At 37.6% G+C, this 288,358-nt stretch overlaps 4 protein-coding genes across 6 annotated transcripts in view; 3 read left to right on the forward strand and 1 right to left on the reverse strand.

Annotated features, from left to right (window-relative positions):
* Positions 1–20,544: 20,544 nt before the first annotated feature.
* DYNC2I1 (dynein 2 intermediate chain 1) lies at positions 20,545–55,060 on the reverse strand. Its single transcript, XM_075144117.1, has 24 exons — positions 54,921–55,060; positions 50,608–50,661; positions 48,587–49,019; positions 47,952–48,004; positions 47,010–47,330; positions 45,254–45,312; positions 44,529–44,586; positions 40,270–40,347; positions 38,870–39,065; positions 37,099–37,201; positions 34,147–34,276; positions 33,504–33,615; positions 33,037–33,131; positions 32,583–32,712; positions 31,522–31,694; positions 30,824–30,986; positions 27,983–28,096; positions 27,008–27,069; positions 25,879–25,930; positions 24,462–24,522; positions 24,114–24,210; positions 23,727–23,858; positions 22,100–22,323; positions 20,545–21,004 (listed from the first exon to the last, which is right to left on the reverse strand). Exons 1-24 carry the CDS (start codon positions 54,933–54,935, stop codon positions 20,833–20,835), a joined length of 3,087 nt encoding a protein of 1,028 aa, XP_075000218.1. The 5' UTR covers positions 54,936–55,060; the 3' UTR covers positions 20,545–20,832.
* Positions 55,061–60,964: 5,904 nt separating this feature from the next.
* On the forward strand, positions 60,965–151,009 carry ESYT2 (extended synaptotagmin 2). 3 transcript variants are annotated; one of them, XM_075144120.1, is made up of 23 exons: positions 60,966–61,504; positions 91,942–91,983; positions 93,344–93,478; positions 95,388–95,464; positions 101,349–101,421; positions 102,252–102,341; positions 119,411–119,466; positions 124,238–124,358; positions 124,968–125,144; positions 125,548–125,630; positions 126,952–127,000; positions 127,678–127,767; positions 128,314–128,409; positions 135,784–135,846; positions 137,845–137,919; positions 139,764–139,850; positions 140,622–140,771; positions 141,631–142,019; positions 144,303–144,401; positions 145,021–145,152; positions 146,542–146,647; positions 147,616–147,665; positions 147,787–151,009. In XM_075144120.1, exons 1-23 carry the CDS (start codon positions 61,148–61,150, stop codon positions 147,830–147,832), a joined length of 2,643 nt encoding a protein of 880 aa, XP_075000221.1. In that variant the 5' UTR covers positions 60,966–61,147; the 3' UTR covers positions 147,833–151,009. The 3 variants fall into 3 exon arrangements, with proteins under 3 accessions (XP_075000223.1, XP_075000221.1, XP_075000222.1); XM_075144122.1 differs by lacking the exon at positions 147,616–147,665 and having other exon boundaries at positions 60,965–61,504; XM_075144121.1 differs by lacking the exon at positions 135,784–135,846.
* Positions 151,010–160,512: 9,503 nt separating this feature from the next.
* On the forward strand, positions 160,513–219,124 carry NCAPG2 (non-SMC condensin II complex subunit G2). The gene is made up of 28 exons (XM_075144118.1): positions 160,513–160,638; positions 161,611–161,705; positions 164,865–165,056; positions 166,054–166,168; positions 166,694–166,851; positions 167,880–168,014; positions 179,231–179,325; positions 180,177–180,246; positions 180,879–180,965; positions 183,488–183,583; positions 188,398–188,523; positions 189,437–189,616; positions 190,667–190,819; positions 194,163–194,385; positions 195,626–195,744; positions 196,224–196,397; positions 198,143–198,213; positions 198,483–198,636; positions 198,816–198,989; positions 199,484–199,600; positions 199,710–199,853; positions 201,424–201,523; positions 202,223–202,407; positions 203,176–203,319; positions 205,786–205,889; positions 212,675–212,772; positions 213,183–213,285; positions 218,893–219,124. Exons 2-28 carry the CDS (start codon positions 161,631–161,633, stop codon positions 218,942–218,944), a joined length of 3,444 nt encoding a protein of 1,147 aa, XP_075000219.1. The 5' UTR covers positions 160,513–160,638; positions 161,611–161,630; the 3' UTR covers positions 218,945–219,124.
* Positions 219,125–236,343: 17,219 nt separating this feature from the next.
* PTPRN2 (protein tyrosine phosphatase receptor type N2) overlaps positions 236,344–288,358 on the forward strand; it is a 674,564-nt gene continuing 622,549 nt past the window's right edge. The window contains exon 1 of the mRNA XM_075144119.1: positions 236,344–236,663. Within this exon, the coding sequence (XP_075000220.1) occupies positions 236,546–236,663 (118 nt within the window). The 5' untranslated portion in view covers positions 236,344–236,545. The remainder of the gene's footprint in view (positions 236,664–288,358) is intronic.

Here is a 288,358-nt window from a genome sequence, read left to right on the forward strand (position 1 = left end):
TGTGCAAACTGTACACAGAACTGACAGCCAAAGCAAATGGGGCTTAACTTCACTCCCTGACTCTGTGATTATTTCATCCTTAATAGCTTGTGTCGAGCTTCTTCAGTTTTTCTTTCTCCTATAGTATCTCACCATCCTCCAAAGGCAGCTGATGGGATTATGAACTTTGCTTGTGCGTTTGGGGTATTTCTGTTCTGCCACAGGAGCACACAGCATTGCATACCGGTTACCCACTCCCGGGAGTCTGGGGGCTGGAGGAAGGAGACGGACAGGAGTTCAGACACCAGCAAGAAGCATAAGCACTATATTGTGCTCATCATAGCAAGAGTCAAAAGACATTTAAGAGGATACTTCATTCCAGCTTGTACTGCTGGGTGGTGAAAAGCACTGAGCTGAAAAGGAGTGGGCTGACCTATGCATTATTTTTTGCAGAGGGAAGAATTTCAGCACTCAGCAGCGTATAATGCAGCAGTTCTGCATGATAGGTGCATGCAGCACAACCGTGGCCAAGAGGGATGATGATGAAATGAGCAAAATAATTTCATTTATGACTTCAGTCTATCAGCAAGTACTGTTCCCAGAGGGACGAGCAAATGGCATGCTTGCTGGCAGCACATCGTGTACATGAAAGCAGAAGTTACTCATGCCACTTAACCCCACTTCCCCAAAGAAAAAACATTTCTGAGTTTTAATGGACCTGAATTCAGAGCCACACACGAGTAGATGACCAGGATTTGGATGTGAGAAGTGAGATTAGCTGAGTTTAGCCACCCCACTGTAAAAGTGACCTCTCTTCCTGTGCTTAGCTCCAGAGTTGCTCCCCCATGACCAGTCACCAAGTCAGGTCCTGCCTCTCACCATCCTCTGTCCCTTGGGCAGAAGTTTCAGAGAAATAAATCAAATCACGATCTCACTGATGCTGATGGAAGTCTCTGGAATTGACTTCAAATCGTACCTATGGATTTCAGAGGTCTTTCCAACACTACTTGCTATCACCTGGTTTCCTACATTTGTAACAAAACTGAAAATAAAGCCCACCGTTTTTGGCCATCTCTCGGAAATCTTGTGCCCAAATTGATCTGAATTTGGGGTGACTCCTACTTGCTGGGAGCTTCGTGAACTAGAGGATATGTTAACCTCAGTGCAGCAGCCATACGTTAGTCCTAATCTTTAGTTTCTCTCCATGTTGATGTTCACTTAGTGAGACTATTATCAGCTCCATTTTCCAGCCTGTTCAAAGCTGTGAAGTAGCATTCTGCCAGTTTAGGGCCACATCCTCATTCTTTGTGTTATCTTGGCATTTGGTTTCCATGAAGGTGTTGAAAAATGAAATAGATGTAATTTGTAACTAAAAGGTTGTCCATGCTTATTAGAGCTTCACAAATGCAACCTGGCCTCTGGAGGGGGGACTCTGATTTTACCCAAGATAACACAAAGAATGAGCCCTTCACCTCCCAAATCCGACAGAGACACCAGACACTTTGCAAGGATCATAAGCTAAAAAGGACTATTTTAGACAATCCAAGTATAACCACTACTGCCTTTCACCCTCCAGACCCATCTGGAAATCTGCACGTAGCTGTAAATAATGCCTCTGCTGCTGGAAAAAGCCCATGCTGGAGGAGTCACCATCATTCAGGCACAATATACGGTAGCCTGGCAGCAGTCCAGAACCCTCATCTGGGACTCACCTCACACGGACTGAGAACAAGGCAGTCCTCCAGCTTACACCTGGCAGCGTCTGCATGAACACATTTATTTTTAGAAACAGCCATAAAGAGACTGGCTGGTTATTAAAAGTAAATGAATAAATAAAAAATAGCTAGAGCATTTCAATTTCAAAAACATTCGAAATAATATTTTTCAAACAACTAAAATTCTCTTCCTAAGTCCTGGCCCCTTCCTGTTCTATCCTAGATGGCAGACAAATGGTACTTAGTTTGCTCTATTTAGTTATTTGGAGGAGCAGTGCATTACAAAGTGCATGCATTATAAAGTGAACAGTATTTTTTCACTTATCAAAATATCAGTAACATATATTTTAGAATATTAGCATTTATTTAAGAATATTACCACTTATGCATGCATTTCTTCCCTTATTTATAGTAGTATCTTCAGACACAACCCATATAATAGGCATTAATCTCTGGGATTGGGTTCACCTTGGCATACAGTCTCTCCCCTCTGGTTATGATGCTCAGAGGAAAGTCCTGTACACCTCTTATATGTCTTTGACATATAAGTACGAAAGGCTGGTGCGGGGATGACGTGGGTAAAGGAGACAAGATCTCAAAATTCAGCCCTCCTAAGTGATATCATAAATCAAATATTTTTTCATATTTTAGCACTGCTTGGGTTTGCAGGAGGGGGAATGCGTGGTGTCCCCCCACCAAGCTTTGGGCCAAAGTGACTGCAGCCACTGGTGTTGAGCTGATGCCTGTGGACACCACGATCACTGCGATTCCCGCTCTTAGCAAACCTACAGCTATAAACTCCTTGTTTCAAATGCCAGACAGCTTTCCCCATGAGGTAGGTGCAGCCACAACACGACACAGCAGCATTTTAGGTGCAAAAGTAAGTTTAATTAAAAGCTTTGAAAGTGGCACTTGAGGAGAAACCAGAGGGAGTGAGTTGCATAGATCCAGTAGAAAATACTGCTAGGTGACTGTTGATACCTTGACAGGTCTGCACACCTCTCGTGATCGGTGGCACCGGGGGCACAAAACTCACTGAAATGCTTTTGAAACTCCTCCCTGCTTTCACCTACCCACCTCTTGTGCTTACCCGTGCCCAAAGAAAATGCTTTCTTTGCCCCTCTCCAATTTATCACAAATTTTTTCAGTCCCAAGATCATTAAATGAAAGCTAGTCATCCTAAATATTGAATTATAAACCCGTTCTGCTGGCTCTGTTGTCAGCTGCTGCTCCAGAGTGGCACTCAGCGCTCTTGCTAAAACAGAAATACATGGCGATAATCCAACCAAGGTCACTGCAGGAGGCATCGCAGGAGCTGGCACCCATCCGCTCCCAGAGCATGGCTCCTCTGCCAGCAGGCATCATGGTGGCCCCAGTGCCCTCCACCCCTTCAAAACACCTCCGTTCTCAACCACTTGAAAGATACATAATAAACATTAATGTGTAAGTACTGTCAGCCAGCTTCCTTCCGCCTCAAGATCGGCTTGCATAGTATTGAAAACATTTTGAGGCAATTTCACCATAACAACATTTTTAATTAGTTCAGTCATTTTGGTATGTCGGTTTCAGCACAATTAATTGCTCTCCGTTATTTCAGTTATTCATGGCAGTGACACAATTTTTGGAGATAAAAGGTTCTCAATCACAGTTTATTAGATAGGCAAGTGCAATCAAAGAGCAGCTGTCATCAGAAAAATGAAGCACAAAGATTGCCTGACTGGGAATGCAAATGAAGCAAGCCACACGTATGAAATACAGGCACTGTCATATCAGACCGTGAAACAGCTCAACCCACAGAGGCTGGGAGGAAGACACCGGTGTGAGAGGAGTTTTCCTGCACGTGGCTTTTTCCCTGTGTCCTCTCCGATGATGGAACTGTTGCTGGCCCCAGAAGCTAAGGACAGGTTTGCTGTGAGAGTAGATACAGGATACAAGCATTCTTTAGCAATCTTGAAGTTAAAAGCAGGTCACAAGAGTACCAGGATACGCCAGACCTGATGCATTGAATAGATGATATCCATTTCTTTGCCGAACTCTCCCTCCTGACACTGCCCACGTGTGTGCAGGGAAGCAGCGCTCTTCAGCTTCCTCTGAGCTCCCTCCTTTTGTCCCTTCTTGTCTCCTTTCCGAGCATGTGCTGGGCGCAGGCGCTGTCTCTTACACCTTTGCAACAGTTGAGCCTGAGAAACTGCCCTCCACCCATAAGGACACGCTTACACACCGTGGTATGCACTTTTCCCACAATTCCAGCTTTCCCCACACTGCATACTTATAATTCATCTTTCCAGGAACCTTAATAGCTGGAACTTACAAGCACAAACTATTTTTATGAAGAATTGTTAATTAGGTTTTCTTTACTCTTGATATCACAAGAAATGAATTGGATGCAAGCAAACACCCATGTGCCACTTTTGATTTTAATTTCTTTAGTGCCTGTCAGAACTCAGCTTTTCCTATGAAGTTTCATGTTCCCCCCCATTGAACTTGTTCCTTATGTTTTTTACTGGGATATTTATCTTCTGCAACTCATGTCAGCTTTCTTTAACTGCTCCTGTCATCAATAATCTCCTCATAAAGACTATGCATTTGCTCTTTGATTATGGCTTTTCCCCTCTCTCACAGCTAGAAAGCTGAAGCGATTACCTGTTTGGCCACTCTCTTTGCCCAAATCATCCTGGTGAATGAAAAATAAGTGAAAGTGCTTGTGACTGTCTCTTACCCCTGAAAATCCTGCAGGGATACAGAAGAAAGGAATTGGGGTCTAGTTAATACAAAAGGTATTTCCACCCCCTCCTCAGAGGGGCTCTACCCCGCAAAGCCTTGCATCCTTTCCAGCAGCACAGACGTGCAGGCAAAGCTAGCACGGTCCATCATCCACGGATGCCCAAGTGGGCAATGTAATACCAGCGGGTACTTCTATGCAGATTGAGTGGAAAAAGGTCAGTAAGACCTGCAGTACAGATAAGCCATTGGGTTGTGGCACTTCATTACATTTTTACAGCTATCCCAAAGCTTTTGATCTTTTATTAGCATTTTAATAAATGGAAATGATGCAAACACAGGAAAAATTCACAGGTGTTAGGCAGGACTTTTTTATCTGCACTCTTTTATAGAACTAGCCCTTAATCCTGATGATATCTATGCGATATCCGTAACGTACGTGTCTCCTGAGGCTGTAAGACTGAGCTGGCAACAGCCAGCCTTTTGCGTGAGGTACCTATTGCTTACTATTTCCATTCGAGCTTGAAGTATCACAGCAGGAGCTTTCCTGTGGTAGAGCGCAGCCCATGCCAGCCTTCACTCAGTGCTGCTGGGCATTATTTAGGAGGCAATGAACAGGCGTATATTGTGAACTTCAAACAAAAGTCATGTTCAAGCTTTGTTCAACGGCCCAGATGCAAAAGGCCACCACCATTGCTAGCCCATAGCTAAAGTTTCAGGGATGAGGCAGAGCTAAATCATAGCAGATCTGAGGTGGGACATAGCTCTCACTCCAGAGCCGGGTGCTTGTGAGCTTGTGTGAATGCCTAAAAGTTAGATACCTGTAACCTCAGGGCAAAGCAGAAAGGTACTTAAGGCCCTAAAAGGTCAGCAGAGACTATGTGATATCAAACCCCGGGTGGGATGAAGGTGGGACTCAGATTCCAAATCTTTTTTCTCCTAACATTTAGTAGGACTGGCTCTGTCTCTGGTTCCTAATTCATTGCAAAGTAAATCAGTGTCACCGCTAAAACTCAGAGAAATGAAACATCGCGTGTGCTTTGCACAGCAAAAAGGTTCCCAGTTTCTGCTCCAACCTGCCTGCTTTCCACGCCAGCCCGTTACACGGGGATTGCACCCCATCGTTCGTCCTTCTATCATCACTACTTATTTCAAGATAAACAAGTGTCACTTTGGTGAATGGCACAATCCTTATTTTCATTACTTTTCTAAACCACTGCCAACTGAATGTATCAGACAGCTACAGTGCTATCATTTATGGTACTATTACTCTTCTCTTAAGCTTTTTTTCAGCACTCTCGGAATAAATATTTGTAGCCAATGCTTTTAGACTGAGCTCTAATAAAATGCTGGAGATCTCAAGGCTTTGCAAACACTGTCTCCACCAGAGGTTGGTTTTTTTTTTAGGAACTGATTCTCTTTAAGAATAAAAATGTATTTTACCACCTAATTTTGGGCAGATGTGAGCATCCACCACGCTCTTCTCACTGGAATAAAGGGTGTTGTATTAGAGTGTGTCTTGTAGTAATTGCTAATGTCTCCATGGCTGGCATGTATTATTAGTTACATTTTATTAGTGCTAAGAAGATTGTGAGATACTGTGTTTGGGGATGAGAAAGTGGCAGAAAACTGAAAATCTCGAAGAATTATTTGGCATCAACACTAATATTTAGAAAATTCTGGGTTTGCTAGTGATTCATAGTGAGACATGGATGTGTTTTCTTTACAGTTGGGTACCTGTTACGGAATTCAGCAGCAGGCTGAAAGCACCAGCTTTTCAATGGGGTGGAAAAAGCAGAAATTTTCCATGTGCCATTTGCAAATTGCTTTATTTCTCCGTTTTTATATTCTCAGAAAGTATTTACTTCACAAATGTTGCATCATCCACATTCTCAGGAACACTTTTCCTCCTTTTGGACAACTTAATTTATTCATCTATTCATTTTTATTGAGGTCAAAGTAATGGGAATTGAAATAACCAAGATCCAAAATAAAGAGAGGATGGATTATTGTCACTGTAGCTGTATGGAGGAAGAGGACAAACTATATCTCAGAGGGTTGTTGGCCTCATTTAGACAGACTGATTGTGAGGATGCTCGGAGGATGCTGTGGAACGACGACTGCCAGGTTTGGGGCCAGCCTGACAGGCGGGATGGCGGTACACAACGTGCTGGTGCAAGGCAGCGGCTGAGGGAGTGAAAGGTGGGAGGAAGCCAAAAAAGGAGGCAAAACTATGAGTGTGAACAAAGAAAACTGCTGTCCAGTTGAGAGAATAATAGATACCAGCCCATAATGACATGCTGAGGAATTAGACAAGAGCTGAATCCTGCCACACCCAGCACCCAGCCCCTCTCAGAGCTCATGTCCTTCCAAAGCCACCAACAATCATAGGTCCTTATCTGTCAGTGCCTTGCACCTTGTCTCGTCCCTTGCATTCATGCAGAACTAGAGGAAGAGAGACTGGTGGAACTTTATGCTTATTTTCTACTTATTTGTAGGTATTTTATACTTATTTTCCACAGGTGCAATACTTGGATTTCTGGTGTACATCGTTGCAGCAGCATAGCAGTATTGTTCTAACACCTGTGCTTAATTATTTTCACAGGCTCACAGCTGGATGGTCATCATGGAAAACTGGATTCAATCAGCAGGGATGACTATGCTGTTTTATATAAAGTCTTTTAAGGCAGCTGTTTCCATGGTGTTTAAGCATTAAATACAGTAAGTGAGATTCCAGCAGCTCTTTGCAAGGCTGCTGGACAGTCACTGCAGTTAGGGGTTGAAAACATATAAGGACTTTCATTCAGATGATGCTCAAAACCTTTTAAGGCAAATGGAAGACAAATGCTAGTAAATCCATGATGTTTTTATGCACGATCCAGCACTACAGTCTGTTTAGTCTATGAATATGTCAAGACACATTTCACTAACCTCCAAAACTCTCTGTGGGCAACTTTTTACATTTGGATATATCTGCCTATCCTTTAAGCAACCTGCATAAAATATTTTCCTTTTCTTTCCTTCCTTCTGTTCATGATTTTATTCTATGTCAGAAGCATTTTTTAACAAAATATTAAGCGATGTTATTGCTACTATTGCAAATTGATATATGTGGTATAATGCAAACAGCCTGTGGGACAATCACTGTGCATTGACTGCATAAAGTGATTGTTAAGTAGGCCATTATGGATGTTCAAGTTTTCAAAATGTATTGATTTAAATTATGTATGTTAGCGCACCTATCAACATTACAAATGTAGCTTGCAGCAAACTACTTACTTATAATATATGAATGATAAGCCATAAATAATAACTATGGCTGTAAATTAAATTACTTGATTACGCTGCAAAGATGCACTCTAATTTGGAACAGAAAATTACTTTGAAGTGATTTCAGCAGCTGATAATGCTTTTGGAGCAACAGAGCTTTATGAGCCATAGTCTTCTTTAAGTCAAGCGTCAAACTTTCTGACAGATTTTGCCCACTAACCTGATTTTTTGGGTATTGCTATGCCCTGAATGCAATGGATGTGACAGGCTGACAAAATGATGAGTGAAGACATATATTAACCAAAATATGGAAGCGCTTTAAAACAAAGATGTGAATGCTTTTCTGATAGAAAGTGAACAACCTCGGGCTGGGTATCAGTGAGAGCTAAGTTCTTAGAAGGGCCTTAATTTTGAGAGACAACAGAGACCCTTTGTTTCTGATGGAGTTACAGATACCGTGGAATTTTTTAATATGCTCGAAGAAATAATGGTATTATAAAAAAACCCCTATAGCAGAATTTAATATGAGGCTCTGAAATACAAACTGAGCAGAAACGCAATGCTTAAGCACTACTCCCATCATGTCTTACATTGCTGGTATAGTAGATTAGATTCTGGATGAATTTCAATAGATAGAGTAACCAAAAATAACTTACCAAACATGGACTTGTGTACCCAAAAGCTGCTTTGATAGTTTGCATGTACCTAAATGGAAAGGGATGAGGTTGTGGGAAAGTACTGGAGAGCTTGAGTTCAAGGAGCAGTGAGCCTTTTCTGTATATCCCAAGTGAAGTACTGCACCTGCCTTAAAATCAGAGGGTAAAACCCCGGGATTGTTAAGGCACATGGTAACTGCTCAAGGCTTACCTGGAGCTCAGAGCAGTGGTAGCACTGCTGTGTATCCATAAGGAGACTCCTTCTCAAACCTTTTTGGCCCTAAGGACTCCCTAGGTACTTGCTGAGGCATGTAAATCCCTTGGGGTTTGTTACACAGCGTGGTAGTGGTTTTTGTAATTTGTGAGCTTCTCCTTTAGAGTCACCATTAACACACACTAGGCAAGGGCAAAACAGCAATGATTCATCTGGGCTGGATGAGCGATCAGATTTCTTATTACAAAGTGACAACAAAGAGACACTAATGAACAAAATATAAAAACAATCCCACTTTAAGTCTAAGAACTGTGGGTACTTCTAGTTGCTTGGTGCATTTATTTGTTTTCTAATCTCATATCTCTAAATGTCCCAGATAATACAAGTGGGGTTTAGGGTCCACCTCTTCCTTCTGAATTCTGCCACTAGATCTGAAGTACATTTGTTGCTCTGAAGCCAATTACTAGGCGCTTTGAGTGTGGATTGGTTTTTTTACCCCCTTTACTCTGGTAAATGCAAATACTGGAAGATGGTGTGATCATGGATCACAAAATGTTGAAGCATTCAACAGTGTTTCAAGTAAATGGGACTTGTTTGTTTGATCTCTCAGCCTGATATTGTAAGTCATTCAACAGCAAGATTTGGTTTTTCAATTATATTTTGATTTCTCTTCTGCAGGATCTGGTTGGGCAACATTGGTTCTACAAAGGAACAAATCAGAAATTTGGAAAGCTTCATCAGTTAACCATTTGTGGGTTCTAGTTTGGGGAGTTAAGAGCATATAGGCAAGATGCAGAAACATCTGATGTGAAAGGGGGGGGAACGTGCAGCATGAACATATCCTCTCCATATAGCACTGGCTTGCCTTCCTGCTCCTTCCTCCTCGCCAGCACATGGGTGAGCTCCCCAGCTTCGTGCCCTTCCTCCTTCAGTGGCAGCTCCCCAGGGTTCTTCTATCCCATGAGGAGGGTAAGGAGGAGAAGGTCCCTACGATCCTGATCCCCTTCTGCAGCAACACGGCACCTTTCCTCTCGCTACCTCCTGCCATGCCATATGGAAGTTTTGGTCTTCACCTTCACCATGGGATGAAAGAGATTAAAGAAGCAGAACAGATGCCTTAGGATACAATCTGTAGGTATATCCCTGTTATATCATTGGGGTCTTCATCTGCTTTCTCAGCAGCCATTGCAATTATATCACAGGCACTGGTGGCCCCAGCAGCAACCTGGCCTCCTGAGATTCCCTGTAAAAAAGTAGCGGTATTTCAGGTAGCGCTTTCATAGGAAAGCTTTGCCGGATGTCTGAACGGAGGTCCTCAGCCTCAACACTCCCAAGGTGCAGTCCACTGATCACTGGTTGAAGTGTTTTCCAGCGCGATTCTAATGCAAACACCCCAAATCTGTGCTCGTTTTTTATTCTGCTTCTGGGACACAGTAGCACGACTTCCCTCCCCCGTCATGCCCTGCAAAATCCGTTTTTTAATGCGGTTTGTCAGACTAGTGATGGGGGTGAGGAAAATAAAGATTTCAAATCCACATTCACACAAAGGAAGACATTTTTGAAATATATGTACCTACTAATTTTGCCTCGCTGTTTCATTTCATTTGAATCATGTCACTTTTACTAGAAACTTTTCACGACCATTCTTGGAGATCAGATATTGAGATCCCCTGGGAGAGCTAAGTCTCACTCAGCTGCTGAATGATGCAAGTTGTAGAAATATTGCAAATTACTCTAATATCAACAGCCAGAGCTGCATAAGCCTGACGTTGCAGATTTTGCTTATGTCAGCCTTTTAGATGCCCTGTGGCCCATTTGCTATATATACCTATAGTGCGGGCCCTTGGGGATGGTATCGGCTTCAGCACAAGCTGGCTGAAAGGCAGAGCAGTGAACAGTTGCGTAGCCCTTTCTGAGGCAGTGCCAGTTGCTCTACACTGCAATATTACATATTTTATCTCTAAGAAATGTGTTGCAGAGAAACTACTAAAACAATGTTTCAGAAGCTTCTGTTTCAGTAGCTTTCCGTGATGAAGTTTTTATTGTGGAACTGGTGTCTTGTGTCTGTTGTTTGAGATCTGGAGGTAAATTATATTGTTATAATGAAACCCCTAGTCTGTCAGACTGATGATGGGTTGGGGAGAGTAGATTTCAGATCCGCATTGACATAGATGAAGACATTTATGAGATTTACAGTGACTCATATTGCCTCAGTCTCTCCTCATTTCATTTGAACCATGTCAATGATTCATGTACTGTGCCAGAAAAAGCTCCCAGAAATGTCATGGAGGAACATTTTTCTCCCTCTTTCTTTGAAATACATCACCCTAAAGTCCATTATCTTGGGACATTCCAGGAACCTAAGCGAACACTGAATCCTAAATCTGGCTTGTTTTGCTGTTATGCATAAGTGACACCTCTTGCCTGGCAGAGACACCAGTAGTGCCTGTCCCTGGCCCAGGACTGAGGTCCCTCAGGTAAGGGCAAGCTTGACCGCGAGAGGAGGTAATGGTCACACAGCAGGTGATGCCTATGTTTACAAAGCAGCTTTTTAATCTAAATCTAAGCAGCTTTGTAATCTAAATTAGATGTCTAAATTACCTAAATCTAGATATCAGGTGTCTAAGTTTTAGATACAGAGAAATACGTTTATATTATTTAATTAGCATTTATATTTAAAACTTCCATTGATTGATATTTCCCATATTCTTTTCTCATGTCAATATTTTACTATTTGAAAGTGTGTTTTAAAAACAAGATAACTATACTTTGTCTTTGGTTCTTTCTTAAGAATTGAATGATGTCACTGTTCTCCATGACCTTTTGACTTCAAAGATCAATATTGATCAATACTGATCAACAAATCGTGTTTTTTTCCTACTATTTCCTACAAATGGGTTAAGAGCCAGTTTAATCCAATAGCTGTCAGCTGCTAGTGTGTTACACCTTGACTCATTCTGATAGTCTGATTTCCATGTGAAAAGATTCAAAACGGTAATATTATGGATCAAACAAATATTATTTACATTAAAAAGATGCCTACTGAGGCATGATTAAGAAAAGGAGAATTACTGTCTTCTATAAAGTCAAAGATAATCTGTTCCTTTCTAAATAACCACAGCTTTTCCACTGCATTATGCAGGGGACTAATTCCCCCCATGGACTCTACCATATAACTCTCTCCTATAACTAGCTCAGTCTTGGATATCCGTTTGGTTTTATTTTTGCACTTTGAAATGGAACGTTTCTCTGGAGACATTGAAAACCAAAACACTAAAAGGACACAGACATTTCTTGTTGTCAAAATGATAAATCTTTCCAGTGGTCAGTCAAGCAGTCAGCACCTAAGGCAAAGATAGTCCAGCCTTTAATAGATGAGGCTTGTTGGGTACATGTACAGCTATGCCCAAGGACCGTTAGGAGTCACAAGAACCTGGAATTTGTCCGTTCCTGAGGTGTGTCCAGATTTGGATCCTGTAACCTGGAGTTCACAAGCCCAAAGTTTCCACTGATCACAGGGCATTTGTTGTTTGCCAGATTCTTTGTCTAAGGATGGTAACCCTCCACTTGCTTCAGTGGTCACTTGTCCTGCCCCCTGCAACATTCCTTCCTTTCTGCTCTGCTTTGGAAACCTTCAATCTCTAAATGAAAGCTACCTTTCTCATTTCTCTGGGATCAAACTGGTTGACCTACCACATTACTAGCCTTATTCTATACCAAAATACAGATTCCTTATTTTAAAAAGTGATCACTTTAAGAGTAATGATGTATTCCATTACTGACCTTTACTGGAGTCAAATAGGCTACATCTACATTGTGCAAGGCTGAAGCTCCCAGGCTGTGCTTGAGGCTAATTTCAACACACATCTACTTTCCTTATCTAAACAAGTGTCCTTGGAGCAGGGTCTGATGCAATTTACTGGTATTCCCAGGTGTGACTATTACAGGAAACACCTTTGTAGTTGAAAGTGAAACAACTTTTGAGCCTAAATCATGCTCTAAATGCAACTTACCTCAACATAGCGATGAATGATGAATATTTGGAAGAGTTTCTCTATGAGGAGTCATTAATAGACAGAGATAGTATGGGAAATAATAATTTCCCTATTTATTTCCCAGCTAAAGTTTCCCTTTTCAGATTATACAAGATCTAGGACATAGTTAATGAGCTGATCAGCCAGTAGGCTTAAAACAGAAGTATTTGTTTACACAATGTGATTATTTGGTGGAATATATTGCCACAAAATTTTTGGAGGCCAAAATAAAAATAGTTTTTAAAAGCTATTGGATGAATTAAAGGGAAAAAATGCCTCTCTCTCTCTTAAACACTGGGATCTGCCACCATCTGAGTCAGAATATTCCTATGCCACAGACTGCCAGAAGCTTGGAAGACATACCATACTTGGAAGAAAAGTATCATTGCATGCTTCCTGTGTTATCCGGTATTTCTTTCTTCAGCATTTACTGTTGGCCCATGTGGATGGGACAAGATCGACCTGTTGTCTGAATATGGCTATTTTCATGTATGGATAGATTTTTTAGAAAGACCTTAAACTTCAGGGATCAGTAAAGACACTAAAGAAGTGAAGTTTTTTGTTTTTAAAGACATGGATGCAAGGATATGAAATGTAGTATATTGTGAAATCCTTAACTTTGTAAAATATGAAAAGAATGTAAATTGGAGCTTAAACAAATGTAAACTACTCTTAATGTCTTTGAAGATTGTGGGTAGGTAGTTTTCAGTTATATCTGTACAGCATGGACCCCATGCAGCCACGACATGATTAGTAATGTATTTGCTTAATGAATTGACCTTGCTGAACTGCCAAAATGCTAAGTATTGAGCAAGTAAACTAATAGCCTAAGGAAACTCAGGGAATTTACAGTAATGTACTGTCTTTCTGCGTTCCAACCCCAACAACCCTAGTGAAGGAATTTCATTATACTCAATGTGAATTTCATCATTTTGGATAAATTAATCTTTAAATTAAGCCCTTTGACACTGTCTCATAACATGAAAAATAGTTCGATATCTAAAGTAACCTCAGTAATCATTAATATTCTAAATAAAGGTTAGAAGGGCAGTTTCAGATTCATTCTTTTCTTTATCCTACTTTTCTGGCATTAATTAGCCTGTCCTTTGGCTCAACTGCATGGACATTAAGAGTATCATGTTACCATTGCAAATAAAGGCAGCAATCAAAAAAAAATAATCTTTTCCACCTACATCATATAAGCTCTGTGAGACAAAGACTCTTTTCTTGGTCACTTATGTCAACAGCGCAATAGAACTTGACTCCCAAATGGTTGTCAAAAATTATTCTAGATGAGGAAAGTTTATTAAATTTTTCTCTTAATTCTTTGCCCTTAAGATATGGCATTTGAAACCTGCAGTACTGAGTGCAGTCATGGTGTCCTGCCATGACACATGGTAATTCATATCTTTATGTAACTCATTGTAAGGGTTCACTGCTTGACTCTGCTATTTAAAAATTATAGCAAATATCTGATTATAGACTATCCATTCTCTAAGCCTCTAGAAGAGTTTCTCCATATCTCTAAACAACTCTATTTTACCCAGCTCTCCGTTCTTCTGTCTCCGAGAAGAACCAAGTGGATTAAAAATGTGGCTTTCAAAATACGTGTCTAACCAGCTGCTGTGTTATGTCTTTTTTTTCCTATAACAGAGAGAAAAAACATTGCAGTTTGAGTTAGAAGCAAGTTATTAAATCCCTGATGTGCAACAACGGTCGTCTAGATGGGTTGAATGGTTTCGCCTGGTCACAAGACAGACAACATAAAAGAGGTATAGCAGTGAAATTATCAGCTGGTGAAGCAGAACTTTTGGCTAAGAGGAAAGACCTCTTAAAGAACACTGTAGCCACCTCAAGGCTTGACTAAAAAGATTAATAATATATTCTATCTACTTTTTATTTATTGTATTAAACTGTATTCAGCAGCAACAGATTGTCTGACCTATGCATGGGATTAGTTTCCAATGAAGCTGTTATATTTCAGACTCCTAAAAGCAAAAACCACTTGACATCTGGGAGAAAAGGGCAACAAATATATTAAAAAATTTAATGAATCCAATAAGAAGTAAGGGTTCAACTAAAGGTGAAAAATAATCATGTTATAAATGTCAATGGGTAGTATAGGCTATTACAATATTCCTTTACTCCTGCTTTTACTAGGGTATCATCGCTGTTTTCAATTGAGTTGCACCAGTGTAAAACTGGAAAACAGAGCACTTAGGCTGCTTTAATTTATAATAGGATGTAAGTTTTTATTTGGAGCTGAAATTCCATCAGTTTAATGGTACAGTGTCAAAAAGTTTAAGCTACATCCATGAAAAATACAGATTTTTCTAGCTATGTACAAGTGCTAGTGCTTTTATTTGAGTCTGTATTTCACACTATGTCAACAACCAATGAAAAGAAAAAAGAACCATTTCCTTGCGCTCAAAATCAAGCCCGTTAATGCCACCAAACAATCGGACTCTAGTCTACCTCCGTAAATCTGGTCTGATGCCCTCGTGCCAGTCTAAGGCCAGTTTAACTCAGGACATTGCACAAAGCCACTGAGATTGATAAACCATATTTTGTGAAGAAAGTGTGCTTACGATTACAAATGGAACATGTGTACACAACACAGCTCCTGGAGTGTCTGAACTAGCATCGTCACAGAGGACAATAAAGTACAATTAAACCTGTATTTCACACGTTCCCTTCTTGTCCCAAAAGCAGATTTGATGGAAAGCAGGACGCTCCGAGCTGGCCTTGTTGCAAACGCTCAGGTGCACCAAGGCGTCACCGACCGGCAGCCAGGCAAGAGCAGCGGTGGATAACCTCTTCCCTGCCTGGCCAGGGAGAGCCAGTGCTCCCCGTAACGGAGGAAATTTTGAGAGGGATGGAAATGGAATCCAGATCTCGTAGACCACTAGACTTCCTCATGCCTCCTGTCAGATTCCTAACAACACAGGTATGCGATAGTTTTCAGGGTTTAGCATAAACCACCATTGCATCCAAAGAGACAAGGATCTCCAGAGTGCAGCGCTGGCGCCTCAGTAGGGAGGCAGGGTGGCCAGCTCTGGCCGCTGTTAGCAGCTGGACATCGATCTCCTCATTTTGTGCCATCCAACTAATTCTGAGCATTTTACTGGATTTACAAATTACTGTCTTCAACACTTATTCAGAGAATTTTTTCCACCTAAACCACCTTAAACTATTGAAAATAGATTGAGTGTTTTTACCTCTCTCAAGTGGCAGTTGTTGGCATCAAACCAATATTAATGTTGACCGTCCAAGAAAAAAACAATATGGTTTCTCAAAGCAAACGCAGAGAAAAGAGTGTGTGTTGGGGGTTGGGGGGGCAGCAGGGGGCTGATCAGTGCCTATAAATACATCTATATAAATGCAGGAAAAATAAAGACCTGCAGCGAGAAATTAACTTTCTGTTACTTTTCACAGCCTGTATAGGAGAAACGTAAGATATACATGGAAACATTTCCATTGATTTCAGTTGACTTCATGAGGTATAAAGAAATTATTTCGTTATGGACTGGTTTACTATTGCACACTGTCAGACACAGAGAAGTCTGCATTGCTACTGCCAATGCAGCATCTGCTGTAGAGGTAAAAATCTCCAGCTTCCAGTGCCAGCTATCAAAACACTTTAAACTGTTCAAGATCTCAGGTGATCTGATTAAGGGGCATCTTTTCATCCCCAGTATAGTGGGCTTGGTACCAGTGGCTGCAGAACATAAAAAGGAAGGGCTGAATGAATCACAGTGTTTGTAGGGAAAGGCTGTGGAAAATACTGCAAGGAGGGTAGGAAGCATCTCCTTCCTCCCAGCCATAGTCAACAGCTATTTACATAATTGCATTTGCTGACTTCTGTAAAAATAGCTAATGTTGGGCATGGCTGATCTAAATAAAAATTATTATTTTTACCACTAAGAGTATATGTAAACACTTCCCCCTTCATGCTAAGATTTTGCAAAACATAAATCAGAAGTGTAATTTCAATAATTGATACAATTGTCTTTGGCTTGGCTTGGTTTGTTGTCACTCTATTTCCACCTGTAAAATCCTGTGGGATGTAACCACTACTATGCCAAGTGAACTTTGCTTTGGTTTTAACAGCTTAAAGAATGGCAAATGCTGTGAACTACACTGCAACTGCTGAAGCATCAGACACGGACAATGTATTTTTCTTTCCCTTCGTAAAGAGGACATGGTTGCTAACTGGAAGGCTTGGGGGAGGATATCTTCAGTATCTCCCCACAGCAGCAAGCAGGTATCCTATTTATTCAATTTCAGAACAGCCTGAATAATGTCCAGCTTCCAGGACTGGGCAGCCCACATCTCTTCTCCACCTTTCATGCCAATGATTAGCATGTGAGAAGTGAGCAGGAAAACTCTGTACTGATGCTAAGAGGCTCTGAGTCTGAAATATAATCCACACTTAAATAGCTCCAGTGGGATATTTCATGTAGCATTAAAAAAAGAAAAGGATAAATAATTCCCCCTGGTACTCAGTTTTCACAGAGCAGCACCTAAATCACCACTTCCTATGTTGTAACATCAAGACGCAGGGCCTCCTATAGCCATTTAAATAATGCATGAGAAGGCCTACATCAGGAATTAGGGCAAGAGATTTTCTACTGATATACTTTCTGAAACCTTCAGGAACTGCTAGTAAAAGAGAAGTTAGCTGATTTTTTTAAGGGGAGCTGTAAATGGCATTGCCATCCTCCTTCTCACAGCCAAGGAGGCTCAGAAGCACACGGACAAATGAGCATTTGTCTATAAATAGAATCCTGATAAGCCTGAATGGAAATTAAGCTAGCAATAAAAACATGGCTCATTATCTATTTTCCTGTCGCATATCTTCATAACTTTTCCTCGTTTGCATGCCACCAAGCATGCCACTGATGGCCAAATTCTGGTTATTTCTTAAGTGAATTTTACAGATAGGCCTATTCCAACAGTCTGTGTAAACCAATGACACTTTAATATTTGCTTTAGTCCAGCCAATTTCTACACCTAGAACAAACCTAGATGGACTTTCTAACTCCATCAGGAAAAAAAACATCTGTCTTTAAAAAGAATAACTATTTTTATGATTTAACTGTGTTCTGTTAAAATATTCCAGCTAGTAGAATATTCCCTCATTGCTATGGAAGCTACAATGCTCCTGTATCCTTCAACACCCCTTAACTAAATGACAGCTATGATTAATTAAGGCAAAGTTCTTTGGGTAGGATGGTCACCTTCAGTACAATTAAAAAGAAATGTTCTGGTACAAAAGAAGAATCATGATATTCCTGTTCTCCCAAGCTCTCCTGCAAATATAGGCTGACAGGTTAATAAAAGCATTTCTAAACAGTTGTAAGAAATCAGCCATCTGATTCAAGAATTCTGTTCCTCAGTTAACTTACTATTCAGCTACCGAAAACTTCATTTTCCCATCTGTGAGGTGACAAAATCCAATGAAAACAGTATTAATATTTATGTTTAAATAGAAAAGGCTTTCAAAGCACGTTCATAAAGTGGAAAATAAAAGCAGGAGTTTATCCAAAACTTTCTGGCGTTTTGCATATTTAAAATTTTTCAGCCTTGCTGCCAGGATTTGTTGGTTTAAGAGCAAGAGGTTATATTTTATAACAGTTATTAATATGGATGGATAGTGATTCCACTTTTATATCATTTGAATGGTAAGTTTCTATTATATGGGTCAGTTAATTTTAACTACAGTTCATTCTGTTAAGGATATGGATTCCAAAATTGCCCACAGGTGGAAAAAAAATAGATATTATTGGGGCTATTTTAAATGTTTGACGATAGTAGTGTTTACCTCCTATATAAAGATCATTCAGTAGAATATATGTGCATATGCACACATACCAGAGCTACCAGTAAAAATGATAGGGATATGAAAATAATTTTGAATTAACAGTGAACTTTTTTTTCTTTCATATACAGGGTCATGTTGTTGCTTGCTTATGAAACATAAGCAAAATCCAGTATCTTATGTTAACAATACAAACGTAACAATCATTAGAAGTAGCTAATGGAAAATTAAATATTTTGTTGTTTGAAACAATTTTGTAAGTCCTTATGCGTGGACTACTTTTCTTGTATTGCAGCCTACCAATACTTCCCACTTTTCTGATCAGATACATGCTCAAAAATGGTTACGTCAATACGTCCAACTGCTGAGATTACACGGACCGTGACTCTAATGGTCTGCATTTACCCAGTGAGAGAACATGCAAAAGAGCAGCAACTTCTACACATTTTTTCCTCACATTCTCATAACAGCAACTGTCAGCACAGGAAACATTTATATTATTACATTAGTTTGCAGTTCAAGAGAGAAAACTCATCTTTTAGGCAAGAAACACAGGCCCAATGTGAGAAATGACTCTCACTCAAATCTCCAGGCAGTACAAGCGTAACTAGCCTAAAATATTTGGATCTTTGAATTCAAGCATACCTACCAACAGCAGCTCAAAAGTAGCAACAGGTACTTCTGTGTGAAGGTTGACACTATTTTTTTGGTTTTGCATATTGGAAAAAAACCCACACCAGTGCACACAGCACAAGGCAGAAAAAACCCAACCCCTTGTTTACAGTTTCCATGTGCAGAAGTGGCTGCAGTAAGAAAATACAGGATGGTAAGTCCTGAAAGTGATGAAATGATAATAAGTAAGAGATTTCCTTCAGAAGACTATAGAATTTCAAAGCTTAATTTTGATCTTAAATTGGGGTGGGAGGGAGTGGTGGGGTGTGTGTGTCTCTCTCTGAGAGGGAAAGAGAGATAGATTTGGGTTTGTTTTTTTACTACGGCTCTCAGTAGTGATGCTCTGCTACCTTATTGCAAAAAAGTACCTGCCATTTGTTCTTTACCTGAATTATTAAAGAATTACAAATATACTTGTAGGGTATATTATTACCGTATAAACCCAACAATGAAGATGAGAAGAGCCATTTGTGTCTATGTCCATAAAAAAAAATCTATGGCTGACCAGGGAACTAGGATAGTGAAAATGGTCTCCGAAATATGCATCCCTCCGACAGTTCATCAGGCTCCCTGGACTGCAGCCACTGCTTTTGAGGAAAGGCGAACGTGCAACGGACTACAGCAAATTCATTTCCGAAGTGGTGTATGTTGTTTATATAAGGCATTCATTTTTTACTGCTGTGACTTGGCACCATCATGTGGCCACTTTGAGTTTGCTCAAATTAAGTAACAATTTACATAGGAAAATGTTTGCAACAGATTAATTAGAATTTATAAATTATTTCAGTCTACTTTAGAAGGAGACGGTACATATCTTAAATATATGTTCACTAAATTCTGAACACATTGTCTTCCAATTGTCCTTTTTTCCCCTGAATCTGTCCTCATTTAATCATGATTTTCCTCATGATCTTTAAATCAGAAGTTGTTAGGCTATAAAAGTTAAAGACATTTTCTGTGGTTGGTCTTGGTCCGAACTTTACCAATGGTGTACCAAAATTAGAATAATATCATAGACAACTATGCTCTTCCTCACTACAAGAGGGAATTCATTTGGGAATGATTTGCAGGATTAAGCAGGGCAGTATTTTCTGTTCTACATCAGAAATCCCAAAGGATTTAGAATTTCAGTAAATCCCACAAGCATATTGTTTACATAGTTTGATCCAAACAGCTGGTGTACATATCAGGACAACTCGAACTAGTCAGGTATTCCTTTTGCAAAGTTTCAGGGTCAAAATCAGAAGTAAGATATCATGCGACGTTGATTTGTATTCTGATACATTTGCATAATGTTTTTAGGCGGATATAAGAAAGTTTTACCAAGTATTAGTGTGTAAAAAGCCCAGAGGTAGAAGTCTCCATACATTCAGGTTGCTTATACAGAGGCACAACTTTATGCTCACCAGACAAAGGGTTGCTATCATTTACTTCAGAGCAGAATAATGAGAAACAGCAGCATAATTTATAGAAATATATTTTTAGTATTTTTTTGAAAATATATACATCTAGAGTACTTTCAGTAATGAAATACAGTTCATTATCTTTTTGAGTACAATAATGCTAAATTTGGTTCTGCCATTTTTGTGATAAAATATATGGTTTCAGCTGAAATATTGTACTGATATTCTTTAAAATATATACAAGTTATATACAAATACAAAATTATATTATAAATCTTATAATTGCAGTGAAAAATAATCTAAATATTTTGCAATAATTTGTACACCCAGACAAGTGTATACTGGTTCTAAAAAGACTGCAATAAAAGCAAATGTAGTTTTTCAGATTCCTCAGGCTGAGGTACCGCCCACTTCTTCTTTACATAATGAATGTCTATCTGTCCAGATTCTCTGGCCAGCGCAATGCCTAGCAATCCGTTTGTTTTTTCTGGTTCTCCCAGTAAAGCCATAGTTACAACACTGAAATCAAAAGAACGGGAGAGTGTTTTTAATTGAGGCAAAATTAATAGAAATAGGTGTTTTCAAATGTGTTTTTAGCAGGTTACTTGTAGTTAACTAACTGATTCCTTTTTTCTGCTCATTACAGTGTGGTATTCCTCACTATTTCAAGTCCCAGCATGTTCTTTAGCTTTACACAGTTGCAATCATTTAATGTAAACATAATAGGCAATTCTTCCCCTGTTCACAAATTCCATCATCAATTTTTAATCCTGACTTAAAAATTATTTCAAGCTTGTAAAAATGAACTGGCTTTATGGTATTTTCCAGCACAGTGTAGCAACTTTAAAAATTATATTATTTTCTCCCAAAACTAGCAGCACTGCTATAGTTTACAAGGCTACAAGGAAAACTTCTAGTTAGAGGGATATTCACCAAGACTAACCTAAGCCTAGGAAAGACAGCGTCTCCCAGTAGGAATCCCATCAGGGAGGAAAGAGAATCCTCAAGACTATAATTCAGAAAGGCTAAATTAAACTCCTTTTCTGCATCAATCTATGGGATAACCCAGATCTCTACACTGACTACAGGAACAGTATTGTGAGTCTTGGTGAATACGTGCTAGCCAAAAATATTCTTGTTTACTTTGTGACAATGAACAAAATATATTTCTTTATGTTGGTAACCATACTATATATAGGCATTTTAAAATGTTGTCCAACATCTTGCGTATTTTAGGGGTTGATCCTGATTCAGCAAAGCTATCTTTGATCTTAAGCAGTTCAGTGATTTTAGTGGGAACAAAATTTTTCTCTTCATATAAACAGGAACTCCTCCATGTACAGACATCTGTCCCAACTGATAACACTATACCTGATTTTGATTTATACTCCTTTTCTCCTTTATCAGACTGTGTAAAATAATAAGTAAATAAGGATAAACTAAAATTTAGCTCGCTATAGTCTCTTTCCACACCTCCAACAGTTTAAAAAAATACAGTTAGAAAAGCAAATTCGAATGAACGTTTAATGTCAAGCAAAAAATCCCATCCAAATGAAGATGAAAATAATATTAATATTTTGTTAAAAATAGAGTAATGTAATGTAATGTACTTACTTCTCTGGTGGAATAGTCTCCTTTGCCACAGGCAACAAATCATTTTCCAGAAGATCCCAAATGTAAATATTAGATGATGCATCCAGGACAAAAAACACAGCAGGTCTTGTTAAAGCCCACTGCAGGGCAATAATTGGCTGGCCATTTGTGCTGTCATTCCACTGCATGAGGGGATACTCTGATGTCATTTGATGTAATCTAATACTTCCATCTGAACAGCCAACCTATAATACAGTCAAGAAGAAAATACTTCCTGGGAACAAAACAAACTAAGTAGGATAAAAACTACAATTCAATTCTTCAGAATATCAAGCATATATATCAAACTAGTTATCTGACTCAAGTAGCACATCTCTCATACCTCACTCTACGGACTATCCAGATTTTAACTTTTAGTGTAATTTTGAGTTCAAAAGCAGTAACTGTACTGAGCATACTAGAGTAATCTAATCCACTAATCCTAGGATGAAGTCCTAATTTCCTATTTTAAAACAAGTTCTCAAACTATCAGCTTCACTAATGCTATGATCCAGCACAACTTGACAGTAGTCTGAATCGGGGCGAGGTCAGAGCCTAGAGACCAATTCAGACGGCTACTTAGTGACACATGTAATCTGTAAAACCAAGAATAGCTTTCAGTAGGACAGGCTGTGCTTAACAGTAAATGATATTAAACTGATTCATAATGAACAATTAAATCCAAAGACAGGCAGAGATCATTGCTTCCAGATATTTTCTTATAACCTTTGTCTTGCCTAGTATAACATTTACAAGTTTGCTCTAATCCAGGTACAAAAAAAACTATTCCATGAAAACAGAAAATAACTTATTCTTACTGGGCCACCTCTAGATCAGGAAGACTTCCTAGAATTTTCAAATTATGAGGACTTTTTAGAATGATTCTGCAAATTGTGCTTACATTTAAAAGGACTCTGCAGACACAAACTTGTAGAAGTCAGTATCACTCTAAATAAATGCATTTGGGAAAAAGGTAAGAACATCCACACTGGTAAAAGAAAGTTCTGACTGCGCAGGGGTGAGGATCAAGTACAAATATATGCAAGGATAAGGAGATGGAAAATCCTACCAAACTTAGATTCAACTTGCATTGAATAAACTTTCATAAGGAAGACAAATAAAACCAGTGGGTGTGTCAATATGAACTGCTGAGGGCAGATGTGAAGACACCTGACCGCTCGCTACGCTGCCAGGCATACCCCCAGGCTGTGCCTGAGGTGGAGAGGAAAGGAAACCAGGGAGCTGCCCCACGGACCTTTATTTCACAGCAATACAGATATTTTGCCTCCAAAATGATTATGTCACTAAGAGATGTATGAGGCTTCATTAAGAGCAGACCTGCTTGCAATGCTGAATTTCAGTAAAAACAAAGAGTAAGTTATAAAGCTGAAGTGAGATTGCCATTTGTTTCTGTGAGCCAGATGGTACACCTTTTACATAAGCAAAGTTCGGACACCAGGACACAAGATTTGCTGTCACCCTTCATGGCAGATTGGAATTAGTGAGATAAATCAACTATCACATCTAGTTAAATACATCAAATTAGAAATCGTCCCTCAGCAAGTAATTTAAAAAATGAAACTTGTATTATATTAAAATGTTTTCATACCAAAAACAGTGGCTTTCCAAAAGGGAAGAAATCAATTGCGTTGATGCTTATTGATCTCAGTCCGCTCTCCTGGGGTCTGAATAGTTTTGGAAGAACTTTTAAGTCATGTCTCGTACCATGGCCTACTAGCCCCTACAAACAATATAAAGAAAATAAATTAAACAAAACAAAATTTGCATTGTCAGTATTACAAGAAAAAGTTAAATAATTCACAGAGCTGCTACCTTAAAAGGTCCTTAATAGCTAACAAATTTTAATAGCTAAGAGATTTTAATAATAGTCTCAAATTACAAATTTTATATACAATCTACTGGTAAAATTCCAAGTAAATGAGGCAGCTTCCAAAACAAAAAATAATAATGAGATGAATTTCAGCACATTACTCACAATGTTTGTTCCAACAATGAAATGATTAGGATTAGAAGACAGAAACCTAATAGTCAGTGTCTGGGGCATTCTCTGGCGCAAATCCTTTGGGAAAAGGCTAGGAAAAACATAAAGGTAAAAGATGACATAAATACAGGAAGTTGTCTCCTAAAGCTATGCAAGTATATACAGAAACTCTTGATCTAAAATGTTATGACTAGCTCTAGGAAGAAGTGTATATTAAAAAAACCCAAACAACTAATGAAAATACTGTTAAATATATCTTACATAACAGCAAATTAATAAATTAAAGGAAAAATTAGCTTTGTGAGATACACATGTAGAATTTAAATGCCCCTGTTTTCTTACCTGTTATTCAATTCCATAGTAGAGCTATGTACTAACTTCACTTTCCCTCCAGGAATTAAACCTAAAATTATATAAAATAATTATTTAAACTGATTTAAGCACTTTGCATTAAGAAAGTGCTATCATCAAATTAAAACCTAAGCTAATAAGTAAAAGGATACTTCCTAATTAGATTGTTTATTGTAGATATAGCTTTTGATATGTAAGAATCTTACATCATTTAGAACTATTTACTTCAGAATTCAAATCTGAAGAGTTGTAATCTTTGACAGAAATCAAAGAAAGAGGACAGAAAAAGGGAAACATGATTATATGTTTTTTTTAGTTTTACAGTATGCTCTCTCTATATATATAACAACTATGTTGTTATGTAACATCCTGTAATATCATTCTATAAAACCCAATTCTATCAATGGTGAAAACGCACATTTATGTCACTTGGATCTTTGACAATGAATTATAGTAACGAGAGACTATAACAATGCTTCCATAAAGTTGATCTATGTTACTTGTTAGTAGAGAGTAACATAAATAATTTAAATTCTTCAAACACAAGAATTTTTTGAAGAGGAAAAAAATGAATGCTGGTGGCAGTAAAACTGTGTCAACACACAACCATATCTTTAAAATGTACCTCTCCACAGACATAATACCTGGCTTTAGCAGCTTAATATAGCCAGACATTGCACATGAGCTTATAAATTAGAAAATTGACCAAAAATTAGAAAATTAATAAAAAATTGTAGTTTGTTAGCCTTACTTCATTGTTTATACATGTATTTTAAAATGTATCAGGATTTTAATCACCGCCTTTTCCAGTTAGGTAAGTATGTAAGTCTAAATTTGTTCAAAGAACAAAAAAATGTAATTTTCTTCATTCACATAACACAAAAAGGGCTGAATGGACTTTTTTTCTTAACCTTTTTTATGGGAACTTTTTTCTCACACTGAATTAACTACCTTACCCAAAAGAAACTTTCAGGACAATTATCAAAATGGAGATATAGGCAACAACAAAAGCATTATAACAGATTTGGTTAACACTAAAGAAAGAACAGGAGGACTGACAAGGACATAAAATCTCATATTCTTTGAAAAAAAGCTGTTGAGGACACAGAAATCTGCTTTGACGTTATAAGAAATGCGATTGTCTGTGGTGGCAATTACCAACACAGAATTAGCAGATGAGATAGCAGTGATAGCAGTGATATTTCAGAGAGCAGTGAAAATAACTCTCACGATACCTAATCAATAACCCCAAATATCAGATATATGTCCTATTGAGAATGAATCTTTTCCTCAGTAATTTTGCCTTTTTCTAAATTATTTTTTGTCATCGCTGACTCTTCCTCTCTCTTCTAACTTCATAATCTCAAAACTCAGGCACTTTATTCTACCTCTAATGTACAGTACTCACCTAAATCAGTTTGTGAACCAGCTAAATCCACTTTTTGTAATTCAACAACTACCTGAAAATTCAATATTTAACATTAATAAGCAATAAATATTTACCAGACTTTAAAGTTTTTTAACTAGTTGTAATAATGTATGACATAACTCTAAAGGAAGGTTTAGATAGGTAGGCCTAGCATTACAATGATTACAGGTAGATTCTCTATGGCCTGTCAATGGCCTGTGTGCAATGCTAAAAATAGCTTCACATGCCTGCTGGATGTTCCCTGCTGGAAAGCAGAATATGGGAAGTTACATTCTATACTTAATCGCTAGTTGGCATCTTGTTGGTTTGGTCGGTCACAAAAAAAATACCTTAAACGCCCAAATAAGGAATTATAACACATTTCCTGTACTTTTCACTATTCATGAAATAGAAAGCGTAGATCATTTGGCCTGAATCTGTGGCTACTAAAGTTACTTAGAGCTTTAAGGGACTTGACTAGTGATACAGAACGGAAATACTTTTATCCTCTTATTATTCACTGAGCCATTCAATTCCTCAAGCAAGATCAATTCAGATGCAAACAACAGGTTCAGCAGCTGGGCCAAAGCTGCATCAGAAAAAGACTGAAAACATCCGATACAAAGAAGAGTTGTCAGAACAGTAATTAAGAGCAACAGACCTGGTGTTTACTGGCCTGTCATATTTTAGGCAGGGTAATCTTATCCACAGATTTTCACATTTTGCCTCTAGAACATTTATTTTATATAAATTATGAATATCATTTCTCACATACATTCAGTACAGTCTCTGACACCACTGTGATTCAAATAAAATAAAGTAGGTGGGTGAAAGAGGACCGAGGTCTATTATTCAATTAATAGAAATATGTGAACATATTCCTATGAAGCAGAACTACTGATTGCCTGTTTTCATTAATTCATGTACCTGTTAATAGTTTTGCCTAAGGATAACATTATGGCATTAGGGAGTCAGAAATTTTTAGAATTCCAGCAGAATGGCTAGTGTTGCTGTACTTCTCAGGGAGGAAATTCTCATCAGAAATCCTGGATTTGGGTTGCTATATTTGAAGAAGTATTTTATTATTCCAACATGTGATACTCTCTCTTTTCATATATATATTACTCACCCACATATTGAGGATTCCATTTTCATCCATTGAAGCTATCTGAAACGGAGGGCCTGACATTTCTATGGAAGGAATAGTAACAATTTATATTCATACACTGACCTTCATCCTGAACAATATCAAAGGATTTGAAACACTTCCTAGGTTAATACATTCTCTGAAACTTTTATGATCCTCTCAGCTGTATAAAAAGGAAAAGTGCCCTAATTCTACCAAAGAAGAAAAAGGCATGAAACTAGTATGTTCAGTTTGTCCTACCAGATAGGCAGATGTTCTCTGTCTGCATCTTTTAAAATGTCTGGATTCTACACGGACTTTGGAACAGAACATAAAGTGCAATAGATGAAATCTTGTAAAGCCTACAATATGCAGCGCATTTCTTTGGACTACTATGGATTTCAAAGTGAAAACCTGCAATGAAAGTAATAATGTCTCCTCTAGCACACTGCCTGAGAATTTGGGGGCATGAGGATTAAAGTTTCTTTGCAAAGGTTGCCATTAAAAAGTTAGGCAAAAGGCACAGGAAGAACCACCAAGTACAGTCACATATTTTAAGTGCTTTCAGATAGAAGCAAGTTGCTCCACTTTTTTAGATAGGTTTTTTTTTTGGACATCATAGGAGCACTAAGACTTCTCTAAAGGCATTCTGATTTCTTTAAAGACATTGCAGAAGCACTAAGACTTCTCTAAAGGCAGTTTTTGAGTAATAACTTGTTTTATCATGGAAGAACAAAATATTGTCTTGAAAACAGACATTATAACAAGCATGCACTTACATCTGATGTGAAACTGCACTGAATGAACATGACATAAAAATGAGAGCAGAAAATATACATGAATGTTGTATGCAATTGATACTACAGACAAGAGGCAGAATAGAATTATAAACTGGATTTTGGCTGTGATATATTTGTTTCACTAGATACCTAAAGAAAGACTCAGATGTATTGATGCTTTGAAGAGCAGCTTACATACCCTCCTGATAAGAGAGGCTTGAGAGCCCATAATTCTGATCAGTGTAGAGAGAGGTTGAGACAGGTTCCACTGCTAGTATAGGAGAAGTGTGGTTTACTGAATTTAGAATGCCATCTGTAATTAAGGATAATGAAAGGTAAACACTATACTATTTTAAACACAAACAACAACAAAACCCTAACCACTTTTCAGCTTATGGGAGAATGATGATTACAAAGGAAGAATGGCAAATAATAACTTCATAAAGAATTACTTTGTAAAAGTCTCAAATACAATACTGCAAACTGTTTCCTAAATTAACAAAATACTACTAGATAAATCAATGTTTCACCATTTGTATTTACTTCTCTTTTTCCAAATGACTGCTGCACCACTTATGCCACTGTACGAGACATTTCATTAAAATCTGCCATTTCAGGGTTATCATGAAAAGAATTATGTTAATTTCAAGCTCCATAAACAGTAGAGATAGAAATAAATCACTGCTTACTATAGAAAAGACAAAATTGAAGAAATATTACTCTTACAGAGTATTATTTAATAGAAAGTAACTATGTTGAAACAAACAAATCACCACAAGAAAATATGAAATATGTATTTACCCTTTAATGACATTTAAAAATAAATGTATATTTAGAGCAAATTCAATATGCATTCTTTGTCAGATACTCTTGTTTTCCGGACTTGCTCTGTGCACTGAACTTAATCCCATTTAATACTAAAGGCATAAAGCTTCCTAAGTATACAGCATTAAAAAATGCTTGCTTATATAAGCAACTACATTAAACTGTATACATACATTTGACTACTAGCCCATTGTGCAACACAAGACCAAGCATTTTTGATCTACTAAGAAAAATTAAAAGTCTATCAACAACCAACAAATGTTTACTTTAACATTGCTACTGCAGTTAGATACACTTGTGAACAAAAGAGGATTTTGTGCATGTGTGGTGGTTTTTTTTAGAAAAATAATAATACCTCAGTGTAAGTTAAATGTTAGCACCCAGACACAAAAAGAGGAAACATACATAAAGAAGGACTTATTTAGCAATAATTATTTAAAATGTATTGCTATGTGTTATTTTTCACTCTAGGGTTCAATACAGTGACAAGAAAAATAGCACCAATTTATAATTAAGATTGAGACGAATCAAGGGTCAAACTGCTGGTATGTACACCTCATTCCCAATCTCTTAACATACAACTACATACATTGAAAACTCAATAAGATTAATGACTTGCTCCTCTATTTAAAATTGAAATGACAAACATTGGTAATAGGCATAAAGATCCATTCACTTCCATCAGATTCATAAAATTGTAGGATCTCATACACCAATTCAAATGCAGAGTGAAGTACTTTGGATTTCTAGTATGTCAGTTATATGCCCTAAATAAACTTGTACTTTTTGAATTTGTCGTCAATGGATTATAAGAAAATTTATAAAAGCCTATATTATTTTGATCATACACTAAGGGATCAGAAGCGTAGGAAAAAAGAGAAATGCAATAACAAGAAAATGTCAAAGGATTACAGGAGGTCACCCATAAGCACTTTTGAAAAGTAAACTTTCTTCTGGCTTCCCAATACGTATGCAACGCTAATTTAGGCCATATCTAAACAATGCAACAAATTAAGTCCGCATTATTTTTTGCAGCTGTGCTTCTCTGCCATTAAGAACCTGGAAAGATTTTGCTCATGTGACAAGCTGGATAACAGAAAAATGTATGTCCAGGTTTTGCTCCAACATGCAATTGATACATTTCTAGAGACATCGAACCAGAGTGCTTGTGGGCCCCAAAGTTTAGTCACAGCTTCAGAATCCCTTCAACAAAGACTAATAGTAAGTGACTGCTGACTACGGAAGTTAGAATTCAACTTACTGCATTATATAGATTTCCTCTGACATTTAGTCTTCATACACTACTTGTTTCCAATGATGTGATCCCCAAAATTATTCATATATGCTGAACCAATAATATCATAATAAGATCAAGTTGTATATCCAATGAAAATATGATAAATTCCTAGATCTTACATTACAACAATAATTGATAAATTGGCAATAAAAAACCACAATCCTGACTCAACTTTTAGTGTATCTAGATAGAATCCAGAAGTAATAAAGTTACATATGTGGAATTTTAGAAACGCATAAGGGTGAGATTCAGACCAAAGATTAAGACACTTAAAATGGTACCTACATATAAGACAGCTGTATGATATCTGTAAGTGAACTAAATCTAATCAAAACAATCAATCCAGCTAACCATATACAGATATCTACATTAGAATGAGAGGAATAGCTCTCTAGATCCCACAGAGTAGCACTGCACTGATTCTAACAGAGGTATACACTTGGATATGTATCTTGCATGCAACCTTATAGAAACATCCAGACTTAGGGGACAATTTGTACAGATTGCAACCTTTAAATGACGTTTGAAAAACTGTGGTTTACAGTCTTAAATTACTTAGATATTTTTAAAATACATCTTAATATGTGTGTTTAATGTAGGTTATATTAAGGGAGATAAAATGATGAAAATTGACTAAGCTAATGATTTCAGATTAAGAAGTAGTTGAGTAGTCCATTTGAATATTACAATGCTCCTTAGGTTCTACATCTGGTCCACCTCTCTATTCTCGCTGCTTGATACATATTGAGCTGGCTTACATTTCTTTACAGCTATTAGTGACTGGCAATTTTTACTAGACTAAATATAATCTCTGAAGTGGCTAAACTAGGCTACTGAGAAAGAGTGTTCTTAGCAGAATTAGTAGTGGAATTGTTTCACTGCCCACAAAATGACTAATCAGAATGCATAGATACTAACCAGTGGAAAATGTTGGAACTCTAAATGTCCAGTCAGTTTCACTGATCGTCATATGAGGGTGCATTCTTGAATCTTCTCGAAGATCCCACACCAACAACGAACCATCTATTGTTCCAGCAAAAACTAATGTTGTTTTATTGGGACTAAAGCAGCAACATACTACCTGTTAAGGAGTAAAAATACGCATAGTTGATATTAGGATAAAGGCCAATGATTTGATAAGCCTGAAACATGTTTGTTCTTCCTAGGCATGCAAATCCAGAAAAGACAGATTACAGGTGTTTGCAGAAGAAGGACAATTTATTTAAAATGGAAGTAGGATACAAGACTTTCAGTAGGCCTTCCCTTTTCAAGACACTCGTGTAATCTGCATCTACTGGCACAAAGCTGAAGGGGGTGATTCAACTGTATGATAGTGATGGGTAGTGAGAAGTCCTGACAACATCTGAAGCAGCTGTTTTACTTCCATTCACTCTTCAACCACGAAATGGAGTCAAAATTTAGGAGAAAACCAAACCACTATGACTACCACTACATTCTAGTACTGGAGCACAAAATGGAATGAGAGTAGTGTTTTGCTCAGTAGGCTCAAACGTGTATCTCAAAAGAAAACATATCTTGCAGCAAGACAAGAAAACAAAATACACATAATAAAGCCATTTATTCAATGTGCAATATACAATGTTATTAAAACATACCTCTGAGTCACATGTTAAAACTTTCTGAGGACTGGAGGGCTGCCAGATGTTCCAAACGCATATGATGCTCTTTCTGTTCAGTAAAACACCACCTGTCTTTTTAGGTAATCCATGAACAGAAAGTAGCAACTGCCTCTGAACTTGAGAGACATATAGGCAGGATAGTTTTCGGTCTAAACCATTAAAAAAAAAAAATCAAGAAAGAAAAGAAATAAGTAAAAAAGTAAACTCACTGCAGATGAAAAAGCGTATTTAGCTGCTATAGCAACAACCAAAGAAGCTAAGGCGTAATTATGAAGAATATTTCTATTAACAGTGGGTGACTTTTGATGCTAAACAAGAAAAAAGGAGGGACTAGAGAAGGAATCAAAAAAATCAGAAGTAAGTAGAAAGCAAAAAGGAAGAGAGCCAAGAAGTTAATAGAATAATCGTTCTGGGCATAAGCAAGCCAATCTGATCTGACGTCAGTATATACAACTGAAAATTAAGCTAATTCTCAAAGAGGAAACAGTACAGACCAGGCTTTTTCTGCTTCATGTCATGTGTTCATGCTAGAATATGTATGGTTTTGTGTTACAATAGGTCTTCTTAACATAATTACAGATGTTTTATTTTTCATTTTTCTTTTCATCTGGACATCTACTGTTTATACGTGGAAGATATAACTGCAGTGCAAATATATCAGGCTATATTCTCCCTGTTCAGTAACCTTGCTTTATTTGCAACTTTGGCTCTACTGTCAGCATAAAGAACCTAAATGAAATGACACCTCTTGGGATGGCCTTTCAACAACAGGGGCCAGAAATTACATCCAGGGCACCCCTATATCATGCTAATCCTATATTTCTGGTTCCACGGTGGCTAGGATGCTCTGATGCTCCCTATATGAAAGCAATCTGCACAGAGTTAGAGCAAGATTAGCACAATTAAAAGAAAAGTGGACTTTACATCATCTATATATCCTGATATGTGCTGTTTGCACTTCAGTCATGACAAAGAGCATGATATTTTGCATAAGGAAGAAGAGTTCACACTGTATACTAAAAGGTGTAGTTCCTTACCATGGAGGAATGGCTGGTTAGCATTTAACTGGAAACAGCTATCACTAATAGACAGACTTGTTTGTCGAGATCTTGGTTTCCACCTGGGTTGTGTTGCAACTTGATCTTCCTCTAGCAAAACAGCAATCACCTTTCAAACATAATTACATTTATAGAAATAAAAGGGTCGTCTTATCTTTCAGTGTTGCTATTTGTAGCTTTCTAAAGTATGTGGATTAATTTAATAAACCTTTATCAACTCTACTGTTAATTTTATATCTTTGCAAATACGACTTTACAGACGTAAAAGTTGCACGGCTCTGGTTCCATTCCTTTGCAGAGAGATGAATCTCACTGATAATGAGTATTATTTAAGTAATTTATTTAAATTAGTCAGAACAAGTATTGTAAATGATCTATCACACTATATACTGATGCACACAACTCATAAGGGATATTAAGTACATAAGTGTACCTGGCAAGCAGACCGGAGGAAATTCGCTAATCTTTGTGAATCAATTTTAGGTGTTAGAGTTCCATTCACTGGCATATGCTGGCTGTTTATGGGACCTAAGAAAAAACAAAACCCAAAACCAAACGTGAAGCTTCAAAAGGGAATCAATTAAGAAAACCATAAGAACAATGTAATTTTTAAGCAAAAGCAGAGTGGCAGGAATCAACTTCTCTTCAGCAGAAATAACAGTACTGAAGAACAAGATCTGTCGGGGAATCACAGCTGCTGCCAACAGAAACAGCAATCCAGAAGGAAGAAACTATTTCTGCTATTTATTCTCCACCCCCTCCACAAGAGGATTCAGAGCACCTGTAGCAGTTTGCTATTGATGCAGCCTGCCACATTACAAATTCTGACAATTAATGGATTCAAAAGAGAAAGTTTACATGCATACTTCCATAAATGAATAAGATTAAAATGTTCTTCACCTCCAGATACAAGGGCACTTTCTCCTGGATGCTGTGTCCATTTCTCCAATGTCTCAACTTCCTCAGTCTGAATGTCTCTCTCAAGATTGTCCTCGTTACACTGAACATATGCCTAAAGTAGAAAGATAAAGTGATCAATATATGGATGACACAGCTAAGAATGACAGCACATAACTAGATAGAACTTAAACAGTCATTTTAAAACTAATGTGCTCAATGTCTTCTGTTTGTAAATTCAGACCTAAGCATACTGACACAGACAGTGTCACTATTTTGTGCATGCACATTTCACCACATTTCGCACAAGAGTGCTAGACTTACTGCAAAAATACAGAATGTCTTACATTATGCGTAAACTCTAAACCCTGCATACCTGGGACAGTGAGCCACAAACATGCAGAAAGTCCTTTAGAATATGGGGAAGGAACACGAGAGAGTCCTCTTCTAACACAGAATGGCCTGTATGGCCAAAAAGTTTTGATATCATTGCTTTATAGTAATTAAGGCTCAGAGATGAAAAATATTAATTTATTACATTACTGTCCTATTAGCTTTAGTAACTTTCTTTTGGAAGGAAAATTATTTTCCACAACAAGAATCAGCCCTTTCAGGATTTAAATATTACTACATATTTGTTACCCACCTGCTTAGTGTTCATTTTACCAAAATTCCTGATATACATGTCGTACTCATTTACAGGAGGCAAATCCAGTAAAGAAAAACTAACTGAGAAGTCCAGATCAATTAGTGGCAGAAGTTCTGAACTCCGTTTTCTTTAGAATGAATTGCAAAAGAGAAACAAAAAAATGGTTAAGACCAAGTGTTTGATATTCCACAAGAAAAACAACCTGATTTTGTATAGTATCAGAGATCTAACAATCCATTATCTATGTGAATTGAAGCTGTACCAAAATTAATTGATAGATAAAAATATATCAATAGAAGTACATATAATGCTGTTATGAATTCTCATTTAATGTTACACTGAAATAATCAGATTTGAAAATGCAATACTGGTCGCAAGTGGCAAACTTATGTGCTTTATTATAAAACAAACCCAAACTTTCAAAGCCTAGCACCACCATCTTGCTTAAGTATTCAAAAGCTGTTCTGTGAGGTAACAGATGAATGGCACTTTCTTCCTATAGTTAGGATGGTGGCTAATTATCCTAAACCATTTGATTATCTTACGTCACCTATATGTGTACACGCTTTATAAAAATCATCTATAATATCCTGGTTTTGTTAGACTTACTCAAATGTACTTTGAATGACCTCCATTGGTAATAGACTGCCTGAGTTTGTACCTCTTTATATTACCAGGGAAACAAATAAAAATAGCAGCAGTCCTAAAATATATTTTAAATATGTACATGAAATTAATTTATTGCTGATTCCTAATGTGTGGACATGAATACTGACCTCTTCCCCAAAAAGCAGGCCTCGAAAAAACATCAGTTACTGGACTATTGCACTCAATCTAAATTGTATGAAAATGAGTACTCAGGACTGAGGTAGACTATGTATTTTTCCACTTGTATTTTTTGTTTAGAATAGCGTTAGCACATTATACAGTATTTGAGATACCCGAATCTCTTTGTCCTACGAAATGCCAAATCTTTACATCTTCCCAAATTCCCTTTTTGGAACGACAAAAAAAACCACTCAACTGCCTTATCCAGCTTCCCTCAATCCTTTTACTTTCTGCCTACCTCAATTCTTACTTTTTTCATCTTTGTTCCCAAATAAAACTATATTTTTATTCTTAATTGGAAAACAAGTCTACCTTCATATACTGTATCTTACTCTGACAGGATGCTAAGAACATTTATGTGATGTTACTTATTATCATCAACTACAAAGAGATTCCTACCACTTCACTTGTACGGATGTGTGGATAATGAAAACACAGTTAATCTTTGTCACAATTTACACAACTATCTATCTACTTTAATGTCATAAAACTGTTAAGATACTATTTTATTTTAAGACTTAACTGCTTGAATTACATACAGATGTCAGTTTACAAGTTAATTCCATGCTCTTGCTATTGTACAGATTTCTTGGCAATAAGAAAATTTTTGTCATCTTTCCCCTTTCTCTCTCTTGCGTTTTCAGATTTTTTTAATATACTTAATACAAATATAACCCAGCTACAATTATGGGTCTATAGCAATTCCATATCTAAACAGTTTTCTAGATGCGTATTCTAGTTGCAATTTCTTCTCAGTAAGATAGTCTTTGAAAAGGGAAAAGACTAGAGCAACATGAGCTGGAATTGCTCCTCAAATATTTTAGGCTGGATTTTTCTTTATGCATAGGGACAATTTTCACATCTCCTTTTCGCTACTTAATGACATCTATTGCATTTTCTTATCCACATTTTTATTTTTACTTCTACTTCCTAATACACCACCTCTTCACAAACATTATGGCACAGATTGCTGAGATCTAACTCAAATGCATGAAAGGTGCTTCCTAGTTACAAATCTTAATGATACATGCAGACAAATCCTTAAAATAAACTAGTAAGTCTCATATTAATACTTATAACTCCAACGTGCCACAGCTCATTTATGAGATGCTTTCAGTCTATTTACTGGTAGCAATGTATTATCACAGCATTAAATTCCACAAACCCTTTCTCTTTCCATGAAAATGCTAGTTATCTTCACAGGCTTTATATGTTGTAAGCATGTACACAAAGTTATATATATATAGTCATAATCAGTCATAGTATATAATCAGTAGAGACTGACAAATATTTCAGAAGACAATTCTTCAGAGAGATGCCTTCCTGAATTTGTTACTCTATCTCCACTGTCTACAGAGGAAGCCTAGACAATGAACTCATGTAAAATTTGGGCATATAAGTTTAAGCAAGGTGAATTAGACAGCCTAGACAATAAAATCTCCCTTATGTGAAGATTAGCCACTGATGTGCAGCCACGAAGCAGTGGAATCTAGTATTATCAATAAAATTTAATATTCTTTCTTTATGCGTCCAATTGATGTAACAGAAAATTGGAAATATATACAGTGCTTCAGATAAATCTGGAGCTCCTGGCAAGTTCCACAAGAAACAGGCATCAATTTGTTTCTTTAATACAGAGCTGTCCTAGATGTCTCAAATCTAGATCAATAATAATATGTTTTTACACCAACTGGTGTTATCCGTGAAAGGGAACATGCTATTTTGGCCACAGTATGTACCATATAGAGTCTTGATTATTTCAAGAAATTACAATTCTGCAGAGCCCTGAGAGCAGCTAAAAGGCTTGCTCTTTAGTCCTATAAGTCAATATCTAATTAAGTGACTGAAGAATCACACAAAGAAATGACAATCCTGGCAACTCATTCTGTAATAAAATGATACACATAAACTGATATATAGATAACTTTCTGTTATAAAATGACATGTGGCAAAGCCTGTAAATTATATTTACTTAAGAACTAATTACTGTTAGCTTACAAAATAATATTTGATTCTAAAAGCCTCAAGTTTATGAACTTCACATATTTCAAATATAATGAAAAAAATTACATCTCACACAGTGAGTTGCCATTTTGCATGGATTATTTAAAATATACTTACTTCTGCTTACTAGCCATACTTCGGCTACTTTGTCGTTGGTTTGCCATTTGAAAATCCATGAATATTCCACAAAAAGAGTTTCTGACAGAAGGGTATTGCCTTTCTGTGATATTATAAAACATTGTGTTACAATTCACACTTTACAGTGCATTAAAATGTAAAGCAGTAAGTCTAAAAAGCAACAGATTTATTATGACACAGCTACTAAGTTACTAGTTTGCACATTACACAACCTGTTCTAGCACAATAGCACATCAGCACAATCAGCTGCTTAACTTCAGTAATGGGCTATCATTTTTCCCTTATTATGGTCCTTTACCAATCAATTCAAAATGACTGACCACTGTAATTTTTATTTTAGAAGACTACGATGCAGAAAGCGCCTCTTTCTTTCTCCTGCCGTTAGCAGGTCCCTTGTTCCCCTGTACAGTAAAACGCTCTATGACTAATTCTAAAAATCATATCAAATTCATGCAGACTACACCATGTGCATGCTACACCTCTAAATAAGAATTCATCACTACAACTAGTGGAGAACCTCATCAACATAAGCTTAACTGATGCCCTTGGATGAATAAGCAAAACATTGAAAACTGTTGCTTTAAAAGCCACAGTTAATGGAACAACTACAGTATCTGATGTGATGTTGATTTTACTCCCTTTCCTGGCTAGGTGGTAGCTAATTGACCTTAAAATATCCAACGCCCAGTCAGGACCAATGGTGTTTCACTTCCTCAGAGGAAGATTGCCTTTTTAGATAATACTTGTAAAATGCTTTTAAACTTCTAAAAATCAGAATGATCAACAACCATTTTAACCAAATGAGATCAAAACTTCATCAAAAAGAGAGTGTTGTGTAATTTTCAATAAAGCACTAAGTGCTACAATTCAGAATCTTAAAATCTGATTCTATATTAGAATTCCATCCTGTTCAGCAGATCTATAGCATTAATGGAATTCTTTTATTGATTCCATATTGTTTATTAGAAAAATAATAATAATTGCATAAATTTTCTGCAAGAAAAAAATCGTATTACATTCAAATCAGTATACTGATTCTGACTTGCAATGACTACTTAACGGCAAATCTATTGATCCTGTAAAGAGTTACAGAAACTCCATGCTATTCTTCTGTGACTGTACTAACTTTGTACAAACTAGAGTAAAAAGCTGTTTAAGATTCTTTTGCACAATGATTCTATAGTGCTATTCACATAAGTGCAGAGTGCAAAGGGGAACCACAGCTCTAGTTAGTTAAATAAGTAGATCTGTCACTCACAGGTATCAGATCAACTGAATATAAGACAACAATTCCATAGTCATATTTCAGAAAAAAACTGCATTTAAAAGTGATATAGAGCTATATATTTAAGTAGTATCTGTATTTCTCTCGCCTTCGCACCCGGAGCAGTGGTTTCAACTTTGCTTAAAAAAAAAAGGCGAATTAATGTCACCGGAAGCCCCAAACTGTTCTAGCACTCCTCCAGTTTTCAAAATCCAGACTCTCATATCCCCCTCTTATCCAAAATAAGACATATTAAATGTTAGTCTGTAAATTTTTATATTTCACATTTTAAATGATTACTAATGTCTCTGAATCATTCGTTAGCAATGTGAAAGTTACAGTACTTGCCCACAAACCTAAGTGACTCATCCAGAGGACCAGATTTCTGCCTTTAGCCAGACTTCCAGAAAAAGTGGCCTGTTTACTCATAAGTTGTACGTGCTACTCATACATTTAATAAAAAAAGGCTGGTGTCTAGTCACATACCCATGATTGGTTCCTTTTTTTCATTTTCAATTTTCTTTGGCAGTGAAGTACAAATTCTATCATTTTCTGCACTAATTGCTCTTTGAATTTCTTCAATTTCTGATGTTCTGGAAAACGGAATCTCTCCTAGGTTTTCTTCTGCATCTCTTTCTTCACCACTTTTGTCTTCATCACCATCAAAATCATCTTCATAATCCTTTAAAAGTAACAGTACTTTCAATAACTAATAAACATGGATTATAGACGTATTTTTCAACATCTTTTTAAGAAACCATAAAATGCTGTCAAAATAAAAATAAAATTCTCATACAGATGCTATAAATCCTCTGACTGAAAGGCATTTTAAAATAACTGTTTGATAGAAAGAAAAAGGCATGTCTTGATTGTGCGTTAATTTTAATCAAGAGAAGACAATCCCACAATGTTGTTCTTCAGTGCCCAAAATAGATTCCTTTTTTTTTTTTAAATATCCTAAAGTAATAACTATATGTTTAGGTGAATTATGTGTCCTTTAGACATTCTAAAATGACAGTGCTCAGTGGCATAAATGCTTCATAGATGTATAAAGTTGTTTATTTGATAGTTTTAATTCAAGCTGCCCTTCAATGACAGGCTCAAATTTACTAAACTACCACACTATCTGTTTGCAAGTCCATCCATAAGGCTCATACTTTAGTAATTCTCTTAGTTAAGACAATTCATCTCATACTAAAATAATCACCTAACACAAATGATATGAACAAGTCTTAAAGGTGTTCATTTCCCTCCACTGAATGGCAAAAGGCTACTACATGAACAGGCCAACAGTGGACATCACTCCTAATGTAAGTGGAGATGAATTCTAGCTTCGCTGAACAAAGATGTAGCTGGTTCAGCTAGCAATGAAAGCACATTCAACCTCTTCTGTCTTAATAACTTCAAAGTAAACAAATGAGAGCTAAAAGTAAGAGAGTTCAATTAAACAAGTTAGTGAAGGGACTGCTGTGTGTCAATACTTTTTTCTATGGTATTTTTCTAATGAAAAACAATGAGGCTTTTTTTTCCTCCTGAAATTGATCATTTGCTCCCATTATTTTAAAAATTCAGCATTTTTCACAGAAAATCATTTAAATAATTGAAATCCAGGAAGACAGAAAGAGCATCTTGTGAAGACTTCAACTCAAAAGCAAAAGTTGGTTCCCAACCATGGACGAAAACTAAGTAAATATATAGCAGAGAGTTTCTACATAACATTTTAGTTACTTATTATCTACTGTTAGCCAAGTTAAGGTCACTTTCAGCAAAAAAGAGTAAGTAAAAACCATGTAACATCCTGTAATTTTTATTCCTGTGAATCAAGTTAATCACTATTTTGATACTTGAGAATTACTTCAAAAGGACAATTGTATGCTTTTACTTACTTCAAAATCATCTTCATAATTTGCTGAAAAGTTATCAAATCCCATGTCTGAATTGTAGATGCATGTATCTTTCATTTCCTAAATGAGAAAAATAAATGAAACTGTTAAATAATCCTACCAAAAAATTAAATCTTTATCTGCCAAATCTTAGCATAAAGATACAGGAATAGTTGTTCTTCTCAGATATTTCTACATTTTCAAGCAAACATATGACAAATTCAGTTTAGAAACTCAAATAAAAGTGTATTAACAAGTGATAATGACTTAATTAAAATATTAACAGGAAGATAAAACAGAACACAACTCTATCTTGGGAAAACTAACTGTTTTCCCACCAGTATTTTTACTGGGAAAGACATAAAAACTGCTGTGTTGTCTATAATTTCAACAGTATACAGTAGCTCTTATGATGGTGTAACAACAAAATAAAACTGTTCTACTTTTTCAAGGATTAGACAAAATTATCCCTATACCTAAGTTATACTGGGGGACTCAATCTGTTAGTAAAATAGTGCAGATGTTGGAACCAGGAAAACAGAGACATGGATTCAACAGGAAAATAAGATATTTTTATACATAAATAATTTTCTTAACATTGAACCCTCTACTATATTTACATGGCATAAGATTTATGGCATCCCTGAAATAACTTCAAAGAAATTGCCTTTCTCTAGCTTATTGAACTTGATTAAAATAATGCATTTAATTACCCCAACATGTACCCCAAACAAACATAAAGCTTAAAACAACACACACTGATCTATCCAATCTTTAGTCAGCCTTTTCCTTCAATAGCCTCTTCAAACTCATAGACTAAATTATCCATGTCTAAGGGATTTCAACAGATTTCAAAATGGAAATAAATGTGAGGTTTTATGTAAATTATCCAACGTAACAGCACACCTATCACCTGCTTCTACATTTACAACCAAAGAATTGCAGCTGGTTGTAAAACGCCAAGTTAGGCACACTTTTGATCCTTTCACGACTGTTCAAGAGCTAGAGTCACCTAGTTTTCACAGAACATAGTACTTTCAAAAGTATTAAGGACATTATATAGCAGTAAACAGCTTCTATGGATACCTTACTTTTCAGAGTCATCAGACTCCTAGAACTAGGACTACAGTACTTCGTTCTTTCTGGTTGCTGCTTTTTGTCATTTTTCAGATCAATCTTTGGATCAAGAATAAATTCTATTAGTCAGGTTGTCCATCCAAGCAAAACTGGGCAAAATTTCCCCAATTTATTGTGCCTGCAAGGTGCAGGTACCCAACAGTAACGAATTCATATAGAATTTTTTTAAAATCCTTATTCTATTTAGTCAAAGACACACGTAGTAATACACCCACAAAGATGGCTATAGTCTTTATTACCTTACTATAATAATCTCTGAATATGCCTATAGAACTGTCATTTTTATTAATAACACATAGATGTTTATAACATTGCATCTGTTTGACACTGTCTCCCACGGCATTCTCCTAGAGAAGCTGGCGGCTCATGGCTTAGACTCTTCGCTGGGTAAAAAACTGGCTGGACGGCCGAGCCCAGAGAGTTGTGGTGAACGGAGTTAAATCCAGTTGGCGGCCGGTCACGAGCGGTGTTCCCCAGGGCTCAGTACTGGGGCCGGTCCTGTTCAATATCTTTATCAATGATCTGGATGAGGGGATTGAGTGCTCCCTCAGTAAGTTTGCAGACGACACCAAGCTGGGCGGGAGTGTTGATCTGCTCGAGGGTAGGAAGGCTCTGCAGAGGGACCTGGACAGGCTGGATCGATGGGCCGAGGCCAACTGTATGAGGTTCAACAAGGCCAAGTGCCGGGTCCTGCACTTCGGCCACAACAACCCCAGGCAACGCTACAGGCTTGGGGAAGAGTGGCTGGAAAGCTGCCCAGAGGAAAAGGACCTGGGGGTGCTGATTGACAGCCGGCTGAACATGAGCCGGCAGTGTGCCCAGGTGGCCAAGAAGGCCAACGGCATCCTGGCCTGTATCAGAACTAGTGTGGCCAGCAGGAGCAGGGAGGTGATCGTGGCCCTGTACTCGGCACTGGTGAGGCCGCACCTCGAATCCTGTGTTCAGTTCCGGGCCCCTCACTACAAGACGGACATGGAGGTGCTGGAGCGTGTCCAGAGAAGGGCAACGAAGCTGATAAAGGGCCTGGAGCACAAGTCTTATGAGGAGAGGCTGAGCGAGCTGGGACTGTTTAGTCTGGAGAAGAGGAGGCTGAGGGGAGACCTCATCGCACTCTACAACTACCTGAAGGGAGGTTGTAGCGAGGTGGGTGTTGGTCTCTTCTCCCAAGTAACTAGCGATAGGACGAGAGGAAATGGCCTCAAGTTGTGCCAAGGGAGGTTTAGATTGGACATTAGGAGCAATTTCTTTACTGAAAGAGTGATCAGGCCTTGGAACAGGCTGCCCAGGGAAGTGGTGGAGTCACCATCCCTGGAAGTATTTAAAAGACGTGTAGATGAGGCCCTTAGGGACATGGTTTAGTGGGCATGGTGGTGTTGGGTTGACGGTTGGACACGATGATCTTAGAGGTCTTTTCCAACCTTAATGATTATATGATTCTATGTTACACATGTAGTTTTTACACACTAAAAACCTCCACCTGTCAGTAGCTGTCAAAATCTTACCGTCCTCGTAAAAACCATACAAAGCAGGATTAGGAAGTCATGGTGGAATGTGACATTTGGAGTAACAAATATATAAAGAAATTCAACAGCATAAAGCGCTGATTTAATTACCCCTGTTGAGTCAGGTCTTAAGTAGGAATCTCACCCTCCTAGGTTGCCTCCTATTGCTGATGAAGACAGAAAATGTAATGGAAAAGGAGACCAAATATAAAAGAACTGAACTGCCTATTCCTCTCCACAAACTACAAAGGAAATTTAGGTCCTCACCAGACAATTCACACCTAAAGGTGAGCTGAATTTGGGCCTTAAAGATTAGCATCAATGCCAGCTGCCACCTGGAACCTCAGCTGTTGGAAACAATAGAGGAAGAGAAGTGTTTGAACGTATTAGTTGATCCAGGATGACTGTTGGCCACAGTGGTACGAGCTAAAGTGCAGACTAAACCTAAGAATATGTCAGAAAGCTACTTCTTTTAGGAACAGGTAAGTATTTATGTCATGCACAGTATTACACAAGGCAGTGATGAAAATTCACATTTAGTACTGTGTTCATCTCTGGTCACCCACACTCAAGAAAAATTGATGCAAATTGAAACAGACAAAGAGACAGCTGCTAGAATAATGAGAGGAATGAAGAATTTGGTTTGTATAGGTCAGCAAAATTAAGTCAGAGAAGAGACAAATATGCTTTCTATAAGCTCATTAGGGGAAGAAAACCCTAAAAAAGTATTTGAGCTAAATGCTAGCACTAAAGCAAGAATAATGGAAACGTATTGGAAATCAGAAGAAAAGAATAACAGAGGTCTTAGAACATCCTTGAAAGAGAAGTTTTTCTGGCACGAAAACAGCCAGGTTTTAACAGAAGTTAGTATTTTGGAAGATGCATGGCTGAAAGATATGTGAAAGATATACAGCTGCCCATAACATAAGAATACGGAAAAAGATGTCTTTGTTAGGTACTACTACTTTTTCCTAGATCAGGACCACAATCCTACAACATTCCAAAACAGAATTTGGATTTTGGGGGATAGTTACTAACGGTTGAAAATGTGACAAAATATTTTAAAACTTTTTAAGGTAAAGTTAGGCTGTATCTGCACAGACTGGTCCAAATAAACCCAAGTCTATACAGCTTGCACTTCAGACTTGCTGAAAACTTGGTTCTCTCTGCACCTGTCCATTTAAACATATAAAAATACTTTCCTCTTTCTTATGTCAACTGTTTTAAGAGACATATATGAATTATATTGCTAGCTGCATTTTACTTGGCTTACACTACATATTATTTCCCTATGTCAGCTGTTTATAGAAAGAAATAATATACTTTAGGTATCTGTAGATGATTTGTATTACACGGCTCAACTCTTCCCAATTATTGAGAATTATTTTTTCAAGCATAGAATATACTGAAATACATGGCTACCTTCAATGCTTAGCAAATTTATACAGAATGAATCAATTTTCTAAGGCTGTATCCACAAAGATAGGTTAGGAGATACCTGAAGACCAATATACATAAATCTTTTCTTATCTTAGAATGGCATTATATTGAAATACATATTATAATTGTTATTAATCCCAAGAAAAACACAATATTCTAAGTTCCAAAACCCAATATTTTTACCTCTTGTCTTGTGTCCCTTTCCTCTTTTTCATTGAGTTTTCCTTTATCTTTTACAGTCCTATTGAAAAAGAGAACATCAATTTTATTGGTTAACTCAGAAGAAAGCACTAGTTTTGTTTCGGTTTTGTTTTCTGGGTTTTTTTTGTTTGTTTTAGAAAAAATATGTCTTCTTTCCTGAAAAGAAGAGATAGTTGAAAATTTCCAATAAACTGAAATATTTCTACAAATACTTTTATAGATCTCTATTTATGGTACAAAAGGATAATGAAACAGCCAAGTGATTAATCAGCTAAAAAATGCAAAAACCTTGTCCAAATTTAATGCCTATAATTGCATCAAAACGGAAGAAAAAGTAAGAAGGAAAAAACCTACTAAACCCACACATCTATTAGTTATATTAATATCTGCAGCAAACTGGAGATCAAACTGTCTCCCAAACTACGTGCCCAGATTAATATATATGTAGTTTGCAAAATATCTCTTGCTATCCTGGGGTAGGAAAAAAAAAATGGAATACAAATGCATACATTTTTATATGAATCCTCTTAGAGGCAAAACACATATATTTTTTTTTTATTTGCTATAGTATTGTACAAAGGGCCTATGAAAAAAATTATATTCACCCTAGGTATTTGAGATCAAGAATTCATGCTTATTGTTTTGGTGGTGACTGAATCTTAGTAGATACCATACAGTATATACTTATTTTAAATCTCTGAATTTACCTTATATGCTGATGGCTCATTTCTTCTTGAACCCTCTCCTCTTTTTTGTGTTCGCTATTCTGCAAAAGAAGTCACAATATTCATGTGTCAGAAATGCTGGGAAGAAATATGTATATGAACCTGTATTACTAGTAGTGATATTAAACAGTAAGAAAGGTTTCTAGAGAATTATTTCAATGACAGATACTTTTTTTTTTATCAGTCATTGCTTGTAAGAAGTTCTGTGTATGAACTAATGTCAGAATAATCTCCTCCTTACAGATATGGTAAGCAAAGAAAATAAATACCCATAAAATATATGCTATACACATAATATAAGCTTCTCCCAAAAATATTAAGTACTTGGGAGTGAAGTTTGGCTACATCCCCTTCTGCAATGCATTTCATAAAGGAAACAAGAAGGGATCTTGAGTCTTCTCCGTTGCTTAACAAAACCTTATAATGCTTTACCAGAGTAAATTCCAGCTTTTTTATAGGATAACTTCACATCAGTATATTAGTAACAATGGTTAAAAAATGCTCTGGGCCCAGTGTATACTGCTTAAATTGTGAGCCCACAGCACTTTCCTAAATAACCCCTAGGCGTGGCTGAAAAATTGATAGGGACTAAGGGCTGCTGCGGCCAGCCTGTTTCAAAGAATGAGATTTTAACAGTATGGACTGCAACAATTCACACCAGTTGGACCCAGGGACAGAGAACAGCCTCAGGCACTTTTAATCCCCAGTACAGGGACTTGACTCTTAAATTCTGTATTATGAAGGTTTGCTTAAATTTGGAACTGTATTCAATAGGTTGTTTAAGATAAAGGTGCTTTTCTTATGAACATCAGAAAAAGAAACATAACCGAGATAGATGCATCGGCATCAGTGCATATATTCTGTAACAGCCACTTAAGTAAATTTCCAAGGAAGTCAAACATTGAGCAAGCTCCTGATAGGCTTTTGAATTCTGCTGCAGAAAGTCAGTTACAGGAATCATTTGTGGTGGGCCCCTACACTGAAGATGCCTAGTATTTTCACTAGAAAATATATTTCTGAACTTTTCTTTGAGAAGCTTATACATCTTCACTCTTTAGGGAGCAGAAGAAACTACCCTAAACCATCTGAATGGTTCTATGTTCCATAAAACTTATCTGATTTTAAGAGTTACAAATCACTTATTTCTTCTCTCATTCCTGTAGAATGAGTACTTGTATTATAAAAACCAGTAAAAAATGTCAAAGTTTTGATTAAGTCTCTAGGATATAACATCATGCTCTGTATTAGAAATATAGAAGATATTCTATGGCTTCAGAAGTAGAGGCAAAAGACATAAATATAAGGGATCTATACTCATGTGCCTACTTGTGAGTTAGATATCCATGCTCCCTTTATAGGCAACATCAAAAATAGCTTCTGTTAAAATCATATTTTTTTCTATAAAGGCCAATACACTTTAATGGACCTCTAGCCTAATCTCATCTCCACTTCAAAGTGTTAGTAAAAATTTCAAAAGTCATAGCAACGAAGAATTTTATGAATAAAAGAGGTTTCTAACATATAGACAAGTTTCTAGTTTAAATTTCATGGACGGAATCAGCTCTGGGTTAGGATACTTAAATGCAGATGTAGTATTTTAATCTACCACTTTAGCCTCAAATTTCAGAAAATGTTGACGTAGAATCCTAGTATTTTTTTTATTCACCTTATCAATGATGATATATCAACAATTAAAGTAAGTTATAAGGTAATGTTTTAAAGTCTTAACAAAACTAACCTTTAGATCACGCTCCTTTCTTTCATTTTCTCTACTTTTTACTCTCTCATTAGCTTCTGCTGGTTGCCCTTTTCTGTCTTCATGGGAAGATCCCTCTTTAGATCTCTTTGATTTATGTTTTTCTTCCTTTTCATAACGTTTATGACTTCTCTCTTTTGAAAGCCTCTCTTTTCCTGGCCTAACAAAATATTCTTTTTTTTCTCTGTGTCCTCTTTCTCCCTCTTTATCCAACTCTTGATCTTTCTGTAACTTGTGTACATATTCACCTTCTTCAACTTTGTAGGCTAAAAATTTGTCAATGCCCTTTTTGGTATCATTATCCTGCAAAGAGAAAAATAACATTAAAGAGTTAGAAAGTTCTCCAAGACTGTTTTATTTTCACAAATATATCGATTTTTGACCATTAGAATGATGGATTTGTAAGTACCTAATCTCTTTCTGCCACGTGGACCTTCCAGCCATTTTTTAATCTCCTACAATGGCAAGTTTCAAATTATCGTATCACTTGAGATTCTGATATTTCTTCTGGGACATTGTGTACTTTGCTACAGAAAATTCTTTGGATTATGTATTCTTCACACAAAAAATTAATTCTTTGTTTACTAGGTGATCTAACATAAAATAGGATGTATACTTACCAGTATCCTTGTAATAAGGCATAAATAGCAGATGGAAAAATTTGATGTAGCTGTACAAAAATAAAGTACTGTTTGCTATGCAAATTTTAATTTAATTTTACTTTAAAAAATGAATTAATTATGTCCTTAAAATAGAATGGCTCAGATATATTTTGATGTTGTGTGTTTTGTACACTTCTGAGGACCTTACTATCTATGCATCTCTTGGATTTCTTGGGAACTGGAGTCTGATCCAGTTTCTTCATTATTCTACAATTTTATCTTATTCCATTATGAAATACTTCATTCCTTTCTCCTCCTTTACCTTCTTTTCTGTATGCCGTCTTTCTCGCTCTTCACTTCTTGTTTTCTCCTTCTCTAGAAAATATATGTATATATTAATGAACAAATTTTATTATACTCGAACTCTGTACATAATTAACTCTAGCAAGTAGGAAATAGTATTTCGGTGACATGGGTTTTCTAAAACGTAAGAGCTTCCTAAAAATAACTTAATATTCTGTTGAAATTCTCTCTCCAAAACTGGTTACTCCTTTTTCTTTCCTAATGAATCCCTCTGTTCTTAATTGTGTAATGGTAAGAGTAATGACACATGCTGCTAACTTCAGCAATAACCCTGCAACTTGGGGATTCAAATGGATCACTCAGTAGAGAATGTCTAGGCAGGAAGGTACTTACTCTCTTCAAGTCAACAGACCAACTGACCAACAAAACCAGTGACATTCATCCTCTCTTTGGAGGAAGGGAAGCGAGCATCAAAATTTTTAAAAGCACCAAAATAAAACTAGGTTACCGCAAGATTCTGTAAAGATACACATTTCAGTAGGTACTCACACCTGCCTGTCTTTATCCTGTCTGTACAGATGGGGTATGGTTTCAGAGTATTTCCATCTAAATATCAAGTATTTCAAAGTACAACAGCAACCCAAAGCAACTTACCCAAATGATGCCTGCTTTCTCTTCTTCTGTGATGTTCTTTATCTCTCCCTTCAAATGATTTCAGATTATTTTGTGTATCTACCTGCTTTATCTCATGTCTCTTATGCTTTTTGTCTCGTTCTCTATCGCCCTCCCTGTCTTTATCCTTTGGTACGTTGTATCTTTCCTTCTTCAAACTTGACTCTTGAAGCTTATCTTTGTATCTCTCTCGGTCTCCTTCTCTCTGGTGCTCGTTCCTCCTTTCTCTCTCTCTCATTTTATCCCTGTCTCTTTCACCAGATAGAAATCTCTCTCTTTCTCTCGTTCTTTCCTTGCTCTTCCCTCTGTCTTTGCGTTCATGTTTAAGAATGCCTGTGTCATGAACAGACTTCTCTTTCTGCAGTTTCTTTTCCCTGTGCTTTTGGTCTTCATTTTGACTATCTGGTTGTGATGCCTGGAATAAAAAAAAGTTTAAAAATCTATTATTGTAATTCAGCAATCTATTTTGATATAGTATATTCATGTGAAAACAAAAAAGAATCAGTGGATTGCTGAAATTGAATTTAATTTCCCAAACTGTATTAAAATGCCGATCTATTTCTAGGCTTACTTTGCAAAATTACTAACATTATGTCTGTACTTATTGTAAAAAGAACAATTAAATGAAATAAATAATAAGCTGCATTTTCAATGTATTTGAAAAGAATTTGGTAAAAAAAGAAAATTTACTGTGGAACCATGCATTTTGTTTAGAGCTAGGTTGAAAAATTAACTCAGCATCTTAAAGCTGTTAGCTCATGAAGACAGAAACTGTGCCATCTTGTAAAATATGTTACAGATATAAACAATAATGATAGATAACTAGGCATCCTGCAGCTGCCTTTAGAACTGAAGATTAGCTTTTACTTGAACAGAAAGCAGCATATAAAAACTGTGAAAGAAAGTTTTTGGCCTAGATCCCTTGAGGATGCAACTATTCTTATATTTTTCTAAAGTCATAAGAGATTATATATTCCTGAAGCAAGTAGCACAACTCCCACTGATTTCACTACACCCACGATTTCAGCTATTTACTCAATGCAGAACAAACAGAACTTGCTTTGATTACAGTCATTGAGTAAAGTGAATTAAACTTTAACCACCTGTTTCATAGAAATGAAAGTCCATCCAAACCATTTCTGTTGGAACCAAAGCATTTCAACTCAAAATTGTTTGCTTTAGCCCACATGGAAGTAGCAGAAATGTTACTGAATGTCTAAAAAATATAAAGTACTTATACTGTAGCACTGGCACTGAAATAATGGGGAGCTTTGAAATGTAATTGATAGAAAGCTAGGCAATAGATAACAAGTAGGATGCATTAGTTTATCAAAGGACTAATGAAGATCTACACAAGACATAGAAAAGATGATACATATTGGAAAACAGCTTTTAAAAAACATAGCACAAAACTAATATGAATATCAATGGTGTAACTGACTGTAGCCTGAATGCCTATTTGACCAGCAGATAAAGTAATTAACCAGTTTAAAAGCACCTGACAAACATGATAAATGATGATAACAAATACAATACATAATATAAATGTAGGAAAGCGAGTGAGTGTATACAAAGCAGAGCTATAACTTGGATTTGGGCGGCCAGCAAATCAGAATCCATTGTGTGTTGTGTGATTACCATAACAATGGTATTTCTTCTATTTACCTAATTAAGAAATCTGTAGAGTAATCTTATATGACTGCTGTAGCTAGAAACAGTTGAGTGGGCCAGCCTCTGGACACATTTGGACTAGACAGATTCCAGAACAGTCAGTTGTGGCAAGGAAGTTAGCAGCTACACATTAAAGATCTGTATTGCTGGTGTTCAATGATGCAGATTTAAAGGGTCTGGTGTACCAAAAAGCCTTAAAGACCTATTACAGATCCCACAAGGCAGAGTGGCTAGTAAAACCAGCACTCAACCCGCTATGTTTAGACTGTCAATAAATTCCTCTGCTGTAAGGTAACTTAACATCAAAACTAGTAGAAATATAATAAAGTCACCCTAAGATGTTTCCTAAGTTCTTCTGATTTCCAAGTATCTTCTTTCGTTCTTCTCTAGAACAGAAAAGACAGCAAAAGACTGAGTAATCAATTTGCAGAGAGAAGTAAATCATCTAACAATGAATAGTTTTTCAAAGGAAAGGATCAAGGTATATATGGCAAGTACCACTGAATTGTGTAATGTAAACATTAATTTAATTTAGCCCCAATGTGTATACTTACCTGATCTGACCGGACCTGGAAGAGGCTTCAGACTTCTACTAGGTTATCCAGCTCTGTACACACATGGTAACCAATTCTGAGGTCAGTGCTTATGGTGGATAACAGTGTGGCCTTTCAAGGAAGACTTAAAATTGGTCTTCCAATGATAGACCAAATGGGTACACACAGTCAGGCCACTTTTGGAAAGTAATCAATGTATCGATGTCATTAGGTTCAACCTCCTGTTCTATTAGATCTAACTTCAAAGTCCTGGTCAGGGACTTATTTAGGTGAGGTTTTAATATGTCTGAGGTTGGAGTTTTTCTGGGCAACCTGGCTCTTGAGTTTCACCACTCAATTAAAAATGTTTTCCGTATACCAAATCATAATTTCCCCCGCTAATAGTTAGGGCCACTACCTTTTGTCCTCTCACTGTACATCTCAGAGAAGAATTTGGCTCCGTCTTTTCCACAGATCCTCTTTTGAAGACAGCTGTTAGATCCCCTCTTAATTTTTTTTTTCTCCTTAGCCTCCTTCCCACATACATCAGGGCTCCAGCCCCACAGCCATCTCAGTGCCTCACTCCAGAATCTCTTTACTACCGGGGGCCTTAAAGCCAGACATAGGACTGCAGACAGGGCCTCACAAGTGCTGAGTAGAGGAGAATAGTCTTCCCTACACCTGCTAGCTGTGGTCTTCATGATAGATATAAACAGTATGCAGTTAACCATAACCACCTGAAGAGCACCCTGATGACTTACGTTCAAGTTTCTGTCCACCAGGACCCACAGATCCTTTTTCTGCAGAACTACTCACAGAACCCATTCACATGGCAAACAGTTAAATACAGTATTTTCTCCTTAGACATATCATTTGAGCCGCCCCAAACTCAGCTGTAAGACACTTCAGGGGATAAATAACACGGGCAAGCAGTGAATCTAAAAATACCATGACAAATGTAATCCTTTTTTTCTTTTTTCATCATCAGGGATCTGACACAGCCACAACACATTTTTGTTAGATTTTTAAACACTAGAAGTTAAAAATAGATTACTGTGCATTTCAAGTGAACCAAGGAAGCTTCTGGTTTAGTAATTGCCAGCATCTCAAAAAATGCTGGCATGATTTTTCAATCAACTGTCACTTAATATTTTAAAATGGTTCCCACTACATATGTAAGTTGACTGCCAAATGAAATATTTGTATGCGGCACTGAAGAAAAAAGGAAAAGGATCACGAAAATAATAAGAGTATACATGGAGATTGTTTCACTAGACTTCTCCCTAGTTAAATAGGTTATATTTCTTCTATCCTCATTTGCAGAGTTACTGCCCTTAACTGCTTGACATTAAACTAAAAAAATCATATTGCTTGAGATCACTAAAACAAATGAGAGATTTTAATCTATTGAATATTTTTAACTAGCTCGTTGAAGGATGATGACTATATTCAAAGTGACATGACCAGGCTACACTTGTTCTCAATTTTAGACTTGGTAAAAGTTACTAAAGATTAAGAAAATAATCACTGATAAATATTTGAATGATGAGCTGTACTAGTAGAAGAAAAGAAACATATGGTCCCATTTTTTGCTAATTGATTATACGGAAGCAGCATTTTAGCAGTATATTTTAATTTTTGAATTACTCTGCATGAAAAAGTTCTTGACTTTTCAAACTTAGATTTTATAGAAGATTGTAGTAGACTGGTAAACTTCATCGAAAATCAGAAGTACCAAGAAGGCAGCCTTTGTAACAAAAAGAAAGTGCCCTTTAAGTTTTATTTTCTTCTGATCCTAAAAAAGTACAAGTATTTACTACTGCAGAAAGTCAGATGACAAAGTAAAACAAAAGGTGACCATTTTCTTGAGTGGAGTTTTAACAAAGCCTAAGAAACTCAACAGAACTTGTGCGAGCGTAAACTGGAAGGAAGGATATGGATGGGAAGAGAACAATGTGCTGTATTATAGTCTCAAATAGTAACCTATTTTAAATCCCTAATATATATGATTATGTTTTGGTTTTAGACAATGTTTAGGTACATATCAGCAAAGAAAGAAAGAATGCTAATGACGTTAATAGCCTAAAACCAGTATAACCATGAGACAGTATCAGATAAGGTAGTTTGAGATTTATTTCAAAGCTGAGGCAAAAAGCATGCAGCAAACATTCAGAGATGCTTCTCTAGTGCCCAAAAAGATGCATCTGCCACTTTTCTGGGATCTGCATTTTTCATATCCCTCCCCCCCCGAATCTATTGCTTTTATATATGATTTTCCACTTAATTCTGTTTTTGCAAGAGATTAACAAACAAACAAACAGAAAAAGAGAGGTCTTTTATAAAGCTTAAATAAACTTAATACCTCTGAGACTACTGTCCCTCTGTAAGTAGAGGAATCATTGCACACACAAAAAGAAATGTTTAAAACAAACTTTAGAAGGATTTATTGAAGTTTCTCCCCCATCTGCTAATTTAGAAGTCCTTATATACTCACTTAAATCCAGATTAAGATTAGTTATTTAAACCATACTGGGATTTAACTTAACTCATCCACCTGAGAGCATGGGGAGTTCATCAGCTGACATAAAATGCCACAGATTTACTGAACTCAAAAAGTACTATGAAAATTTTTAACATTTCATAATTTAAGTATGTTGCCTTATGAAATCAGCGGAATAAGAGACCTTGCTACTTTAGATAAATTCTTCAAGACAGATCAAGAGGGGTTTCTTCACTCACAACCTAGAAAGATTGGAGGTTTTCAGAACTTAATATTAAGTTTTTATCTAAGTTAAGAACTTAGTTGACTATGATTCTAAAGAAAAAGAAACAGAAAAACAGTAAAATGCCTGTAGTTTTTAAGCCAGAGAAAAGTACTTTATTTCTTTACATATAAATATTTATCTTTCTTATTTCCAATATGAGTTGCCTATTTGAGAGTCCTCAAACAGGTAAACAGCAGGAGTGATAGACTTGATTTGATAGAATAGAAACAGCAAAAGGAGGCTTTCTCATTCAGTGTGGCTGTTAGTACAACTTTCTCTGGGTCTTTGGCAGTCTTATACCAATGCACCTGAAAAATTCTAGATTTTTCAAAATTTCAAAGTTTAACTTTCCTTCACAATTCAATAACTCACCTCTTTTCAGTAAAGAGGTTATTGATGTACCACAATTAATGAAATGATATCTGAATGAAAGTTTTTAGAGTGGTCCTAACATACTACTTCACATAACCTGCCCAGCCACTCCATTTCCTACTCCATTTTCTATTCAGCATGACCACAAATTAATTAGCTGTAAAATCCAGATTAACACAACAGTAATAAAAGTGATTTGATATTTCTGCTTTTTCAAGTGAATATGTAACACAATAATTGATATTAGCATGTCTATGTGGTTTTGTTTCCTTTATTTTGAAGCTCTACAAACTTTTCATAATTAAACACCATCATGCAAAAGCTATGCGAGTTCCTTAAGAACTAAAACCCAACAATTAGCAGTTACAGGAGTATCAATTATTAAATATACTTTATCTACAATCTGAAACATTAACAGCTTTGGATATTTTCATAAACCACCTATCCTCTTCTGCAGAAAGATCCGTGGCTGATACAGTCTCATCCTTCTGCTAGAGGAATAAGGACGTCCTTACTACCGCTACTTGGGCGAGAGTTTCATCGGCGTGCTGACAAAACAAGGAGACTTGAATTGCCCAGGGAGCGCCACGGGGGTTCTCAGGGCCAGCAGAAGAAACACTAGGGCCGTTCCCTGCCTCTGCCCCCACAGATGCCCTGGCTTATTCAACGCCAGGGGACACGAGTGGCGGCAGCAAGGCGCAGCCGGGTGAGGGATGGCTTTGGCAGGCGCCGAGGCTCCTAAGGCGTAAAGGACCGGGAGCAGGGGGAGGCCGAGCAGAAGCACAAGTCGGGCCGGGCGGCGGCCGTGCCCCGCTGCCATCGCCCCCGGCGCCTCCTCAGGGCCCTCCTGGAGAGGAGGGGAAGGGGCGAGGCGGGACGGCCCCTCGCGCGGTGACCGCAGCAGTCGGGCCCGGGCGGCGCCGACAGGCTCGCCGGCTACCCCGGAGCCCCGACCGCTTCCCAGTGGCCCCTCACCTTGTCACCCTCCATGCCAGGAGCGGGCGGGGCGCCGCGTCCCGCCGCCACCGGCCGCCTCCGAGCGGGCAGGAAACCACGGCAGCTGCGTCCGGGCCTGCCTAGCAACAGGCGGCGAGGGGGAGGCAGCCGATCAGCCGAGCGATGGATGAGCGCCGGGGCCCGCCGCCAGAAGGGGAGGACGCTGCCGCCGCACAGGATTGTGGGAAAGGGAGAAGGCGCCCGGCTGTGAGGCGAGGTGGAGCTTATGGCGCAGCGCGCTCCCAGCGGTGCGGCAGGCTGGCGTCTGGCCATCTCCAGCCCTTTCTTAGCGAGCAAGTGGCAGGCTGGGGTGCCTGTATGGCTGCAGGAGGGTTTTCCTCCTCGAGCCGGTGCCCAGCTGGGTTTCCTCAGGTGGAGGGGCCGCGGGGAGGCCTCGGATCTGCCGAGCACCATCCCGTGAGGCAGGGTCGGGGCACTCACCCAGGCGGCCTTACAGGCATTGTTGTCCTCCTGTTCACCACTGACCTTTTATAGGCTAAGTATACCATGAAACCGTTCCTAATAGTAGGTGATTCGCTTTTAGTAAAGTCATGCACGATTACTGTGGGAAAAAAAAATGTTAATGATAAGGGGGATACGCTTGACTTAATCTGCCGTTTACCCAGATGTTAGGTAGAGGCAGGCATGAAGATTACCCGTAGAAATAAAAATGTTGATAGTATTCCTACTGTAACAAATACCGGAGCTGTTTTCTGCAAGAAAGAGCCAAGTGGCAGCCTGCCAAACACCCGTCAAACAAACTTGACGTAAACGATGATTGCCTGCAGGAAAGGTGTGTGCTATTTTCACACCAAATATTTACAGCCTATTAACGTGCGATTTAAAAGACCGGATGAAAATTCCTCTAGGCACTTTTAACTTTATTGCCTATTTTTTCTTTTTAAGGGTTAAAAAAAAAAAAGTTAATATGTTACTGCTAATACTAATTACTAATGTTTGTAGAAAACTGACTACTGAGGGGAAAAAAAAGCGAAGAGGTATTTTTGCATTTGAGAAACATTCTTGCATTAGTTCAACAGGAGTTTGTCACACTGACTTCAAAGAGAGAAAATTTAACCCCTTATATTTGGCCTTAAATAGTCAGCTGACAAACACATACAAAGCCTTGATACAGTTACCTCTTATGAGTGTTTCCAGAATAAAATTCTGTAAAAGTTGCCTCACTATTGAAATATTTTCCTTTATCACGTAGCAGAAAAGCAAAGGCAAATTAAGCAAGCAATTAGGAGGAAAAAAAAACCTCGATATTTTATTAAGAAAAAACAAACCAACAAACCACCATTAACTGTAAGTATGACCTTTAAGGGCTAAATTACATCCACTAAATATAAGCATCTATGGATACTAACCTATTTAGAAACATTCCTATGAATTATTTAGCTGTCTTTGGCAGAGCAATAATAATCTATGAGCATTTTATATCTTCTTCCCTGAACGAATAAAAATGCACTTGCAAGCCATCTTGGATTAACTCAAAGAGCTCTTTAGCCAAAGCGGTGACAGTGTCATAAACACATGGAACTAGGCATCTGCTTAGTAAAGGATACTCTGCGGAAATGCTGTCCTACATATAGAGGCTGAAGGACAAAAACTACCTTCAAGTACTCGTAATTGAATTTTGTTTTCAACAGCAATACAGCAAATACATATAACTAAAACTAGCAACTGTGACAGTGATACCAAAGGCCGGACAGAAGAAAAAGATTTTTTTCAAGTTCTGGTCCTACCATCTATTCTTTAGAATATGCATATGTATTTGTTACCAAAACAAAAAAAAAAATCAGTTTTGGCTGCCAATAGCTTTTTCTTACCCCTGTTAGAGTATACTTGTCAGGCAGCTTTATGGCAAGAGAAAAATTACAGATGTGGGAAGGCACCACTAGAGGGTTTGGAAAGAACTTTTTAAACCTTAAATCCAGGGATCAGACTGAAGTTTAACTGCTGCATGAGAACACAAGCTGGAATAACAGAACTAAAATTTGTGCATGTTTAAGTGTTTCCACCGTGTATTAAAACTTTGTGCCTTTAGTTTTGAACTATAACTTGTAAGAATCCCATTAGGGAAAAAAAGGACATTATGATTATTGTGAAAACTTATTAAGAAACACATTTTAGTGGAAAGTATTTCTGTCTTCAGGAACAATAAATATTTGAGGATCTTATAACGAGAGTGCAATTTATGCATTCAGTGAAACTAAAGCCAGATTGGGTGATAGCAGGGATCAGACAGGTATGGTTTTGTTCCAAAAACAGAAGCTCTGTGTACTGAACAGGTATGGTAGAGTCTTCTGACTCTTCTTTGTGCTAGATAATTTGAAGCAGGTTGAGACAGCTGGATAAAATCAAACAAAGTAGTAGTGAGTATTCCATCATGAGAATTTACTAGGATGCAACTTCATGTAAACTATGTTTCCATTAATAATTCCGAAATTTTTAGGAAAAAAATCCTGAGTAAACATTCTCAGATTTCTATTCAATAAAGATTTATGTTCAATCGTTAAAAACCTGTAGAGAGAAGCATCAGACTGAAATAATGCGGTTGGGTAAAATAAGGTATAATATCAAATATTATTCTTCAGGAAGATTAACTGTTGCTGAAAATGGTCAAGAAGCAACAATTGAAATAGCTTCCAAAACATGTTTTCTTGTGTGAAATCCAAAGAAGTCGGGGAAACTTAGATTTTCTTTTTCACCATATGAACTGAATTTTGCCGATTTTTCACATGCTCTAAAACCCAGATGTATAAATAAGATCTTTTGGGAAGTTGTTCTGAAGAATAGTGCTGGTACTTACTGGCAAAAAAGCATCATGGCAAACTGCTGCAAGGTAAAGATGAACATAGGACGACACTACTTTGACTCCAATGGAAACTATTGACTTTGAAAAAGCAAAAAAGGAATCCAATAAAAAGGAGGAACACACATATGGCTAAGAATGGGTGTAAAGGAATACTGCAAGCAAAAAATATTAATTCAAATTCTAAGAATGCAACAGACCTACAAAGCAGGATATGAAAAGAATAAATATTATCTAAATGAGATAAATATAATCAGCTCTGCAGCTGATACAATTCACTATAGGATACTTACAGAAAAGCCAGAGTAATCTCTGTGCCGTAAGTGAGTATCTTCAAGAGTTCCTGATGCATTGAAAACTGCTGTCCTAAGTATTAAAAAATAGGATCAGGAAATACATGAATTAACAATTCCAAGATTCTCAAGCAAATTATTAAACAATTTATCAGCACCAAAAAGATTAGAATAAAAAAACCTTGTGTTTATCCAGAACATTTTATGAAAAACTTTATAATAGAGTAACTGACCCTAATCTATCCCCTAGTTCTCTAAAAGTAAAGCAGAGTGTATATCTTGATTTTAACAAGACTCTTGTCCCTATTATAAAAGTGGCATGCTAATTTCATACCACCCAGTTTCTTTATCAAAATACTGTGTGGGGCCAAGTTAGTTATCTACAGAAGTTCTAAGAAGTCAGCGGCAACCTCTTTATCAGAACTTTCTATTGATGTTACAGATAAATGCTATCAAATTAATGCTACAAGATCTTGCTTCTGTTTTCCTATTTGATTGGAACAGTATCACCCACGTTTAGTTCTGATTAAACAAACTTCCATATCAACTAATGAATTACTCTGCCCAGGATCAATGCTAGGCTGTCAGGCCTACAATTATGTGTTTGTCATCCTAAATGTTACTACAAGATTAATTATTTTTCTGATATGCTTCTCCAGTGTATTAATACTGACTGTACAGGGTACTCCTCTATAAATTCTATATCCAGCTCATTTGCAGAATACACACAGACATAAAGGAGAGCAGAATAAGATGCAGCATATGGTAAAGTGTTAGTTGGTAAACATCATGTTAATTAAATCACTTTTATTTTTCTTGTTTTGAATTTTCATTTTGGTTTGTGGTACAGTTGTATTCCACTTAAGATACTGTGAAGCCAGATAGGGAAGTAAAATGGAGCAATGGAATCCAAGACTGAGAACAAAGGGCTTGGAAAGATGAGAAAATATTAATAGTATTTGTTGTAATGAAGGGAGCCAATGTACAATATGGCCATTTGTACTAGGTGTTACTGAACTTGGGAGTGAGGAGTTCACAAGAAAGTCTATATAAGCAAACTAAGTAATTAGAAGAGCAGTACAATAAATGCAAAAAATCACCCACATTTACTGTAGTTTGATACTATTGGTATCCAAAGGGGTCACAGAGTCATACTTGATACCCCCAGTATAAGGTAACAAGCTTTTATAGGGTCTTATACTGCCCTTCAGTCCCGTCACTGTTACAGCCTGTAGGTGTTTTGAGTTCTCTAAAAGTAAAGACCCAAAGTAAGTACATTGTAATTTCAAAGCTTGGATTACCATATAGTTGTAAATCGTTGATTTTGTGACTCTTTTTTTGTATCATTTGGTCGTTCTGAATTTTCATCTTGACTGACCTAATTATACAGGTGGAGGACCGTCAATGGTAAAGAGGGAGTAAAAAAGAGCAACATGAGTCTACAGTCAGAAGTTTTTTTTGCTTAGAGTGGTCCATTGTGTCTGATTGCAGGCATGGAGGGAATTTGGAAAGATGGTACAACAGAACAGCACATTCAGTTGTCACGATATGGATTCTTTTTCCACTTCTCCTGTGCAGCACTGAGCAAACAACTTTTCCTTTTGTGCCATTGCTTTTCTAACTTTCCATTTCTCTGGAATTGAGATGAGGTTGCTTTCACTTCTTAAGGAAATGAAGCTTATGCAGCTTTCCTATTTGTCCATTTGTATGTGTTTTCGTAACTTTTCAGCCTATTGGCTAAATTTGTTCTCCCGTCTTCCCTGCCTGCAAATACTAGCGTCATAAAATCCTACAAATTTTGTGAAAAATGGCAGCTGAAGAGAGGAGGAAGGACACTCATTCCCACTAAGTGAAAGGTTGGCTATTTAAAGCCAAAATAAAAAAACTCCTGGTAAATGCTGCCTCAGAAAACTGATTAGCACACAGCTAAGGACAAGCAACAGCTGCCTCTTCCAAAACTGGTGGTTACATAAAAATTATTGAGAAGATAAAGGAATGGTAGGAGGAATGATGGGGGAGCCAGGTGTTACTGTGAGAAAGGGATACAGGACACAAGCCTGTAGAAAATCAGTTTAGTTCCACAGATCAGGGCTTGTGTAATCCCAAGAGCCTGGATTGTGGGTGCCACCCTAGGTATTCCTGTGTATCAAGATGACAGAGGAGTCGGCTTTATCTGAGGATGTGTGAGCGAAGCCTCAGGAACACCGCTCTGGTTCCTCTGGGCCATTGATCAGTCAGTCCTTTAATAACAACCCTCAGTAGAAAACAAAGAAGAATACGAAGCTCATTACTGAAGGGTGTAACAGGTAGAAACCATTCAACCATACATGACTAAAGGGAGTGGGGAGATGGGTGGTTTGCCCGTGAGGAAGCGCACGCTAGCACGTTCGCGGTCCCCAACGCCTTGGCAAGCTGGTTCTGCTTCGTGCCACCCAGCAAGCGCCCGTTCCGTGTTATGACCCCCTCTTCCGCGTCACGTTGCCTCCCTCGTTCCTGCGAGGCCAAGCAGCGATGGCCCGTGCCCGTTACGGGCGGGCGGTTGGGCTGGCTGCCCCCAAGCGAAGGCGGGCGGGGGGGTCCCAGGCGAGGCGGCAGTGAGGAGAGCTCGGCGAGAGGCGGCGACGATCTCCTCCTGGCCCGGATGCCGTCGTGCAGGGCGAACCCGCGCTTCCTAAGGCAGGCCTGGAGGGGAAGCATGAGAGAGAGTAACGCCGGCTCATGCCCAGCAGCGGGGAGGGGGCCGCGGGCCGCCCGGCTGCCCGGGGCGGGGGGCGGCGGCCGAGCAGAGAGGGCGTTCGTGTGGCGCGGCGGGCGCCAATAGCGGTGCCTGGGGACGAGGCACCTCCTCGCGGTGGCACGACCCACCCCCCGCTGCACCACCCTCCCCGCGGCGGCGGCTGTTTGGGCCGGGCCGCCCCGAACCCGGAAGCGGGCGGCGGTTGGTGTCGGTGCGCGACGAGCGGGGCCGGGCGCAGGATGCGAGGCGCCGCCGCCGCCCTGCCCCCCTGCCCGCTCGCAGCCAGCGCCCGAGGAGGAGGAGGAGGAGCAGCAGCGGGAGGAGCGGCAGCAGTAGTAGGAACCGCCGCTGCCATAGCATGAGCGGGGCCGCGGCTAAGCAGTCCCCCGGCGCGGGGTCCGGCACGGATCCCGCGGCCGCGGAGAAGGCGGCGGCCGGGGACTCGGTGCCGGAGCCGCCGCCGCCGCTGCTGAGCGTGGACGTGACGGGTTTGGTGTCGCAGTTTGCGAGGAGCTTCGTGCTGATCTTCCCCGTGTATGTGCTGGGCTACCTGGGGCTGAGCTTCAGCTGGGTCCTCATCGCCCTGTGCGGGCTCTTCTGGATCCGCAGGCACCGCGGCGGCAAGACCTCCCGCCTGGGCCGGGCGCTCGCCTTCCTGGAGGACGAGGAGGAGGCGGTGCGGCTCACCGTCTCCTCCGCAGATCTGCCTGCGTGGGTGAGTGGCCAACACCCTTCGGCGCTTCCGAGGGAGCACCCGCGCCCGGCGGGCAGCGCAGCCGCCGGGCGGGCTGGGGCCTGTCACCTCCCCGGGAGCTGCGTGACGCCCACCCCCGGGACGGCCCCCTCCTCTCCGGGCTGCGGGGAAGAGACTCGCTACAGGCCGGAGCCCCAGAGCCGGCCTGGCGGGAGGGAGGGCGTGAGGAGATGGCATTTCCCGCGGCCCTAGGCTACCCGTCCCGGTTTGCCAGCCTCTTTCGAGACTTGGCGTCCAGCGGCGGGAGCGGCGTTGCCGGAGATGGGCACGCAGAGGGACCCTCCCTCCGCCGGGCTGGCCCGCCACCGCCGCCCGCCACGGCGCGGCCACCTGGTCCGTTAGCACCCGCGGCAGCTGGGGCAGCCGCCTCTGCCGTGTGGTGACAGCCCCGCGGCGCTGCCGTGCAGCACCGAACCTGTCATGGCCGGGGTTTCCCTCGCAGAAATAAACTTCACCTCAGGGTTTGGGGTTTTTTTTCCCGTCAGGTGTCAGTGATGCCACGGCTTGGACGTAGCGAGGGCTCTCTGGTGCGCAGATCTCGGGACTTGGGCAGGGACCTTTTCTTAAAAAGTTGAGATTCGAAGCAGACGAAATCGGTGTCTTAGCAGTTTTATGGTTTTCAGTAAAGCGTTACTTAATAGGGAGTGACAGAAAAATGAGGGAGTGTTTCTGGCTGGTTTCAGGGCTGTGATGTGAGGACTAAGGTAAAGGGGCTTTGGTGGCCTTATTTGTGCATTGCTGTGGTTGGCTTTAAAAAGGCTTTCTTCGAAAGTGGAGTCTTCCTTTGAAAGTTTCAGGCTTTCTAATAAGTCTTTAGAACTACTTTAGCTGAAACTCAGCTTAAAAGTTGAGTACTTTTCTTTGTAATTCTTACTTTGGAGGATTAACATTTTTTAAATACGGCTGACAGCCAGCCACCTGGCAGTGTCAGTGCTCAGCCAGGCCTCCGAACGCCCTGGTCTGCCCAGTTGATCTGCTGTGCAGAGCTTGCTGCTCTCTTAGTCCCCATACCCGAAATCTTGAAGGTTAAACTTTCCATGTGATTTCTGTGTTGACTACTCTCCGCTCGTCAGTAATAGCCATCCACATCTCTGCTAGGTACTCTTTGCAGTGACTGTGCATCCAGCAGTGTTGCGGTGATAAGTATCCAAGTAGCTGTTTTCCTGTGATCAAATTGGTGTACCTGATGTGACCTGTCCCAGCTCTACTAACGAAGTTATAGAAGTTCCAGACATCTGGAGAGAATATAGTAGATGTAGGTGTGAAATGGGAGGCTTTTTTACTCCTGTTTCTTCATACTTTTACCCCAGTTCTAGTGGAAGATCATGGTAAAAATGGGGACAGTGTTTAAAAGAGATGAGGTGGGTTTACTGCTTGAAGCTGAGATGTGAGTCTTAAATAATGTGGTTAATAGCACCCTTCCACACCCCCTCCCCCCCCCATAATCATGCAGCCATATACTGGAAGTGTTCTGATTTGATGCGTTTAAAATAAATTAATTGAAGTTAAATTTGTTGTGGAGGGTTGTATATAGTAACTATCTGCTGGTAACTAAGCAGTAGATATTCAAGCTTAGTATCATCTGTAAATTTATCTTAAGTCACAATTTGTTACCTTTGATAAAATGGCAATTAATTCCTGTGTGGAGTTGTCCAAATAACTAAAGATTTAGAAAGGGGCATCTTGACTGAAGTCAGAGGCAAAAAATCATAAAGAGGAATGAGTGCTGGCTGCAAACACCTGCATATCTTATGGTATTATGAGAAAGCAACTGATCAATACGCAGGGTTTCCCCAAAAGTGTCACCTTCTGATACCTCAGTTGGCAGATGTATTGTAAATCACTGTTGGTTTTTTGTGTGTGTGGGTTTTTTTTTTTTCTTCCCTCCTGTCTTTAATCATGTTCTTAAATTTTAAAGGTCTTGGTTCTTTTCTTTCTGCTGGATGTATCATGCTTCCAGATGAAATGCAATCTGGAGAACAAAGAGCTGAGAACTGAAGGCCCACTTAAATCAAAAGCGGTCTTCAATGTCTGCTGTCATAGTCATTAAGCTTTGTATGAGTCTTTTTGCTGCCTCGTAATGTGTCTTGGAAAACTGCTGTTCTCCTTCCTTCTGCTTTATGTGTGTTGTCTTGGAGATTCATGGATTTCAATCATATTTCAAATAAGAGCCACAGGATGGTATAGGGAGCCTGACATCTCTTTGATAGCTATTGAGTTTATCCATCTCAATGTGAACTCCAAATTGGAGTGTGTTCCCTTGGTTTCTGGTCAGGAAAATAAACTTTAAATTACTTGAGTAGGACAGTGCTGTGTTTTAAATATAGGAAATTTTTTACTTTTCTGGGCCTGAAACTGAGATGTGATAAGCCATTTTTCAACTAAAATTATGTAACATCCCAAACATTTATTTGACATGTGGTATCTTTCTGGGCTCTTGATTGGAAAAGAACTTTAGCTGAGCAGCAGTGTATGTAAGGTGTGATTTCTTTCCCCTCCACCTACCTTGGGATTGATTGCTGCTTTAGCGATTCATGTTAAATATAAAGCAGTTACTGCAGGAGTAATGAATTAAGATTTTTCTGCTGGCAATATGCTCAGTTACGATTTGAAAGTTATACTGTTGTGCTATCACACTAGAGTTCGTAATGTTAATTATTAGTTTCCTAAATTAGATTTACTTCTTCCATAAGCAGGTGGTTATACAATAGGAATATTCTGTACTGGGCATGTAAAATGAGTTAATTCAACGTGAATACAAGTTATGTTACTTAAAATGTCAACACTGAATTATTTAAAAGAAATATGTATGTGCTAAAAAATATTTCGTTTACTGTCTTAAAAGAATAAGATCTGTGCTCATAGACTTGCTAACATGTAGTTATAGCTCTGCTGTGTGTTTGGAAGATGTCACTGATTATATGGGGTGGGAGGGAGCAGAGGTGGGTGCTTTTCCAAGTCATTTAAAACTAGGCAGCAGAATTTACAGTGAGAAAGGATTGGAGATCAAAATGGTCTTTAAGTAAAGTCGACATCTCCCCTTTCTTAGCAACATTTTTATACACTAGGTATATTTTATACTGGAATGAATGTCATTAAGATGCAAACATATATAAGGAAAGTGGCAATTTCAGTATTTCACTACATAGAGGATAGAAGGTAGAAAATCAGGACTCTCAATTTTTAAAGGCCAGGTATCATGTTGCCTTTTATTTTTAAAACAGTAATGGAATTTCATAATCTAAGTGGTATAACAAATTTACTTTGTTCTTTCTCAGAACAACCAAAAAAGTTAATCTAATTTTGCCATTGTGGGGGTTTTTGGTTGCTTAATGTAACTTTTATAACGTGCCAACATATCATGTTCGACATCTTTTTTTGAATAAGTGAAACTTTGACTCCTGTTTTCTTCAACATACAGATAAGAAGCCATGCTGAATTTTTTTCCCCAGATTAATTGTAAATTTGGCCTGGTACCAGGAGCTGTATCTGTGTGCAGTCTGTCAGCAATCAGCAGGAGACCAAAATAGGAATAAATCTTAGCGTTTTTAAATAATTGATTCTGAAAACAGATTTAGACAATTTTCTTTGTATCCCTAACCATGTATTATACAGAAACTGAAATACTGTACATCTTTGTAGTAAAAGTAATGCCATATTAAAACATTAATTACAAGTCTGCTGTAGCATTTTGGGTCCTACAGACTCGCTTGAGCTCCTACTCTAGTTTGAAGTGATTTTTAGGGTTTTGTTCTGGTTGTTTTGTTTTCTCATCTACTTAAGGTAAAAGGAAAAATCTGCCTTAACCTAAATAGGAGTTTAGTCACCTTTTTAACTAAACTGATCTACAGGCCTATTGTAAAGAAATCTGGTAGATCTTTTTTCTGTTGCGAAGCTGTATGAAATTCTTGCAGACTGCGAGTATTGTGAATTACCATTGAACTGGTATATGACTGCTACATCTATAGGGGAGAGGTAATGTCAGCATGTACCCTTTTTACTAGATGCTGACATCTAGTACAATAATTAATAAAATAGTTATCAACCCATGTTTAGTTGAGTGTTTTTGCAATGGTGGTATTCAGTAAAGCATGACTTTAGTGGTAGTTGCATATTTCTTGAATGTTGTATTGAATGTTGAAGAAACTGCTAGAGTTTAAGGGACAAGGAACCATTCTGAGTAAAAGCAGACTTCAGAGCACGTGTCTGAAAAAGGAAATTGTGATTTGTAACTATGAAATTATTTGTATTTAGTCTTGTGTTAGAATAAAATATGCGTACATACTTTTTTTTCCCCCCAAGCCCTTCAGTGAGCTTCTTGTCAAATATGCCCATTATGTGGTTAGAGCAACAAAGACTTTGGTATGTACTGATACTAGGAAGGCAGACCCAGTATGTTTGTGGAAGAAGAGTGGTTAGATAGCTCTAACTGCAGGATCATATCCTGTAGTGAGTGACATCTGCAGAGAAGGTTGAGGTGGCTATGCTCTTCTGTGTATTTGATACGAAGATTTCTTAATGATGTAGAATCAAACTTGCTAACTGGATCTTAGATTGGTAGTTCAGGACAGGAATCTCCAAAGAATCCCTGCTGATGGGTGTTAAGTATGTACTCAGTAAACCTGATAAACAAGTGCAATGTTTGTTTTTAATTGCCATAGAACAAAAAGATCTTCCTCTTAACTTCTAATTATACCTTCAGTTAATGCTGTTATTACTGTAGCTGTAGGAATTGTAGGTGTTTTTTTATACAACATACTAAAATATGAAAAGGAAGGCTGTGAGGCATTGTGACACATTCTTCTGATCCTTTCTTCAAATGTTAGTTGAGCATGTTAGATTGAATTTACCGAGGGGTGATTTATAAGAAAAATTACTTCCATGTATGGCTACTTAATGCTAAGCTGGATCTAATCAGTTTATATGGTTAGTACTGCAGATGGCCATATACTCTAGGCTGCCAGCCTGCATCTGGAAACTGTGAAGGGGTGTGAGTAAGAATAGAATAATAACTTGTGAATACTTAACAACTGAAGTCCACGTCCTCCTTCTGCCTGATTATTTTTTTTCAAAACTGCCTTCTGTTCTATGTGCCTCATAGTGTATGAATGCATATGTATGTGTATTGTGGGTTGTGTGATTTTTTTTTTGTGGTGTTTTTTTTTTGTTTGTTGTTTTAAAGAAAAAGTTTAATTTGGTTCAGTAGTTACTTCTTGTAGTTAAGAAGGTAACCTGGGTGACTTTCTAAGAGTACTCCGTAGTTAAGAGACGTGAATGATGGTTTTAGGAATGGAGAGCCAGAGAAAACAAGGCAGTTATGTTGGACAATTGATGATATCTTCCTGTTTCTCAAATCAGGAGATTTTTTCAAATTTAGCCTGTTAAAACGATGCTGAGATGATGTCTGTCACCTAACACATTCTCTCACGTAGTAATGTGGTAAGCATCACTATGTGATTCATATGTAAAGATTCTTTTCCAGAATATTTATGGTAGAAGGCCACGTAATGAACTGATGGTTATGTATATGATATCAAAATACTAAAGTAAAATATTAACCTGAAAGTATTAGTATGCTTCTTGAACTGTTATGTGCCACAGGCCTTCTAAATATATGTGTATAATACGTTCTTTTTTCATATAACAAATTGATATTACATAACAGGTATTACTGACTTTCGGGATTACTGCAAATGTGTTCTTTAAATGTACTGTTTGTTTGAATAACTAAGGAAGATGTGTACTAGTCTGCTAGTGTTGTTTCCGTGCTTACATCGTTTTGCATGTAAAGGACTGGCCCAGCTTTAGCCATCTTTGAAAACGTGGGAGTCATAAAGATCTTGTCAGTAAAGACTGAGGTTCTATGGAAGAAAAAGAAGTCTAGAGTATCAGTCGACCTTTTCTGCGTCTTCTACAAGATTCTTCTCACTTTAGATTGCTACTACTTTTTGAGATTGTTGGCACATCGCAGAGTGTGGTTGGATATGCATTCTAAGATTTTTTTTTTTTTTTTGCACATCAGAGCCTGCTGGGAAATAAGAAGATAAATCAGGGTTATTGTCAAAACATTTTCATTGTAGTTTTTAGTAGTGAAAGGATGTTCTAGAAATTTTAAGTATTCAAAACAATTCTTTGGTCCTGTTCTTGTTTTTTAAAATGAAAGAAGAGGCAGCGTTTTGTTTCTGGTAAGATAAAAATCTTTGACTTAAATAATTTGATTTATATTGCAGTTTATCTCCCATTTACCAAATCTTCACTAATTATAGCACTGAAAAGGTTCTCTAATTGCTGAAATTGCCTTTAGCATAACTTCTTTCGAGCTTTGCAACAATTTTGTGCTGACCATATGCCTGTACTGAATCTGAGGTGTGGGTTTGTGAAAGCTGTTTTTAAAACTTATTTTAAAATACGAAGTTTTAAATGAATGCCAATTTTAAAATATTCTCTGTAGTGTCTGAAACCAGTTTGTCAGAGCCTTATAGTAATATATCAGATTCTGAAAGCAGCAGATAATGGTTATAAATTAACCTATGCCATTGGTTTGGTATGTTTCAACATGTAGATGCAAGGGAATCAGTAAAAGAGTATGATTCTTCTGAAAGGATTACAGAAATAAGAGATTTTGTATGAGACACTGGTAGTTTAGATACAGAGCTTTTTGACCTGTGAAGTCTCATCTTTCTCTTTGTTTTTCCTTAGTGTTGGACAATATAAATGAAAACTGATACTACCGTTTCCTAAGGAAGTTTAGAATGGACACCCCACCAGCAGCTCTGGAGCTTTTCTGTGGCCTAGCAGGGGCCAGCTTCTTAAGTTTTACTTACCAGGCTTGACAGGCCAGCAGAATTTGAAATGTAGTATATGTAGAGCTGCTTTTGCATATTCAGGGGAAATACTGCACTGCTTCAAAGAAAAAAAAATCCTTATCTTTGGCTGATGTTTGTGAACATTTAATGAAAATAAAGGATATACAGAGATGGAGTATTCAACATAGAATCAAATGTGAACAAAAACAGTGAGGAAACGTTTTTTTTAAGAAGAGGTGAGAGTGTTTTTATTTTAAACAGCTGTTTGAATTAAGTAAATTATGAAACTGAACTATTTAGGGAGGTCTGGCATTTTATCATTTGTATAACTTTTGGCTCATATGGCACTTTGATATTTCTGGGTAAGATTTGTTTCAGTTGAATGAGGAGAGAGTTGTGTAAAGTCTAGAAAGAAAACGTTGGATGAGGAATAAGAGGGAAGAATCAAATCAGGAATTTGCTAAAGGTGACCATGTGTGAAATGGTGGAAGCCAGTTGCCAGCTTGATGTGTGTGACAGAGTTTGTAGTTGTCCAAGATGGCATGAACTGACCCAGGACCCTTCTTCAGTCCCATCTGCCATGCCCTAAATGCTTTTCTCAATTTGCAGCAAAAGAAAGAGAGGGTTGGGACAGCACTTGCATTTTTTAGACAGTCTTAGTACCTTTTTTGAGGAAGCCTTGACTTCTCACTGGATGAGACTACAGTTCTGTTGGGGCAAGTAGGAAAAGATGATTGTGTAATTAAAGATGTGTGTGTATTTTTTGAAAATAAAGAACCAACTTAAATTTGGGTTTTTTTCTGGCACTTGCCACCTTCTCTGTGTTTTGATTTCACAGATGTTGTTCCTTTTATGTTTTTAGTGTAAGCTTTGTGACTGTTCCTAGCTGGCAATCAAAGAATAAGTAACAAAATGGATTGTGGTCAGGCCTGGAAAGTGAGGTTATACAAACTTGCCACATCAGCTAATGGAGTAACTATAGCAATAGTCGGTTTCCTCTCCATTGACTAGAATTAGTCCAGATTAAACTTGCTTTATATATAAGTTTCATTACAAAAGTGAGGTTCGAGAATCCTGAATCGTTTCCTGACTTTGGGGGCATGTGTCCAACAACTACGCTGGCCTTGCTAAGTCCATTCCATTTACCTCAGCTTCTCAAGATACTTTGTTTTGATCCCTTGTTCCTTAACATACTCCTGTGTAGTCTCTGTCTTTATGTCAGGGTTCAGGTGAGGAGCTGTGTCCCATCTCCTCTTGAATCCCCTTGGTATGGTGCCTGGGAGAGGGAGGACGAGAGGTGATCCTCAGCCTTCTTGCAGTCATTTGATCTCCGTGCCCAACCTGCGTCTAGTTTTTTTTATTCCCAATAGCTTCTACCAAGCTTCATGTACCAGTCTTTGTTAGACTGGTAGAGTTCTTATTTTCTGTGCAGTTTAAATGCTGCAGACCTTTGTTTTGTTTTGTTCTATGTGCTTCCTGTGATATTGTTAGAAGTTAGAGGAGCAGAGAGAATTTTAAAGCTTCTTCCTGCTAACGGTTCCTTATTCATGAAAATATGTATAAATAACATCCCTGAATTTTAATTGTAGGCTTTTCTCTGCATTCAAATATGCTTTCTGCAGAGAGAATCAGGGGGTTTAGTAGTTAAAGAGAATGAAAACAAAGGAAATGTGCACTCCTGACAAAAAGGATGTTCTGCATCCAGTTGCATTTTCCCACTGCTTTCTTGTGCCAGCATTAGAATTTACTTGGCCACCTAATTGTAAGCTTTTTGCCAGGTTTAGTGTTCAGCTGGATCAGTTCTGTGAGTTAGTTTACTGTGCAACCACACAAGTGCTAGTGCCTACAAAAAGGAGGTTATGGAAGCCTGTGGACATGTTTAAAGTGAAATGGAACAGTAGCCTGCAGGAAGCGGACCTTCTTAGAAAGAAGTGGCAAATAACACTGCTGGGGTGTCTTTGTGGGGAAGCAAAGTTTGAACTTGAACAGTTTATAATGTCAAGTTGCGCATTCAAGTTGTTTTGTAACATTTCAACAGACTTCTTAACGTACTTAATCATCAAACATATACTCCCAGTGCTTTAATCCAACTTAAAAGTTGGCCCTGTTTTTAGTGTGTGGTTGGATCAGATGAGCTCTAGAGGTCCCTTCCAACCTGAATTATTCTATGATTTTTGTTCTTGTTTGAAGCTGTCATTTAAATTACCTTTCAGTCTCCAGTTGTGTCTTACTAACGGTAAGAAATCTTTTCTGCATAAAATACCAGTATTTCCTTAACTATTAAGTGCTCTAGCAAAAAAAAGAAAGATGGCTATCTTTAGAGAGGTGTTTTGTGGGAGGTAGTGAGACTTTTTAAGTCGCTCAGATGCCTGTCAGCTAAACAACTAGTATTAAAATTCTGTGCAGCAAATTGCTAAAACATAGTTTTTCAAATGGAACTCCTGTTATATAAATAACCTTTGGAAGAGGAGCGTTCCCGTATAATGAGTCATTGCACAAAGTTTTGTCTGCTACACCCTGATGTGACTACAAAATTCTCCTTAGGAGTTGAAAATTTGAAACAGGGCTAATGGTTTTCAGCTGAAGCAGTCTAAAATTTTGTACCATGAAGTTGTTAATAGAAATACGAAACTAGTTTTACTTGGCTGAAAATAACTGTCATATGACAGACAAGCATTACATTGTCATTTGGCTGTCCTTATCATATAGCAGCATGGGTCAAGTTTACATTAGTTCAATTGCAAGCACTTTCACCTAAGAGATTTATATTTGATGTAAATTGCATACCTTTTTGCATCTGTTTTAATGAAGACTTTAATTGAGAGAGTCTAGTACAGACTCTAGCACTGTTGTTTTCTTAATCTTTGTTTGCATTCCTTCGGTTAGATACTGGCTCACATGAATTATTCAAACCGGCTGAAATAGTTTGGGAAGATTTTGAAAGATGTAACACCAAATGCAAAATTAAATGTATTGACAATCCATTGTCTTGTATTCCATCACTGTCTACCTTAAAAGGAAGGTGGGAAGAAAGCGGGTGAATCTCTAAAAATGCGGTGTCTTCCTGTTTCATTTTTAAAAGTAACCACAAGATATGTTGAAGCATGAAGGTAGCTATAAAACCTTAATTTTTCCGATTTGAATTAATTGCGCAGTATTATGATCCACGCTTCTGCTCTTAAAGTTTGTGAGTGTTCATTTTTGAAATAGCTTACTAAAAAAAATGGATTGTGGGGAGGAAAACACTGCAGGAGGGAACTCAAATGGAACTTAACAGCTCAGGAAGCTCATAGTTTGCTTTATATTTAAGCATTATTACTGCTTCTTTGTAATACATGGTTCTTCATGCCTTATTTCAGATCTGCATAGCTTGATATAAGAAAAAGTATCTGGGCTTTCTCAGATGCCCTTCTTCACATAACATACTCTGGACTGTTAACTTGATCAGCTCTGAAAAACAATAGTGAATAAGTTTACAACTTTATATCCAAAAACTCGACAAGAACTCTTGTGACATTCTTCTGCAGGGAAGAGTATTACAAGACATGCTCTGAGCTGTTAGTTTTTGTGCAGGCTTATAGAGCAAACTCTCAGGTCTTGTTGGTAGTTAGCAAGTTTGATCTGTCTGCATGTTTCAAGCAGACTGTTAATGTAGTGAATGTATGATCCTTCAAATGAGGAAATGCCTTTTCTTAGTTTGTTAATATTTCATAGTAAGATTGCTGCTCCAGAATTCTGAGAAATTGTAATTTGTGTTGTGGCAGGTCTCTTTCCTCCTCCCCCAGTCTGTTGATTCATTTTGTTAATTGTTGAACTAGAATGCTAAATTCTCTTCTATGTGTGCCTAGTAAGTTGTCTTAGTCTAGTAATCAATTTTATGATGCAGACTAAATTTGTATTTTAAAATGCATCCAATGACTTTCTCCTAAAATACTTGAACTAGAAAAAGAACACTTTTCCACCCACCCACCCTCTGCCAGTTAAATGTCAAATAGCAGCCAGGAAATGATAAGAATGTGTTTCACAGGGCAGGGAACAAAAAAACCAGTGTTCAGTCATTTGACTTGTATGCATTATAAGAATATTCAATAGTGACTGATAAATTAGTTTAAATTGTAGTAATTTCTTATTCTCTGTTTGTTCATGATAGTCTTTATTTTGGTTTATATTTTAGGGAAAATATTTGGGCTTTTGAAAGTGGTGGTTCTGTTTTTCTTTTTTCTTTTTAGGGTGTGTTAGGCGTGAGTACTGTGTTGATGTGAATATGCCTAAACTGTCCACATTCCTTTGATAAAATCAGTTTTCTTATTTCTGTCTTGTTCAAATAAGTCTTTATGAGAATTAATTTTCTACTAAATTTGGCTGTGTATAAAGCTTTTTAAAAAGTTACATATAATATGTGCTTGTGTTGTTTTCAAGTCTTAACATAGATGCATGATAACAGAAAACGTTTGCAACAATTGTTTTTTTCAGTTCCTTTGTGTTTTGAAAGTGTTGTAGTTATAGTCTGAAGTTTCTTTCCTGTATGTGTCCTATCTGTCATGAGTTCTCTACAGTGAATAATAAAAATGCTACCCATCTGTTCACTTTGTTACTTTGATTTACCAAAAAAACCCCATGAAGTTTTGGGCTTTTTTTTCCTTTTTAGTTCATTAGAGTAATCCATTGCACGCAGAGCCATAGTAACAGTCTGAAAATAGATTTGATTAAAAAAAAAAAAAGACTTTTTTTACAAATCAGTTTCTCATATAAGAATACAAACTTTAATTTTACTATATGAGAGATGAGGAACTACAAACATGTTCTTTTAAAACAGTAATTCAGGGTTAAGTGATGTGTTCCAGCGCACACATGTTGTTATTGGTGTACCTGCTTCCTTTATGCTTTATATTTTTTTGGTTTTCTGGCACAGCTAGGAAGGGAGTCTGTTGTACTAGTAACACCATAACAAGACTTCTGACAAAGCTGTCAATGGAAGTACAAGTGTCTATACCTGAAATTAGGTATTTTTCCTCTTTTTTTTTTTTTTTTTTTTTTTTTTGCTAGTGCTTAAACCTCTGAGGTTGGGGAGAGGGTCTGTACAGTGTTGTTCTGGATATTATGCAGGAGTGGGAGGGAATTGTAATAGGCAGTTCTTGTTTGGGTGTAAGTTAAGATATGACCATTAGGGCCTAGTGGGTAATTTTTGAAGATGTTCAAACATTTACCTGGGAAACGGGTAATAGAAAAACTTTGTGGGATACCGGGGGACGTCTGTGTTGGTTCTGGCTGAAGACATCCAAACTTTCATCTTCACTTCAAATGAGTGTGGTATTTGGGATATAGAATATTTGGCAGATATTTTCCAAACCTTTTTTTAGAGTAAGAAGTCAAGGCATTTGTGCTTGAAGCAAAACTCTGCTAAAAGGATGGAAGTGATTGTAACTTTTACTTACAGTTGCTTTAAAATATTTATCCTTGACATAATAGCATTGATTCACATCTGTGTCCTCAGGGGGCAAGCTGAAAAACTATAGAATATCATTTAAGCTTCAATTTATTGAAAAGCAATGGAAATATATCCACTTGCCAGAGAGAGGAGATTAGTTCGTCAGTGTTCCTATAATTAATGGGTTTTAAGCTCTGACAAATCACTTTGGAATTTCCTCTGCTGTAAAGATCTGATTCTTGATTCCCGTGTAACACATAAGCTTCTAGTTTAGATGTAACCTGTAAGAACTTATAAGGTCATTTGCTTTCTTGCTTGAGATTTGCAGTGCTTGGGGAAATGTTTTTTCTTTTTGTCAACCCCAGTTGTCTTGTGGGTTTTCGTTTGTTCTAGTTTCTTCTTCCAACAATCAAAGTGATGAACTCCAGCTCTGCTTTTGCATTGCCAGGCACATGGAAATAACATTCCTGTCTGTCATACTGTAGTGAACGCAATGTATAAGTAAAGCTGTTACATTGTGATGTCCCACTAAGTGAAATGGAAAAAATCCTCTGATTTGGAGCAGCTCAGATTAGTCAATGATGTGGGATTTGAGATGTCATTATTTTAACAGAAAGTAACTATATAAGCTCCTGAGGATAAAAGAGAACATTGAGAATGAGACATTGAAATCCATATCTCAAAGACTGTTTTAATTTTGTCCAACATAATTTACAAGTTACTTTTGATTGCAGACATTTCCATAGGCAAATAGATCTTCAACTATTTAGTTAAAACAAAAGTCTTCAATTTATTTAGTTTGAAAAAAAAATGTGTCGTAGATGAACATTAAGCTTGCTGGCTCTTTGATGTCCTAACAATTTTTCAAATCCCTTGAACAGAGTCAGGACTGCATCAGGTGTGCCAAGGGAGGTTTAGCTTGGACATTAGGAAAAAATTCTTCACTGATAGAGTGGTCAGGCCTTGGAACAGGCTGCCCAGGGAAGTGGTTGAGTCACCATCCCTGGAAGTATTTAAAAGACGTGCAGATGAGGCACTTAGGGACATGGTTTAGTGGGCATGGTGGTGTTGGGTTGACGGTTGGACTCGATGATCTTAGAGGTCTTTTCCAACCTTAATGATTCTATGATTCTAAATCATATATGGCAACAAGAATGCTGGATTTGATTTCAACATCCCTTTGATATTGAAAAGAAATAAAAGCCTTGCTTTTTTCCTTGGAGGCTAGTTGTACCTGGAAAAGCCTTTATCAAATTCTTGAAAATACTTTTTTCAGCTGGAATGATATAGTTGCAAATTAACTGCTATTTATTCAGATCTCTGAAAATAACTATGGCACTTTGTTTGGGGGGGTTGATGTCATTTTAACTGTCATCACTGCGTTCTTCTAAACTCAAGTGATGTCTTTTGCAAGAAAGCTATTACATGTGATTAAGAGCTGCGTGCAGATCTTAGGCTGCTGAAAATATCTTTTAGTTGTACTGGGCTGGGATTCAGGCCTAAAACAACACAATCAACAGTAAAAGCCATCAAAAAGAATCTATTGCCAATTAGAGCACACAATGAAGTTTGCTGTAGCAAACTGAAATGTAGATTCGTCCTACTGGACTTGGGCACCTCATTTCAGAGATGTAAGTCTCTTTCTGTCATCTGTCTTTAGTCAGTGGGAAGGGGTGAGCTGAATTTTTTGCAGGTATAATAAGAACCTAGAGTAATGAGGTCATAACTTCACTGCTACTTTTTACATGCCTAAATTTAGTAAGGAGTAATGTGGGCCACAGCTGTTAGATTTTAATTAATACATGTAGTAAATATTCTGTTGTAGAACTTCTAAAAAAATTATTAGCACCGTGCAGCAGCATCTGTTGTAAAATCTGCTGAGAGTTTAGGAGCTAACAGTGACTTGGCTGCATATATTACTCCCTGCACGAACATTAACCTCCCCTTCAAGAGAAGTGCAGGCTAAGGAAGGTTCTGCTTATGAGCAATCAAATAAAGTGGCACAGTTATTCAGGAATTGCCATGGGCAAGACTTCTTGAAGCTATGTTTTAGGGAACAGATGGACTAGGTGGTTGATTATTTGCAGCTCACACAGTTGTCTTTAATTGACAGAGATTTCTTTCCACTCGTAGAATTAATATTCAGTTTGTTTTTACGCACGATGTGTTTAGTTTCCACTTAGAGATAGAATTTGATGAACCTAAATTTAGACATATAAATCCGAATTCATTTATGATCAATGCAGGCATTTCCAGAGAACTCTATCTGACCATAGGAGAAATGTTTCATGATGTCAGGTATCTCTCCAGAGGCCCTTATTTCTCTCTATTAATGATAAAGCAGGTGTAGAGTGACTAGATTATTCTTGGACATGTAAAAGATAGAATTTTGAAAATCAGAGAAGAATAATTCAGCAATTGTAATTGTCTACTCATCATCAATATTTGAATCTTTAAAATGGAAACCTTTGAAATTGCTGTGAAGCCATATACAGGTAAAAAGGGTTGCTGAGATCTAAAAAAAGTATTCCTGTTGTTGTAAACTGCAACCAGGATCTAGTGGGTATGATCTGATTATCTCTGTTCCAGCTATATACTGTGCAAATATCCAAAGTGGGACAGTAGGTGTGGATTAAAATGCAGAAATGGTGAGCTTAAATATCAGTTATAAGCAACTCGGTCTTTAAAGACTCTATTGTGTGCTTAATGTTATGATTCAATTGTAGGCAGTATGTTTACAAAGTGACTTACTACTGCTGTCATTAATTAAAGTAGTATTGATTTATGATGACTATTTTTACTGCTAAATTTGGAAGTAGAAGAATATAAATTGTTTGTAATGGTTGAGTTTGGGGCAAAGAATATTCAAGAGTTCCTCGAATGCTTGGGTTGTCTTAAACATTGATGATAAACAGTAATATGAGAGAAGAAGTGACAGCTCTGTGCTGCATTTATGAAAGAAAAATGTATCCAGCTCTTCTTTCTTCACTCTTCGCTACCTCTCCATCCTGTCTATCAAACATCCAGCAATTCCAGCATTCTAACGCTGGAACATTCCTCCTCTGTGTCCAAGAAAATACCGAATCTTAATCACTCAGCTGCTTCCTCTACCCATCATTTGTTTGAAGGGCAGTAACTGCCTTTATACAAGGGCTAGTTTCAGTTGTGGGTAAACATCTTCATGCAAGCACTTGCTGAGCATAAGCAATGGCTGTGTGTATAGAAACAAGTTTTTGTGGTTCAGGTCAGCAACTATGCACACTTGATTGGGCATGCTACCTGAAAGTACATTGATGGTATTATTGAAAATCTTTGGTGTATACGCAAGATGGTAGTTTTTCCACAGCTTACTTTCCAATTAAGGGCTGGTTTTGTAACTGCTTATGTAAAAACTACAGTATATTCTTTCAAAAAATATAGGAACTCCTCTCTAAACATACACAAATAAAATAAGTGAATTTACATTAAAAGCAGAGAAATTAAAATGGAGTATCATTTAAGACATATATATGGCCGAACGTTAAACTTCCCAAACAAGAGAAGGCAGATTCTTTAGTTTCCAGTATTGTTTTAAAAAATATCTTAGCTTAGAAAGAGGATTTATGTTTTTTAGAGTTTATGATCACTTTCTTTCCCTGTTTTTTTAAGATGGAAAAACCCTTTAACAGAGGCTGGAGAATGTTTTGATGCAGAGCATTGTAAGACAACTATTTTGAAAGAAGTATCAGTGATGGTTTGCAGTCATAACATGAGAGAAAGCGTCTGTGTCTGCAGGAAGCTGGAATCTCAGGGGATGTTTCCTGGAACCAGGGCCTGCAGGAATTTTGGTAGGGTGAAGGGGAGCATTTCAAGCTGACAACTGGGGTTTTTATTTCTATTTAGTCATTTGTATTTTTGTATTTACTACTGAACTCTTAAAAGATCTTGAAAACCTGGTCACTAATTAAAAAAAAAAAAAGGTCAAATGGTGGTTTTAAACTCTAGATTTCCTACTTATAGCAGTATTTTTTTTCCCTTGGCTTTGTTGATTTGTGAAGAGTTGCGTGGACAGACAAGTGACTGAGCAAATGTTGCTGTGTACACAAGTCAAAGGATCAACAGGACTGTCAAATATCTAGGTGTGTTTTAACTAAAATATTGCAACGTGTAGTAATGTGTTGGAGAAAAGGTACTGCATGCCCTTTGGTACTCATTTACCCATTTGCTTCAATTCCACTTGAGGGGCTTCATTTTTCTTTTTGCTAAGTGTGGACTTTATTGTGTTGCAAACTCAGAGATGCCTGCCAGGCAGTATTCATCTGTTTGTGGATGACCATAAATCTTGTAGTGCTATGGATAGTATATTTTGGTATTGAATTAATTTTCTGATGAAAATTATTGTACAGTTCTAGACAGACACTGCAAACACACTTTGTCCTCCAGCTTGTTCTGTGTGTAGTCTAGAACAGCAACTTCTGTAACTGTGAAATTCTGTTTATTTCAATTTTTTACTATTTTTAATGAAAATTGAGTTAATCAGTGTCAATTTTAAGTCTCAGTGCTGGATTGTCAATCTATTTTTAATGTTGTATTTGTCTTAAGCACTGTATCCACATTCCAGGGCAAAATTGTCTATGTTGTGTCCGCCTGCTGACAGATTCTTCCTCTGAGCCTACTGAATTCATAGGAGTTTGGCAGCTGATTTTACTTCGGCCAGGATTTTACCCACTTTTCTAATTCCAGAATAAAAAAAAAAACACCTTTGCATTTATATATGAAAACCTATTGCTTCTGACCTTCCCACAATATTTTTCTGTTGGTGACTGTGTGGCTGACAGCATTGGTCTTCCGGGGGATTTGCAACTTGCTGGATGTTGCACTGTACAGATGCCGTATGTGTCAATCCAGTAGCATAGGCATGCGTGTTTTCCTCAGAGGATGCGGTTTCAGTAGTATCTTTTCCTTTGGCAGGTTTGATTTAAGTACACTTACTCTGCTTTTTCTAAAATAGCTTCTTGGATAAGAGGTGCTAAGTGCAGTCATGGGACAGATATTCCAGCTGAAAGATAGGCTATTGAAACAGATCCACGATTTGGATGTATACAGGAATTACAAGCTGTAGGCGCAGATTGAAAACATGCTTGTAAAACCTTTTCAATATGTAATGAAAATACCTTTTCTACTTCAAAACCAAGTGATATTACTGGGTGGGGATTTGATGGGGATTTTTGTGTTGAACATTATCTTCCGTCATTTGATGAAGATTTTTTCCTCTAAAGTATCTTCTGTTGCTAACACATAGAGTCAAAATAGTATGACTGATATTTAAGGATGAGCATAATGGTTAATTTAGTTGGGAGGCAGTCTGGTTTTTGGTTCCACCTTGTAACTCAAACATATGATGTAGCATACCTAAGTTTAGAAACTTGGTTTAGCAGGCAGTGCTTCAGTGTTTTTCCTTAGCAACCCAGCCTACCAAAAACACACTAGAGCTGCCCTTCCTGGTCTGTACTGAGGAATGGTAGCAAACTCCATGGTTTTAAGATGGAGTTTATAAACAGAAATAGCATAATGATGCCTGCAATTGCAGAGGTTTGGAATTCAGTGGTCAGAGTGTTTTCTAGTTATTTCATTGGTCTTGTATTTTCAGCATGATCCTGCGTGAGGATAAGGGCTGCCCTAAAAATCTAGAGCATCAGTTTTGCCTTAAGTAAACTTATCTGATACAAGGGAATTTGTAAAATGGAATTAATATTTTCTTTTCTTTTTTCTTTTTTTTTGCTAGGGGCTGAGCATTTTTGGGGTAGAAGTGGTGAAGGAGCGTGACAACAGCTGCTAAGGCTTACAGCCAGCCTTTGCAGAAGCTGAGAGGATATTCAGAGAAGGATAACTGCATAGTACTACTTTGTTTTTTCTTTTCCTTAGACTTCACTTCTGGTTGCTGTGTTAGCTGGACCTTTGATCTGTAGTGCAGAAGTTCCTACGTTATGTGTTGCCAGTGAAATGGGTGATATATTTTTAGTATCTTTTTCTAACAAATAACACCATACTGTGCTGAAATACAGTCCATTAGGGGGGACAAAATTATTTTAGAGAGGATAGAGAACAAATGTAATGAATCTTAGAAATCTTAGCATGCACCTCATTATTAGAAATATTGAGCTTTGTGTAAGAACTTGGTATAAGAATCTGGTTAAAAGCTTGAATGGAAGAACCAGAAAGAGTTACACATGTGAGCTGTTTGTCATCTGATATCCGATGCTATCAGGTTAACTAGGGCTCCCCCCCCTCCCCCTGCCATTTGTTATCACTGTGTTAACTGACACCCAGATTAAACATTGCCACTCTTTTTGATTTCACATTATTGGAATGTTCTGCTTTCTGTTACTTTCTGAGCAGTTTTCTGAGCTGTTGTTTCAGAGAGAGTTTATCACTGAGTGTTTACAGGTTCAACAAAACTGCCAGACAGTCTATCTATACTCTTTATACTTCCTGGATTTTATATAGTAAGTTTCTAGTGTTTCAGCTAGAAATGATACAGGCGGATTTAAAAATGCCTGTTATACCTTGAATGATTTCTGATTATATTTAAAAAATGTTTTAATACTAAGAATAAACTCTGGCTGAATAGTACTGAATGCAGTGCAGTATATGTAGAAGTTACATGCTTTTGCTGGTGTTAGGAGTCAGATTCAGTCAAAACATGAGTATGCATATATTTTGTTTTAGTGTAAGAACGAAATAATAAGCACAGAAGAGCAAAACAATGAGCATATTCTACAGACTTGGTTGACTTCTTAGCATGCAGGTTAACCCAGCTTGAATTTGCGTGCTCTGATACTGTATTTTAGCTTGAATACCACAAAAAATCAAGTTCTTCCTTTTGCTCTTTTGTATTTTCAAACACGAATTTGCAGTTTGCTCACCCACAAACAATAAAAAGTAAGTGAATTATATTTGTCTTGTGTGAGTTCACATAGATTTGTTTCAAATGCATTGTGAGTTATAGGTTACATTTTTAAAAAAAAAAAAAAAGGTTAACCTATAAAATTTGGGGTTCAGGAGATGGAGATGTTTCATGTTACAATGTGCACATTGAGTTATAGGAGATCATTTTCCTCATCAGTAATTAGCTACTGGTAAGCCAGTTAAAGACAGGAAAGGACATTTAATCTGCCTGAGAAAGAGGACAGGCAGTCCTGCAGAAGGTTGTCAGTACTTCTTGAACACTTGTCTTTCTTGAAAATTGATGTCCATTTTAGTCTACACAGAACACCTGCATGGTTCCCTTAGAGAATTAGCTATGTAATCTAGCAAGTGTTAACAGGAATAAGACTCCCTGATGAAGGAACCTTAGTCTTAGTGAACCAGAGCTCCTGACTACAACGGTTAGTAAAGCGGGTAGTGGGTCAGTGGAGCGAAAGGAGAAGAAACCTTCAATGCTTTAGTCTAGACAGCAACAACAAGGATGGCTGACAATTTGGTGCAGAGCCCAGCACTTCTTTTCATAGCTGTAGACAATTCAAAGGATAGTAAGATGTGCTGTGACACTGGTTGTATAAGCTATTTTGAAAGCTAATATTTAGCAATCCAGAGAGGAAAATTTTTCTTCTGTTGACCATCAAGAGAGCAACACACTCTGGCATGCAGTGGAGTGGGAACGACTGGATTCTCAAGGGAACTGAAAAGGAATTTGTTATACAGGCTTAGAAATACAAAAGATGTCATGTTTTTGAAATGTGACAAATTGAAAATAAGGTACTAATGCCTATATAAAGTTTTTAAAACCTGAAACCTTGAATTTCGAGGTATTAAGACTTTATTTGGGAAAGGAGGAGAAAGAATGAAATTACTTTTGAGAATAAAAGGGTGAAGTTGATAACATGCCAAAAAGAAGTACTGTGTAAGATTTTTCAAGTGTTAAAATTCAGTAAGTCCTTACAGCTGTGGTTCATGCTACGCCTTTCAGCAGTTTAAACATTTAAAGTCTGGGTCTCTACTTTCAGTAATGATTGCAATGCTTGTGGGAATTTGGAGATGTGCTAATGTGGGCTGTCATGAAACGTTTTATTTTGTAAACATTATTTGCACTAGGTGTCTATAACCTGGTGTGATAGCAAGACTTTAATCAGTATAAATTCCGTTCTTGATATTTGGCTTGTGTAGAGTGTTATGCTATTCAGTTTTGGGTTTTTTAACTCTGCTTGTCCTGGCCTTTCGTTGGACAGCAGCATTTAAAATATAATTGTTATTGCTGTGAATGCCCACTGAAGGTGAGACTGGAAAAGGGCATCCTGCTGTCATAACAGTTGATAATGAATTCTGGTCTTCTGAATAAGGAAGTAGTGTAGATAACAGCACTATTGTAAATGTGGGTAGTAAGCGATCAAAATGTTAAACCTAAGTTCTTATGTTGCCTCACTTTAAGAAGTGCTCAACATTACTTCTGTTCCAGCTGACAATTTAGAAGAATGGTAAATGGTTAGATGAAGAATGCCTTGAAATATTTTTGTTAGGAGTCTTCCACTCCCTGTAAACTTGAAGATTGCTATCTTTCAGTGAGTCTTTATTCTTGATGGTTTCTGAATGATGGATATGAATTTCAATGGTGTAATTGAAGGATTGGCTTTTGGCAGGTCTGCCAGGCAGCAGATACCAGTCAGGTGTCAGGAAAATGTATATACAGGTGACTTTTTAGGACTCAGTGGACCTGCATGCTGAACATCATGATGGTTTTAGTTCTTGCATTGCTAGTATATTCAGTGATTTCAGGAGTGCTTTTAAATTTAAATCCCCTTATATGAAATATAAAGGATTTTTAATTATTATATTAAAGAGATTTTAAAAATTAAAATAAAAAGCCTAGCCATCAAACTGTGAGAAGCATAACTTCCTCAGTCTGTGTACTTATCATGATGAATTTTTTTTCTTGTAGAGAAAGATTAAGGCAAGATTAATCTTTTTGTTTAGAGAAATTTAGTTCTAAAAGCTCTATTTCTTGTTTGCAATAACTTATTTTAAGGAACGCTTCTTGTCAAATTTGACATATTGTGCCACATTGCTGAAGTTCCACCCTGGGAAGCAGAGATCTTGTTTTAGACATGGTCCAGAAACCTTCGTTAAATTCTAGAGAAAAAATACTAGCTAGGTGTGAAAAATATGTCTTTTTTTGTGTCAGGATATCAGTCTTATGTCAGAGGTTCTGCATGTGGATCCTTCAGAAAGCGGAAACCATTAAGGTTCCTGCAAATTAATGCCCCCATATACCTTCTACTTCTACTATCTTTTTACCAGTCCAAACCAATCACTGAAAACTTAAAATCATTTTCCAGCTGGAAAGTAGAAAATAAGTGTGAACACAACGGCTCAGGAAAAATTACAAAATCTTGTTCAACTGCAGTGAGGATAAAGCAGTTTGGTTACAGAGTTGACTTTATCTCTGTATTGAAGCCTGAGTTATGATATATAGTACTAGTATACTAGTACGTGAAGGTAATTCTGAAATTAGGGTGCACCAGAAGATGAATCTGCAATAGGAGACTGAAGGCTTAATGGTTTCCGTTTAGAAAGAGGTAATGGACGAGCAAAGGAAAGCTATGTGGTTCCCTCTAGCAGGCATAGTTTGCTGTGTTTAGGATAGATTCTGCATCCAGATATGACAGAAACTCATGCCAGTGTATTTCCAGATGTTTGGAAGGAAATTGTGTAACCACTAGTGGTAAAGCAAGGGATTTTTGTTTTTTTTGTGTTGTTCTTCAGGTGATTAAGCCAGGATGCTTCTGGAAGTTAGTGATGCTCAGGTTTTAATTTCTAGGCTGAACAGCTTTTCTTGAGTTGGAGTTGCAAAGGCTGAGTGTCAGGCTAGAAGTAGGATTTCCCGGTTCCCTTACTTACTAGCAAACTACTGTTCTGTCAGTTTTCCAGAGCAGCTGTTTATAATGCCTGTCCTGGAGGATTTTGTTATGGCAAGCTGCTGCTAAGTAGGAGGTTTCTGGGTAACTTTGTATTGCAGCATGCTTGCTCCATCTCTGCAAAAATAGCAGCACTTAGGCAAATTTTATCGAGTTTTTGTACCGGTGAGTCAAATTGCTGAAAAGCAATGCAGTTCTTGACAAGCCTCGCTGTCAGTGAAGCATATTTAATAGATGTTGAAATGAAAGATATGCATGGAGAAAATGAAACTGTTGTGCTTTGTGATGTCTCGGCATCCTTCAGCACTGAATTGCATGACTGGCTTCTGGGTTGCCATTTCAGAGCTCTGGAGCCTCTTCTAGTCAGGGCTTTTCTTTTGCAAATACAGCATTATTTTGCTTTGCCAAAGAGATCGTTTGCCATAGAAGTTAGCGGGAATGTCCAGGTGAGAATATTCAGGTGGTATTGCAGGGCTGCAGAGGGATCGATTCTGAATCCACAGCTGCCACAACTTTAAGCTGATCAGATTTTTGCTAGGCTCCTAGCAAAAATTGGAATATTGTTAATTTTCTACATGCTGTTCCAGTGAATTCTGTAATGAGATGGAAAACGGAGGAACAACATTCTCAATTACAATCTTACATATGTATTTTATATATAATAGATTTTTTAAAAAAATCTAAGCAAAGTAGCATCTTTGTATTATTTAAATGAGAAACACAGGTACATTTGTGATCATTGGTAAAATTTTAAAAAGCATTAAATATTTTGAATTTAATTTTATGTTTTAATTCTAGCACAGCAGAACAGGTGGATGTGAGATCCCTCTGTGTAGTTCGGGCTTTGGTTAAGTTCAACAGTGTGTGTATGGGTAGCGGTGGCTCTTCTTACAGTGCTGCTACCTTTTGCAGCATTTTATGAAGACCTGTTTTATGCTTGGTTGGCCTGACTTTGCAAAAAACTCCCTATTGCTGATAGTCATTTTCCTTGTCTCCCAGATATGATATCTACAAATGTATGTTAGGAAATATGCCCTTCAGGACATACCAGGATGCTGAAGTATCCTGTGCATGTGAGCTACTCTTTATTCCAGGTTTGAACTGGTCAGTAAATTAGGCCTTTCTTTAGACTTTAAGAGTAAGGGGAGATGAACAGAGGTAACAGAAGGCTGCAATGAAATAAAACTCTCTATACCATATAAGGAATCTCAGTTTTATTACTTAAGGTATATTGATTTTATTAGAGTAGCTTTCCTGTGTTAGTATTGAAACCCAGAGGTGTTGAAAAGCCGTTTGTTTCAGACTTTGTACAAGTGCCAACTTGTTTTGTGTTTAATTGCCATGTTGTCGAAAGAATTATTTTTCACCTTGATGCTCACGCTGACTCAGAAGCAGGTAGTTTGTGAGGCAGGGGAGAATACGGTAGCCATCACACTGGAAAACTTGTGCTGAATAGCTGTCTATAATTTGTTGTGGCAGCTCTTAGGACTTGCTGAACTGATAGTGACAGTTCACGTGAGACGACAATGTTTGTGCTGGTAGAATGTTTTAGGAACATTTGGTGGGATACCAAGTATGTGGTTCTGATACCACTCTTGTCTCATAGGTGCAAATCTGACTCTCAAAGGGCATGTAATTCCTTGGGACTTTTTTTTTTTAAAGGTTTATTTTGTTTTCCAGTGTGTTGTCCAACCACTTCAATGGCTTACAATCCAGTTTATAATTAAATACAGTCCTTAACCTTGCCTGGCATTACAACTGTTTCTTCCATTTAGATATATTTCCATTTTTTCCAATATTTCCATTTTACTTTCAGGTTTTATAGTGATCAGAGAGCCATGGCAATGAATCTAGGGCCCTTCCCCACCTCCTTTATCTCTGTGTGTGTGTGTGGTTTTTTGTTTTGTTTTTTTTCCCTCCCCTTAATTTTCTGATGTTTAATTTTTTTTTAGTTTTGTTTATGGACAATTACTGTCAAAACCTGTACTACTTATTTATCTAGCTTTTAATTTTAGGTTAGTCTTATTGATTTACATGGATCCTTCTAACTACCATTTTGTGAAGTACCCTGTGGGCTTTGATAGTTAGTGTATTCGACAAAACTGATTTTCTATATTCAGCCTGCTTCCAGATCTTCCAGATGTTTCAGTTGAAAGTCATTACATATGCAACACGCCCCTAATGATTCTCAGTAAAAATGTTTCAAGAGTCCTTGTTTAATCCCCATATGGAAAACATACAGTATTTGTAATACCGAATATGAATTTTGCTATGCGAAGGCTAATCATTTTAATATATTTAAGACTGCAAACACAAAATCCATGCCAAAGCATGTTAAACAGAAACAGAATCAGATTACCAAAAAATAATGGAAATAGCAGTAGTTTATTAATTTAGTAGCAAGTGCCTGTGGTTAATTGCAGCATTTTTGAGGAACCCTAATTGTTAAGAACTAACCTTCTCTTTCAGGAATACTGAATCCTGCAGTTCTGCAACAGTAAATATTTAGTGTGTTTTTCCTTGTAATTCAGAAGATACAGGAACCACACTATTTCTGGGGTTGAAGAAGTTAGGAAAATTGCTAGGATAACCCTGGAGGTAGATTATTGGAGTAACAGAAGACAGCCTGGCTGCTCTGCTTTCCCTTCCAGCCCCCCACTTCCTCACCTCCTATTAGAAAGGAGCTGTTGTCCCCCCAGCCTGTGTTTGAGGATAAGCTTCTTCAGGTTGTGTTGAGTAGCAGAAGACTGCATCGATTCCTCTGTGGAAAGGGACAAATACTTCACCTACTGCTGCTCCTTGGTTTCTCCAGAGAGAAAGAGGGGGGGATTGCTGGCTGGAATACATGGGATTAAGCCCTTAGCCCTGCTCAGCTCTGTTTTACCCAGAATGTCCTTAGGCCAGTCTGCTTCACCGACTGGAAAACATTGGAGTGAATAGCTGTTAAATTGAGCTTGAATACTGCTATATGACACTCCTTATTCTATTCATGCTGGGATTCTTCTTAATTATTTTACAAAATTTCTCTGGCCTTTTTGAGTTACAAGTGCAATGAGTTTAGACAAATTAATCTGGCAGTTGTAATTGCAAGGATAATTTAATTTTAGTGTGTTTCTTTTTTGCCACACCACCTAGCTTTAGGCTTAGTAGTTAAATAACTGCTTATGCTGTGCAATCAGAAGGTGATTTAGAGCACCTAAGTTGGGCTTCTGTTCTGAATTTCCTTCTGTGGGATGCTCTCCCTCTCCACTGATGATGCCTGAAGAGACTGTGAAAGCTAATTGCAATACCCTTTTTATATTTTTACATTTAAGCTCGACAAATGTGCTTTTGATAGAGAGGATTTTTGTCTGTAACTTTAGCTTTCCAAAGTAAGCAGAAGGGATCGATATCTAATAGAAGAGATATTTGTGAAATAATTGGAAAACTGTTCAAGAATACTTAGTTAGGTTGTAACTATATCAAGAAACTTCATTATATTGTGTGATCTTATAATAAAACAAAAAGTTAACTGGTATAGTTTCCTTAAGATTTTCATCTGGAGCAACAAGTAATTAAACAGTGCAAACAGAAGGAACTAGGCATAAGCTAAGTAACGCTGACTCAGACAAGTATCTGTTAAACATAGCTATTATAACACATTATTTTTAATGTAGTCTAAAATTGAATTCTTACCTTTAATCCTTGGGGGGGGAATAGAAGGGGAAAAAAGCCAATACACAGTGGTGTGGGGGTTTTGTTTCATTTGTTTTTTTGTTTATTGGTTTGGGTTTTTTGTTGTTGGTTTTTTTAATCTAAACTGCTTTTATTGCTTCCTTTTCTTACTTTGCTGTGATACACAATGCATGAGAAAGTGGTTGGTTTGTAGCAAAAAAAGTTTTCAGTTTATGGAATCCTCTGGTCAATAGCAGTAGTTTCGTACTTTCAATGTAGGTGCCATTTTTGTTGTTTGAGTTCATGTAAATAATACTTAGGACCTATGTACTGTATTAATCATAATCATTAAATCGAAGTTAAATATAACAAGGGTTGACTGATAAATAGCTTTAAGGATGGAGAAGGCTACAAAGATAATTTTAAAAAGAAAAGTGTTTTAGAGTGAGGGGATCAGTGAATAATAACAACTACCATGCCATTTGTATGTTAAAGTAGATTATTAATACCAGAACTTGTGCTGAGAGCAATTCACCATTTCTTCCAGAAGAAGTGTTGTAACTTCATTCTTTCTGATTTTTCTTGTCAATGCTTGCTTTTAGTGATGTTTATGTAGATATGTGAAACCTCCCTCATGTGAAGGAATAATTATATTTAAGGCAGCAATATTATTATTTGTGCTTTGAAACTAATTTGATCACCATTTGGTGATTACTGTTTGAGTTTTTAAAATTTCCTACCAATCCTTAGTCCGTGGGGTTTGTTTAATGGTTATTGTTCTTTGTCTAGCCTTGTTTCCTTAGAAAGATGCAGATGATCATCTGGGCAGAAAACAGACTTAATTTAGCTAATATGAAGAGCGTATATAGACAGTTTGAATAATAAAATAGCTGTGGGTAAGAAATGTTTCTGCTGTTATTACGGAAATAGGAGCTTGTTAGTGGTTTTCTTTTGTCCCTGTTTTGTTTTATTATATTCCAGGACAGAACAAGGAACTGCATTCCTTGGGCTCTTTCTGGTATTTTAGTGATCATTACAAAAAATAATGTGTTCTGAATTGAGTTTTTGACAGCACAGGATATGAGCACATCAGAAATAGGAAGTAAACATGAGAGTTGTTTAGAGCTGAGCACAAGCAGTTGTGTGAGAAAGGTAAATCATATATTTTTAATGTGCAGAAACGCATTTTTTGAGCACTTCCAAGTATTTTGCAGTATAACTTTTAATATTAGAACATTCCTGGAACATGTAATATTATGTTTTTGGTGTTGCACATGGTCGTTAGGTTATTTCTTGCAACAGTTGTCTCTAGTTATAGTTTCCTTTGAATAACAAATAACTAGGCCAAGTGGTTGAAATGAGACAGTACTTACCAAACCTGCATGAGCAATTTTATAACAGAAACCAAGTGGAAAATGCTTTTAGTCTTTGACCGTCTTTGCTGAAATCTTGACTTCTGTCTCTCTCTGTCATGCTTGTCTAATAGGTTTTATACAGGATTTAACAGATTTTGCACATCAGTTAGTCTGATTCCTGCTTCTGTTTCTGGCCATAAAATACTTGTGCAGTTGCTTCAATGCTCTTGTGTCAGTCCTGACTGATCCAGAGTACCAACTTCCATCCCTCAGGCTTTCCCCAGTTGTCTTTGCGTAAGATTGTGTTTGATATCAAAAACTCTTAAAGCAAAATATAATGTTGCTGTTAATATTGCAATCTCGTATAGCAGGCTAAAAATGTATGGAATTAGTAGATTGATAAATGTTTATGCCTTGTTTTCAGCCTACCTGGTTGTGGAGCATCTAAAGATTAAATGAAGCTCAACTTTTGATTCAAGGTTGGCCGGGTTAAACATTTCAGAGACTTGAAGATGGAAGATGGTATTCTCTTCTCTGTTTTTGATGTCAGAATAGACACTGAATACAACTGAGTTATGTTAGAAGTGGAGCGAGTAGAAAAGCAAAGATGGAAAAGGGATGAGAAACAGGAATGGAAGATGTAATTCATTATATTATTTGTTGCCTATTAACACATGCAACTGTAGAAGTCAACTAGGCTTATATAATTAAGGAGTTGACCTAGTACTAACTCAAATAACTGTAGGAGCATGATAGGTATGGTACACTAAAGGACAAGTAATTACTAAATCTGTGGAAAAATTAAGAACGGTGTCCTGTTAAGCAACGTCTTAATAAAGACTGCACAGTAGATAAAATTCAAAATTAATAAATTAGTGTATGTGGCTAGATACTAGTGTATGTGGCCTCTTGCTTGTTTCACAACCTATCTCAAGTGATTCTGCATAATTTGGGACTGAATGTGAAGGGTGCTTGATGGGTGCGAGAGAGAGATGCTACCTGTTTTATTCCAGACAGATGTATTGAATGTCAGCAGTGTGCATAGCGCAGGGCATGTGGCCTATGCCTTGGGGAGTTTATACACTAAATCTGGGAAGTTGGATCACTCTATGGAGGAAGATGAATTTCATCTGGGCTGAGATTATATTTAGGACGGGAAGTCTTTCTCAGTCTAGTGTGGCTCTCCTGTTGATGTCAACTGGATACTTGTACAAAAGACTAAAAATGAATTGTGAACGTGGTAACTCTGTTCAGTCTTGCGTTACTCGCAGCAGACAGGTTTGCTTTTGTATTTTCATGAATTTTCTTTTCTTTTCCTCATCTGTGTGTTTAACTTGTTTTTTCTTTTTAATTTATTTTGTTGCCGTTCATTCCAACGGCTGTTGTTCACGTTCTCCCCTATGTGGAACAGCTCTTGAGTTCCCATCCTGTGAACGTCACTGATCGCTCTCCTGAGTAAATCAGAATGAAATTTTCATGTGGATCCAACTTCATGCTTAAGAAATAAGTAATTATTAAGAATTCGCACATTTTCTATCTGCAGATCCAGAAGACAAATATTTTATGAGAAAGATGAAAGTGTTACTTATTAGCATTAGGGTTAACATAGTGTTCGTTCTTTTTGTTCCTTTAACTTTTTGACCACTGGAAGCAACCAGTGGTAGGAAATTAATTTTAAATGAACAAAATATAATAATATGGTTCCAAAACTGCTCCATCTGTTATTAATAATTCTATTCTTTGAACTTACTAAGTAAAATAAATCCTGTTGAATGATTTTGTTACAGTCAAGCAGATCATTGGTCATTCTTGTGCCAGTTGTAATGGTTTTGATAGATATGTGATATACTTGAAAAAAGTAATTTGAAAAAGATGCCAAGAGCCTCACTTTTGACAGTGGAAGACAGCGGTATTTGTAATTGTTTAAGAATCTGTACATATGTATGGCTTACCTTAGTTATGGACCTAGGAGTATTGAGAGAGAAAAAGAATGGAGAAATAACTGACAATATTGATTACGTTGTAGGGGCCAATCCTCCAGCATAGCTAAAACATGGATGCTTAGATGAAATTAAGGACTGCTCTGAAGTTAACTTGAGTATATTCAAGAATACGATAGTGCTGATTGTTAATGCAAGAATTTAATAAAAACTAGACAAAGAAATCGTTAACGAGGCTTGCTTTCAAATCCAACTCGTTGAAAATTCAGTTAAAAAAGTATGTATTTAACTGACTGTTCACATTTGGAATATATGCATAATACAAATAACAGTAGGCACTGCTGTTAAAACTAGTGGTGCAATCTGTTATGCTATGAAGAGATTAAGACTTCACAATTCAGTTAAGTAGAGACATTGCTTCATGAAAGTCCGTATATGTAGGTCACAGTTTTTTAGTGTGTTCAAAGGCTCTTTGTGTTTCAGAAACGTGATCTGCATCTTGTTGTAGAAGCTATTTGTTTCTAAAGTAATGTTTGTTCACTCTGCTTCTACTGAACGGCTTCAGGTTTTTATCTCTTTTTTTTTTTGTGTGTGTGTGTGTATAAGATGTAAAGCTACCAATCGTGCTCCTCTTCCGTGTCTGGAAAACTGCATCTGTTCTTCCAGTGCTTAATTGATGTTTTCCTGTTGTGATGGGTACTTTTCATCCCGTGTATATACCATCATCCTTCTGTCTCTTACTGATTTCTGCAGTTGTTTAAGAAAAGAAATCACAAAAAATGTCTTTTGAAGGGCTTTTGGTGGAACTTAAATCCTTATTCCTGAGCTTCAGCTTCACTGATTAAATATTTCTAGCCATGATTTATTGATATTTCAAAAAATGTGGCATGAATGAAAGGAAGTAGAAGGCCATGACTCTGGCCGTCATGTGTGTCATGTTAAAAACCCCTGAAACGTAAGAGGTAAATTTGGTTGACACTAGCTGTTTCAGCTATGCTTGTTTTGTTTTGTTTTGTTTTGTTTTTTGTTCGTTTATGGTATTAAAGCAATACTTTATTCCAGCTGCCGCTATTAAATATATGCTTGGACTTGTAACTATGTAGTTCAGAAATCAGTTCATATTTTATCTGCTTGAATTCTAATATTCTTGTCAAGAAGGTTAACTGCTTAGTATGTTGTTCACTGTATACATAGCTCATAGGGAGATCCCTAAGCTTTCCTCTATTATAAATGACTGGACATGATTAACTAAAAAGTGTTCTGTATTTGTATTAATTTTTTTGTTTGATGTTTTTTTTTTTTTTTTTTTTTTTCCTTCCTTCAAGGTCCACTTTCCAGACACAGAGAGGGCAGAATGGCTCAACAAGGTAAGGGTAGTCATTAAAATCGCTTCCAAATGGGAAGGGGGAGGAGGGAAATCTGAGAGGAAATCTGAAAAACAGTGAGGCAAGAATCTGAGAATCATAGAATCATTAAGGTTGGAAAAGACCTCTAAGATCATCGTGTCCAACCGTCAACCCAACACCACCATGCCCACTACACCATGTCCCTAAGCACCTCATCTACATGTTTTTAAAATACTTCCAGGGATGGTGACTCCACCACTTCCCTGGGCAGCCTGTTCCAAGGCCTGACCACTCTTTCAGTAAAGAAATTTCTCCTAATGTCCAATCTAAACCTCCCCTGGCACAACTTGAGGCCATTTCCTCTCATCCTATCGCTTGTTACTTGGGAGAAGAGACCAACCCCCACCTCGCTACAACCTCCCTTCAGGTAGTTGTAGAGCGCGATGAGGTCTCCCCTCAGCCTCCTCTTCTCCAGGCTAAACAGTCCCAGCTCGCTCAGCCGCTCCTCATAAGACTTGTGCTCCAGGCCCTTCACCAGCTTCGTTGCCCTTCTCTGGACACGCTCCAGCACCTCCATGTCCTTCTTGTAGTGAGGGGCCCAGAACTGAACACAATATTTGAGGTGCGGCCTCACCAGTGCCGAGTACAGGGGCACGATCACCTCCCTGCTCCTGCTGGCCACACTATTTCTGATGCAGGCCAGGATGCTGTTGGCCTTCTTGGCCACCTGGGCACACTGCCGGCTCATGTTCAGCCGGCTGTCAGTCAGCACCCCCAGGTCCTTTTCCTCTGGGCAGCTTTCCAGCCACTCTTCCCCAAGCCTGTAGCGTTGCCTGGGGTTGTTGTGGCCGAAGTGCAGGACCCGGCACTTGGCCTTGTTGAACCTCATACAGTTGGCCTCGGCCCATCGATCCAGCCTGTCCAGGTCCCTCTGCAGAGCCTTCCTACCCTCGAGCAGATCAACACTCCCGCCCAACTTGGTGTCGTCTGCAAACTTACTGAGGGAGCACTCGATCCCCTCATCCAAATCATTGATAAAGATATTGAACAGGACCAGCCCCAGTACTGAGCCCTGGGGAACACCGCTCGTGACCGGCCGCCAACTGGATTTAACTCTGTTGACCACAACTCTTCAAGTGTATAAAGAGCACAGAAAGTTAAAACTACTCTGTTGTACAAATGTATAAAACACGCAAATTGAGAATTCCAGAAAGCTTTCCTGTATGTAAAAAGGAACCAGTTCTTATGTCTGTAATGAACTGTATACAAAACTTGTATGTTTAAAACTTTGTACAAAATTTCTTACATATACCTTAAAGAATATTTTTTAGTTATGTGTGAAGTTGTGTTCCGTGTAGATTTCTTTTTTTTTTTCCCCTAGACTGTAAAACAGATGTGGCCTTTTATTTGCCAATTTATTGAGAAACTCTTCCGGGAGACCATAGAACCAGCAGTAAGAGGAGCAAACAACCACCTCAGTACCTTCAGTTTTACAAAGATTGATATTGGTCATCAGGTCAGTGTCTGGTGAAGTTTTTCAAAGAGGCTCTGTCTTACATACCGTTTTCATGTAACCTGTTTAAATCTACACAAAAATATTTCTTGGTGACACTTGGTGGTAAGCCTAATTCTGGCTTGTGTTGTAATATTAAAATAAAAAACGTGTGTGGCTTTTTTACCAGAGGTTTCATTTTTATTTTTAAATTTTTTTTCCTGGGGTCTCTGCTTCAGAAATTTGCCTGAGAATTGGGAGAAGACTCAAAGTATAGTAACTCCTAGTCATGTGAAGAGCTCATAGCAATGTGATTTTAATACTATTCATGTAATGCTTTACATCAAGTGAGCAGGGACCGTAATCCTTTTCTTGTCAGATGATCCAAGTGCAATTACCTTTCTTGTTACAGACGAACTTTTAATCATGTTATGTAGGGAGTCCAATGACAAGGCTGCTGGCTCAGCCTTTCCGAAGGACTGCACATAACATAGTATCAAGGAGCAGATAGGTGTTTACCTTCTGTTTGGTCCCATGAAAGAAGGGGTCATAATATATAGGCTTTTCTGCAGGCATGTAAGAGCTGTTTGACCAGTCCAAGCTAAGAGTAAGTTACCTCTGCTTGCGCTTAAGTTCGGCGCTACTTACTCTTACCTGCATCGACCAGAACTGAATTTCTGTTGAGATGTAGCTTAACAGCTTTTTTGTGATGTTGTCTTTTGTGTTCCTCTTGCTTGTTATAAATGGGATTTTAAGTAAGGATTTAAAAATCTCCACACGAGCACCCCCTCTTCCCTCCTCTGAATGTTAGGAAAACTGAAGTTAAGTTTCAGGTGTGGTGGTGAGGAATTATTTTTCTCTCTTTGTGACTCTATTTCATGTATATTACAGTTCATTATATTTTACTGCACCTTTTGTGTGGTGTTTTTTGTTGTTTTGTTCTAAAAGTTGTAAATTCTTTTACACAGAGGCTCTGTCCTGCCCTAGATACACCTGTATTACAGACTGCAGAACAGCATTCCTTTTAAGCCATACTTACTTTAAGTAAGGTTTAAATTAGCTTCCACACCTCTGTATGCTTCTGCAGCTGGACTGAGTTATCTCGGACATGAGAAACTGCTATTCTTACTTTATATTGCAGCCTTGATTGAGTTGCATCCTGTGAGCTGCACAGCCCCAAACACAGTGGGAATCTTGACAGCAGTGAGATTTCCATTTTACTTGCATTACTAAAAAGGTGTAAATAGAAATATGGCAATTTTTCCAGAAAGTAAAAACTCAAATGTGACGGAGGTGATGCTTAGTAAGGTCATTGGTCATCCTTTCCCACCTAGTATCTGATGAACGTTTGAGTGTTGGGAATGTTTGATTGATATGTGTTGTTTCTGTTTGAGAGACAGAGGGAGGGGGAGAGGGAGAGCGTGAGCACAGGGGTTTAGAGAGATAGCACAGAGTGGTTGACACAACTTTTTGTGGGGAGTATGGATTGTTTTCCGTCCATTCCGACTAAATTCCACTTAAGGCAACTACATTTTTGTGAATTAAATTTAGCTTGTTGTTTTAGTTGCACAGAAAAGAATGCTTTGTCTGGGAGTGTTAGACATATACTAGTACAGAGAAATGAGATGTTTATTGGTGGGAGAGGGAAAGCTTGATATTAAATCTTTGGTAAATCTTGAAATCTAGTGGTGTACACCCAGGGTAATTGCCAGAAGTGTTGTGGTTAAGTGGAGCCTAGCAAGGTAATTTTTACCCTTGAAATAAAGTTTTGAGCTAAATTGATAGCTTTGCTTCACACCTTTTAATAACACTTATAGTAAATTCTTAACTTCAGTCATGAATGTGCGTATATTCACCTTTATTTTGAAGTCAAGAGTTTAATATGGTATAGTTCAGTAGAAGGATCTAACTTTTACTTGCTTCATTGTTTCAGCCTCTGCGGATAAATGGTGTAAAAGTGTACACTGAAAATGTGGACAAAAGGCAGATCATTTTGGATCTTCAAATCAGGTAAACTTCATTATCATATTACGATGGTGCGCGTGCTTTATAATACGTGCTTTGCTTGATTCGGCAGTTATGTTGGCCTGAAAGGAGAAGAATTGCTTCATCACGCAAATGTAGTTAGTTCTAATTGTGTATGAATGGAGGAAGGAACTGCATGCTGTAAATAGCATTTGTCTGAGGGAAACAGTATATCAACTCAGTGTGACTGCATCATTAAAGTAACGTTGGTTAATAAAAAAATACTTTCCAAAGCTAAAGCACTATCTTTGAATTTTTTTTCTAATGTATTAAAACTTTGCCATGAAGTTTAGTCTAGTCTAAAATTTAGGATATATGGGTATTTTTACTTTTCTCAGTTACTTATATTTTTTATAAACACCATGTTAGAAAAAGAGAATGATAGCTACCAAAGGATTTGTGCTCTTACCACTAACTGAAGTAAATCAATGTATTATATAATGCCAGAGCCACTGTGCTCCGCTGCTTCAGGTTTCTTTGCCCTTTCATCATGACCCCTTTTATATAGGTTTATAAATAGATCTACCCAACATTTCCTCAACACAATCTGCAGTTACAGAGTTTTTTGAAAGTTCAGTCAGTGAACCCAGCAACGTTTTTATATTTGACCATCATAGATACGTGTTTCAGTGACTGCTTTTGCCTGTTTGTAGCTTGTGGAAAGGTCGGATTTGTCAGTCACTGACGATCCAGCAAAGACCAGTCTTCTGGGTTTCTTGCTGCTTCCCTGGCAGTAACCAGAAGGGTAATCAGGCCTCTCAGCTTTTCTTTTTCAGAGTCACTTCTAAAGTTTGAACTTGGTTGTTCTTAATTTTGAATTATTTATCTAAATCTCAGCTATGTTGAAGACTCTGCTGCTTTGTCAAAGCTGGGCCCCAGAGTGATAAGAGAAGATGCTGCTGCATCCTTTCCTCTGTTTCAGAGGGGGATGAGGGCTACGTCTGTGAGCAGGGCCCAGTCTTTATTGAATTGAATCACTTTATTTCTGTAGGAAAAAGACAGCTTTCCAAACCAGGGATTGGTGTTGCTGGACAAAATACAGCAGGATTGTATCTTGAGAGCTTGTTGCCCTGGATGGATGCTGTTAGCCCTAATGGAGAAATTTTCTTCAGTTTTCTCTTTGTTGCCACTTTTGATAGCAGCTGTGAGAACAGCCTCACCTCTTCATACTTAATCCCTCAGGAAAACAGACTTGTCTGACCAGTATGGACACGTGCAAAGAAATTGGTTTTGAGAAGTTATTTTTGAGACATTTGAGGGGCCAAGTCTTCCAAGACCACTTCTTCCCTTTAAAGCAGAATTGTTCCCACAGGAGGAGAGGGTAAATCTAGTGTTTCTTTTTTCTTTTTTTTCTCCTGCTCATCTTCAATGAAGTAGGTTGGGACAGGTAAAGATAAAAAGGACAATAGGTTTGTACAAAAATTTCAGGAATAATGTCCTATTACCTAGACCTGAAAGAAATCTTCACCCATATGTCTCATTGCATTACATTGCAACCTACTTAGAGAAGTGATAGCAGCTGGAGTAGAATCCAGTCTAAAAGGCTGAAATAAATTCCTTAAAGTGGTTTAAATAACAATAATAGTGCTGAGTCAGCTAGGTGCCCATTTACCCCAACAGCCTGTCCCTACTGCCAGTGGCATAGGCTTCCAGGAACAAAATGGAAACAGGAGAGCTATGGAGTGACTATCATAGCTTCTAGCAATTAAGGCTTAGACAAAACCACTATCAAAAGCAGTCCTGTTTCATATTTAAGACTTGTCCTTGACACCTTCTCATTGGGAAAGGGCTCTTTTTCAAAGGCTTTTACTTATGCAAGTTTGAGACAGATGATGCAAGTTTAAGACAGATGGCACCCCCGTATCAATTGTTACTGTTTGATTTTTCTTTTTTTTTTTTTTTTTGGTGTGTTCTCTAAAAGTCCATCACTGGGATTGTTTCAGTAATAACAGGAAGGAAGAATAAGAGTCTCTGTAATAAATATTCTTGGCGTATTCGGATACAGAGTTATGTACTGATACCAACCCTAAACTATTTCTTAGGGAATCAACTTTAGTTCAGTTTTGCAAGGTTATAAAGAACAGCCTTACTGCTGGAGAAAAGTCTGTCCTTCGGAGTATTTATCCCTGTAGATTTTAATCTCCAGTTAAATTAGTTTGTTCTAATTTTAATTTATTTTTAAGTTTAAAGTTAGGAGCGTTCTATAAACCCTTCATTCTCTAAATACAGTTGAGAAGGAAAACAATCTCTCTAAACATTCGTAAGAATAGCTGTACAAAGCCAAGCCCTGTGGGGGGGTGTAGCAGGGTGGAGGGAAGGAAAGATTTTATTTTATTTATATTTTTAGGTTTTTTTAAGTACATTCATTCTTTTAATAATCTCCTTTTATCCTGTTGTTTCACCATTGTGGCTTCCTTTAGCCCTTTCTACTGTCAGTTTTTTGTTACAGGATATATGCATTTGCTTTGGACCTTCCATACAGTACATTTAAGTAGCTTCAATGAGTCTCCACAAGTATTTTTTGTATCTTCCTTGAGGTTTTTTTTGGTTTTGCTTTTACGTTTAATTGCAAAAGGAGTGTGTTTTGGTTTAGTTTTTATTGTTTCTGCAAGGATATCGAGTGCATTGTGATCATTGCTTCAGAGTGTTTTTCAGAACCTTTTGAAACAGGTCCTATGCATTGCTCAGGATCCAGTTAAGAACTTTACTCTTGTAAGCAGCTTTACTGGCTAATCCACAAAGCAGTCATTGGAAAATGTATTTAAAGATTCAATTTCAGGACCATGTTTGCAAAGGGAACCCTTTACATTTCTTTTACTTACTGTGAGCTTTATGTTAAAAAAATTGTCAAAACTCATGTTAAAATTTAAAAGTCCAGTTTCTGGTGACAAAGATGTGTGAGGGAAAGATTTTAACTACCTGAGCAAGTGAAGACAAAGTCTAAATAAATAGTTAATAAATATAAATCTTATAGTTGCTAAAATGCATGAAGGTAGTAAACACTTGGGGAAAATAAAAGGTTATGGATCTATAGAAAACAAGATAAACTCTGTCAAATTAAATGTTAACTATAGTAAAGAAAGCCAAAAAAGATTGAGATATTGAGGAAATACTTGTTAATAGCATACAACTGAGTTTTTTTCACCTTCTCATGACACAAAAAATAGAGGCACTAAAATAAAGTTTTAGGCTGCAGATTTAAACACATGGAAATATTTTTTCTCATGTGGCATACTTGAATGGAGAAAATCGCTACCATTGTACTGGCAGAAGACAGATGTAAAAATGGGGTCAAAAGACCTTCTAAAGACTTTCTGAAAAATAATGAAAATAGTCCAAAGTACAGAATCACAGATCATTGTAATCTGGGAAATATGTTTGTCCTATTCTTTGTTTTTCTTCTGGGTATCTTCTGTGGGCTACAATGACCACATATAGTATACTGTGCTTCTCATCTGATTCAGTACAGCTGTTATATTCTTACAAGACTGTCTTCATTAAACTGTAATCTATCTCAGTGATCTGTACATTACAGAGGTCATAAATATTTCTGAGATATTATGATCTGAATGTATAGAATTTGCTTACTAAATGAGTCTTCAAGTTGTATGTTATGTTACAGTGCAATTCTGTACAGCATTGACTGTTAATGGACCCAGCCAAATATCTTAAGGGATAAAACCACATTTAACTTTATTATAAGGTTAAAAGTTGCTGACTTATTACCCTCAAATGCAGTTTGTTACTATTTTTACTTCAATTTGTCATCATGTTATTATGGATTTTCAAATGAGCGTATTGCTTCCCAGTCTTCATAACACAAATAGTTCTGATGCTACAAAGTGCCAAGATTGAGGTTTCAGTTGCAGGTTTTAATTGACCTTGCTTCTCTGTGTCATGTTGTTATGCAATTATATATGTGTGTGTGTATTTATATATATATTTTTACTATCTCTATATATAGTTAGATAGGTAAAAATAGAAATTACATCGTTTTAAATTGTATATTAAAAATTATATACCTATTTTTAAATGGAACAGTCACACTACATTCTTTCCAGGAAAAGCAATGGTCACCTTGCTTTCACATAGACCCCTGTCATGTTGTCTCCCAGTTCCCCAAACTGGTCATTGTACCAAAATGATTCTGCATAGTGTTATCTTTTGAATAGTCCAAAATAAATTCCAGTGTTGGATATTTACAAGAATGTCTCGGTACTATTGTTTATTTCTGTTTAAGGGATTGATAAGATTTGCATTTGCTTGAAATCCCATAGACAGCACCATCACACACAGAGCATGGGAGGCTACAGATGATTTAAATAATGGATATCCTGAATGCAGCAACTCTCACCTTCGTTTTCTTTTGATAGTACCTTGTGGTCATCAGTTGTCAGGGGGGACGGGGCAGGGGTCCTGCTGTTCTGCTCTTACTGGGAGAGGAATTTATTTTATCTTGACTTGATCCTAAAATGGCCCCATGAGGAGAGCAACTCTGTTTTCTTCATAATTTCCCAGATGTTTCTGTAATAAGATTCCATCAGACTCCTAAACACGGCTGAGAAGTTTTTCGCTGTACAGGCTAGGTCTGAGGAACCTAATGTGAGGAAGCTTGGGCTCTAGTGGAGATTCTGGAACAGTATGTCCTGTAGAGGAAACAAATTTTCTCCCTCTCTCAGCAGAGTCTGGCTTTGTTTAAGCTGCCTTATCTCCTCCCTTAGTTCCTTCTTCCATTTTCTTTAACTGGGCAGTCTGTTCAGAAAGCTCTTCAGATTTCATTTGTCCTTTCATTATAACCCATATCTTCTTAGCCATCTCCTTGTCCAGCCAGTCTCTCCCTAACTATAGCTTGGTATTCAATCTTTTGGGTTTTGTTTTTAGCTCTCGTTCTGTAGAATTATTGACCAATTGCCTTGCTAAATCAGAGTCTCAAGCTTTCTTCCTAAATTCTTTATTGAGTCTCAGAATTAGTTTGTTTTCAGACTCAATGTGGCTCACAGCAGCAGCAGTTCTTGGAAAAGAGCTGCTCAACTTTGCTGCTACATGCTTGACCTGCATGGAGCTTCAGGAAAAGCAGCTGCTAACATCTGAGTCTGAGTTGTGTGCAAATAATCTTTTAGCTTTGTAGCATGGGCAAATAGATGGGGCTTTTTTTACCATCTACAAATCTATCTCTGAGATACAGGGCAGCATCTGCAAAATTTCGAGCCTTTGACTTTTTATCCCCAAAAATGGGATGCAAGAACTGTTCAGGGGAAAACTTGCATCGTTCTTAATACGTTATTTTCTAATTTGCTTCCTGCCCCCTTTCTCCCTTCAGAAAGGGTTCAGCTGTTCTTGGCTTAAACCTTGCTTGGTGGATCATCCAGCTCAGCATGCCCAGCTTATTAAATTTCTAAATTTAGTTTTTTGCAAGTCTCTGAATATTTCAGACAACTTTGAGTTTTAGCAAAATAACCATCTCTGTCTAGTGCTTCTCATGATTATATTAGATTTGGGAGAGTGGATTTGGGTACATGTACTATCAATGAGACCTATGTAGAGCTTTCCTGAAATGGAGTATGAATTCTGTGTCCATTATTTCCCAAAAGTAAGGCTATTTGCATGTTTTCTCTTACGTATGCTTGTGGACATGATAACATACCTCTGTATTAATTTGAGTGATTTTGATGGCAGTGGTGATGTTTTGAAGTGGATGTAATTCCTTTAACAGTCTTGACTTTGTTACATGTTGTAATGTTTTAACATGTATTTTTTGTGTATAGACTGAGATACAAAATATATTGTCATGACAGTGCAAAACAGAACTAACAGTGTATTGCGGTTTAGTCCATAAAAATGAAATGTATATTTTATTTTTTTGTTTTAGTTTTGTTGGAAACTGTGAAATTGATTTGGAGATCAAGAGATACTTCTGCAGAGCTGGTGTGAAAAGTATACAGGTGAAATTAATTTTTTTTTTCTTTCGATTTTGGTATCGAATCATCACTGAATTGTTATTTTTTGATGAAATAGTTTATAAGAAAGAACCAGTAATTGTGTGGTTTTGGTGCTTACTTTTTTTTCCTCAGTTGCATAATACTGATATTGCATAATAATTTCAGTAACATGACTTAGCTGAAAGGGTAAATTCCTTTCAGATGCAGAACTGTGTTAAATATATAACATTTTCTACTGGAAAAGATGGAGATAATTTCACATCAAGCCAATGTTCATGTGATGTGTAGATTTGTAAAGGGAACATGGAGCTTAAAATTTTGTTTTATTAATATTTCAGTGTTAGATACAATTATTAGTTCAGCTGCAATTATTATTGCCTTCTGATATTGTTTCTCAAATTTCCTCAACTTTCTGATAACGGATCTCTCTCTAAAATCAGGAAAATAGTACGCTTTTTTTTGTGTGTGTGTGTCTTGACATACCTATAAGCATTTACCTAGTTTTGTCCTAGTATCTGTGGATGCCATTGAATTGGTTTGTGCCACATTTGTTTACATTGAGCTGTATAAATAATTTACTTCATATTTTTAGCAAATTACTACTAACATGACACAGCATCATGTAGATGAATGTAATGAATTTGTAAGCCCAACTATTCAGTGCCTGTGTCAATTTTTTTGGATTTGGATGACATGTAAAGCTATATGTATAAAAATTCTTCAATAACCAAGAATTTAATGAATTAGAAATGTGAGTATTGCCAGTGAATAAATTTTATTTAAACCTTGAACTAAAGTCAATTCCATTGCCTTTTTTTCCTCCCATTCCACAGATCCATGGCACTATGAGGGTTATCCTGGAACCACTAATTGGAGACATGCCCCTAATTGGAGCACTATCCCTTTTTTTCCTTAGGAAACCTGTAAGTACTTTTATCTCTGTTTCTACTCTTTTTAGAGTGCTAATGACAGTAGTCAGAAAAGATGGAGCAAGAATTAAGCAGCAAAAGGAAAGAATTTGGAAAATTGCTACCATTTGGTTGAACTTTCCCAGAAAAATATTGGACAAATTTTATGAATACTAGAAGAAACCAAGATGAATAATAATTACCTTGGAATTATGAAGTCTGTTTTGTCAAAGCTGTCAAATTTTTCTTACAAGTCTTCTGGATAAGAGAAGATCAATAGATACCATCTAGGTTGTTTGTAAAAAAGGTTTGTTGCTGTTTCTCATGACAGTCTGCAGGTGAGCACGGTCTAAGTTAAAATTCCACAAGATGTGTGCAAGGTTATTTTGCAAACCGTGCTGGTGTTACCTCAAATTAAAATCAGAATGGGTGTATTGAGATTACCCACTACGATGATTGAAGTTTTTATCCTAGATATCTGGTGGGCAATTTCTATTACATTTACCAATGACCCAAGTATGAGAATGGATGAAGCACAGAGTGAGATGGAATTGGAATTCAAAATGATCATGACAGTAGCAAAAGTTGGAGGGGGAGAGGGTGTCATGTAATTCATTTGGAATATGTGCTAGGCCAAAGTGCACATTTGGGCAGGAATAATAGCGAAACAAAGGTAAGCCAACAAGGTCTTGCTGGTATGTGTAAACAAGAGGTTAACCCACAAGATGCGTTCGGTTTTAGGCACAGCACTTCAACAAAGATACTGATCAGTTGGAGGTGTCCAAAGTAGGGAGATGAGAATAAACTTGACCCTTGAGGACAGACCAAAAGAATTGGAATTGTTTAGTTTAGAGAAGATGGAGGAGAACATGTTCTTCAAAAACGTGAAAGGCTCTTACAGAAAAGAAACACGCAATCTATTCTGCATATCCATGGCAGATAGGATAACAAATAATTGCAGCAAGGAAGTTTCAGGCTGGACAAGGGGGATGAGGGAAGGCCTGAATGGTAGTGGTAGTGAAGCACTGCAATAGGCTGTCTGGAGATACTGTCAATCTCTGGCACTGATGTGTCTTAAGAACAGATTGGACCTGCATCCATTAGGATTGACGTAAGTATAACTCTTCCAGAACTATTCACACAGACGGGCTCTTGAGGTTGTATCCAACCTCGTGAGTCTTGTAGATGGTGAGATCCTGGGCATTTTAACTGGAATTACCTAGAATGGTTGACCATGACTTAATAAGAGTCAACATACTTCTTAGTAATTAAAAAAGGTTTTAATTTTAAATAATGTAATTATGTACAAACTGAAATTACTTTCAAAGTATTATAGCATTTGTATAGGATTCTACTGTGTTTTACCACCTTTTTTGTAACTGATTTCTTTCTCTAAATGAAACTGTGATATACTTTAGAAATCTTTCCTAGGACTCCCTGTTCTTTACTACCCAGACAACAATCAAAGTGGCTGGAGATTTTTTGGCTCAGCCAATATCAATTTGTACCATGGTGTCTGGCACCAAAATGATGTGCATTCTTGCAGACATATTTAAATTCTCTTATATTAAGAGATTGAAGAGAATGATTCTTAGCTCACTGAAGAGGAGGAAAACTTCTGCATTGAGTAATTCGAAGAAAGTGAGTTAAGGAAAGTTTTCTGAGGCCACAAACTTTTCTGAATTCTGGCCTATCACAAATTACCTGATAGTTACTTTTCATGAGCAGCTGTGTGTTATATGGCTGTCTTGCCTTTTCATGCTGAACTTAAGTATGATCTTTTTAAAATACAGTAAGTGCGAAATTTGAAACTAATACAGTTTTTGAAAGCTGGGAACCTGGGTGGTATAGTCATACAATTTCAGTTCAACACTTTCTTCTACATTAAAATGATAGATGTATGTCATTGAATTTTGCGCTATGATCAGGCACTATAGATAGTGGATTGTTGCAGCTTGGAGTGATTGTTTCACTTCAAAAGCTGTAGTCTGAATCTCACTTGTCAGATTGGCTGACAAGCACCAGTATGTCTGTTGGTAACTTGGTGCAGCATTGGTGGAAGAACAGAGGATAGATAGCAAATGTAATTTTCAGTGTCTGAAAATGAGTAACAAATACTCTACAGTTTTAATTGAATTAAATCTTACAAACTATGACAGTAATTCTCATCTAGGTTTTACTACTTCCAGGAAATTTCTTTTTTCATCTACAGATGCATCAAGAAATGTTCACAGAAGTTGCAAAGTCCATACAACAATCTTATTTTAGAAAAATATAAAGGAGAACATAATACATGTTTCACACTTGCTGGCAGAAAATTCTTTGATGTTGTATATGTGTGTGTAAGGCAGTTTCAGCAATTTGAAGTTTGATACTGCTTTTAATAAGTATCAGTAAGAGAGCTTAACAGAAAATGTGAACATCCTGGAAAGTCTTATGCTATACAGACTCCTTTAAAGAAATTAATTGTTTCCATCTCTTACTTGGAAGTATATTTTCCATTGGAAGCTTTTGTTTCTTGGATATGTTCTAATTAAACAGTAAAACTCGTGATGTCAAGATTTAACAGTTTCAGACTATGCTCGGTCATAAATTACAAGTATATGGGTTTAGGCACTTTGAAACAGTGTCAGATTGATCATCTTGGTTTCCTCAGCAGCCTGCAACTCTAAAAAGTTGATCTAGTTTTCAATATTTTGGGGGGTGGGACTGAATTCTTTACTTCAACAGCTTTAGAAGGTATGTTGTTATTTTCTTCAATGAAATCACATTCTTGTAACACAACTCTTTTGAACAAACGTCCTATGATAAATTTTTGCTAACTGGTTGAAAAGATAGGTTTGTATGGGTGTTTATTTATGGCCTAGGACAAACTTACGGTGTCACTTGTGTCATTTATGTGGCTTGTTTCATCTGTCTAGAGAAACCACGTGTGCTTGGGTAGAGGGAATGTAGACTTAAATCTTAGTAAAGCATGCAAGAATTTAGAAATGTTTTGTGGATAATGTAATGAGGTTTTTTGTAAAAGTGAAATAGTTCATGCAAAACTGATAAAACATCATTGCTCTTATTTGGAAAGGGCTGGGGAAGTACATTCAAATGAACCAAATTTGGATTTCCACACATTTCTTTGAAGCGAGTCTAAACATTAAGAGATGTCTGCTCAAGTTTTGTCTCATTTTTATCCTCTGGCTGAGCAGTATGAGTGTAGGGCATCTGTTAATGTTCATGTTTATACTAACAACTAAGCAAGGCCATGACAAGGATTGAACACTGCCTTACGGTAGTCTGCGCTGTGTAATTGTTAGCATACTCTTTGATATTATTTTGCTATTTAGTGCTCTCCCAAATGATTTCCAGACGCAGTACAGTGCCCAGCTCATTACAGGGACCATCCAATAAACAAGTTAAATGCAAACACTCTATTTTAGAGGAGCAGGGAGAAGAGTTTAGCTGTGTGGACACAGGCTTTACTTTTTTTTTCAACAGGAATGACCTTTCTTTGTGTGGTAGATGTGGTTCATGTTGTCTCTCTCAGTTCTGTTTTGTGTTCACTGAGAAAGAAAGCAGTGTACAGTCCTTCTGCAGAAGCCATGCTGACACACTCAGTGCTGGAGCCATGACCTGATGCAGTATGTCTGGGCTGCTTTCCTGGGGTACCTCCCACAGCTACTGCTTCTTTGTTGCTTTCTAGGGGAGAGTTAGGAAAGCTGGCAGGGGATAGGGAGGGAGAGATCAGCAGCAGGCATGCTTGTAAGCAGTTCCTGACATTTGCTGTGTTTCCCACTCCCAGCATTGTGCTCTGGTAGCATTTGTCTGAACCTTTAATTTCTGGTACTCTCCAGTCAGCTTTTAGCTCCGTTACCTGTGCCCAGTCCTTTCTGTCCCTGATCCATGCTAAGTGCCGTGCATTTGCGAAGCCCTTAACTCGGACAACTTGGACCTGAGATAGTAAACTGAAAATACATCAAATGAAACACCTCTCATTTGTGGTCAGTAGCTTTCTGAACATATCACTTTGGGAAAAAGACTTTGTCCAGAGTAATTTTGTCTTTACTCCTACCCCCATGCCAGGGGTCTGGTTGACTTAGTGGGACAAAAAAGGATGGGAAGTAGACTGGAGCATGAAAATTAAAAAGTCAACCCCTCCCCAATAGTATTCAGTTACAAAAATATTAAAGTATTTTTCACCTTCCTTTCATTTAAACACTAAGCTAGTGGTCAAGGTCTTAGCAAACTTAAGGGCGGATTGTTCAAAAAATGTATCTTTGAATCAAGTTATTCTATAATTTTGACAGTTATACATGGATGTTTAGTTTTTTCCAAGCAGATTTCTCTCCCCACTGCAGTGTGGTTTTGTGGTGTTTATTTTCCAACTTCTGTAGAAAAATGTAAAATAATGCTTATTATAGCAATAACCAAATTCTGTCCTCTTACTAGAGAGCAAGTGGCTGCAGCCAAGGAAGGCTTTTCTTTAATATTTTTGTTAGAAGAGAAGAGGAATTAGTTGGCAGCTAGCATTAGATTTTGTTCTCATATTTTCCAGTCTAAAATAACTGGCAACAATTCCTCTTGCTCTGTATCATCTGCTTGCTGGCCTTAATGACTATATAAGGCCACACTGCCTAAAGTAATAGTTCTGAACATACTTGTTTAATGAGTTTACCAGTCTCGTATTTGTGAGTAATGCATCAAGTTTTGATGCTGCAAGAGTTCTTACTTTGTATGAAACTTCTAAAATACTGTATTTTGTTGTTATTATTGTGAAGAAGGTACTAAATGTTTCATCAGCTTATAAAATATGTCCAAATATGTAAGAGATTTCAAGAGGGAGAAACATGTGCATTCTAATGTTTTGAAGTAGTCTTTTAAATCTCTGAGCTTCAATGCTAGAGGTTAGTACTGTGTAAATAGTCAGGATTTGTAGGGGTTTTTGCATTACTTCTCGTTATGTTAACATTATGTGTATTTACCATATATTCTGCTTCTCTAAGTGTAGTTTTCTTTTACTTTTAGAACCAAATATCACATAGTTAATTATTTTGATTTTTCGTTCAGTTATAGAAGTGTATATGGCTTATAGCTGTACTGCAAATTGGTAATTTCCAAAAGCTTGTTTGTTGGTATACTTAATATTGAAGATGTGTCCTAACCCAACCCTTTTCTCGTTTTACAAAATAACCCCAAAAAACAGACACCAATGAAAATACCAATATTATTGTTCTAAAAAAACAGCAGCTGGAAAAGAGGATGCCTTCCAGGAAAAGTGGGCAACTCTTCCAAAGCTCTCATTTTTATATTCACACTTCAGCCCTCCACTTGCTGACTTGAGCACTGCTCTCTCTCTACTCACATTACAGATTGGGTCTGTCCTGTAGTTTTGATTTATTTAGTATTGGTTTACTTTCATCTAATATTGGCTGCCTTTGGAAAATTCAGTGCTGGATGTGATTTTCAAAATTAGCAGTACTGATGAAAATTAGACTCAAAAGAAGTGCTTGCACCAAGAACATGCCCTAGTGAAATGGCTGGAAAAAACCATAAAGTGGTTATGTAGAATTCAGAAGAATAATGTTGTTGGTTTGCTTTTAGCTGATCAAAAATGCCTTCATACAGTACCTTTGCTTCAAAACTTTTTAACCTCTTTTAAAGGGGTTTGTGGGACACCTGGATAAATTCTGAAGCGTAGGTACTGCTATAATAATATTTGTTAAGAATTAGTCTTGTTGCTTATAAAGTCAGTGTGACTTGCACTGTTACACTTACAATTTGCTATAACTTAAATTTGTTAATTTTTATTTTGATAGCTTATGGAATGTTTTAAGGTCCATCACAGTTGGTGCTTGCACAATACCATATTCTTCTCTCCCTGTGCCCTCCCACTCAGTGTTACTGTCTCTCTTATACCAATGTTGAAACTTCTGCTCCTGAAGGAAGCTGATTAAGGGACGTAAGCTGGCAGAATATTAAACACAACAAGAAGTGACTAGTTTCCTGTCCTTCAGATGCATTTTAGCATCTTAAGCTGGCTCACTGAAGAGTCAGGAGAGTGTCAGTACTAGCGTGTCACTACTTCTGTGAACAGAAATGCAGGACTGGTAGAAAGATGGAAAGCAGTAGAAAATAGAGGGAATTGACTTGAACTGTAGCTTTGAGTAGTTGACGCTATGGAGAATAGCAAGCTGCACTGGATTTTTGTAAGACCAACTGTGATCCTTTTTCTGGTCACCTTAACTCAAAAACTTGCCTGCTCTGTCTCTCACCCGCACAACTAATATATTTTATCTCTGTAGCAATTGTCTCACTTAAATCCTTAGACACTTATCACTGAAAAGTTACTACTGTTAAACACAGTTCCTGTGCAGAGATATGTTGTATTTCCTATAGCAATGATGAAAACCAGTGTGATTTCTGCTTTCTGTGGTATTGTATAGTCAAGCCTTGTTTAAGAGACTGAGTTTATTGTATGTTTACTGGGAAAATACATGGGATAATGTGACTTATTAAATTATTACAATAATGTTAGCACTTTAGCATTGTGGTGGTAATGGGCTGCGCTCTACTAGCAGACAAGTTGTACTATATTTCTGCATAGCCATTCACAAGTAACGGAAGAGAGCATGTTAGTTCCCTTCTTATAATAAATTTCTGAGAAGAAACACAACTTATCCCATGGAATTGTATCATTGTGCCCTGTAGCAGACCTTAAATTTGTCCTGCAGAAATCTTACACTTTCATAACTTGATTAGCAGGAAGTTGTTCATCAGCATTTTAAAATACTTTGTGGCTTCTCTTCTGAGAATTGGTAGTGCTTATGGCAGCCAAATCAAGCCACAAGGTTGGCAGTGTTTAGAGGCTGCCTTTTGTGCAGCTATGAACTTCAGTAATGGCCCTGTATATTCTACATTGTAGCACATTCTTTTCCCTTTGTAAAGGCATCTAGGATATTGAGAACACCAAATACGTAAAAATGCTTATCAGTTTTTAGGCTACTTTTGTCGTGATTTAACCCCAGCTGGTAACTAAGCCCCACACAGCTGCTCGCTCACTCCCCCCAGTAGGATGGGGGAGAGAATCAGAAGGGTAAAAGCGAGAAAACTCGGGGGTTGAGATAAAGACAGTTTAATAGGTAAAGCAAAAGCCGTGCACGCAAGCAAAGCAAAATAAGGAATTCATTCGCTACTTCCCATCGGCAGGCAGGTGTTCAACCATCTGCAGGAAAGCAGGGCTCCATCACGCGTAACGGTGACTTGGGAAAACAAATACCATCACTCCAAATGTCCCCCCCTTCCTTCTTCTTCCCCCAGCATTATATGCTGAGCATGACGTCATATGGTATGGAATAGTCCCTTGGCCAGTTGTGTCAGCTGTCCTGGCTATGCTCCCTCCCAGCTTCTTGTGCAGCTGGCAGAGCATGGGAAGCTGAAAAGTCCTTGACTAGAGTAAACACTACTTAGCAACAACTAAAACATCAGTGTCTTATCAACACTATTCTCATACTAAATCCAAAACACAGCACTATACCAACTACTAGGAAGAAAATTAACTCTATCCCAGCTGAAACCAGGACACTTTTCTTATAGACTGTAGGGATATGGTTTTTTAAAGTCTTTCAATGTAATGCAGAAGAAACACAAAAGCATAAATTGTGAATATCATAAAAGAAATTAATTTTGGTGCAGAACTGAAGGCAGTAGTTAGTGCCGCTTGCATGCCATACAGCCGGTACAATTTCATGACTGAACAGAATAGAAAAAAATGAACGGAGATGTTACTGTCTCTGTTCAGAAGAGTAAAAGCTCAGTTACATGATTAACTTTTAAAAATGTCTCCTACTTGTCTGTTACCTTCAGTGGTGTGTTGTACCAGGAAGTTTTAAAGGAACACTGCTTTCTGGACTTGTTTTTTCTATTGCATGTAACAATAAATGGAAGTGTAACTCACACCTTTACAATATTGTTTCTTGCATTCTAATGAAAGTTGAGTAAGTCTGTCCTATCAATTCTGTCTAATTTGTGTTCCTCATTTTTCCTCTTAGTTAAAATCCCAACCTCACAGGCTGTCGGCCTTCACGGTGTTTTAGGAAGATTGTTTGATTACTTTTTGTTTAAACATATATGAACATCAGAATTATTCTTGTCTCTACTACTTATGCATCCTGACACTTGTTCTGTGTTGCATCTAACTTATTCAGGGATTTATTAAACTCATTAATGTAGTAACAGGTTGAAGTAGAGCTTTATGTGTTTACTGTGACATCTGCATGGCTATTTCCCCTACAGTGAATTTGAATAATATGTGTTTATTAATTTGCATTATTTTGCTTTATCAACACCAAAATACACACCTTGCATATTAGATGCTCTTGACCTTTTTCATAGTTTCTTGAAACAGAAAAAGCAGCATGGTAATGAGCAAACTCTTTTGTTTTGTTCTCCAGTTCTCTGTACCATCGCTTGTCCAGATGATTAATAAGCGTTACACGTAACCAACTCTCTCCATCTCTTACATATAAAGAATATATGGGAACTTTCCATTTCTGTTTTCTGCAAGCTCTCTCTAGAATAAGCTTTGGAAACTTTCCACTTTTCACAATGCTTCTGCCACTGTGTTATGTAGTTGAATTCCAATGTTTGTGGGTTTGAGGGCTTTTTTTAAAGCATACTTGACAGTCTCAAATACTGTGAATTAGAGATAGAAGGAAGGAGGGAAATAGCAAACACAGGAAAACTCAATAAATATTTAGAAGTCATCGCTTATGCTGGGATTTCCACCATATATAACATGATATACAATATGATTCTACATGATATCCATCATATCGATTGAATGTTTGATAAATTCCAAAATTACGTTATCCTGTGATGAGACCTTAAGTCAGCCAGGGTTTTGAGGTATTCCAAAACATTTTTAATCACTGGGTTTTCTTAAAATGCAAAATAGATAGGGTAGGTTTTAAAACAGATCTCAGCTCTAATATTTGAGTCAAAGTCAACTAGTAAAGTTTGAGGACTAGTTCTGAATATTTTTCCATGTGGGGTCCTTGCCCCCATTCAAGAAAGGCTAGGAGAAGGTGTTACATTGCTGCATCGCTGCTCACACTGTCTTCCCCTCACTCTAAACACTCCTTTGCTCAGTAGGTTCAGCTGCTCTCAGGAGAGATGTAATTTCTGGCTCTTAACTAGATGATGCCCCAATCGAACATCCAGTAGCCCAGTACGGAGCAACTAGCAGCCTTTCTTACCTTCATCTCCCCTGCCTTCAGTGGACAGCATCACTGTGAACTCAGCATATAAGTAGACCTTTGCGTGTGTTAGTAGTTACAAACTTTATTCAACTGTGTGTCCAGACCCCTGCATCTGCCTCATCAGATCACAGCTCTCTGGCTACCTTTACCAGCAGCTCAGGGCCTAAACCAGTAAGCCTAGGACAGCCCATGAGCACGAGCTTTGGACCAAGTCTGTATTTAAATGTAGACGTGTTTTGTTAGTGGAATAGCAGGTGCAATAACAGAGTCACTGTACCCTACGAGTACAAAGACGTCTAATCAATTTTTAGCTATTAACAATGTTGGACAATCACTGGTTCCCCACATAAAGATTTTATGTTCCTTTCCCTTTCCTCCAACTTAGATAACAAAATGTTTACAGGAGTAAGAGGGATTTGTGTCTTGGTATAAGTACACTTTAGCATGTGTTGCATTAGCTGTCAGTACAGAGCCTTGATAAGACACACATTTCTTGGTTTTCAGAGAGGAAACGTAATTTGTTTTTACTGCTCTGAGCAGAGGAAGAACTGAAAGAGCTTTGAGTAACATGACACACATACTGCCTCATCGGAAAGTGTAGCTGGTGTCTGAAATCTCGCTCTAAGCCAGTGAGCTGGCTGTTAACAATCTCTGCAAGGCATATCGCCTCTTTCAGTTGCAATGTGTTGTGGAAAGACACCACATCGTTTCTGGCTCCTGACGGAGTTTCACTCGGTGACAAATCCTGAACGCAGTCTTTCCAGTGCCCTGTTAGTTCTGCCACAGAGAACCAGCTGGCATTCCCTGAATTTAGCTAAACTAAGAGAATTAGGCATTGCTCAAAGTGCTGACAGAGAAGGAAATGATATTGTTGAGCTATTTTGGAGATTTATAGGCCAAATCTTTTTTTTTTAAGTATGGATTTTTTTATATTCAGTGCTTCAAAAAATGATTCATCAACTGGCAGTCTTTTGCTTGCTCCCTTTTTCTCCGTAGGACTCTTCAGTTTGATAGGGTGCTGGCATTACTTTAACTTACTGTCAGAACCACAAGTTAGGGGATCTTTTTCCTCTCCAGCAAGTCATGATGTGGTAATGCCGAAAATGTAGAATGAAAATCCTTGTTATTTGACTGGACTGTGACTGGAAGGGCTCCCTCTTGTGTATTAAGCAAGGCGTAGATTTGACTGCTCTCTCTACTGTGTGTTTGCTGTCAGTGCTATTTCCATACTACTGCAAGTATAAGCTTTTTTGTCTGAACTTGGTGTTACTTTTTGGAAAACTCTTCTTTCTTACATCACAAAAGGTGTATCTTATGCTGAAGTCTGATTAAGTTTGGAAACCAAAAGTGCAGATTGGAAACAACCTTATTGGAAGGAATGTGGGAGGTTGGGGGGGAAGAACACCAAAAAAACATGAAAAGAAAAAAATGTCTCTCACTAATATATGTAGACTAAGATTAGAGAATGTGTGTTACTGCAGTGCTATCGGTGTGCTTCATTACTGCTGGGCTGTTCCGGTAGAACTGGAAAGGAAGCACTGTGGTGGGCAAATGTAGCAAATCTTGTCTGCAAGGAGAACCTGCCTCCAAAGCCCAAGTAGTTAAAGCTTGGTTCATGCCAGGAGTTGGAAGGCTCGTATTCCGTCCAGAACATTTCATGGCTTAAGATTTATTTGCAAAGCTCTTCTAATAATCCTGTAAAGTGCTTAGCCTTAGGAATGTTTTTTAATTTCTTAGCTTCAACTTTGAATGGAAAAGGATTTGTCTTTAACATTTCTGAAATTGACCTCTGTCTTTGTAATTATTCCTGTACAATAAGTGGATGAATAGGAGTTTCTGATATTATCTGTACTAATTGCATTTCTTGTCTAAATGGCCACTCTTAGTAGCACTATTTTTTTCAGTTGCTTTGTGTAATTATTTTTTACATGCTTCATGGTCTAAGGACTGATGACAGAATGAATTGTTAGTGTTTTTGAGAAGAGGCATGTAATATTCAAAGTATTGATAGTGAGGTTGTACCATAGGCACTGTATGAGTTTCATATGCTGTGTTGTAACCTTTTGAAATGCCTTTTGGTCACAGTGGTATCTCATAGGTTGTTCTTTGTTTTGTTGTGGGTTGTGGCAGTTAATCCAGAAATCACTATAGTATATGTTTCAGTCTAGTGTAGGAGATGTTTCTCAATACTGAATTTCAACATGCATTATGTTTCTCAATTCATTTAATTCAGTTAAGTCTATTTAGGATAACGCACAGGACTTTGCCGTGTTAATAGCTGTATACAATATACTAAACAAAGCACGAAAAGATCAAAAGAAGATGCAAATATTTTCTCATTTTCTATTTATTCTGAAAACATCGGTATGTAAAACTGTTAAATATGGGATGCAGGTATGAACACCTTAGGACTACTTTTTTGAGGTATTTATGGTGTGTCTTTGTCTTCTGATTTGCCTATGAATAATGAAAAAGGGAATAAATCATGTAATAATCTGGGGTTTTTGTCTTAAAATAGTATAAAATTACTTCTTCCAGAGCCTTGGTAGCCTACATAGATTTTTAAAGTGTGACATAATGTAATGTCAAAACTTGCGATTAGAACATGAGAACCAGTCTGAAAGCACAAGTTATGGTTAGTCTTATCAGCTACTACTAAGCTACTTGTATGTTATATTGCTTAAACATTTGTGGGTTTGCAGGATTGAGGAAGTAGTACAAAACTGAAGTTATTCATGCTGAGTTGGACTTTTCATCCTGGTTTAATTATTTATTTATTAATCTTTTTTCAGGGTTAAGATGAGCATGAGATTTGAGAACATACACTAATAATTTGCACCATTAATTTTCAAAGGCGAATGCATTGAAATTACCTTAAATTTTCTTAAATATAAATGTTCTGTGTGTTCTAGCTTATGAGCTAGTTTGTTATTGTAGAACTGTACAAGTAAAACTTACATACCAATGTAAAATAACCCATTTTACAACAAATTATTTCTAACGTTTTTTCTTTGCATTTGGAAATTAAAAACCTGATAGCTTTAAATTGATATTCATGTAGAAAAGAAATCATTACACCTTAAAAAACCAAACAAACAAATAAACAAAAAACCAACAACAAGACTTTTCAGTATACTGTGTGAGTTTTAGGTAAGGTGTCATTCACTTCTGGAAGGTATTAGCCTTGCTAGCATTCCGAAAAAAGGTGTGCCTTAGCAAACTGAGCCTCCCACCTACCCGAAGAGGATCTTTTCCAATGCAGTTGTTAACCATGCATTCCCTTGTTAAAAATGTTAATTGCAAAACTGTTTTCCTAATGTCTGTGTTCATCCCTTGTGCACAACTTCTTCTGAGTGCTTGGCTGACAGCCTGATCTATAACTGATAGAGGCATTGTATGCTAATGGCAGATAAATTTAGAGGAAGAAAGGCAGAGTTTTTGTGTAAACATAGGCTCTTGAGCAAACTGGACGAGTGGTTTTAACCTTCTTTTTGTCTGTTTGAAAATGGGCCTGATAACCTAAGTCTCTCAAAAGCATTTTCTAAAAATCAGTGTTTTCGGAAGTATAGGAAACTTTCACATGTATTAGTTGAACTTTCAGTATGTTTATTAGAATACGGATATATAGTCAGATAACAGTGTGGTAAGTAATGATGTGAATTTCACAGCATATCAGTTCCTCCATATTATGTGCTCAAGTACATACTTTTTCTTGTATAAGGTAGGTTAGCCTTTTCTCACTAAAATAATCCTGCTAGTACTCTAATGGGAAGTGGGCAAAACTAGTTTTAAATGAGATATCTTTAAAAAAGACATTGAATACAAAATGGTATTGGAGCCAATGATACCTTCATGCTTTCACCTGAAGAATGATGAAAGTCACCAATCTCTGTACTGGGCTCTGTACAATCTCTGTACAACTACTAATGATAGTATTTTTCACTTTAGATTCTGACAGTCTGGTTTCAGATATGACAAATGTATATGAACAAGTAGATGGCTTAGGCTGAATTTAGTTACCCTCACACATGCACTTGGTGTGATTCTTTGTGGAGGGGGGACACCTGAACCAGGACCTCTGACCTTGTGAAGACACTACAGGATGGAATTCTCCCATGATGGGAAAAGCTGGAAGTTTTCTGGTACAAGGAAGATGACTCCTACCCCACTTGCAGATTTGCAACTATGGAACAGATTGTATGGACCAGTGTAGGAGAGGAGGGCCTGGGAGCATCCGAGTAGCAGAGCCTGAGCTACACTGAAGCACCAGGAGGAAGTGGCAAGTGATAGTACTGAGCGACTCCCTGCTGCAGGAGACAGAGGCCCCAATCTGCCATCCTGGCCTATTGTCTCAGGAGGCTTGCTGCTTGCCTGGGTCTCAGATTCAGGATGTTGTTGACTGTTAAAGCTTGTCTGACCCTCAGACTATTACCCACTGCTGCTCTTCCATGTGGGCACCAACACCGCTTCCAGGGGAGATCTGGAAAACATCAAGTGTGACTGCATGGCTCTGGGGGTGATTCAAGGGGGCATAGGGGCCCAAGCAGTGATCTCAATCCCGCTGGTAAGGGAGAAGGGACAAGAAAGTGATTGGGAGTAATCAGGATGGATTTATGAACAGAAGTCATGGTTAACCAAGCCAATAGGCTGCTATGCTAAGAGGGCTGGCTTGGTGGATGAGGGTGGATGCTGCTTATCTTGACTTCAGTAAAGCTTTTGATACTATCTTCTGCAACATCCTTGTAGGTAAATTGATGAAGTACAGACTAGTTAAGTGGACAATGAGCTTAACTGAAAGGTGGCTGAACTCTTAGGGCTCAATGGGTTGTGGTCAGTGACATGAAGTCTAGCTAGAGGACAGTCAGTAGTGGTATACCGCAGGGGTAAATATGGGAGCCAACATACCTTCATGGCTGTCCTGGATGGCGGGACAGAGTGCACCCTCAGCAAGTTTGTTTGTTTAAAAACTGGAAGGAGTGGTCAATGCACCAGATAGTTGTGCTGCTATTCAGAGGGACCTTGACAAGCTGGAGAAATGTGCCAAAAGGAATCCCATAAAGTTCAACAAAGGGAAATGCAAAGTCCTGTGCCTGGGAAGGAATAACTCCATGTACCAGGACAGGCTGGGGGCTGACTGGCTGGAAAGCAGCTTTGCAGAAAAAGATCTGGGGTGTCCTGGTGGACAAAAAGGTGAACAGAAGTCAGCAATGTGCCCTTATGGCAAAGGCGGCCAAACAGCGTCCTGGGCTGCATTAGGAAGAGCATTGTTAGCAGGTTGGGAGGTGATCTTTCCTCTCTACACAGGACTGGTGAGGCACATCTGGAGTGCTGGGCTCCCCATTACAAGAGACATGGACATGCTGGAGCAAGTCCAGTGAAGAGCCACGAAGATGATTAAGGTACTGGCACATCTTTCATATAAGGAGAGGCTGCAAGAGCTGGGCTTATTTAGCCTGGAGAAGAGAAAGTTCAGGGGGATCTTACCAATGTATAATATAAATATCTGATGGGGGAAGTGAAGACCGTGGAGACAGACTCTTCTAAGTGGTTTTCAGTGACAGGACAAGAGGCAATGGGCACAAATTGAAATACAATAAATTCCTTTTAAACACAAAGAATTTTTATTATTTTTTAACTGTAAGGGTGATTGAACACTGGAGCAGGTTGCTCAGAGAGGTTGTGGAGTCTCCATCCTTGGAGATACTCAGAACCCAACTGGACACGGCCCTGAGCAACCTGCTGTAGCTGATTCTGCATTGAGCAGGGGTATTGGACTGGATGATCTCCAGAGATGTTTTCCAACCTCAACTATTCTGTTTCTGTATCCTAATGGATCTCAAATGGAACTAAATGCCTGTGTATGGTCAGTTAAACCACTATTTTTACTCTGAGATTTTAATTTTTACTCCGGGCATTCATCCCAATTGTTTTGACTTCAAAACTTCCTAAAAATCAATAAAAGTTAAAAAAAAAAACAAATCTTGAAATACCACTAAGTTTTAGAAGAAAAAATTTGGACTGATATTGTTAAATATAATAAAATACATAAAACTGGCAGAAGTGTATTGTTTACTGCATTTTAACTCACACAACATAAAACTATGTGGAGTAAGAAAATTAATTTAATAAAGCTATAAACCATGAAGTTTAGCTGTCATTCTGAGGGCTCTTCTCTTCTGTCTGATGCTGTAATGACAAAATGAAAAATTGTTTTGACTTTCATTCATTCTTTCAGAGTCTGGGAAACATGAATATCCTGAAGGGTTTAGAAAATCTGTATAAATTTATAATTATTTTGTTCTGAGTGTGTTGGTTTCTAAATGCTGAAATATGACAGATCTCCACTGGATTCCTTTTAGCTGATGGAGGTAGAGAGAAAACTTCTTTGAATCACCCTCTGGAGTTTAAGTTAGATGCCTATATTAGAGGAGTCCCTACTTCTGTTTTTATCCTGACTGTATAGCGATACAGGAGTGTAATACGCTGAAAGAAGGAGGCTAAGAAAAATCTTGCAGCAATTTTCTGAATGGATATCAGCAGGGCAAGTGCTAAATTCTAAGCATTCTATTGAAATCTGTAGGTTCTCAATGGCAGAGTTAGGAAGACACTAATCTTATTCCCTCGATGGGACCAAACGTTTGTGTTCTGTTATAGAATCATAGAATAGTTTGGGTTGAAAGGGCCCTTTAAAGGTCATCTAGTCCAACCCCCCTGCCGTGGGCAGGGACATCTTCAACTAAATCAGGTTGCTCAGAGCCCCGTCCAACCTGACCTTGAATGTTTCCAGGGATGGGTCATCTACCACCTCTCTGGGCAACCTGTGCCAGTGTTTCATCACCCTCATCGTAAAAAATTTCTTCCTTATGTCTAGTCTAAATCTACTCTCCTTTAGTTTGAAACTATTACCCCTTGCCCTGTCGCAACAGGCCCTGCTAAAAAGTCTGTCCCCATCTTTCTTTTAAGCCCCCTTTAAGTACTGAAAGGCTGCAATAAGGTCTCCCCGGAGCCTTCTCTTCTCCAGGCTGAATAACCCCAACTCTCTCAGCCTTTCCTCATAGGAGAGGCGTTCCATCTTCCTGATAATTTTCGTGGCCCTCCTCTGGACCCGCTCCAACAGGTCCCTGTCTTTCTAGTGCTGAGGGTTCCAGAGCTGGACGCAGTACTGCAGGTGGGGTCTCACCAGAACAGAGTAGAGGGGCAGAATCACCTCCCTCGACCTGCTGGCCACGGTTCTTTTGATGTAGCCCAGGATATAGTTGGCCTTCTGGGCTGTGAGTGCACATTATCAGCTCATGTCCAGCTTTTCATCCACCAGTACCCCCAAGTCCTTCCATCTTCTCAATCCCAATCCTTCATTCTTTCTGTTGGTCATGTCTTCTCAATCTCTTATTTTCCTGGTCTCAAAAGGGATTCTTCATCAGTTTATTCTGCTTTGCAAATACATGTTGATGACTGTTCATCTGTAACAGTTCTATGGTGAATATTAAAATATTTCTCCAGAAAATAAGAGCACATTTCATTATTTGATGTTGGTTGTATGTAGTAGATACTATGTACATGTGTATATTGGGGTGTGTATTTGTATGTATGTGTGGAAGAGTGTGTAAGAGGATGGTGAGTTGTTTTCATAACTCTGTTTTAAAAAACATGGCAAAAAAATTTTTAGCATGGAAGAGGTTTTGGTTTTCTGTTTAAGAAAATCCTGGAAACTGGTTATTAACTCTTCACTGATCAGAATCTATAGCGATCAGGTTTATTTATTCAGTGTTGTGAATTTTAAGTTGCTTTTCTTTTTTTCTTTTTTTGTTTTCTCTCTCTTTTCTCTGTAATCCACAGCTTTTGGAAATTAACTGGACTGGACTGACCAATCTTCTGGATGTTCCAGGACTGAAGTGAGTATATGTAAAGCAGTGTTTGATATTCCTCCACCCCAATAAACCCTAGAAAATCTGAAGACCATCAGCTAAATAATTTTACATTAAATGACTGTGAGCAGTTATCTCTTAATTTAGAATTATATGAAATTGCTCAATATGCACAAGGTAGTGATTTCACTACAAATGAAAGTACATCAAAAGTATATCTAGTAGGTCTTGTATCTTTCAAAACATTTTGAAAGATAATTTTTAATCTTTTTTTTTTAGTGTTCTCAGCCTTTCCAGATTTCCAGAATCTTGTGTGTTTCCTATCTGCCATCTCCTAGGACAGCAGAAAGACAAAGAGCCTTATTTTTCACGCCATTTTGGCTTATGTTTTTGTGTGCTTATACATCTCTAGTTGCTTGTGTAAAGGTAGTTAGAAATACCTTAAGACAGTAATCAAATTAAATGAACTTTCTAATCTCTTCAAGTACTTACTTTAAAAATTTCAGTTTATTATGCGAAGATCAAATGGACTAGCAAAAATATTGACCATATATAGCTAGAAAAAATGCTTGGCTTATTCAGAGCTTTTCAGAACAGTACATGATAAAACCCCAAAGAAAAAAGCAGAAGCAGAGGTAAAAACCAAGCTGTTTTGAATCATTGAGGGTAAATCCATTAATATATTAATAATTATTATATTGTAATAGTTACCCAGGGGCTTTTTAATATTGAGACAATGTCTAAGGGGATAATGGTGGGTCTGATACACACTTGGATTTTGTGACTAGTCCTTTTATTGGATCCCATACTGTCAAGAGTTGGCTGACTCCAGAATTATTTTTTATTGTTTAAAAACAGGAGTTTGAATTTAGGTATTAAATTAATCCTTTAGTGTGTGACTGAAACGGTTTTTGCTTTACTTAGACATGTGAAACCATTGCATGGAATCCCAATTGAACAGTTTTGAAATTAGAACTTGCATTAAGTAGGTTAACGGCTGCAAGAATTGCTTCTGTTTCAAGCCTGCTTAAGACTGCCTCTGAGGAAAGAGATTTTCTTGATAAGTGAGAAAATGGCTTCCAAAGTACAGCTCCTGAGTAATAATTTGCTATTTTGATATAACACGAATAAATTTACATTTAGTACTTAGGCTTACTAGGCTCCTGAGATTAATATCACACTACATGTTTTCCTGACTGCAAACACAAAGCCTCAAATGTAAACAAAGTCTTGCTAAGTATCTCAAGTTTATGGTTTCCAGAGTAACGAAGCTTGGCCACATATGCATATAATGGTGCCATCTAGATGTGGTATAGTTTCTATAGTAACTGTAACTAAGGTGACTCATGCTCTGCCTTGCCAAGAGATTTCTTCAGTGCTTTTTGTTTTTCTTATTTGTATAGATAGATTGTATATTTTGGTATGATAGCTTAACATATTGTAGTTGTTATGAACAATGATGAACAAGAGATTGCTGCCACCACAGGTACCTTTTTCATTCTACGGGTGTGTTGGCTGCACACTAAACTACTTACTTGTACTCTGTTTGCAAATGTCTTCTGCTAAATGAATTTCTGCATTTGCTGCTGGAGGCTTCCCTATCAGCTATTAACAACTTCCCTTGCTCTTCATATATGACTTCACAAGGAGAAGGACATGAAAGTAATTAATATTCCATCGTTAGTATAGTTTACAGAGGAGTGGAATTAAAATCTCTATGTGAGGAGGAGCCAGGCTGTGAGAATACTCAAGTGATGTCAGGAGAGGATGTGGATGACGGGAAGATGAATTCTGTTATGGTTGCTTGAGATGTAGTAAAATTACTCTGTGCAGAGAGAGATGTGCTGTCTCTGCAATATGAATACAGACGATGCAGGGAAAATACATAGCTGCTTATTTTGTCACTAAAAATTAAGTAGAGCTAAATAGAGAGCAATACAACAGAGTAGGTAACTGCCAATTATTTTTTTGTAATGAAATTGAGCTTTTGAAGACATTTACTATAATAAACTATCTGAAGCATTTCACACTTCTCTTATTTTTGTGAACTGAAAAAATAATTGTACTTAGTATCAATGACTTACGAGTTCTAGGATCTTACGAAGCTGTTTATCAATGATGCATCAACATAAGAGTTTAAATTGATACATCTTTTTCTGTTGCTTGATCAGTGATTTGTCTCTGTTTTCCATAGATCAGACCTTTTAGTTTAAGTAATAAAACAATAAAAAAGATTGTCATTTTTGCTTTGTATTCATGAAGAATACTTTCCAGCTGGGAGCATCCCAATTGGCTAATATTTGGTTAGATAAGTTTTAAACAGCTTGAAAGTGTCATGTTGTTTTAGAATTCATTTAATTAATTACTTAGTTACGACCTTTGGTATTCTTTTTCAGTTCCCTGTTTTTAAAGACTGAGTGTCTGCTACCTCCTCTGAGTCTAGTTTCTCTGTGTAAAATTCTGTGAAATTCCATTATTGCTAGTTCATTTTTCATGTTAATTTCTCAGATGTTTTAGTGAAATTCAAGCATTTATGTTGGGATAAAATTGTGAGACTGACCTTTGGAATCACAGATTTGGGGTCTGGTCCTAGTATAAAGGATTGCGAATCTGCCAGGTGACTGGGCTCTGTTGTGCTTCAGGCTGTTTCTTTCTCTTATTTAAGGAGATCTCCAATTGAACATTAATCAATCTCTGAACCTTTTGCTAGTCTAGGATAGGTTTATTTATGCCTGTAGCTTAGTTCATAATGTATGTGATCTTAACTAAATACTAGAGAAGAGCACGATAACCTTTCTTTCAAGGCAGCTCTGGTACCATTGCCTCTCTTGCAGTGCTCATTCGCTTTCTCTGACCTAGGTCAATTAGTTTTCTCCATTAATCATCTGTTCTTAAGGCATGCACTTTACTGAGCATAAAGGCAGAGCCTTCTCTTCTTGCCAGGTAGGGACACTAACAAAAGCACAAACTTATCTGATCTTTCTGCTGGAGATCTGTCATCAGACTTGTATTTTGAAAAGTGTGATTGTTGCTTGTGTAGTTACCAGTACCTCAGCTTTTTATTTTTTCTTCCTTTTAATGTTAAGACTGTTTGAGACACTTATCTTAATTTTTAAGTCAACTCTAACAAAATAATCAGTTCTTTTTTTTTGGCTCATTTTAGGGAAAGTTTAGCATACATAAGTTGAAAACTTGATGTTTAGCAAAACGGAATTGAAAAAGTTTGAAAAGCAATGTGTTACAATGATGACTAAAGGAAGGTTTTTATTTTCAAATAACATAATTATCTTCTTGTAGTAGCTGTCTTAAGAACTACTGAAACTAAATTTGTAGGGTTCAGTGTTCATGTAGAATGAAAATCTTTGTAAATATGATTGGATAAGCTCTGCAAGAAAGGAAGGGGAATGAAGACTCCTCTTTAGGACAGATGTGAATTAACTCACAGAAGTTGAGCGGAAACTTTTCCTCTGAGCATTTTCTCTTAACATTGTCCACTGTTGCTTTTTTCAGAGAGTAAACAGAGGTCTGCACAGAGCTGTTCATTGACCTTGATGCAGCCTTGAGTTTCTTCTGTTCCTATTGTACTGGATGCCATTAAAATGTCAGCCATGTTCTATCATGTATCATAGTTCATCTGGATTTACAGTGAAAGTGGGCAGCCAAGGGGATGCTATACAGGTTGCAAATCTCTGGCATGAAAGATCAATGTGAATTTGAAATGGGCCAGATTGTATTTAATGGGATAATTCTGTTACCCATCTCTACCATAATATGTTTATTGCTCACCACAAAATTTTCTTCCTGAACAAAGATGTAATATATATTACATTTCACTGCAGCTTTTGTGTTTTTATAAATATGCTAGCTGCTGAGTCAGAGCTACTCCCAACTGCAGATTCAGTCTGAGAAAAACATCACAAGGGGATTACAAATAAGTGCTCATCTGAAAAATGTTCGAAGTAGTCAAACATTATCTGCATCATAATATCATAAAGACTGTAAAAGGATAATCATAAAGTGTATTTAGGAGGAGAAATCGTTCATCCCTGAAGCAGCTCCTTTGTCAGTGTAGGCAACATGTGTAACCAATGGTGTTGGTCTGACAACGTACTCATTTGTTGTTAGTTCAGACCCAAACGGGGTGAACTTGTAGCTTAGGAAATCTTTTTCTTTTCTGTGTTTGTGGGGGCTGTGGGGTTGGGTTTTTAAATGATTCATTACCAATGTGATTGTACTGCCACTCCCTTTTTGCCAGAACAAAACCTGTTTTACTCCCCTAGGCTGTATTTTACTCAGCCACGAGCATGTTTTCTTTGTGTTTCTGTTTTAAATGACAGTCCTCCCAGCTTAAGAGGACAACTTGTTTCGTAACAATACAGGAATGGTTAGCCAAACTTTCAGTGACAGTTAAATCATTATTGAAATACAAAAGTAGATTAACAGTTAACATCTGCTTGGTTATATGCGATGCAGGCAAGAAAACTTATGCAACGGCCTTTTACACTGGGTGGCTTTAAAAGGTGGGGGTGAGGGGGGAACTTGGCGGTGGCAGGGAATGAGAACTTTATATTCATCTCTGTGGTTTCTGCTATTCATTGTCAGCTGCTTCCACCTGGTGGCCATTTTGGGAAGAATCCTTTATTTAAAAAAAAGTGTTTAAAAAACAGATGTGTCTTCTACCCACCCAAAAAGGCAAATGTTTTCTCCATTTAGATTGTTAAGCACAAAAAGGAGTATATTAATGTGATGTAACGTGTTTAATTCTCATGAAGTAACTGAGGATTATTTTCTCCAACAGTGGCTTATCAGATACAATAATATTGGATATAATATCCAACTATCTGGTCCTTCCAAATAGAATTACAGTCCCCCTTGTCAGTGAAGTGCAGATTGCTCAGTTGCGGTTTCCTATACCAAAGGTAAGTATGTTTCTGTTAATACTAATGATCTGGCATTTAGTTTTTTCTTTAGCAGTAACTGTTAAAGATATGCACATCTGTCTGAATTTCTAAATGTAGTTACTGCAGTAGTACAAGTTATTGTGAATCCAGTCACTTAAAATAATTGATTTAATTTGTAAATAATTTCTGTGGAGTTAATGTTTCATAATAACACCAAGAAGGACTTTTTTGTTTTGCTAGAATCTTAAACATATTACTTGTTAAAATATAGTTCACCTGTACAGACTAAAAATTAAGTAGCACATGGTTTATATTATCACTGCAAATTATTGTTAGTGCTCTTCACTTGAAAGTTGTTACTACTTATTGCTACTTACTTCCAGTAGCATGGCATTTCTTGATATAACTGGCATGTTTCAGATTGTTGATGACAGTTTTCAGGAATCTCTTGAGTGCTAGGTCTGCTGTGTATGTGGATCATCATTGATATCCCTCCATGTACAGTATGTCCGAACTAATTTTCATGTGAAGGAAATCTCAGTGGAAATTATAAAACAGATATTGCATAAATTGTGATGACATGAAGGCTTTCAGATTACTACTTAAACTCATCTTTTCCTTTTTCAGGGTGTTCTAAGAATACACTTTATTGAAGCTCAGGACCTGGAGGGGAAAGATACTTACCTAAAAGGGATTGTCAAAGGAAAGTCAGATCCTTATGGAATCATCCGTGTGGGCAACCAGATTTTCCAAAGCAAGGTCATCAAAGAAAATCTCAATCCAAAATGGAATGAAGTTTATGAGGTATAATCAATAAAAATGCCTTGTTGTGCATTCTGTAAAGTTGTCTTCTAAAGTTTCTTTTGTTAACGAAGATACTCTGGAGACTTCCTCGAGATGCTTCTTGATGTCTCCCTCAAAAGCCCGAAGTTCTGTAACAAACCAGAAATTCTCCATTGATGTATTTGTCTAGACTGTGCATCAGTAATTCTGAAAAGCAGTCTAGTCTCTTAAAGCCAGCATTAGCAAATAGCATCTGAAAAGCTCTTATACTTGCTCTACTCATTAAATTGCATCTTTTTTAAAGCATTTGCTTGATATATTTTAATACACAAAGGCACTGCAGTTCAGTGTTTTACTGTTACTATGCCATTTAACAAAGCTAGTTAGTTTCACCATTGACTATGCCATCTTACTGTATTTCCAGGCCTTAGTATATGAACATCCAGGACAGGAGCTAGAGATTGAGCTCTTTGATGAAGATCCAGATAAAGATGACTTCCTGGGAAGGTAAATGTTATGGAGAATATGCTTGTAGCTATTGAAAAGAGATGAAATATTTTGATGTAATCTTTTTTTTTTCTTTTTGCATTTTATTGCAGTTCTAGTTCTGCTGTATTACTATATGTATAAATTCATTATCTTTTCAAAATGGTGGTAGTAAGTAGTTCCCTAATTACTTCATATATGTAAATATATGTATATAAAAATATGCTTGTGTGTATATATACACATCTATATGTTTATATATTTTTTAAAAAATAAGGTGAGTATTGTGGGTACCCAGAGAAAAAAAAAGGGTTGGTTTTTTTTTATTTTTTTGGAATTGTACCCTACCTGCTTTAATGTTCATAAGCTAGCACTAAGTCTTAATTATTTCTTCAGGCAAAGTTAATACAGCTTTATAACTGTGTATCTCCTTCATCTTCATAGTTTTTAAATGGCTAGCTCATGGTTTATTTTTCTCCAAGAGCTGATCTTAACTATTTGGTTAAAGAAAAAAATTTGCTGTAATGCTTTCGCAAACATTACTCACTCTTAGATTCCATAGGCCTACCTTTAGTGTTTACCCATAAACATTTCAGGGTTTTAGTCAGCTTCTTTCTCCAGTAATTTGTCACCTTTATTTCTTGCAGAGTTTTGGAGCTTCCCATTGTTGCTTTCCATACAGAGTAGAACTCCCTTATCTTTCCAGCTCCTTCTCTCTTAACAGGAGCAACAGTACCTACTTCTCTTCTCATTAAAATAAAGAAGTAGGTAGTACAAAGGCTTCTTTTCTTTACACTTCCCTAATCTTACACTGAAGTGGTGGGGGGGGAAAGTGGCATAATGTGTACATCAGTACTAATAAAATATAAAGCCATGACAAATGTTCATGCACTGGCATGCAGTTGTCTGCCCTGTTTAATTTTTAGCAGATTCCCTGGTACATTTTTAGCTTGTGTGAACTAGCACTCTCCCAGACAATGCCAAAGCATGAATTTGGTCATAGCATATGTCCAGGGGCTATTTCCAGTGGGTAGTCTGGATGTGGTCACTGTTTTGAGAGTTTGGTCATATGTATGTGAGCCATATTGTGCCAGTTGCCCTCGTAGCTACAAAATGGGCTCTAGTATAGGCATATTTTCTGTTATCCTGCGTTCATCTTCGTTCAGCCATTTCATTCCCTACTTCTTCTTCTCTTAGGGGCTAAAAGAATAGTATTTGCTCTTTTGATCTCAGTGGAAGCCTGGATACTCAGCAAGCGCAGGGTGGGGTTTGAGTTCTGTATTGAATTTTTGCTTCTTGGCTAAAATACTGATTGTTTTTTTTTTTCTTTTCTTTTTTCTAGTTTGATGATAGATTTAATTGAAGTTGAAAAGGAGCGTCTTCTAGATGAGGTAAGTATTCAGTAAGTTTTAGTTTAAAAACCCCATCTGTTGATATGTAGTTGCTCTTGTAGTATTTTTTTTTTCCTGGGGATAGTTCCTGTATGTGCATGAATAACCTTAATGTTATAGAAATAGATTCCCTGATGATCAGTACATTGGTTTAAGGGTTATCTGAATTGGTGAAATCCAAAGAATAACGCCATTCTTCTTCTGTCTTGGGGATTTAAGATTACTAGTATGTAAATGCAAAAACCAGTAACTTACATATTTGGTGAGAGCTTTTTCTTGCAGGAGAATAGTTAATTGCCCGGTTTAACTATTATTAGACTTAGCAGACTAATTTTTGTCCTATATGTAAGAGGGATTTTATAGTAATGCTATGCAGGGTTTGTATTTCCAGAACATCTTTACAGAACTTAAAGAATTCTCTTGATATTTTAAAAATGCTTTTACTATATAACATAGAGGTATGCGTGGCTGTTTTTGTTATTCTCTATTGTAATATTTAATGTGAAATAGGACATTTTAAACAATGAATCAGATCTTTTCAGGTTATGCAGGCTTCAGCTCTATGAGATTTCTAGTAGAGAGAGTTTAGCATTTCCTAAATGTCCTGAAGAGCCAATTGCAATCATGTATTTTTGTTTGGTGTCAGATTATTTCACATAAGTTTGCTTAACTTCTAGTGGTTTACTTTGGATGAAGTGTCCAAAGGAAAATTGCATTTGAAACTGGAATGGCTCACATTGATGCCAACTGCTGAAAATTTAGACAAGGTATTAAAGGAACACATTACTTTTATCCTAATCTTAATTGTTGTGGGGTGATTTTTGTTGTGTGGTTTTTGTTTTTTTTTTTTTGTTAAGTATGTAAGTAATTTACTCCTCTAGCTGTTGTGAATTTGGATAAACCTGTAACTTTCTTCTGAGCTGTTTGTCTTTAGAAATCTCAAACCAGTCATAACTGTCAATATGCTCTTGTGGCATGGGATTTTAAAATGCTTTTGTTGTCCTCTTCTTTTCTCTTGTTGTTATGGTTTGAGAATATCAGCTAACATTTCATTAGCCTGGGAGTTAAAGCTGGATATGATACTATAATTTGTCCAGTCTAAAAAAAACAATTAGGAAATTTTATGGAAATTTCCATAAAAATGGGTTTGAAATATCTATATGAGTCTTGAAAACTTACTTCTTATGCTTCATAGTGTGCATTTGTGAATGTTTGCGTTTTGGGAGATGTTTTTAAAATATTTTTCAGGAATGGGACAGAAATAATAATATTATTTGATTTTCAGAAAGGCTTACAGTATGTTTTTGGTTTAGGTGCTAACAAGCATTAGAGCTGATAAAGACCAAGCCAATGATGGGCTTTCTTCTGCATTGCTTATTCTCTATTTGGACTCAGCAAGAAACCTGCCTGTAAGTTATATTCTGATGGATACCGTTTTGTCATGGCTATCTCTTGCGTACTTCCAGCATGTCTTGCTTGGTAGTATGGCACACTGCTTTACTAACACACATTATGCCATGTTTTCTATACTTCCTCTCGTTTCAAAACGTGTAATGTAAGGTCCACATTTCTAGTAGTATAGTCTTATAGATATATATTTAATAAAACATTACTCTTTAATCAATGTGGTTTTTCTTTAAAGAATGCTCCTTTCCTGGACTTGAAAGGCTGCATGTTTTTATTACACAGTGTTTTCCATAAATAGTATGGGATTAGCATGAGGAATTTTAAGGAACTAATTGGGAAAAGGCCCACTTCCTTGAGTTCAGGTAAACTTGCTTCCTTTGGTTTTGGGTATCTGTGGTAGATTTGAAGGTGATGAAGTCCTCATCATGAAATTAATATTGATGTTACAGTGGCAGAATACTGTATGAGATTTCTGTCAGGTTGTCATTTGGAGTATTGTCTATTTGCTTGTGCAAAACATAAAACCAAAAAAATTAATAGTTCTGTCATATGGTTTATACTATGGGACTGTGATATAGCTTGTTTATGACAAGCACAGACTGTTTTGTAGTTTATTTCAGGTTAGTAAAGTACTGTTTCTGGTTGTAAATGATAGCAGTCATAAAGTAAACCCTACCATAAATAGATATGTGAAGCATAACAATGAGTTTTGCTGTTTTTCAGCATTGCTATTAGATGAGAAATTCTGGAAGTGATGACTAAAATACTAATCAGAGAATAAAGTTTTCAAGGCTCAAATTTTTTTGCATGTGTTTTGCAAATTTGTCGACTCATCTTAAATTTAAGTTAAAATGCTGCATCAAACAGAGTGGTAACAAATGAAAGCTTAGTAGCCTAAACAATTTACCTCACTGACTAGTGATTTCATATCTGTTCCAGGGTGTATAGAGCAGTGTTTGGAAGTAGCATTTATAGGTTATTTTAAAGGCTAAAAAGATGTAGTTCATTTGGAATAGAGCCCTGCATTATCTTTTTAACCTCACTGTATTGAATTCAGGGCAATTCTGTAACTTAGCAGTAAAAAGAGTAGAATTACTCTAGTATAGAGTAAGCAGAAATAGAATTATGGTGTGCTTAACATCAATTTCAGAATACTGCAACACACAGAAAAAGTCTGTAGGCCATCTGTTTTGTGCACTAGATTAAATTGAACCCATTTCTGTATTTTCTTGTTTGACTACTGGATTTTACTCAAACTGTTACAAGTTTAATATATTTGTTAAAATACACTAGATTTTCTTATTTAAAATGAATAGTTTAAAGTTCTCTCATCCACAATTTCCAATTTTTTTCTGTATAACTCTGCTTCTCTGTTTTAGATTAGCTTCTCCAGCAAATACTCAGAGGCTTTGTCATAAGTTTCTTTTTTTCCCTTTTTTCCTTGTTTTAAACATTCTGTAACATTGTCTCCCTCTTTCAGAAAGGTTAGGCTGCAAGTCTTCAGTTCTACCTACTTTTGGGGGCAATATTTTAATTTCAATGTCTTAATCAGTACTTCTAATCAGTAGATCTCTCAACTGCAGGGCATGGAAAGTGGAAGTTCCTTGGACAAAGCTGACCAGTTAGGAAATTTGGGAACAGGATCCCAAATTTCTTATTGCTGTGTCTGATGTTCTGTCTCCAGTACAAGATTGCCTGGGTGGGTTGAGAATAAGGATGGTCGTAGTATGCGACCTGTTTAACCCTCGTTTTTTTAATTGCTTTACCAGCCTAGAAAAGCAGTTGCTGCAAATGACTCAGTATTTAACTTCAAGTCATTTTCTTTCTAGAAATGTGTTATAAAGAATATGATAGAAAGTTACATTGAACACTTGAAAATTCCATTTACAACTTTGCAACAATAAAATAATACTGTGTTAAATTAGAGTTGTCCAAAACCAGATACAAAAAGGCTTCACAGTTAGGTGGGATGAAAAATATCATGAGAAGACTTCCTCATGAGGGAGAACTGAAAAGATTTCTATAGATTCTATAAAGGCAATGCTTAGATAATGTCATGGAGCTGCTAGACAAACTGCAGTGAATTATAGCAAATACAGCTTTTTTATGTCCATTTGATTCTAATATGGAACAACATTTACAAGACTAAACATGAAAGTCTACTGGCTTCTCATGTTGTGTTCATATTCATTGATAGGGGTCATGTAGTGTAATAGTAAAATTAATCACTCTTTTGGATTGCTTGTATTTATGGGGAACAAAAAGTCCGAAAAGAATGAAGTGTTAAAATTACACTGACCCTTATTAATAGTTTTGGAGACTTTTGTCCACAACTTTAATGTTACAGCTGAATATTTTCTAGATGAATAAGTACTTTTTATTACCTTCAAAATGGATTTCTTAAGTCAATGCTTATCACTGGTACGTTTTAGATCTTGTCATTAGCCTTGTTTTGTTTGAGTTATAATGGATAATTCCCAACACAGGCATTTCGTTTGCACAGATGCATCGTAGTTGTGGATTTCTGAGACACTGGGATGATTTATCTGAAATATGTTTCAAGTGAAATAGAAATGGTGTAGAAGGCTGGTCTCTAAATTTACTTAGTTGGATCTGCCGTATAAATCTGAACTACGAAGAGTAAACTTGGAAAGTGGGTTAATATATTTGAATAATTAATAAAAAATAAAAACCAAAAAACTTTTCATCTTGCTGCGCTACAGAAAGTCATTTAACAGATTAAACTATTTGTAAAGACAAATATTTACTTACTTTTTGTTATCTGCTGTTTTCTCTGGAATCCTTTGACTGTTTTCCTTAACTTTTTTGTGTAGTAAAGCTGCTTATGCATTCATTCTGCCACAATCCCATCACTCTGCTTTCTCCTTCCATTTCCATCTTCCTAAGAGTATCTACGAGGGAAACTTTGGGTGTGGATACTTAAAAGAGAGGAGAGCATCGGGACTAGTCTTTTGTGAAAACACTACCTCACTCTATAGAGCACTATTTGTGAGTTCTCTGGTATTATTTGTATTGTACCTTTTATCTGCCAGAGTGTGGATTAGTGCTACTAAAGCCACTCACTCTAGTGGAATGAGAGCATGCAATTTGTTTTGCTGCATGGTTTCAACAAGTGTGCATTGTTTTTGTGCTATTTTTATTGCATTTTAAAGGCTACTTAAATTTCATTGATCAGCATATCATTGGGTAAGTAATTAACTTTTTATGATAAAAACCCAAGATAAGTTTGTTGTAAAAGCTCTTACATTTAACTTAAATTGCTGATTCATGGAGAAATAAAATGCATACAATACTAGCACACCGTGTGCTGGTGAATTGTTGGCTTTTATTGCAAAGAAATTAAACTAATAAATATTACAACTGACATCCCTGTAGTTTTTTTAAAAGGTGATGCACTCAATGTTTGTAAGAACTTGCAACCTCTCTACACTGGTTCAAGTATTGCTTTAAAAATGGGTGTGGTTCTTTGTGCTCCCCAAACTACAAATTCCCTTGTAAATTCTATTTCACTCCATGATGCTCCTTGTTTTGCAAATTCCCAAGCTCCTCTTCTTTTTTTTCAAATTAGTATGTAGTCAGGAAAGTCCAGGCTAGGGAGAGCCACCAATTAATATTTTTTGCTTGAATTTAATGTTATAAGATTATTACAATCTAATGAGCCTCTGAATAGCTTACACTTTAATCTGTAAACACAACCTTGGTATCTTCAAAAAGAATGAGAATCTGTTCAGAATAAGAACTCTTTTGCCAGAGAGAGGTGGGTATGCCATTGTGCAGATAAATTTGTTACTGGCTGGCTACTTTTGGCTCATATCATAAACCTTGATTTAAAACACCCTCCCCCCTGCCCCCACCCCAAATCCTGACAAAACCCTTTTCTGTGGTCCTTTTAGTTAGTTTCTGTGTAGAAGTTTATTTTAAAGTATCAAAAAAATTACAACCATTACCAAATCTTGTTAAAATTTAATGAATAAGAGATGCAGTTCATAAGCTATGGTTCAGTTATGTTGGTATTAAAACTGATAAGTAGTTGCTGTTTCTTTTAGTTCTAAAAATACTAGATACATCCTAAAAAATAATAATTTAAAAAAAAATTAAAATGCTTGATAAAGAGTGTAGCCCTGATGTTTTTGTTGATCTTAGGGTCTTTGCATTAGGACATGTCGTCTACATATAACAGCATCTATTTAGACATTGCCGAAGCGATTTGTGAGTCAGAGCGGAACAGCAATCATTTTAAGATAGCCAGGTCTGGATTTCCTTCAACAGCAGTGTTAACTGCTTTATTCTGCAGTTGCATGGGTGCTAGTCTTGCAGCAAGCAAGAGGATGAGATTTATGGCTGGAGGCCAGGAGAGAGGAGAGGACTGTAGTAGCCCAGAGATAATAACAGCTTCAGCAGTCATAAAACTGCATCTTGTTTTCAGGGCATCTTTAAACACAAGGTATTATGCAAACATTCACACCTGCAAGTTCAGATATCTAATTGACATGTAACATAACTTACTTGAGGGGGAGAGTGTTAAAAAGGGAGAGTAAAATCCAATGCCCTGAGTGCTCTCTGTTCCTTTCTAGACAGTTTTATTGACTACTGGGAACCTAGATTCATGACACCTAATTCAGACATTTACCCATCTAAATCTGATTTATCTGAAGTTAAGGAGTATGAATAGTGTTTAGTATAATTTCCAAAAGTGAGTAACACTAGTTTTATGATACGTTATCATTAGTTCGTAACAATTTTTCTTTTAATTTGGTGTCTATATAACATATAAATTATCCATATTTTAAATTGGCTCTTACAGATCAGTGACTGTCTTCCAGTTATCAATTGAGGATGCACTCACAGATTTATAATGCTTCTAAAGCCCCATTTTAACCCCAAGCAAGTCTTAGTGAGTAAACAGAAGTAATGAGTCGTACTCCAAAGCATGTTGAATTAGAATCTAGCTTAATAAAGAAAAAGGCTTGTTAGTTGTGGTGTAATTTATGGGTTTGTTATTAGGATTTACTGCAAATGTCACTGGCTGTTACAGAATGCTAGCCTGAAATCTGATTTATTCCACTGTGTCAGTTATCAGTATAGTTCTTGGATACCCGTCCCCATTTCCTATAACTGCAGAGACACTGCAGAACCATAGCAAGACAATTTTGTCACCCAAGGCAAGACCTTTTCTTGGCTTTTTATATTGAATACTCCCTTTTCTTCTCCTAGTCTCCTCCCACCCAGCCTTTCAGCCACCATCCCCATGGACCTGCAGCTCCTTCCCTTGAAACCTGGAGTCTGGCTTAAACATATTTGCCCCAGCTGATGTCCCTGCTGGCCTATCCTTGCTATGATTCCAGAGGAATTGAGACATGTTCAATATCCAGGAATCATTGGTTGCCTACCTTTATAATTGATCACATAGGTTTGTTTTTGACTTTTAAAATTCTTTGAAATAATAGTATAGGGGGAAAAAAGATGTGTACTGAATATGCAGGTGCAAATGTGAAAGAAAGATGACAGTGAGAGGCAGTTTAGGATCGAAATGATCTCGATGAATTGCGGATATGATCTGGAAAAATAAGGTGTTTTTCCATAGAGGACAGTCATTGGCACCTATATAAATATGGGATGGAAATAGTTGTCTGATGGATAGCTCTACAGAAACAGATCCGTAGTCGTGCTGTGTCGTGCTGTTACGAAAGACAAACACCATACTGTATACAGAAAGAGGAGTGTAGCCTGTAAGATGTATGGACTAATCCTTCTGTTCTACTTAGCCGTTACTAAGGCCCTGATTTTGGCCGCAGCAATTAAGACCTGGAGGATACCAGTGATGATAATGAGAAAGCCAGTAAACATGACTAGCAGAGGAAGAGTAACTAGGATGAGTTTAGCCTTAGGAAGTAAAGATGGGGATGGAAAAGATACAAGGCCGCTGCAAACAAGAAACAGTGCTTAAACTCCAGCAGGGAACATACCTATTGGGCATTAAAAATTTTTCTAATGAAAAGGATAGTTAAACATTAGGATTGATATGTGTAGGGATATTATGCAGTCTCCATCTTTGAAGGTCTTTAAGTACAATAGTAAGTCCCTAACGTATCAGATAAATAGCTGTGGAAGATTCCTTAACTTTATTTTAAGAAAAATAATGATTAAAAAAATCCCACAAAAAAAGCCAAACATTATTTCTGGTTTTCTCCAGTTTCATCATATTGTATATTCATTCTGCAATAGAAATTTTAAAGCTGAATGCCAGGAATCTTGTCATATGTATTGGCCAACTTGAGGATATGACATTCCAAAAGAAAATGTAAAAAAGATTTCTGCACAAAGGTTAAATCTCTCTTCAAATTTTAGTCACTTTTGGATTTGAATGCCAGGAAGACATTTCTTTTGGCAGAGCATTAATAATATCGGTTCCTGTTCATAAACCAACATGTTTAAAAACGCCATTATGCAATTTTTTTTGTTGCCACATACTATAGCTTTTAAAGCAGAACTCTCTCGAAACAAAAATTTGTTCTTGAAAAAGCCAGCCAGAAGTATACTAACTTGAAGTCTGTTTTATTTCAAAATCCTATTTCCTGAAATTATTTCTTATGAGTTGAATGCAAATTTTCTGTAGCATTTTTGTACTTTACATGTGTCACTTCAAGAACAATATATTATTCTTAAAATAAAATTTAAAAAATTGCTTAATTAATGGGAAGTAGTCAGAGGTTTTGTCCTGCTAAATCAGTTCAAATTCCTATTGTTAGTGTATTTGCATGTCTTCATTCAACTGAGTAAAGTAGTAGACCTTCATTCTAGTTAGCATGCAGTGTTTCTATCATTCATCTGCTGAAGAGGCTCAAATGACTTAGATTTTTGTAATGATCTAAGGCCTATCAATACTTTTAGCATAGTAATTTCTCCCATAAAAGGACTCCTTCACGTAATTACTTGACTTACCATCAGAGAAGCTTCTTGTGAAAATATACTAAACCAAATTTAAAAAAGGTTCATTCAGAAAGCAGTCCATAGGATGTCAGGCATTCAATAAAACCTATTTTGTGAAGTTTCTTTATTATGGTAAAAAAACCTGGTAAGGGAAATGTAAGCGGACTGAAAGTGAGTATTTTAGTTTTAAAGCAGAATACAAACATTCAGAGAGGACAAGAGGGAAAAAAAAGTTTTGTCAGACTTTTTTTTGTTGTTGTTGTGGTTCCTTCATTGTTTTGTTTGAAAGATTTTTGGGTTTTTTTAGGTTGATTTTTTTCCCGCTTTGTCCTGTGTTGTCATGTCATAATTAATTAACCTAGTGAAATTGCTTCATTGCATGACTTATTAACCCTTCCTATGTTCATTCTCTCCTGACTTAAAAGCATAATCCATTAGAATTTAACCCTGATGGCTTGAAGAAGGCTGCTGTTCAGAAAGCCCTAAAGGTAAAACTAATATAGTTGTCCATTTAAGGTCACAAAAGTAATTGGAAATGCACAAATGCCTGCAACACTTCTATTCCAACAGTGGATGGAATTTCTGTTGCCAGATACATATTTAGTGCAATTCCGTTTTACTTAAATCTGGTTTCAAAAAGTGGTCAAGGCATTGGTAAAATACTGTGGTCTGTGGTAATTTGAATTTTAGACCAGTTGAGTGGAGTATAGACTGCTTTAGAAGACTGGGGGAAAAAAATAGTCCTGAGAACTAATTTGAAGTAGTATCTAAAGAACAAAGCTGACATGAAAGCTAAAACATCTTTTACATACTGAATGATACTTTATTGGTCAACTCTGAATGACTGACCAATAAAATCAATCTCTGACAATGTTTTGAAGTAATCCTGTTTCTGCTCGATGTTTTTAGAAGGCTTTACATCTTTTATATAAATGCTAAATAAATTTAGCCCAGCTTTTTGATATGGAAGACATAGAGTTGAGAGGCAAACTTGGAAGGCATAAGCCAAGTTCTCAGCTAGAGGAACTTGGACAAGAGGCAGTTTCTAATAGACTGTCAACAGAAAATCTGTCAGTGGGAGGTGTTAGAGGTGCGTTATGTGTGTGTGTGCATATTGCTGCCTATTTAGCGTGAATTAAAATTATTTGTATTTACATATCAGCATAAGCAACAAGGTCTTTTTGTCAACTTCTGTAGTTTCATCATTTTATGAAGAAAAGGGAGTTTCAGGCACCTTTTTATGGACAAAGGAAAAATGAAACAATTTTCACCTACCATTTTTAAACACCATCAGTTGGAGTGTAATCTGACTTTCTGTTCCTTAAACCTTTGTATTCTGTTGTCTTTGATGAGAGCTAAGTATTTTTTATTAGAAATCATGAAAAAAAGAAATGCGGCATTCATCCAAGAAAGGAGTGCTTTCTTAACAGCTTTTTTTCTAAAGGAAAGTATGGTTATAAGCAGTGTGTCACATTAAATTCAAGTAATATTAGTGGAACTACGACGTCCAAAATGTAAGTTCAGATCCCACAATACCTAAAATATGCACATTCTTAATTTAAAGATATAAAATATTTTAATCACTTGGTTGTAATTGTGACCTTACATGCATTATGTAGCTTTTAACTAACTTTCTGATCTATACCATTTCCTACGTGGTAGAATTCAAAGTATATTATTAACCATGTATACTATATTTTCTAGGCCTTTTAAACTGCATTAACACCTCCTTGAGATGATTAACTTTCATGTCTAACTTTTCTTTCTGACTTAAATTTTTGTTAGGTTAATTTAAAATTTGTGAAAGAAACATGTAGTTGGGAATGTTCCTTTGTGTATATAATTTGTTTCTAAACTGATGTTTATTTTTACAGTTTGATGTAATGCTATACCCCTGGTGAGCAAGGCTCAGAAATGGCAGATAGTTGATTCTGTAATAAAGAATATTTGGTAAACTGTAGAAATATACATCAGGTACATTATAGTGCATCTTTTTTCTCCCCAAACTGAAAAGGGGGGAATATCAATGTTCTGATATTACATCCAATTTAATAATACTGCTGCAATGTAAATAAAGTAAGCTTCCTGAGTATGTGCTTTCTCCATATCTCCCATCTGCATGCAATATTCATTTTGCAGTTTTAACTATCCTTCATTAGCTTTGGGGGTTGTAATACTCATTAAAGGATAAGAATTTGCACCTTACCAATTTCATTCAAAGAAAACGGAAAGGAGTCTAAAACTTCTGCTTATTTGTAGCATTTTGCTTCAGCTTATTTAGGGTAGTTGGATGCCTTAATGTTAACGCGTTCACAAGTAACTAGCCAGTCTGCCATTCAAGCCTGTTGAATAAAATATTGAGAATAATAGATAAGCATATAGTAGAATGCATATGATTCGTATTTTTAAGACGCAGACATTTAAGTTTCAGAGGAGAGAGGTTTCGCTTTATTCTGAAGGCAAAGTTTTTGCTTTTTCTTTACCAGTCAGGAAAGAAAATAAACAGCAATCCCAACCCACTTGTTTTGCTGTCAGTTGGACATAAGGCACAGGAAAGTAAGGTAAGTTCCTAGTCTTTATACTTGGCTCTGTCTACAAACATTTAGTGGCTCTGTGTGCTTGGCATTGGCTATCAAGCCATTGAGCGTATCCACTGCACTAAAAGTTACCACCAGAACTGAAATTGCCAACAAGAAGCCAAGGATTGAATGGGTGCTTATTCAGTTTAAACTGTCTGTGAGTAGAGACCAGATTTTTAACTATTTGTAGATGTCCTTCCACAGTAGGTTCTGATCTGCAACTGGCATTCCTACAGTAGTGATTATATAAATAACAATGTGGGCAAGCAGCAGGCTTCAAAATACTGACCAAGATTTGAAAATTTACAGAATCACAGAGTTATAGAAGTGCCCAGGTCAAAAGGGACCACTGAAGATCATCTGCTTGAACTTTCTGTTTAAAGTAGGGCCTTAGATTAGCCAAAGTGCTGTGTAGCTCTCAGGAGCTCGTAGTTTAGCCAGGCTACTTTGTTGTTACGTCTGCTGCTTTTTCTGCTTTGAGGTAGGGACCACTTCTGTGCTTTGAGGAGGCTGTCCTCTAGCAGTCGTGAGCTCCTTTGCCCTCCAAGGTAGACACTCATGGAATCCCTTCTAAAGCAAGTTGAAATCTGCTTTTCTGAAGTCAAGGGCTTTTATTCTGCTATTTGTTTTCCTCATGCCCCATAGGATCTTAAGCTCTGTGATCTTACAGTCACTGTAGCCAAGGTTGCTGTTGCTAGTCACATCTGCAGACCAATATTCCTCATTGGTAAGTGGTAGATTCAGAACACCGCTCCTAGTCAACACATCCAATGACTGAGAACAACTGTAACACCAATAGTGTGTGTTTTCCTGGCACAGACTCTTAAATTGTTTGTGCACCTCTGTGCTGCTTTCCTAGAAAACATTAGAGTAGTTGAACCTCTCAGTGAGAACCTGGTTCTGCAGACATGAGACAGCTTTGAGTCATCTGAAGAAGGCATCATCCATCCCCTTTTCCTAGTTGGGTGGTCTGTAACAGATGCCTGTGATGAGGTCGATCTTGATGGTGATCCCTCTGATTTTGACCCAAGGCGTTCAACGTACCTGTCGTCTTGTCCATAACTGACCTCTGTGCATTCAAACAGCTCTTTAAAATAAAATAGCAACAGTGAAGTGATACCCGGATAGGTAGATATATGCAATATGGGTGTGTTTTGTTTTGTTTTAAAGTGAACGTGTCAGTGAATGAAAAGGAGAGGACATCTTATTTGGCTTCTTCATATCCTGTCAAAAATTGTCACAAAGCCTAAACCAGATCTTATATACAGTCTTAATTTTGATACTTATTAGAAAATGGAGATAGAAATTCAAGTCCTTTGTTCCCGGAGACAGCTTTTTCTCTCTTTTTTCTCTCTTCCCCTCCTCCCCAGCCTTCCCAATTAATGGGTTGCTGAAAGTAGTGAGATTTGGCAGTGAAATCTTCCACATGGCTACTTGGAGATTGAAGGAAAAATACTTGTTTCTAGGAGTTTCATTGAGTTATTAGTTCAGCCCTTATAGGGAAGTATGAGAAGGAAGAGAATGTGCCAGTCTGAAGACCTTGCATTTGTTCAGACTGGGTGTGAAGTAAAGGTTCTTTAGCAGGAGTTCTACTTTACATACAGCAACTTTAATGCAAAACATATTCTGTTACATGTCCTGTGTATAATTTTATATGTGATATTATATATGCCTTGGATAGATCCTACTTGGCCTTTGTTCAAATATGTCACGTTTCGGACATTAATTTTGCGAAGCCAAAATGAAAAATGTAGTCAACTCTTGACACAGGCTTTATTAGACAAAAATGTTTTATAGTTTGTATGCTTCCTGTTCTCTACCTTTAGATTCGATACAAGACCAATGAACCGGTATGGGAGGAAAACTTTACTTTCTTTGTACACAATCCCAAAAGACAAGATCTTGAAGTTGAGGTATGTTGTCTCACTCTCTTTAGATACCTTTCTTTTGTAATACATTTCAGTAGTAGCATTCAGACATTACAGGCTGTTATGAAATGTTATGAGACTGAATATATTGTGAACACCATTAAAATTACACTTAAAGTGTTTTTTAAGACCAAGCTATGAAATGTTTATTTGCATTTACTACTAGAAGGAAGAAAGGCTATAACCAGAAGAACATAGTTGATGGTTGTCTTACTTAAAAAAATTTTAAAAAAAGGAAAAAAAGTAAATTTTTATACCTGTTTCGAACCTTAACAGTCTTAACTGCTAGCAGGAATTGCTGTTATGTATGGCTGATTTGTTTCCTCTCTCATCCCAAGGAAGTCTTTGCTTTATCCAAATACTGTATCCCTTTACACTGCTGACATGTCATTTACATAGTTCAAAGAGACTGAAGTGTAAATGAGTACTGTCCTAGTTACTTTTCCTCTAACAGTTGTGGGAGTTCATTTTCACACAGACTGTTTGGAAACCATGTAGTTATTTGATCAAGGGTCAGTTTTCTGTCTTGCTTTTGCTATAGAAGATAGGGATGAAGAAACTAGGCATTGAGTATATTTGCTATTTCCTTCTTCAATGTAAAGTAATCTTATGATCAGGGAAATTTGGTTTAAGAACAAACTACATTCGATATTGTTTGGATTTTTTGTTTTTAAATAAAACTGTAATTTCCTTTTCTTTCTCTGAGTTCTTACAAAGCAGTTGATACAAAATGACTTAGCTTCTGTATTCCTTCAGGTGAGGGACGAACAACACCAGTGTTCTTTGGGGAACTTCAAACTGCCTCTAAGCCAGTTGCTAGAGAGTGAAGATTTAACTATGCATCAGCGGTTCCACCTGAGCAACTCCGGTCCAAACAGCACTATAAACATGAAGATTGCACTCAGGGTACTCTAAAACTTTTCCCATTGTAAATATCTGAAAGCATATTTAAGCCTATTGTGACTTCTGGTCTTCTAGCTTTATGAAGAAGATAGTACATTTCCTTGGGTGTCACAATGCCAGGTGTCCTTAGTTGTGGCAGTGCTATCAAGTACAGAAAGATAACCTCTGATTTAAATACATTCTGTTTCAAAACCAGAAAATTCTCCAAACAAAACAGCTGCATTAATTAAGACTGAGGTTCCCCATGGTTTTAGGTTCGGAAATCATGTTTGGAATCGGAATTCCTTCAAGTCTCTTATGACTCAGTACAGATAGTGAAATCACCTTTATCTTATAGAAATGGAACTGAGGTCATGATGGTTTAAAAAAAATAAAGTTTATAGTACTAGAAAAGTTCAGACCAACTTTCAAGCACGTTTATTAATAAATGACAAGTACTTACTTTCTTGCTTACTTGTCATTAATAAATGAAAATAAACTATAAAAGAGAAAGTAAGGACAATGAGTGAGAAGAGCTTGTGATGTAGGATTAAATTTCAAAAGATTAGAAGAAAAAAAATTAGAATAGCTTTCCAGGTGGCTAGAGCTGCAAAGTAAATAGCACTTGCACCAGAAGTGTGTAAAGTATGGGAAGGGAATAAGGAGGAGAATAGTTGTAAATGAATGGAGAATTTGACATTGTTTTATAGTTACTGCAGTTGCCACAAAGAAGATGAATGAGTATAAGTGTGAATATTTTTGGTCCTGCATTAGTATCTGAACTTAACAACTTGTCACCAACCAGGACTCTTGTAGAAACAAATTTGTTCCTGTTTTTTATACTGGAAAATAGTAATATTATATGTATTTTTACTATATCTAGGTCCTTTCTCTTGAAAAGCAAGCAAGATCTCCAGACCATCAACACTCAGCCCAAGTAAAAAGGCCATCTCTTTCCAAAGATGCAAGAAAATCATCTTTTAAGCCTCAGGTTCCTGTCTCACCACCACCTGATTCAAACAAACCTGTTCCAGCTTCCCCAGTGACTGATAGTGATAGAAAGACTGATACAGCTGAAAAAAGTCAGCCTCCCAATGCCAGCCCTCAGTGGCCAACAGATCTCAGCCGAAGTTCCTCCAGTCTTCATGCCTCTAACTTCTCTTATTCTCCCAGCCACCTATCGGTCAAAGAACCCACTCCTAGCATAGCCTCAGACATATCTCTGCCTATCGCCACACAGGAGCTACGGCAAAGACTACGACAGCTTGAAAAGTACGGTGTTAATTACTTGTTTTTGCAATACATCTAAGTTGATTTATAAAAAACGTCATCAGGGCAGCCAAAGAAAGAGTTCTTAGGTTGCATTTTAGTAATATTTTTTCCTGTTGTAGTTTGAGCCTGGCATTTGACAATCAGTCGTGATTTTTCTGCTTCTTCCTGGTACCTCAGTTAGACAGATTCTGCAATTAGAAGTTACCTTACCATTGCGATGATCTGCAAGGTAAAATCCATGTTGTTCTCATAGCTACACTGTGTAGTGCTAAAAAGAGTGGGGTGGCAAAAGGGAAGGATATTTTTCAATACAACATTAATCACTTTCATGGCAATAGTTGCCTGTTTCACCACTGAATCCTGTTAGCATTAATATTAAGCCAATTAAGCTGAATATAGCTGGTCTTTTTAAATTACTCAGAGGGATAGTTGACTATAAAGAATGTTAAATGAATAGTCAGTTACTATTCAATTAATGAGGATTGCTGCAGCCACGCTTTCTTAAATTCCCTAATTTTTTTTTACTTGCCTCAATGGGCAGCTATACTTACGAGTAAAGATAGCTGAGCAGCCATTCTGCTCTGAATAGGAGAACGGAAACAATTAATTCCCTATTCATGTAGCTTCTCTGTGAATCTAAGTAGAAAGACTTTAATTTTTTATTTGTAAGGGATTGAACCGATTCATCTTTTTCTCTATCAATCAATACAGTAATATAGGTTGGAAGAAACCTCTGGAGGTTGGTCAGCCCTCTGCTCAAAGCAAATCCCGCTTCAAAGTTAGATCAGGTTTCTTGGGCCTTGTCCAAACAAGTTCTGAATATCTCTGAGGATGGAGATATTGTAAACTTTCTCAGCAATTCCAGTGCTTAACCACTCCACTGTGAAAACGTTTTTTCCTCATTTCCAGTTGGAATTTATCTTGCTGAAACTTGACTGCTGCGACCTCTTGTTCTTTTACTGTGCGCAGTCATGAGGAGTCTGACTCAGCCTTCTCTGTAATGTCTGTTTTAAGTAGTGAAAGACTGCAATTGAATCTGCTCTTGGCCTTCTCTTCTGTTTGTACAAGCTCATTTCCTTCACCATCTGCTTATGTGCTCCAGTTCCCCATTTATATTTATGGTCCTCTGCTGTCTTGTCTTCAGTTTGTCAGTCTCTCTTCTGGCCCAAAACTGGGTTAGACTTTGGTAATTATGATAAATGTTGTAATACTACTCCTTATTTAATACACAAATTTCATACTGTCTCATTTGATAAGAGTGGTAAGGCTACAACTAAGGAGGTCCTTTATTGCAGGTCCCATGTTTTTAGGTGCTCTGATTTTTGTGGGTTTTTTTTGTTTTAACTAAGAAAATACTGAACTGAAATGCTTCATTCTAGTTTTTAAAGTGAATGACTTGGGAATTTTAATGGAGCATCCTGCAATCACTTTGTACGAGCTATTCACAAGGGAGGCACGCCTCTCCCTTGAGGTTAAGATATTCTTCAGGTGGTTGAGAAAAGCCGAGCATGCCATATATTCACTCTCCTGTGTGAAACGGAAAATACTCATAGTCAGTTTACACAGACTAAAATGAGCATTTTATAGCGATGAGGGAACTCTGCAAATATTGGCCATTTTATAAAACAGAAGTTCTTAATCATGGTGCTTGCTTTTTATTTAAGCATGATGTGTATTTGTAAGCGTAACTTGATTCTAATATTATTTTCAACGTGGCTTGAGCTACAGAAAAGTAAAATGGCTGTGTTTATACTGTGATTTGAGCTTTTAAGACAGTAAGTGGGTTTAAGTATCACTATTTTAAGCCAAGAATATTTATATTTCTACGATAGAGAATTCAGAAAAGAATGAGCTGGTCTTCTGGTTTGTTCCTGTCCATAGGTAAGAGTGGCCCATCACTGAGGTTTTTATTGCCGTTTGCACCATTATTCTTTCCAATTTCCTAGATACTGCTTTAATGTTAGTTTTAGGGTAAGCAAATTCTTTACTGATAATCGTTTTCAAAGTACTGAAGAGCAGCTGACCTCTAAACTGACAAGAATCCCTAGCTTATTTTGGAGAGTAGAGCTGTTGGACAAGGAACTGAAGTACAAGAAACTGATGAAGATATGCTTATATGCTAACATCTGCTCTCTTCTTTCACATTGGTCTAGTGAAAAGTTAAATGGATAATACATGATTTCTGGGAAAACCACTCAGCATATATTTCCGTTGGGTCTTAGTTTTTAAAACACATATTTAAAGTAAGCATAGTGTTCTACTTTTTAATACTTTTTCCTGCAGTGGAACAACTCTGGGGCAGTCTCCATTAGGACAGATTCAGCTAACAATTCGTCATAGTTCACAAAGAAACAAACTGATTGTGGTAGTGCATTCCTGCAGGTAAGCATAAAATACCAAATTTCATTTCTGCGCATTATTTCTTTGTGAACTTTGTAATACCTTGACTTATTCTCTTAGATTGGTTGTCTGGATGATCTTTGTTACTTATAACATAACGTACTGATTGTAATTATGTGTAAATACAAAAGCATACAGAGCTATACTCAGAATCAGTAAAACTTTGTTGAAGATTTTGCTGTGATTTTGTATTTGTCTGTTATGCCTCTGTCAGATTTTAAATGAAAATGGCGTGTAGATTTTTATCAGCAGTGTCTGAAAGCTATCTCTAAGAGACTGAATTTTTCATGGAATGACAAAAACACATGATTTTTGGAAAGCCATATCTAAACTTTGAATTGGAATTTAAGAACCATTGTATTCCCACCTCTGCTGTCTGCTCACCCTTTATCTGATCTTGTGCTAGTCACTGCTTGGCTTTTTTTTAATTTTTCTTTACCACTGCTATTAGCTATGTGCTGTATCCTGCACATGATACTTTGTGCAGGATATTCCACAACTGATTCATGTACTAAATTAAGTGATAGTAGTGTAGACACTTATATTCAGCAATGTCTCATTTATTTTCTAAGTGTTTTTCCTTGTTTTTCACTGGTCACAGAAATCTAATAGCATTTTCAGAAGAAGGATCCGATCCATATGTGCGAATGTATTTATTGCCTGATAAGAGACGATCAGGAAGAAGAAAAACACATGTATCAAAGAAGACATTAAACCCAGTGTTTGATCAAATGTATGTTCTAAACTATGTGTAGTAGTTTTATATCATGTAATTACAAAACTGTCAAATCAAGGTTTCTTAGCTTACCTGAATGGCCGAGCTGTTGAAACTCCTAGCTGTCACCATTAGACTTGGTCATACCTTTCTCTTCTGCTGTAATAGCTCTTCCCATCCTTCTATTCCCTGTTATCACTATAGCCCTTACTCTGATACCAGCCACTTCTCTCTTATTTTCTGCCTTATCCTATCCCAGTTACATCCCCTTTGTGCTGGTAGCTAAGAAGCAGTGTGCACTCTTCTGGCAGGTGGCCAGAACATGAATGCCTTTTTTCTGGGCAATGCTGTTGGTATCCCTTCCTGCCAGGAAGCATGTCAATTCTGGCTGGCCGATTGCCTGGCTGATAGCTGCTGCCTCCTTGGTAGGACTGGCCAGCCAGTGTCTATGCGTGATCAAATTGCTCAGTCAATCTACTTGGTGGCACTTCTTAGTACCCAGGGAGTCAGGAAATTTCCTCGTAGGTTATATCCTGGCCCATAGGTTGGAAGTTGTGCAAGCTCGTGCAACATTATATTGCATAAAAATCCTTATCTTTGCACTCAGCTTTTTGATGGTAATTTTCCTCACACGTGTACCCCTTCCTCCCCCACCCATCATTTATCAATAAAGAAGACCTTACAGACAGAAACTTAATTTGGGGAAAACAACACTTCTGTCCATTCTGTCCAATCTGTAAATCATTAGTTAGAGGCTCTGGTAGGTTTTCCTGGTACTACAGCGCTCTCCTGTTTATTCCAGGTAACATTTGTTTTACTGTGCCTTTCCAAGTAAAATGTATTGCAAAGCAGTAAAGCTGTTTAAGAACTGTAGTGACAAATAGATGTAGATAGTGGTATAATCTTGCCCTTCCTTTCTGTAAGTTTCAGATCTAGCAAACAAAATGCTAGATAGGTTTCCTTGGTGTGCCAGGAAAGAAAAGGAGCTCTGGTTCTAGAGGACTGAGGATCAGTAAGACTGACCAGTCTTTCCCTTTTGGAGAATAGTGATATTGAGCTGTCAAGATAGTAGGATTCCTTGTTCTCTTCTCTGTAGAGTCAGTGGTTGACCTTTTCCTTGTTTCGTTTTGTTTGGTTTTTGTTTGTTTGTTTGCTTGCTTTGTTTTACCGGTGGCTTCTAGAGACCAAAGGTAACAAAAGTCTCAAACATTTGATGTTGATATTGATCATAGTATTGAAGAAAAATTGGAGGCAAAACATTGGGATTTTTTTCTTGATTTATCTCAGACCTCATTTTTTTGTTTCGGGAGGGAGATGGTTTGGTAATGATTTGAATTGTTTAGCTGTAGGAACTGAACTTGCACTTCAGGTACAAAATTCTCTCTAAAGCATCACTTCGCCTGTCAGATTTGATTTCAGTGTTTCCCTGCCTGAAGTACAGAGAAGAACACTAGATGTAGCAGTGAAGAACAGTGGTGGTTTCTTATCCAAAGATAAAGGGCTGCTTGGCAAAGTAAGTTGACAACAAGCAAATTCTGTTAATACAGCATGTTATTATGTAAGACTAAAATCCTCTTGTCATAGGATCTTGTTAGTGTTGACTGAAGCACCTGATTCAGGTGCAAAGCTTTTAAAAATTATAGATGGCTTAGATGTCAAGCTTCAGTAAGGGAGAGAACAAACTGCAGAGACAGACATCAAAAGATGAGGCAGTAATTTCTTCTAGAGAATGGTAAGTTCTGAGGCTCGCAGTAATAAAACAAACTTGCATGTCAGACTTATACAGTCAGAGAAAGAAAATAACCAGTAGAAAACAGGTGATACCGCAGAAAATGTTCAGACAAAACTGGAAAGACAAGCAAGAGTACTTAGACAAGCACACAGAACAAATGTATGTTTAGTAATTAAAATTCCAGATTGTAAAATCCATGAGAAAGAACTGCTACTGGAGATGATACCGGTGCCAAAACCAGCTATTGTGTTTACAGCTTCACTGTTCTGTAGGCACTCATTAAATCACTCTATTTCCTACACATGTGATTTGGAGCATGCAAAAAGGAATAGTAAATTCCTACACCCTTGCAAATCGCCATGTTTGAGCTCTGTAAAGAGGATGAGAAATATCAGAATCGTGGTCAGTTCATGGTGAACGACGTTCTTAATTTTCCTGTTGACCAAGAAGGTTGTTAGCATAAACACGTCAGCTGATTGCCATTGCCAAGATACGCCATGTTCAGAATTTAAGCCTATGAGGTGCTCTGGGACCGTATCATTAACTGGTATAGGTTTTTAGGTCAAAAACAGCAACTTCAAACTTTACTACAAGTCGGGCAGATAGCTATGATGACAAGGATGTAAAATATGTTGTTTATTAATGGCATTACTTATACTGTAGTTTACAGGATTGTCAGATTTGATCTTTAAAAGTCATAGAATGAAAGGCACACATAATGCATTGATTGCTAATTTAACTTTCCACAGTTATTAATACCTCTGGCATCTGAAGAACTTGCTAAAGGCTGGACCCAGTGGTAAGTATAATATTTCTTTTATTAATAATAATACTACATACTAATAACTGGTGTGTTAATAATAGTTTTAATAATACATGCTAAATGTAAAATAAAATTCCTTTGTTTTTTTCATTTTCAGGTATGATTTAACAGAAGATGGTACAAGGCCTCATGGTGCAAGTTAGGCCCATGGATACTGGGAATTCCCCATGCATAATTTTGCCAACCTTTATATATTTTTAAAGCATTGTTCTCACAGATGTACCAATATTATTTTTATAGCTTTACTGATTTAGTTCTTAGACACATCCCCAATAATTTTATAACACTTGGTCATTTTATGTAGACATAGCCTTTCTCATTGTTAAACTTTGTATTTTAATTTGCTAAATAATTTTATGTGTTACTGTAATGTGCAATAGTACAGTAAAGTAACCTTTTGTGTTTAAATTGATCTTTATGATGGCTGTACCTATTAGAAAGTGAAAAGATTATGTTCTGCTGTTTTCCTGCCTTGTTTTATATCTCACCAAGGTATACTCTACCATGTAAATATATACTATTTTTTATAATTCTTTCATGCTGGTTTGAATTCAGAAGAAAATTAGATAAAGGATATAGATATTTTCTTCTAAATGCATGTTAATTTCTTCAGATGAATCTCTTTTGTCTTTGCAGCACAATGGTCTTAATCATTTTGTGATACTCTTCAAAAACAAACTGCAGAAAAACATTTTTACTTTATTGTGTTTCTGGCCCAGTGTGGCTAGCTTAAAATGTACAAAACATTAACATTTTAATATTTATATATAAATGTATTATTGGAAAATCATGCTATAGAATATTATAAACAAAAATGAGAATTCTATAAATATTGTATAAATAGAGGATGAGGTCCATGAATCACAGTTTCTAAACCTGAGTTTTCATGTAATGGAGTAAACATAACAAACAGTACAGTTTTATTATACAGGTTCACTTGGATTTTGTTATTTATTCCTGTACTCTACAGTACTAGACGTGACCTTTTGAAGGTATGAGGACATGGACATTTTCTGTATTATAAACAAAATCTCTAACCATTTAGAACTGTCCTTACTGCCATGTTTCACTGATTTATAAGGTATACAAATCAGCTTGCAGTGTAAGTTCATATAGTAGGCGTACATACAAGACGTTATTTTTATTATACAGTACCATGCTAAATAGTATATTATGCTATACCTTCTGTAATACTAAAATGGAACACCAATAGGTAAGAAAGTGTGAAACTGAGTTGAAACTGACTGTCTTTACAGTTGCTTCATTGCTACTTAGTGTTTGGTGCATGAAAAAAATGCACTTCAGCAGTCCACACAGGTTTCTCGAGAAATAATGGCATTTTACTGAAGCATTGCCATAGTCTGCTGCAAGACTACTGCAGTGATACAATTAGCACAAACTGATAAAAGTAGACAGTTGAGAGTTGAAGCGAGAGTATCAGCCTAAACAGCTGAGCTCATAACTCGTAATTTTATGAATTATGGGGAATTTTTTTGTATTCAGAACTGATTTTTCTTTTTCTGGTAAGTTTTTTCAGACTGTTATAAAAATGTGCATTAGGAATCCAAGAGAACAGTTCAGCTCTTTCAGAGCCAACGCCCTTATTCTTGGATAAGTATGCAATTAGATGGCAAAGTATATTATTTAGCTAAGATTCTAGAATGATCTCTCAGCCAAGAAAGAATTTTAAAGCAGAATAATAAACTCCTGAAATTAGCTTTATTGTAAGATTACTGACAGAACCTTAATTCTAGATGTAGAATATGCCTACATTACTAGATGTACCAAAGTGCCTACCATAGACGTAGCTTTTTGTCTTTTTCACGTTTAAGAATAGACTCATTTCAGTTTGTCTAAATTCAGTTTAACATGAACATTTGTCACAGATGTGTGTGACATGCACACATACACCTCTATACAGTGATGGCCTTCTTATTGCCACATTTTATAGAAGACAATTTTAGAAAACAAACTTACATTGTAAATTTTGCTGCTGTTACTTTCTGATGGACTGGGCAATAGAGGGAGGTTCTTTGTAAGAAAACATTTCCATTTGAAGGCTTCACTCTATATTGGAATATATGAGTATCTATCTATATATATATATACACACTCATCTGTTCATATAAAATGTAATATATTATGAAATACGTATTTTATTTGCTAGTTCTCCATTAAAACGTTAAGAATGGAAAGACAGAATTATTGCTAATGCAATGAAAATGCAGAAGGCGAAAGCTGATCTAAATAAACGAGGTCTAAGTGCAGCAGTTCAGCATAATTGTCTTTTGCCTTAGTTCAGCCTGAGGTGGAAGGACTTTTGCTGTACGTCTTGGCCAGTGACTCCCCAGAGTTTGATCCATAGGCAAGAAGTGGGCTGTTAGAATGATTTGGTGTTTCAAGTCTTAAATGAAGTCTGGGGACAGATGTTAGAAGACTCTGGACTTAAACAAAAAAAGTGCACATTTTGTCTTCTAAAGTCTCGAGAGGGAAAAAAATGCTATGTTTGGGTAAATGTGAGATGATAGCACAAAGTGAGTAACTGAATAAAGTATATAGGACAGGTTTCCAAAATAGCTCACAACCTAAAATTAGGGATAGGTTCTTAGAGAGCCCAGTTCCCATTTAGGAATCTAAAATTAAGAGTTTGAATTGTCATTGCAATTCAGTAAAAGTAATTCCCATTGATTGTAATCAATCCTGGATGCCAGACTCTTTAGAAATGTTCTCCTGAGTGAATTTGGATCAGAATATTACTGCCTAGATGAGACTGATTCTTTTGATAGTGGAAACAAACCTCTGTATTATAGTTACCAAATTCTGATTGTTCCGTTTATATGGAAGTAGGAAGGACGAACATCATTTTTCCTCTGGGCAAAAATTGCACCTCATTATCAAGTCAATGTATTCAGTATCAACTGATAGCTTTTCATGTAGTTCTTGTTTATCCTGTGCCTTAAAATATGAACATATGAAGATATTTAAGAAATGGCTAAAAATAAGCCTTGTTACCTGTATGTACCAACACATGTTCTCTACTATTGAAACTGTTTTTAGAATTACTCTGCTTCACTGACAAGAAAACCAGCTTTCTTAATTATTGCAGTGGTATAACCCGAACTCAAATCAGCATGCATATCACTTGGATTTGGATTAAAAGAATTTTAATTTTCTGTCTTGAATCCTTTATCAGACCTGCAGCAAATGGTAAGAGTTGAAATGAGAACAAAGGGTAATCAATTTTGTGCAGATTGCCTTTTTTGCTCACCTAATTCTACATTATGATGCATGTATTTATTCAATAAATGGTTCATATGGAAGTCAGTGTGTTGCTTCCCTCTACACACGCACTCCCTTTTCCCCTCTTTTGCATATCGCTGTCCTAATTAGTAATATGATGAGGTGAATTTTTAAAATTGTCATGTATGCTGACTACTTTAACCTAGGTAGCCTTGCTGTAAGATGTGTGGGCAGATTTTTGGGCTTCACATGAGAGAAGGTGGAGTGAGAAGTACAGGATACTTCACTGGGGAATTCCATGCTTGTTGGTCTGAAACAGATTCACACATAAGAATTAGATCCTTTGTTCAATTGAAGTGTCTTAATTTTTTTTCTCTTAAAATGATCAGTTGAACAAATTGTCACAATTCAAGCACTTTCTCATCAATTGTCATGAATTATGTTTTCAAAAGGACCTAGAACTGCATTTAATTGCCTTAGATTAAGAACCAGCAGATTTCTATGTGTGGCAATCTTTCCTGTCCTTCCACCTGCTTGTTAAGGCAGATATTGATAGAAAATACAACTACGTACTGCATAAATAAGTAAAAGGGTATTGGATCCTCTATCTATTACAGAAAAACAACCATAGAAATTTTGCTGTTTGCATTAAACATTAATTTTTAATTAATTATAATACCATAATTAATTATGATACCTCTTCCCTTAAACAGCTACAACTTCTCTGAATTCCTAATAGTCAGTCAGTTTCCATCAGCCATAAATAAAAGCTGCAGAAGTTCATCACCCAGTCACTATCCATTTAGAAGGGATCCCATTAGATAATCTTTTTTGACACTAACTACAAAATTATGTTCAGGTTTTTTTCTTTTTCTAGGGGAGATATCTTCCTTTTTTAGCAGAATAAAGGGCTTCTGCTAATCGATGGGAAGGCAGCTAAAGCCAAGTAAAAGCATACCCATCTTCATAATTCCCTCATGGCAAGGTGTTTCTGGATGGCACGCTTCCTGGTAGTGCCAGTACTGACCAGGTGTCTGCATTTTCCAGACTTGCATCAAAATCAAATCTTCCTTTCAGTCCCACAAGATAGGTGGTAACTGCATCAGCACCTGCAAAAGAATGCTGCCTATGTATTCACAAGATCTTGTTAGAAAGCAGAAAAAATTGTGCAAGACACTTCTCCAGATGGATTTGATATTAATTTGATGGGCTCAGCCAAGCTTAGACTTTTTCTTAATATTTGCTGTACTGTTTAAACTGATTTTGGCCATCATTTAGTTCATCCAGTCTCCATCTAAGAACAGTGTTTGCCAATACAATTACCAATATGGTTATTTTGGGTATTTTCTCAGCTAAGACCTGAATACAAAATTGGTTTCCTATGAGGTTTTAATAAGTTTAGTTATTTATATTCTCCCTCAGAAAAACTCCAAATGTTGGGTACCTTTGGTATTTGGTAGAAAGAACTAGAACTTCAGATGGTCCCAGATCTATTTGTGGCTGTAGCTGATTGCTGAAGGAGTCAGGCTATTTAATCACAAATGGTGTTTTTATACATCTTAACAAAGTGTCTAACTTTATCATTGTATGCTCTCCTACTGATTTCTAAGGCTAACTGTCAGGCTCTCAACAATATTCTCAGCCACCTTCTGAAATACGTTATTTGAAAAATGCAAAGCAGCTACAGTAAAAAATCCACTTGTATTTCTTTCAGTGTTATGCACTGATTTTAGCTGCCAGATTAGATGGCAGCTCTGGGAGGAAAGTTCTCTAATCTGTATCCGTGTGATAGAGGTGATGCGCTCTGTTCTGACCGTCTGCAGGGAATATTGCTTGCCAGTCACCTACGGTGGAATCCAATTTGAGCAGACTACTGCATATCTAATTCCTCAGATGCTACCAAAGTGAAGCCAACCTGTCTTCCCCTGTTGTTTCCTTCAGTTTTCAGTAGCCGTAAACTTTATTGCAAAGGAATTAAGGGCTGATAGTGATCATTCTTCCTTTTAAGATGCATATAGAAACAGGTTCAAGGACAAAGCTAGGCAAGATTCCAACCTTTCACACCCAGCCTGTGGTAGGAGTGGTTCTTAGCTTGGGGACAGCAGGGTCCATTCCTGCCATGACTTGATAATCCAGCTGCCCTCAGAGCTGGGTGTGTAGCACCTCAGCCTCAGTGCAAGAAATGACATACAGAAGAAAGTTGTGACGTCCTAGCACCCCAGCTGTCCTGTGATTTCATTCATCAGGTGTGTGGTAAGAATCTGTTGTGTAACTGATCAATTTGATTTATTTATTATCTAAGCAAAGTAGTTCCGTTCAGCAGGAGGTTGAACTAGATGACCTGCTGAAGTCCCTTCCAACCTGAATTATTCTATGACTATTTTTTTAAATGTTAAAGTGAGATCAGTAAATGTACTGGAGCTCTTGTGCACTCTTGGGCCTGTGCTGCAGGTCTTTCTGGGCATTTTGCTGCTTGACCCCAAGCTCTCAGAGATGGGCATGTAGCAACTTTGGCTGGTCAAAAAAAGGAAGCACATAGCAGGAAGTTGCAAGCTTTGTTAAGTCAGGATGCAAAAATTGTGTACCAATTAAAAATACATTAATCTATGCATAGAACTTGAATTGCAACATAGATAATGCTAGCAAGGTGATAATTGTCTGTAGGTACTGAATGAAGGTCATTAATTTTACTGGATAACTGGGATGAGATCCCTAAAACAAAAAATGGTGCATGCATTTAACGGTGGTTGTTTCCAGCATAGAATTTCAAATAAGGTTTTTTTATTCTTCAGTTGGACTTGCAAGCTAATGTGTTATTCTACAAACTCTGAGACTGACAACTGGAGCTTACCAAGCATTTCACAAAGATTAATAATTTAATAAAGAATATTCTGCAAGACAGTTCCATGCAGACTTCAGCATGGGAGAAATACTTCAACTGATAGGCTGAAATCCCTGACGTATTTTGCCTGTTTTTTCGTTGCTATCTGGAAGTTACTGTGTTGCACTGTATTCAACCTAGAATTTATAGGAACCTTTACCTGGTTTGGCACGAATCATGAAATGTTCTCTGAGCTAAAGTACATATGATAACCACTGAACAGGTGCTCTATTGTAACTTTCAGCTCAGAGCCCAGCTAGATAAATTTGACGAACTGTGACAACAGCATCCAAATGAAGAAATTGGATTGTCTCTAGACCTGTCATTCATACAGGTGATGAAAATGAAATGAAAGGTAATGAAAATGAGTTCATGGAAATGGCTGTTTGTGACTTGTAGGATGGTATTTGTAGCAATGCTGGTTCTTTGTGTTTTATTCGGTAAATCATTAATTAATTTGCATGTAAAATAAGTTGGAATTGAAGGTTTAAAATAGTGAGATGAGCTTTTTGAAAAGAGGTAAATCTTAGAGTTTTAGGCAACTTTGTTCTAGGGGTTTTTTTTAATTGAATATGCTTTTTCAAGTTCAGATTATTGCAAATGTAAAAATGCTTCATTTTAAGAATTTTTTATGAAGCATTTTAGTTTTGCTTGTCTTTCACAATGAGACTTTAAAGTTTTTGGTTTTATACTCATTACTGCACAATTTTTGTTTTCTGAAGAAACCCTTACATTCCACTAGATGGTAGTGTAGTCCCTATTCTGAAAAGCCTTTTTTGCTGCCTGTGCACTTTGTTTCTTGTACAATAATGAAGTGGTCTGGATTCTAGGCATCATTGGGAGCAGAACCTGAAATCATCCTGGCTTAAAAGCAGTGAAAAACAGGCGTGGCCCCCACTGCACTCTGCTCTCCCCCTTTGTTCTGAGGCACAGATGATACTAAAAGAATTGAATTTCATAATGGGGGTTAATAATATCTGGATTCAATTTGCCAAAATGTTTTTGTAAAAGCATTTAGTCATGAGGCACTGGGAAATAAAACAATTGGCCCATGATTTGAGGAAACATGGAAGGTTAAGGTTCTAAATTCACCATAAATTTAGCATGTCTCTGTCAGCAATTTGCCATAGGCATTTCATGCCTTAGATACCTGGCCTAGACAATTAGATTTGATTATGGAACTCCCTTGAGTTGCTGACAGAACGTTAATAAGATTAAGTGCAAAAACTTGAAATTAATCAGGCAGGCAGAAGTGAAATTACAGTTTAAGACATGGAAAAGGGCCTTGACCAGCACATTTGAAACATCGTCATGCTTTAAGTATTTATTTCTACTGTTGGTTCAAGCATGAGGCTGGAAACTCAGGATATCTAACAACAGTGAAATCCATCATGGAGCAGTACAATAAACACAGGGTGGGAAAAAGGGCAAAGATCAAATTCTGCTAGAAAAAATATCTTAGAAAACAATTTTCCTTTGTTTAAGGACATGATCAGAAAATATTTGTCAAATCACATTGTCACAAGGTCTTGTGATACTAAAACTGTTTGATGCCCGGAACAGGAATAATTGACAGGTATGTCTAAACTAGTGAATGTGTGAGCACTTCCAAGTGCCTGACTCCAAACGTATCCCCCAGCCTGATACTGCACAGAGCAAGTACTACACTTACTGAGTTCCCTATTGGTTAGTTTTGCGTGAAGGAAGCTGGACATGCAGCCTGTAAGAACAACACGATGGGCTTTGGTTAGGTTCCTGGTCCGGATCAGGAATACGGGGAACACCCATGTCTCAGCCTGACAAAGCCAACGCTGATGTAAGAGACAAGTACATGCTGGTTTTTTTTTCCAACCAATGTAAAGTAGTTTGTTGTGTGTATGCATGTACATACACATATATACACATACATATACATAAAAACTCATACGGATGAGCAAATCATGCCCATTCTGGTATTTTTACAGTATTTTCATGTTTCATACTAGACAGATGGAACAGAGATGGTGTCATGTCTAGATGATGCCTGTCTATCACAAAGAAACCTCTAAAAGCACTTGTAAAATTAATAACAGTATTTTTGTACTTTAGAAACAATTCTTCTCTTTATCCATAAAGACTAAAATAGAATGAGAGCTGAGAGACAGAACACTTAAAAGACCCGTAAATCTCTAATAATTCAGAACGTTAAATTTAATAGGGTTAAAGTAATCTAGACATGGCAGATGTAAATAGAGTGTTTTACATCTGAAACAAATTAACAGACAACCTAGTATTATACATTTACTCATTGATCCATAATATTCTGAAAGATGTTAATGACTTAATACTAGAAAATATTTGCTGTAGTTATCATGAAAAGTGATACTCCGTATATTTACAGTGGGATGGATTTAGCTATGCAAATATTGTTATTGTAATTTCTTTTTGTGAGCATTTTACATTTCAGAAATCTTTCAATTTTCATGGTACTAATAGCAGAGTAAATTCACTGTGATTTATAACACTGCCTATAAGGAAGGAGGGATAACAGTAAGAGCATAATAATAAAGCAAATAATAATAAATAACTATTTTATAATAAAGCATAATAATAAAACAAGATAAAAAAAGTTGCACTGTTTTCACACCTTATGTTCACCTTGATGTGAATAACCTGCAAGACACCCAGCAGTACCGGCGAACTCCCACGGGGCGGCAGTTCAGTGCTTCAATAGCATCTACAGCTGCTCAAGGGAGTGGCTCTTCAGAAAAGCTTTTGCATTCCCTCTGCGCATTTCATTTCCTTATTTTTGTTTGAGTTAACAAGGATCATTTTTTCCTTCTGTAGTGAATGGCTTTTTTCCTACTTAATCTCTTAAACTCTAAAATTGTTTCGTGTTAATGTTAATAATTTAAGGGAAATAAGCAGTTTCATGGTCTAATCACACCACCATTGGAAACTGACAGTTGCCTCTGAATAAAGGATGGCATGATTGGCAGTATTACCTTCAGGCAAGGGGAGATCTGGAGAAATGGAATAGTGTGAAACTTCATCTCTCTCCCATGCTGTTCGGATTATTTATCAAAGTCTGTGAAGATCAAAAAAAAATCAAGGGAAATGAATGCATGTAAATTATTAACAGCCTGCCTCAGAGGATGAGCAGATTTCATGGATACTGTATTAACTATAACAAATTTTATTATATATTCAAGAAATAGGAGTAACAATTCTAACATATTAGGAGATAATGTGTACAATAATCTCATCAGAAACTATTATCTCGAAAATAACATTGTAAATATATAAAAAAAAGTCAAGAAAGCATCTGACATTCAGGGAATTACTTGTTTATTTTTTACAAGTATTTATAATGTTGAATCATATAGGTTAAAATAGAATACTTGCTATAGTCCAAACTACGATATCCTTGTGAGAGATATCTGTAATTGAGATCTCTTATACAGGCCACCAACAAGAATAAAGACTAGTTTATGAAGCTGTAGCACAAAAGCAAATCTTTATTTGCTGTTGCTCAGCAACCATGTGTGGAAGGCCCGTTTTTCATTTTTGCCTTAACTTGACTTGACAGGAAAATGATAATAAATATGAGATTATTATCTCAGGGTATAGATTATTTTGAACAGATGAACAGATATGTCAAAAAGAGGCATGTAATTTGGTACTCTTGAAAGGGAGAACATTAGAGAAACTGCAAATAGAGTTGTAGCTTCATTACTAGCTTGCGGTTCACGCACAGTTCTTGAAAAAACCTACAAAACGCTATTCTGCCTCTCTGGTTTCTCTATGTGGTCCTTTGTAATGAATCATTTGGTGTTACTCAGTCTGTTGTTACCTGTGTCAACTTCTAGTTTCAATACTATGAAAAAATCATTCTGTGGTTGCTATGCAACACAAATTATAAGCTAAAATATGTTTTAGTTCATTTGCTAAATGGATATGTGCCCGACTAAATAAACAGTAACCAGGTGACTAACGTAGCATCTAATTAAAAGACTAATCAAGGTATTAATAAATATTCAGTCCACACGAGACATGATAAATAAATCCATCAAGTTGGATCTAAAATGGCAAAGATTCTTCATATATGCAGAAAGGGAAGATGTTAGCACAATGTATAAATGTCAGGTTTTATACTTTTTTATTTGCTTTTACTATTCTACAAGTATGATGATTGCTCATACAACTTATTTCAAGCAAACTGTTTCACAGGCTTCTTGCACCTACCTGAATACCTAACTTAAGAAATAAAGTCAGGTCCATAGGATCTGAAACAACCCTAATTCTTCATCCTTCTTTACTGTAGAGCAGCAAAATGCTCCCTTCTTTTGGTAGTCTGCTTCCGGAAGTCTATGCCTGCTGGCCTCTGTCACAGTGTGGGGATTAGGGTTGGAGGACAGATGCTATTTCAGGTGACTGTCCAGGGATCCGTCTCTCCTGGGACCGTTCTCTGTGGTTGCCGGAAGGTGGATGTTGGTGATTTGCTGGATTGCCCTTTCCAGACTCCTTAGGAGACAGGCCTTTGCCTAGATGGAAGTACGATGTGGGAAGGTACGTGTGTGTTTGCCTGCAGGTGGAGACAAGGAGTGGCACTGAACTGCCGGTGTGCAGTTATGTTGCTCAGGAAGATGAGTTTTTTGGCTGCTAACCTCTTCTGCCATATTGTCCCTGCCTCGGGTACGTGACCATCTCAGTTAAAACTTGTAAGTAACGTAACCCCTTGTCCTACACTGCCTTCAGTACTTTGTCTAGCACATATTTGTTTTAAAATCCAGTTATTTCAGAAGTTTCACATGCACTTAATTGATGGTTCAGGAATCGAAACAGTTTTTATCTTTGTTTTCAGTAACATTAGTCATCTGTTACGTACGTTTTTTAAACAATACAGAATAGTGTTATTTATATGGGATAAGCATGTAATAAACTATTTTTCATCCTATAATCTTCAAATTGTGTAAAAAACAGGTAAATAGTTTACTCAAAAACTTTAAACCAGGAAAAGTTTGTAAGTCAAATATATATGGTGGAAAATGTGACAAGTCTTAATCTGTGAGAGGCAGGATGATTGAAGAAGATTCTAAGTTAAAAATGAAAATATTAGCAGAAGACATAAAAATTACTACTTTAAAAAGTAGTGAATTTTTACATGTAATATTAAATAAAATCTGAATTACATCATGTTTTTAAAAATTACAAGCCAGAAAAGTCCAATCAGATGTGAGAACTTTTATGGAAATTATTGTTGGTTTCCTGTTTATTTGCAAAGTAAAGCAGCATATGCTGTACTGCTATCACAGACTGAAAGTAAACGATTTCAGTCAAGCACGCACCTGTTCTGAACAGCTAACAAGAGAAATGAGAAATATTGAGAAATATTATGCTACTGCAAATGAAAAATTGAAAGATACAAATTAAGCCGTTAACAAGACATGTTGACTGGTTTTGGTTTGCAGAAGTGCTCAAACAAATGCAACGGGGAATATAATAGAATTTGAAAGCTGATTATGCTTAATTCAAGGAACTGAGTTCAACTATTTCTGAGCACCGCAAAATAAGTTTGAGAAGAAACAGAAAGCAGCCATTTCCTGATACATTAAAAAAAATCCTTAGTTATCAAAGTGTAAATATCATCTGGCCTACATAGTTTCCTACAAATTCTGGTGACCAGTCTCTCTAGCTCTTCATTGCTTTGGATGAAGAGTGCGTAATGCATACACTGTTCACCATGACCAAGATTATGCATAGCTGTCAACATGAGCAACAAAAACATTCTTGGAGAAAAAAGCCACCACTATAATCAAATGGATGATGCAGGCTTTGCGAGCTAGCAGAAATGTTTTTGTAAGAATAGTACGTCCATGTTACCCAGGATCCATGGAAGAAGGCATAGTGTTTCTTAAGTCTATACATGAATTTAACTAAACATGTCTTCTCCCCGTTTCAAGGCATTGAGACTTAAAAGATAGCTACAGGAAGGTAAAGTAAGCTGGTATGTAGATTTACTCCCTGTCAGCCACCTCTGAGTAGCTGATTGGATGCTCCTCCAGGGAAAGATGTGTAAGCAAGCCAGCTGTTATTATAAGGCGAAAGCAGTAGAGAAGCATTTCAATCTAACCAAATTTAAAACAGGACCATAACCTGCACTGAAATCCCTTCTAATGCCTGGGCTGCAGCTGTCCAGGCGTGCCCATTAGTGCGCCTGTCTTCTCCAGGGAGATTTACTACCTAGCACGTCTCCTCCATCCCAACTCCCCTGGTCCTTCTGAGATCCCGGCAGCAGCAGCGTGTTCTTCAGCCCGCTCCTCCACAAAAGGTGGTCTGGGGGATGGGGACAGCGGTGGCCTCGGCCGGAGGCAGCAGCGAGGAACCAGAAGTCACCCAGCCATACAGGCGGCACCTGACTGAAAACAACTCTCCCCTTCCAACAAACACGAACGCCCTACCCAGGCAAGCGCAAAAAGGCGAAAACGTGGATTTTGAACACGGTCCCGTGTGGGGGGCGGAGTTCTGAACCCCGGGTTCCCGGCTACACGGAGCCAGCGCCCGGCGCTACCCGGCTCCCGGACACCGCCGCACCAGGCCCCACCGCCTAACGGCCACGGCCGCGCGCAGGAGGGCGGGGCCCAGCTCTGCGGCGTGCGCCAGCGCCCCGGCAGCCCCGCCCTCAGCGGTGCCGCGCGCCGGGAGCGGGCAGGAGTCGAGCTCTCGCGAGACGGGAGCCCCGCACCGTCCGCCCGCCCGCGCGCCCTCAACGGCTGCCGCGGGAGAATTCGAAAGCGCCGGCAGCGCGCGCGGCGGCAGGCCCGGGTCTTGGCTTCGCCTCAGCGCTGCGTGAGTGAGTGAGGGCGGGCGGGCGGCGGGAGGTGCTGAGGGGTGTGCTGCACCCGGGTGCCTCTTCCGCCAGTGGGGCGGCGGGGCATTCGCACGGACATTCGCATGGATTTCCGTGGGCAGTGCTACTGAGAGGCGCAGGCTCTTCTGCGTGTCAGTCCGGGCGATCGCCGGTTTTGTTTTCCTCCCGTGCAGGCAGCTCCGCGTTATTGGAAACGTAACCCGTGGATCTATGAGGATTTCTTTCTGAGGGAGCGCTAGGTAAGCGGCCCGTCTTTCTTCCCACTTCCTCTTCTCTCGGGGGCGTACGGCGGCCTGTGGGGCCGTGCCGTGGTCCTGGCGGTAGCCTGGCAAGCGTCCAGCCCCTGGCTGTTCCGGGTCAGTGCCGTGGATCGGCACCTGCCCCGTTCTGTGGTATGGCTTCACACACAGTAAAGGCTCTGTAAGGCAGTCTCCCAGCTGGTAGGGATGGGAAAAGCACGTCAGGAATCACCTAGGATGGAAGGAATGCTTAGGTGGGTAAATTAAGCTCTTGGTGTCAAAAAGTGGCCTTACCCGTTTCCCATAGTCTTCACTTGGCAGGAGAGAAAAGGGGAGAATGTTTTGCTGCCCATCAGTACTTTTCGTAGAAGTCAATGCTGTCGTCGGGAATGATGGCTAGCTAAATAGGGGGTGTGTGCTGCATACGCTGTTCTTCAAGTTAAAAGTATCCATTCAAAAATTCTTCTGTTTTAAGACTTCTTTAGTAAAAAAAGGACTAAAAAGAATGCATGCAAGTACTGCAGCCTAGTGCTGTTATGAATCTAAATGCTGATTCAGATAACTGTGAAGTATTTTGGAGGGGGAAACATCTTTTATTTACAACTATGTAGATGAAGAATGTAAGTTCATACATTCTTCACTGAGACCAGAAATGATCTTATTTTGAGATACAGTACTTTCTCTAACATTTTTTTTGTTTTGTTTGTAAAGCAAGGAAAACCAAGACCACAATGAAGCGTGAAGCATTTTTACAAGTTGTGTCTAAAGACTCAATTGAAGACTTCTTGCATTATACTCAGTATCCTGTAAGTAAGCCATGATACACCTGCATTACTAATAAAATCTTGTCTGTTATTAGTGCAGAAATTTTGTGAGATAGAGACAGAAACTATTTCTCTGGTACCTGCAGATGTGCTAGAATAATTGCTGTAGAAAATAAGTTCAAATGGCACTTAATGGAACATAGCTGAAAAAGTTGCAGAATCTGAAATTTTGCTATTTATAAACGAACTAATTTTTTAACGTTTGGTTGTTGCATATACAGTTTACATTTTTTTTTTAAATAAATGATTAATACCATGGGAATACTAAAAAAAAAAGTACTCATTTGATGTTGATGAAGTATTGGGTTTTTAAATTGCAACCTATGAAAGATTTTATTGCTGTGTAATGAGTATGAGCTAATATACAAACATAGCAGAGGCATGTTTCACTAGTATTTGTTAATTTGTTTGATAGTTTAGGCTGTCCACTTACTCTTTAGTCTGTGTGTAATTGTACTTAATAGTTTTTTTTATCACTAAATGTTTTAGAGATGTGATAGATTACTGACTCTAAATGCAGTGTGGAGAGAAGCAGGAGGAACAACAAAACAAATCCACTGAAATCTACTAATTAAAAGTTCATTCTCACGTTGTGTATATGATATTGCATAGTAATCAGAAATAATAATTTGCATTGTGCACTAAGCTTCAATCTGTCTGGTACCAAGATATACACGATTTCTCTTAAACATCTTTTGCTAGCCTTAATAAATGGTATTGTCAGGTTAGTTTCTTAAGCTTTCTAATCAGTATTTCCCTAACCTGTATCAGGTTAAAGTAAGTGGATCAGTTGACCTCTATATCCACAGAGGCACGAACTAATTTAGTAATGTAGCAGATGTATTAAACCTATGATTTCTATGATAGAGATCATGTTCTGTGTAATAAGCTTAGGAATGTTTGTCTCCCAAACATCATTGAATCTCTTTTTCCAAGAAATTTGCTAGTTTTTTCATTTGCACTCCTGTATGTAATTATAGATGACAACTTCATTAACAGATTGCCTTTGCTTGAAGTGTCCTTCCCATTTTTCCCCAAATCTAAACACTTTAACAAGAAACTATTCTGTTTAGGATAACGTACGTTACTTGCAGTGTTTCCTTTTCAATTAATTTGGTCGTGTTGTTTTTGCCATCTTCATTCAGTAATCTATCTTAACATATATTAGTCTGTTTGGATTAAAAATTGTTTTTTCATCCTTTTATTTTTCATCGCCAGTTCACAAGAGTTGTCTTGCAACAGTTTTCAGCTGTTGCCAATATCGCTGGAAACTGTATCGCTGGCTATAATGCGTATAATGATTAAAACTGTCCTCATGCCTTCATAGCATAAGGGAACGTGAATATCCAGATTACTTTTTGCTTGTCTAAGAGACCTGAGTTATTTTATTCATTTCCTTTTGAAACCTTCAGTGATGAAGGGTGTTTGACCGTGTCTTATCTTAGGGTGAGGATTCTCATTTTAGGATCTTCCTTGAATAATTCTTGACCACTTTTCTGGAGGAGGCTGTGTTTTAAAGTTCTGTTCTCAGCATCACTACTTCTTTCAATGTCTCTCATTTCTACACCCCCCGCCCTCCTATAATTTTCCTTTCCCTCCTCTCAATGTTTGGTTTCATTCACATCATGAAAATTCCAGGGGTTTGCTAATTTCCCTTCAAGGTTTGCCTTGGGCTTTTCACTTTTCTTTCTTTGTAGTATTTTAAAATATTACCGTATTGTGGTCCTGTTCACTGAAGTCTTTATCAGGTGCTGTTAAATTTTTCCACTAAATCCTGTTCCAATTCAAGAAAATACATTATTTCTTAGACAGGAAAATAAGAATCGTGGATATGACTATCATTCAATAACATCCTTTTTCCTCATAGGTTTTGGAATAATTCTGTCTTGTATCATCCCAAAGAAAGATCAGAAAGCTCTGGTCTTATTATGAATTCATTCTTCTTGTTCAAAACAGTACGATCTTAATATCTTGTCCTTTGGGTTTGTTTGAAGTAGAGGGCTGCAGAACTCCCTGTGTGGCCTTTGGTTTATTGTATTTGTTTCCAGCTGTAGAATAGGATAGAAATTCTGCTATAAATATGTAACAGGATCTTTCTTCTCACACCCTTCTGCAAACCTTCTAATACTTATTGCTGCTTCTTTCATGATTTTCTGTTTTCTATTGCCCTTCAATTTTTTTTTTTCTTTTTGATTCCTGTTTTTTTAGTGTATCTGCAAACTAAAAATATTTTCATTTCAAGACCATGGACATTCTCCCTCTTTCCTCTGAAGTATTTTTAATCCGGTAGACAGTGTTCAGTATTGTAAATTACATCTCAAAAATTATCTGTACTTCCTCTTGGCTGTGCCTGTTTTTTCTTCTCATCTTTTCTCTGCATATTCCCTTCCCTAGCGGGTTGCCTACCCTTCTTTGATGCTAACAGGCTCTTTGCATCTCAGAGGTAAATTCTTGTAGCAAGGTTCTTCTGAGGAAATAGTTCAGATCAGTCTCTTAGTGAAGTCTTTTATAGAGACTAATAGTAGCTTCCCATTCAGCTGAGCTTAAGAGGGAAGTATGGCGTTAATGTGCTCAGGAGTTAGGTTTGATGGGGGGGGCGTTAAAATAGTGCATTATACAGAGCACTGCTCTGTGCAGATTGTACTCCAAAACCTGTAGTGCTGTCCCTATGGCTGTACTGACTGTTACATTTCTAGGCCGTGTGTAAGCATTTTCTTTCAACAGCCATCATCAATCTATATTTAAGATAGCAAAGGTATGATCAGGGACTTTAATTCTGTGCAGTTGTGAGCTTCTTAGCTAAGGGTATGGAATTGTCTCCATTGGGAACGAAGTATTTAAAACACAGGAGAGACAGAAGTTGATGTTATGGGGATGTGATTTATGTTCAATAGTGTTGCTATCAAGGGCTAAAGACTTTAGTCTTAAAAGAAGCAGTCTTGTTTCATGATAAAGAGTTAAGCAGCAGGAATTTCTCGTGCTATTTTTTAAAGAAATACAACTTCTAGAAGGTTCTATAACTGCGGAGGAATGGAAATTAATCCTTAACGTAAAAAAAGTGTTAATTTTGGGAAATATGATGATGAAATATAAGCCATTTCACTGATGTGGAATTGTGTGATATCTTCTGACTATTCACAGAAAAATACATTTGATCCTTTCGACTTGAACGAACTGCTTCAAGAATTGCCAAGAAAGCAAAAAGAAGTCCTATGGGAGAGACTGACGCAGCTATTGACAGAGACTTTGATGGAGAACCCTGTGGAAACATGGCAGAGGATTGAAGATGATGAAAGTAATGATGACATGGAAGTTGAGATAGTTCCAGAAATGGTAAAAATCTTGTAAAATAAAAATATGATGCGTATTTCATATTTTCTGAGAAATAAAATGAAATATTTTCATAGCATCTGAAAACATGCAAGGGTTATCAAACAAGGTCGGTTCCATTCTTAACTGACTTCTTAACTACCATGCTTGGGTTAAGCTGAACTTATGATAGGTCTATACTTTAAAAGATTAGGTCTGCTGATAATTATGAAAGATGGGACTAAGTTTTTTCACTAGAGTGGAGTGGGCTTTTTATTATTATTTCAGTAAACAAATGTTGATCTCTCAGATGTTCCTTAAGTGTCTGGCATATACTATAAGAAATTCACTACCTGTTTTATTATGTCATTTTATTGAATAAGGATCATGAAATCTAGATTTGAACTCCCCTCCCACAAATTTAGCTTATGCAGGATTTCTCTGACTCAGACCCTCATATACTGCCTTCTGTACTGTAGTCCACGTAGTCTTGAGAATATTGGGGAAAAAGGTTATTTAATTTTGGAAGAAAAAAAGAAGTGTGGTGGGGAAATCATTAGGGAGACCTAGAAGCTTGTAGAAAATCCATCATACGTACACAGACCTATGGAATCATGTACCTGGAGCTAAAGTCACCAGATCTACACATTTTTGAGTTGCACAAGACCCTAGTTGGGGTCTTCTTACTTCTGAAATGGATGTGTGTTTGAGTGGTTTTGTTGCAGATGAAGTTTTTAATGGCAGAATGGATACACATGTACAGTCGCCAAATTATCTACTAGTTGGAGCTGAAAGGCATTTTCAAACTTTCTGAAACGGACGTACTTTAAAATCTATGCTTTTGCCTCTTCTTATTTGGTAGGTTTTGGTTGCCAGTATACTCTCTGTTCAAAATGGAAGCTGAATAACAATTCAGCTTTGCTCTCTGTTGCTAAGGTTTATTTCTTGCCATAATCTTGTCATTATCTTCCGAGTATAAAATAAACTGCAGAATTTTTGCTTCAACACTGCTTTCTTTCAGAAACAAACTGTAGCTGTGATCCAAGGAGTGACAGCTGTAGTTACTGCTTCCATACCTGCAGTGGATGAAACTGTAAACTACAAAGCTCTTCTAGGATGTGTTTTTATATTAAATGGTAGGTACTTATCTGTTATAGAATACAGCATTATACTGGTTTTTTATCAGATGAGTATACTAGGGGTTTTTTTGACCTGACTGGCTTATGGAAAAGAATTTACAGGAGAAAAGTTGGTACTGGTGTGAGTTCTCATTTATGAGACAAAATTAAGGGAGCATTTACTTAAAAATCAGTTACACAGTCTAAAAGTTGGGACTTAAATAGTTTTCTTTCTCCCAGCTGTTCACCCAATGATAGATGACTTTCCTTAGTCTGTGCCTTATAGTATTTTTAAGGCAAAGATCATTTTAAGATCATTGTTAACTTTGGATCATTGTTACTGATCCAAAAACTTGGTCAAAACCTTAGAGTTAACAAAGCTGCCTAAATACCCACAGTGAGAATAAGCCATTAAGATGTGTAAATGTGGCAAGACATAAATGTGGTTGACATTGTGAGGTATAGTTAGTGTACTAACAGACTGATGTTTTACAGGAATAACTTCATTCATTGCAGTAAATAATGACTTTATTTCTGTTGTAGGTATTCTTCCTGCATTACCTGAATCTGAAAAAAACCTACAGGGTGCTATCCAACGTGTATGTGAACTGTGGTGGGAGAAACGACTGGAAGGGAAGGAGCAGCTAGGGAAGACTCTTTTTATCATTCTGCTAAGAAAAAGCCTGAATAAAGCTGCTATGGTATGCTGAAGCTATATTGACTTTTAGATTACTACTGAATGTTCCAAGAAAGATTATCCCTCCAAAATACCTTTTATTTCAAGTTAGCTTGTTTTCCATGTCCTAGTGCTTCTCAATTAATGAAATATAGGATACATGTTGGTTACAAAGTATCTTTTTGGTGTTGCTTGCATAAGCAAGGTATTAAATGTTGCATTCTCTAGAACAAACTTTAAAGATTTTTGGCATCAATATCACAAGTGAACTCTTTTTTTTTTACATTCTTTTTTTTTTACATTCGTTTTTTTTTTACATTCGGTTTTTTTTTTACATTCGGTTTTTTTTTTACATTCGGTTTTTTTTTTACATTCGGTTTTTTTTTACATTCTTTTTTTTTTTTACATTCGGGTTTTTTTACGTGCTTTGTTTTTTTACGTGCTTTGTTTTTTTACGTGCTTTGTTTTTTTACGTGCTTTGTTTTTTTAATTTCTTCATTCATTTTAAAGTCCAGTGACTAAGGTTTAAATAGGAATTAACTCTTTTAGTTAATTCAGTAGCTATGTTCAGCTACTCATAGAGACTTCTTATGTAGAAAGCTTCTTTTTCTGTTATTCTGTATCTCTCTACAAATCTTTTTTTTTATGTGTGAGTTACTTAGAGTATTGTGGCATACATCTATTGCACCAACCCAATAAATATCTCCTTTACTTATTTCTTTCTTTTATTTTTCCCTGTTAACTACTTTCATTGTATAAAGTTTCAAAAGTGGAATAATACAGTTGTCATCTATTTTGCATGAAATACAGGCTTTCTTTCTGTACTTGAGCATGTCTTCAGTTGTTGAAAGTCAGTATTTCTGCAGTTACACATATTTTTGTAATTTTTCCCAATGATGTGGTGGAAGTCAATTAATGTTCATAATTTTACAATCTAAAAATCTTCTATCTGTAACAATGCATTTCAAATTCATTATTTAAAATCCTTTAAATGCTTCTTCGCATTAAAGCTATACCTATTTCACTAGAATGTGGGCTTTTCTTTCCTGTCAGGGTGCAGATGTAGTTCGTCTATGGAATCTACATCAGACATTACTTTGTTTTGATTATGATTCAGAGGAGAGTAATGAAGTCAAGGACTTGTTGCTTCAGTGTTTTATGAGTGTAAAACACATTAAAAAAGAAGAGGTAAGCAAACTTTTATCTTACCGTGATTTTATGTGAGTGGGCTTTGGTTACATTTAATGGTTTTGCATTAAACCTTTTTTTACAGTACAGTAGGTAGGAATACAAGACAAATCAGCTCTGACTCCAAGCTATAAACGGTTGATTTTTCTGTTTCATTTGGAAAACCCTTTATTCCTATTTGTGACTTAAATATAAAAGTATATGTCTAAATCATCACCCAAGTTCTTGTATCCTGAGATAATAGTGCTTTGCTTCCAGTGCATGTCCCTCAATACTTAAAACTATTCCCTGCTCTAATTCTCTTCTTTTATAGCAGTTTTTCTTTTATTGAAGACAGATAACTGTAGCAAAATAATTTCCCTTCTAAATGATTCCATTTAGAAGATTGCATTGCCATAGTCTGTTTTAAAAGCAGGATAAGAAGAACCCAACTTTACAGCAAAATGAGAATTATTTTATTTAACTATCTGTATTTCTCTCAGTGAAGAATTGCTGTATTGTAGCTTTTAGTGTGCACCAAGATAGTAATATCCAAGCTTTTTTTCTGGTTAGGTGACAAGACAACCTGACATTGGCTCCTAAGTTCTAACTCCTCCTTCCCTGTTTAAAATACATATATTCCCTTTCATGGAATATATGAACTTCTGTCATAAAATGAGCTCTGAGGTTGCTGCATGATTGTGGCATTATGGGCATATGGGGTTTTAAAAATGGTGGTAGGGAGTGAATTAGGTGAAATGTTTGATAATTGAAACCAAATAATTTTTCAATTAGGTAATTGTTTGTCAACATATAAATGTTGTCCTCGTATGTCAGGTTTTGAATACCTGACACTAAGATTTTTTTTTTTGTTACTTACACATTGTATTTTAAGATGTATTAGTTTTGACTAAAATTGGAATGTACTAAGGCAATGTGAGGGGTGAGAGAGGAAGGAGAGAAAATATGAATGGAAAGAGGGAAGACAGGTAAGACTTTATTGACTGATTTTGTATTCGGTTTTATGGCCTTGGTATATTTCATTTTAGGCCATTTTTTGTCCTCTTGAAAAATTGTGTACCTGTATGCATTCTTTGTCACAGTACTTAAAATGGCTTATCTGTATTTGATTCTGTATTAATCATTTTCTTCTGTTTTATTTGAATCCGCTGCATCACTTTAATATTTCATATTCATGTAGGCACAGTAAATAATTGGGAATTATATATGTAAAATGAAACTGCTATCTAGGCTTCAGAAGCAACTTTTTGTAGTAATTTTTTTTCTTCCACATCTTGTGCAATTTTTAATATAACACATGTTAATTACTACATGTAAGTTTTTCTAAAGAAAGTTTGTACCTTGAATCTTTGGGTCAAACACAGCCTTCAGTATGAAATCTATTTTTTAATTTTGGGGGAAAAAAGCAGTAGTAATCAGACTTGGTACTGAATCTTTCTCCTGCCATACCAAAACACATCCCCTTTGCTTCACAAGAATATGTAAGTTTGGTCACACTTTGCACATTTACTTTTCTGCCTGAGCTTTTGCTCTTCCCTCCTCCTCATGATTTCTGGTCTCTTGACATTTTGTCATGTTTTCTTTTTCATATGCCTATCTCTTTCTAGGTAGATATAGAGAGAGCCTTACTGCACTCTTTGCTCTGGTGTATGATCATTAGTGGTTTAAATCCTTAATCCTGAATCCTTAGCTTTATGGCTAGAAGGATTGACTGAAAGTAGCAGCTCCCAGCTGGGAGTTAAATTCTGTTAGCCCATCCATTCTTTTCTGATAAAGGTGAAAGATTTAAAACACTGTTCACAAATATAGGCTCTTACTGATTATGTCCAATCTTCTCATCGGTTCTTTCCATTGAATTACTAGTGTAATTCAATTTCCATTTCCATTGAATTACTGCCAGGCATCAATTCTGAGTGCTGAAAACTTTGAGTGGGCTTGGGAAGCTTTCTTGATTTCAGAGAATACCTTTTTGAAATTATTGAGGTCTGTTTATTAGCTTAAACCTCATTACAAAAAACTACAAAGGCTGCCAGTGCAGCTGACAGTCCATAGTCACTGTTGCCAGATTCAGTTCTGGGCCTGACCTGTTTATTAGATTATGATAGTGGGTAGAACTTGATAGGGTATCTCCCTTTTCAGGGCTTCCAGGACCTGAAAGAGCTTCAGGCTCTTCATCTTCAACCCTGATGAGCTCTCACATGTAATCGAGGGTGCTTCGTCCATTCTCAGACTTTCTGTTAATTTTAATCTGTACCTATTTAGGAATGCTTTGGGTTTGGTTTTGGTTTTGGTTTTTTTTTTTTCCCAAAAATGTTTAATATGGGAGGGAGAGAAAATAATAGTTGCTCCTTCTAATTCTTCTTCTGAGTATTCCTGAGTAAGTAATGTTGCTGAGCATTAATGTTAGAATTACAGAGTTTGAGGTTGGAAGGGACCTCTGGAGATCATCTAGTCCAACACCCTTGCACAAAGCAAAGTCAGCTAGAGCAGGTTGCTCAGGGTCGTGTTCAGTTGGGTTTTGAATATCTCCAAGGATGGAGACTCCACAACCTCTCTGAGCAACCTGCTCCAGTATTCAATCACCCTTACAGTGAAAAAAAAAAAAAATTAAAATAAAATTAAAAAAAAATATTCCTTATATTTAAGAGGCATTTCTTGTATTTCAATTTGTGCCCATTGCCTTTTGTCCTATCACTGGAAACCACTCAGAAGAGTCTGTCTCCATGGTCTTTGCTTCTCCCATCAGGTATTTATATACATTGGTAAGATCGCCCTGTGCCTTCTCTTTTTTGGGCTAAATAAGCCCAGCTCTTGCAGCCTCTCCTCATATAACAGATGCTCCAGTACCTTAATAATCTTTGTGGTCCTTTGTTGGACTTGTTCCAGCATGTCCATATCTCTGTTGTACTGGGGAGCCCAGCACTGCGCTCAGCACTCCAGATGTGCCTCACCAGTGCTGTGCAGAGGGGAAGGATCACCTCCCTCGACCTGCTGGCAATGATTTTTCTAGTGCAGCCCAGGATGCAGTTGGCCTTCTTTGCTGTAAGGGCACATTGCTGATTTCTCTTCAACTTGTCAACCCCAGGACCTTTTCTACAAAGCTGCTCTCCAGCTGATTGGCCCCCAGCCTGTCCCAGAGCATGGGGTTATTCTTTTCCAGGTGCAGGACTTTGCATTTCCCTTTGTTGAACTTCATGAGATTCCTGATGGCACATTTCTCCAGCTTGTCAAGGTCCCTCTGAACAGCAGCACACCCCATCTGGTGTATCAACAGCTCCTCCTGATGTGGCTGCAAAATTGCATGTACTCTTGACTCATCATCTAGGTCATTAATGAAGATGTTAAACAGCGTTGGCTCCAGTATTTGCCTCTGGGGTACAGTACTACTGACTTGTTGCCAGCTGGGCTTCATGGTCTGACCTAACGCTCAAACATTTGCAGAAGAATACGTGTGTCAACTTCTGAAAATGCTACTACATTGTTGTCCCAATTTTTCAAGAAGGGTAAGAAGGGAGACCGTGGTAATTACAGGCCTCTCAGTCTCACTTCAGTGCCTGGTAAAATTATGGAGAAGGTTTCCCTGGGTGTTACTGAAAAACACTTGAGAGACAGTGTAGTCATTGGTCAGGAGGGGAAAGTCCTGCTTAATTTCCTTTTATGACAAGGTCATCCATCTAGTTGACCAAGTGTCTTGGTTTTGGCTGGGATAGAGTTAAATTTCTTCCTAGTGCTGTGTTTTGGATTTAGTATGAGAAAAATGTTGATAACACACTGATATTTTTAGTTGTTGCTAAGTACCCTATGGTCAAGGACTTTCAGCTTCCATGTTCTGCCAAGTGCACAAGAGGCTGGGAGGGAGCATAGCCGGGACAGCTGGCCAACGGGGTATTCCATACCATGTGACAACATGCTCAGTATATGAACGGTAGGCGTGTTCCAGGAAGTAGCGATCGCTACTTGGTTATTGGTCAGCACAAGTGGTGAGCAATTGCATTGTGCATCACTCATTTTGTATATTCTATTATTATTATTATATTATTATTATTTTCCCTTCCTTTTCTGTTTTATTAAACTGTCTTTATCTCAACCCATGAATTTTTTCACTCTTACCCTTCCAATTCTCCCTCCATCCCACTGGGGGTGGGGAGTGAGCGAGTGGCTGCGTGGTGTTTGGCTGCCTGCCAGGTTAAACCATGACACCAAGGAAAGCCAGTAGATGTGGAGTTTTTTTTATTTTAATCTATCAAAGCTTTTGATACTGTCTCTCACAATATCCTTCTGGACAAAATGTCCAGCACACAGCTAGACAAATCCATAATACATTGGGTGAGCAATTAGCTGATGTGTTGGGCTCAAAAGGTTATAGTAAATGGGGTTACATCAGGCTGGCGGCCAGTCACCAGTGGGGTTCCCCAGGGCTCAATTTTAGGGCCAGTGCTCTTTAATGTTTTTATAAATGATCTGGATGCAGGAATCAAATGTACATTAAGTAAGTTTGCCGATGATACTAAACTAGGAGGAGCTGTGGACTCCCTTGAGGGTAGAGAAGCCTTACAGAGAGATCTGGATAGACTAGAGAACTGGGCAATCACCAACCATATGAAATTTTACAAGAGCAAGTGCCGGATTCTGCACCTAGAATGGGGTAATCCTGCTGATACATACAAATTGGGGGACGAGAGGCTGGAAAGCAGCCCTGTGGAAAGAGATCTGGGGGTTTGGGTTGGTGGCCAGCTGAATATGAGTCAACAGTGTGCCCTGGCAGCCAAAAGGGACAACCATCTTCTGGGGTGCATCAAGCACAGCATAGCCAGCTGGTCAAGGGAGGTGATTGTCCCGCTCTACAATGCACTAGTGCGGCCCCACCTCAAGTACTGTGTGTAGTTTTGGGCGCCTCAATATAAGAATATAAGAATATTAGAGTGTATCCAGAGGAGGGTGACCAAGATGGTGAAAGATCTCGAGGGCAAGACTTATGAGGAGTGGCTGAGGTCACTTGGTTTGTTCAGCTTGGAGAAGAGAAGGCTGAGACGTGACCTCATCACACATCACAACTTCCTCAAGGGGGGGTAGCAGAGAGGGAGGTGCTGATGATCCTTATGGGTCCCTTCCAATTTGAGATATTCTGTGATTCGAAGTCATTGATTTTTTTCTGTACTTTTCTTCCATTTGGAAAATGTCTTGCTAACCTTAGAGCTATATTTGAGTATTGCTACAGTCAGGGAAGCTTTTTGTATCATCCAACAAGGCTTTTTTAGTCAATGCAGTATTCTGCTATTGCTTAGTTCACCCTTGCAACTTCTTCAGTCATCTGTCTAATGGGAGTCTATTTTGGTAGGAATTGAACTCTCTTATGCCTCTGTTTACCTGGCAAGTTGTTGTGGGTTGACCTTGGCTAGTCACCAGGTGCCCACCAAGCTATTTGATCACTCCCCCTCCTCAATTGGACAGGGGAGAGAAAATATGAAAGGCTCATTGGTCGAGATAAGGACAGGGAGATAATAAAATATCTTGCTTTGGAAGGGATCCATGAGGATCATCAAGTCCAACTCCCTGCTCCTTGCAGGACTACCTAAAACTAAACCATATGACTAAGAGCGTCGTCCAGACGCTTCTTGAAGTCTGGCAGGCGTGGGGCCATGACTACTTCCCTGGGGAGCCTCTTCCAGTGAGTGACCACTGTCTCAGGAAGAATGTCCAATGTCCAATCTGAACTTCCCCTGATGCAGCTTCATACCATTTCCTCGTGTCCTATCACGGGTCACCAGAGAGAGGAGATCAGCACCTCCCTCTCCGCTCACCCCCTTGAGGAAGTTGTAGATTGCGATGAGGTCACCCCTCGGACTTCTCTTCTCTAAGCTGTACAAACCAAGATCACTCAGCAATTACTATCATGGGCAAAACAGACTCAACTTGGGGAAATTAATTTAATTTATTGCCAATTAACAGTGGAGTAGGATAATGAGAAATAAGAACAATCTTAAAACACCTTTCCTCTATCCCTCCCTTCTTTCTGGGCTCAACTTCACTCTGGATTTCTCTACTTCCTCCCCCTGGGTGGCCCAGGAGGATGGGGAATGGGGGTTGAGGTCAGTTCATTACGCATAAGTCTCTGCTGCTCCTTCCTCCTCATGCTCTTCCCCTGCTCCAGTGTGGGGTCCCACCCGTGGGAGATAGTCCTTCACAAACTTCTCCAGCATGGGTCCTTCCCACGGGCTGCAGTTCTTTACGAACTGCTCCAGCGTGGATCCTTTCCATGGGGTGCAGTCCTTCAGGAATGGACTGCTCCAGCATGGATCTCCTGTGGGACCACATGTCCTGCCAGAAGACCTGCTCCAGCATGGGGTCATAGCTTCCTTCAGGGCACATCCACCTCCTTTGGTGTGGGATCCTCTACGGGCTGCGGGGTGGATATCTGCTCCACCATTAACCTCCATGAGCTGCAGGGGGACAAACTGTGTCACCATGGTCTTCACCACGGGCTGCAGGGGAATCTTCTCTGGTGTCTGGAGCACCTCCTCCCTCTCCTTCTTCACTGACCTTGGTGTCTACAGAGTTGTTTCTCTCATGTATTTTCATTCCTCTCTTCCAGCTGCTGTTGCACAACGGGTTTTACTCCTTCTTAAATATGTTATCACAGAGGTGCTGCCAGCTGTCGCTGATTGGCTCAGCCTTGGCCAGTGGTGGGTCCGTCTTGGAGCCGGCTGGCACTGGCTCTGTCCGACAGGGGTGAAGCTTCCAGCATCTACTCACAAAAGCCACCCCGTTGGCGCCCCTGTTACCAAAACCTTGCCGTGTAAATCCAATACACAAGTCACTTTACATCCTTGAGGAAACTAGTTCAAAATAAGAGGGGAACCACAACCCATTCTGGAAAGACCCCAAGATAAGGTTCAGTTAAATTAGGTGTCTGAAACCAATTTAGACATCTACACATGGCCTAATACGTACAGGTCCTGGGAAGGATTTAATTGAATTAAAGTGAATGACCTATTATATGGCCTATGTTGCTTCAGACATCCATCCCATGGGGATAAAACACGGGATCTGTCATAGATCTCTGCCATCTGGAAAACCATCTGAGTGTTTAAAATTGCTGTATGCTTGGGTAGTGGCATACTGCCCCTAGTCCACGGAGTCAACAGAACAATTCAGCTTCATAAAGCAGTTACTAAACAGTTGATCACTTGAATCACTCCCCAGGCAATTAACATTCTAGCAACTTAAACATCCAAATTTAGATGTCTCAGTTTGTGAGCTGAAACACAATTTCATATGTGAACTGCCAGTACAGATGCAGAATGATAACTGTCTGGGATTTTTCTAGCTCTGCAGATAGGAGATTAAGTGTCTTGAAATTCACAGTATTCAAACCATTTTCCTGTTGCTGTAAAACTGTTGTGCTTCTGTTGCAAGTCCTTCTGTTTTGAGATTTTGCATCCTAACGGAGTTTAGTTTTAGTGACAAGCCGCCTCATGTGTGTTCTCTAGTTTCCCTGCTTGGCTCATTTTGCTAATGATAGGTTTCTTGTAGCAACATGTCCAACACCCCACAGTATCTGGACCTTTTTCTTACATTCTGTGTCTATTTCTAAAATGCTAATAGTCATACTAAATATCAACATGATGTATGAATTTCCTTGAGATGAAAATGAACTCCTATATATCAGGGCTAATACTCCCTTTATTGCCTGCAGGCTTGTTCTAGAGCTCCTATGAAAAGTATACCTGGTACTTTTTAGAGTACATCCCAGAGTGTAGCTCCATAGCAGCTTAAGCTGATGTAACTTCAGGTTGCAATGATCCTGTGTTGCCATGGGCTAGTATTCCTGTTTTCCTGTCTGCAGTATGAATGCTCAAGCAGCTATGTCATGGGTTGATTCAAGGAGGTAGAGGATCAGGTTTTTTCCTAGTAAGATTATTTTTTAGCCAGATTAACTGCCTGGATTGATCATATGCAAGGAGGAAGGGAAGGGGAGGGACAGGAATGCGGTATCCTGATTCTAGATCAGATTAAACTGATACAGAATTGCATATTTATGCCCCACTGCAAGATCAGGGAGTTCAGTTTTTCTGCCTTCCCAGACTGCTATTCAGCACAGAGTAATATTTCTCAGAGGCTTATATTCAGGCTGCATTAGTGGAGTGATCCTCTGAATTTATATCTCTCTGTGATTTATGAAAACATTCTTGTTCAGGTGGGGTTTCCAATCAAACAGCTGGAGAGCCCTGCAGAGCATATATTATTGTGTTTTAGAGGTAGGCCTGTTCTACTTTCTTCTTCCTTGCTAACCTTCTGTGTGTATATACAACTGACAAAGTCACATGTACTATGTCCACAAGCACAGCAGTATGAGATGCTCAACATTCTGTTAGTGCATTAACCCCGAAGATGACAAGTTTGCAATCTTATTCACCTATCACCGGTTTACCTCTCATGATACTGAGAATGTTGATAACAATAATTGTTTCAGATCCATTGATCACAAGCAGCAGATTAAACTAGAGGCACTTACTATCATTTTCAGGATCAGGGTCAATCTGTTGAAATCTAAGGCAAAAAAGAATTGGTTGAACTGCTGAAAGCTACTTTGTGACTTTTCTTCATCTGTCTTGCTGCTGGAACTGTAGAAGATGAGATGAGTTTCAGTTTGGCCTCATCTTTGCCTTGTTGAGGCAGAAGGTGTAGGTCAAGATTCCCTTGACCTTTTGGTTTGTCAGGGACGTTCATGGAAGAGTGCGTCACTGGAACTCCAATATATGTATTATACCACCAAAGTTGGAGATAAGTGACTTCTTTTTATTCAATTTTTTTCTTTCTTGGTAGAAGAAGCTCTCACTGACAGCAGGAAGGATTCCATCAGACTTGTAGACAAGGATCTTGACATTGTATTTAGCCTTTAGGTCTTGATTTTTATGATCTTCTGAATTACTTCTTGACCTGAAGACATTTAAGCTATGAGCTCCACTAAAGGGCAGTTTCTGCCTATACGCTTCTTCCCTCTACCCCTGCTCTATGATATTCCAGCTCAAAGTGTGTCTGGCATTATCAGCCTTATTTTCTCTAGTTTGTCATAGATCTGAACATAACTGTTGGTCCAGCTCTTGATGGAAGTGCCTTTGAACCGCTGCTAATTGTTCAGTGCACCTTTTGAACTTCAACCAATGTGGTCTTTATTATTACAATTCCTTATTAATTTTCCTGAATTATTTTTGGCTAGAAAGTTCACAGGTTCAAAGGACCCTTACAACTGGCTGACACCCTTATGTATGATCAAACTTTTCAAAGTCTCAGAAGCTGGATGCCTTCACTTCATCTATAAGATGAGCCAGAGTGAGGCTGTCTATACAGATACTGTGTAAGTCGCTAATTCCATGGGCAGATCTTGCTGATTCTGGAAGAGCAAGGGCTTATTTCCTCCATCCACAGCCTTCCACTGCCTTTTCTTGCAAAAATTCTGTTGCTCATCAAATTTGTCATCACCGTTTCTTACTTGCTAAAATGGCAGAAAACTAATTCAGGAAAAAAACAATGGTTTTTTTTTTCTGTTTTCATGAATTATAGCAGCTCCAGGAGGTTTGCAATATTACCTTTCATGAGGCAGTAGAAAAGGAATTGTCCTTGCTAATCAGGACATTTATTTTCCTCAGTGGCTCAGCTGTTTTCTGTGGCTTTGTTCAAAAATGTTTCCATACCCAATGCTGACAGAGTTGTCATGCTATTTTATTTGTACCTTCACTGTCATTACAGTGTCATCCTGGAATGACATTGCACTTGGCAGAGGTCTGATGATGTGGCCTTGATGAGGGTCCTGAGTTGCACAGTCCCTTATCATTATGGAATACTACTTGAAGTCACACCAAAACAGAATGGACATTGAAAAAAATGCAGGCAGATATGTAATCCACATGTTCATTTGTTTTGCGTTTTCTCTTCAGTATAAATAACAGTAATGCTTGAATTCTGTTTAAAAACTAAGAATCTTACTTTTTTTTTTTCCCTTCAATAATCTCATTTCATAGAATCATAGAATCATTAAGGTTGGAAAAGACCTCTAAGATCATCACGTCCAACCGTCAACCCAACACACCATGTCCACTAAACCATGTCCCTAAGCGCCTCATCTACACGTCTTTTAAATACTTCCAGGGATGGGGACTCAACCACTTCCCTGGGCAGCCTGTTCCAAGGCCTGACCACTCTTTCAGTAAAGAAATTTCTCCTAATATCCAATCTAAACCTCCCTTGGCGCAACTTGAGGCCATTTCCTCTTGTCCTATCGCTTGTTACTTGGGAGAAGAGACCAACACCCACCTCACTACAACCTCCTTTCAGGTAGTTGTAGAGCGCGATGAGGTCTCCCCTCAGCCTCCTCTTCTCCAGACTAAACAACCCCAGTTCCCTTAGCTGCTCCTCATAAGACTTGTGCTCCAGGCCCTTCACCAGCTTCGTTGCCCTTCTCTGGACACGCTCCAGCACCTCCATGTCCTTCTTGTAGTGAGGGGCCCAAAACTGAACACAGGATTCGAGGTGCGGCCTCACCAGTGCCGAGTACATGGGCACGATCACCTCCCTGCTCCTGCTGGCCACACTATTCCTAATACAGGCCAGGATGCCGTTGGCCTTCTTGGCCACCTGGGCACACTGCCGGCTCATGTTCAGCCGGCTGTCAATCAGCACCCCCAGGTCCTTTTCCTCTGGGCAGCTTTCCAGCCACTCTTCCCCAAGCCTGTAGCATTGCCTGGGGTTGTTGTGGCCGAAGTGCAGGACCCGGCACTTGGCCTTGTTGAACCTCATACAGTTGGCCTCGGCCCATCGATCCAGCCTGTCCAGGTCCCTCTGCAGAGCCTTCCTACCCTCCAGCAGATCAACACTCCCGCCCAGCTTGGTGTCGTCTGCAAACTTACTGAGGGAGCACTCGATCCCCTCGTCCAGATCGTTGATAAAGATATTGAACAGGACTGGCCCCAGTACTGAGCCCTGGGGAACACCGCTTGTGACCGGCCGCCAACTGGATTTAAGTCCGTTGACCACAACTCTCTGGGCTCGGCTGTCCAGCCAGTTTTTTACCCAGCAAAGAGTGCTTTTTAAAATTAAAGGTGTCATTTCTTTTGTTATTTAAGCTCTGTATTTACTGATTTTTGAGGTTGCTCTTAAATTGGGTATTCCTCTGAGGTTTGACTTCCCTTTTTTCCCCTCTTTTCCTCTCCCAATAGGGAAGAAGATTCTTGAGTTTTTTGTTCAGCTGGAATGTAAACTTCATTAAAATGATACATGGAACTGTTAAAAACCAATTACAATTTTTTCCAAGGTATGCATCACAGTTGGAATTCTTAATGATCGTCAAGAGCTTCGCTAAAATCTTGTTTGTCTCACACTCTAAAATACCTAGTATATTGATAATATGTATCAGAATCCAGACACCTTCAAATCTGCTGAATATAACTACTGTATTGTTTCAGCAACTTCATTTAATAGTTGCTCTGCATATGCTTATGTATACAATTATAGGTGTGGTAAAATGCTTATTTAGCATTAGCTAAAGCAAATGACTTTCATATAAACTGTGCTGCATTACTTGCAGTGTTTGTGTGAGAATTGCAGGTCCATTTCTGCTTCCGTAAGGTGTTTTTATTTTTTCCTGTGAGCAACAACTAATTTAATTTGGTAAGATTCTATACAGAGACATTCTAATAAGAAGTGACTTGCAGGATCATAGCCTGAGAACTTGACTGATTGATGAAAATCATGGATTTTTTTTCCTTTGATTATTTAGTGAAATATTACAGAAGTAATTCTTCATATTAAAATCAGAGGCTTTCCAATGCTTTCAGTTAGAATAATGTATACCTGTACATCTTTATAAAGAATTTAAGGCATTTATTGTGAGACAAATGATAAAATATCTGTGCTAATGTTTTGACTTTCCCACCATAAGAGATATTTCCTGTGTTTTTTAATAGTGCTTAACAATTAACTTTGTTTTTCTGTAATTATCAGTGTAGACTTTCAAGATATTTGCTTCTTCTAAAAATAATGTTGATGCACAGAATCAGGAATAATATTGGTACTTATCAAAAACTTCATGTTGTTACTGTTACGAATTGTACATAGATATGGTTAGGATGCTTGCTTGAAAGTGTTTCCCATATGTTAATACAGATCCTTGATGGAATACATTTCAGAAGTTTACTTCAGGGCCTGGAAGAAGGTGTCAGGAGAATTCTTAGAGGTAATGCTATGCTTGAAATTTCATTTGGATAGTTTTGAATTTCAAGATGGAGAAGATACATGACTTTTCAACCTCAGAAAGGTTCCTAATCAAGCCTTATGGAATTACTTCCCTAAGCAAAGGCCTCTTCAGCATTGTCAAGGAATAAGAGCATGTCATGCTTTGAATGTTTGCCCACTGTGATCAGCTTGGTTGCATTTAAACATAATAATAAAATAATAAAAGCTTTTATTCAGTATGTGCAAGTCTACATATTTGGTAGCTTAAATATTTATCTAATTTTTGTGGCTTTCCCTGGAGATGATCAAAAGCATAATTACGGCATCACAACAATGCTACAGCCAAATTTCAGATACAAAATAGTTCTTATTTACTGTGTGGAGGTGCTTTTGAATTCCAAACCTGGTTCTGAGAATCAGATTAATTGTATATTCTGAAATTTTGAAAATCAGTTTAAGCAGACAGCCGCCCCTAGCATGGAAAAATTTGGGCCTAGCAGAAGCCAAGTAAGAAATAGTATCAAAGACTATTTTCAGTTGTTTTAGATAAAAATATAAGTTGCTGCACAGCCTACGGTACTTATTATTGTTTTATTGTGTGTTAACAGTTGCGTGTATGTGTTTTTACTGTAGATACTTGAACATAACTGCATTCAGGATTTCATGCATCATGGAATTCATCTTCCCAGAAATTCTTCTGTTCATTCTAAAGTTAGAGAGGTAAGTTCCTGTAAAGCATGACATGAACTAGTACCATCAAAATCAGATCAGTTACTATAAAGTGGAAAATTTCCATTTCGTACTAAAATACTATACTAGGTCTGGCTGAAATGGAATTACTTTTCTTCATAGCAGCCCGTATGGTGCTGTGTTTTGGATTTGTTGACTAAAACAGTGTTGATAACACACCAATGTTTTGGCTGTTGCTGAGCAGTACTTGCATGGTGTCAAGGCTTTCTCTTCCCCACTCTGTTTCCCTAGTGAGTAGGCTGGGGGTGAGCAAGAAGTCAGGAGGGGGTACAGCCGAGACAGCTGACCCAAACTGACCAAAGGAATATTACATGCCATGCTCAGCAATAAACTCTGAGGGAAAGTGGATTTTGGGGAGATAGCCATTGCTTGGAGACTGGCTGGGCATTGGTCTACTTGTGGGAGATGGTGAGTGATAGCATTTGCATCACTTGTTTTGGTTTTTTTCATCCTCTTTCCTTCGCCTATTAAACTGTCTTTATCTCAAATCATGAGTTTTCTTGCTTTTCTTTTCCAATTCTCTACCCCACCAGCAGGGGCGTGACTGAGTGGTTGTGTGAGTGCTTAGCTCGTGATTGGGGCCAATCCGCCATAAATACTTACTTAAAAAATAGCATATTCTGAGAAACAATATTAGAACATGTTTTAGGAGGAACCCATTTATAGTTTTGCGCCAGATGTGTCTTTGGTTCTCCAAAGTAGAAATATAAGGGGATTTTCCAGAGTGCCAGAAATAGTTTTTGCTGTCTGTTGCCTAAGTTTTTCTTTACCTAGGTAAAGTCATAAGCTCCTTGAGGCAAATTTAGTAGATGGGTCTGGAACTAAACTTGTTCTTTATTTTTGTTATACATGGGCATTTTGTATATATGTTTATAGGGAGAAGCCTTGATTCAGTTACAGATTCTAGGTGACTATCTGTGGCTTTTATTCATGAGCAAAACATTTGAAGCAGAATGAGAAGTGCACAAAGCTTTTTAAGACAAGGAATTTGTATTTGATCTATGCCCCTTCACCTCCCATGCTTTCGCCCAAATATATAGATGCTGGAGTGTATAGTATGTGCAATATATAGCTTGATACAATCCTATATTGGTTTTTTTGTTTGTTTTGGTTTGGTTTTTTGGGTTTTGTTTTGTTTTTAATCAAATGTAAAGAGATTCTCATATCTATAGTGGATTCCCTTGTTGATTCCTGATTGATGGAGTAGGCTTTTGACAGGGCATTTCATGTTTTTCAGACTCAGAAGCTTATGATCTTGAAAGAGGACAGTGATGTAAATAAATCTGTCTTTGAGTTGCAAGGGGAGTGGGTCTCGGAATGAATTTGAATGATGCATTCTTTTTCTGCATGCAAGAATTTGATTTTAAATAGTCCTTTAGAATCCAGAAGTTCCTGTGGCAATTAGGAGACTAACCAACCACAGTCATTCACTTGAGCAAAGTTTGGGCTATTTTATTGAAAGAGTGAGGGGGGGAGGGGAAAGCAACGCATACAGCTTTCCCTTCTGAATTCAAAGTTCTGATCATAAAACCTATGTCCATTTTGCAAATATCTGATATTCACTGTTCTAATGAAATCTATCACAAAACAGTACTGATTTGCCATTAGCCCTGGGTTAGATTCATCGTTGTCATGTAGAAATAAGAGCTACATAGTCTCTTATAAATTATATCATGTCTGTACTTCAGTATATTTAAAAACCAGAGAAAAGGGATTCTTCCACTATAGTGTTGTTTCGGTAGATGCTATTCACAGGCTTCCCCGTCTATCTGTAGCTGTGAGTACCTGAAGTGTTCAAAGTTGCCACTAGAGGGTCAACTTCTTTTCCAACTGACCAGTGTTTTGGGTGGAGGAATTACTTCATATCAAGTTACATGATGTCCTTTCTCATATTCTGCTCTGGTCTTCCACTTTCCCTTTTTGTCTGTGTAATTCAGATACAAAAATCAAAGGGGCTTTACCTAACAAAGCACAGTTCTGAGTCAAAAGGAGTGCTGATACTTGCTTGTCATCAATGTATACAATGTATTACGTTTGTAGATTTGTATTTGGATAACTCCAGTTACCAGATAATGTTTCTTTGTTCTTAACAGAGAAATGGGTTATTTATCTGTAGTTGATAATTACATGGTTTCAAAGTATTCTGCTAGTTACTTTAAAGATAGAGGGGTTTTTACTGTAACAAAAAATGAGTGGTTGCTGTGAAACTAGCCATGATTTTATTTCTCAGTTTAAGATCTCTATATAGATTTATCGAATCTATAAAGTTATAAAATGTGATATTTATTAGATCTATTTCTTTTTTTATGATTTTTGAGACTTTTTAATAAAATACAAGGTCAATTAATATTTCTAGTTTTATCATTTTCCATAGTATGGAAAACTCTTTGGTCTTACGTAAGTGATGAAATGAGACAACTCCTGCACACTTCTTGAATGCAGAAAGTACTGTTAAAAATGGTTTTTGAGATTGGTTTGTTTGTTTTTCTCAGATGCTGAGTTATTTTCATAAACAAAGTAAAGTTCGTCAAGGAGTTGAAGAAATGCTCTACAGATTGTATCAACCTATCCTTTGGAGAGCACTGAAGGTAATTATCCTTTTCAGAATATAGGACTATCTTTCTCCAACTACTAAATTTTGGATACCTCCCACATGTTCTGTTTTTAATAATTGCTTTTAAAATAAAATGGCTATGGAAAAAAAAAATCAGTGTGTTTAGCATCTCAGCTGTAGCAGAGTAACTTTGCAAGTTGTAATTAGGCATAGTTTGCACATCAATATTCTAGTTTGTTACTATGGTTTACTTCTATAATTCAGTTTTGTTTACAAGTATACAGTGTGCTTTCCAGGATTGCAGTAGACAGTGGGACTAACACTAAGTTTGGTCTTCTCACCTTCTTCTCAATTTGGGAATTTTGTGCATCTTGTATTCTGTTTTTCAAGTTCTTTATGGAACGATCAGTGCTTTATTGATCAAAGCCAGAAATGTTCAGAGGATGATTAATTACCACCCCGAGAATACAGGTCAATTAATTTATTAGAGTATTATTTTAGAAAACCTTTTATTCTAGTTTCATTATATGTACAGACATTCATGCTATGGATGTGTTTTTAATCAAGCATTCAGAATGAAATAGTACTTTTAAGGTAAGTCTTCCTGTGGATTGCGTACACAGACTAAAGGATACCTATTGTAGTTTACCTACTCAGTTACACTCAACTCAAGCCAAGCTTCCTTCTTTGTGAACAGCTTTTATTTTGTCTGAGGTTATGAAATTCCTTCAGTGAGCGCATACGCATACCATTTGTTACAGCCAAATTAAGTGCTGTTTAATGTTTACTGAAGTTTCATTTACTGATTGGTCATATAGCATCTTCTCTAGCCATGAGAGAAGTATTTAAAAACTCTTAAAAAGTCGAAAGTATTTAAAAACAACTTAAAAAGTTGTTTAAAATGGATTTTATGAGTTACAGTAAGGAGTTGAGAGCTGTTTGGTTTCAATAGAACCCTATGGTAGAAGTGGGAAGATGGACAGAGTCATCGCTAGACCAATATCTTGTTTGGTCTTACATTAAGGATTGGATCCCATCCCTTTAGAATGAATGTAAACAAGAATCCTTCTGGATGAAACATAAATGTCCTCAGTGCAAGAGAATAATAGCTACAAAGCATGGCTCTCTTTAATTTCTACATTTCTGTCTCTAAAAGAATAAGGTTTTTAATTTATTTTTGATAGCATAGCAAAATTCCTGACTAATGTCTCAGAAACAATTTCAGAGTGGTTAGCAAAACATGGTATTCCATTCTTAAGGGAGTTGCTGTCTGTAAATGGAGAATGGTAGTTCACTTTCCAAAGCCCAGGACTCAACTCAAATATAAGACTAGAGTACTTCGGAAGAACATTCTGTCAAACCTTATTCAATCTGTATGGATTTGTTTGGAGAAATGTAACAGAAAGCTTTGGCTTGAGGAAAAAAGGTTAATTATTGATTTGCAGCAAGACAGTGGGAGAAATTCCTGATTCCAGAAGTGGTTCAAATTTTTAACAGCTGCTCTTCATAATTTTCACATCATTAATGGTTCCATTGCTAGAACAAATCTGAATTTTAGGAAGTTTTTTGGGGTGTTGTTTTGGTTGGATGGTTGGGGTTTTTTTGTTGGGTTTTGTGGGTTTTTTTGTTTCTTTTTTGTCTTTGACAGCTTCTACATATGTAGTTGAGCACTTTAAGCTTAGACGTTAACGGGCATATCAAATAGGTCATGGAGAATTTGTTTTAATACAGCAAAATAGTCCAACTGTTGTGAACATAGATTTCAGAATGGTAAAGGGAGGATTGTAAAAAATTGAAACAAGCAATTATATGAATCATGTAATGATTTAGTGCAAGGAAAGATTCTGAATTCCAAATGATTCAGTACTATATTTGTGATTCGTGAAAGGAAATATGTGACTGAACGTCAAAATTTGGCAATTTATTTTTGGATAGGCCACTGTCTTGCTGTGTGACTTTTGTATAGTTAATTTTTCTTTTTCATATAGTACTGCTGAAGTATTTGGCATTTTTAAGATAACTGTTGCTGTGACTCAGAACCACCAGTAGTTTAAGATACAGAACTAAGAAGGGAAGCTTGTAATTGTCCTTACTGGTATGGATTCTGCTCCAAAGCTTGAAATGTCAGTTTAATTTTAGATAACTAGTTTGATGCTCCTATTTTAGCCAGTATACAAATCCATAATTTAATATAGTGAAGAACAAATCTTGTTCTAGAGCACTGGTTACAAAGCAGAAAGGGAACTCGTATAAGGACCTCTTTACCTCTCCTTCTTGCAGAAAGGCAAAATACTTCGATTGTAGGAATACAAACGATTCCAGAACTGTTTGTGTTGAAACGACTTGATTTCATCTCTGAAATCTTTAAACTGAGAATGCATATTTGTAATGCATAGTTCTCTGTTTCTTCTTAAATTGCTTGTTTTGCAAATACTTAGATCGCACAAGCTTCCTTTGTGGCTTTTACCTACACATATTTTATAAGCCTTTATGCAACTTTAAGTTTTTATAATATAAGCCCTTATGTAACTTCTTCATCTTTTTTCACGTCTTTATTATGAAAAGTCAGTCTCATGCAAACATAGCAGAGACAGTAGTGCAGTGATTGGTTATTAGTATAAGAAGCTATATAAATATAAATATATGGATATTTATTGTGAGATAAGTAGTGATTAAGCTATTTCTTATCAAGCTTAAAAAGTCAAGAACCACTCCTCCAGGAATTCAAGCTGTTGAAGGAAGTGATTCCTTTAAAGTAGTGTATTTGGTTGTTTTTTTTTTTATCATCCCACACTTTTAAACTAACTTTTACTGGGGAAAAACAGTGTTTTAAATAATTGGAAGTGAATTTCAGGACCTGTAAGACCAGACGAAACTTAAAAGAAAGCTCTGAAAATTAACTGAACAAAAAAATTAAAATATTGTTTAAAAAGGTTCTGAAAGTTCCTCAGAATAGTACAAGCATAAAGATAAAGAAACATTAGTCATTTAAATAACTGCAGGCTCCTCTTGCATGGAAAAGTCAGTGTGGAATAAAATAGGATATGAATTTAAAGTCTTAAGTTCTACCTCTGTGAAGACATTTACTCTATTACCAGCTTGAATATGCAAATACATTTGGGATAAATTCCAATTAATTAAAGGCAGAAATTTAAACTGTGGGCACTCAGTTCAGAATTAAAGTGAGCTTAATGGAATTCAGTGTAATGCACTTAGAAAGTTCATGAAAATTAACTTTCTGGAATGGCTGTGGTAGACAAGGTCTAGGTTATTGCACAAAAACATACTTGAATTAATTTTCACATGAAATATCAGTGCAGAAGAGCTATTTCACCCTGAATTCACATATTAGCTTGTTATGCATTAATTCTTCAATATAGACAAGCTCAAAGTTAAAGGATTTTCTACAGCTTTATAGGATAATATTTTCACTTTTAGACTGTTTGTATTATCCATGATAAGTAAAGTAAAACACAAGTCCCTAACTAAAGAATGTATATATGGGCTTTATTTGCCTTCGTAGTATTAAATTTAGAATTGCTATTAATTTTGTTGGCTCAAAGAATTTTTTGGTTCTACCCAGGGATGTGACTCACCATAGGAGGATCGGTCCAGAAGGGAAATACAAAATAAATTGTAAATATAGTAATTGTAAATATAGTAATTGTTGCTCATTTCTCTTCTATTTTTCTGGTTTTATTTGCCATTAGTTTATTTAATTCTAAATATTACATGGTTATCCTCATTTTTCTTTTTCCTGCCTTTGATCTGAATGTCTCTTATGACAAGGGAAGAAGAAAATTGGATGATTAGAATAGTCAGGACTGTCTCTTGCTATTAAAATTAAGCCTACTTTGCTTGTTTTATTAGACTGTATATATATAGTCTCATATACGCACATTTGTTTGTTTTAACTTGGACCCAAAATCTGAACAAAATTCTTCCTTCCTTCTTCCTTCCAAGAGAAGTGAGCACAGGCTCTTACCATTGCACTGCTGTCTTTGATAAATAAAATGTAGTCTGATGGTTAGATTTCAGGTTTCTCCCTGAGATACCTTAAATTTAATCTGTTCTTCATTTAATTGCCTGCTCTCTTTTTCTATCCTTGTACACAGGGCCAATTATTTTTCATTGACTGAGTGTCTAAATATACACTTTTTTCATTTTTCTTTACATTTGGGGTTCTACAACTAGTGAAATGTATAGTGTAACACACTGAAAACTATTACAAATGGTAAAATGTCTGAGGGTTATGAGGCTTGCCTTAGATTTTTGATGAGCTGCCTGGAGCTCAGAACATGGTCCTATTATTTATGCGCATTGATGCAGAACTGAATATGTTTATGTTGGATAAGTGACTCTCCAGGCTTGCTGGTACTTACTTTCTAAATGCTGTTTTCTTGAAGAAATAGGCTTGAGCTTTTCAATTAAATCACCTGTCTCTTGACAGGCAATTTAACTAATTAAATCTGCTTGAATTCAAGATTCTTGTATTCTGAAGAGGAGCTTTAAGGTGACCAAGAGAAATCTCAACTGCTTTTAATTTATTCAGCATTACAGAGAGCTGAAGGGCTCTGACTGTGACTCTTCAGGGTCATTGAAGTTGATATGCCTTGAAAGCTGATTGTACTAATAACTGAGGTTTTACTGAATGGGCAGAAATGTAAGGTTAAAAAAAAAAAAAGTCATAAGTTCTTCAATACATTTCAAAATTCATCTCTTCCATCTACTTAATTAAAAATACAAACATGCTAGAAGTGTTTGGAGAGCAGTATTTGACAGGATATGCCTTTTGATATTAAAAGTCTGTACTTGCTGAAAAAATATTTTCTTCCTTCATTGTAACAGGCCAGAAACTCAGAAGTTCGATCAAATGCAGCATTTTTGTTTGTTGATGCTTTTCCTGTTCGTGATCCCAGTTTTAACACTGAAGAGATGGACAATGAAATTCAGAAACAGTTTGAAGAACTGTTTGTAAGTTTTAATGGAACTAAAATGTTAAAAATGAAACTTTCCTCAAAACTAACTCAAAAATACGCTGTTGATGCAATTAAAACTTATGAAATTTCAGGATAGTATTCATGGGGAAATACAGGCCTGTGATGCAGAAAATACAAAAATAAACTAATATTTTAAATTTCTGTAGTATGTTGACAACCGATGACATGCACCATTTTCAACTCTGAAAAGGAAATATTTGGGATTGTTATTTTAATCTGTGAATGAAAGATGTTTCTGAATGACTAGATGCATGAGTAATGGATCCTGATCCTTACTTAACCTAGTATTGGTGAAGAGAGCTTCATCAATATGTAATATGTAAGCATTCAGTGGAAGTTTAGTACTGTATTACTAAATACTTCTGAAATGAAGTATAATGGAGATAAAAACCAACCTAAAAAACTCTTTAGTGGTCTGGATGGGTGAGAATGGGCACAGTATTTTAATTAAGAAAATGTTTGGGAAATCCTGAGTGTGGTCTTTAAAAATGTAAACATCAGATAATTGAATGAATTTCAAAGTTTTTATGTTGTTGCATAGGAACAGTGGCCAGTGTAAACTCACATGTAAATAGAAGTCTAAATATTTTAAGTCACAGATGCAAGACTTAATGTGAGCTATTTTTTTAAAAACTATTTCAAAAGTCCAACTAAAAAAAAATTGGCCAATATTTGTCTTAATTTTGCTTCTGATTTAAATTTTATAGTTTGCTTCATAATAAAATGCCTTGAGGGAATATTAATAGTACATTTCTTTCATAGTATGACAATTTGCATAATGATTAAAAGGTAATGGAATGATATTTGTTTATGATAGGTTAATGTTAAACAGCAGTAGAGTCACAATAATGCATATACTCAAATTATTATTCTTCTGTTTGTTTTAGAGTCTCTTAGACGATCCTCACCCAGTTGTCCGCTCTACCGGGATACTCGGAGTTACTCAGATAACATCCAAATACTGGGAGATGATTCCTCCAACAATTCTTGCTGATCTTTTAAAAAAGCTAACTGGAGAGCTGGCATGTGATATAACATCTGCTGATGTTCGATGCTCTGTTTTTAAAGTAAATCTTTTTTTCTAAATTTAAAATCATGATTGTCATTTTTATATTTTACTTGATGCACAGGTTTCTAGTATAGGCCACTTTAAGTCAAGGAAATTACTTATTCTGCAAAATGACTCATACAATAAAGTTCCTAATACAGTCAAGTTTTGCACACGTTTTATAAAAGCCACACATTTGGAATGAACAAATGCCTTTTAAAATAGAGACTGTTTGGCTTTGTGACTCTCAACCACTTTGCATTTCTCATCTTACATACATTGTTTGGACCTGATAATTTAATTATTTTAGATATTAGAACTTATGGTTTGACTTGAAAATGTATGCAGGCAGGTTCCAGTATGTTTCTACGTCGAGTGGTTTTAACCATCCCTAGACATGCACAATTGTGTTATGACTTTGTACCCCACTTCGTGTTTCTGAGGTTTGGATGAATATAATTACATACTATTTCTCTGGGAATGCTGGCCTCCCATGCATTGTTCAGTATGTTAGGATTACATCTTTCTGGCACCTGGTAAATAACTAACAGCTTGGACAGAAAAATGAACTCCCTAAGCAGTATTTTCACTTAAAAATTTTGTGTATGTGTCAATTCAACCTTAGTTTGGAACTATCTTCATATTAACCCTCACTTGCTCTGCTACATATGCATGTGGGTCTATCCTGGATAAGCAGAAAATGCTGATTTAAAAATAACTTGGCAAAAAAAGACATATTTTTAATCTGAAATAAGCAGAGTTTAGGGAGCTCGTATTGCTACCACAAAAAGTACTTGACACCATGCCCTCAGGTAGAAGGCAAGACCGTGGCCTCAGTGTAGATCTGAAGCTGCTTCATCTGAAATGAGTTCACTGTTCAGTGGAAATTTGAAATAACGTAGGAATTTTTACTGAAGAATATTACAGGAAGAATATGCATGCACAGTGTCTGTCCCTACTTAATTTAACCTTAGAAGTGTCATGGTCCAGTTCAATAATTTTGAGCTACATCTTCTTGCAAATCTACTCTTTTTTTTTTTTTTTTTAACATAATCTTTTTTTCTTGCAGTGCCTACCGATAATTTTGGACAACAAACTAAGTCATCCATTACTGGAACAGCTCTTGCCAGCAGTCAAACACAGTCTTCATGACAATTCAGAGAAAGTGAGAGTGGCTTTTGTTGATATGCTGCTGAAAATTAAGGCTACTAAGGCTGCTAAGGTAGGATAAGTGACACTTGATAAGTAGCAAGAAGGAGATAAAATCAAGGCATTTATTTAAAAAAAAAAAGTACCTTTTGAGACTACTGCAGTATTCCTAAAAGGAAAAAAAGTTCATGCTTAATGTAGTGATACTCTTAATTTCAGTTTTTCTCCTCTTCATATATTTAAGCATATAACTGAGTTTGTTTCTAAGACTTGTGGATTCTGTTGCTGTTACTCACTTCTGTCCATTTTAAAGGTTTTGATCCAAATGTAGGTAGTAGTATAGAAGTACTTCTTTCCAGTGATTTTGTGAATTCTGAAATCATGGTGTCCATGAAAAATCTTTTACAATAAATAAATAAATAAATTGTAACCAGTCCTGGTGAGCTTTCAGCCTTTCCATAGCTGTTCTTCACAGAGAAATTAACATGAGAGAGTACTGAGTCTGGATATCACCAGGGCAGAGATTTTATAGACATGCTGGAAAGTTTGCTTTTTAGTTGAGCCAAGTACACTCTTCTCTTTTTCCTCTCCCCCACATTTTTGACCAGTTTGGGATGATTAGTAGGTCCAGTGGCATCTCTGTGCTTGCTTGCTTTTTTTCAGTGGCTGCTTGGCATCATAAGCCCTCAGCAAACCATTTTCTCTTGCATGTTTCTGTCTTGCCTGCCCTCTCGTGGCCATGCCAGCGCAGAGCAGTCGGTACTGCCACACTGCCAGCTGGCTAGCTCGTCAGGACTCTCTCACCTCCTAAATGCTTAAGCCTTTACCGAATTGCTTTTTTACTTTTATTTACCTATTTTTATAATTTCTGTTTGTCTTTTGTGGGCATGTCCTTCGGGATTTTGGTATCTTTTTATAGTGATTTTGAACGAACTTTGTATTCTGCTGTGGACTCTTATTTAGGGTGATACCCTCCAGCCTCAGGCGTTATAGCATCTTTGAGCGCTTTCTCCACTCTCTGTTGTTAATGGTTTCCTAATTTCAATTCTATATTTTATTTTAATCATGTTTTTGTCTTTTGATAAGCCTAATTATTAGGACATGCTTATCTTGTGCTAGGCACGTACACTATATGAAGTCAGAGGTACGTATCTCTGTTGTTCAGGAGAGAATTAAATAAATACTTGGTTTGTCAGATTTTTAAGGCTTCAGTGCTCAAGGAACACATCTATCCCTAACACGAGAATTACCTACTTGCCAAATGTGTGCATTCCAGTTTTGATGACAGGACCTCTGAGACATATATTGAGATTAGACCACCTCAGTACCTTCCAAATTCCCCAAAATATGCTCAGAAGACAAGATAAATGGGAGGTTATTTCGGAATTGAGAGCTTTCGGCTTCTTGCACACAGTTTCAGGATAAGGATTACAATAATGCAACAGCAAGTTTGATACTTCCATAATACATACCTCAATGCATTGATTAGGCAAGTCCACAGAAAATGTGAAATGGAGACAAACTCTGCGAGTACAAGGTATTATCATTCAGACTGTCAGCACGAAAAGTTTCCAGCAGGGTCCTAGTAACGTTTGCACATCTCCTGAGATGAACAATATGCAGCTGTACCTTTACTTAGACAATTGGTTCTGGTTGTTAAGATTATTGGAGATAACTGGAGGAGGCAATTCAGAGTTATAAATAAGTGATAGTACTCTAAAAGATAGCTTTTTTCCTGAAGTTTCTGCTTCAGCAGGTTCTAAAGCCAGGCTTTATCAGGTAAAACTGAGGTAGGATGGCAGACGTATCACTGTGACTCTGGACCTCACACTGATGATGCGTGTGTGTTAGGAGATCTATCGCTTGGTTCACAGAATCAGCAGCAACAACAGATCACGGAACTGTTGTTCTGAAAGTGTTGGACTCTGAAATCTTAATCATGATTTCTATCTTTTTTTTGTGTTATTATTTATTATTCTAAAAATACTTAACATGCATATTCCCCTAATAATCTGGTTACATGTCATTTTTATAATGTTCTTATTTATTTGCTGAATTTTAACACTTCATAAGATATGATATAGAAGTCTGATTTGAAGGACTGGCACCTACAGTCATGATTTGATCCATTAATATCAGTTAGCTGTATTGTAAAATACAACCAAGCTTTTTTTAAGTTGTATTCAATATCAACAATGCTTTAAATCAATTATTTAATGTTGATACTTTGTGTGCAGTCTTTTAAAAACAAAGTATTCATACTGCTGTTAAATGCACAGAAAATTCTTGTTTGAAAGTTATTTGTCATTTAGTATGAAAGTTCAAGCAAACAATCCTTTTCGCTTTCCTGAATTATTCTGAATTTGCTGCCATTAAAGACAGAGACAAAAGATAATTCTCAACTTCAGGAATTTTTTTTAGGTGTTAATTCATTCTTTGGGCATAATGGATATGCTTTATTTTTATGTAGTAAAAGATTCAAATCTTCTAAATGAAGAATCAAGTTTACATAAAAGAAAAAAAAATCCTAGTGTTAGATGTTTTGTCAGTAACTTCCTATTTATTTAAAAACTGTAATATGTATCTCTGGTAAGTCCTGGGATTACTTTAATGCTTACTCCAAGGACCTTCTTTTTATGATAGTCTTAGTAGGGATGCCCATAGTTTGAAATCACAGGGGAATTAGCTGCTGCAAATATTTCTACTCAAGAACAAAATAATATTTTTCAATGCCAAGACACCGTATTTTTGGGGGGGGCGGTTGTTTTTTTTTTTTAATCTGAATGTGCACAACATAATTAATTCAAGATCTTCTCACAAAAATTACAAATGTGAGTAGTATTACTGCTGGCATAACAAGCTGTTTATTTCTGAATTTCATAGCCTTTGACTACTGTGTTACAAATAAGCTAGAGCTCTGCTAACGATGGGATGCACTTATGGTTTTGGAAAGGGTCTTGTTTTATACAGGTTTTTAGGGCGTATGCCATACTTGTAGGTAGTTTGGTCCTACTTTGTCCTATGATGAGAATATGAAACCTGGCACATTATGACAAATAATTATATTTTGTGGTGATATCCTTGTAGAGTAAATAAATCTTCCCTATGCCTATGGAATTGCATTAGCATTGCAGGTTTATTAAGCTGGAATTGCTTGAACCAGAATTTTACCAGTCTATCAGAGATACCGGGAGATTTAGAGGTGTGTCAGAACAGTAAAGTAGCATTGTTGCAGCAATATGTGACCTCAAGTAAAAGCTGGTATTTGGGTAAAAATTAAAAATGCTCATGCTTTTCTGGTAAATGCTATTTATATTTGTTGAGACTTTTGATGTGGACAACACTTAATAAAGGTGATTGTTTTTTTCCTTTTTATTTTTTTAACTCCTTTAATATCTTTTTCTTGCTTTAAAAAGTTCTGGAAGATCTGTCCCATGGAGCATCTTCTGACTCGTCTTGAAGTTGATTCACGACCTGTGTCACGACGCATAGTGAATCTCTTATTCAACTCTTTCTTTCCCATTAACCAACCTGAGGATGTGTGGTGTGAGCGCTGTGTTACTCTAATCCAGATGAATTCAGCAGCAGCTAGAAAGTTCTATCAATATGCTTATGAATATACTGCCCCCACTAATATAGGTAAAGTACAAAACCTTATGAGTCTTTGGAAATACTAATATCACATATTAATTCTGTAACAGTGGTACATTGTTGCTAGATCTTTTATTTTTAGTATAATACTAGTTTGTAGTTTTCGAAATTCTTGACACCCGCAATGAACCCTGGTGACAGCAGTCATAAGCTTTTTCAACAATGAAGAGACCAAAGCTTTTTGGTTTTGCTCTTAGGTGCTGTACTATACTCTCTAGCCGGTTTGTTATCTGGTCTCTCTTTTCCCCTCTCTTCTCACATGTACCTTAAAACTATCTAAGTTGGTATTTATTTATCATGCAGAAATAGTGAATAAAATACCCTGGTGTCTCAAGTGATTTGAGATCTTTATGTGGAAGATTCTATAGATGGTGAAAAATATTTATGTCTGATAATCTGATTATCGGGGATTTGTGGATCAGTAGTATTTTCAAGTTGCTCAGAGAAAACCTAAAAAGCCCTCTTTCCTATTAAAAGCTTCAGAAATGTTCAGTGAAAAGAGTATGTACTGCACAGGGTATAGCTGCTTTTTATAAAAGTGCTATTGAATCAAGTAAAATCAGGAAAATTTTGTTTCAGAGGTGTTCTGATACTACAAAAACAAATTAGTCAGCAAGGAGTGACTTGGGTAAAATGTGCCCAAGCCGTTGCCCCTTGACTGATTACCTTGGTAAGGTAGTTTTGAAATAACATGTGCTAGTGTATTTCAGCTAGTCATACTTTCACCAGAGTGGACATAACCCTTTCGCTTTTATCTAGAGATGAGCTCCTCATTACAGAGTGCAATGGTTAGGCTACTATCTCTTTTATAAATAATTGGAATTGACATTGGAAGGGACGTATAATTGCACACAGGTCATTAAATTAATAGCTATGCCAGATGAATGTAGGAGTTGTGGGAGCTTCCTCTGATCCTGATTTGATAAGGCGGTCATTGGTTTTTTTTTTTAGTAGACTTTTTTAACAATTAAATTATAGAACCTGGACATAATGTTGCCATTTCTTCTTTGTACTTTGCCATTTCTTCTTCATACTTGAGGATATAAAACATTTTCACATTTTTTCCATTTCCTTTTACCAGGAAATTTAATCTTTTTTTCCTAGTTATTTCTGGTTCTGTTGCCTGCTTTTCAGACTGACTTTCCAGCATTACACTTAGAAGCATTTACTAGCAATGTTTTTTACAAATACTAAATGTCTAATTTATTCTTCTTATATTTAAATGTAGCTAAATTGATGCTTACTATTCGGCGCTGCTTGAATGCCTGCATCCAGAAAGCGATGAAAGAGAGTCTTCATGATAGTGATGATGGTGATGATGATGAAAGTGAAAAGGAGAATACAAGTGTAAGAAAGTCCACTTTATGATAAGTTCTGGTAACTTTTTTTCTGTGGTGCTTAATTTGAGACATAGGCAGTCTCAAATGATACGACAGAAATCTAAAGGAAAGCACTTGGGCATCTGTGGAATTAGAAGGGGAGAACTGCCATTATGGTGTTTTCTGCGATAGCAGAAATTTGGTGAAATAGCTAGAATAAGATAGAAGAAATATGAAGCATATTTTAAAGGAATACTTCCCTAATTCCAGTACTAATTATAAATTGGTTTGATTCTGCAATTAAATTATTCAAAAAATTAACGTCACAAGACAACTCAAGTTATATATATAGAGTAAGAATGAATTGTGGAGTTCATGTTCTACAATAAACACAATGCCTTTGTGAAATTAATAGAAGGATTTTCAGGGTTTTTTTAAACCTTATTTTAACCTAAATTTATATTTGAGAATATAATAGGTAATAACATCTAAGTGTTTGCATTTCAGGTGTTGAATAATGTGTTGTCAATAAATGATGTGGCCAGCATGGCAAGTTTATTGGAGATTACTGTAATTCTCTGGAGAAGTATTCACAAAGCACTAGATCACAATGAAGATGCCAAAGATTACACTATCAGAAAATTTGCTTCTGTACTTCCTGAATATTTTAAAGTATTTAAGGTAAAGAAAGCCTAGATTTTCCTGTAAGTGCTTGGTATTTTCTTCAGATGCTTTCATGTGTTATGTCTTTTACCTATTTTCATGGCATTAAGTATTCTTTTTCATTGTTGCTATAAACCATAAACAATAGCAAGTTTCTTGGAATTCCACAAATGCGTAGAAGCTATTCTCCAATTGCAATATCTGATTGATGAACCATTATCTAAGTAGTCAACACAGAAATACTTATGCGATAAATTGCTCTCCTTGTAATGTTTTTGTAGGATTCCATTCTTTTGAATGTTTTTGGAACTTTTGGAAATCAGTAAGAAAAAATATGCCATTGCAGAATAAATACTCATTGTAAGATGAGAGGCCACATGTTTTTCTACCCGCTCCCCCCCAAACCCTTCCACCACCACCTAGTGGAACAGACCGCTGAAGCAACTGAGGCTCCTTTTTCACTCTCTTGTGTTTGGTCTCTGCTAATTTGATTCTACTCTCTAATGATCTTTTGATGCACTTATTTATTGCTTGGGTTTGATATAAGCAATTAATTAAAATCAGTCATTTTCATATTTTCCGTCTCCTTGATCTGTTTAATTTTTCTAGTGTTATTCTTCAGGATGCTGTCCTTTGATAGTGGCTAATAGTATCTGCTGCACCCTGTAGTGCATTTGGAAGGATTATCTACTGGATGTCTTTTTTTTGTTTATGGCTTCTATGCTGAAGTATACTGAGTTATGCTGGCTGTTATTTCAAGTTTACTTTAGATAATCAGGGAGTGGAAAGCAATTCATTGCTACATAATATTCTGCAGCACAGATAAACCAAAATGCTCTCTCTACCCTGAAAGCATTTGGAAGTTGTCAAAGACATTCCAAATCTTTTTTGGTAGAGGATGTACCATCCCTCCTGAAAGGTTCTGGTGAGCAGACAAGATATCCAGCTTTAGCAAGCAACCTCTTCGACTTTGATATTCTTACTGTGAGTAAGCAGCTTGGATCTAAAAAGACCTGTCATCAGAGGTTTAGTTTCCAAAAGACTACGGATTGAAGTAGCATGTCTCTTTCCTGAAAAGCTACAAATACATTTTTAAACGTTCTTTTAAAATGATCTGTAAAAGGTTTTAGCTCTTCAAATGTCTAAGTAGGTAATAATTTCATTTGATTGTATTCATGAAGCTTGGACATACAGATATACTACTTTTGAAGAGTCTTTCACATAGATTTGTTTCTCTATGATCCAAGTGAGACTGTGTCACGGTCTAGACCTTGTATTATGATGTGTTGTAATGACTTGTAGTGCATTTTACATTACCATTGTTATGTAAGTACCCTTTCCTTTAGAGTCTTTTTTAATAAATTTCTGATGTGGATTCATTTAAGGTACTAGTTACTTGAGAGGATTAGATGGTGTCATGATTGTGCAATTAAATATTAACCTCTACTAGAAGAAGTATAAGCTAGAGCTGTTATTTCTTTTGCGATGGTTATTAATCTAACAGAGCCATAATTATTCATGGTAGTTGTTCTGATAGTTTGTCAGAAAGCTGAATGATAAGATAATTGATAATTGACCTCTGAAAATAGGAATCGGAAGTTTCAGATTGCAAGCCACATGCTATGAGCTTCTTTCAGTTCCATTTCTAGTGAAAAAAGGGAAATCCTTAATCTGAGATCATTTAATCATACTTTTTCAGTACTCTCTTTAGTTTTGTGTGCATCTGTATATGTACATCATACAGTGTACTTTTTTTATCCTAGGATGAGCGTTGCATGACTCCATTGGTTATTCTGGCATCCTTTATGCCCCCTGCTGCTATTCCTACATTCAGGTACTATTTTTAAATCCAAAATATGAATGACAAGAAATCTCTTGTTGACTGTATTTGTTAATTTTTCACAACTTGACATATTAAAAGGCCATTTGCATAAATTAATGCACTAAACAAATTCAATAAGTTAGTAAAATCTGTGAGGTGCAAATATGCCTTTGAGCCATTGGTGAATCTTTTTGGTATTATACTGGTTGATTTTCTTTGAATTATTTCTGCGCTGGATGTAAAGCTAATGCATCTCTTTTTTTTGTTTGTTTTCTTTTAAGCTGTGGTGTGATCTCCAGACTCAGAAATATTGACAATGGAGCTGACCAAAGCAAATATTCTACCCTGATAGACTGCATGTGTCGCTGGGGTCAAGTGGGACATATTATGGAATTAGCCTGTGATTGGTTGTCTGATACGCTAACCCCTAGAAAGGTGTGCACATGCATACGTCAAAGAATTAAGGAATTGCTGGATTACATAAAGACATCATGCTTTTTTTTTTTTTAATAATAGAAGAAGCCTCTTTAATGCCATATTATTCTGCTTTGGAATTAGTTGTGAAGTAAGATGCTAACAGTATTGTACTGGTTTTGTGCTTTCTTCTCATTTAGAGTATTAAAACATCTGAACGACGAGTACGTATCCATGTAACACATGAATCGAAGCCAGAATTAGCAATTGATTACATTGAATATTTATTGACTCATCCTGTTAATCGTGGTTGCCTACTCTCTGTTCCTAAAAAGAAACTGAAGAAGCTTTTGAAAATTCTCAGTGCTGCGAAGGTAGTATTCTCCTTACCATAAACAGTGCTTATAAAAGAATGCTTAACATCATATATTGCCTGAACCAAATTAAAGGCCTGCAAGAATAAATAAATAAGATTCATGATCTCGTCTTCCCCTCTATAAAAAGGTTCTCCTTTTGATTTGTACTTCAAACAAATATTCAAAACTAGAAGTATATTAGTTCAGAATTGTTTATAAATGGCAGATTTTAACCAGCTTGTCATTTTTAGGTGTCTCAAAATTTTTGTGATCTAGCGTTGAGCATTTTTAAGGGACCTGACTTTTGGAATGTACATGTAAGGAATAGTCTGAAAATCAGATACAGCATTGCAAAATGAAAGTAATTGAAAATATGCCTATTGGTTTTTGGGGGTTTGGTTTTTTTTTGTGTTGGGGTTGGTTTTTTTCAAATCTTTTTTTTAAAGCTGTTGAGAAAAGAAACATTTGAAAGGATTTTCTGGAAAATATAAATGTAAACCTTGATATTTCAGGAGGTTCTTGGCTCGATTCTGAAAGCAAATGATGGAGGTTCTGGTAGCTGCAATCAAGCAACTGGCCTGAGAGCCTTCAGCCTCTTTTGCAGGTTGAGTATTCATCTTCAGAACAAGGTATGGTTATAACTTTTCAGCATAAGCTGGAGTTACAGCTGACAGTATAAGGAAATTCCAAAAGAATTGGAAAGACAATTGGTAAACTACTTCTAATTTTTTTTTCCAGTTTTCTGAAGAAGGAAAAGATTACCTCTCACTTCTGAAGGAGACAGGTGCTTGGATAGAAAGTCAAGTTGTACCTTTTATACTAGCAAGTGATCAAGAGGATGGCGTTTCAAAACACAATAATGTTTCTGAATTAATTATCCAGGTTAGAGGTGTCTTACAACATAAATCAAACTGCTACCAATCTGAAAAGCCATATATGTTGCAATTGTATACTGACAAACATAGTGCACTGGAGTTTTTGGAGCCCAGCAAGTGAATGAGCTAATGAAATACAGTCCTGATTGTTCTGAGGTTACGGTTTTTCGCTTTTGCTATTCCTTTGATTGCTTAAAATCACACACTTTTTTTTTAAATTGCTTTGAGTTTAGCTATAACCTTTATATTCTATAAATGTAAAAATACATAAATATATTTGTACGTACCCTAGCAATTAAATCAAGTAGTTGGAGTCAACAATACCTTGTTGTTATCTAGACTTTTTTCACCTATCAGTGCATAATATATATTCTTATCATATCTGTTGAAGTGAAGATGAAACATATTTTATGTTTCACACTTGTGAAAATGCCCACTCAATAAATTTCTAGCACAGCAGGTGATGTAACCTGGGTGTCCCAAATTTTAGGTAATTCTTGTCCTCAGTCTCTCATCCCCCATTTTAAATAAAGGTCATGTTTATGCTGTTTATGAAAAGTGCATTAACATAAAGTTAAGATGTCACTGAATCTCAGTTCTGAAAAGGAGAAGAAAATTAGTTTGCTGAAAACAAGGGTATAGTTACGTGGTATGCTAGCACTTAATGCTTCTGTAGCACAGAAGGTCCTGGAAATGACATGGAGTCACTGCAGCTGCATACACTGGGTTGAACAGCACAATAAAGGATGACTTAGAGGACCAGGAAGGTGGTGTAATTATGAGAAAAGATTTAGATCTAATCATGTTTGCTTGCTTGCTTCCTCCCTTTCTTTGTTTCTTTCCTTTCTGCTTTCCCAAAAGAAATAGGTAAAATTATACCCTGGGGAATTCAGTATGCTTCATTCTAATGCTGAGTCCCATAGAACATAGCTTTGGAAGTCAGCAGAGAGGTAGGGTGTGAGTTACCTGGGAATTTAATAATGAGGAGGTCAGTCTTGTATTAAATCCTGCTGGTGCAGCCAAATGGCTTTTCGAAAGGTATAAAGAGATAGAAAACTCAAACAAGTGTTGTCGTAGTTCATGGTACAGATTTCTAGTGTGTTCTATACGCTGTTGTCTTCTCTCTGAATGAAAAATTTGGTATGCATATCATAACTCCTTTGTGGCTATTTTTCAAAAGTTTGGAGGCACAGAACTCAACCTTATAGAAAGACAAGACACAAAATAGGGAATCTTTACCAGCATTACCAGAATGTTTATGATCTATTTCCTAGGTTTGAATACAAAATTAAAATGAAACTTTATTGATAAGCAGTAAGATAGGCAGCTGTCACCTGACTAAAAAAGATAGAGGATTTACTGCCTTTTGAGAAACTGTTTACTGGAGGAAAGGGCAATGGAAGCATTTGGAGAACTGTTTGGAACTCCTGCTTTTCAAAGGTTGTGAACTGAGTAACTCCAAGTAGATTTACCAGCTTCCAAGGCAAATTGGCTAAGATTTCGTGGTTTTTAGGTTTTACTGAACTGTTACTTTATATAAATTTTGTTTCTCATATACTTTTGCATCTCTTTTCTAGGCCTACCTGACAGTATGTAAAGATGTCATAATGGTTGGCCTTGGAAATCTCACATTTCAAGCACACCTTTTAGATATGGCTCTTTCAGTTATACAAACAGGTACAATATTTTGTACTAAGAACAACATCTCCATACATACTTAGCTAACTTCTTATATTAGCAGAACTGTTGCTTTTAGGATTTTGGAGTCTGTTTCTCAAAAAAATGGTGTTTACTGTTTATGCTAGCTGGTACAAATAATATGGTCAAAAGTCACAGCAGCTTTTCAGAAAACAAGCAGAACAGTCACAGCAGCTTTTCAGAAAACAACCTAGAACCATGTCACTGTTGATAAATAATGTTTCCTCCTTGCTCTTAGATTCCAGTTATTGCTATATAATTCAGGGGGTTTTTTATATATACATAAAGTGATCTATATACAGAGAGATATATATCTTTCTATATATCAGTATGCCTTAGGAGGCAACATTGTAGCAGTATTTAAATTTGGCTCACATTTGGAAAGTTATGTCTACAGTACAGACAGAATTAGAGTTCAATTCCTGAAGAAATCTACAATTTTAATCCCTATGCTTCAAACATTGGAAGGAACACTGGATTTATACTTAAAATATTGATTGAACTGTATGAAAATTTCAGCTAAGAGTGCTCAGAAACTGAGCTAAATATATAACTAAATATATCGTCTACTTGTAAACTATAGCTATTTATGTTATATAACTGAGTTTCGTTCTAAGCTTCTACCTGGAGAATATCACGTTACAATTTTTATATTGTGGTATTTATCTCTTTCTCTAGAGAGAGGTGGCTTTTGTGCTCCAGTGTTACTGTGTGCTCTAAAGGAAATTATTGAAGCTTCTTTAACTCAGAATACTGAGACAGATGAAGTGGCAAATCTCTTCCATGCTGTACAGAGCGTCTTCCAGAAAGTTTTAGAATGTGTGGCACGTAGACTCAAGAAACAGCAGGAAGAAGGGATTCAGGTATCATGTTACACTTGAAATTGCTACCTAATGTGTAGGTGAATCCATACTTTTTATGCAAGTGTGTTACACTTAGACATTTTGAGGTTGTTATTTGAGTCAACATCTAATTAAATTTTCAGTTAAGTTTTCTAAGTTTCCTTGTTACCAATGTTAGTTTTTATCCATTGTTGGTGTCATCATGACAGAAAAACTAGTAAATTGGAGAGCAATGCATTCTGTTACCAATGATCCTGAACTACCCTAGTATTCATAGGTTATTCATCTTATCTGCAATTAAATGAACTTTCTCAATCCAGAGCAAAGAATTCGATTATATATATTATGATCTTGGGAGGGAGGAGAAATTGTCGTTATTTTATTTATTTCTTTCAGCCTGAATTATATCAGCTTCAAAATATGTACGATGACCTAAAGTTCTTCAAAACCTCTTATCTTTGCAGAAAAGTTAGCTTCTTGTATTTTATAGCAGACACTAGATAGTAGTGAGATGGGTGGATCACTCTGGAAAATTTGATGGTCTGCTTTTCAGGACTTCTGAAAAACATTCAGTTCTTTTTTGTTACAACCATTGTTTTGTTTATTTCTCTCAAATTTATAAGTAGACTTCCCAAACGTGTTGCTGATTCCCCCTCTGATCCCAGGTGACTAGAATACCTCAATAGCTTTCAAGGTGTGATCTGCACTTCTTCACAGAGAAGCTTGCTGGAATATTTCAATTATACTCAAGCAATCAGAAAAAACTGATCTGCTTTTCTTTGGTTTTAGTTGATTCACTCTATTCAGATGCCTCTTGGAGAATTCATACATGCAGTCCAGTGCTGGCACTCATCTTGCCCAGCAGTTCACCAAGGTGTGCTCTCTACTCTCCTGGCTGCAATAGTAGCAGAGATAAATTATGTGCTACAGAAGGTAAAGTTAATGCTGACTTTTTTTTTTTTTTTAGACCTTACTGCTTTTTAACTGTTATGTTGGAACGATAGAGCTATGTTCAGAAAGTGTGATCTTTGTACTGCAGATCAAGATTTTGTGTGTGTTGGCATGGAACAAACAAGAAATGTTATTTGCCATAATTTCATATTACGGTGCATCTCTCAGATTTCTGAATACAGCCGTGTAAGAACAGAGTTGTCCTGATACCCAGTTCACTATCTGCCTCTGACAGAAGAATTTAGAAATTAAGCAGTGTTGGAGCTTAACAACATGGTTTTTGAGATGTTCTCTGTATGTATATTTGTACTGGGTCTGGCTGGGAAGGAGTTAACTTTCTTCACAGCGGTCCCTATGGTGCTGTGGTTTGCATTTGTGGCTAAAACAGCATTGAGGGCACACCAGTTAGTTTTAGCTGTTGCTGAACAGCGCTTGCAGAGTGTTAAGGCTTTCTCTCTTTCCCTGCTCCCCAAAAAAGTAAGCAGGCTGTGGGTGGGCAAGAGGTTAAGAGAGGACACAGCCGAGACAGTTGACCCAAGGTGACCAAAGGCATATTCCATACCATACGATGTTGTGCTCAGCAATAAAAGCTCAGGGAAAGGATGAGGAAGGGAGGTTGTTCTAAACCTACCTCATTTTGTCTCACCCAGCATTAAGGAACTTAAGAAGTGAACCACTGATCTCTGAAAGATTCCAGTGCCCTATTCTTGGAACTGTCCCATAAGGTTCTGTAATCCTGTTCCAAAGCAGGCTGATGTCTTAGAATAGAATAGAATCGTAGAATCATACAGGTTGGAAAAGACCTATAAGATCATCGTGTCCAACCGTCAACCTAACACCACCATGCCCTCTACACCATGTTCCTAAGGGCCTCATCTACACGTCTTTTAAATACCTCCAGGGATGGTGATTCCACCACTTCCCTGGGCAGCCTGTTCCAAGGCCTGATCACTCTTTCAGTAAAGAAATTTTTCCTAATGTTCAATCTAAACCTCCCTTGGCGCAACTTGAGGCCATTTCCTCTTGTCCTATCGCTTGTTACTTGGGAGAAGAGACCAACACCCACCTCGCTACAACCTCCTTTCAGGTAGTTGTAGAGCGCGATGAGGTCTCCCCTCAACCTCCTCTTCTCCAGGCTAAACAACCCCAGTTCCCTCAGCCGCTCCTCATAAGACTTGTGCTCCAGGCCCTTCACCAGCTTCGTTGCCCTCCTCTGGACGCGCTCCAGCACCTCCATGTCCTTCTTGTAGTGAGGGGCCCAAAACTGAACACAGGATTCGAGGTGCGGCCTCACCAGTGCCGAGTACAGGGGCACGATCACCTCCCTACTCCTGTCTTGCTTGGCACTGATCACTTATGCATTCTCTGCTTCAATACAGATCCATTTTCATACCACATCTTTTTTTTGGTTCCTCTGTTTTTTGTTTAGAGGATTTCCAAATATCTGATCTCAGTTTCTTTGGAAAGTAAAGAAAGAAGCTCCAATACTGAAAAGAATATATAGAGAGAGGTTATCGTATGTGCTAAAAGTCCAAGGAACCACTACTGTCCTGGAAGGAGAAGGGTAACATTCCCAATGTGTGTTCCTAATGCATGTAGTGTTAGGAGCAAATATGGCTAGTAAGATTGGAAGCTTTGGGAGCTAACAAGGAAGAGCAGAGGTTCTTTTACAGAGGCTGTACTCTTACTGTGGTTGCTAGATATGTCAGAGCAATAAACGGTTGCCAGAAACTACCGAGTACAACAGAGCTGCTTCTAAGATTCTGTGTTACAGAAGGAACTGAAACAATACCAGAGATTTACCTGCAAATATTAATGTATCAGCTGAGGGACTGTGGGATGAGAGCATGCTCTTTACAAATGCTGCAGAGTAAAAGTTTATGGTCTTGAATGATACTGCAGATTCATACTATAGATTATGAATGTTCATTGCAGTAAGTCATAGCTGAGCTGGGGTTTTCCCTGCCCCTAGGTTATTGTACTAGTAAATCAAAATTCAGTTCTAACTAAATACTTGCCATGCTATTCAGAACTTGATACCAAAAAGCACTGACACAGGGAATCAGGAAATCACTGTTACCTAAGTTATTTTTAGAAATTATGTATGCACACTTAAACTTGGAGACACAAAGGATACTCATTTGTGTTTAGCAGGCTGTGCCTTTATAAATAGTGACCAACAATGTACTTAAATTAAACTTCTATTTTGCCTTGGTACAAATACTGTTTATTTGTTTTAGTTTTAGCCTTTCTAATTTAAATTTGTTTTGTTTATTTGGACACAACACAACTGGATTAAGGCTATTTAAAGAACACGTGAATCTTTCTTCTAATTATTTAAAGATAGGTCTTGGTTAGTGTAATTGTTGAAATATGGATTTTCTTTCATGTTTTCTGCATACATATATTTCTTTATCTACAACAGCTGTTGACATTTTTCTTTTTTAGGCTTCCAGTGAAAAAGACTTAACTATACCAAAGACTATTTCAGACCTTCCTCCTCTTTCAAGCAGTTTAATGGCCATAGTTATGAAGTCAGTTAATGTTGTCAGGTAAATGTTTCTACATTAATTTGTCCAAGGTTGTTGCTAATGTAGAATGGCTTATATGTTGTCAATAACGTTTTAATTTCTAAAGTCAAATAAGTTTTGAGGAACTAGATGTTTACTAAATTTACCTGCACTACTTCATAATCCCTTTCCCTTGATATATTGCCTGTAGGTATTGATTGGAGGGGTTGGTTCCGTTTTTTTACTGCTTCTAAGAGCACTTCTTATTTACAAGACTGTTCATCTAAATGAGTTCTTTAATCACACATCTTGGCTTGCTTCTTTCATAAGATGCTTATAAACATTAGTCCCCTCAATATAGAGGTATTTAGATGAGATAAAATATTTACCAGAATCATAGAATCATTGAGGTTGGAAAAGACCTCTAAGATCATCGTGTCCAACCGTCAACCCAACACACCATGTCCACTAAACCATGTCCCTAAGTGCCTCATCTACACGTCTTTTAAATACTTCCAGGGATGGTGACTCCACCACTTCCCTGGGCAGCCTGTTCCAAGGCCTGACCACTCTTTCAGTAAAGAAATTTCTCCTAATGTCCAATCTAAACCTCCCTTGACGCAACTTGAGGCCATTTCCTCTTGTCCTATCGCTTGTTACTTGGGAGAAGAGACCAACCCCCACCTCGCTACAACCTCCCTTCAGGTAGTTGTAGAGCGCGATGAGGTCTCCCCTCAGCCTCCTCTTCTCCAGGCTAAACAACCCCAGTTCCCTCAGCCGCTCCTCATAAGACTTGTTCTCCAGACCCTTCACCAGCTTCGTTGCCCTTCTCTGGACACGCTCCAGCACCTCCATGTCCTTCTTGTAGTGAGGGGCCCAAAACTGAACACAGTATTTGAGGTGCGGCCTCACCAGTGCCGAGTACAGGGGCACGATCACCTCCCTGCTCCTGCTGGCCACACTATTCCTAATATAGGCCAGGATGCCGTTGGCCTTCTTGGCCACCTGAGCACACTGCTGGCTCATGTTCAGCCGGCTGTCAACCAGCACCCCCAGGTCCTTTTCCTCCGGGCAGCTTTCCAGCCACTCTTCCCCAAGCCTGTAGCGTTGCCTGGGGTTGTTGTGGCTGAAGTGCAGGACCCGGCACTTGGCCTTGTTGAACCTCATACAGTTGGCCTCGGCCCATCGATCCAGCCTGTCCAGGTCCCTCTGCAGAGCCTTCCTACCCTCCAGCAGATCAACACTCCCGCCCAGCTTGGTGTCGTCTGTAAACTTACTGAGGGAGCACTCGATCCCCTCGTCCAGATCATTGATAAAGGTATTGAACAGGACCGGCCCCAGTAGTGAGCCCTGGGGAACACCGCTCGTGACCGGCCGGAAGTAGCATTAATCCTTTAATTGAATGTCTGCAATGAGGTGACAAATGTACTATAGCTATATTAAAATCACCAAATTCAAAATAGTTTTAAAGTATCGGAGTCCTAAAAGCTCCCAAAAGTAGAGTTACATCATTTTTTTTTTTTAATACTTAAACTGTTTTTTTTTATTTGCTATTTTTAGTGAGTACCCTGAATATCTTCTAAAATTGTCACAAGTGAATTTCATTATCTTCCTTTGCTTAGTTTGTTCATATTCAGTTTTTCTTTACATGACTATACACACTAGAGTTATTTTGAATGATCAAGGAGCTAATGTGTATTCCTTAGAAGACCTATCATTCTCCATGACTTATCACAACTAACTCCTATTCTTAACTTCCTCATCTGACAGGCATTGAGTATCCCTGTCTCTGCTGTCATGAGATTTTTTTTCTTACCAATCCTTCCCTAGTTCTAGTTGAACTTGCAAAACAAACGACTCCAGAGAGTCCAGCAATAGGTTTCCTAATCCAAATCTTGTTCTTCTGTGAGGCAGCAGCTGTCCATCAAGTTGCTCTCTTTTAGTGAAACACAATTATTTTACACAGCTCTTTTGAAAAGAGACGCAGAAATTCAATGAATTCCTCTGAAACTTTTTCTTGTAGTGGTCAAGGAGAATCTTTTCCATTCTTGACAGAGAAAACTGCTAGTTTGGACCAGATTGTTTCTATGAGTACTTTGATAAACATGTATCTGTCTTCTAGTATTTATCTTTTTAGTGCAAAGAAGATCTAAGTCAGGAGGGATAGGCGAGGAAGGAGAGGCAGTGGGGTAGCCCTGTATGTTAGAGAGTGCTTTGACTGTCTAGAGCTCAATGATAGTGATGACAAGGTCGAGTGCTTGTGGGTAAGGATGAGGGGGAAGGCCAACAAGGCAGATATCCTGCTGGGAGTCTGTTATAGACCACCTAGCCAGGACGAGGAGGCAGACGAAATATTTTACAAGAGGCTGGCAGAAGTCTCACAGTCGCTAGCCCTTGTTCTCGTGGGGGACTTCAACCTTCCGGACGTCTGCTGGAAATACCACACGGCAGAGAGGAAGCAGTCGAGGAGGTTCCTGGAGTGTGTGGAGCATAACTTCCTGACGCAGCTGGTAAGCGAGCCCACTAGGGGAGGTGCCTTGACCTGCTGTTCACAAACAGAGAAGGACTGGTGGGAGATGTGGTAGTCACAGGCCAGCTTGGGCTTAGCGACCATGAAATGATAGAATTCTCGATACGTGGTGAAGTAAGGAGGGGGGCCAGCAAAACCGCTACCATGGACTTCCGGAGGGCGGACTTTGGCCTGCTCAGGACACTGGTCGAGAGAGCCCCTTGGGAGACAGTCCTGAAGGGCAAAGGGGTCCAGGAAGGCTGGACGTTCTTCAGGAAGGAAGTCTTAAAGGCGCAGGAGCGGGCTGTCCCCATGTTCCGTAAGAAGAACGGGTGGGGAAGACGACCGGCCTGGCTGAACGGGGAGCTCTGGCTGGGACGCAGGAAAAAAAGGAGAGTTTATCACTTGTGGAAGTAGGGGCAGGCAACTCAGGAAGAGTACAGGGATCTCGTTAGGTCGTGCAGAGAGGAAATTAGAAAGGCAAAAGCCCGGCTAGAACTCAACCTGGCCACTGTTGTGAGAGACAACAAAAAATGCTTTTACAAGTATATTAATGACAAAAGGAGAGCCAAGGAGAATCTCCATCCTCTATTGGATGCCGGGGGGAACGTTGCCACCAAGGATGAGGATAAGGCTGAGGTACTCAACGCCTTCTTTGCCTCAGTCTTTAGTAGTCAGAGCAGTTATCCTCAGGGTACTCAGCCCCCTGAGCTGGAAGTCAGGTACGGCGAGCAGGATAAACCCCCCGTAATCCAAGAGGAAGAAGTTAATGACCTGCTATGCCATCTGGACGTTCACAAGTCTATGGGGCCGGATGGGATCCACCCGAGGGTACTGAGGGAGCTGGCGGAGGAGCTTGCCAAGCCACTCTCCATCATTTAGCAGCAGTCCTGGTTAACTGGGGAGGTCCCGGACGACTGGAGGCTTGCCAATGTGACGCCCATTTACAAGAAAGGCTGGAAGGAGGATCCGGGGAACTACAGGCCGGTCAGCCTGACCTCGGTGCCGGGGAAGATTATGGAGCGGTTCATTTTGAGGGCGCTCACGAGCCATGTCCGGGACAACCAGGGGATCAGGCACAACCAGCACGGGTTCATGGAAGGCAGATCCTGCTTGACCAACCCGATCTCCTTCTATGACCAGGTGACCCGCCTCGTGGATGAGGGAAAGGCTGTGGATGTGGTCTACCTGGACTTCAGTAAAGCCTTTGACACTGTTTCCCACAACATTCTCCTAGAGAAGCTGGCGGCTCACAGCTTAGACAGGTACACTCTTCACTGGGTAAAAAACTGGCTGGACGGCCGAGCCCAGAGAGTTGTGGTCAACGGAGTTAAATCCAGTTGGCAGCCAGTCACGAGCGGTGTTCCCCAGGGCTCACTACTGGGGCCGGTCCTGTTCAATACCTTTATCAATGATCTGGACGAGGGGATCGAGTGCTCCCTCAGTAAGTTTACAGACGACACCAAGCTGGGCGGGAGTGTTGATCTGCTGGAGGGTAGGAAGGCTCTGCAGAGGGACCTGGACAGGCTGGATCGATGGGCCGAGGCCAACTGTATGAGGTTCAACAAGGCCAAGTGCCGGGTCCTGCACTTCAGCCACAACAACCCCAGGCAACGCTACAGGCTTGGGGAAGAGTGGCTGGAAAGCTGCCCGGAGGAAAAGGACCTGGGGGTGCTGGTTGACAGCCGGCTGAACATGAGCCAGCAGTGTGCTCAGGTGGCCAAGAAGACCAACGGCATCCTGGCCTGTATCGGAAATAGTGTGGCCAGCAGGAGCAGGGAGGTGATCGTGCCCCTGTACTCGGCACTGGTGAGGCCGCACCTCGAATCCTGTGTTCAGTTTTGGGCCCCTCACTACAAGAAGGACATGGAGGTGCTGGAGCGTGTCCAGAGAAGGGCAACGAAGCTGGTGAAGGGCCTGGAGCACAAGTCTTATGAGGAGCGGCTGAGGGAGCTGGGGTTGTTTAGCCTGGAGAAGAGGAGGCTGAGGGGAGACCTCACTGCGCTCTACAACTACCTGAAAGGAGGTTGTAGCGAGGTGGGTGTTGGTCTCTTCTCCCAAGTAACAAGCGATAGGACGAGAGGAAATGGCCTCAAGTTGCGTCAAGGGAGGTTTAGACTGGACATTAGGAGAAATTTCTTTACTGAAAGAGTGGTCAGGCCTTGGAACAGGCTGCCCAGGGAAGTGGTTGAGTCCCCATCCCTGGAAGTATTTAAAAGATGTGCAGATGAGGTGCTTAGGGACATGGTGTAGTGGACATGGTGGTGTTGGGTTGACGGTTGGACACGATGATCTTAGAGGTCTTTTCCAACCTTAATGATTCTATGATTCTATGATTCTAGGAGATAATTTACTTCTGGTTCCACTGGTGCCTCAGGACTGAGACTACTTTTAAGGCTGTTTTCTTTTATTCATCTATATTGACAGGCCATAATCGGAGTCCAGTAGTAAATCATTCAATATCTCAGAAATTGTCATCTTTCCATACCAATGCGAAAGCCTTTGACATTACAGAATCTGATTCAAGCTTCTGTTCTGTGAACACACAATCATCTTGCATCAGCTTCTGCAGTGTCTATTACGTTTTCAGTTAGTAATTAGTCAATCTCTGGCACTGAATTCCAGTCCTCATACCAGTGATAATACTGAGTGACTTGGCGATATCTGACCAATTGTGTGAGTATCCTTTCCTTTAGTAGGGAACTATCTGTATAGGAACCAATTACTTATCTCTTTTACTCATATGTGTTTGTAAATAGTGTATCGTTCTGTTCTATTTTATCTTTGCCTGCAGACTCCTGTGACCCTTGTTGAGAGGGAGGTGGGGAAAGGCACCTTCATTGAGTCTGCAGTGAGTCTTATTACAGGTTAATAAAATTACAGTGTTCCTTCATGGAACTAAAGAGTGTGCTTACTGACCTAAACAGTGATAACAATAAAGTCAAAACTCTGATCGGAATACTGTCAGTTAGCAATTTAAGAGCAATATTAAATGGAATTGATACTTGGTCAGATTAGTCCACAATGATATAATAAAACCAATGCAATGCATGAGTGATTTCATAATACTTATTTCAGAAACTAGAGAGGTTTCATCTTTTTGAGCTTCTACAAAGCTTATTTACTGAATCACTAGTGGAGGTTCGTTCTTTTCTTAACCGCATACTTCATTTTGATATCTCAGCATGATAAAAGCCTGAAGAACAATTAAAGTTGGAACTGAATATTTATGATGTTCACTTTTGGTAACAGATAATAATATTACCAAAGGTATTTTGAAATATTTTAGGGAAAGTTAGTGTAACATCTAATGCTCTCAGTTTCCCCTTCAGTTCTTCACAGAGCATTTAGTTTTGTGCTCTGAGGAGTATGAGGATTACAGATCTTGTCATTCTCCTGCTTTATCCCTCTTGTTCTTCTATTTTTCTCTGTTTTTGAGAATTGCTTCTGAGTTAAATTTGTTATTTTTACCATTAACACTATAATGACTAATTAGTGGTTTCATTCTGTAGTATTGCCTTATTCCATACTGCAGTTTAGTTTGGTTGCTAGACCTCTACCTTGACTCCCTTGTTTCATTTTTCTTAACTTATGTCCCAAAACACCTCTAAAGTTTGCTGGTTATAATATCATCTTTTCTAAAAGTGAGTCTCTTAAGATACATATAGAATTAGTATTTATCTCAGACTTTACAATAAACAGTTGTTTTGATTTTGTTAGTCCGTCCATAGTTTCAATATCTAAAATGTAGTTTGGAAGTGTTTTGGGGCTATATTTAAATATAAACATTCTTCACTGTTTTGTAATTGGAAACCCATAATTTTCATGAGATATGCATTTTAGACCAAAGTGTTAATTAAACTTCAGTTTCTAATCAGGCTACAAGTAGTTTTAAGGGCATGAGTAATTACTAACAAACGATTGGAGTCATATAATGTATTTTTTTAACTCCAGTAGAAATTGAAGTTAGAAATTTCAATACAAATTACAAAAGTTAGATTCAAGTAGAACCAGTAGTTTTTTCACAGATTGACTTTCCCAATATAGTCCACGAGCTCTTCATTTGTCTTAACAGCTGCTTATTCTGTGTACAAACTTTTTTATTTTCTTCCCAAGCAATTTACCGTTCTGCTAACTCAGATATTCTCAGTTCCAGAAGCAGCATGTAGTCTTCAATTACCCAATAACCACTGCTTTGTCCTGCATGGTATCTTTGAAGCTATGGTGGCAGGGTTGCATAATCACAAACTTGTTGTGTTCAGTTCTATTTTGAAAGAAACATGATTTATAACGTATTTTTGCTTTATTTTTTCCTTAGGTCATTTTTAAATGGATTAGTGGAATGCATTCTCTCTGAAGAAATTGAAGGGATTTTTAGTCTGACAGCTACTGTCTGCATTGTGATTATAATTAAAGGTCAGTGAAACCTTTTTTGTCCATTTTTTTCTTTCTTTTTTTTATGTGCTACATTTTGAAAGCTGAGTTCTTATACAATTCAACAGGCAATTTTCCTCACCCTGTTAAGTTACCATTTTTCTACAGGATTTAAGGTTATATCACTTGTAAATTATGTTGTTAAGCTTTGGACTTTCAATCTTTGTGTAGTGAGTTTAAAAATACAACTGTCTGTACCATAGGGTCCATCTCTATATTCTGATTTGCTGATATACACAGTAATTAATCCAGGACAATGAAAAACTAATTTAATATCTAATCTTTCATTAAAGAATCTTTTATGTTAAAAAAATATTTGATGAAAATATGCAGGGGCTTTTTTTGATAAATCATTTTTGTCCAACTTTTCAACATAATCTTATTTCAAATAGGTAAGCACAAAACTTCACTGCTAAAGGATATTGCACCTGCCATTCAAAGGAAGCTGATAACATGCAAGGATGCTGCCACAGAAGAATCTAGCAGCACTGAAAGGTAAATGTGCTGTGGGAAATGAACACTAACCGCTCCTATACCCTCTCTGCAATAATTGGCTGTGTTTTGTACTTACATAATACAGTTAGAGCATTCTGAATGATAGCAAGGTTTAAAATAGTGGGTAAAAAAAATTGTGAGGTATTGAGCCCAGCACAGTATTAAATTTCCTGCCCATACATTTGCTGTGATTGCAATCTTTACATATTTAGTTTTTTTTTTTTTTCATTTAATTTGAATGTGTTAGGACTTGATCCTGTATATTGCAGGATTCAGTTCTGAAATTCAGTTCTGTTAGCGGCAGATGTAGAACAAAGCAAGTAGTCTATTTATTATTTCTTATTACTAGATTTTTCTCCCACATTTTGGTATTAGGCATATGAATCCATACCTATGCAAATGGTAAAAATTTAACTAAATATAACAGTGACTTTAAGACCTTTCCCCAGGTGATTTTATTTTGCTCTTTTTTGGGATTTCGGTGTCATATCTGGTCGACTTTTAGATTTTTTGGACAAGTTTCTTGAAAGTGATTGGCTACATTGTATTTGCAATCATTTATTTCAGACCTGCCTAAGATAGACAATCATGATGAATGCTTTATCCTTAAGTGTCTCAAACGTGCTTAAGTCTAAAAATTTGTTAACATTTGATTTCTACCTAGTTATTGAACTGCCCATGGAATTAGACAACATGAAAAGTAGGCATTAAAAAGCATAAACATAGAATATGAAGAAAACAGACTATGGTTATGGACATTCATCCAAAAATACTGAGAAAGTTATTAATGCAGCACAGTGGCCTGAACATGTGGAGGCCCTTGCAGTCTTTAATTCTTCAAATTGATGATTCTTACTGTTCAGTCAAACAAGGATGTAGAGTAGACAGACTTTAAATTTGAAAACAAAACAAAACAAAACCACTTTCATTTTACTCAAGTTTCTTGCATGGCCCTTCAGACCTAAGTACACTTCCACAGCACACTCTTCTGGTGGATCACCAGCTTCAGGCATGTTGTTCTCTGACCTTGTAATGACTAGACCTTTGGTGGCTGTGCTATGACTGAATTGGTGTCACTGATTTAAAGCCAATACTAAGGTTATGAGATGCTACTGTATGAAAAATAATGTAGTTTATCAAGGAGGCCACGTGGGCTATATCTCTTTCCTATTATGATACTTCAAATCCTTAGAGTTTGCACTTGAGTTGTATCAAGAAGCTCAACAGCCACACTAAGTGTTCTGGCAGGGGTAGAACTTTCAGAGGGCTGTACAGTAAATATCCATTTGCAGTTGGTTCAGAAGTGCAGAAGGTAAATTGGATTTTTCTAGGAAAAAAAAAAAAAGCCTGATATTCAGGACAATACAATAGAGTAGCTGTGTTGTTGCTAACAAAATATGCATTCATTCATTTAAATCTGCTATTATATCAGAGCCCAAAAGGTATTATGTATCTCTCTTTAAAGAGATATATCATCTTAAGAAATAGACCAGAAAGTTTTATGATATATATGAACCACTTCAGTTATGTACGATCAAAAAAGAGATTTATTTAAAAAAAAAAGGGGGGGGGAGGAAATCAGAACCAGTGCACCTTCACTTCCATTTCCTGTTTGACATTAAGTAAATAGAAAATAGAAATTTTGCTGTCAAGACTTTGAGTGGTTTCCACAGAGGACACTGTGCTCATAGAACATAAAATTGATAAAGAACCAAAAAATATCTTATTTAAAAAAAAAAATCACTACGTAATTGGATTTCTAAAACTTAGAGTGACTGCTTCTTGGGTAGATTGTTTTAATTAGTTGCTCGGCTGTGAACAAATTTCTTTTGATTGGGACCTAGCTTAGAAACAAAATCAAGCGGGGAAAAAAAAAGAAACCAAACAATTTTTTTCCCATGAAATCATTTAACATTGGGTTGCCAAGTGTTCTACTAGAATATTTTTAAAAATAATAACAATGATCTGAAAAAGAAAGGTGAGCAGCAGAGTATCATGATTCAGTTTGCACTTCTTTTAATCAAGACAGCAGAAAAGGCTGAGAAATTAAAGCAAATCTTAACATGATTAAATAAATAAGCACATTAAAATGAATAACTGCTGCCACTTGAGTGCACTACTGACTATAAATTTCAGTAAGAACACAGATAATTGCTTTATGAATCTATATGATAATCTGTGCCCAATGAACAGGGACAAATCAACCTAGAAGCTGGGGCAGATGAAGAGCATGAGATGCTACCCAGTGTTTTAATTTTGTGATATATGAATGGCTACCTTTGTATAATACAAAACCAAGAGATAGTTGCAGATAAGAGTAAAAGATTAGGAATATGAACATGATGATGGGAAGTATTTTTAACAAGAATCAGAATTGCAATATGATAACAAAATTTAGAAGCTATCACACAGCTTTGCAGAATTTGGGAGGATTCATATTTGTACAGGTATGTTGGGGATTTTTCCTCTCCAGAGGGAGAAAGAATTCATGCTGAAAAAAGGTTAGGAGGAAGTTCTTCGATGGTTAGGTTTTGCTTGACTAATTTAAAGCGTGTTTGCACTTTCTCAGATAGACATAATGTTGGATCAGGCTGGGCCTCTAGTGTCTTCTGACATGCCTTTTGTAGTGCTCTGGTACTAGTGTGCTAATGTATATCTAAAATGTGATTATATACAGTCTGAAATGTGCCGCGTTGTTTGTAAACTATTTTATCATCCTACTCTGCTTACCAAACCCCAAAATTTTAGTTATGGTATGCTGCAAGCTAGATCTCTGATCATTACTTTGAGCACAATCTTATAACACACAGTGCGGCACTGATGCATGCTAAAATATATTGCGGGTTTTTTAACTCATACCTAATAGTATTATTACTTTTTGCTTCTGAATGCATTATCTCATAATAACTCCTTGAGGGATTATTTTATTTAATACCCAGGTATACCAGGAAATAGTGACATTCTTTAATTTCCCAAGAGATTTGGCATTCTGTGCCAGCATCTTAAATTTAGACTTAGAAGTAATCTATTACATATTAGCAAAGAAAGGAAAAAGAAAAAATGCTGCCTGGTGTAGTAATTAAAGTGCTGCCCTTAAACAAGGAATTGTTGCACTAATTCAGAAGCAAAACTTTTCACTGTAATTTAGTCTTCCCTCTTCAGCTGAGTTAGCAGTTTAAGATGGCCCTGTGGGTCTATTATATTAAAAATGCTGTTCAGTGCACTTCAAAATTCTGGACAACATATTGTATATTGAGAGAATTTCCTCAAGAGTAATGGCACACACATTAGTTTAGTTTATAAAATGCAAATATTTGTGCCTAGCAAGAAAAATGCGAATAAAGCTGTCAATGCAGTGATTTGGAAGCTAGAGAAAAATATTCCATGCTCTATAAAAACAACTGTGCTATAGAATAATACCTTTGACTTAATATTTTGTATTTACTTTAATTAGCATTTTGATATATGGGTATTAGAATTTAAATTTAGCTAATGGCTGTGCTGAAAGATACTTCTTTAATACAACCATTTAGCTAGCTTCCCAAACTCGTTATTGCACTCTCATTGCATCTGTAAATAATGATTCCTGAATTGTTTTGTAATATAACTTTGCGTATGACTTGTCTGCCACCTATCTAAAAGTTCACTAGAAAGGTACCTGGTAAAACTGACTTAAATTTGTCTGGGGAGGCGTACAGTTATTCTGAATGACGGCTTGTTGTCCAATGTGCTGCTGGTACATGGTCCAACATTACAGATCTATTGTTTTATTAGCCTTAAATTCTAACAAACTAAAATTTATACAAAGTAGCATTGTGTCTAAACCCACAGTACTTAACTAATTATACTAATTTTATAGTAGATTATAGTACTAGCTTATTTTGACAGTTGAGTTCCATCACGGCTTACAGGATATAGTGCTATATCCTGTATATATAGCACTATATCCAGACACACGCGTGGCGGTCAGAATTCAGGAAGCCCTAACATCCAAGATACTGCTACGAAAATGCAGTTGCCTCTTGTATTTCAGGTCTTGGTGTCTCATGATGAATGCCCTAACTCATCATGTTTAATGACTGACTAACCTTGCTTATTTGGGGCATCAGTCTAGGACTATGATAATAAAAATACAGAGAAAAAAAATGCTTGAGAAATACAGATGACAGAATCTTTTACAAAAGTAACGTGAAGGATAAAGTTTATAGTGGTTAACAGTGAAATAATGTTTTGACAGAAGACAAAAGTGCCCATTTTTATCTTTTGAGAGTATTTTAGAGCAGTGTTAGAGGAAGTTGCGTGAGAATGCAACTATGAAGGCTTGGTGAGTGACTACGTCAGGGAATGCAAGAAAATAGAAAGGGCCTGCCAAATGGAAATTTCAGAGCTGACCTTTGAGATTGTTTAAGGAGTAATCTGAGACAAAAGAGAGTCAGGAAGGGACTAAGATGGGTGTAATGCAGCTGAAGGAGGCAGCTGCTAATAAGGGTAAGATAGAAAGCTCAGGCTTGGAAAAAAATTGCCACAGGGGAGGAGAAAAATTATGAAGACTGAAGAATGAGGGAGAAAGGAAGAAAGCAAAAGAATGAAAAGTGCCCTTAGTAGGAGTTATCAGTAAAGGGTTTGACTATTTATGTTTGAAAAAAGACCAAAAATGCAGAAAAGACCAAAAATGAAGAAAACAAGTGGGTTCTTTAAATAGAAGATGAAATATTAGAAAATATGCTTGAATTGACATAGTAATTTAAACTGGCTTGCTGTAGATTAGACTATAGCTAGACTATAGCTAGAGATGATCAGCAGAAAAATGGAAAAACTGAAAGAAAAAAACCCAGCTATTTCAAAAGTAGTTCTGTAGTGATTGCTACAGAGGATCAAATCATGTTCACTGCTGAACCTGAGCCAGCAGTGTGCTCAGGTGGCCAAGAAGACCAACGGCATCCTGGCCTGTATCGGAAATAGTGTGGCCAGCAGGAGCAGGGAGGTGATCGTGCCCCTGTACTCGGCACTGGTGAGGCCGCACCTCGAATCCTGTGTTCAGTTTTGGGCCCCTCACTACAAGAAGGACATGGAGGTGCTGGAGCGTGTCCAGAGAAGGGCAACGAAGCTGGTGAAGGGCCTGGAGCACAAGTCTTATGAGGAGCGGCTGAGGGAACTGGGGTTGTTTAGCCTGGAGCAGAGGAGGCTGAGGGGAGACCTCATCGCGCTCTACAACTACCTGAAGGGAGGTTGTAGCGAGGTGGGTGTTGGTCTCTTCTCCCAAGTAACAAGCGATAGGACAAGAGGAAATGGCCTCAAGTTGCGCCAAGGGAGGTTTAGATTGGACATTAGGAGAAATTTCTTTACTGATAAAGAGTGGTCAGGCCTTGGAACAGGCTGCCCAGGGAAGTGGTTGAGTCCCCATCCCTGGAAGTATTTAAAAGACGTGTAGATGAGGCGCTTAGGGACATGGTTTAGTGGGCATGGTGGTGTTGGGTTGACGGTTGGACACGATGATCTTAGAGGTCTTTTCCAACCTCAGTGATTCTATGAAATAGTCAAGGATTGATTTAGCATTTAGCATTTAGCATATCTAACCCTGTTATGCATTGTTTTGTGCCATTTCAGAATCCTGTATGAATCATCTCTGAAAATTTTGGATGAATTTTTGAATCCTTGACCACACGGAAGATTTTGTCATGAAAATTAAAGGAAGGAAGATGTATTGTATTTTTAAAAATATTATCTTGTAAACTTATTAACAGTTAAAGTTTGTTTTCTGTTATTCTGTACATTTAAAGCTGGCAAAATGTATAAAAGTGTGTATAGAAATCATGTAATAGTAAAGATTTTTCAAACAGCTGCGAAGAGGTTCTTCTGCATAAAAATGTCTTATTTGGGAGGGATATAAAATCAGTATCTTTGTTTTTATAAAACAAATAATAATTGTATCTTATATACTTTGAGGTAGCACATAACCTCAGTCTCTGGGAAGACTATAGAGCATATTCCTAGAGGTTATGGAAATGAATTTCATTTCGGGACACGTGAAGGACAAAATGGTGATTGAGAATAGCTATCATGAATTCACCAGGGGCAAACTCTGCCTAACCAACCTGGTTTCTCTCCCTTTTGTGGAAGGAGAGCAGAGAATGTCATCTTCCCTGTCTTTAGCAAAGACTTTTATGCAGGCTTATATAGTATCCTTATAGCCAAATTGGAGAGAGGTGGACTTAGAAGGTGGATGAGAAACTGGCTGGACCATCAGACTTGAAGAATAATGATGCTACAAAGTCAGATTGAAAGCCGGTTACTAGTGGCATTCCTCGGGGCAGACCCTGTTGCCAATACTATTTAACGTTTTTATTAAAAGCTTGGGCAATGGGATGATGTGCAACCTCAGTCTGCTGGCAGATGACACCAACTTGGGAGAAATGGTTGATACACCGAGGGGTAGGGTTGTCCCATTCAATGGGATCCTGACAAGCTGGACTTAAGGATCATCAAATCTCATGATGTTCAACGAAGACACATGCTCTTCTACCCGTAATGGACTACTGTATACCAGCATAGGCAAGTGCAGAAGGGCGATCTTATTGCTGTCTTCACCTACCTGGATAAGGATTAAGAAAAGACTTTTCTCAGAGGTACACATGAAGAGAATATGAGGCAACAGAAACAACTTGCAGCAAGAGAAATTCTTGTTGGACACAAGAAAAAAAATGTTCATTATAAGAGTGAATTGAAACTGGAAATGGAACGGGAACAGGTTGCTCAGGAACATCCATCCTTGGAGATGTGCAGAACTTGACTGACAAGGCCCTGACCATCGTGTCATAATTTTGAAGTTAGCCCTGCTTGAGCCAGGGATTGGACCAGATTATCTCCTGAGCTTCCTCCCAACTTGAATATTCGTATCATTCAGTGACAAGTGTACTGGAGGGGAAATGCCCTAGCTATTAAACATATACTTGATTAATACATAAGTTTAATTGTTTTATATTTAGCTATTTTTATAAATTAGTACTAATGATGCAGATAATGCAGACATGTAAGCCACTTATTTTCTTTAATGCAACCAGATGCTCTCCTAAGACCAGTAATAGAATGCTGATTGCAGAAAATTATTTTGCCTTAACTGAGATATCTGTAAATTAGATGTCTAAGCTCACGGCATGGTTTAACCCCAGCCAGCAACTAAGCACCACACAGCCGCTCACTCACTCCTCCCACCCATGGTGGGATGGGGGAAGAATTGTAAGAGTAAAAGTGAGAAAGAAACTTGTGGGTTGAGATAAAAACAGTTTAATAATTAAAAATTTAATAATTTTAAAAATTGTAAGGAAAAGAGAAAAAAATAACAAAGAGAGGAAAATAAAACCCAAGAAAGACAAGTGATGCAAATGAAAACAATTGCTTACCACCAACTGACTCATGCCAGCCAGTCCCCGAGCAGCAGCCCCCCAGCCAACCTTCCCCCTAGTTTTTTTGCTGAGCATGACATCATATGATATGGACTATCCCTTTGGTCAGCTGGGGTCAGCTGTCCCAGCCGTGTCCTCTCCCAACTTCTTGTGCACCCCCAGCCTGCTCGCTGGTGGGGTGGGGTGAGAAGTCGAAAAGGCCTTGACTCTGTGTAAGCACTGCTCAGCAATAACAAAAACATCCCTGTGTTATCAACACTGTTTTCAGCACAAATCCCAACACAGCCCCAGACTTGCTACTGTGAAAAAAATTAACTCTATCCCAGCCAAAACCAGCACAGCTCATAATGCTATATTTTTGTCTGTTTTAGAAGGAATCATAGAATCGTTTAGGTTGGAAAAGATCATCAAGTCCAACCCTTAACCTAGCACTGCCAAGTCCACCACTACACCATGTCCCTAATCACCTGATCTACACGTCTTTTAAATACTTCCAGGGATGGTGACTCAACCACTTCCCTGGGCAGCCTGTTCCAAGGCCTGACCACTCTTTCAGTAAAGAAATTTCTCCTAATGTCCAGTCTAAACCTCCCTTGGCGCAACTTGAGGCCATTTCCTCTTGTCCTATCGCTTGTTACTTGGGAGAAGAGACCGACCCCCACCTCGGTCTCCCCTCAGCCTTCTCTTCTCCAGACTAAACAGTCCCAGTTCCCTCAGCCGCTCCTCATAAGACTTGTGCTCCAGACCCTTCACCAGCTTCGTTGCCCTTCTCTGGACACGCTCCAGCACCTCCATGTCCTTCTTGTAGTGAGGGGCCCAGAACTGAACACAGGATTTGAGGTGCGGCCTCACCAGTGCCGAGTACAGGAATCCTCAGAAAATGTTTCAGCCACAGACTAAAAGTAGCATACGGTGAGCAGCTTAGACCTGGATATCTAACACTTATTTATCTACAATTAGTTGAAGTGATTCTCACTATGTCAATAAGCAAACGGCTTATTGAAGTCTCCAACGTTACTGAGTGGCACTGAAATGGAAATTAACAAATTTAGTCGAATTAAGACAGACTCCTCATTCTTGATGAAGATTTGTGCACAGTGCAGTACCCCCATCTATCTAAGCAGGCATCTACTGTGCTGTTTTTCTTTCTGTGGCAAGAGATTGTAAGATTTTTTTCGTATTTGTTCTGTCAACTGCAATGAACTACCTTCATCCTGCTTTACATCAAATTCATACTTGACCTAGTGCATAAAACTTCCTTGGATAAAAGCTTATTTAGCTGGACTGTTGATATTTAAAAGCAATCAAATTCAGGCTTTGCAACAGGAAAGTCAGCATGTGTATGGATTCATGAATTTCAGAAGATTTACCTTATCCACAACAGTAGCCTGAGCCAAAAAGACTAATGCTGCCACAGCAGGTATCTGTAGATCTGCCAACTGTTTATCTATCAACATATTTATAAAACTGTGTTCTTTGGCCTTCATTCTTCTACATCTGTTAACAGGCAGGTGTTCCAGTAATGACCTTTTAAATCTTTTGATTATACAAATTACTTAATGAATATGTAAATCACAGTTTCTTTTTTCTGCTTTTTTGCTCATATTATTAGATTAGAAGAGAGTCCAAATTTACTGCCGTGTTTTTTTCCTCAGTGTATAATACTGCTTTTTTGCTTTTTTACTTTTCATGGAATACTTGTTACAGATGTAATATCCCTGAGCCTGAAAGAAATAAAGGCGATACCAACATCAGAAATATGCAGATTTCTTCTGAAGAACTCAGGTGATATTGCTAGGAAGGGTAAGAAAATTTAAAGATAAAACTTTGTCCTCCTGGTGGCTGGTACTCAAGTGGTTCTCAAGAGTGTTGAAATCATTTTGCGTTAGTCATGCAGCTGGTGTATAGATTTCAGCTCAAATTCTAGTCCAGCTCTACTATAACTGCTCTGACAGATGAAAAAAACATTGGCTTTCTGCAACACAAATAATGATGTTCTTAGGATTCCTTGAGCCAAGGTCTGCCAGTGCTTTCTCCTTGGGTCTTTGTGGCAAATTTCACAAAAGTATCGTAAGAGTTCTAGGTTTTACTTGCTGTTTCCGTTGCAAACGAAGTCTTGCCAAAATGTTAAATCCTTACATTTTCCTTCTGTTTTGAAGATATAAATAAATAGTATGTTCCTTAAGCTGAGTTATCTTTTGGAAACCTGTAGAACAGTTTTGTTTCATCTTATTAATCGGAAGTGCTGTTGAAGTGCTATTGGGGGAGAGGGGTTGGTCTTTGCTGGTTTTTGTAATGGAGTAATCTTGGGATTCAGCCAGCTGCTAATGTGGCTGTATGTCTGAGAACTTCCCATAATTTTAAGACAGACCCTTTGAGATCTGTTCAGCTTTTTCAAGAAATTGAACTTGACTTTTATTAATAAAATTGCCTGAAATACGAACAAGATAACACGATTCTAAGATACTCCTTTGAGCAACTTGCATTGGCAGTCACTGTTAATATACAACTGCCTGAAGAATAAATTTTCTAGCCACAGTTATACCTGTAAGTGGCATGCCTATAGCTCTCCCCTTCAGGCATATATATTCAGTATAAATGTTACTGAAGAAAGCAATAGCTTTAAACTATTTGCAGTAATCTTCTGTAGTTTAACTTTATTTGTAGGGACTTGGTCCTTTTTTGATGACAATGTTCATTTGCTCTGTTGTATGGCTGGGAAACAAAGCCCAGCAGTCTTCCATCTATCACAGCTTCAAATTATGAGCTAAAGAAAAAACAGGAGAAGCTCTCAAGCTTCTTCCTTAACAAATAAATGTCTTCAGGTATGGATCCAAGCACACAAACTTTCATACTTGCCAAGGAAAAGGAAAAATCCGCTTACACCTGCTGTTTACTCCCATGATAGCTGCAACTCACTTTGCATTTAAACTCCCATGTGCTGCTGCTGTCAAGTGCTTTGAGGTCTTCTGACTTACAGAAGGAAATCAGAGAGACTAATTTTGATAAAACTTTTCACCTCACTTGATAAATGCTTAGTGAAGAATACTTACGATAATGACTGCAATGTGAAATCACGAGACACACCAGCTGCCGTGTAGCATTATTTGCTGATCTGCTCCAGTGTCTTGTGAACCGAGACCGTTGTATAGTGTCCTGCCATGTCTGTGCTAGGAGTACCTATGGCGGTGGCTGCCCGTTTCAGGCAGAAGAGCATGGCTTAGTACTTAGGTCTTGACAACTAGCTGGTCAAGGGCAGCTTTCAGGAACAGCTGCAAAACTTTCCACAGGCAGCCAGCAGTTCTTCTGTTTCATTAAGCCATTGCAAATAGGCACAAATCTTGCCTAATCTACTTCAGATAAGACTTCTTAGTCCTGGGCTCTGTGTAGCTGCGTTGCTGCTTTCTGAGCATGCCCCTAGGCTTCAAAAAGCTATGTAATTTTAGCTTTCATTTACTCAGCAATCATTGGGATTTTTTCACTGGGTTAGGTTGTTCAGCATAGATGTCTCCTTAGTCTTCTCTAATAACAGTGGGTCATTTGTCTCTGTCCAGTTCCACATCATGGTTCTAGAAAAGCTGCAGAAATTATATGCATTAGTACTGAGGAAACTTTAGCAGTGGAAATTCACTTTCTATTATATCTGTTAGCATTTTTTGAAAACAGTATCACGGTAGGAGTTCTGTTACTATTATTTTCTTACTGCTTATGACTCTAGGAAGTAGAAGCTGTTACCAACCTTTTTCTCCTGTGTCTTTTTTTTTTTTAACCAGAGGACCACCTTGTTTTCAGCAAAATAACTTGGTTCTCACACACATGACTTTACACTTATTTATTTCATGGTGCTTATATTACTTCAGACTTCACATTACTAAATTATTCCCATGTAGAATTCTAGTCCTTTGTTTGATATTGCTGTCAACTTTGTCCCAATTTCAAATATATGTTCAAATTTCATTACTTTATGCTTATTTTTTGTACTGTCATTAATGAAAATATTAAATAAGGTGCCATTCCAAAACATCATTAGTAATTCCTTTTCAGCTTAATCTATTTCCCTCTTCCATTCAATTAGTTCCTTACCCATCTTACTATTCCTGTAATAATCCTTGTCTTGGGTTAATAATTTTTTTTTATGCTGCAGTAACAGATGCTTTGCTGTAAAGCCTTACATTTTAAGTAGGTACATTTTAGCTGGAAAGGTACTTGAATCCTGTACAGCCATATGCCTATATCAAAGGACATATAGGATAGAGTCAGCCCAGCCTCCTTTTGGATTCTTTGCAATGTGTAATGACATGTTTCCTACCTTTTGGGGTAATTATTAAACACTCATATAAACTGTGCTAGTTTAACCTTCATGTGAATAAAGAATATTGTTTTGGCATTTTTTTTCTTTTGTTTTTAATGTAACAATCCTTACTTACCAGTTAGCTAAAATGGTGCCTGAGTACCAGCTTAATAGCAAGAAATGTAGGCTTCGTGCACTGATCTTTCTGAATCCTGCCATGGTTATTAAAAAAAGGCAAGTATTAACAACTTTATTTTCTCAGAATAGCACCTGAAGGAAAAATACAGCATCTGTATGAGGCTACGAATCCAATTAGACCAACCTAAGAGAGTATTTAAAAAAAAAGCAAACGAAACCAAACCAAAAGGTGAATCTAGTTCCTGCTTCAAGCTATTTAATGACAGCGTGACTGAAGTTCTCCCACCACTCCACTGAAGGAAAAGCTCCTTTTACTGAGGGAGCTCATTTTACTGATCATAATGGCAAAAGCTGTGTCCTTTCTTACACCGTTCTCTAATATTGGACACTACTAATACAGAGTATAAAGAAAAAAATTTTACTTTCAGTATTTTCTCAGTTCCACACAAAGAGAAGTTCTAAGGCTTGTCCTTTATTGAAAGTGGTCCTTTACTAAAAGTGACCATCCTTCACGACAAAAACAGAGTTACCTTTCTCTCATCCTCTGTCCCCAGATTCCCTCTCATGGGCCACTGCTCTTGATCTGCAGGATGGCTGTTTTCATGTGGCTGTCCACCCACTATCTGTAAAATACTTGTTTTACAGTGAAAGCTGTTTCTGTCAAGTGCCTTAGCCAGTCACCGGGCTTAGCAGATGAATTTGTCCATGTACAAGAGCTGCTAGGGGAATGCGCAGTGATGACCACAACAGCCTATCTTCTTCAGATGTTTCAATCCACACCGGATTCCTGCAACAATATTCAAACTGAAGGACAGTAGCAAAAATATCTGAGACTTATCCTGCATGTTATACTATACATCTATGACCCAAGAATCTGATTTTTAAATGAAAAAAATTACAGGTGGGGTTACTAACTTTCAGTGTTTACCAGAATTTTTTTTTTCTTTTTTACTTTTTCAGATGTCTGCTATTGTCAGAATTTAAAAAGTTAAGGTTATGTTAAGACAGAAAAAGAAGAAACGTAAAACTAGTCCATCTGCAATGAAATTGAGAACTGTTTGATGCAAAAAAAATGAGATGACTTATCAAGGGATCTGATTACAGCCTCCTGATTCCCTGATTTGATCTACACTGGAATCGACAGCAATATTTGGATCCTAAGCCATCCATCACAGGTCGGCCAGCCTCTGGGGAATTCTTATCTTCCCAGTTAAGATCATAGAGCCTTAAACTGCCTGGGCAGCACATCAGGGAATCTAGCTTGCAGTTTTTAATTTATCAGTGTATCATGATCCATTGATTGAATGCTTAAAAGGAGACTTGTTTCAATGTGACCTAATATTAGAAAGCACTCTGTGCTATCTGATGAAAGACTCTCCTGTGCAATTAGCACATCTCAACAGGTATGATGCTTTTGGCTCTGGAAATATGTTGACTTTGTGGAAGAATTTATATATGGAAACAGTTGGGTTTTTTTTTAATTATGGTGAGGGGGAAGAGGAGAATTCTGTTTTTTACAAACCTATTGTGAAGACCATCTTTGTCCCTTTAGCTCCCAACCTTCCTGTTGCAGTTCCAGTTTAGGACAGCTCTTTTATCTCTAATATTTTATTCAACTGCTAATGAAAGAAAATGCCACTTACAGTTTATTTTTGTCTTAGTATTCTTTATAACTGTATTTAATGTAGTTCTTGCCAGTAGAATTTTGTATCTTTGCCAATTTTTCACTGTGATATTCCTTTTTTCATTGGTAATATAGGAGATTTAATGATAGAACACTACATATCCACCACAAATCTCAAAGCAGGAACCTTGTTCATCCGTCTTGTGAGTCATCTGGAGAAATTCCCCTTTCACAAGGTGAAACTTCCACTCCTGTCAGTGGATTTGTTTTGAGCACAGTGGGGCTCAGGCCAGGCCCGGGCTCAAGATAGTTCCTAGCGAAGCACGCAGGGGGCCAGTGAGGGAAGCAACTCACCTTGACAATTCCAGGTCTGACTGCCCTCCCTAGTCCTCGCTACACTACTTCTGTGTGGCTGCTATTGCTCAGCCACCCTCATCCCTTCATTCAATGGGCGTGACCCCACCATAGTATCTTTGCTTTCCCCCTGTTCCCTTTTTTTTATTTTTTACAGGCTAGGAGCTGCCAATCTCATCATAAATTTCTCACGCTAAAGAAGCTAACTGTAGGTTAGGATGGTATAAGGAGATTAATTTTTAAATAGTAACATTTTTGCAATAGTGGCCTGCTTTTTCAAAGTTGGTAGTCACTCCTTGGCTTTACCAAGAGCAGTGCATACACATTTATTAACACTATTGCATAAGAAAATAATTTTGTATGACTCAACCCACATAGTCATATACAGTAGAAGCTCTATTATATAGAGCAGAAAAGTTCATGGAAAATGCTCAGCCTAGGCAGAAAATTCCCTTGAGAAGTCAAGTAAGTGTTTTTATTTGGTATTTGATGCTCTATTGGAACACTCTGAACTACAGCAGAGAGCAAAGAGAAGGCTTTTTAAAGTAGTGATTCAGAACAGAAAAAGAGCTTCTTGTCTCTTCCATTATTCAACTTTTAATAGTTATGACTATTCTTAACATAATCTTGTACTTACAAAGACACATAATGTAACTTCAGTGTAGTCCAAACAATGTTCCTTTCCCCAGCTGTCATTACCATGAACTTTCCCTACTTTTTTTTTTCTGGTCACAGCGTATCCTCAGTAACCTTCCTTTAAAAGAAACACATCATAGGCAATGGTCAAAGCAATCTTGCACTCTGAGATATCAGAATGCCTTGAGCGAGATTTTCTAATTTTTTTACACTAGAAACTATGTACTTAATTTCTTTTTTATCTTTTTGCTATTCAAAATAACCCATGTCAATATGCATTAAGCTATAAAACTGAAGTGAAAATGATCTGAGCTCAGTTGTTCTTGCTCCATTCTGAGTTGCTATCGAACATATTGTTCAATTCTAGTGTATTTCTCAATGATACTCCAAGTTTATAGTCATACAACAGCTATAGCAAATATTGCAGCCTCTAGGTCACCATCAGGTTTGCCTCTGTCTATTACAGTAATAGATAGGACAACAGCGTTTTCCAGACAGAACATGGAGGATGACCTTAACCCAAAAGCATACCATGTCTTCAGCAATAAGCAGCCAAAGAGAGAGACATGCTGGAGGAAAAGGTGGAGAGGACCACAAGTGGCTTCTTGACTGTTTGCTGTCCTGTACTTCCTCTCACCGCCACAGCAATGGGCTGGAAAATGCAAGCATCTGCACTTTGCGCTTTGTGAAAACAGATCCTCCCTTGAATGTAACACATGAAAGCATGGTTTAAGAATACTACTAGAACTGAAAAGTCAGGCACTCAAAAGTCAGGAATTATCAAAATGAAGATGTGCACAGCTTTAATCTCACCTTAGATCATGTGTCAAATGACATGATATCTTTAATTACATTAAGACAAGTTACTTATTCCACACAAATTGTTCTCTACTCAGTGCTCAGTCAGTATCCGGTCTTTGGATGATTCAGAACCCTTGCTCTTGACAACAGCAAATATGCAGTGCTTTTTCTCCACTCGTTGTTCAACATATAGTGCTACACTTAATCTGCTGCATGCTATTCATACCCAGCTCTGAGGACAAAACTGTTAACTTCCACAATGGCGTTACTATGGTACTATTCACTGCAGTCCCAGAATTTCACAATGATTCATGTATCTTTCCAGCTGCCTGTAGGTTTTCTTACCGCCATTTTACAAACGTATAGTGAGACTAAGTTAAGAAATTTCTATGAATTTTGGGAACTCAGTTTGAGATGTCACATTGTATAGCACTTGTCACCTCAAAGCACCTGTCTCCAGTTGCAGTTTAGCACTTGAATCAGACTTCAGGTTCCCAAGTCAGACACAGAAAGTGAGGGACACGTAACCAGAGTTCCCCAGCAGCTTTAATCAACTACAGGCCTATTCTTTCAGAATGACAAAGTGCAGTAATCTCATTCATCCTTTAATTTAGCAGAAGAGGAGTGGATATCTCAGGGGATTAGTTATCGGTTGTAAAATCCATTCACCAAGTATCACATCTTACAGATTAGCAAAGATGGATAAAAATATAATTTTTTAACTGTTTCTGAACTCCCTCCCATTAAAAGCACCTAATTAATTTAAAAATTTGGCCCCCTATTGACATTTCAAATTAATTTTGATCAATGGCAACCAAATCTAATTATTCATTGCATACCTAGGGGTTTCAACCTGGTTTCTGAAGAACAAGAACCCATTCGCAAAAAACATTTACTAATGTCTAATCATTTAATCTGGATATACCATCTTGCTATGCTCAGATGGTAAGTTTTTCAGCTGTGCTGAGAACTCTAAACACCCATGAAAATCAGTAGGAATTCAGGTGGTTTTGATTTTGAAATCTGTCTCCAGTGACTTCAAGATAGGCAAGTCACAGTTTAGCCTCTATGTTGATTGAGATGACGGTGGGCATTAGCAAGAAATCACGCCTTTCTCAATTAAAAGGGGCCAGCTTTAGTGCACGTCAGTGACCTGTGCTTGTTCTCATAGAGGCCATTCCTCCCCCAGTGAAGCCCAAATTCCCTTTCATAGCCTGACACTAGATATGAAGATGTCAGAAGTGGCCTCATCAATTATTGTATCCCCGACTTAAGACACCACAGGTCTGTTCTTCACAAGTTCTGAACATCCATACATTGTTACTCGCAGGTTGCTTCATGCCACCTTTTGCTCCACCTCTTTAACCAGTTTTATATCAAACACAGCTTCAGCACCCTGTTTAATGTAGGTATCACCATAAGTGGTATTTGAACAAGTCAGCTAAAATTTTAAATGAATCTCAAATTAATTTGGGTTCAATCCAGACCTGCAAATGCCTACATTTACAGAAGCTGCTCTCTCCAGCATCCCTAGCAAACCAGCAGAAGAAATTATGGAAATTTTCCTCACAAGCCCAAACTACCATGCACATTGAAGTGGCTGGTCTCATACCAAGGGTTCCTACAGACCAAGAAATCAGCACAAAACACGCTGCCCTAAGCATTTATATACACAGATGTTTAGGTCTTCGGTTAATGTAAGTCACATTTATAGTTTTCAGTTAATGTAAGTCACATCTCCTGCTATTTTCACAGGTAATTTTCTCTAGCTGCATTTCATCTCTTAGGCCCTGAACACTCCACTTCAGGCTCCTTTCCAACTGTTCTTTCCAGCAACACATAAATCCATTATGATTCAGTTACAGCATAGGGAATAAAAGACCAGCTCACAGCTTACCAGTCATAACTAAAATCAACCTACTTTTTTTCCTTTCCTTTTTTAAACTCTATCAATCAGTCATACAGTTGCACAGTTCTCAAGGATTTTTCCTTCTGGCTTCATGTTGAACTCCTGTTCCTCAGTGATACAGAAATATCTAGAGTAAAACTTTTAGCATGCTCCAGAGTAAAGACATTTTCTAACACAATTTTGGAAACAAGAAGAAAAGCTTCAAAATAGCTGAAAAAATCAGCACATTAAAACATTATTCCTAGATACAATTGAATTGCTGTGATATTCATAAAATGAATCCTACCACACTCTTCCATCAAGCAGTCTGACATCTTCTAGACCCTGCAAATATTTATTTTCATGCTAAACTGAATTCAGTATGAATTCATTTAAAAATCTCATAGGCTCTGCTAGTGTTATAGATATGAAATAACTAATACTGAAAATCAGTAATTTCTGTATTGGATGCTACAATCCTTTCAAGTACTTTTACTTATACTGTGAAATGTTCAATAATTGAGAAAGAAAGACCACAACCACTGCTGATAACAACCTGGAGCTACACCTTTTTACACCAGTTAAATATTTCTCCCTTTAGGAACTCTCTATTCCTTTAATAAACTTAGTCCCTGAATGTAGAATACGACCACCAAATCGAAATTTAAGTGAGTATTTGTACTGCTATGGAGAGAGTTATATGACTTTAGCTCTCAGTAATCCAGGCTTCCATATAGCTTCCATCCTCTAAACACTCTTAGTGTCTCAGGCGCTGGATGGCTTTTTAGACATATTGCTTATCACTATTGCAGGATAAAGTCCTTCATTCTTAACTGCTTTAAAATATTAACTATTTTAATTCTATATTTTAAAAAATGTGTATATGGAATAAGTGATATGTTTTCTCTTAATGAAAGGGTCGAATATACAGAGCTATATAACCATGCACGTACTTTTTCAACATTCATAACTAAAAGAAACTACTTGTAAGTGCATAGTGCAAAATTTCTGTTAACTTTTTTGATAGTTTTTAATCCCAAGAGCTATTACAGCCTCTATAATACAGTTGCAATAACCCCCCTGTAACTTAAAAAGAAATTTTGTCACTTTAATCTTTCCATTAACAATAGCAAATAAATATAATCAAAATGTTCCAGGATATGAATGTGTGAACTGTTCTGCAGTTGCTGTTCAAAGAATGTCTTTGCCAGATCATCCTGAAGAGGGTCCAGTGCTTGTCAGCCTCCTAAAACAGAGTTTATGGCTGCTCACACCAGCAATATCCAAAGTGGCAATCAGTACTGTTCCTCTTGTGACCAAGATGGTTTTTCTAACCTTATTTTTCACAGTCTTCTGAAAGAAGTCCTCAAATCGCAAGCAAGGTGCAGGAGGATTACTGCTGCTCAACCAGCTCTTTCTGCCCTCAAAAAAGCATGGTGAAGGTTACATGTGCAACACTGAGCCTCCAAAAGACTCCCTTTGTGTCTGTATATACATCTACTGGCTTTGAATATTTTACCTATGTCCTCTAGAGCCAGAAAATGTAAATAACAAAATAGTCTAAATTCTGTCTTGTCTGGGCATGGATATAGCATAAACCTCTCTATCTCTTTCTCTCCTCTTTCGCCCCTACCCCCCACAATACATCTTAAAGCTCTGCCAAGATATCTAGGTTACTGAATCTTAGACAAACTGCCTGATAGATATTGTTCCCTGTGGATTTTGGACCCATTAGCAGGACAAATGATCTGCAATTAACATGCTCAGAAGCCTTGATTTGGGGAGGGGGAGACAAGGGGGAGAGCGGGATGAGAGGAAGAGAGAAAATGAAGAAGGTAATTTTACTGCTTTTTTTTTCAAAGGTATGTTTGCCTGTGCAGGTAGACTGTATTTAGCATAGCTGGAACTGACCTTTTGTTCAGGCTCTTCTTTATACTTGGATAAACTGACAAATAGCTCTATGATCCTTAGATGAAACATGCAGTTCTATCCTGTACAAATATACATATACAATTTCTACATTTTAATCCTGTTTACAACATTTTACTCATATCACTTAATTACTTATAAATATATAACTATTAAGAGTGTTTTCCCTTTGTGTATTTTTATGCCTAAATTATTCTCTGGCAGTGTTCTACTTTAACTGAATCCTGTGTTTATCTTCTTTTTTACCCCCACCCAATTTTTGGTTCATGTAATTTTGGCACCTTTTCTTCTTACATCTCTAAAAATTCTATCATTAACTCAATTCCCAGCTTATTAATTCATTACTCCTACTAGTTCATTCTAAACAGTATTAAATAAAAAAAATAAATCCTATACTCATCTTCTTGCCTCCTCCATGCTAAACTACTTCTGCCTACCAATGTCTTTTCTAGCAGGGCTGTTTGATTTTAATAAAATCCTGAATGGTCCAGTGAAATTGAGAGAAAGAGAGAGAGGCTGACCTTATTGTCCAATGGTTAGATCATGTCTTTAAATCAACCAAAGCAAAAATTTGAACCTTTAAAATCGCAGCCCATGCAGGTGTGCTGGCTACAGGGCATTTACTCATTCTGGGATCATTTCTGGCCCTTTCTGGATCTTTTTCTGGCACTTACTAATGGATTTTTGATTAAAACATGTGTTTCTCACAAAAAACCTTAGGCAGACAACACAGCATTTTCAAACAGGAAAGTGCTTCCCTGAAAAACTGTTCAGCTCTGGTTACCATAGATAAGGATGTAAATTTTTCATATGTATAAAACCATATAGATGATCCAGCTCTTTCACTTTGCCTAGCATGTTTCTCACACCTATATGGGTACCGTATAAAGACTCAGTTCCAGCAATTAAGGACATGCCAAATTTCAATGTGTTATTCACTGTGCTGAAATTTCCAGATCTATAATATCCAATATCATTCTTCCATATAGCCTCACATTTACCTCCAGATACATTAGCAATGGAGAGCTGATATTCTACCCTCTTAGTATCCATTCAGTATCTTTATAGTAGAAACCCTTACCAAAAAGATTTAAATGTCCTCACAGAAATAACTTACTGATACCCTCTTCTATTCCTTTTTCAAAACTATCAAGTCCTAAAGTTTTGTTAGAGCCCCACAACATCCCTGACTTCAAGAATGGAGTCTCATTTTTCTAGTCTTTCTAGTAATTTTCACAAATGACTTACACACTTTAGGATTTCTTTTTCCATAGTTCAGAAACTTATTGAAAACATGATAATAAAAACCACAATCAAAACAATCTCACAAGGTTAGTAGACCTAAACATTGATCTTAATTTATTATACAAGCTATTAAAAACCTTGGCACTGAGAAATGTCTTGAGAAAACGACTGTGAACCAGCAAGTAACCTGCATGTGTCATAACATGTTATTTACACTGTGATTCTGTTATTCATCTAATTTACACACAGACTCAAGTCTTGCAGTTTTTACACGTCATTAACAAAACTCATTATACCTAATACCACTGGCTTCAATCTGTCTGTTCCTGGGGCTTTAAGACAGATTTGTGTATCTTTGCTAGGTGCAGCCTACTATAAAACTGTAAAACACAACCAGGTAGGGAATGCTTTACACTTTCCACTCCTGAGAATTGCTACTTGAGTTATTTCCAAATGCCCACTTCACCTACCAATTGACTTTTTACTCTTTCCTTGACACCTTACTCCTGTCTTTACTAACCTTGTGTACTCAAGGATTTCTTCCCGTCTTCGATGAACGCCCTTTCACTCTTGATTTTTCACATTGCTTCACACGTATTTGAACAAATATCATTATTCTCCTAATCCTCTGCACGGAGTGGCTATGAGAATTTTAATTTCCTTTTAAAATCTGCATAGTATTTGATCATAAATTCACAGGAGCTATGCAAATCATTCATTGCAGAGCTGCAATGACTTCCAGTAATACCGCTGCTATTTCGTATGTTGACGAACAACTTGTTCTCTTGCTGTGCCTGCCATTTGCTCCTTTCTTACCTTCAGTTGCTTTGCAGTTCTTTGCTAATTCAGATGACCTTTTTCCTTATTCCTACTACTAGCTTTTAAAACCAGATGGTTTGCATAACCCATGAGAATATACTAATTTATGTTTCAGCACTTTCATTTCTCATCTTGTCCTTTCCATAGAATGCTTTTCCCTCCTTTTTTGTTTCTCCCCTTTCAGTGCTCAGGTTTCTTCAGAGTCGTCAAAATTGATTTTCCTGAGGTAAAGGGACCTTTTGGGTTAGTGAAACCAGTCCCCTTTCAAGATGAAAGCAACCATGTAACAGACCTCAAGGACAGAAATGCTTGAAAAGACCATCCAACCCTTTTGCAAGCCCTGAGCCAGCAAACACTACCCAGTACCAATATATTTTTTTGAAATTTCTGCTTTCTGAATCAAATATTGCCCTTTTTTGCATCTGAGTCACCAACCTTAACCACACAGGAAAGAAGGTGATTTTGCACCAGCTCTGGAAACCATGGCTCCTTTTCCCTGGTGCAGAGGCTCACTCTCTTCCCCCAGAGCAAAACTGAGAGAACAAGAGAAGTCTGAAACTGTCCGTCGGGGCACCAGGAGCCATAAGTGCCCTGTGTGCCCCCCATGAGTCCCCATGCAGCCCCCCTGCGCAGAGCCTGGGGCAAAGCTCTGACCTGGGCCCCCAAGCTTGGCTGACCACCCCACAGCAGGTCCCAGCTGGTCCCAACATGGTGGCTGGACTCCTTGTGTCCACCCTGGTCTGGATGTGTTGGCATCGTTTTCTCTGCCACCTTTGAGATGGGCAACGAGGAGTGGCTGCGCTCTTCCAGGGTTAGTTTGTTCTGTAGACTTGCATTATTTAATTTTCTGGTCTATGGCAAAGCCACTTCATGTATTACAACTTTTGCTCCTTTTAAATACCTTGAGTGTGAGTCTGTCATGACTGTACCTGGTTAAAGCCAGGATGAAGCATGTAAGGGAGTATCGTTAGAGCTGTTTACCTCAAGTATGAAGAAGATCGGCAGAATCTGAAACTTCAGGGAGGAATAAAGCAGATGTCAGGGTGATGGCAGGGGCTGGAACCAGCCATCGCTTGCTGTGGCACGGAGCTGGCCGACCCATTCAAAAACGCATCCCCTGTCAGGAGGCATGGCAGCTGCGCTGTTTCACCTCAGTGACTGTGGCTGCTGCGTTAAAGGCTTAACATTATTACACAGAGTTTGCGAGAAAATGAAAGCCTGTGAACGAGGAGGGAGTCAATGAGTTCGTGCCTGAGACTCCTGCTCCCTCCCGGCAGCCCAGGCCGAGCGCTCCCACTCACGTGGAGTGAATCGGGGACAGGGGGTGGAGGATAAACACGTCACCGGTGCGGACGTCTCCCAGGCAAACGCACACCTCAGCAGGGAGGTGTTTACCTGAGGGCCCATAAAACCCTTCAGGATGGCAAGTAATTTTATGCGGAAAAAAGAGCGGTAAATAAACCACTACTGAGGAGGCCGCAAGGAGAGTCCACCCAGCTAGCGCGTTTTTCAGGACAAAACTTTGACAGGGGCTGAATTGGTTTTACACACAGGTGTGTGGAACAAGCACATTTAATAACTCCCTTCCCATTCTCAGCCATCTTTATGGGGCATTCAAACGAACAGCCTTTCTGGCGGGAAGGATCACCCGGGCCCCTCGCCCGGCGGCGCAGGGGCCGGGCAGTGCCCGGAGGCTCGCGGCCCGCCTGAGGCGGAGCCTCCCTCAGGGCCGGTGGCGGTTTAGGGGCCGGGGGACATCCCCTGCCCTCACCTTGCCGGTGAGGGGGGCCGCTACCCCGCGATGCCGGCAGGGAGGGCAGGGCCCTCCCCCGCGGCCGGGCGGGCAGGGAGCGAGAAGCGGGGAGCGGGGAGGCGGGGCCGTTGAGCGGGAGCGAGCTGCCCCCCCTCGCGCCTGCCGGGCGGGCGGGCCGGTCCGGGCCGGTCCGGGGCGGGGCTGGCTCGGGGGCGGGCAGGCGGCGCTGGTCGCTGTCCTGGGTGTTGAATCTGCTGCGGCTGCCGCTCGCCGGAGCCGGGGAGCGGCTGCGGGAGGCAAAGGGCGGGCGGGCGGCATGGAGTGAGGGCTGGCGGCGGCGGGCAGGGGAGCGGGACAAGCCGCCTGCGATGGGCCAGGCATGATGGGGGCGCTCGGCTCCGTCCTCCCGCTGCTGCTGCCGCCGCTGCTGCAGGTCCTCGCCGCCGCCCCGCGCAGTCAACCGCCCTCCGCCGGAGCCGCCGCCGAGGCGCGGATCGGTGAGTGGGGCGAGGGGCGGGAGGCGTGGGGCTGACGGGGAGCGGGGCCGCGCCGTCCCCTCGCTCCCTCCGCTACTGCCCGAAAGCGTCCTCAGCGGCAGCTCGACAGGCCCCCGGCGGCCGCGCCCGCACGGCTGCCGGTTAGGGGGCCCTCCTCCGGTCCTTCACCACCGGCTCCCGCTGAGGGGCCCCGTCCTCCGGCCCCTGACGACCGGCTCCTGCTAAGGGGCCCCTTCCTCTGGTCCCTCACAACTGGCTCCCGCTGAGGGGCCTCGTCCTCCGTTTCCTTATGGCGCGGCTGCCCGCTGAGGGTCCCTGTCCTCCAGCCCGTCACGGCTGGCTCCCGGCCCCTTACACCTCCCGGGTCCCGCGTCTCCCCGCCGGTCCCTGGTCACCCCGAGGCCGGCCCAGGGCCCCAGCTGCCCCAGCGGCGCATCCCGGCGGGATCTCTGGGGACACCTCCGAGGAGCCGGTCTCACCAAGTCTCCCCACATGCTGAAAACTTCCGCTGAGACAATCACGAGGCCCCTAAAGTCAAGGTCCACCAGTGGGGAGTTACCAAAAATGCATCCAGCCTCCACATATTTAACCCTCCTCCCAGTTTAGTGGATTCAGCCCACTAAACTGTCCTCATATTTGGAAACCACAGGAAATCCCCAGGCCATGAACCCCCAGGTGCAGCCCAGCCTTCGCTGGTATCCACCCCTAAACTCATTCTGCTGGAGGTGGAAGTTGGCACTGGCTCCTGGTTAAGGCTGTTTTAGAGGTGTCTAAAAATACCCAGTGCTGCCCGGTGAAGACCATTAAACAGCCTCCTTCTGTTGAGACGTTGTCTGACCAACCCCTTCCTCTTTTAGAAGATACCATCTGCAATAAACAGCCCCACCTACTAAAATGACCCACACTAACACAAAGGGATCCTGAAAAACAAACTCTGTGTGTTTAAGATCAATGCTATTCTCCTGTGCCACTCTCCCTGGCAGTCCTTTCCTTACACTGAGACAGTCATGACTGTAAGCTCACCAGAATTTTCTCCAATGATATCTACTAATATAGTCAGTCTCATTTCACTTACAGTATCTTTCTGAAACTCACTTTAAGTCAAGAAGGTTATAACTTGGAGAATTTTGTATTTTTTCCTAGTTTAATATCAACCTAGAGTGGTTATGTGGATCAGACAGTGAAAGCTAAACTAACTGTCCCTAAGAAATCTTTTCTAAGACAAAAAAGAAAATTACTTTAAGAAACAAAGGAAGTCTCCCACAGAAGTATCAGTACAGTCTTCCTCATGTACATTCTGTTTATTAAGAAGGAATTAAAATCAGCTGACCATGTTTTTAATGAGGCTTCAGTCAAGTGGCAATAAAAACGAGCTATTAAATAATTGCTTTAGTGAAGGTAGTGATGCAAGGTTTTAAGGAGAAATGATTTGGACTCCTCTCTCCTGGTTGCTATAGATATAGACTGTTTCTCCCAATCTGCTGAGGAGAGAGCTTGCATAAAAATATTGAAAGTAATAGCTGTAATTTTTACCTTTAATAATGCAATAGGCTATATATCGTGCTTTCAAACTGGTCAGATTTTAATTCTCTCTCCCTAAACATAAACTGCAAATCAATCTGGGTCACAAAATATTTTTCAGCATGTTGTAGCTACAGAACAATGTCTGTATGTTTGTCACTTCCCTGCAGCTTCCCTGTGCTTCTGCCTCGGCAAGGATGCCTGCCTGACAGTTAAGGCTGTCCTTGCGTGGAAGGGAATGGGGGAAGAGCAGGCTTGATTTTACACAGTGAATCCAGTGGTCTGGGAGGTATAATTCAGAGGTATTTCAACAGCAGTAAAACAAGTTGAGCCTCTCTACTTCTTGCTGAGATAGGGAACTAACTGATACCTCGTGCATCTCTGTGAAAGATGGGAAAGGATTTATTGTGTTTGACAAGATGCAGGAAAATATTTGCATTGCTGGAAGTGAAACAGCTTTAACTGTCTCTTCACTTAGAGTTCCTTTATTTCTTTTATTGACCAGTGTTTCAGATGTCATTAATCTTGAGTTCAAACTATTTATTATAATAGATTTGGTTCAATTTTAGACTGCAATTTTTAGACACAATCAGGAGATGCAACTGTAATTTTACAAGGTATCTGAGTTTTGGGATTATTTGTGGTTATAGGTGGAAGATACTAATTTGGTTTCTTCTTGTGCACAGTCGCATCTTCTTTAATTGAAAATTGAATACAGATGCATTATGAAACCTCTATAATATGTGCTGGAAACTGCCTTAAAAGCCATGTAATTATAGAAATAGTTTTTTATTAGTTTGTTCCTGTAAGTGTTTCAGAAAGTCTTCCTAAAAGCTCATTCAGAAGTAGAAGTTCATAACCTTTACCATTTCATAGGATGTTTTAATCCAATTTCATTCTTCTCCTCTTTTTTTTGGTCAACTTTTTTCTGTGCTTTCCAATATAGTAATCATCTCCCAATGGTGACCTATTTATTTTGTAACATACTTACAAACTTGTTTAAGAAATTGGAAGTTTTAAAGTTACAGTTAAATAAGATAAAAGATTTGGATTTGTGCTTCTTCTGCCTATATAATTAATGAGGCTTTATAGATTGTTCCTGTGGGAAGGTGTTTTTATAAGATGCTATTATCAACAAAAGCACATATTCTTCCATTTCTTGACATTTATAGTAGCATTTTAAATGTGAACAAATGAGAAAAAGTATAGCCCTTCCCCTCTCTCTGTCCCTTGCCCAGGTATAGCCCAGGAGAGAGACTCTTTATCTTTTCCGCAGAAAAAAATCAGCTGAGTACAGAGTAGTGTTCATCGGTGTTTGATGAAATACTGGGGCTGGGAGTTTAATATTCTAAATAAGTCTTTACTTGTTTATAAGACACAGTCCATTTAAGATTATGGAACTTCTTTTTAAGTGTTTTACAAAGTAATCATCTGTGAACAATATATCCTGATCATGTTTGCTGAATTCCACAGATTTGGGTTATTCTGCTTCTGTAGCAATGGTTGTATGGATTTTTTTTCAATGAGACATGTTCGTATTAGCAAATAATAATGCTGAGGAAGCAGTTAAACTTAAAATTCCTTCCAATAAACACTAAGCAGTTACTTCAGTAAAAATTGGAGCTCCAACAATTAAAGAATTTTCATGCAGTTGTACAGCTTTTTAAGTAGACTAATCTATTCAGAAAGTTGCAGTGGTATTTTATTTTCATATTAGATAGGCTGGGTGAGGTAGAGAACTTGGGAACAAAATAAACTGTGAACATTCTTAGTCACATTATTTCATTAGGCCTAAAATAACAATACTTTACAGCAGAAGTCATCCCCATATGTACCAGAAAAAAGTGTGTGCTTGCTGCAGTGCCTTCACATTGACCTCTAATGTGTAAAATGATGCTTATAACCTTCAGTGAATATAAGTATAATTTTGCAATATAATTTGATCTTTTGTGCTGCATGCAATCCCATTTTTCGGTCTGCATTTTCTTCTTAAATGAGTACGTTAATATGCTGTGGAAATTTCTGGAAGCAGTTGTTCCATACACCATGTAAAAGTTCCTTCAAAGTTGTATTCAAATCATCATATGCTAAATTTTTGCAAGTCAAATGTCCGTGAATTTAGTTTTTAACTAAGAAACAAAAAGACAAGTCGGTCACATTTTAGCTTGTAAACATGAAATATTTTTCTAAACCTGTAGCTGTGAGTTCCTGACACATATAGTGAGAAAAGATGGTGTCTATCCCACATTTCACTAGGGTTTAAATGTAATTGAGGATAGAAACTTTACTCAAAGACTTTTAGAAATGTTACATGTTAATTGTAGGACTTTCACAAAGTATGGTGTGCATGTTTAACAGCTGAAAAAAATATTTTAGACATGGGTTAGGAGTTTCAAGTGGTTAAAGTTGATCAGAAGTAAGAAATGACAAGAGCAGGCACTTCGTTTACCATTGGTGGAAAACATTTCTCCAGTGTTGATTCTTAAATTACAAGAGAATGAAATAAAGAGTAGGACAGATGAAAAAATACAAATTTTTTGGCTTTTCAGTCAGTGCTTCAAATACAATCCAAAGGAAGTAGTGACAGGGAACTTTTGTCTATGGGTGTTTCATGGGGAATAGCAAAAAAGTATATCTTGGTTTAGTTCTTGTTGGGTAGATGTTACCATAACAAAATTAACATAACTGTTGTTCTCAGCCATCATTGTCAACTGTCTTAGAGATCTATAAGGACTGAAATTTTGCTTCTTGCAGCAACTCTGAGCTGAGCTGAAGCTCACCAAAGTCAGTGTCCACCTTCCCATTGACTTCAGTAACATTTGGATCAAAATGCTGGTTGAGGTTTGTAGCAGACTGGCTGAGAAAGTAGGGGAATTACAGTCTTACCATCTGTTCAATAGATAAAATTGCCTGACTTTCCAGTTACATTAATTTGGAACTTCTCATAGGCACTCAGTTATTTTGATATCATGTTGATTTGATGTAATTATTGATGATGGAATGTAATATATGATATAATGCTAGCAAATAAAAATACCAAAAAAAAATTTAATTAAGACAATGCTATGTGCTCAGAACATGAAGGATTCAGTGTAGGAAGCTATATGCGTCCCTTCATCAAAAGTATTTTTGTATATTCTAGAAATGTTTCTTAAGTAATCAGTTATGTTAGAAAGCAACTTGAAAGTAGCTTGATATCAAGGCATGTGTATCTGTTAGTTCCACTGAATTAAAAGTAAGAATATGCATTAATGTTTTTGGCATCATGCCATGACTGTTTTACAATATCTTTTTACTATCTAACTTGTTTTTGTTGAAAGTTTCAAATAGACGTGAATTATTTCTCTGTCAGTAAAAGAAAGTCATTGCAGGGTGCTCTACAGGTTGTTCATAGGATGGAATTTCTAGGGAGATTTTTTTTTCTTTTTGTTTGGTTTAGTGATTGAGAGAAAACAGACAAGTTTTTGGAAATATAAGCTCATTTCTACTTCCTACCTGAGTGTATCCCAACATTTCTCTGTATTTGGTGAAATAAAAGCAAATATTTCTACTTGTCTTCCTTCTTTTTTTGCTACCAACGAATAATACTAGTCCCTAAAACTTTCATCATACCATACCATCATCATACCATGCCATCAGTCAGCCTATTGAGAGGAAATTAGGTTACTTCTAGTTGTTAGATCCTGGAATATTTGGGCAGTTCTGTTAAATAGCAAAGGGTAGTTAATGTTGACACACTAATGATAAATAGGCAGTTGCCTGTGTACATTGTCACAGTGAACAGCAATGCTTATAAACATCAGCACGGAGAGACTGCCATTAGTGAGAAAAGGGCAACTGCAGTCCCTGAAGGTAGTGGAGTCCACTGATAAGCAGGGAATTGAGGTCTCCTGTGTCGATCTGATTTCCATTGGCTGGAAAGAGAGCATAAGAACACAAGCTCAGATGTAGGTGATTACCGTCGGTCATATCCATAAGATATATCCATAAGGAGACCTGTGGAAGCCAAAAGGCACTGTATATTCCAACTTCCTGAAAACAATATATATTTTGGCCTCATCCTACTTACACTGTAACCTAAAATTTAGATAAAATCTCTGAAGTTATTCTTACAAAATCAGGATACATAATGTCTTGCTAAAATCTGTGTTGGTCTTTACAGGCAGATTTAGGAGGGCATTCAATAAAGACTAGAGGAAAGATCAATTTGGTTTTGGTGATAAAGTTGGCAACGGAGGGAAAGTATCGAAGAGGCAAAGTCCACAACTAGTCTCCGTCAAAGACAGGATGCTGAGCTGGATGTATATTTGGTTAGGCTCAGCATGGTCATTATTAATAAATCTAGGAAGGCAGTAAGTAATATTGTTGCTGGTCAAACAGCTTTGTTTGCTAATGAAGAATAAGCAGGTGAAGATGCAGATGAAGAAGAGCATGTTTGCAGGGAAACAATCAGAAGAGATGCCAAGGAATAGAGGCATATTGGGAATGTGGATGTTTAAAAGAGGGAATGAGAAATGAAATGTTTAGTAGAAGTAAAATTATTGTAATTAGAGATCAGGAATGGAGATTAGTGAGTTGTATACGATCTGTAAAGATGTAAACTTAAGATTGGGTGGAGTTACTTTTTCTCATGGAGCAAAACTGAGATGTTCAATGGATCAGTTTGAGGCATGAGAAAATGAGGCAGGGTGACAAGAAGGAAAAGGGATTCACAAAATAGAAATATTGATTTATTCATTTAGGCCAAAACTGTGGCAAAAATGGAGTCAGGAAATGCATATAGACTATGAGAAACTGCTCTTGGAAGAGAAAGGATTTGTTTCTCTTAATGTAAGGGGTGGGATTCATCTAACTAAATGTAATTATTTGAGCTAATCACTCTAGGCTCCTTTTAACCTATATCTAGTTTATAAATTTCAATTAATTCTACCCAACTGTACACATCTAACGTAGACCAGATAAATGTCTCCCTGAATGCAGCTATTGCTTTCTGCTTAGTAATTGTCTTAATATGTTTCCCAGGCTAGGATGAGTATCTGGCTGTAAATATCTACATGGTAGGTACTGCACCTTAGCTATTCAAAAATCAGATGCTCAGGTTAAACTTGGGGAGAGGTAAGCACATTTGGAAAGTGATTCACCTGTCTCTCCTCATTGAGGCGAGATTAATGAAGTAGCTTAAACTAAAGTTATGTTGGTTGAGGATCATCTACTACATTACTTCAAAACCACAGGCATGACTTTGAGATATATAGGTCTTGCAAGTAAGCTGTTTAGGAGGGTCCTGTGAGTAGTCAGGCAGGTTTGTCATGTAAGGGATTGAAACAAGTGAGGTGGCTGAAGGATATTAGCAGTCTGGAAAAAAAATTTCTCTGACAAAATCACCCTCTGGTAATTGCAAACAAATGAAGGTGACCTCTGAATGAGACAGAGAAGAAACAAGCATAATGTAATGAACAAGTGAAGGGAAAAAAGCAAGTAAATGAACAGAAGGTCTGCAAGTAAGAAAGACAAATGGTAGGGAAGTCTGGTATTGGAGAGCGGAAGAAAGGGGACCATGAAGACTTACTAGTTTTGAACAGTCAAGAGAAAGCATAAAGCGCATGGAGGTTAAGGTGTGCATAGGATTACTGAGTTTTCTTATGTGAGTTTTAGGGGCTTTATTTGTGAGGAGGTTGGAAGGGTTATATTTTTATCTCAACCATTTCATAGCGTCAATACACTATAGCAGCCCCAATAACAGTATGCCATTCAGAACAGCTGTGCACATCAAAAAATTAGGAAACTTTTTTCTGAAAAGATTAGAGGGGCTTAACTTTATAGAATTTATTCCTTTTGAGAAGGAATTTTTGAGAAGTAAAGTAGCTTAGTAAATTGCTGCATCTTACTGCGTTTTTTCCTATAGTTTCTTTCAGTGAAACATACTTAAATACTAAACATAGTTTGTTGATGCTCAGTCTCTCTGAACAAGAGAGTTAGCACTTAACATTGCATACCTATTTTGTTTCAAACTAATACGTTGATAACACAAGCTATTTTAACATGTAAAATTCAGTAACTAGAAGTTTTATGGGAAGTACAGCTGGTTGTAGTGGGTGTAAGGTCTTTTCTTTCAGTCATAGCTTAACAGCATGCAATGATGGTTACATAAGCTTGAAATCATAGCCAACAAGTACAAGGTAATGCACAGAGATATGTGTGCCTCCCAAAATGTAATATACTTCCAGATGTCCTCATAGAAACCAATGCAACTGAGACCAAACACACATTACATATTATAATAAGCTTACAAAGTTCAACAAAAGTCAGGAAATATCCGGATACATGTAAAAACCCCATTTTTACTCCCTTCCTCCCTCCCAATTAATTTTTGATTGCTCAAGTTTGAACCTCAACAAATTCTACAAAATACCTTATGAAAATCAATCTTGGATGCTGAAAAACTGATAGACCTTTTGGACTTCTGGCACATACAGAAATCTTCTGCTCTCATTATTCTGCAGGAGATAATTACCTGTCTGTCTGTTGCTGTCCTAAAAGGGCTGAAGATATTATAACCTTTCTCATGTTAATATTCTGCTCTGTTCCAGAAGGGCTTTTCTCTACAATTTTTTTAGCTGGTTAATACGATTCAGTTAGACTCAGAGTAGTTGTTTCAGACAACTGCTTTATTTCATCTGGAAGGTCATGCCTCATCTTCAGGCCTGAGGAAGAGTTTGTGTGTTAAGAAATTGTCTGTGTTTTTTCAACTATTATCAGGCTGCAGCTTTGCACTACAGAATGTTTGACAATAACAAAAGTTTATGGTATTCCTGCCAGTGACTGCTTGATCTTGCCTTTGTAAAGGGTATTGATTTGGCAGAAACAAAAAAAAAATGGATCTAAGTCACAGCCTTGCTCACAAGCAGTGAAAACAGTGCTGGTATTGCTGCTGGTATCCATGAAATGGCAACAGGGAGATGGGTTTGGGGATAGGATTTGTTTATGCCACTGTTGCCCCTGAGCTCTCCATGGCATGAAACTTTGACTTGTGTTCTTAGAAAAGATAGTCTCCTATTAACCTGACCTCTCTTACAGAATTGATTTGTAAGTTAGACATGAAATTCTATTTACTTTTCAGTGCTGAATTAAAAATGTGGCATCAAAGATTATAACCCTTGATTAATGCAGATTAATCACCACCAAAGAATGTGAATGTCTATTCTATTTTTTAAAGAATTTATACATTATGGTGTATTTCTCTTGGCAAAATGATTTGTTATAATTTTAGTTTAGATTGTGGAATAGTTTATATACTTGCTGTTTATATTTCAGCTTTATTTGATATCTGATATGATAGATCAAATATCTTCAGTGAGCTATTACTCATAAAATCTTCTTTCCTTTTCTAAATTTTAGCACAGCTCAGTATGTAGTCAGTGCAATGCCTTACTTACACCAGCAACATTTTATACCCAACTTCTTCTGTGACCTGGCCTCAAGTCTCATTCCAGTTTCTCAGCTAAACACTGTTTCTTACTTTCATGGTATGACCCTGTGGATTATAACAATTCCTTCCATTTGTTGGAGAAGGCTGTAGTCACTGGTGACTATCCCACTTTTTACTTATGTCCTAAAGGAAGAAAAAAAGGAGGGGAAAAGGTAAATTTAGGAATTATACATCTGTCATGACTTTCTGGATATAGCTGGGTATTAATGAAGACAAGGTACCAAGGTAAATAGCATCAAGCATTTAGGCAGGTGAACACATCTTGGAGTTAGCGACACAGTTGGCAGAGATAATGCCCCCCAAATTCTTCAGCACAAGGTATTCCTTTTAGATTTTGGGTTGGTTTTTTACCCTTGAAGTCTGGATTCAGATTCTGCAATTTTCCCTTTCCTCAATTATGAAGTGAAATTTCAAAGTTGTTAAAATATTCTTGTTAGTACTACCTATCTGGAGGTTTATTTTGGTTAACTAGGTCAGCTCATAATTACAATTTACCAACATACATTACATGCGGGGGATGATTTCCAAGGACAAAGGGCAGCTATAAAATTGCATATTCAAAATAAATGGATTAATAATGAAAACAGAAATTTTGAAGGAAAAAACAAGGTAACTGATGCTATCTGGTGAATTTCCATCTTAAGATAAGCTGCAGAAAAATAAAACAATCATGTTCTTTGGGAGCAATCACTCACACTTTTAGACAGTAAAAAATTTATAATGCTATAATCAAATAGCATTTAAAAAGCAGAATGGGAAGGTTGTTTTAGTACAATATCTGTTTGGTTTTATGCCGCCCAGCAAGACAAAGATCTACAGTGGAGGGCTTTTTTTTTTTTTCTGTCCATTTGCTTTTGTTTCTCCGAGTAACACCTGCTCTAACGAGTTTATAATCTAAAAGTAAATGAGAAGGGAGGAGGAAATGGACACAGCACACAAGCTTGAGAATAAACAGCTGTCAAATGGCTGACATTTTAGAATGTAGAACACACAGTTTTTATGAAGGATCTGATTCAGCGTGAATGAAGGAGCTGATCACACCCGGTTGTCAAACTTTCCTAATTAAAGAATTACTTTATCATCTTCAGATTATGGAACTATTTTCATAGTTTAGCAGATAGGGAAGAGCTCTGATATGATCAGCTACATGGTGATGGGGTGGCTACGCAGGTTGTTAAAAGGAGCATGGTTGTGCTTCTTTCTCTTGACTTGCAGTTTAGGGAGGTTCATGCCAGACAGACTAAATTAAAGAGTGCTGCATGTAAAGGGGGGATGAGCCTCACCTAAGCCTCTGCATGAAGCTGCCAGAATCTGAATTTGGGTGTACATATGCTTGGCCACCTAACGCTTCTTTAACAGGGTGGGCTTTTTGTCATTTATTATCTTTCTTTTTGTCCATCCAGTATTATAATAATACTAACTTGCTTTCAGATGAAAGTTCATCACTGCACAAGGAGACTCTGTTATCAACAGAAGTATATAAAATACAGCCTTTTATGAATAGCTTCACCAGTTTTCCTGAAGTTGTTTTTGTGTTTGATGTAAACAAGAGTGGTTGCAGGTTCAGTTCCTTCTGATGTCACTGATATTAGTCCAGAGTTCCTGGATTTAAGGTGATTTAAGGCATCAGATATTTGAACAGGGCTTGCCTAGAGCTGGTTTTATAGAATATGTTTAGCACTATTTAAGACAGAGTATTAGCAAATAAATATTTGAACATTTTCCTTCTAGTCAATTTTCCATTGTCTCTGTTGCATTCTGGAAGATAGCTTTGGCTTGGGAGCGCCCATGTTTTCCTGCTATTTGATAAAGATACTCTGCTTAACTCTTCTCAACTGAGAGAATTCTTCTTGCCGAAGGATGGGCTTTGGTGGTTTGACGGTGTATCATCTTGCAACCCTGATCCTGTAGGATGGGGTGTGAGTGTTACTTTGTTTGGGATTGTCACTCCCTGGAAAACAGAGGGCGTAGTGTTGTGTAGTTTGCCAGCCACACCTGAGTCACTCCCCAGTGTTAAACAATGTTCATGTACAAATGAAGAGAAAACAAGTATTCTACTCTACGCAGAGTTCAGTAAAATAACTATTATATAAAGAAATAGGTGCAGAAAAAGATCATATAACATTATTATACCTGTAATCCTGGTTTGGCTTCACCAGACTGTCAGATTAACCTAATTATCAGAATGCTTAATGAAATTTCCCAGAGACAGCTTATTTTTGGTCAGCTTTCATCCTCCAAAACGGGTACTGACTTAAGGTGAAGAATCTACCTTTCTACTGTGGTTTCTGTTGAGTGAAGACTCATTCATACCTGGGACTTTTTTCCACCTTCCAGTCCCTTCAGCTCTTGTCAGCTGTGCTAACAGAACTCTGTTTGACCAGCTTCACCATTGCCATGTAACCTTTGGAAAGTCCTTCCCAGCTGGGCAGATGTCAACTAAATACCAGTTTGTGAAAAAAAAAAAAACCAAACCATTTACAAATTGCAGATACGACACTTCCTGAATGCACGTTAGATAAAATGCATAACTTTCTTATAAAGTAAAGCTTTAGAAATTAATTATACAAATGTGTATAAATGAAAGCAATGAATGCTGATAGAGACCAGATATGATGGCAAACACAAAAACAGAAAAAAAGGGGGAGAGAGAGTGCTAGGAATAAATAGCTTTTAAATGTCGCAAGCTGGAAGTTAGCAGAATATAATAATCTCTGTTATGCTGGAGTCAGTGTACAATATCTCTTTTTCCTAGTCTTTGTAAGTAAAAAATCAGCGAACTGGCAGCTTTGTTGGAAATAGATTAATTTCATTATGTAGTTTCTTAACACTAGCTCATTCTGCAGTATTTTACATTATATTTATTCATAATCTATTTTTAGTTACATTTCATTTGTGAGTAATGTATGTCAGGTATTATGATGATTGTTTTTTCACGTCATAAATCACAGGAGAGCTGTTTCTATAATAGTTTATTACCTGAAAGCTATGATTAAGTCTGTCTGTTTAATTTTGGTTCTGATTACCAATGCAAATACTTAGACATGTGCCTAACTATAGGTAAGTGCTATTGTCACTTAGTAAACGAGACTGTTCACCTGTTTTGCTTTCAGCATGGGAAAAAATAAGTCACAGCAGTTTTGATTATACCTGGAATTTTTGTAGAATCAGGACTTTTATTTCACTTATTTCCTTTCTAATTGAGCACTTTAATAACACCAAAATTTCACATGCTAGAAAAGTTTGTAATAAGAAACTTTATAGTACTGTCACCTGTGTACATTTTTAACGTTACTTAAAGAATTTGTATCATTTCCAAATAAGATAATAAGAACAGGTTTTTTAAAATGAAACTAGATAGGAATTCCTCAAATTTCTATGAATTTGCTATTTGGAGTGCTTTCTGCAATAATAATACTTTGAGTGTTTCATTTACTTTTTAAAAATTGAATGGCACACCACTTTAAGATGAGTTAGAAGCTTTGGTTTTCATTCTTACCCGATGAGTAGGTATCAGTTGACATCTGGGAAGGACTCTAAAAACCTAGATTTGAGAAGATGCAAGTTAACTGAACATGTCTCTGAAACCGGATTGGTGCCAAAAATCCACTAACTGATGCTTTACAATTGCATGAAAACTGAAAGAGGTTGTTCCTTCTTTTCCAAAGATGATCCCCAGTATGCATATTACCAACTCTCCCCCAGAAGTATGACTTTAACTTTGGACCTTAAAAGATCAGCAAGAGAACACCAGATATCATGTAGTTATAGAGCAAATAAATATAAGTTCCTGTTATAATCCCCAGGTGCCTCGTGAATGATTTTTGTATTCGCTCTGCAATTTCTCAGTTCATATATTATCTATGTGTAGTTATTCTCCATATGCGAGAAACTGGAAATAGCTTTTTATTCTTGGTCTCATCTCAGGAGGTGCAAACTTATATCTGCAAATATATCTTTTTGCAAATCTAAGTTTTTTTTTTTTAATGAAGATGATATATTGCTATAGGATAACAAATTATTAGGAATTTTCCCTTAGAGGCAATTGAGAATTCTCTCCTCAGAAGAGAGACTACTGGGTGGCTAAGGGGAAAGAAAGTAGGACACACCACAGCAAGTGAGAAGTCATTATGGAAATAGCTAAAAACTTTAGTTCACCTTTTCCGTTGCATTCTTACCCATGCTGAATATAAACTTGATTCCTCTGAAGAGTTTGTCTGTGCTTTTTAACTTGACCTAGAGCTCTCTTAAGACAGTGTTCAAATTTAAAGGGCTTATTGAGAAGATGTTACTGTAGCAACAATAAAGTAATATTTTTCAGATTTGATAAAAAGCTTTAATGTCCTTCTTGACTGAATCTTTTCCAGATTTCACAGTAAGAATTTTCTTCAATGTCATGTATGGTATTTGTGGAATGAATTATCAAAAAATAGTAAGTGTTGCAAAGAGGAAAAAGGTGGTTTCAGATAGTGACTTTTGTTTTTAAGAATCTTACCTACTGTAATATTTTGTCATTCCATTATATGAGGCTTTAAAATATTAATAGAATCATGATTCCCTTTTTCTGTGCATCTGCTGAGGGACACCTCTCTGTTGGTGGATCAGCTCTCCAGGCTGGTATGATAGGGTCATCTGACAGTGGCGGATGGTTGACAAATGGGAAGGTCATACCAAGACGAGTGTTATGGTGTATTGCCACATTCTTATCCTCTTTCCCTCAGCAGCTGCTACTGATCACTGTCAGAGACAGATTTTGGTCTAATTTGATATAGCACTTTGTATGGTTTACTCCAAGGAGACTTTTGACTATCGCAAACTGAGTAAACACAAATAACATCCCCCTGAATAATGCCTCTGTTCCACTACAGACTGATGGGATAAGAGACTTGCAGTCCTGAGGATATTCTGACTAACGATAGAACAATTCTGAAGTGGACAAATATTCTAGATGCACATATCACAAACTTTCCTCAAAAGAAAAAAACTGTATAGTCATAGTAATTCTGAATCAAAAATTGTGATAGTATTTGCGCATTAGGCCCTGAAATATCAATACTTTATAAGAAACAAAATGAAGTGGGTTTTTGTTGGTAAACTGATAATACAGAATTTCTTGCCACTGTGGGCAGAAAATACACTATGATGTTAAATGTTTTTTTTTAGACTTGTGTCACAGCCAGAAGTCTCTAATCTATATTAAAGTGCTCCCACTGGGTTCCTATGGCCATGGGAAGTATATAACTAACTTTGGTAACAGAAAAAACCCATGACTTTGCATTATACTTTGGATTTCAGTACAGATGAGAAAGTATGAATGGAAAGATATTACATCAAGATAGAAAGCACATTTCAAGTATTATGGGCTTTTGAGCTGGACCATTCTACCCACCTAAGCAATACCATCACTTCAGCCTTCTGCCTGTTGCAGCAGGCAGCAATTTAAGACTGCATAGCAGTTCTGTATGGTAGCATGTGAAAGCTAGTGAAATCAAGTTACATGGACTTTTGAGTAGGCGAATGTAAGTGGGATTTGGATATGCCCTTCAACTAATTTCTTTGCTCTTGGCATTAGAAAGGAACAGGACAAGGATTTGTTTTATTTCTTGTTTTAATGACTTGTTTTTCAATAATCAGTTACCCTTCTTTCTCATTTTGGAACAATGGTCCGGTACTGTTCTAGAATGATGTGTGCCATTCATAGAATTGTGGTTTCTGCAACACTTGTGTAATGTGGAGGTTTTACGTGAGTGCTGGTGAGTTCCACCACTATTCAGTTTATGAGAATTTGTGAGCTACTAATCTGGGGTACTGTATTTTGCACATAGAGAAATATATATATAATTAACAGAAGTAAATGGATTTTTTTTTCCTCAAATGGCTGTGAAATAATAAAAGTGTACCGTTGTGCATGACATCTGTGTGAGAAGATTAAATTGCAAGCAAGCTGAATTTAAAGGGAAAATAGCTCTATAGCCACTCAGAAAATATGTAATTGAATAAAGTAGAAAGAGGTGCAGCAGGTGTATATTTTACTGATTCATCATGCTCTTATACCAGATTGGTGGATATTGTAACCTCAGCTGAACGCATTTTTTCATTGCCTTGGTTTACTTTCACAAATGAACAGTCTTTAAAAATAGTCAGGTGTGGAGACAAGCAAACAAAAGATGATAATATTGATGATAAAGGCAATACAGCTTCAGGAAGATCCATTAATATTTGTAACCTTGAAGTCACTCAGTTTAAAGAAGTGTAACTTTTGAAGGCTTCTTTAAAGGAAGAAGGTCAGAGATTTTAACTAAAATGAAGCATCTCTGTTCCTTGTAACAGTACTTCTAGTTATCTGAATATGCAGTTTAAAACAGAACAGTTCCTTGAATCTTCTAGCTATCAGAACAGGTTTGTTCTTCTAATATAAGCCTGTAAATATATATTTATCACTTTCTTTAAAATAAAAATGCAGGAGAATAAATACATTTAACTCTTCACCAAAGATTACTACAGTGACAGAAAGTGGCTGTTGTTTTTTCTCATCTTTGGCTGTTGTGTATAGGTTATTTGAGTAATGATTGTGAGTTTTTGCTTGAAAAGCAAGAAATCTCAAATTGTTCCCAAGTGCAGTATGGCTATTAGATACTGTATAGTTGCTATTTTTAACTTCTTGAGCCATTAGTTTTGTGTGATTATTAGATTAAAACTCAAAGTTCAGTACAGATACTAAAGTTATGTTTTACAGGAGCCAACAGAACAAGGAAATAAATAATACTTTGAGGTGGTTCTGCCTCTATATGTTTTTTTCTTTCACTCCTTAATTGCAGCAGAGAGTGTTCCTTGAAGAGGTTTTAATTTTATCTGTTCAACATTTGGAATTTTTTTCTTATGGGAACTTCTTATATTTCAACATTTGTTTTTGCTCCATATCAGGACAAAAATGAAAAATTAGGTTGTTTTAATGGAATAAGACATTTTAAAATATATTAATTTTGGAGAAGGCAAATTACTGAAATATTAAAAAAAAATTTTTTTAGGGTACCACTGAACTTTGTCAGCCTGAACTACCAGGTTTGTCAGCCTGAGGACAGAGAGAAGGTTTTGCTGTTCCTGATGCTAGAATTTGTATCTTCAGATCCTCATATGCCCCTGATGGGCAGGAGCGAAATCGCTGAGCTACTGCTGTGCATCAGAGGCCCCAGTCTTGTCACTGGGCCAGGCTTCCTTGTTCAATTCATCCTTGAGGCATTGCCACATTTTAGAAGGGGGATTTGAAACACCTGAAATCAAAGTTCTGCAATTCGTATGTGGCTCAGATGTATTGCAGTGTTAAATTGACCCCAAATTAAATATTTCAATTCAATTACCTGGAATACTTTTTTACAGTTTATCCGGTGAAGTGTTTCATTAGAAGTATCCTGCAGAACCTCGATTGTCTGAAAACTATAGTTTGGAGACTGTTGACAGTCTCCAAACAGCTTTAGTTTATATAAGGACCAGAGTGTTCAGAGAAGTTAGTTGGTTTTATTTTAAAAAAACAAGATAAAACAATCTTTTAATTTTGCTTACGTAAGAGCAGAATGTGAGTGGAATTGTCATGGAAGTGATATTTCTAAGCTTTTACTTCTCCTTCTTGAGGTATCAGCTGTCTGGTCTGGTTTTTTTATAGGAGGAAAAAAAAGCCTGTTTTCCAACTGTCTTCAAAGAATATGCTGGTTTCAAAAAAATTGTGTTTTTACGTACTTTCAAAAGCTCCAGCTTTTTCAAAAGATCACAAAATGTTTAGATACCTGTCCTCTAGAGGTAATCACAGCAAAAATGGGTTCTGCACAATTTTTCATTTATTTCCTAATCCCAGACAGCCTGGAAATTATACCTATTGACAAACACTATGAGAAATAACAATATGCAACGAATTCTTTTTCAGCTCTAGCAATTTAGTACTGTCTCAGAAATTGGACTGTATTGGGTTAGATATTTAAAATTCTGTCCTTATTTTCTTTTATTTAAGTATCCTCTTAGTAAGAAGCATTTCAATATTATTTTATTGAGAAAACTTTTGCAGGATAGTTAGTTGTGGGGTGTAGGATTCGGCTCACTTTGAATGTCTATAGTTGAGTCAGTCACTCTATGGCCCATTTATAGTCATCGAAGAGCAAGAGGCACTTATGGGACATAATTGATCTTACCCATTTTACATGTCTGCTTCAGGATGAGATGAGTGGTACTCCAGGCACATTTGGCTAAACTGACTAGATTTCCACCAACTGCAGAAGCAGCATGGTGTGAACAGAGGCTGCGTTATAGACAGAGAACTGTAGAGGAGTATAAACTCCCATCCAAAGTTTCTAATATATCTCCATGAACTTTTTAAACTTGAGATCTGCATCTTACCTTCAAATGGGATAGTTTCCAAATCCTGTCTCTTAAGAGTACTTTTTAATGCTAAAGTTTATCATCTTTAGCAGTGCCTTTGTTGTACCTAAACACCATATTGCATAAAAGGCAAATATATTCTCTTGCAAAGTTTTTAAAACTTAGAGAGCCATAGTAATAAGAACTCTGTAGAATGATAGCGTGGTTTTCCCTCTCTTGAAGTACATTTCAGCTCTACAGCAATGGAGTATATTATAGTTTGGGATTAAATGATATTTTTGAAAAATCAATTCTTTTGGATTTTTAAATAATCTTCTTGATTTGTTTATAGATTATTTTTTGTTTGAAATAAGCAGTTAAAATACAAGAATTTCCCAAATAAATTCCAAGTAATCATTAACTCTAAATTGAAAAGATGCAGTTAAATTCATTTGTTTCTAATCTCAAAAAATTGTTGGCCATGAAAAATAATCATGCAAATGTACCAGCACAGACCACACTTGACTGAAAATACATTCCTTTCTTCTTATTCTACAGTATAAGAGACTTCATGATTTTTGATGATTATTTGCTTCATGATGCTTTGCTCATATTCAGCATATTCTTTTATTTTCTCAGAGTACTAACTTGTCTTGGTACTGTGAAAAGTGCAGAGATACTTTTTAGAGATTTTTCTTTCACCTGTGTTCATTAGAAAACAGACCTTGTCTTTACATCTGATGTAGACTACTTTATATATAGAAATACTTCTATTTTTTCAAATTTCTGTAATGAACTATATAGTGTTTATTATTTTATGTTGCCACCAAGTGTGCTGGGATTTTTAAAGACCTTTGAAAAGATGCACTTCCAGCCTGAAGGGGTTGATGCATTAGGTAGAAAATATAATAAATGCAAGGATTTAGAAGTTGCATAAATGAATAATAATATATACATTAACTGATTTTGAAGTTCTGACAGTGAATGCTTTTCTGTAGTAAGAAGAAAGATTTTTTAGCTCATTGGAGTAAGAGTGATATGTAGTTATTGTGTGCTGGCAACCCAATTGCACTAGGCTATAGGGACTGAAAAGTTGTCTGTAGATATGGGTAAGGACCGAGAATTGGTTACACAGAGGGACATCTTCTGTGATGGTCCATGACAGCCATAAAGGACTGCGTTTTAAGCTGAGCATAAATAAATAAAGGAGAAGCTGTATCTTGGTTCAGAAAGGGAACTCCAAATGTACTAGCAACATGAAAGGAAACAGTGAACAAAAATACAAGAAGTTGGAGGACTCAAGTTGTTTGAGTGTTGAAAGAGGAGGGGGTGACAGGAGAGGAGAGGAATATTAGGAAGCAGATTATGAAGGGCTTTGAATGTCAAGTGGTCATAGAACAGGATTTGATTTCTGTTTCCTGCTATGTGACATTAGGCAAATCATGACATTTCTCTATTTTTTATGAGCAGCAAATGTGGATAATGCTTGCATACCAAGTAAAGAACTGTGGTGACAACTCTGGTCTTGGTGCAATGTAAATGAGATATTTATACTAATTTTAAAAATTCTTGAATGAACATGGTCATGTAAAAGCATTAGATTTACAATTTCCTTGACCTTACACTGTATTTTTTAGTAGTACCCATTAACATATTTTGCTGCAATCAAGATTTCTGCAGTGCTTGATTTCTGTATACAGCTTTTTATTTATGGAAAGCAAGTTTCTGCGAGGTGATTTTCTTTCTAATCTGTAACCATATGAATAGTCAATGAGGAAGAGCGCTTCTTTTTGGACTTCATGATCCTAAGCTTTTTCTTAAAATACATAGAGAGGAGATCATACCGTCTCACTAGCTGTTAAATTTAGTGTCCCTATTCATTACATAAGAGAAAAGTGAAATAATAGTCAGCCGCAGGAGCAATCCTTGCATCAATTGATGTATTGATTTTATTTTCCAGATAAGATCTTGCCACATAAGATATGCTTATAGTGGTACATTTTGTAAAAGCAAAATACAACACAGCAGAGAAACTACATCGTTCTGGAGGGAACACTTGGTTTTACGTAGACCATTTTTATGTCAAATGAGGAATTTGTAATGATTCAGGTTTGCCAAAGGCAGGAGAAAATCAACTGCTTTCTTGATAAATTGCATAAAAACAATAGTTTACATATGGTTGTCAACCTCCAGAATACAACGTTGAAAGAGGAAAATATTCAAAAAGTTTAGGAAAACAATGAATTCTACCAATGCCCTTCTTATCTGTTTCTCATGTGCCATTTTGCAGTGCTCTTAGGTACACTTTTTGAATTTATTTGGAAGATATGCTCACAGTTACATGAAATTCTAATTTGTATTACAGATAGAGCCCATATATTGAAGGTGCCTGGAGGAGTTTCAGGTGAAAAATAGCAAAGAATTAAATGTTTGAAGTTCAAGAATGGTTGTGAGGTCCCTGATGATTTCACACAGTACTATCTATCTCTAAGGATTCCTGTTTACCATGTCCAGCTGGCTAAAGTACTGTCTCATGCTGGTAGATGATGACCAGACCTGGATTTTACACACTTTCACTGCCTTTTGTCTGGATTTCAGTGGGGTAATATACTGTGGTTTAAAGTTATTGTTTCATAACAAAGAGTAGGTAATACAGAACATAGCACTGTATGTATTCAGCGACACAGTCAGAGGTAAGTACATTTGAGTTGTTTTCTGCTCTGAACACTAGTCTCCTACAGATCAAGCTCAAAGCCTGTATCCTTCTTTACAAGACACTCACTAGCCAGATTCCTGATCCTCTAATAGTCCATGATACCTAATGGTTCCACCAGAGATGTAGGATGAGGACTACTGATAAAAACTATGCTTCTCAAAGACGAATCTTGTCTGCACAGTGGAGAGGGGCTTTTGAATAGTTTGAGACTTACACAAAAAACCTGAAACAAGACAGAACCATCTGAGACCTGTGTCACACATACTCATTATGTAGGATGAACTCTTTTATATTCATAGTATCATAGAATCACAGAATAGTTTGGATTGGAAGGGACCTTTAAAGGTCATCTAGTCCAACCCCCCTGCCATGGGCAGGGACATCTTCAACTCGATCAGGTTGCTCAGAGCCCCGTCCAACCTGACCTTGAATGTTTCTAGGGATGGGGCATCTACCACCTCTCTGGGCAACCTGTGCCAGTGTTTCACCACCCTCATTGCAAAAAAATTTCTTATATCTATTCTAAATCTACCCTTTTTTAGTTTAAAACCATTCCCCCTTGTCGTGTTGCCACAGGCCCTACTAAAAAGTCTGTCCCCATCTTTCATATAAGCCCCCTTTAAGTACTGAAAGGCTGCAATAAGGTCTCCCCGGAGCCTTCTCTTCTCCAGGCTGAATAACCCCAACTCTCTCAGCCTTTCTTCATAGGAGAGCCTCCCATGCCCCTGATCATTTTCGTGGCCCTCCTCTGGACCCGCTCCAACAGGTCCATGTTTTTCTTGTGCTGAGGGCTCCAGAGCTGGATGCAGTACTGCAGGTGGGGTCTCACCAGCGCAGAGTAGAGGGGCAGAATCACCTCCCTCGACCTGCTGGCCGCGCTTCTTTTGATGCAGCCCAGGGTACGGTTGGCCTTCTGGGCTGTGAGCGCACGTTGTCGGTTCATGTCCAGCTTTTCATCCACCAGTACCCCCAAATCCTTCTTGGCAGGGCTGCTCTCAATCCCTTCCTCCCCCAGCCTGGATTGATACCGGGGGTTGCCCTGACCCAGGTGCAGGACCTTGCACTTGGCCTTGTTGAAGCTCATGAGGTTCACACGGTCCCACTTCTCGAGCTTGTCCAGGTCCCTCTGGATGGCATCCCGTCCTTCAGGCGTGTCAACCGCATCACTCAGCTGTGTCATCTGCAAACTTGCTGAGGGTGCACTCGATATTCTGTCATATACACAGCACATATGCTCATAATTTTTAAAAGACAAATAAGCAACCCTCCTCCAAAATGAATACCACTGGAAGTGCACGAGCAAGATCAGGAAAAATTCACAAAGAAAGAGAGAAACAAAGAGAAAACTATTTCCAAAAGTTGCATATTAGTCATGTCACTTGACATGCACAGGAAAACTGTTGGACATGATAGCAATCCAAAAGCACATCCTGGTACAAAGTGCTTCATAAAAATAGGATGGAGCTCACAATTGAAGATGGTAATAATTTAATTGACATTTGAAAATAACTTACTTCACCTTTTCTAAATATAACATTTTATGCAAAATGAGTGAGAGATCTGGGGAAAACCTATAACTGAATGAGCCAATTTGTGAGAGTATTGGTGGCTTAGGTGAATTAAAATGAAAATAATTTTTCTTTCTGTTCTTATTTTGTTGTTTCTCTCATCTGTAGTAAACTACTTGTTGTTACTATTCCTGGTATTTTTATTAAAATTATACTTACTATTGATTATGACCCAAAACCTATTTATAAGATCCAATGCAATTGGAAACATGGAGGTTTGGACTGAGGATAATTTGGAGAGTTTCCTTGGTGGCAGCTCTGGAGTTCTGGTAAAAGAAGGAAGTTGTTAATTTTGTCAAGAAAAAACCCATAATGAGTGGTGGAAAATGAAAGCTGAAGCTGAATAAATTCATGCTAAAAGATGAGTATTTTTTAATCACTGGGTTGATAAACCATTGAACTGATTCAAATGGGGCATATGATGCAATACTTTTACTCAAACGGAAATTGTGGACTGATTGCAGGGACCACCTGATGATACTTGATGACACTCTCTGATGTTTTCAATGTAGAATGTGCTCACCATGGCCTCTTCTGACCTTGAAATCCGTCAATCACACTTCTGTTTATCTCACGCGTTAGAGTGCATTACATTACTGTGAAATGTATTCTGTATAGATTTTTGCTTCTCCACTGTTCCTGTACTGTTCATGCAATATGAATGGTGGTACCTATTAATTCCACAGTAAAATAGTTTTATGGTGGTTTTATGATTAAAACAAAGCAATTTTTACTTATTCTAAATAATGACATCTAAGAAAATCTGGCCGATCTTACCAGCATACAAAGACAAAAATGTTTGTCAGCTTCAGTTAAAATCTAATTGATTGCAAAGTGTTGTTTTCTTTTAATGTATTTTGTAATGGGTTGACCTGTAAGAAATTGGTATGGATGACTATTTTGTATTCAGAATTTTTACATTGATTGCTTGTAGTCATATAAGTAAGTATATCTAAATGTTACTTAGTATTTCTGTACAAATTGCAGAAGAAAAGGATGGAGGTCCTCATTCTATAATGAGTGCTAAACAGAAAATATTTTTTCTTTTTTTTTCCCTCTGTACTATTTTAAAATTGATGTTTGAGTATTAGCTCCTAAAACACTTAAGTAAATAGTAATAAGGTCAAATCCTGAAGTAATAAACTAGAGAAATAATTTCTTAAATAAACTGTCATCGAACTTCTTCCTAGTTCTTGCTTTTCATCTGGGCAAGTCTTGGAGAAGAGTAGATTCTTCCAAGGACAGCTTTTCCCTTGAGGACAGTGGTTTTCATCTCCACCAGAACTTTATACGCTTTGCTAAAATCTTTTATTGTTGTTCTGTCTTATTAATGTAGCAGCATTTTAAGTGGAGTTTCAACAAAGCAAAAACAGTATGAGTTATATATTATCAAGATGGTACTAAGATGAGAGCATCTAGTTGTTTTATGTTGAAAAACAGAAAGAATGAGCATTACCTTGTAGCACTCTCCTACATGTCACTCACAGTGTTCAGTCTAAGTTGCTACATTTTGGAACAGACAGTGAAATCCTTAACGTGTAGCAATTTTCTATGTACGTGTGTGTGTATATATATAGCTATAGGTTATTAATACTGAAATCCAGTCCAGGGTTCTGATGCATTCATGTACTGGTTCAGCAACTCGCTGTTTTCTTAAATACTCACTGCGTTACAGACACATGCACAATGAAGTTCTCTGTCGCGATTCACCACCAGTATTAGAAAGCATTAAAGCCACCACTGGATTCTTCTGCACCTGTCTGTTTAGTTCCCTCTGCAGTGTTTGTGGTCTGATAATCCAAATATGGCTGGCTGATTTTATGGTAACTGGGAATAAAGTTACACATAGAAAAATCTGACTAATCTGAATTTAAAATATAGCAATATTAGCTTTTGACCCCAAAGCACTGAATGAATTTTTATTCTTTTGATGGAAAAGGGATCATTATTCTTTTTGGCCTGGTATTTTGCTGCAGTGCAGCTTTCTATGCCGCCTTCTGCAGCTTTTTGTGGTGTGTTTCTCAATGAAGAAATAGAATGAGTCCTATGACTTCATGTCAGTGCAGGATCATGCCCCAGTGGGCACTGTATCACTGGCTCATATAGACTCTTTAGTTTTCTTATTTATTGCAAAATCTACATCAAAGAGAAGGAAGCCAGCAGGTGTTCCACATATAGCGCAGAGAGAAATGTATTTGAGCTTCTGTCTTTTAGCATTCTGCAACTGCTGCAGAGATTTTAGGGAAAAAGCAGAGGCTGAAATATGGTCATCTTTCAAAAATGAGCAGAAAATTTATTCAGACACTACTTTCAGAAACTACCCCTCTACTATTTTTTATGATTAGACAATAGAATTTTCTTATTTTTAGAAATGGCTGCTAATGGCTCACTCCTGCTGTTGTGTTTAAGTTTCCTACAAATGACAGGAAAAATAACTGGTAGACAATACAGTAATAGTAAAAAAAAAATAGCGGACTATAGAAACATGAAAGGATCCCACCTGCACTTAGTTTGTTTGAATTAGAATCTTACATGTAACAACAAAACTATACCTAGGGGAAAAAAAAGTGTGGCTTTTAAGACATTTTCCTTGAAAATATCTGTGCTGTCAAGACAAATGGGATATGAGTCATTAGGAGGCGTGGTCTAATTTACATGCAGCTCATGTCATGTTTTGCAAGAATAGATTAAATGCTTTTCAGTAGCACTAAACTTTTCTTGTTGACAGCAGGAGCAATTGTGGTTTGCATAATAAAACTGGCAATATAAAATAATTTCACCGTATTTTGCTTCCGTTTTACAATGCAGGAATTTGTGTAACTGAAAATGTCAATAAGGAGATAAATTACTGGCTTTCATAGTGAAAAAATAATAGTATGATTTTCTCATGGCAAAAGATACAGCAGGTATCTATGAAAAAGTAAGACAAGAACAGCTATTTTTGAAATAGCAGAGGTTTCTTTTATTCCATATTCTTGCACATATTTTTTCTAGCTATTGAAATGTTACAATTTTTTTTCTAGCTATTGAATAATGAAACTACTGAAATATTTCTGTCCTTTCAAAATTATTAAGAGATAGCTGTGATAGTTAGGGGGTACTGCAAAATAGTGTGCTGTTCTAGCACTTTGTCCTAAAGAAAGGCGTGTCCTTATAGATTGAGAGTTTTAGTGTATGGCCAGCTTCAGCTTGTTTGGGATAATGGTGCATAAGTGTCACAGCTGTTTTGCTAAATGACAAGAAATGTAGAAAATGAGCCAGAAAATGTTTAGACAGTGAAAGCGGCAAAGGAAGAACATATTCAGTGATCGCTAAAGAAGGCTACTAGCTGATATCTATAAGTGTGTGATTGAAGCTATAGAGAATGCTATTATATGTCTGGTGATATAGTATAGCTGTTGGTGATGACCCACTTTGTAGCTGTCATCCAAATACTGACCTACCTCTATTATTCTTGGTCAGAAAACTTGCTTGTTGTTTTCTGGGAAGGATTTTTTATATCAGCTAGTAAGACTGATTCTTTCTTTTCTTTTTAAATATTTCTTTTATTAAATTTTACCAGCAACATAAGAAATGCTGACATTTGGAAATGGTTGCATGCCTTTTAGAAGGTCTTATGTTTTAGAAACCTGATGGACACACCTCAGTGTGTTACATATCTCAGATCGCTTTGTGCAATACAGAATTATGAAGCCAGCTTCACTGGCAACTGTGTGTTGATTCTGGATGTGAGAATTACTGAAACAGTGAGGGAATTGCTAGCAATGAGGTGATTCAAGAGTTGGGAGATTTCCCCTCAAAATCATGGGGTAGCTTTACTGAAATTTTATCTGACATAGCATACTGTCACAGTTCAACAAGTGAAGGCTAGAAACATGATGTAGGGCAGATTAGTGTAGGAAAAAAGAGAAATGTTTTTTAAAAAACAAGAATGTTTTTTAAATCTGAATTATGGAAAACCTAAATTATGCATCATATGTGTACGCTTCTATCTATATAATTATGGACATTTGCAAACTTTCCCTATATAGTGATTCTAGTCAACCTAGTGAATTAAATCCAAATTCTTACAAGATGTGCTTACCTATATCCAGAATAGAACTATCCTGGCGATACATCTACCTGTGATGGAAAGCCCATATTTTTGACAGGAGTGACACTCATTTCTAGAGGAGAGGTTTCTGGTTCTAGTTGTGAAGAATTTGAGTAACTTAACATCACTTAAGGTTATATCACCTGTCCTGGTTTCGGCTGGGGTAGAGTTAAATTTCTTCCTAGTGCTGTGTTTTGGATTTAGTATGAGAAGAATGTTGATAACACACTGATGTTTTTAGTTGTTGCTACGTACCCTGCTAGTCAAGGACATTCAGCTTAAAAAACAAAAGAAGCGTTGGGAGGGAGCACAGCCAGGACAGCTAGCCCAGCTGGCCGACAGGGTATTCCATACCATGTGACATCATGCTCACAGTACGAATGGTAGGCGTGTTCCAGGAAGTACCGATCGCTACTTGGTTATCGGTCAGCGCAGGTGGTGAGAAATTGCATTGTGCATCACTCATTTTGTAAATTCTATCATTATCATTATTATTATTATTATTTCCCTTTTCTGTTCTATTAAACTGTCTTTATCTCAACCCACAAGTTTTTCTCACTCTTACCCTTCCAATTCTCTCCCCGTCCCACTGGGGAGGGGGGGGAGTGAGCGAGCAGCTGCGTGATATTTGGTTGCCTGCCAGGTTAAACCACGACATCACCTTTTGTAGAACACAAGATTACTGGAGATGGAAACCTAAGATTTAAAGGCAGGACATTGTTAGACTAGAACCCTCTACATACATTTGAGACAGAAAACTGCTTTAACTGAAGCATAATAAAAGGCAGTGTGGCTAGAACAATGTAAATTATTGGTGACTGAATTGTGACACATTTATGTCGACCTGAAATTAAAAGCTCAAATTACTGAACTAGAGTTGGACTTATGAAACGGAGATTGCCTTGAAATTATATCTTTTGTGAATTAATCTTCAGTGAAGCAATTCACTAAATCTAGTATTTAAGTTTATTTTGGTTTTTTTTTCACTTTTAAATCAAGTGAGAAATCCTTGCTTTTCATGCAGACAATATTTCTGCCATGCAGCACTAGGATGAGATTCTAGAAGTATGGCTAGGAGTACTACTCAGATAAGACAGTAACAGTTCATTTTGTCCAGGAGGGAGAATTACAAGCAGCTATCATTACTAGAGGCAGAGATTTCCTTTTGTCACAGTAGTAGTAACAATTTTTAATTGCTGACAATTAACAATTGCCTGGAAAAATGGAAACACCTATAGCCAGTAATTACAGCCTCTTCTCACCCTTCAGTCCTGGAGGATTCTAGCCCCTGCCAACAATTACAAAATCTGGCACTCCTGGACCATGCTGCATATTAGGTTAAACCGAAGTAGCTGTCAGGAAGGGGACATATCATGCCCAAAACAGACAACCAAAGTAGGGTTACATTTCCAAAAAGTTTGAGAAATGCTGCTTTACACAGTCCTGGAGGCATAGACTGGAATGAGCTGTCAAATACAATTTTTCACAGACTATTGTTGAGTTTATATGAGGTGGAACCTACCTGCAGAACAGGATGAAGAAAGAGAAGATTAAAAGAGACATTGAGCTCCATGGGCTGAACTCTAGGACAGCAAGAAAAAAGCTGAATGAGATTTTTTATACACTTAACTGAAAATTCTGTATCTAGTTATTATACAGGCTGGAATAGTAAATGTCTGAGAGTTTGGGTTCTTTTTTCCTTTTTCCAAAGCTTTATATGATAAAGTCAGAAACCCAATAGTGGATTTTTTGTGGCGGCCCTTACAGAACAAATTGCATCTTCTGCACATACACACAGTTTACTGATGAGCTGGTAGCATGGACATATCAATTTGAGTGTGATGTCCAAGCTTGATATTTAAGTAGATCTGCTTTATATTAAAGAGCAGGAATTTAATTGTATAAAAGTAGCATATGCATTTTTTTCCAGTAAGTATGGCTTTTTTAGCTTGCAAGCAAGATTTTGCAACTGTTACTGATCTACACTCATGCTTAGTTGCAATGCTGATAGTGGTTTACCATCCCTGGAAAACAGATGTCAGGTTTCTAAGTGTAAACAGCACAGAAAGAGATATAAACGAAGGAGACAAATAGATGTACAGTGCCTAGCTGGAGGAGTTATATCAGGTTGAATGATCCATGAACATATACTGAAATAATTTAATACGTGGCAGTCTGAATCAGTGATTTGTAAGAGATGACAGATGTAGCCAGAAACACCTTGCTAGGTGAGGACTGAACATAGTGTTTCTGACCATCTGAAAGTGTTGTTATAAATGTCAACTACAGGCTATGTTTTCCTTCTGCTGCATATCTTTGTTCAGACAGTATGTACTTGTCAATTATTCTGATTTGGGTAAAATTGCAAGTATCCATGTGCAGTGTGGTTTCCTCTGCCTTCCTCTTCCTACAGGAAACATGCTCTTAATTCAAATATTTCCTGTCTTGGAGTGAGGGATAGTGATAAGATTTAGAAAGCCAGAATTAGCAGTTCAGACTATCCATTCTCTTTGTTTTGCTCAAAGAAGGACTTTATTAGATGGATTTTGATACAGATTTATGTTGGTTTTCATTTTGGGTGTTGGTTTTTTTTTTTTTAAAGAATAGATAAAAATGCAAAATACAGTCTGTTGAGGTGTGAGACCTAATACAAAAGCAATGTGAGACAGACTGTTTTGCATAGATTTTAGATTCTTACTTGACTGGCTAAAATCCCAAAAAAGTCTCCTGTGATTTAGTTTTAACTAGTTGGCAGATGTTGAATGATCTCAGCAAGTGTCTTTGTTGCTGTTCCATAGTAAATATGTAGCAGACTGACTGTTTATAATCTCTATAATAGGGGATTTGTCAATCTTTCTTTATTACCTGTAAAAAGGATTAGGAGAATAGTAAGATTGCACTGGTTCTCTTAGGAACCTAAGAGAGTTAGATGCCCATCCTTATTGGGGATTTTAATGAAAAATATGTCTTCAGTGATTATTTTAAAAATATCAAATCTACTGGCTCTGCTTCAGCCTTCTCTATTTCTCCTTATCCAACTAGATCATAGTATTCTCACAGTTTCCACCTTTTCTAAAATTACTGGGAAATTACATTCATCTTTGAACAGAAAGTGCCGAGCATCTTACTACAGCCAATTTACGATTTAAAGTCTGTTCTCAGTGATGCAGTAGTAATGAAGATGCAGATCTGGCTGGGCAAATAGATAGAAAAGGTTTATTTTTCCACAGATGAGTGTTTTTCCATCTCTTATCTTTACATGTTTTTTTCTTTTCAGGCTTTATTAGAAATGAGTTGAAAAGATCAACATTGACACACATGATGTGTCTGTGATTCCAAACTGGAAACCATTTCTAGCTTCCTTGCTGTGGAAGCACAATACCGTTCAGCTGAAAAAAAGCCTTGAAATAAGTCCAGTCAAATATAAAACAGTTGCATGAAAAAATGTACATTTTAATGAATTGATTTTAAAACATCATATAGCAACTGGGAAAAACCACACAATTTAAAATGAAAAAGAAAAACTAAGCCACAAAGAGTCATTAGGCATATCTGATCAGTTAAAATGTACACATGCTGTGTTGGACCTAAAGTGTATACATGTAAAAAAGTGTATACAGTAAAAATAAAGAACCTGATAGCCCAGTCTGGATAAATCACATAGTTAATGTTAAAAGAGACACTCAAGATTCAGGTTTTTATTTCATCAATGTGAATGAATCATCCTGTGGTTCTCCTTTGGAACCCAAAACAGTTTGTCTTTCTTACCCATTGGTGCTAATAGGAAAAAAATGTGTGTGAGAGTTCATTTATATGGTATAGTAAGAGAACAGAAGACAGTCAAAATAATTTATTAGAATGAATATAGTCTATTTTGCTCAGGAAATAGATAGCTTACAGTGAAACACCAGAGTAAAAACAGTGCTAAGACTGTCATGCGAGTAAGGACACCCTGATTAACTGTTTATCTGAAGAGATATTCACAGTTTCAGCTCGTCCAAAGTAGCAGCTAAATATTATTGCTTATACATTGGTTTGATGTTGTCTGGGAACATAGAAGATGGCTGACAGCCAATATGGAGTAGAAAGTTTTATTTACTGAGGTATTAAGCAAACTTCAGCAATCATTGTTAATGCTTTGGATGATATCCAAGGCAGAAGACAGAAGTCCTGTTGGCCCAGGAGTATGAGGAAATGTAATGAAAAGACTACTTATCTTACATACCGTGACTTAAGCAAAAGGCTAGAGCGTCAGATAGAAGTTCAACAGCTTTTTTCTGAGAGGTTCTTTTTTTCTGAGAGGTTCTGACTTCTTTTGGAATAAGACAGCATAGGATCAGGCCCATACCTATATATTTCTACTTTAAAAATAGACAGGAACTTTTATGTGTGTTTGAATGGCTGTATAAAAATCAGTTTGAAATATACCTAAAAGACAAATATATCACAGACATATGGTCAACATTGGTCAACATTTTTGTTATAGTTCAAGGTAAATAAGACTTGAAGAAAGGCAGGTAATAAAATGGGAGTGACTGGAGGGTTTTGTCAGTAATTTTCCACTTAAAAAAAAAACAACTGCAAAAGTAATCAAGTTAGTGACCAACACTCATGGAAAATCTTGGGAATCTCATACCTTTTCTGGGCAGCCTGGAATGCTTAGAAACCTTGAGGGAAAAGATAAGATTTATAGCTTTTGTATGCTCTAAAGTTGCACAGGTCATTCAAATGATTTGTGCAAAACATTTATGTGTGAATGCTGGATGGAAGGCAGCTCCTGAAAACAATTTTGTTGCTAATTCTCTTGATGAATACTTCTGTGAAGTGCTTCTGTACCACAGGGAGATCATATACCACTAATTTAACGTATAGATGGTTTGAGGTAGATGAAATGAGCCCCATCCCTCCAGTAAAACTGGACTGGTTTAAAGTTTCATTTGGTTTTACCCAGCTGCCACAGAAATCTCTGAAATATATTTATATTCTATTTAAACTAGTTGCCATCCACTTCAGTAAACAGAGCTCTACAAAATTCCTTTAGCATCTGGAAGTTCAAAACCAATAAATGCTACATGGTAAATTCTGAGATCTTTACAAAAGAAATACGTGTGAGGACTATACTAGTAAGAACACAGTAATACCTAGAAATTCCAAAAGGAACTTTCATCATACTCCATTATTTTTAAGAACATTTTTGCTTGCTTTCCAGATGCTGTCATTCTCTTGCTTCTATTATATTACATATGTTTTTCTGTTCAGGATTTCTGCAATGCTATCAGGTACAGATTTACTTGAAGGGATGAAGGAGTTTATACCCTCTACTAAATCTAGCCACCTACATGTGATACGCATGTTGTGGTGGTTTGACTCTGGCTGGACACCAGGTGCCCGCCAAGCCGCTCTATCACTCCCCTTCCTCAGCTGGACAGAGGAGAGAAAATATAATGAAAGGCTCGTGGGTTGAGATAAGGATGGGGAGATCACTCACCAGTTACCGTCATGGGCAAAACAGACTCGACTTGGGGAAATCAGTTTGATTTATTACCGATCAAACCAGAGCAGGGTAATGAGAAATAAATCTTAAAACACCTTCCCCCCCACCCCTCCCTTCTTCCTGGGCTCAACTTTACTCCCGAATTCTCTACCTCCTTCCCCCGCAGCGGTGCAGGGGGACGGGGAATGGGGCTTGTGGTCAGTTCATCACATGATGTTTCTGCCGCTTCTTCCTCCTCAGGGGGAGGACTCGCGGTCTTCCCCTCCTCCCATGGGACACAGTCCTCCACAAACTTCTCCAAGGTGGGTCCTTCCCACGGGCTGCAGTTCTTAACGAACTGCTCCAGCGTGGGTCCCTTCCATGAGGTGCAGTCCTTCATGAACAGACTGAAAAAAGTTTTCCTTTTTCTTTTTTAACACTAATAGTTTTACTGACACATTTCCTTCAGCTACATGAGATGCCATTTATTCCTAGCTGGAGGGCATAGTAATTTATTTTCTTTGACCATACTGCTCTATATGCAAGCTATGTCCTGAGCAAAATAGGCTATTCTCAATCCACTAAAAATTAGCAAGGTATTTAATATTAAAACATTTGTGGAAGTGAAGTAGGTGTCAAAAGAAGTGACTTTCTATGACTGCAGTGAGAATAGAGGAGCAATATGGCAGAAAATAAATGTTAGCGGTAATTATCTGTTAATGATGAAATCCTGTGCAAAACCTGCAAGCGAATGGAGTTACAGAATCATCAATACATATGAAAAGTCTTCTGTAGCTCATTAAATAAAAAACTATAAAGGAACTGAGAAACTGGTTCTCAAATATGCAGCAAAACATAGTGATTACAGTCTGCACTAATAAACCAAATGTCTGACCCATTGTCTGACCCACAGTGACAGACTATAGACAATTAAAACAGAATTTATTAACTTCTGTAATTCACACAAACTGCCATTCTCATTTTTGAAAGTAGCACAGATTGATCAGTGTGTTGTGGAACAAATCCAATATAAAATCAAACTCTGAATAATTTATGACAGTGCTTCTAAGCCTATATTAAAAAACTCCTCAAATATATAAGTCTTCCAAAGGCCAGAGAAAAGTAATGAGTTTATATTTGTCTTATTTCTGCAGCGTAGACAGGTTCTTCAGTGTATAGTGAGGGGCTATTCTTGACTTGCAAACACATAAATTACTTTTTTAAATACAAAATTGCTGAATCTCTATCTTTTTTACAAGATTCTTGTGAATTTTTTCCTGATTTTATCATAATGCTGAACTAAGACCAATGGTATTCCAGGTGCTTTCCTATTGTTATTGGCATATGTAGATTGAAAAAGACTGTTTAAATGAAAACTTTACCAAATCCTCAAAAAAACCCCAATATAAGCAGAAGTATCTCCTTCTCCCACTAAATCTATGATATCTAGATCTCATTCTGGAATGGCGAGTCTAGCTGTATGATAAGTTTCTAGTTATCTTACTGCCCAAATACAAACAGCATAATGAAAAAAGGACATAATACTAATTGTACTGGTCAGATTAGCAGTACAGTTCTGATTCAGAATATATTTCACCAGTCATGTTGCCAGAAATGCACATCTGCCATTATGCTAAGGAAATAAAACTATGTGAAGATGGCAGCATGAGCCATGATTCTCTTCATATGCTTTGCAGGTGATATCCATGGCTATTTATTTAAGACTCATTCAAAATACAAACATTTTAACAAGAGGTTTTATTTTTTTCTCCACCCTTGGAAGAAAATTACTTATTGTTCTCTCTCCTATTCTCTCCCCACCCTCCACCCAGAGTCAGTACAATTGTACCATATTAAAAAGTTTGAGAAGCTAATTCATCATAGTGATAAGGCCACTAATTCTTATGATGAACTTGGCTCTGTGCTTTGCTGTGAATTACTGACAAAATTAGGAGAATTTAGGAATACTGCATAGTTCTGCCCTGCTGAATTCTGAAAAACACAAAAAGCAATAAGAATATTAACAGTAACCCTGTTCCACTCCCCCAGGCCTGCTCCTGCTAATGAGACCCTCAAAATTTTGCTGCTGGTCTGTCAAAATTTCTCCCAATTCCTTCTCCCCTTATTGTATTTGGAAGACAATACATAATTTCTGCTTGGAGCTGAGAAAGATGAGGAAACCCTTTGGGTGGGGGTATTAAGGGTTGCCCTTCCTTTGGTCTGTATTTTATACACAGATCCTGGTAGGAAGTTGAAATATCAGAAGAAGGAGGAAGAAGAAGGGTAGAAGATGAAAAGAAGATACTGCATCCTCTGTTACTTTTGCTCATCAAGAAAACCTTTAATTCATCACCAGGTTTATTCATTGCTCTGAAAAATAGATCAAGGCTTTCAATTAACATCCTCTTTGAATGTAATAATAATTCTGGCGTTAAAGATTAGATTTCTGTGATCATACAACTAACTTTTTCTAAACTGGATCCCAGCTTCGGAAACTCCAGAAAACATTAAATTTTTCATGTCATGTGACACCTGATTGTTGAGTTCTGGAAGTTTGCTGCACTGCACACATATATTTAATATCTGTTTTATGGTAATATATCTTATGAGCCAAAACGTAATATAGGCTCCTTAAATCCATTATTCAAAACTTACATTTCTGTCACTGCAGTAGATTTGTGGTGAGTAATTCTGGTATTTTGGAAAGTAGCCATCAGCTGAATGACTCAGAGCAAAGGGTTTTACACAAATGCAGATCATAACAGTATAAATTCTTTCATAAAAAGATTGAATCATTGACAGTAAATGTTCTCAATAAAGACATATTCCAAGGGCCCAATTAACAGTTTTTTTTTTAATGCAACCTTTGTGTTGTGAAAGAAAAAAAAATTGTATTAAAAAATAAAGTTACGTGTACTTTCTAATTTAATCTAATTTTTGCATAAGTATTCTGCTTTCTCCATAATAAACTTATGGAGAAGAATAATGTATTACTGTAGATGAAAGGACAGGATGGGCTTTAGAGAACCATTGAAGCTTTCAGGTGAAGAAAACAATTAGATGTTTGCATCTAATGTTTCCATTTTTATTTGTAATGTCTTTGATAAAAAATTAGATAAGAACAACAGAAGACTATGGCAATGAAATAGCTTTTGCAACAAAACAAATTGGTGACTATTCAGTCTTTTGAAGGGGTGTTAAAAGGAAAGAGGAGATATTGAAATAGAACTGAAATGGTGAAAATATGGAAAAATGTAGAAAGTAAGAGACAAAACAGTATTTCTAAAAGTATTAGAAGACTGAACAGTTCTTACCAGATCTCACAGTACATCTTCACATTTTAATTATAAGAGGAGTGCAGGTGGATAGAAAATAACTTTTAAGTAGTAGTAAAGAAAGGTGACAACTGAAGCAGACTAGGATTTTCCTAGTTTATATTTGTGTTCAATTATTTGTCTCCATGGAGCCAACAGAACTAAACCAAGTAGTAGTAAAGAAACTGGAGAAAGACTGGGAAGGCAGGTTTTCAATTTAAGAAAACTGAAACCATAGCTTTGAAGAAGAAAGCCTTTTTAGAAAAGGCATGTGAAAGAAGGAAAGCACTAAAAGTGCTAAAAAGGAAATTGCTAGACTCTTGGGAGATGCCTATTAATAAAGGAAAGCGATTATAATCTCCGTATTTCCTGAAAGATTGCTAAGGGAGAAAAGAGAAAAAAATATTTGATTGTATGATTACAAAACCAAAACCTACTTCTATCATAAAAGGTAAGATTGATGCAGACCATCTAAATAAAGGAGTTAAGTCAAGAACAATAATGAAAGAAGCAAGAGCTCTTTGAATGTATTTGTCCCTCAGATGATAAAAGCCAAGTGCTATTTCAGCAGAATTAAAAGTCTGAATGAAAAATGGCTCAGGAAGAATCTGCCAGGGAGCAGCAAAGGCAGTCTGCTCCATAAAGGAAAGTGAGCCAGAGGCTGATGGTAACAAGGCTGGCAGAGGCAGTAGCCTCACTGACAAGGACCCAGTCCCACTGCACCTGAGCAAGGCAAGCAGGGCAGATCTGGTGATGTTAGCCAGGTTTAGCTGAGAGTCCAGGCCCCTGAGCAAGCCCGTAGTGATAAGAAAGGCCTGAGATCAGGCTGGGATATTAAGTCTGAAGGTCAGGGTCAGGGTCTGGATCAATAGGGTGCATGCCCAGGCATCGATATGGTGGCAACACAGCTGCAGTGCAGTTCAGGCTAGGGCATAGGGTCTCAGCTTAACAGCAGCTCCCAAGAGACAGAGTGGGGAGCTCCCACTTCCAGCTCTTTTTTCATAACAGCTCCTATCAGTGAGCTGGCTTTGAGCTGCCTTGTTTCTAGGAGGAGAGGAGAGAACTCTGGGCCCTGAGAGCATCATAGTAAAATGGTGGTTTGCATAAGGAAGAACTCACATATAAAATACATGATTTGGGTGTCTAGAAGAGAATTGGGTGAAGGATAAAATAAGAAAATAAGGCAACAGGTGATTTTTTTAATGCGTGGCAGAAAAGCCAGATAACAGACCTAAGACAAAGAAAACCTTTCCCCCAGAAAAGTTACAGAAGAAAGGAAAGAGGTAAAAGGGAGGACATGAGATGAAGAAGCATGCTTAAGGAACAGTTGATATTTTCAAAACGAGAGAACTGAAACCATGCAAATATGAAGGGACTGAGAATGAGAATAGCATAGGAAAAGTGGAAATGATATCTGAATTAGGCAAGAAAAGGCAGCAAAAATATTGAGGACCAGATCCAAAAAAGAACTTGGTCACTGTTAGGACCACCTGTGCCAGCAATGCATATAAATTAAGTGTTTGGCTAAGCAATTTCGGTTTAGGCAACAGAGTTTTCTGAACAAGGAACAGGAAGGGTTAGGTACCTGATAGAATTGGGGCTCTTAAGAGCATGCAAGGCACCAAGACTGGAAATACACAGCAGAAATTGGGAGTGGAGAAGAAGCAACAGTGTAAACTCTCTCTTTTGGCTGGATTTGGGCACCTGTCTCAAAGTTGTAGTTAAACTTCCATGTAGTTGAGACCATAGATCTTCACCTTTTTGCTTGGACATTTATACTGTGAAGGTGAATTAAATAGACACCTCTCAACATATTTTTGTTAAGGGGTTTGTTAAAGCTGTCTTCTGAAACTCACACTGCCAACACTCAGCAGAGAGAGCCCGCCACACTGAAGAGATGAGTAAGTGATTTTTGAGTGATTTTTCCATTTTCAGAGAATGTCATTACGTCTTTAGGCTAAGAAGGGACAGAGAAAGCTACATCCCCAGGGAAGAATAATCGCTTTGGGGAAAAACATCTTCAGTGAAATGTACCCATCGAGGTCTACTTCTCCTTATAGTTCCAGACTAAAAAAATCCAACTGTCACCCAAACTGCATCATATTCTAGGAGCATGAGGTTATGTCTTTGTTAATAAACTAATCATGGACAGAATTTGGACCTGAGCACAGATATATGATCATCCATACTGCTGAATTGCTAGCACGGTCATGTCCATGTTAAATAAACACTTTTCCAGACAATACCCAGGCGAGGACTGGGGATATATTATGGGCCAAAGATCACTGCAGAGGCAGGTAGGATGCAGCTGTTCTGTTTTGGAGGGCAAGGGGATAGGAGTAGAGTGAGAGAAATCAGCCAAATGGATGTGAGCCATGCTGTACTAATCAATACCAGGGTCAGAGAACTGTTGCTGGCCCATTTCATTTATTTTTAGAAGCAGCCTGAAAGAACAAGTACCAGCATCCCAGAGTTATCTTGACATTTGAAGTTACGTGTTAAGGAATCGTAAGACTGGCTAGCAGGCTTGTAATGGTACGGGCATCAGCTTTGGTTGTGGTCAGGAAAGTAGCTCCTCGATTTAAAAACAGTCCTTTAAACCATGCTTTGTGTCAGTGATTACCTACTGTCTGTACTGAGTCAGAGTTGCAGAATGTGAAAGCTTATAGGAGTAAGATAAGGAGTTTCAAAGAGTTAAAAGCCCAGTTCCCAGTGACTGCTAATGAGAGCTGAGAAGTCTAATCCTTTAGGTCTCTTTGAAAATCCTATCTGAAAATAAAAATTGGATGAAGTGTGGGATTTATTGGTTCTGACTAAAAAAATGAATAGTAGCAGCAAGTTTTCAGACAAGCTGCAGACTGGAATAACAGAAGAGAAGTGATATGAATTTTCTAACAAGACTTGTCAGTTTTCCTGTCCTTATTAAGAAGAACAGAACATCTGCAAATGGGGCAGACATGATCTTGAAAATAAGTCCTGAATCAATCAATTCAGCAAAGAATAATCTGTACACATGATTTTGGTTTTGGCAAATCATCAAACAGCTATTAACTGGAAAGCTAAATGGGGTCAGCAATCAAAGCCTGGCTGGAAGATAACAAAATCATAAAAGCATTATAATATGCGTTGCTTAAATATGAACAGTCGACGCACATTCAAATGATGTGTGGCAGAATTCAGCTACAGAATAAGACACCTATGTTTAGATGTCTCCATGTAGGTGTCTATACATGAATTAGTTAACTAGGCTCCCATTATAGTCAATATAATCTGTCAAGTCTAGAGAGCTTTTCAGCTGATCAAGTGTGGGTAGTTAGAGTGAACTGAATAGCTGTTGGCTTTTGTGTCTACTGGTTACCTACCACAGCTACTTCATTCTTTGTGAAGAATATGCCTTTAGTCAAATTCGTCACAGGAAACCTACAACGTTTGCATTATAAACAAAGAATTTAGGATTATTTCCAAAATATCTTGGTCACCCTATTGACTATTTCTTCAGATTAAAATATATATCCCTTCACTGCAATATCTGTATCCAGCTGAACATCCATGACCGTATACTACAGAGAAATAATACCTGGAACTGAATATCATGTGGAACTTCTGTATATATTTTTGGCTTCTATTTACTTCTGTGTAACCTTGGTCCTATTTATAACTCCATTGCTACCTGTCAGTGAACCTGATAAGAGCTGTTCTAGGCCATACTCAGGATCCGTACAGCCCCATACACATTCTTTGCCCATTGTCAATATCATTTACCTAAAAGAGTACAGAAAAATAGGGCAAGCATATAGTCACATTTCTCTGGTATATTTTGCCAGCCTTCAGAAATTTTCAGCTCAGGGAGTCCTAAATCAAAGATTATATCACATTTTTGGGCACTAATTTCTAGAGTTTTATGAAAGTAATTTTTTTAAAAAGTGTGCTTATAGTGGTTGAAGGGATGGTGAACTTAGTTCTTCCTATTTATTTTTTCCATGTTACTTATGAATTTTTAAGCCTTCTGTCTTACCGCCTCCCTCAGCTTGGGAACAAGCTGAATCCTTTCACTGTTTCTTCTGGATTTATTTATTTGATCATAACTGAGGACAGAGAGGATGTTTTCATGGAACCTTGTATCATAAGTCTAAGATCTTGTTCCCTAGTCATAATAGCTAGAAGGAGAAATGAGTTCCTATTCATCTAACCTCTATGTAGGCAAACACCATTTACATCCTAAGTGTTGTTAATCTAATCTTAGTTTACACTAATGTCAAATAAACTTCATAGGAAGCAGGTTAATAAAAGCAATTTTTCACAATGACTGTGGTTCTACCTTTTGGACTTCGCTAAAATTGAGAAATATTTTGTAATCATACCTTTTCAAGGGGGAATAAAATTAAGGATAACAAAGGCTTTATAAATCAAACAGATGTGGTTCCCTAGAAAACTCTTGCATTCAAGCTTCTTTACTATTTTGTTCATAATGTTAAAGTAAATCAACTCTAAAATAAATAGTACTGTGGGGCAGAGGGTATCGATGAACTACCCAAGTTTGGACGGCAGTTCTACCCAAGTACAATTTTACAGACATCAAGAGGAGTGGAAAATTTCAATTTGTTTGAATCAATAGGAGCAAGAAACCTGCAGTTTATTTGTCATATAGAAATACATACTCCACTATGTATTTTCCTTTTTAAGACTATTTATACAAATTGAGAATGTTACTCTATGGTTTACTTTTGTTTTTTGCTTAATTTCTATATTAGAGTAATAAAAAAAGAGCAGTTGTTCATGAGATTACACATAGATATTAATCCTAACTAAAAAGCGTTGAATGGGATATACTTTGAAAAATTAAATTAGAAATTAATGAAATGAGAAGATACTGTTGCCTGAATAAGTGTGGTTCTAAATCTTCAAATTATGCTGATAATTGGAAAAATTAGGAAACAGTAAGTGCTATTTGAGTAGAATTATATTAATTGCTGTAGTTTGGAAAAGCCTGACACAGACAGAATGGTTGAGGTAAAAAAGCTAATATAACTTGTGAGGCTTTTGGATGGAAGTGAATGGGAATATAACTCTGGCAAAATTTTGATTATAAATAAGCTAGCTTTTTAAGTGTAAAGAAACAATATCAGCATGAAAGTTATATTTCGAGATGCTAATTTTCTTTGTTTCATTATGCTTATGATTATAGTTATTAATATGAATAATAAATTGTCAATAATATTAATTGAAACTCGTCTATAATTTTATGTTTATATTTAAAAAAGGTGACAAAATCTAGAAAAGTTTTAGACTAAAAATGTCAATCCTTTCCTTTTTTGATTGATTTGCCAGAACTTTTCACTTCTCTTTCCACTGTCTGTTAGGTTTAATTAATCTTATTTTTTCTTCTTTTTGCATAAGCAGCTAATTTTGCACATAGCCTGCAGCAGGGCTGGCAGCTTTGAAAATAAAGGTTTTAACTATGATGATATATACCAGTTGCTTCTGAAGTGAGGTCATCTGGGATTTTTTACCTCTTATTTTGAGCTCTGCATGAAGTTCGATCACCCCAGAGAGCATCGCTATGGCAGGTTACCAGATGCTCTCTGTCCTGTCTCATCCCAAAGGATTCAGCTTTCTGCCTCTGCACTGTTACCTTCCATCATCACAGGGCCTGAGTGACTACTTTGATTTTCATTCTGCATAACGTATGTTGTGATAGAATTTTTCCAATAATATTTGTTTCCACTGAACCACAACAGTAACTCTGCATTAGAGCTTAAGGAAAAAACTGCATTAATTACAAAGTAATAAAAATTTTATATTTAGAGACTTTTTTCCAAAGTGGAGATACATCACAGTGACAAGTAAGAGCAGCTGAGATGTAGTTGTATGGAATAACTGATTATTTATTGGCAGACAGAGCAGTGATTTACTGGTGAGAAAATTTCCTCCTCTGTTCCTCTGACAATCACCAATAAATTGCTGTGTCTTTTCCCTAACTTTAAATATTTACAAGAGGTCCAGGAGAAAAATGTATTCTTCATTCCCTGTATGTATTTTCTGTGTCTTGTATTATCACTTACTAAAGGTATTAGAACACAGTGCTATTTAGTATCTCTCAGAATCCACTGCTTTAAGACACCTCTGTCTTCTGTTCAGCTATGTCACAAAGAGGGTGACATGTTTCTGTTTCCTTTTAAATATGTCCTGTGGATGTGTTAAATTTAGCTGTTGAATTTAATGGAAACCCAGAGATGAGTTAAACCACTGACCTCCTGCAGCAAGCAGTTATCATTCGTCTTGCAGGTTTGTGAATGTCACATTTGGTTACTGAACTGCTTTTAAAGAAAACTGCTCCTGACTCTTCACTGATATGGATCAGAGTGGACAAAAAGTAATTTCTACTATCTACACCCAGGAATTTTAGAGGTTTATAAATGTGCTAATACTGCCACCCTAACTTGATTACTCAGGTTTCTAGATTTGGAATAATGTTTAATTTTGACAGAAACTATGTGACCATTTTAAAATTTAATTTAGCATTTTAGTAAAATTTGAGGGTTAGGTTGTAATTAATTTTGTCGTTCCGTTTCATACAAAGCTTGTTCCTCCAATCTTGAATTCTTTTTATGTCGCTGTAGTTTTTCCATGTCTGGTTACTTTTCCCGTTGCTTATACATCTTTTAGTCTTCACATTTTAGAATGCCATTCAAATACAGTTTTTAAAACATTATCTATTTTTCTGTGAAATAATTTTTAATAAGCATTTCCAAATTGAAATGGGGATAGAGGCATGCCATAATATGTTAGGAATTTAGAAATTTCATTCTAATAAATACAAAAGTAGAAATGATGTAACGTCTTAAAAGATTTGAATAGTCATTGCAAAAATTGGAAAAATTATGAGATATTTCCTAAAATCAGGATCCATTTTTTATATACTCTAGATCATGTTTTACATCTTTCTTCCATAATCTTGAGCAGTGGAAGTTTATTGTAAAAAACTTATTTTATTTTATTTTATTTTATTTTACTTTATTTTATTTTATATTTCATTGCTGGCAATAAAATCTGATCAGTTGGCTGCACTAGTAATCATTTTTTTGTCTTAATTCAACCTGAACTCCCTTGGAAAACTGTGATTTTTGCCTGATTTCTACGATGTATATAGGTGTCTCCAGAAACTGAAAGAAGGCATAGATCCCATTCTACAACCTAAGAAAAAAAAATTAGAGAGAAAGCTTTTAATATTTTGGAACAGATGTCTGTTTTACATCAAATTCCTGCATTCTCACAGGAGGGCTAGCAAGCTAGTGTAACTTAGAAGACTTTTATCTCTCAAAAAGTTTTCAGTTGTGAAACTTTTGACAAGTCACTGTTTGAGCCAGGGAGTGTGCAGGGAGTGCTAGACAATCCTTTTAAGAAACTGGAAGCCAGATTTGTCCTCGCTTATTTGAAACAGCAAAATTAATATTACTTTACATAGTATATGTATGTTGGTTTTAACGTGAATGCCTGTGTGCTTTATATGTAGTAGCAAACTTGACAAAACTACACAGAGTAATGAAAATGCATGGAATTAGGATTGTTTGATCATCCTTTTGGACTGTCGCTGTCTTGAAAGAGTAACGATGGCAGCTAAACTTACTCTAGACAAACAGATCTGCTGCAAAGAACGACCTTGATTTCATTCAGCATTCCTTGCTAGCAATAATTAAGCAAAAAACCTGGTCTGAAATAAGGGATTTTTCCATAGGAGCTAAGATCAGCCTGGGCAAGCAGCAGGAAGGGACAGGGCTTTCAGCAGAGATAAAGTAATTTGGAAGGAATACAGGTGCTGAGCTGGGTTTCAGTTTAGGTTTGGCCACAAGCTCCAGTCAAGGACTTGGAATAGTACATCTGAATACTCTTCCTGAAGAATTCCAAGGTTTTTATAGGAAGTGGACTCCAGAACAAAATAGTACTTTTCAGTTCTGGCAACAATATAATAAGTATTAACAGTGTAGTTCCATGCGCATTTTAAGCTAGCACAAAGTTACCCTGCTGCCAAACAAGCTGTCCTGCTCATCTGCCTTCTATTGAGCTGGCAATCATTTCCTGCTCCCACTATGCTGCCCTCGTACTGCCCCTTTCCTCTGCAGGTTGGGAGAACTAATCCCAGCTAGAACTAGCCGGAGGTGAAAGAGGCAGGAATGAATAATCAGGGCTGTGATCATGCCACTCTATGCCAGCATTAAGCGCTCATGGAATTGTTATTTTCCAGAGTTTCTTTCCTTCTCTCTATCTCTACAGATAATTATGTCCTCTTCTTCCGGAGACCGAGCCACAGTAAAATCTCCTCAAGGCTACTCATCATCAACTAGCTACTGTATTCTCGTGTCATAGAAAGATTTGCTTCAGGACAAGTATTTTTTCTTAGAAAATGAAAGTAGCTGGAGCTGGTAATGGGTTGCAAATGACTCAATTAACTTGTCAGGTGTCAGAAGTTCAAGATGGTTGTCAGATCTAGTCACAATGAAATTTCTACTAGTTATGAGGATTTTCTGGCAACAGTGTGTTTTAAAAATCCTTAATTACATATTCTTATTGTCTAAAACTATCAGGATTATTTTTATTTTGCCCTCTGTCTTTTTATCTCTTTTTACTGCTTTATCCTGCTTAGGTTGCTGTGGTTTCTTACATCTACAAGGCTGTTTTCAGCTATTTGTCAGATCAACAAATTGTCAGGATTTGTTAAAATTAACTCATAAAACTAATTCAAATACTGTTTTTGACTACAAGAAGGCAGAATGAAGAGAACAATCTAGCAAGCAGCACTAAGATTTTAGCAGAGGCTTATTTTACTTTAGCCCAGTGCCTACACCCCAGGGGCTTTCACAACATGCTGCTTGACTTCAGAAGCAGGGACACAGGGAAAATGGCAACACTACTCTGGCATGAGAAAACTAAGAAAACCAGTGTTAAAACAGCCTCCTCATGAGAAACATTGAGTCAATGAACTTGGATATCTTCTAAAAGCATTTTTGTGTTGAAAGTGGGGCCATATACTCCTGATGAATCATGCTGCATCTGTAGTATATCCACGACCCAATGTGTCACATCAATAGGGGATTCAAAGAGAATGACAAGTAAAAGCAAGGAGTAACAATGTGATGGAATGTAAGTAACATTAGAGGGTCTCTTTTTTTTTCCAACGTGCTATTTAAGAGGTCTGTGCTTTGATGTATAATACAAAAGGGCACTAGTGGAGTGAAATGTGAAGGATGGGTAGGCGTTGGTGATGTGCAAAATAGCAAGCTTGCTTTTAAATGGTTTGGCAAAGATCTAGCTGTGAAAAATAAGGCACTGTTGACAACTTGGAATCCCCCTAAGTGTGATGTCCCTTCTCCTTGAGTAGTCTTAAAATTGAAATAGTGCATTATTCATTATAATGCACAATTAGTTATGTGCATTTACCTTCTCGTTATTGAAAATAGGAAAAATTTTTCAATAGGAAAAATTTTTATTAACTTATATAAGGAAAAGCTGAAGGAATGCTTTTAACTTGAAAATTATGTTTCCATTTTTAAATAATGAAGGTATTTTATTTACATATGTACCCATTTTAAATAAAAAAGGATAGCAAATTAGGAGTATTTATTGTGATTTTGTTTTATTCTTGTTGCAACATTTTGTGACAAAACAGGTTAATGTCTTTGCTGATGATCTCTTGCACTTCCTGGCATGTTCCTTTCATGTTGCTTTAGCTTAAATTCTTGTATGTAGTTTATAATGTCTGGTAGAAATTTTTTTTAAGAAATAAATACCATCATGTGCTACTCGGTATTTTTAAAATGAAAGGACATTTGCAAACTTTCCCTATATAGTGGTTCTAGTCAACACTAGTGAATTAAATCCAAATTCTTACAAGATGTGCTTACCTATATCCAGAATAGAACTATCCTGGCGATACATCTACCTGTGATGGAAAGCCCATATTTTTGACAGGGGTGACACTCATTTCTAGAGGAGAGGTTTCTGGTTCTAGTTGTGAAGAATTTGAGTAACTTAACATCACTTAAGGTTATATCACCTGTCCTGGTTTCAGCTGGGGTAGAGTTAAATTTCTTCCTAGTGCTGTGTTTTGGATTTAGTATGAGAAGAATGTTGATAACACACTGATGTTTTCACATGCTGCTAAGTACCCTGCTAGTCAAGGACTTTCAGCTTCCATGTTCTGCCAAGTGCACAAGAAGCTGGGAGGGAGCGTAGCTGGGACAACTGGCCCAGCTGGCCAACAGGGTATTCCATACCATGTGACGTCATGCTCAGTATATGAATGGTAGGCGTGTCCAGGAAGTAGTGATCGCTACTTGGTTATTGGTCAGCGCGGGTGGTGAGTAATTGTATTGTGCATCACTCATTTTGTATATTCTATTATTATTATTATTATTATTATTATTATTATTATTATTATTATTTCCCTTCCTTTTCTGTTCTATTAAACATGAGTTTTCTCACTCTTACCCTTCTGATTCTCTCCCCATCCCACTGGGCGGTGGGGGGGGGGGAGCGAGCGAGTGGCTGCGTGGTGTTTGGCTGCCTGCTGGGTTAAACCAGGTTATTCTATGTGGCCAAGCCTTTGGCTGTAGCATTTGGCACTTTAAGCTGGAAAACGCCTGTTTTAAATTGCTCCCTTTGCACACATACACTGTGATAATTTTTAAATTACATACTCAGAGACTGTTTCCCCACAGATCTCTTTCTCAATCAATCTCTGTTCAGCGAATAAGTCTTTATTTAAGGTTACATGGTCACATCTACTGCTCTTCAGCTTTCAGAAATTTGATTTAATGAATACCTGGAACTTAAATTTACAGAAATGCGAGTTATAATTAAGGTGTATATTCTCTGAGGCATGCTTGGAAGGGGCTCACTGTTAGTGTCCCTGTATTGGAAATCCTACATGTTACTCCTACATGAAATAACGACACATTCTTCAAAAGGCTTCCTTTGTTCAAGTCCAACACCTCATTCTTTTCTGGCTTTGGGATTAGCCATCTGGTCTTCAGTCAAGTGCTGACTTCAGCCAGGCTGTGAGAACAGTAGGAAAATATGCCATTCATATCTGAACTGAAACAATTGCGGTTACCTGCATTGTTGGTAATTCAGTGCAATTTACCTCTCTGGCTTTCCCAGATTGGTGTTCAGTAATATAATGCGGAGGGCCGAGATGTGTGGGCTCTGTAGGGCTTATGATGATCCTTTGGGTTCATTCTGAGAGGAAGCACCATTTCAGGTACTTCTATTTATCCCTGTAACTACGAACATCTGAGGAGGCTACCCTTCCCTGTACTGCAGAGTAGCCCAATGGGATAATGCATTTTCCTTGTTAGTGGAGCAGAGGAGGCTATTTGTCAGAGCAGTGGATGCTGTCTCAAAACTGCCCTGGCCTGAAGCCTCATGGTTACACAGTTGTGGCAGCTGACTAGCAGATAGCTAATTACTCTTCTTTTGTAAAAGAGTCACTAAAAACTGAGCTGTTGTTCATGAGGTCTTCATTATTGAAGAAAATTGTCCTTACTGCTGACTTTTACGTATTTATACAAATGTAGATGTTTTCTCTCTTAAAAGGAGTGGATAGTCTTTGCAGAAGACTACAGTTTACCATCATGTTATCGTCCAAGAAATGCAAGTGTAGGAGTCACAGGTGATTGTTCTGGTTATTTTGAATGGTGCCATGACAACTCTGGGGCTTGCTGGTAGACAAAATTTCTTCTCTAATCCAACCAGACTGCTTATAATATATTCAGTCCGTACCTACTCCATTTCTTCTGTGCTCCGTCTTTTGGGGAGTTAGCTGTCCGTGGTAATTTAAATATCTTGAGTATTGTTCTCCACTTACTAGGGTGACTGGTGAAGGTTTATTTAGGGTGAAAATATTTTAAATAGCCTTGGATTCATTAAGCATTTCTTTCTCTAGCAGTAGCAGAGAACTTATCTCTTTATTTATTTATAGATTAATTTTTGCTCTTGGCATGGAAAAGTGATTGAATCTATGGGATTTAACTTCTTGCACACTAGAAAACTATACAGATTAATTAAATCAAGCTGTAAAACAGCTTTAAACATTTCATTTACAAAAAAGCCAAGACTAGGAATTTTTTTCTTTCAAAACAGTCGTCTTTCATGCTAAGATGACTGGAAAATGTATAGTGCAAATTCTGTTTAAACATAGAAGCCTATGATAAGACACTTTCTGACTTGAGCTCAAAGTCTGTGTATTATTTATCATCCTCAATGTTTTGTTTCTGCTATTCTTAGCATGTGGCTTTGTTTCATTCAAGTAGTATACTATTTTGGAGTCCTCCTAAACTGTACAAGGTAATGAAAATCTCTTTTAATTTTTATTTTAGAAATCAAACTTTGCATGAGAAAAATTATAAGATGCAAGGAATGCCCAATACAAAATTGCTTGCATTTTGGTTATATGTACTTATGAAGAAAGGTGAGTTCATGTAAAATCTTCCATTTTTCTATTGTGTGTTTACCTCTGTTTGCATAGATGTGTGCCATGAAATGCAACCAATGTGCCAGAAAGGCTGAAGGTATTATAGCTGTGGGATGGAGACAAGACCTTCAGTTAGGTTTTTAACTAATAGTAAACTGAGTTTTGTCTATTTTTTTTCATTCAGTAAGAATTAAAAGCAAATTCATTTTGTAAGCATTTCTTAAAAATCATAAAATAATCCGCTGTAGCACTTGAGCTTCTTACACATTGACAGTTTGATTCTTGGTTTCAAATTTCTTCCAAAGCACTGAATAATACACTTGCTTTAATTCAGCACTCCTCCAGACACCATTTTTTTATTTGCTAATTTTGATTTTAGTACAATCTTTTCTACTTTGGCTTCTGATCATTTGGACACAGTTATTACAGGGAAGTTAAACATCAAATGTTTGTATTCTGCTCTTTCTGTAAAGCAAGGTTCTCTTACAGTCTGTTTTGTTTTCCATATTATGGCTGTCACCTTTAGTTTGGTCACACTGTGTTTTCTGTTCCATTTCTTGTTTGTTGAGTGTCAGGAACTCGGTCTTGTTATCCTAGTGCGGATCTGTGCTGCTGATTAGTAGCATAAGTGGCTAAAAACAGGTGGAGTTGAAGTAAGTTGCATTTGCTGATAGTAAATTTTTATGCGTTTTATCCAGTGTTCTCAAAAGTAATTCTAATCAGGTGACAAAATGACCACTAATACTCACAAAATGAATGAACCCTTACATTATTTTCTTAAAATAATCCTCTGCAGAATGAGAATTTCTTGTGTGTGTAACGGGGAAGGCACAGACATGTTAATCAGTTTAAATGCTATTCACTGTTATTTTTCTGCCATCGGTGAGGGGTGCATGCTGAGGGAGGCTGTTGTGAGTATTGTGAAGAGCACCAGTTGCAAACATCTTTCATTCCTTTGCCAAAGTGGAAGACTTGCTTGCTTGTCTAATAAAATATAATGATTTTTGGCTTCATTTACAATTCTGAATTCTGTTGAGCAAATGTATGCCTAATGAAGACACCAGTCGTTATTTTGTTGCTTAGCTGGAAATATACATTCTGATAATTATTCATGTTTTTTCTAAATCCATATGTAAATTGTAATTATTCTTGCAATGATGTTTACAGTTATGGTTGTCATTGACTGTCATGTGGAAAGCTGAATACAAGCAACTGCAGGCAATTATCATACCCCTTGACATTTTTCTTCAGTACTACTGTGGTTAGGTGCACTGTGCTGTTTTGTAGGATAAATTGTCTTTCCAAAAAATGATAGACCTCTAGTGCACAATTATAAATATTACATGTTATGTTTTATATGTAAACTACCAGTATTAATTAATCCTTGGATGTATTGAAAAGATTCTACTCAGATAAAACTTGTGAAGCAATGCAGAAACAAACTGAGAACTTTTATAGGAGAGCAGGTGGCACAGGTTATGTAGTGAGTATAAAAAGTTTTGGTTCTTTCCCTCTTTTATTACATGCTAATACATTTCCAAAAGTTTCACCTCTAGGGCTTAATCTCCGCAAGTTTTGTTCTTCCCAGAAGAGTCATGTGCTTGGGAAAACTGTGGCAAATCCTTTCAAATGCTTTAATTAGACGTATACATTCATGTATTTGCCCACTGGAAAGGAAAAGTCAGAAATTTTACAGTATCTCAAAGAGCAGTAGAAGTCTAATATATGAACCATAGCATTTGTGTTTTCCTTTGGATACACATTACTCCTTGGATAAATGAAATAATAAAATTCTTTTTTTTAAAACACTCAAGTTGAAAATATTGTTAGGTGCATAAAGGAAGCAAATTTCATTAGCGTGAAAAATGCTGTTAGTTGGATATAATCTGTGCATGTTTGCGTAACTTCCCTCATATGAACACAAAATACCCTACCTTACCTAAATCTCCTTGGTATTTAGATCCCAGAAGTCTATCTCTGACTTTATTGAAAGTAAAAATTGCTGTTCAAAGGTAGAAAGATTAAATACACTGAAACCTGATTTCCAGCCTAGCCTAAATTCCAGTATTTGAATCTTTTACTCTTTAGAACTTATTTTATGACTGAAGAATAGGAAAATAATATTATCTTCACTTTACTAATGATCTAATTGGACTGTAATGAAGATGGTAATGCTTTCTGGCCTATAAAGCAGTTTATCTTCTGCTGATGGCTTAAAAAAATTGTTTAACTATTATATTGGGGAAGGGTAATGTACTGAGAAAGTAAGAGAAAAACAGGGAAGCATTTTAGTCTAACAGTGTTGTATCAGATATTAGGAACCAGAAGGCCTAGTGCATTAAAATAGAAGAAGAAAAAAAAAGTCACCCAATCCTATATTTTAAAAAAAGAAAAATAATAATAATTTTACCAAGTGGGAGGCTAGACACTTTTTCTATTCTGCTGGAGTATTTTATGCCATCTGTCTAGACTGTAAGATCTTTAAGGTAAAAAGAGATACACAAGTGGCACATAGACCACTGCTAGGACTGTTAATTTTTCAAAACATCTGGTACACATTATATAACACAATTTCTTCTGCCTGTTAAAAGCAGATAATATTTATTTACCTGCCTGTCACAAGGGCTTTGAAGAGTCTCATGGAAGCCAAAAGAATAAATGAGCTCTGAAGGGGAATTGATACTTCTCAGACATGACAGTCCGGATACAGCCTCAAACTCTAGGTTTTCAAATAGTGTGTTGCCTCACACTGGAAAGGTTTTCTGATGCTCTCTCCCTGAACATCTGCTGATGGCCACTTTCAGAGCCAGAATCCAGATGCGGACAGATCTCCCCTGATGCAAATGGCCAGGATGATGTTCTTAAAATTTGCATGCTATTGTGGGACGCATTAAGTTTCACGCTGGTGATTTTATTGTGCTATCGGTGCCATCTCAGTTGACCAAATGGCAGCTGTCATAAAAGGGGAAGAAAAACATTCCATCTTCTGTCGCCTGTGTTTCCTTCTGCTGAGCTGAGGAAATAGAAAAGAACCCTTGGAGTATGGAAATTGAAAAGGTCTCGGCTGGAAATGGTTGACAGTGCTGCCTTCTGCAGAGCAGAACAGGAAACAAAGTGGGAGCAGAAAGTTCACTGTGCAGGAATAGCACATACAGAATTAAGCTTGAACTGGGTCACATAACAGGAATTTATTCTTTGTTCCTTTCTCATTATTTCTCCTGGCTTTGAATTATTTCCAATAAAAAGGAAGCTTCTTCAGTTAGTCATCATAAATTAGTCGTCCATCAATGTTTGAGGGCCCCAAGTGAACTACAGTAGAGTATGATTCAGATCCTGCGTAGCCTTTCTTTGTGAACTGGGCAAATGAGCTTGGATGCGGTCTCTGTTTCTTTGTGCTTGGATTCCAGCTGCTGTAACTAGTTATGGAGGGCTCATACATTGCTGTTCTGTATTAGAACCTTACTGCAGAAAGTAACCTGCTGGTGCTGCTCCTTACATCTTTCTGACTGCATGAAACATCCAGATCCTACCTAGCCATATTTATCGGCATGAAGCTGCAGAAGCTATAAAGTCATCCCACGGTGTTTTAGCATATGCTGGAAAATGAAATACTGTCAAACTCCCACAATACTTGAAATAGACTTGAAATAGCCTTGCATTTTTGCTCCTTCACACTTTTTCTGTAGAGATCATTCAGGGATTCAGATGCAGTGGGGCACAGAAATAGCAAATGAATCTCTCACTTGTTGAACTAAAAATTAATCTTCTGAACTAAGATAGTTTTAGATAACTAGAATCTCTGATTTCATGCCTACTTTCTGTGTTACACATTATTAGAGCTTCTTATTGTTCTGTGCAGAGTGCATAATTCAATAAGTCATACCCAAGTTTATGTTTTGAAAAAAGAAATGTCTAGAAATTGTGTATGAATGAGATCTCATAATTTTTTAAGCTTGATTACTACCAGCATATATGATGGTCTAAAAATATTTGTTATTCTATCATACCTATTCAATGTGTCCGGCAATGAAATTTTATGTTCTGATCAGCAGTATAAATCTGCAGAATAACATTTTCAGAGCCAGTTGCAACAAGCAGGAGTTTGCCATTAATTTTAAGGTGGCAAAATTTCACTGCTATGTGTACAATTAAAACAACTTTAGAGATGGGAGAAATACTGGATCTCAATGCCTTATCATAAACAATTACGAAGCCATCCATCCTGGTTTGAAGGTGGTGGGTGCTGCCCTGCAGCAGTTTGTAGTTTAATTATTTTATCTTTTGTGTGTATATTTGTGTGTGTGTGTGTGTGTTTCGTAACAGTCTTCTCTACAGACTCGTTTATTACTCCATGATTTTACAGTGATTAAATAGCAATGCAGGGAAGATTGAAGTATTAATTTCCTTTATCCTACTGTTCTTTAAGCAGCCAGCATAAAGTAGGGTAAACCCCATTAAAAAAATTTCAGCTTTAATATTGACTGCAGAAGTACAGGATGAGATTCTACTTTCCCATTGAGTTGAAAGGAGAAAAAAAACAAGCTAAAGTTTCAAAATCTTTGCCTTACTTCCATAGATGAACATTTTTAAGTTGGCAGATGAATGTTTCTAGAATCAAAAATCTTTGTGCTTCCAGAGGCGTTGTTTTGTTATTTTTCTGAACTGCCTTTTAAATACTGTTTAGGTATACATAACACACACAACAA

Source organism: Calonectris borealis, chromosome 2, assembly GCF_964195595.1.
Source record: "Calonectris borealis chromosome 2, bCalBor7.hap1.2, whole genome shotgun sequence".
Taxonomy (NCBI): domain Eukaryota; kingdom Metazoa; phylum Chordata; class Aves; order Procellariiformes; family Procellariidae; genus Calonectris; species Calonectris borealis.

What these genes read in the sequence shown, in the direction of transcription:
- DYNC2I1 (XM_075144117.1), bottom strand. An exon ending in AACTTAGGAAACATCTTAGG is followed by an intron (nt 49,020 to 50,607) that starts GTGACTTTATTA and finishes TTTTTATTCCAG; the next exon opens with GCATCACAACCAGATAGTCA. An exon ending in GAGACTATTCCACCAGAGAA is followed by an intron (nt 21,005 to 22,099) that starts GTAAGTACATTA and finishes TTTTGATTTCAG; the next exon opens with TGTTGTAACTATGGCTTTAC.
- ESYT2 (XM_075144120.1), top strand. Translation starts at nt 61,148, where the DNA reads ATGAGCGGGGCCGCGGCTAAGCAGTCCCCCGGCGCGGGGTCCGGCACG. An exon ending in GACAAGATCTTGAAGTTGAG is followed by an intron (nt 139,851 to 140,621) that starts GTATGTTGTCTC and finishes GTATTCCTTCAG; the next exon opens with GTGAGGGACGAACAACACCA. An exon ending in ACATGAAGATTGCACTCAGG is followed by an intron (nt 140,772 to 141,630) that starts GTACTCTAAAAC and finishes TACTATATCTAG; the next exon opens with GTCCTTTCTCTTGAAAAGCA.
- NCAPG2 (XM_075144118.1), top strand. Translation starts at nt 161,631, where the DNA reads ATGAAGCGTGAAGCATTTTTACAAGTTGTGTCTAAAGACTCAATTGAA. An exon ending in AATATTTTAAAGTATTTAAG is followed by an intron (nt 196,398 to 198,142) that starts GTAAAGAAAGCC and finishes TTTTTATCCTAG; the next exon opens with GATGAGCGTTGCATGACTCC. An exon ending in AGCAGGAAGAAGGGATTCAG is followed by an intron (nt 202,408 to 203,175) that starts GTATCATGTTAC and finishes CTTTGGTTTTAG; the next exon opens with TTGATTCACTCTATTCAGAT.